Source organism: Macrotis lagotis, chromosome 4 (assembly GCF_037893015.1).
Source record: "Macrotis lagotis isolate mMagLag1 chromosome 4, bilby.v1.9.chrom.fasta, whole genome shotgun sequence".
NCBI classification, from domain to species: Eukaryota; Metazoa; Chordata; class Mammalia; order Peramelemorphia; family Peramelidae; genus Macrotis; species Macrotis lagotis.
Genome location: NC_133661.1, coordinates 260,251,535 through 260,539,892, shown reverse-complemented (window position 1 = coordinate 260,539,892; position 288,358 = coordinate 260,251,535). Strand labels below are relative to the sequence as shown.

Genomic DNA, 288,358 nt, shown 5'->3' with positions numbered 1-288,358 from the left:
CTAGTCTCTACTCTTTACAGTTAAAGATTTTATTTAAGTTTTACAATTTTTCCCCTAATCTTACTCCCACCCCCCCCCACAGAAGGCAATTTGCCACTCTTTACACTATTTCCACGGTATACATGGATCCAAATTGAGTCTGATAAGAGAGAAGGAAGAAACATAAACTATAAGAGATCGCAAGATTGCGAGATGAGACGATATGTCAGGTTTTTTCCTAAGTCGAAGGTGTTCCACTCCAGAGTCCTTCCTCCGGCTGCAGCCGGCATTCTGCCCGGCAGCCAGCCGGTGGCCGCACGGACGCAGCTGGCCCCCGCGCCGCGGCGGCCAGCGCTCTCCCGCAGGTGCTTCGCGGCCAGTGGTTCACTCCGCCCAGCCGCGGTGATGTAGCTCCTGCAGGTTTCCCGCGGATATCGTACTCGTCTCACCGGGTGCTGCAGCAACCCCGGCGGGGGCCTGTTTCGCTCCCCTCTTCCCGAGGAGCAAGCGGAGGCTGAGCGCCGCCCGGGCTGGGGCCCCGCGGCCCACCGGCGCCCCCTGGCCGATGCCCGGCGCGTGGCGTCTCCGCGCCCAAGGGCCGCGCCCTGGGGCACAAGCCCGCGGGTCCTCGGGGCCGAGGCCTTGCCGCCGCCGCTGCTTATGGATCTTGATGAATTATAGTCAGTCATCTTGGAATTTCCCTGTGTTCCCTTGAAGGGATGATTTATCGAGTGGTGAATAACATCTTTTTCTAAAATTATTTAATGCCACGAAATTCTGTTGCTTCCGTACAATTGCCTCTTTCCTTGGATTACTAAAGAACCATGAATAAAGTAGTGTAAGTGGGAAAAAATCGTTTAATAAATATTTCCTAGAGCGATTCTTGCTGCTGCGGCTCTTTCGGACTCGGAACCCCCACAGACGCTCTCCCAGGACAAGCCGGCTCCCCTCCCCCACCCGCCCGGGCTCGGCGGCGCCCGACTTGGACGCCCGTTTTTCACGTACTTTCCTTTTTTTTATTCCAGGTTTTCTTCATTTTGAGTTTTGCAAGGCCCCCTCTGGCCCCCCCGCCCACGAGGGCAGCCGCCCGTCGCCCCCCGGCCTCCGCGGCGGGCGGCTGTGGCTGGGCCCGCCGCCCCGCCCCCAGCGCCCGTCTCCTTTTCCGGCCGAGAGCGCTCGGCGTGCCGGCGGCTCCTCCTCCGCCCCTTCCCGGCGGCCCGCCCGGCCCGCCCGGTGCGGCCTCGCCTAGCGCCCATTTTAACTCCGAAACCAAGAGGAACTTGAAAGGGGTGGGGGAAGTTGGGGATGATGCGAGTACGAGTATCAAGAAGGCAAAAAAGTGCTCCCCCTTTCGGGTTGCCCGGCTAGCTCAGTCGGTAGAGCATGGGACTCTTAATCCCAGGGTCGTGGGTTCGAGCCCCACGTTGGGCGTGCCACTTTTTTCTTGGCTTGTACGTCAAAAGTTACCTTTTCAACTTTACAAAAAGTCGCAAATCCTCTTTTATTTCATTTAGTTTAAACAATTCAGATGAAACTGAAACGTACTTGAAAAATTAGTTTAATTTACAAGCAGGAAGTGCGGAAGTTTTTCTGCGCACGCGCACTGAGAGCCGCTGCACCCCACCCTGCCTCTTTTTCTTTCTAGTAGAAGTTGGAACCGAGTATTGAAAGCACCACAAAGCAAGACGACATTTTTTTGTAAATCCAAACTTTTGAGAATGTAAAGTTCACTCCAAGAAAAACTATATTGTTACGTATGTTCGCTGACAGGCCCCGCCCTCTGCAAACAGAACGCGGATTCCACGACTGCCCCGCTGGCTGGCCTCAAACTGGGGGCCCCCTTCAAGTGTTGGGGGGCCGAGGGGACCCGGACCGGAGCCCGGCCGCGTCCATTCACTCCTTCATTCGTCCACTCAAGCACACCTCTTCCTCCCTCCCTCCCCTCTACCCTTCCCTCCCTACTTCCTCCCTCCCTTCCCCTCTTCCCTCCCTCCTTCCCTTCCTCCTTTCCTTCCTCCCCTCCTTTCCTTCCTCCCTCCTCCCTCCCTTCCTCTCCTTCCTCCCTCCCTTCCCTCCTTCCTCCCTCCCTCCTTCCTTCCTTCTTCCTTCCTTCCTTCCTTCCTTCCTTCCTTCCTTCCTTCCTTCCTTCCTTCCTTCCTTCCTTCCTTCCTTCCTTCCTCCCTTCCCTCCCTCCTTCCTCCTTTCCTTCCTCCTTCCTTCCCTTCCCTTCCTTTCCTTCCTTCCTCCCTCCCTCCCTCCTTCCTCCCTCCCTCCTTCCTTCCTCCCTCCCTTCCTTCCTTCCTTCCTTCCTTCCTCCCTCCCTCCCTTCCCTCCTTCCCTCCCTCCCTTCCTCCCTTCCCTCCCTTCCTTCCTTCCTCCCTCCTCCCCTCCTTCCTCCTCCTTCCTCCTTTCCCTCCTTCCCTTCCCTCCTCCCTCCCTCCTTCCCTCCTTCCTTCCCTTCCTTCCTCCCCTCCCTTCCTTCCTCCCTCCCTCCTTTCCTCCCTCCTCCCTTCCCTCCCTCCCTCCTTCCTCCCTTCCCTCCCTCCTTTCCTCCTTCCTTCCTTCCTTCCTCCCTCCTTTCCTTCCTCCCTTCCTTCCTTCCTCCCTCCTTTCCTTCCTTCCTCCTCCCTTCCTCCTCCCCTCCCTCCCTCCCTTCCCTCCTCCTCCCTCCCTTCCTCCCTTCCCCTCCCTTCCTCCCTCCCTTCCTCCCTCCCTCCCTCCCTTCCTCCCTCCCTCCCTTCCTCCCTTCCCTCCTTCCTTCCTTCCTTCCCTTCCCTCCCTCCCTCCTTTCCTTCCTTCCTCCCTTCCTTCCTCCCTCCTTCCTTCCTTCCTCCCTCCCTTCCCTCCCCTCCCTTCCCTCCCTCCCTCCCTCCCTCCTTCCTCCCTTCCCTCCCTCCTTTCCCTTCCTCCCTTCCCTCCCTCCTTCCTCCCTCCCTTTCCTTCCTCCCTCCCTCCTTCCTCCCTTCCCTCCCTTCCTCCCCTCCCTCCCTCCCTCCCTCCCTTCCTTCCTCCCTCCCTTCCTCCTTCCTTCCTTCTCCCTTCCTTCCTCCCTCCTTCCCTCCCTCCTCCTTCCCTCCTTTCCTTCCTTCCTTCCTCCCTTCCCTCCCTCCCCTTCCCTCCCTCCTTCCCTCCCTCCTTTCCTCCCTTCCCCTCCCTACTTCCTCCCTCCCTCCCTCCTTCCCTTCCTCCTTTCCTTCCTCCCTTCCCTCCTTCCTCCCTCCTTTCCTTCCTCCCTTCCTCCCTCCCTTCCTCCCCTCCCTCCTTTCCTTCCTCCCTTCCTCCCTCCCTTCCCTCCTTCCTCCCTCCCTTCCTCCCTTCCCTCCCTTCCTTCCTTCCTCCCTCCCTCCCCTCCCTCCTTTCCTTCCTTCCTTCCTCCCTTCCCTCCCTCCTTCCCTCCCTCCTTTCCTCCCTTCCCTCCCTACTTCCTCCCTCCCTTCCCCTCTTCCCTCCCTCCTTCCCTTCCTCCTTTCCTTCCTCCCTTCCTCCCTCCCCTTCCTCCCCTCCCTCCTTTCCTTCCTCCCTTCCTCCCTCCCTTCCCTCCTTCCTCCCTCCTTTCCTTCCTTCCTCCCTCCCTTCCCTCCCTCCCTTCCCTCCTTCCTCCCTCCCTTCCTCCCTTCCCTCCCTTCCCTCCCTTCCCTCCCTTCCTTCCTCCCTCCCTTCCCTCCCTCCTTTCCTTCCTTCCTTCCTCCCTTCCCTTGCTCCTTTCCTTCCTTCCTTCCTTCCTTCCTTCCTTCCTTCCTTCCTTCCTTCCTTCCTTCCTTCCTTCCTCCCTCCCTTCCTCCCTTCCCTCCCTTTCCTCCCTTCCTGCCTTCCTTCCTCCCTTCCCTTGCTCCTTTCCTTCCTTCCTCCCTTCCCTCTCTCCTTTCCTTCCTTCCTTTCTTCCTCCCTCCCTTCCCTCCTTCCTCCCTCCCTTCCTCCCTTCCTTCCTTCCTCCCTCCCTCCCTTCCCTCCCTCCTTTCCTTCCTTCCTTCCTTCCTTCCCTCCTTTCCTTCCTCCCTGCCCTCTCTCCTTCCTCCCTCCCTCCCCTCTTCCCCCCTTCCCTCCCTCCCCAGACTGAGCTGACAGGTGTGAGTTTTACCTTTTCCATACTCCCGTTTTCTTCTTAAAAGTGAATAGGAAGCAAAAGAAAACTTGTGATAATAGAGAACTCAGAGATCGGGAAAAGTGGGTGCAGGTCGGCGGAATGGGGTCAGTCAGTCAATCCAACATTTACAAAACTCCTCCTATGTGTATTTTGGCTTTTCTTTGTATTTCCTAGGTTTAGCAAAGTGCCCGGTAAATGGTGGCTCACAAAACAGCACCAACAAAAAGGCCAAAAGGCTTCCTGTCCCCCAGGAGCTTGGCATTCCAAGCGGAGAAACAAGGCTCAGAGGCTTGCTATAAAGTGGATCCACCTGGGAGGTGGTCTGTGAGGGAAGGGCCTACCAGCAAGGGGGGGACTTCGGCTGAGGCTGGAAAGCAGGCGGATTGCGGAGGGGGTGGGAATGAAGGAAGCAGGATAAACGCACTGACCTTCAAAGTGTGGGTGCAGAGAAGGATGGAGAGAGGGATCTAGGGGAGGCACTGGCGTCACTGATTATGCATCCTGAGCAAGGTTAAGGATTCAGAGGGCAAAACAGCTCCTGCTCCCAGGGAGCATAAGAAAACTCCTTGAACTAAAACCAGTTATCACTTTCTCTGCAATTCCTCATGTTTAGAGTAATTTTTTTAGGTTTTTCCAAGGCAATGAGGTTAAGTGGCTTGCCCAAGCTAGGTGATTATTAAATGTCGGAAGTCCTCCTGCCTCAATTTGTGGCCCTGAATGGAGTGAGCAAGCACTTGGATGGAGAGGTCCTTAGCTCTGGGACTAGACACGGCGCAGACTTTAACAGACCAAGAGGCAGAAGGGAGGAGGCTCGTGCCAGTGGCATGGCTCTGGACAAGGGTGGAAGGGCCATGGAGGTCACGGCTGAGCCTGGGAGACACCCTTGCCTGGCCCACATGCCACCAGAGGCTTCAGGTCTCAGGACCCTTTGTCCCTGTGGGGGAGGAGGTTTCCAAAGGGCTTAGACTCAGGATCCGGAATAGCGGCTTGCTCAGTAAGGCTTCAAAGAAGAGGTCAAAGTCTCTGACCTTTCTCTTCCATTTTCCTTTGGAAGCAGCCTCCCCTCAGCCTTCCATCGAGGTGGGTGGACAGGATCTGTCCCTCCTTTCCTCTGCCTAGCAATGATTATGGCTCATTACAGCTGCCCGAGCACATTACAGAAGAGCATATGTTTATCTGGATGAGCTCATACTGACCCTGGAGTCCTTCCCTGCTGCTTCTAATTTCTACTTCTTTCCCTGAGTGAAGGAGCACAAGTGACCAGTGATCCTGAAAATCAAGGGCACTTTCTAGCCTTTGGTGAGTTTGAGAGGTCTGGAGTCCCATGGAAGTTCTAGGGGAGTTGATCAGTAGGAGATACTTTCTGAAAGTTATATACCTTATATACCTTTTTTTTTAGGTTTAGGTTTTTGTTTTTTGCAAGGCAGTGGGGTACAGCTAGATAATTAAGTGTCTGAGGTCGGATTTGAACTCAGATACTCCTGACTCCAGGGCCAGTGCTCTATCCGCTGCACCACCTTAGCTGCTCCACTATATACCTTTAAAAGGAGAAAATGGGCAGATGCTGGAGGATGAATTATACAAGCCTGGTCAGTTCCATGCAAGAACAGTACAGACTGAAGTTAAAGTGAAATCTGTTCAAAAGTCTTCTTTGGAAGTCTTTCCTACTTTCCATGAAAAGATACTTTAGTATTATTTCTTTTTCCAATCATTGTAAAAATAATTTTCAGCATTCTTTAAAAAAAAATTTATGTAATGAGGTTAAGGGACTTGCCCAAGGTCGTGCAGCTAGGCAATCATTTAGTGTCTGAGGTCAGATTTGAACTCAGGATGTCCTGAGGGGAGGGTACTCTATCCACTGTACCACCTAGCTGCCCCTCAGCATTCATTTTTTTTTAAGTGGCTTGCCCAAGGCCACACAGCTAGGTAATTATTAAGTGTCCGAGACCGGATTTGAATCCAGGTACTCCTGACTCCAGGGTAGATGCTCTATCCACTACACCACCTAGCCACCCCCATCTCAGCATTCATTTTTGAAAAAATTTTCTCCTTCCCACTACCCGAGATAGCTAGGTTATACATGTGCAATCTTGTTACACCTATTTCTATCTTCTGAAAGAAGAATCAGAACCAAAAGGGAAAAAGCACGTGAAGAAAAAAGCAAAAAAAAAAAAAAAAAAAGGTGAAAACAGTATATATATATATATCTGGATCTGTATTCAGATTCCATAGTTCTTTCTCTGGATGTTAATGACATTTTCCATTGCTGGCCTTTTAGAATTTTATTGCTGAGAAGGGCTGTCTATTATAACTGAATATATATAACACAATATTGCTGTCAATGTTCTGGTTCTGCTCACTTTATTCAACATCAATTCATATAAATCTTTACATGTTTTTCTGAAATCTTCCTGCTCATTGTTTCTTTTTTTAAATAATTATATAAATATCTTATTTTCCAATAACATACAATGGTAGTTTCTAGCAACCATTTTTTGGTAAGGTTTCTGAATTTTACAATTTTTTTTTCTCCCTCTTCCTCTTTCTTCCCTTCCCATTCTTCCCAACAGAAGGCACTCTGATATAGTCTTTAAATTTGCTTCCATGATATGTATGGATCTAAGTTGAATGTGCTGAGAGAAAAAGCAGATCCAAAAGGAACAAAGAAAATATTAGAGATAGCAAAATTATGTAATATATATGACAACATTTAAAAATTGAAGGTAATAACCTTTGGCCTTTGTTTAAACTCCACAGTGCCTTCTCTGGATACAGATGGTATTCTCCAACATAGATCCCCTAAAATTGTCCTTGATGTAATGAGCAAGTCCATTAAAGATTGATCATCACCTTCATGTTGCTGTTATGGTATACAGTGTTCTTCTGGTTCTGCTCATTTTGCTCAGCATCACTTTATGCAAATCCTCCAGTCTTCTCTGAATTCTCATCCCTTCTGGTTTCTAATAGAACAATAGTATTCCATAACAAACATATATCACAATTCCCCAATTGATGGACATTCACTCAATTTCCAATTCTTTGCCACCACAAACAGAGCTGTTATTAATATTTTTTTTTTTTTTTTAGGTTTTCGCAAGGCAAACAGCGTTAAGTGGCTTGCCCAAGGCCACACAGATAGGTAATTATTAAGTGTCTGAGACCTGATTTGAACCCAGGTACTGCTGACTCCAGGGCCAGTGCTTTATCCACTCCGCCACCTAGTGGTCCCTGTTATTAATATTTTTGTACAAGTGATGTTTTTACCCCTTTTCTTGATCTTTTCAGGATGCAGACCCAAAGGGTATGCATATTTCTATTGTCTTTTGGACATAATTCTGAATTGCTCTACAGAAAGGTTGGATCAATTCACAGTTCCACCAATAATGCATTAATGTCCTAGATTCCTGCATCTCCTCCAGTATTGATCGTTATCCTTTCTGGTCATATTGGCCAGCCTGAGAGTTTTGAGGTGGTACCTCAGAGATGCTTTAATTTGCCTTTCTCAAATCAATAATAATTTAGAGTAATTTTTCATATGGCTATAGATTGCTTTGATTTCCTCGTCTGAGACTTTGCATATCCTTTGACCATTTGTCCATTGGGGATTGACTTTCTTTTTTATAAATTTGACTCAATTCTCTATATATTTTAGAAATAAGTCCTTTGTCAGTAATACTAGTTGTAAAAGTTGTTTCCCAATTTACTAGCTTCCTTTTGATCTTGGTCATAGTGGTTTGTGCAAAAGTTTTTTTAATTTAATGTAATCAAAAATATCCAGTTTGTGTTTTTTATAGTGTTTCCCTTCCTTTCCTTGGTCATAAACTGCTCCCCTTTCCATAGGTCTGACAGATAAACTATTACTTGATCTTATAATTTTGCTTATAATATTGTCTTTTATGACTAAATCCTGCATCCTTTTTGACTTTCTCTTGATATAGGTGTGAGATGCTGGTCTAACTAAATCCAAGTTTCTGCCATACTAACTTCTAGTTTTCTTATCAGTTTTTATTGAAGACTGAGTTCTTATCCCAGAAACTGGGCTCTTTGGGTTTATCAAACGGTAAATTACTATAATCATTTTCCGCAGTCTCTTTTGCACCTAGTTTATTTCATTGATCCACCACTCTATTTCTTAGTAACCAGACAGTTTTGATGACTGATGTTTTATAACATAATTTTAGCCATAATTTAGACCACTTTCTTTTGCATTTTTTTCTTCCATTAAAACCCTTGATATTCTTTTTTTGGGGGGGGTTGTTTTTTTAAAAAGATTTTATTTATTTTGAATTTTACAACCCCCCCATTCTTGCTTCCCTCCCCCCCACAGAAGGCATTCTGTTAATTTTTACATTATTTCCATGTTATACATTGATTTCAGTTGAATGTGATGACAGAGAAATCATATCCTTAAGGAAGAAAAATAAAGTATGAGACAGTAAAATTACATAATAAGACAGAAAATGCTTGATATTCTTGACCTTTTGTTCCTTGATATGAATTTAGTCACTATTTTTTCTAGCTCATTAAAAATAATTTTTGTAAGTTTGATTGGTAGGCACTAAATAAGTAGTTAAGTTTAAGCAGAATTGTCATTTTTATTGTATTATCCTATCCTATCCATGAGCAGTTGATATTTGTCCAGTTATTTAAATCTGATTTTATTTTGTGAAAAGTGTTTTACAGTTGTTTTCACAGACTTTCTGAGTCTGCCTTGGCAGGTAGACTCCCAAATATTTTATGTTATATGAGTTATTTTAAATAGAATTTCTCTTTCAAGCTCTTGCTGCTGTATCTTGTTAGTAATATATAGAAACTGCTCATAGTTTCTTAAAGAATATGATATTCCATTATATTCATATACTATAACTTGTTCATCCATTCCCCAATTGATGGACATTCCTTCAATTTCCAACTCTTTGCTGCCACAAAAAGAGCTGATATGAATATTCTTGTACATGTGGGTCTTTCCCCTTTTTTAGTGATCTCATTGGGATACAGACCTAGTAAAGGTAATGCTGGATCCAAAGGGTTTTGTAGAGATCTAGTGTCCTTTGGACAAAGATCCAAATGTTTAGATTACTCCATGAAAGTATAAAAGTAATGATGGATTATTGTTTTTTTTTAATTTATCAATGTATCCTATTTACTCTTAACCTCCTTAAATTCATGAAGCTGCCTTCAAAACTGAATACATTTATTTCAGGATCACTATTTGTGCTCAGAGAAGAAAAAGCAAATTAGGAAAGACAGCCAGGAACACAAAGTCCAAGCTCAGCTTACCTGGCCAAGCCCTTGCTTTATTGATCACAATTTTGAATGTCACTTTGGCAGAGACCATGTCAAATTTTATTAATTTTCTTTGTAAAATATTTTTATTAATTTCAGTAAATATTTCCCAATTAAATTTTTAGAAATTTTGAAGATTTATTTTCTCTTCCCTTCCTCTCACCACTTGAGAAGGAAAGCAATGTCAATTAAACATATGAACTCACACAAAACATTTTTCCATATTATCCATGTTGCAAAAGAAAACATACATATAAAATAAGAAAAATAGAGAAAGTGAAAATAGTATGCTTTAATCTGTACTCAGAGTTAAATCTATTTTCTCTCTGAAGGGAATCACATTTTTTTTATCCCTTTTAAATTATCTTGGATCATAAGTCTTCCATAGATGATAAACATTACAATATTGCTGGTACTGTGTATAGTATTCTGGTTCTGCTCAATTTACTTTGCATTACTTCATATGACTTCTAAAGTTTTTCTGTTCATTATTTCTTATAGCACAATAATACTCCCATCAGTCATATACCACAACTTGTTCAGACATTCCCCAGTTGATGGTCATCCCCTCAATTTCTTTGTCACCACAAAAAAGAACTCCTATAAATGTTTTTTTTTGGTCTTTTCATGCTACGAACCTAGTAGTGGTATTGCTGGGTCAAACAAGATGCACAGTTTATTGCCTTTGAGTATAGTTCCAAATTGCTCTCCAGAACATTTAGACAAGTGTACAATTCCACCAGCATTGTATTAGTGTCTCCCTTTTCTAATATCCCTTCCAAAATTTAATATTTCCCCTTTGTGTTTTCTTATTTCTCGATGCCTGAAGCAATAACCTATGAATTATGTTGGAATTGAGGTCTTCAATGGTAGACATACTGAATTTCCCAAAAGATGAAATTACAGTTCTATATCATCTCTTGGACCCCCTTCCCCAAGAAAATGTAAAGTAGAAATATTTTTCTACAGTTGTTTATATACATTATGAAGTCAAATAGATATATATATTATAAATTTTAATCTTTAGTAATCTTCTTGAGAATAAAAGCTAGTTAAATAAATTAAATAATTAACTTTAAATAAATTAAATAATTAAAAATGGATCAGATTTTAAAGTAACTTAAGTGTGGTCAGGAATACATAATAAAAGTACTAATAAGTAAAGGTCTATAGATAGTTTAGTAAGGTTTGTTAGACTACTACAGCTCATTTTTGGCTGAATTCTATAAGGGCTGGGGTAAAATAAGAGATCAACAAAATGATTATAGGTAAAAGTTGGATGGCCTAGGGAAGGCTCTGTTTTAATCATTCAGCAAGCATGCAAGACACTGTCCTAAATCCTAGGGATATATAGATTATGATCAACAAGCATTGAGTCTTGAAGGAAGCCAGGAAATAGCTAAGAGGTAAAGGTGAAGGGGCCAAGCATTCCAGGTATGGAAGACAGCTAGTTGGGTTGGAGGAACTAGATCGGAAATTGAATGGAAGAATAAATATGTAAAAAATATGGGAAAAGGGTCAGCTAGGTGGCACCGTGGATAGAGCACCGGCCCTGGAGTCAGGAGGACCTGAGTTCAAATCTAATCTCAGACACTTAATAATTACCTGGCTATGTGATCTTGGCAAGTCACTTAACCCCACTGCCTTGCAAAAACCAAAAAAAGAAAAAAGAAAAATAAAGAAGAAAAGTATGGGAAGGTAAGAAGTGAAGTTATAAATTTAAATACCAATAAGAGGTCTTAATATTTGATTCTGGAAGTAGGAGCAAACACAATTAGAGTTCATCGAAAAGGATGTGCTTTAGAAAGACCCGACTAGGCAGCTTGAAGTTGGACTGGAGTGGATTTGAAGCAGGGAGACCAGTTAGGCTATTGTAGTAGTCCATGAAAGAAGTCATAGGGATCTGAACTAAAGTTTTGGCTAATGAAGAAGAGGGGCCACATCTATATGGGAGAAATAATGAATAATGAAGGTAGAAATAATGAGATTTGACAATGGATTATGAGATGGGAGTGGTGACTTGAGAATGATGTTGAAGTTGCAGGCCTGAGTGTTATTGACAATAATAGGAAAGTTGGGATGAGTTCTGTTTTGGATGGGGCATTCAGTTCAGTATTCAAAAGTTAGTTGGAGGTTACTTCCCCTCAGCACTGTTGTAGATGATCCTGGTGGGGCCTGGCTAGGTGCCACCCTTTTCCTTTTTTTTTTTTTTAAGTTTTTGCAAGACAATAGGGTTAAGTGGCTTGCCCAAGGCCACACAGCTATGTAATTATTAAGTGTCTGAGGCTGGATTTGAACTCAGGTACTCCTGACTCCAGGGCCGGTGCTCTATCCACTGTGCCACCTAGATGCCCCCTCCCTTTTCCTTTTCTTCCTTTCTGTTTTTCCTTTTTCTTTTGTCCTCACCATAACTAGAGACCATTTGAACCCCTAATGGAGGACTGACCACCTTTAGCACTGTCAAGGTCCATGCCCAGTCCTGGTATTAGGTCCAGGGCTTTCCTGGACTGATCTAAGTTGCTGCTCAGAAGGGGTGGGAGCAGCTGCAGAAGGTCATCAAAACACCATGCTACAGGCAAGTGCCAATCACTTGCCTAGGGCACATATGGCCTGTGGTTGATTTGGCCTTTATGGTATCATTTCCTAGAACTATTTCCTAATCAGTACCATAGTGACAGTGCCTTGAACATAGTAAACTATAATAAATGTGGATTATTCTCTTTAAATTCTCAGGATTTAAGACAGTTCTGCATATTTTCTGAATGATTAAATCTTTGTAGCATGAATATGATACTCAAGACTGTATTAATACATTTTGGATCATAAGAATGCAACATTGAAGAAAAATGCTCCAAAAGTGGGTATAGTAGTTCCAGATTTTACAGGCAGAATGGAGGATGCTGTTCCAAGATGAACTGTGGGTTTCACTTAGGTTAACACCTACCTATTGAGAAGTGGACAGTATTAGTTCTTATGTACATGTTCTGAATGAACATGAAATGGGAATCTAATTAGTTTACATTTCTGGTTATTAAAAAGGCTTTATGGTATACAGATGACAGATTGCTAAAGTTGATGATAAAAACTGCCTCTAGGATAGTGGACAGAAGTGAAGTCTCTTAATTATAGGATGTCAGTCAGCAGCATGGAATATATTCCTGAAGGAGAGGTTCTGGTAATTACTTATGGGAGATCTATGACCTTTAATAATGCAGTAAGTCTGGAGCCAATTAAATTCTTTGAAGTTTCTGTTCCAATTCATTCTGTATCACTTCATCTAGAGAATTTATTGTTAGGGATAGGGAAGATTTCAAACTTTATAAACATGATTATAATAGTGAAGAACTAGACTCTTACAAAGGACACACTGGTCCTTCTGCTGTGAGGTTTACTGTTGTTGAACTGTATCCTCTGATGATGGGACATGGAGACTGTGGCAGACTGTAGTAGGGAAAATATATCCTTTGGAGATTTCCTTTCCAGTGACAACAGAAGTGCTGGAAGATCTTGGCTCAGATAATTCAGATTTTATCTAGATTTTCAACTCCTAAAGTGAATGCTTGAGCATCTGTTATATAGATCACAGATGTTAAGCAACATATGGACTAAAACAAACAAGCAGTAATTAGCATAAGCCTTATTGAGTTATCTGCTGTGTAAGGTAAACATGGGCATCTTTTGATGGGGAATGTGAATTAGCTTCATCATTGGGACTAATTTAAGTGAAAACTGAGATTGTGTATATATTTATACATATATGTAAAACAGCAGGTAGCTATGCTTATTCATCCATTATCCTAATGCTTTTTTTTTAAGGTTTTTGCAAGGCAAATGGGGTTCAGTGGCTTGCCCAAGGCCACACGGCTAGGTCATTATTGTGTCTGAGACCGGATTTGAACTCTGGTACTCCTGACTCGAGACAGTGCTCTATTCACTGTGCCACCTAGCCACCCCCAATGCTTCTTGAATGAACATGTGCAAGCCAAAATCCAATTTCTCTTACTGCCATTATGTTTTTTTTAGCCATTGTACTTTATTGAGAAAAATATAAATGGCCTATTTTATTTTTTTATTTTGAAAATAAAAAGTCTTTTGTTTTAGGTAGTAAGAAGGAAGTATAGGATAAAGTATTTCTCTTTCATTGCTTCTGAGTAATGAATTGTTTTAGTTGTCTAGATTAAAAAATCCTTATGGGGCAGCTAGGTGGTGCAGTGGATAAAAGCACCAGCCCTGGAGTCAGGAGTACCTGGGTTCAAATCAGGTCTCAGACACTTAATAATGACCTAGCCGTGTGGCCTTGGGCAAGCCACTGAACCCCATTTGCCTTGCAAAAAACCTAAAAAAAATATAAAGCTAAAAAACCCTTATAACAACAATCACAAGGGCACTTGGAGATGTGACAGCAGAGACAGGATTGGATGGAGAGATCTGCGAATCTCTGCATAGAAATGACTGAACCCCTGGGAGCTGATAAGAGACTAGGCGAAAATGAGGCTAGAGCCAAAACAGAAAAGGTTGCAGGATGGTACATTTGAAAACACCTAGGGTTAATGGGGAAGAACCAAAGGAAATAGAGGAAAAACCAGAAAGGAAAAACAGGAGTGGTCATCTTGAGAGGAGAAAGTATCCAGAAGACAAAAATGATAAATAGTGATGAATGCTGCAGATGTCAAGGGGATGAACATTGAGATTTTTTTTATCTGCTATTTTTTTAAACTGCTAGAGCAGTTAAGATCTTCATATTGGGCAACTTTGGAGAAAGCAATTTCTGCTGAAAAATAAAAATAAAGCTTATTTCAAGAACCCACCAATTTTGTAGGAAAGTCAAGTGGCATAAAATTGGCCCAAGTTAGAATAAAAGGTATGTCTTTTTTTTTTTTTGCAAGGCAAGTGGGGTTAAGTGGCTTGCCCAAGGCCCCACTGCTAGGTAATTATTCAGTGTCTGAGGTCACATTCGAACCCAGGTACTCCTGACTCCAGGGCCGGTGCTCTATCCACTGCACCACCTAGCCTCCCCTAAAAGGTACATCTTAAGTGTATTATTTATCTTCACAGAAGACCAAATAAAGAATAAAAATTATGAGACTAAGTACATATTTAAGGAAGTATGAAGAGGAATATTTGATACACAGAGTATAAAATTAATGAAATGCTCAATTTAAAGTCTTTAAGAATTGGGTCTGGGGCGGCTAGGTGGTGCAGTGGATAGAGCACCGGCCCTGGAGTCAGGAGTACCTGGGCTCGAATCTGGCCTCAGACACTTAATAATTACCTAGCCGTGTGGCCTTGGGCAAGCCACTTAACCCCATTGCCTTGCAAAAAACCAAAAAAAAAAAATTGGGGTCTAGCCTTTCTGCCTGCTCGATTGCCATGGCTCTTGAGAAGAAAACTTCGATGAAGGGGGGCAAAAAAAAAGCAAGTTCTCAAGTTCACCCTTGATTGTACCCATCCTGTGGAAGATGGGATTATGGATGCAGCTAATTTTGAGCAGTTTTTACAAGAAGGTATCAAAGTGAATGGAAAGGCTGGCAACCTTATTGGCAGAGTTGTAACCATTGAGAGAAGCAAGAATAAGATAACCGTGACATTAGAGGTGCCCTTTTCTAAAAGGTATTTGAAGTACCTGATGAAGAAATACTTAAAGAACAATCTATGCAATTGGCTCCCGGTGGTGGCCAATAGCAAGGAGAATTATGAATTACGGTACTTCCAGATCAACCAGGATGAAGAGGATGAAGATTAAACCCTTTTGGGTCTGGATGTTTTGTATATGATCTTGAATAAAACTTGAACCAAAAAAAAAAAAAAGAATTGGGGTCTGGCAGAAAATACTCTATTAAAACCTCTCTGTTTCTTCATCATGTCAGGTAAATAATCCTGGGTGAATCAAGACTATGTGACTTATGTGTAAGATCTGGCAAGCTGGAAGCTCTGGATAGGAGCTTGGCAACAGAAGATTTGTATCTTTTTTTTTTGAAGACCACCCTAAAATTCAGAAAATCTCTCCAAAGGCTGCTTTTTTACCTTTTGGTGATAGCAATTCAAGAAGATCCTATATTATGACAGAGTGAGATGGTTGTTTGTTATTCCTCCTCTTCAATGTGAAATTAATGCTTCAGAATTTTCATATTTTATATATAAGTGCTCAAGAAAAGTTCCCTTATATTTAAGATAATATTTTTTGGCTAAATGGGTCAAAGATAAGTTTAAATTTTTTTTTTAGGTTTTTTGCAAGGCAAATGGGGTTAAGTGGCTTGTCCAAGGCCACATGGCTAGGTAATTAAGTGTCTGAGACCGGATTTGAACCCAGGTACTCCTGACTCCAGGGCTGGTGCTTTATCCACTGAGCTACCTAGCCTCCCCAAAGATAAGTTTAATTTACCTAAAAATCTAATAGCTATAACATGTATTCATGAACACTGCCAATTGGAATAATTTAATGGCTGCAACAAAATATTTTGGTATATATACTTTAATATTTGAAATAATTAGTAATGTTTAACATTGTTTAATACTCAAATGAATAACTATTAAACATTATGACATTTTTCCACAGTCCCCAAAGGCTGGAATAGTTCTTACAAACTGCAAGGAGAAAAAACTGTTACCCTTTTCTTGTAATGGGTTTTCTAACAAACTTCCAAAATTAAATTGCTTTGCATATACTACTCAAATAAATACAACAAACTGAACAACAGTCACCTACTGAAGTGCCTTAAGAAAAACAAAAAGGTTATTAAAGGAAACACAGATTTGCCTTCATTTATTTTAAAATTAACTATAACACAATATCCTATCCCCTTTGTGTGACACAGTTGTAATTGCATTGTGAAGCTATATTCTATGTATAATAGGTTCTTTTCTTGGGTCAAGTGCAGCTGCATTTTATTTGGGCTTTTATTTCTCAGTGGAAAATGCTCTTTTCATCAGTGGGGGTGGAGCTTTACCCACATCAAACATCATTTCCATAGGAGGGTTATTGAGTGAACACCAGTCAGGAATTCGGCCTGTTTGATTGTAATACTCCTTTGAAATGGAACGGCTCCCAAGAATGTCCTGCAGGGCTCCAAAAATAGCACCTGAATTGTAAAATGGTAAAAATCAGAGAACATGGTGAGTGCAAATAGTGAGACATTTAAAACATTTTTTTATTCAGAGTACTGGAAATATTCTGGTCCTGGTTTAAACTTTTCTCCTTTCAGATTTTACTTTGTTTCATCTTAGAAAACAAAGTTCTGGGTTCATCACCAGGCACAGCAGCTACTAATCATCAAATCCTATCTAAATTGGAATGTAAATTAAAACAAAAAACAAACTTGTTTAGCTACAATGGACATTATCCCTTTAAATTTTGTTACATCATCATTCAGCCCTCTGCCCCCTTGGTTAACTTTTACATACATTTAGAAATAATTACTAAATTACTAAAATAAATTAGATTTACGCCATCATATAAAGATGATGATAACAGCTAACATTTAAGAAGTATTAACTCTGTGCTAGGCATTGTACTAAGCACTTTATAAGTATCATCTCATTTGATCCTTGCAGTAATCCTGGATAGGTTAATGACTGCGTGCGTGCACGCACCCCCCCCCACATATTTATGTCTGAAATAACATTATAATAGCTTTAACTGTATACAATCAATAATACTCTTGGTTTTTGTGGTCTTTAAGCCTTATTATAGTCTTGTCCTCAATGCAAATACTCAGACTAATTTGTGGGTAAATCTACAATTATAATGTTTTTATTTTATTTTCTTAACTTTGGCAACTAATCTCCATGGGATTAATACTCAAAATACCTTAAATGAAATACTTAATGGTTTATACTTTCACATCACTGTGAACATAGTCTGCTCTAAGAGTCTATGATTCAGTTTTATTTTCACAATAAACTATTTGAGGTTATGTCTATGTTAAAACACTTTCCATGAAGTTCATTAGCATTTTTTTCATAAAAGTTACAAAACTCAATTATTTTCTCATTTTAGAATCACCCATGTATAATTAAATTCTATAATTGTCATTTGGCAATAATGTGATCATTGGTTTTATTTCTGAACCAGAAAAGTAGCAATAAAAATATATTAGATTCTGATATTTACTCTACTTGGACTTTTGTTCACATATACATTTTTTTTTTAGGTTTTTGCTAGGCAATGGGGTTACGTGGCTTGCCCAAGGCCACACAGCTAGGTAATTATTAAGTGTCTGAGACCGGATTTGAACCCAGGTACTCCTGACTCCTGGGCCGGTGCTTTATCTACTGTGCCACCTAGCAGCCCCCATCACATATACATTTTGAGAAAAAAAAAACAAGATAAAAAGTTTCCTTTCATCAGAGGGAATTATAAAATTTCAATTGTTATCTGATGAAATTATTTTGTAAATGAGACTTCTAAAAAATACATACATTTCATTATTATTACTCCCTCAAATACTCTAACCTCTGATACTCAGATCTCATATCTACTACTCCAATACATCTCTGCCCACCAATGGTCACACCCTGCATCTCACCATTACTCACAAGTGTTCCATCTCCCATGATCAATACCTCTGACATTCTTCTACCTGATTATAACCTCCCATGATCTCTAATCACTTTGTCTCCAGATTTTAAGAAAAAAAAATGTTAATTATCAACTTGAAAAAATACCCAAAATTTTTCTATTCATACAGCATTGTTGCTTTTTAAAGGCATATGTTAATTTAGGCCAGTAGGTCCATTAATACCTTGCTTATCTATCTGCCTTTCTAAGCTACTTTGTGTATTTTTTTTTTGAGGTTTTTGCAAGGCAAGACCTCCCGACTCCAGGGCCAGTGCTCTATTCACTGTGCCTCTGAGCTGCATTCCTCTGTGTATTTTTAAAAATGGTTCATTGATAAGACTCTTCCTTTCCTCCTTACTTTTTTTTTTGAGTATATCAAATTCATTTCTCTAATACCCCTCCCCACAAAATAAAAATTCTTTTCTTGGCCTCTTTTTTTTATTTTTGTTTTTACTTTTTGCAAGGCAATGGGGTTAAGTTAAGTGGCTTGCCCAAGGCCACACAGCCAGGTAATTATTAAGTGTCTGAGGCCAGATTTGAACTCAGGTACTCCTGACTCCAGGGCCAGTGCTCTATCCACTGTGCCACCTAGCTGCCCCCTTGGCCTCTTTTAATTCATTTCTTCTCTGTCAAGTGGTGGGAAGCATTATTAGTCTTCTGGAATTGTCACTGGTCATTGAGCCGATCACTATTTTTAAGTCTTCAAAATTGTTTTCCTTTACATTGCTTCCTTTACTATTACACTTTACACTGTATTCAGTGTATTAAATATATGGATTTTGTTCACTTTAGTGAACAGTTCATAAACCTTCCCAAGTTTCTTTGGATCTCATCTTTCATAATTTCTTTTGGTATATTTTAAAATTTTATCCATAAATCACAATTTGTTTAGCCATTCTCCAAATGATAGTTCTCATGTTGTTTCTAGGTTGTTGCCACCACAAAAAATACTACTATATAAATATTTTTGTGCACATGGGCATACGTCATATTAGATGCTGAATTAGATGATATTACATATGCCTAATTTCATGATGTTTTGGCTCTAAATTGTTCTTCAAAATGATTGGATCAATTTAGTGCTTGTCCTCCCATAGCTGCTTCAAAAATAATTTTCCATTTTTTGTGATTTTTTAATCTCTGAGTTCTTTAATCTAAATTTCTCTTATTTATATGTTAACAGCTTATATTTCTTCATTTTGAAAACTGCTTATCCATTTCATTTGACCATTTATTGACTGGGAAATTGTTTTTGTTCTTTAGATTTGTATCGATTAATTTTGGCTATCAGACCTCAATCAGAGGATTTTTGTGCAAATTTTTTTTCCTCCCAGTTAATTTTCATTTTTAATTCTACCAATTTTGTTTTTATAAAAGTTTTCAATTTTATGTAATTAAAATTGTCCATTCTGCCTCCTCTGATCCCTTCTATCCTTACCATATTTGTGAAACGTATTTCTTTTTCTATTCCTTTGTTCACAATATGATCTTTTACATTAGACAATGACTAGCTGAGTGGCCCTGGGCAGTCATTAACCTATCTGTTTCTGTTTCCAGGATTACTGTATTCCAGGATCAGATGAGATGATACTTATAAAGTGCTTAGCACAATGCCTAGCACAAACTTAGCACTTCTTAAATGTTAGTTATTATCATCATCTAAGTCAGGGCTGTCCAACCTTACTTTTAAAAGCTTTATTGGAACAATAGACAATAGACTCCCAAGCAGTTCACATAAAATCACACTGTGGGTCATGTGTGGCCTGTGGGCCGTATTTTGGGCAGCTCTGATCTAGGTCATGTATTCATTTGAAGCTTACTGTGGCACGATTTGAAATGTTGCTCAATACCTAATTTCTGCCAGATTTCACTTCAGTTTCTATAACATAGAAAGTTCTTATTTCACTAATTCACTTTTTGGAGTTGTTGAGTCTATCAAACTCTATGCTACTATATTTGGTTGTTTCTATGTTTAATGTATCTAATTTGCTTCCATTGATTCACCTTTCAACCAAAGTTCAATTTTTGATGATTACTGCTTTAGAGTGTGATAATATCTAGTGCTGCAAGGTCCCCATCATTCCTATTTCCCACTCCCCTCTATTTCTGTTGAGATTCTTGACTTTTAGTTCTAATGGGTGAATTTTATCTAGCTGTATAAAGAAATTAGTTTAGTATGGCATTGAATCTTTAAATCAATTGAGTCAGCATCTTTTTGTTATATAAGCATGAATCAATTATTTAATTCTGCCTTAGTTTTATTCATGTAATTTCTATATATGTTTTGGTAGGTGGACTCTGAGGTATTTTTTTATACATTGTATAGTAATTTTGAAAGCAATTTCTTTTTCTACTCTTTCTGCTCATTTTTTTTGTTAATAATAAAAAAACAGAAACACTCACGACTTTTATATATTTATTTTATATCTTACTACTTTTCTTATTTTAATTGATTTACTAGTTGAAACTAGGATACTCTCAGCAAACTAATCATCATCTGCAAAAAACAATAATTTTCTCTTTGCCTATGCTTATTCCTTCAATTTTATTTTTTTTATTGCTATATCAAGTTACAGTGTATTAATGGACATCCTTACTATACCCTGATCTTATTGGAAAGACCCCTTGTAGCATTACTCCATTATAAATAGTATTGGCTCTTTGTTTTAGCTAGATACTCTTACCATATTAACAGTGTTATTGAACCATTTTTCAGTTGTCTGTTTCTTCCTGACTCTAAGTTCAGTGTTCTATCTACTATGTCAACTGACTGTTCCATATTAAGAAAGGATCCTTTTGTTTTTACCAGAAAATAATTTTAATATAAGTGGTTGGCATATTTTGTCAAAATAATTTTGTTCAACTACTAATAGAACTATATAATTTGTATCTTTTATCAATATGAAATTTTTGATTATGAAAGATTAATATGATCTTTGTTATTAATACACACTGAAGCAACCAATTGTATTACTGGAAATTCAACCTTGCTATAGTGTATAATTTTAAAAATATATCCATAATTCACATAGCTTACACCTGTTTTCTTAAGCTCTAAACGATTCTTTTTTTGTCTCCAAGATAAAATATGAATATTATGATTTTGAATAGTTTCACTATCTGGCCTCAACCTAAATTTCCAATCTCAATTTTATATTATTCCCTATTGTATTATATGGTAACACCAAAATGTATTTTTCCTGTCTTCCTCACATACTACACTCTATGTCACTTCTCTATTCCTTTTTAACAGTAAACTCCCCCCATATCTGAAATGTACCTCCTCTATTGCTGCTTCTCAAAAGTCATTTCTTTATTCAGCATTCTGTTGGCATCTTTTCTTTCTTTTACTTTCCTTCCTTTATTCTCTCAATTTGGCTTTTAACTAGGTCTAGTTATTTAAATAAACCATGCTACTTTATCCCTCATACCTCCACTTGAATCATAATAGAAGTAAATTTATTAGAAATTGTTACTATTTAAGCACAAGTAAGCATTCAAAGTAAAACAAGTAAATAAGCATTCCTATGACACATTTAATGGAAAGTTCTGAATAAAGAAATTACCATTGTACTTTGTCAAGTAGCAATAAAAAACACAATACTATTTATTGAATGAACAAGTATCATCAATACAAGAAAAAATTAAGTTCTGAAAATGCAGTACTTTATAAATTTATTCTTAACATTCTAAGCATAGTAACTTTAAAATCTTACCTCCCAACCAGGCCACACAATTAGGCTTTGCAGGTGGAGTATGAATTCGGAATGTCTTAGTGCCAAGTGCTTTTTTGTATTTTGGTTTTTCTACTAAATACTTGATTTCTGCCATTAATCTATGTAAGAATCCTGGCAACATAGCAGTGCCACCTATGACTACTAAGTTCTCTGCCAGCTGCTTCCTTGTGTCTATTGGGCACTAGTATTAAAGATAAAGGAAAACAAGTTATTGCATATATAGATACAACCTGATTTTAAAAAATGAAGTAGAATGATATAATGTAAAATGATCATTTGCATTAAGAATGATTATGTGATTTACAAAATCTTTCAATGGAAATTTCTTCTCATAAGTGATAATTCAGTTGGAAAAGTGATACTATAAAAAATTTATGCATAAAAATTTATCTTATTAAAAGAGAAAATAAATACAATTTCCTTTAAACATTTCATTTTAAAAATAAGCAGTACTTATTTATTTATTCAAAGGTGTTACTATTTCCTACAATAGTAATAAAAAGTATTCTACCAAAAAAGGGATCTAAATGCAAACACTCTCCTCTAAGGCAGGGGTACTCAATAGTTTTATGACCCTCAAGTTATACATGTATTAATATTATTTGATAATATAATATTCTAATACAGATATGAGAAGTCTTATATAGACAAGACTTCCTTGTGATACAAATTGTATAGGGTACCACCATTCTTCCAATCACCCAGGTTTGTAACTTCATTATCCTGGCTCTTCCTTTACTATCACCATTTATATTTAAACAGCTGCCAAATCTTATTATTTTTATTTCCACATCTTGCTATCTCCTCTTCAAATATAGTACCACTATCCTAGTTTAGGCCCTTATAACCTCTTACAATGCAACTCTACACTTTCTATCTTTGTACATAAATCACCCCATAAGAATTCCCTCCATTGCTGCTTCTCAGAAGCCAGAACTTCATTAAACATTCAGCTCAGGTGACATCATCTCTTCCTTCTCCCTGCCTTCCTTTATTCCCCAAATTATCATTGGCCTTCTGCTCTCAAGTTACCTTGTATTTAGACAGCTGTGAGCATGTTTATCTTCTAGTACAGTGTAAGTATAAGCTACCTCAAGGGCAAGGTCTCTTTCATTTTTGTCTTTGTATTTCCAACACCCTTGTAAGTAATATGTAATTAATGTTCCTTGAATGGAACTGAATGAAATAAAACCAGAATTTGTGGGAATTTATAATTTCTGTACATAGTATACTCTCCATAACATTTGTTGAATTATATTTGTTATAATGAATTATATCAATTCATTAAAATAATAGAAATACCTGTATAAGTGAATCCAATATTAAAGTGGCTACTGATTTCTCTTCATTATCTTGTTCAAACAGAACTTCCACAATAGAATCTCTAGTAAGATAAAAAGAAAACTCTATTAATATCATAGCAATTACAATAATGAATATAACAGAAATAATTCTAAAATGAAAGAACATAATTCATTGAAAAAAACCAGGTTATTAAATGGATTTAGAAATATTCAGAATGGATCTATGATGTCACTGATTTAAGAATTTTCTTATAAAATATAACTCATTCATGATTTCCCATCTTTTGTGACTCTTCTCTGTGTTTTCCCAAAAGTTTGCCACTGGGGAGTTCACCCAGTGTACATTTTAAAACTAACCAGTGGGACACTTGGGCTGTTCACCTGTCATCTCATGTTCTTGCCAGCCTATCTTTTCCTCTGTCTAGATGATAATGTCCTTTACTCTTGTTCTTTGGAGTTCTTCATTAGTATGAATTCTAGCAAAATATTAGATTTCAGAAGACGGGCCTTTGTTTTCACTGAAGTTCTGGGGCAGTAAAAGAGATTTTTCACTTTTCTAAAAGTAATTTAACCTATTTTCCTCCTGTTTAATTTTGGGCCCAGGCATAGTTCATCAAAATATTTCTAGATATAATAATAGCTAACACTTATACAACACTTTAAAGGTTTGCAAAGTGCTTTAATATCTCATTTCACCCTTATATTAAACCAAGTGGATGGAGTAAGTGTTATTAATCTCATTTTACAGATGAGAAAAATGAGGCAGATAGAGATTAAGCGATTGTTCAGAGCCACTGCCAATGAGATTCATTAGGTCTTACTGATTTCAAGTTTCACAATAGAACCTAGCTGACTCAAATATAATATATATGTGTATGTGTGTGTGTGTATACACACACACACACACACACACACAGACACACACAGACGCATATCTGAGTGTATATTTATCTACATATTCACACACACTTACTATGAGACAAATTCCAAAATCTGAGCTACTGACATTGGATCTGAAAATGCCAGGTTTCAAATCATGTTTTCTACAACATGACAGCTATAGATGGTAGAGTATACATTCCCCCAAATTACAGTTCTTGTTAAAAACAAGCTCTCTCAGCAGATATTAGATGCAATAATCATAGCAATTTCCCTAACTTTCCCCAGCTGCTGCTAGAGGTCTCCTTCAATTCAATTCAATAAACATTTATCAAGGTGGAGTTACAAAATGAAAAGCAAAATTGTCTAACTCTGTGAGAAACTTACATGCTTAACTCCTGATCAGTTTGACCCATTTTTAACTTAGTATTGTGGCCTTTTTGTATCTGCCTAGAGCTTCTTCTTACCTCCACTGTCATTCCCTCCAGTTCTACATTCAACCCACTCAATTCCACATTCCAAACAACATCTCCTTTCTTATCCTATCTCATTGCCTAGCAAAAAAGGCAAAAGTACAATGCAGTGAGATGGATGCAGAATTGATCAAATGGCCAGACTCAAAGACTAATTCTCAACTTGGCTGGCCACTTTTTTTTAGTTTTTGCAAGACAATGGGGTTAAGTGACTTACCCAAGGTCACAAAGCTAAGTAATTAGCATTTGAAGTCAAATTTGAACTCAGGTCCTCCTGACTCCAGGGCCAGTACTCTAACCACTGTGCCACCTAGCTGCCCTCTTGGCAGGAGACTTTTAATGAAGTACTTCCAGGGGTCTGTGTTTGGTCCTGTGCTGTTTTAAAATTTTTTAACAATGACTTGAAAATGGCATTTTTATCAAATTTGTAGATGACACATAACTAACCTCTGGAAGGCAGAATCTAAAAAAATCTTGACAGGGTGGAACATTAAGCTGAATAATGAGATGATATTTAAAAGAGATTCTAAATGTAAAATTTAACATTGGGGGTTCAAAAAATTGACTTTTATAACTACAAGATGGGGAACACATAGTTGTCTGAGAAAGAAAAGTAGTAGAGAATGAACAGTAAGCAATATGAGTCAGCTGATGGTGGTCAAAAGAAGTTAATTTGCTGCTGGGTTACATTAAGAGGGCAGAACTTCTAGAACTAAGGAAATGATAGACCTTACGTAATACTCTCTGGTTAAAGCACATTTAGAGTACTGTTTTTAGCTTTGAATACCACAATTTAGGAAGGACAATGATAAGTAGGAGTATACATAGGACATATAAAATGCTGAATGGTCATGAGTCTATGCGTAAAAGAACAATCAAACCACAAGCATTTATTAAACATCTGGGTGCTGAGCACTGTGCTAGGCACTAGGAATACAAAGACAGAAATGTAACAATTCTTGCCCTAGAAGAACTTATATTCTCTTGGTGATGGTGATGATGATGCTGGTCCTTTGTTCTTAAAGAAGTCCATGACAGCAGGGAGGTGATGACATGACATGAACGTGAATTGAGTGAGGGATACTATGTTAAATCACCAGTCTCACTTTCTTCTCTGGAGCAAAGTCAGTCAGTCAGTCAGTCAGTCAGTCAGTCAGTCAGTCAGTCAGTCAGTCAGTCAGTCTGTCTGTCTGTCTGTCTGTCTGTCTGTGTGTCTATCTACGAGTATCTAAGAATAAATGAATAAATAAAACACTGTGGGGTTTCTTGGGAGGGGTGGAGGAGAGACACTTAATAGCTGGCCAGTTTCAGAAAGGTTTAATATAGAAGGTGGTTATTGGGCTGAACTTTGAAAGAAACAAGGGCTTCTAAATATTGGAGATATGGAGGAAGGATATTGAGACAAAGAGGATAACTTATGTAAAAGTACTTAAACAAGTGAAGGAGCAATGGAGAGACATGTGTGAGCAACAGCCAGACTGGCTGGGTTTTAATCGTCAAACAGAAGGGATTGTAATTAGTCTAGAGAGATGTTTAGCCTAGAGAAGAGAAAACTCAGAATGGATATGATAGCTGTCTGTAGATAAGGGTGGTTCTTTGGAAAAGGGATTAAACTTGTTCGATTTTTGGGAACAATTTTGGGCTGTCTGCAAAGGAGAGTGCCATCTGTATCTAGATAAGGAGATGTGGAGTTTGAACAAAGTGAAAGGACTATCCTCTTTAATTAATCAATCAATTAATTATTCCCCCCCAGGTTTTTTTGCAAGGCAAACGGGGTTAAGTGGCTTGCCCAAGGCCACACAGCTAGGTAATTATTAAGTGTCTGAAACCGGATTTGAACCCAGGTACTCCTGACTCCAGGGCTGGTGCTTTATCCACTACGCCACCTAGCCACCCCCTATTCCCTTTAATTTAGGAAAAAAACCCAGATATCTTATTGTCTGATCTTGTTACCTCTTAGACTTCTCTTCTCTTCTTTAAGGATATTTCTCTCTCATCACACCCAATTTGGATGAAGGTACAACATGGAAACAAAGTAAAGACTGACAGATTGCTTTCTGTGGGGGGAGGGAAGTAAGATTGGGGGAAAAATTGTAAAACTCAAATAATATCTTTAATAAAAATAAAATTAAAAAACAGCAACAACAACAAAAAAAAAACTTGTTCAATTTGCCCAGAGGACATAACTAGGACAACTAATGAAAGCTCTAAAAGGCAAATTTTACTCTTTATTAGGAACAACTTTCTAAAGATAAGAACTATAGGTTCTTTTGCTTATAAGTTTTATGGTTTTATATTATAAACATTTACAGATGACCACAACTCTATGACAAGTCTCTTGTTAACAAAGTGAACCATACAACTCAGTTAACTCAACTAGGAGTTTTCAAGCAAGAGTTGGGTGCCCAGTTATCAGATACACTGTGAAGATATCTTTTTAACTATTAGATGGACTTGTAAGTCTCTTCTAATTAAAAAATTCTGTGACACTGTCACTCTCTAATCCCACTGCCAAGGTAAAGAGAAATGAATTTCTCCTGTCTCAAGAGGGAAATCAACATTTTTTTTCATGGAAATATTGTAATATTTGGCTGACTAGCAAGTAAGAATCATAACAGATACACCTGCTGAATGGTAGATAAGTTTTAGAATGGTGTTTCTAATTTGTCCTTGGAATCCTCTGGTTCGAAGTACACTCCAGAGAAGTCAGAGACCACTGGGATAAAGGTGTGTTGAGTGTGCTTCTTCCCTGACCTGCTGATTCCATGAAAAGTTAGGTCTTGCCTAGTGAGGGACTCAATTTCCTCTAGCCTTGGGATGGGAACACAATGACAGTGGTGGAAGAACAAAGTAAAAAGACTTTTTTTTTTTTAGGATTTTGCAAGGCAAATGGAGTTAAGTGGCTTGCCCAAGGCCACACAGCTAGGTAATTATTAAGTGTCTGAGGTCAAATTTGAACCCAGGTACTCCTGACTCCAGGGCTGGTGCTTTAGCTACTGCGCCACCTAGCCGCCCCCCAGTAAAAAGACTTTTAAGTAAACTGAAATACATGTCTAAATAGTTAGAAGATAGGTCACAACTTATTTATTAATGATGGAATACTGTTATGTTAATGAGAAATGAAGAGATGATTTTATAAAGATATAGACTTTTATAAAATGGTTCAGAGTGAGGTAAGCAGATGAGAACAATTTATGACCAAAAGATTAGTAAGCTACTCTTTAACTAAGCAATACTACTATTTGGTCTATTTCTGAAGATAAGTAAGGAAAAAGGAAAAGAACCTATATGCTCTAAAATGTTTATAGCAACTCTTTTTGTGGTAGCAAAGATCTGCAATTTGCAGGAATGTCCATCAATTGGGGAATGTTGTAGTATCTGATTGTAATGGATTATTTACTATGTTATAAGAAATAATATTTTCAATAATTTTAGAAAAACATGGCAGGACATGAAATAATGAAGAGTAAAATGAATAGAAACAAGATAACACTGTATACAGTAACAGCAGTACTATTTTAAAAATTACTTTGAGTGAATATTTGGACTATTATAAATATCCAGATTAGCTATAGAGGACATATGAAGAAAGATGCTATCTGTATTCATCCAGAGAAGAACTGACAAGTAGAAGTATGTATAGAATAATTTTACACACAAACACATACACCTATTTGTTTCTAATGGTAGCCATCTCTAGGGTGGAGGTGGAGGGGTAAGAGGAAGGGGAAGGAATTAAAAAAAAAAAGAAAACACAACATTTCTCTCACTAGGGGAGATTACCTGTCTAACTCTGGTAAGTTTATAAAAGGGTAAAATCTGTTTTTTTAATATTAGAGTTTTAAAAGTTCTACTGTCTGGAAATATCTCAAATGTAACTTTGGACCTTTGCTTGGAGAAGGTATTAGCAATCATTTATAAACTAACCGGGCAGAAATTAATAACATCCTGGTTATAATGTATTCTCTACACTATTCACTAGTGTAAAGATAAATCTTGGTCAAATAAAATTTATCCTCAATCATTAACAAAAATATTCAAACAGAGAAAATTAATGTACACAAAACTTCAAATTTCTGTTATTTATACTTTGTTTTAAAAATGTACATATAACTGTGAAAAGAGTTACTTTAAAATACTTCTAAAATTGTCCATTTGTCCCTCTCCCAATCCTGCTTCTCCCTGTTTTTTTCCCCCCTGGATTTTATTGCTGCTCTTATCATTATATAATTGTAATTTACTTTGTATCATTTCATATAATAATTCCCATATTTCTTATGGGTCCAGGAAGTAGGAAAGGTACTAGTGTGGCTTAGATAGAAAGGGTCAGTTAGTTTTTTTTTTTTAGGTTTTTGCTAGGCAGTGGGTTAAGTGGCTTGCCCAAGGCCACACAGCTAGGTAATTATTAAATGTCTGAGACCGGATTTGAACCCAGGTACTCCTGACTCCAGGGCCAGTGCTCTATCCACTGCAACACCTAGCTGCCCCGTCAGTTAGTTTTTAAAGCATGTTTTCTTCTCTTCTTCTGTATCTGAATATTCAATTAAGAGAATGTATAACTGTTTATGTAAACACACACACACACACACACACACACACACACACACACACACACCACGATGGGAGATTAGAGGCAAAACGAAAATGAAAAAAATTTGACCTCATAGATCCCCTGGGTCCATGATCCACCCTCTGAGAACCACTGTTTTAAACAAAATGGCCTATCAATTGTCTGGGCACTACACATTGCAATTCCAAGACTTCATTCAAGACTGTTTCTCTTGCCTGGAATGCAATCTCTATCCAATGTTCTAATCTCTGGCTTACTTCAAAAGACAGCTCAAGTATTGCTTTCTATGAAAACTATTATTGAAACCTCATATTTTTAATTGTTCTTTCTTTTTTCAAATTACTTTGTATTCATTGTATACACTATATATCCTCAGTACAATATAAGGTCCTTGAGCATAGCGAACTACTTCATCTTTGTCTTCAAAATCTCAATGTTCAAGCATAGAATTTTGCAAGTAGTAGGTACCTGATAAGAAGCTTCTTTTAGAATTATAATATAAATGTAAATGTAAAATTTATTTCAAAAGGATGCAGACCACTATCAGAAAATATATTTAGTGAATGATAAAATGTGAACTCGACCATGGATTACTTCTACTATCTACCTCCTATGAGTCAACTGGTAGTGCTGAATGGAGCTGATGGAAGTCATGCAATTGTGCTGGTTCTGCCAACAAATGTATATGATTTAATCTCAATCCACGTTCTTATTGAAAAAGGAATTCTTTTCCCCACCAATCAATTCTCATTCTATAATAGTAGTTCTAATCTTCTCTTTTCTCCCCTGAGCCTCTTAGAGCAGCACTATTCCCTCTCAGCTAAGGTTTATGCTTCAACTTCACCAAAAAATTGAAGCCATTCACAAAGAGTTCCTTTTCTTCCCTCATCTCACAATTCCTCATGCTATCCCTCACTATTTTCTCATTTATTCCAATCTGAAATAAAGAGGTAGCCTTCCTTCTGCCAAGGTCAATACTTATTTGCACCCTCAAACTCATTTCCTAAAGTCTCCTGAAATAGAATACCATCCACATTATCATCTTCATTCTCTCCACTGTCTTGAATTTCTCCCTATCAACTATTTATTTGCCCTGCTGTCTACAAATCTCCTCCCGTCTCAATTAAAAACCATACCAAAAAACCCCATCCCTCACTAAATTCCAGTAACCCTAACTACATTTTACTCTTTTCTCATTCAAATTCCTTGAAAGTCATATATATTTGGTATTTCCATTTCCTTTTCTCATTCTTTTCTAAGCCTCCCCCCTGCAATTCTTGCTTCTGACCTCATCATTCAGCATAAATTCTTTTCTCCAAAGTTATTAATAATCACTTAATTGCTAAATTAAATAATCTCTTCTCAATCCTCACTCTTTTTGATTTTCTACAGAGAGGGATACTGTTGACCAACCTCTGCTGTGGATATTCTTTCCTCTCTGGATTTAAATGACATTGGTTTCTCCTAGTTCTCTTTCTACTTGTTTGACCACTCCTTAGTCTCCCATATTAGCTCATTATCCATGTCATGCCCACTAACTATGGGCACGTGTTCAATTACCATCTTTATGGAGATGACTCCCAGCTTTATAAAGACAACTTAGTTTTTCTTCTGAACTATAATCCTAAAATGAACTTCTTCTTGGATTTTTTCGGGGGATGGGGTATCAAGTGACCTGTCCAGGGTCACACAACTATTAAGTGTCAAGTGTCTGATTTGAACTTTACTGACTCCAGGGCCGGTGCTCTATTCCACATATCTTCCCCACATTGGCAGTTTTGAAGTGTATGTACCATAGGCATATCAAACTCAACATAATTAAAACAGAACTTACATTTTTCTCCAAACATGATCATCTTTATAACTCCCCCATCACTCACCACATACATTCAAACTGCCAAATCTTGTCCTTTCTATCTTCACAACATTTCATGCGCATGCCCCTCTCTCACTCTTCATACAGAATCCACCTTAGTACAGGTCCTCACTAGCTCTCATCTGGACAATTGCAATATACTTTCTTAGTTTCATCTCAAATCTCTCCACCTTACACATATGGTCATCAAAGTGATTTTCCGAAAATACAAGTCTGACCAAGTTACCTCCTTGCTCAATAAAATCTGATAGCTCTTGATTACTTCTAAGATCAATTAATATAAACTCCATTCTTACTTTTACAGTCTTCTTATACATTACGACCTTTCATTCATTCTATGATGCAGCCAGGTAGCTCATGCCATTCAGAACAAATAAAACCTTCTATCTCCTATCTTCTTTGCCCTAGCTATTTCCTATGGTTTTTATTCATTGAGTCATCTTTATTTCTTAGAATCTCTGATTTTCTTCAAGACTCAGTCCAAATTCCCTTAACAGCTGGTGAATTCCCTTCCAAAATGATCTGGTATTCATTGTGTACATATTTTGCGTACATGCTGTTTCCCACATTAGAATGTAATATCTTTGAGGACAGTGTCTTTCACTTTTGTCTTTGTACCTGTAGGAGTTAACATAGTGTTTTGCACATTGTAAGCCCTTAATAAATGTTTAATAAATAAAAGGATGAATACTTGACTCACATAAAAGTGATATGAATCCTACATAAAAGTGATATGAATCCTATTTAGCTCTAAAAGGTAATTATAGATGCATTTCCTAAATTAATCATGAAGGACAGATCTCTGTATCCTTTGGGATGCTCCAGCTGAGAATCAGAAGACACAAGTTCTAGATCTGACTCTGTGACTGGCTATTGCCTCTGTGAAAGCTTAGACTTTCAATTTCTTTATCTATAAAATAAGAGAGTGGCACTAGTTGTAACTAAGTTTGCTTCCTACTATAAGATTCTTTTTTTTTTTTTTTTTAGGTTTTTGCAAGGCAAACGGGGTTAAGTAGCTTGCCCAAGGCCACACAGTCAGGTAATTATTAAGTGTGTCTGAGACTGGATTTGAACCCAGGTACTCCTGACTCCAGGGCCGGTGCTTTATCCACTACGCCACCTAGCCACCCCCCTACTAAAAGATACTAATTCTTACAACTGTACTGTTAATAGACTGATGTTAAAATAAATTATTATAAAAATATTTAAATTTTTATAAATCAAATGCTTATGAAAAAGTATGCAAATAAAAAATTTAATTTAAACCTGATTCATTATTCTATTTAGAAAAAGTATGTCCAACCTGATTGATCCAGTTACATGCAAAATCTTCTCGCCATCTAAAGGGTAGTCTACATCTGGAGGTGGTGAAGGTCGCTAAAAGTATAAACAACACAAACATTAGGAGAGATGCCAGAACTTCTAATCTTTGAAAAAGTAATGTGTGTGTACTTCAAGCTTACCTCAGCGCTGCCATCAATATTGAACTTTGCTGCCTGTATTTTAAGCCCTCGCTGAAGATCACTCACAAAACAAGTACGTACTTAACAGAAAAGAACAGTTTAATGGTGAATCAGCTTTGTGTTTTGTGATAAATCAAATATACACAAAACAAATCATTCACTTGAACGCTATATAAATATATTTGACACATTTGCCTAACTCACATTTTAAATACTTTTGTATTTATTATTTTATCCTCCCAACAACAATATGAAGATAGTTTCAGATGATACTTTCAGTGAAGGATCCAATGTTTTTTAAAGGCTTTGATTATAGTTGGAGGTGCATCGAACACTTTGAAAATTTAAAATATGGTGTTTTGGAAAGACAGTGGATTTGGAGCTGACAACTCTGGCTGTGTGAACCTCATTTAGATTGACTGAGTTTCTGTCCCCCCTGCATAAAAACAAGGATTAAATGAAACCTAATATCCCTATCACCTTCAAATCATAAGAAATATATAGGTATGCAATGTGGTAAAATTGAGAGTCAAGAAATATAGATAAATCTCTACTTCTAAGTAGCTATGTGATTTTTTGGGTAAGGCACTGGGGAATGGGGGGTGTCTCACTATTCTGGTACAAGAGATGAATATGGGATTTGGGGGTCAGAGAACCTGGGTTCAAATCCCATCTCTGACGCTTACTGTCTGTGACCTTGGGAAAGCCACTTAACCTTACTGGGCCTCAGTTTCTTCATCTGTAAAATGAGGGGGGTTGAACTAGATGGCCTCTGAGGTCCCTTCCAGCTCTAAATCTATGACTCTATGTTCCTCACCTGTAAAATGAAAATTTTCGATTAGATTATCTCTTAAGGTCTCATCTACCTCTAAAATTCCAACATTCTAAGATTATTCATTTATTTAGTATATGTCTTATTGTATAGATAGTTCATGTCAGGCTTCCATAAAACTTCCAAAGATCTGTGTTTGTGTCAATTTGAATGCTCCCTCCACTGAGATCAAAAGTCCTCCATATCACAGTAGGCTATTTCATAAATTGTAGTAACCAGCATGAATCTGCCACCTGGTGGCCAAAATTAAGATGATGGGTCTCTTCAAAGTAAAACTCTACACAAAGGCTGAATCCCATAATTCTTGAATAGAAAGAAAATCAAATGACAGTATACAATTCATGTGAGTTATTATATAAATCAATACACGTAAAACAAAGGAATAAAGATATTAAAATGCTAAACAATATTAATATAATGCTTAAAATTGTCATTTCAAGTCCAGTTCATATCTTTATTCTTAAGAATTTGTTCTCTAAAGAATGTATAAAAGTAGAATATACATTTCCTTAGAAAATCACACACACACACACGTATTATGAAACTTGAAGTAAAAATTAACATTTTGGGAAGAAATGAAAAAAAAATTCAAGTTTTAAACAAATATAAAATATTACCTTTAATATCTTCTAAAATAACTTCTGGAATTGAGCCTGAGAAATTATATTTAGAATAAAGAATTACAAAGGGTAAAATTATAATAGATAATAAAATATATTTATATTTCTGTTCAAATAAAATGTGTAAAAAATAGAAAAAGAAACCAAAATGAAAAAAAGCAACCATTTTGCTAAGAAAAATGTACATGACGATAAATTGTACTTGCTACCTTTTAAAAATTATCACTCATCGGTCCTGGTGCCACAGCAGTCATTTGATGAAATTGTCATAAATTATTATTTGAGACTATTCATACTTCAACTTGTACTACATTGCAAAGGAGTCACTTTATTTTCAATCTGGAGTTAAAGAAATTGCCATATCAATCTATATCAGGGATTCTTAACCTTCTTTTGTGACACTGATTTTTTTTTTTAGTAGTAAAGGAAAGCTGATGGACCTCTTCTCAGAATGTTTTTAAAAATGCATAAAATAAAATATATAGGATTAATAAGAAACTAATTACATTGAAAAACAGTTATCAAAAGAACAAATGCATTGTCCCAAATGAATAATCTCAGGTCTATAGAATTAACCCATGGAATTGCCTTCACCCTTCTGGTGATAACGATAAGGATATATGAAAAACAAACATAAAGCATTTTCAACATGCTTAGTTTAATTTAAATATTTCTTACTCATTACTGATGGGAGACTCTGTCCTTTAGTTGAACCTATGTCAACAGTACATTGCTCCAATAGCTGAGTTTCCAACTCCCTGAAGGTTTAAAAAAATAGTTAGTGATACAAGTACACTGTAACTGATATCCTAAACTTAATTTGATATTTCTTCTGAACAAAAGATGAGGCAAAATATCTAAAATATATTTTTATTTCATTAGAATATCCTCTTATTTATAAAGAGCACTAAAATGAGGTGGGGATTAGCATAACTAAAATAATTTCCATATTAGAGAGCTTTCTACAGATTAATGTAGAAAACACCACATCTGTTTTTATGTCATCAGTTTCCCAGAAAACTTACTTGTGAATGGCCTTTCCTCCTAGAGGGAGAGCTCCCCAACAATTCAGAATTGGTATTCCCTCATATATCTATAAAGTAGTCAAGGAAATCTTACGAATGATAAAAATAAAATGAGATTTGCCTACATATTTCATCAGGATCCTCAATAATAGGTTGAAAATTTTTATTATTGTTGTAATAATAAGCAATAGTATCATGGCCAGAGGGTCAGTTATGAAGTCAGAAAGACCTGATTTCAAGCCCTGCCTTGGGCACACGCTCTCTAAATATAACTACCATCAAGATATTTAAGTTCCCTGAGCCTTTGTCCACTCCTTTATGACTCTTAAGTTACAGAATAGTTGTTAAGCTAAGTAAGTGGAAGGAACTGGAACAAATGGATTTCCCTGTCCTGATGAAACCACTTATTTACCATTTTTTTTCAAAAGAGGCATATCCTTCCCCACCTTCAAGAAACTCCACCCTCTTTTTGCTTTTAATAGTTCTTTATACCTTTCTTATTATATTTTCACATTCTACTGAGACTATATGTACATTTTCCCTGCTATAAATGCCATGATCACAAGGACCAACTTTTTTTCCTTTGCATCTCAAACTGCTCCAGGCATAGTGTTTTTCCATTAACAGGTTTTCAATGTCACTTTATCTTCTTTAAACATTCTTTTGGGTTTGAAAAGCTTAAAATATATCAAAGAGATCTTTTAAACTATAAGAATTATAAGATAATTTCTAATGCTCTTCCAACTTCAAATCTATTATCCTTTGACCCTCAGGAACCTATGAAAAAAATGTTATCTGCACTCTTTTTTTGTTTTATTTTATTTTTTTAGATTTTTCAAGGCAATAGGGTTAAGTGGCTTGTCCAAGGCCACACGGCTAGGTAATTATTAAGTGTCTGAGGTCGGATTTGAACCCAGGTACTCCTGACTCCAAGGCTGTTCCTCTATTCACTGTGCCACCTAGCCGCCCCTGACCTCTTTTTTTAATAGAGACACTTCTCAGGTAAATTTAATGTCCTATGAACTCAGTAGTGAATGCTGTTATATTTCCCCATATAACTATATAATAAACAATTATAATTCATTAAAAATATTAATAAATAGCATTTTTTGCCCAGTGGATGTTTTTGAATCTGTTAACAACAAAAGATACAGGTAACACCATGCTTTCCTGATATCCGCAGTCCAATACCATGGCAGAATTAATCCCAAGTGTAAGAAGAGACATCAAATGACTGGGAGCAAGCAATACAGATGGAACCTAAGGAAAAAAACACCCCCCCCAAAAAAAAAACCCAGATTGAGTTTCAATATGAGGAGATTCCTTTACATATCAAATTCTGTATTTGATAATGAGTTTTTTAAAAAACTAATTCAAATCAAGTGGCAAAAAATTAGGAACTGAGGGGATGTCCATCAACCAGGGAATGGCTGAACAAATTATGATATATGAATGTGAGGGAATGCTATTGTGCTATAAGAAATGATATTTTCAGGAGAATGTGGGAAGACATGTATGAAATGATACAAAGTGAAGTGAACAGAATCAGAAGAATTTATGCAATTACAACAATAGTAGGTAATTAACTCTGAAAGACACAGTAATTCTGATCAATAGAATGAGCAATCAAAAATGACAAAACATGTTATTCATCTCCAAGTAGTGAACTAATAGGAATCAGAGTATGGGTTAAAGCACTTTTTCGGGTGGCTAGGTGGTGCAGTGAATATAGCACCAGCCTTGGAGTCAGGAGTACCTGGGTTCAAATCTGACCTCAGACACCTAATAATTCCCTAGCCGTGTGGCCTTGGGCAAGCCACTTAACCCCATTGCCTTGAAAAATCTACCCCCCCCAAAAAAAAGCACTTTTCCTTTCCTTTTAGATAAGGCTAATAAAGGAATTTATTTTGCATGACTACATAATTTTGTAATAGTTGGTTTATCTTGTGTTCTCAAAGGGTAGAGGAGGGGGAAAATTCAGAACTGAAAATAAAGTAAAATTGAATTATGATTCTTACCAATTATACTTTGCTTAATTTATATTTATCGAGTGTACAAAAAAAGGGTTCTTATAAAGAAGGGAAACAACTTTTCCTGACCTCTAAGTTCTTACTTAAAGAGTAATCATTGAAGAGTCTTTCAATTTATTCTCTCTCTCTCTCTCTCTCTCTCTCTCTCTCTCTCTCTCTCTCTCTCTAGTTTTTTGCAAGAGAAATGGGGTCAAATGGCTTGCCCAAGGCCACACGGCTAGGGAATTATTAAGTGTCTGCGACCGGATTTGAACCCAGGTACTCCTGACTCCAGGGCCGGTGCTTTATCCATTGTGCCACCTAGCCACCAATTTATTCTCTTTTAAAAAATTTTTTGTAAGGCAATGGGGGTTAAGTGACTTGCCCAAGGTCACACAATACTTAACTAAATAAGTATTGTGTGCCTGAGGTAGGATTTGAACTCAATTCCTCCTGATTTCAGGGCTGGTAGTCTCTCTTACTTTTTTTGGGAGGGAAGATGGAATGCAAAGGCAGGGAGATGTATGTGAGGAGGGACATTTAAAACTCTCCATAATATATATATGTCTTTTTGATTTTTCAAGAATCATTTAATATTTACAATTTTTTTTATTTTGATTGTGCATTTAAAAAATTAGTAACAAAAACATTTCAAAATATAAAGAAAAGGAGGATTACATAATGGAACTACTCAAATTTAAATAAATATGTAAAATATGTAAAAATATGTAAAACTATAAATTCATCATTTTTTCCCCTCTGGAAGTGGACTGCATCTTTCTTCATAGGTCCTCTGTAGCTGAATTGAGTTCTTATAATAATTCAAAATAGGGCAGCTAGGTGGCATAGTGGATAAAGCACCAGCCCTGGAGTCAGGAGTACCTGGGTTCAAATTCGGTCTCAGACACTTAATGACCTAGCTGTGTGGCCTTGGGCAAGCCATTTAACCCCATTTGCCTTGCAAAAAAAAAAAGCCTAAAAAAATAATAATTCAAAATAACATTGTTCACAATCATTCTTTGAATGATACTATTGTTCCATTATACAATGTTCTCTTGGTTCTGTTCATTTCCCTTTCTATTATTTCATGCAAGTCTTTCTGTGTTTTTCTAAAATCAACCAGCTGATCCTTTATTACAACACAGAAGTATTACCTCACAATTATATACCACAACTTGTTTAGTCACACTTCAACAGATGGACATCCCCTCAATTTCTATTTCTTTCCTACAACAAGAGAGCTGCCATAAATATTTTAAAACACATAGGCTCTTTTTCTTTTTTTCTGATCACCTTGGGAAATAATAGTGGTTGCTGGAGTTGTAAAACTCTGTGGATTGAATTCCAAATTGCTCGCTAAAGTGGTTGGATCAGTTCATAGTTCCATCAATAGCATATTAAGGTCCTAATTTTTCTATATGCTCTCCAGTAGTTGTCATTTCCTACCTCTATCAGTTTAGCCAATTTGAGAGGCATGAGATTATATCTCAAAGTTGTTTTCACTTGCATTTCTTTAATCAATGACTCAGAACATTTTTTCATATAGACTAAATTAGTTTTGATTTCTTCACTGAAAAACTGTTTGACCATTTATCAATTTGGGAAACATCAACTTTTTAAATAAGAAATCTATATTCTCCTTCACCCTCTAGACTAGGACAGGGAACTTTTTTCTGCCAAGGGCTATTTGAATGTTTATAACATCATTCATGGGACATACAAAATCAACAACTTAAAAATCAGCCTACTATATTTGGTCAAACATTTAATTAATCTGCCCCTAAAAAGTTCCTAGATATATTGAATTTTGAGTCCCACCTGTGGTTGCCATGGCAGTACCAGACCAAATAATTTTGTAGGATTTATATGGCCTGGATATTCCCAGCCCTTGCTAGATTCAGGCTGGATTCAGACTGGATATTCCCAGCCCTTGCTCTAGACAATTCATCTCCCATCTCTGGGTCTCTATACAGGTCACCCATGTCTGGAATACATTTCTCTGTCACCACTCTAGATTACTTAAAAAAAATCTTGAATTTATCTCCCTATGTTTATGCTTTATCCCGAGACTAAACTGTTTCTACTCTAACCTTATATATTAAAATTGGGAGGTAACAGTACTTTTCCCTAGCATGCTTTAATCATACAGCTAGAGCTACAAAGATCAGCTAAGGATATATGGAGGAAAAAAAGGACGGTACTTTCTAAATGTGGACTATGTGGCAGGCATGTTACTCGCTATATTTTCTCATCTAGATATGTGATGATGTTGATATATGATAAAATTCTTTAAAAAACTTTAACAGATGAAGAGCTAAGAAGCTATAATTGTAACTTACAGATTTCTAACAGCTCAGGGGGAAAAATTTGTTTTCTTCAACTATGTATTGATGAATGTAGATTAAATATTTTTCCTTTTGGAAAAATTCTGAAGATCTGGCTTAAAATTTTTTAACAAGGTTCTAACTGGTTAATGTTTAAAAAAATTTATGTATTTTTTGTTCCTTAAAAAGAATATGTTCTATTTAAAAGAGATTGAAATAGTGATATAATAATCTTCTTACCAAAAAAGGGCAGAACTAAGATCTACCCTTTTCTACTACAGGGATATTATAAAATTGTGCCCTGAGTCCATCTATCAAGAGAGACTATGAAGAAAGATAAGCCCATGAAATCAGAATTATATTATCTCAAGTAGGTTTTTTTGCTTTTAGGGCTTTTTTTTGGCAAGGCAAAGGGGTTAAGTGACTTGTTCAAGGTCACACAGCTAGGTAATTATTAAGTGCCTGAGGTCAAATTTGAATTCAGGTAGTGGCCCCAGATTTTTGTATTTTAACAAAAAATTTCTCTGTAGAGAAAAAGTAGCCAGTTAGTAGACTAATCAGTGGATTTGATAAGTGCTTCTAATAATGAAATACTTGATATTTTGACTTATTGATGCAAAATTGTTCTGTCATGTACCTAGAGATTTTTCTGTTGAGAAAACCTGATGATCAATTTGATCTAATAATCAAATGATTTCACTGGTGGTTCTAATTTTGTATTCCTGGGATTTCAAAAATTATTTAATAGGAAAGGAAGGGAACAAATACCTATTTAATGCCTACTATATGTTAGGCACTGGGTGCTAAGTAATACTTAACAACAACCCTGTGAGATGGGTGCTATAATTATCCCCATTTTATGGATAAGGAAACCAAGGCAAAAAGATTAAGTCACTCGCCCAGGGTCACAGAGCTGATAAATATCTGAAGCTGAATTTGAATTCCTAAACTCCAAGTCCAATTCTTTAACTATTAAGTCACCTACCTTCCTAGATTTGTTTAAAACTTTATATATATATATATCTATATATCTATCTATATAGATATATAGATATATATATAGATATATAGATATAGATATAGCAGGCATAAGTTTGTCCTAAAATCATTAATATACTATAACCAAATCTTCACCATAAAGAAATGAATCCCACTGCAATGTTATTTAGCATTTATTACAGAACTAACTAGTCCCTGTAATACTGTTTCATTATATTTTCACAGAATCAATTAGCATTATTAGACAAATTATTCATGTATCCATGTAATAACTTTTTTCTTTTTTTTTGCAAGGCAATGGAGTTAAGTGACCTGCCCAAGTTTAAAAAGTAGCAAGTCCCAAATTTGAACTCAGTCCTCCTGACTCTAGGAATGGTGGTCTGTGCCCCACCATGTTCTGAAGTTAAATTACAGCTTAAAGTTACTTCTAGAATATCAAACTAAAAATGTTTTACCTATTAAGAAATTTAAAAATAATTGGCAGATGAAACTCTTCAAGGTAAATTTAGTTCAAATGCTCATTCTTCCCTAATAGAACGCTTAAACCCCCCCCCCCCCAACTAAAACATGCATGCTCATCAGTAGAAGGGGAGTCACAACTAGGGTCATTAGTTTTTTGCTCACAATAATTCTAGAAGACTATGGGGGGATTGCCCTAGTAGAAGGTGTAACTATAATTCATGGAAATCTTGAAATATTGAAGAAAGAAATAATTCAGTCAGAATAGAAAGCATCAATGGGTGCTTGAGAGAAACTCACTAAAAAAAAATCTAAATCACTTAATGTTCCTTTTGAATTTGAAAGTTTTTGAAGTAGGACAATAAAAACTAGCTAAATCAAAAAACTGTTAGTATCCTAATTTTACAGTGTTAAACTGAAACAAGTAATTGAAGGAATCCTATGGCAAACTTTTTTTAAAGCAACATAAAAATTTACTTTTGAAGAGCTCTTCAGTTCATTTCTGTCACCTATCCTACCAAAAAACCTCACCTTCTGAATATATTGTTTAATATACACATTAAAAAAAAAATCAGTGCAATATTGTAATAAGTGGAAAAAAACTCACCAAAGTCCTCTATTGTTCCTCTTTCATAATTCTACTTCAAAGTAATCTAGATATTCAATTAAAAAGTAAATACCTCGAAATATTTGAAAAGAACACGGGTGAGCGTTTCTCTGAAGTGTGAAGGGCATAGTACAGATTCAATAACTACAACTCGGCGGTCTCTGGGGTTCACTAAGAGGTGTCTGAAAAATAATGAATTATTAAAAGATTATAAAAACTGTATAGAAAAAAGCGATATTTTGAGATTTTCTTTTGTAATAAGAAATAACATTTTATTTTTATAACTAAAGTAGTCCCTCATAGTAGTCACACAGAAACCCAAAACACCTGTAAAAATCTTTTGTTTACATTTGTGCTTTAATATAAGAGCAAAATACAAGCAAAAAATGCAAAAGCTCAAGAAAGGAAGTCCCTACAACAATCTTTTATGTATCAGAGCTCTTCAATTATACATAGCCATAGGCCCCAACTCTACTATGGAGAAAGAAATTTTCTTTACTCTTCTTCAGGGTAAAGTTTGATTGTCATAATTAGTGTTCAATTTTGTGTTTTCTTTTTCTCTTTATCTTTCTGGAATGATTAAGTCTATTTTGATTTATTTTGTTCATTTTGTTCTGCATCAGTACATGTTTTCCTAACTACTGAATCCTCTCTGAGTTCATATCCATTTTTTCTTAAGATGAAATAATATTCTATTATCTATGTGTGTGTGTGTGTGTGTGTGTGTGTGTGTGTGTGTGTTGTATGATTTGATGAGTATCTTCTTTGCTTTCAATATTTTGCTAGGCAAAGTCCTGCTTTGCATATTTTTGTATGTGTGTATACATATACAAATATATATGCATAGACATACACAAATACACATATGAAGAGACAGAAAGAATATTTATGCATCCTCAGGTAGAAATATTAGATATTAATAGATACATACAATAGATTAATAGTTACTTATCATATGTGTGTATATGTAAAATCTTGTTCCTGTGATAAGACTTTCTTGTGGTACATGTCTCGTGGTGACATCTTTGGATTAAAGGATGGTTATTTTAGTAAAGAATGAGACCAAAATGCTTTTCAGAACCAATGGACCAATCATAGCTTTGTGATAGTGTATTAGTGTTGCCTGACTGACTGAAATCCTTCAACATCAACTGTTTCCATTTTTTGTCACCTCTGCCAATTTGTTGAATGTAAGTTAAAATCTCAGAGTTGTTTTGATTTGATATTAGTGATCTGGTGCAGTCTTTTATATGATTAATAGGTTGCAGTTATTACTGTTTTAAGAACCATTTGCTCATAAATTTTAACCCCTTATTTATCGGGTATTTTTGATGATCTTACATGTCTGGTGATTCCTATTACATTTCAAATTTAAAACTCTTAGCTAGGATGTTTGAGGACAAGTTATTTTCCTAATTAATAATTTTTTTCTTAGCTTAGCTGCATTGCCTTTGCTCATCTAATGGCTTTTAATTTTCATATTATAAACACCTTTATTCTTCTTTAAATTTTTTTGATTTATTATGTTGACTTTTTATATCTATTTTAAGCTAATTGTAGTATATGGTTAAATATGTTGATCTAAACCCAATTTCTTCTGAATGATTTTTCAGTTCTTCCAGAAGTTTTTTATCAAATAGAAAATCTTGAATAATTTATGTCCTCTGGTTTACTAAACTTGGGATTATTGAATTTAGTTGATTCTTCTGATCTCTAACTTGATTTCTGATTCTTGAACAAATCTATTTTTTCCCACTGATCAACTATTGTATTTTTAAAAGCAGCATCAATTTAGATAACTGCTTTATGGTATAGTTCAAAAATGATTTTATATATAACATATATAATTTTAAAAATTATATCTGTATTGGGGGTTGCTAGGTGGCAGTGGATAGAGCACCGGCCCTGGAATCAGAAGTACCTGAGTTCAAATCCAGCCTCAGATACTTAATAAGTACCTAGCTGTGTGGCCTTGGGCAAGCCACTTCAACCCCATTTGCCTTGCAAAAACTAAAAAAAATAAACTAAAAAAATTATATATATTATTTATGTATCTGTATTTATACACACCTGTATGGCTGCAGTTATGTGTATCAAACTTAGACATGGTGAATATTTTTTAGCAATATTGTAATAATCTTTTTGTTAGGATACTTTTATATTTGTGCATCAAGATTAATTAATGATATTGATCTACAGTTCTCATTCTTTGTTTTATCATTCTTTAGTTTAGATGTTAGGGCCTTATTTATCACATTAAAAAAGCCTAGTATGTGTTTTCTTTCCCAATTTTTTGAGGTAAACTTATGTAATATTAATTGTTCTTTAAACATCTGACAGAATTTACTTATAAATCTGACTAGACCAAGATTATTACTCCCTTCCTTATAGTAGTTGCTTTATGCAATTTCATTTCTTGAGAGTGGATTAAGATATTTATTTTATGTTCTTTTAATTTAGGTACTTTATTTCTTTTGTAAATAATCATCTATTTAAAAAAATTTTGATTTTCCAGCATGTAATTGGGAACAATATTCAGATAATTCTTTCTTTTCTTTTCTGTTGTGGTTTTGCCTTGTTCTTTTTTTTTTTTTAGCAATTTAGTTTACCTCTCATTTGATTAGCTTAGCTAATTAGTTTATTGATTTTTTTAGTCTTTTTTAAAGAATGAATTTTCCAATTTTATTTATTAATTCTATATTATTTTCTTTCCCTTTTTACCTATTTCTTCTTTAGCTTTCAAAATTTTCTCTTACGTTCATTCAGATAATTAATTTTTCCTCTTTTTATTTTGTTAATGTATTATAGGTAATCATAGATTTTGAGTCTGGAAGGGACTTCTGAGATCTCTGAGTTGCAGCTCCTTATTTTACAGATTGAAGTAACATCAACCATAGAGAGAGAGAGATTAAGAAATATTTCCTTCCAAGGCTGCTGCAGCTGCAAAATGGGCTCACTATTACATTCTTTTACATAATTATAATTTATGACACACTCATTTTCAGGATGTCATTATTAAGTATCTCTTTAGGTTTGGATCTTTTCCTGATGTTTCTTGTATCAGTTATTATATTACTGTCTTATTATCTGTAAAAGATATATTGAGTATAACTAATACATGTATTTGAATTTTCTCTATGTCAATTTCTTATTCTCAAACTTAAAATGTAATAACAAGATTATTTATAAGCCAGTTCTTTAGGCTTCAAGCAAAACAGTCATCCACAAGCCGAAGATACCTGCATCTTTAAGACCCCTTGGAAAAGGAGAGCTCCTTTGTAATTCCCATCCTATTTGGCAATCCTTTTTACCTACATGACATTATAATTTCCAATTGGCTATAATCCCCAATCTTTTTTAGAGACTGAAACTGGGAAGTAGAAATGGATATTAGGAGAGTAAACTTTAAAACCAGTGAATGTGGCATAAAGCAACCATTACTTTTGTGGATATTATGTTTGTGAATTTAAAGAAAACTATCTAATCACAAAAGCTGGAAGAAAAGAAAAAAGACATCTCTTACCTGAAATACAACGTGTGAATGAATTCCTTTAGGTAGGCATACAATTCTTCTGTGTTAATGTTATACTGAACTACTTTAACAGACTGAAAAAATTAAAATGTTATTAGTAACTTACATATAGTTCAAAATCATGTTTTATTAATTTGATACTTTTATTCTGAGTTAAAGTTTAATGTGTTCTTTGTTAACAAATATATTTTGTAAAGAAAGACAACATAAAACATTTATTAGGTATGTCATTCTTTTGGAGGTCAAAAGTGAAAAGCCAAAATATTTAGAAAAGCACCAGAGGGAAATCAGGGTCAAAGTGATCCATCAGTTACAAGTCAGCAGAGTTTCTTCTGTACCACAGAAAAATTATAAAGCAAATGGTTTTCTGATGATTTGAGAAATAATTCTATGGAATTCTATTTTTTTTACATGATACTACCAATATTGATTACATTTTTTAACTTCTGTGAGAATTTCCAGAAAATGAAGAAATTGCTACATGATTTTTAAAAAAGTTTTCAAAATCACATATTTGACAGTGGTGACAACTGTTGCCAGATTAAAAAAAAGTAAAACCTATGCCAAATAATTCTTAGTTATCTACTCTGTATTCTATTACACTAATAAGTAATTGTGATAAGCCATGTGGCTTATGAAAGGGAGCAGTTATCAAAAGCTGAAGACTATTAAATGTGATCATAAATTTTCTTCAAAATTCTTCTATCAAGTAGTGCAAGCATACTTAGTTACTGCTATTTTCTTTTTTTGCCTTTCTTTTTTGTCAAGGCAATGGGGTTAAGTAGCTTGCCCAAGCCACACAGCTAGGCAATTATCAAGTGTCTGAGGTTGGATTTGAACTCAGGTACTCCTGACTCCAGGGTCGGTGCTCTATTCACTGTACCACCTAGCTGTCCCTGTTACTGCTATTTTCTGAAGCCATAATTTAAAAATATTTTACAAAAAAAAAAATTCTTTTTCATAATTGTTTAAAGTACCTTAGAAACCCCAGTTTTCTTGATGATGCTAGGGATTATACATCTTGGACCAGTTTCTCCTGCAAATCCACATCTGAAAATCATAAATTCAAAATATTTTAAAACATTTTGCAATATTTTTCTACATTGATCAAGAAAGTTAATTTTCTTGTTTTTCTTTTTTTTAGTTTTTTTTTCAAGGCAACAGGGTTAAGTGGCTTGCCCAAGGCCACACAGCTAGGTAATTATTAAGTGTCTGAGGCTGGATTTGAACTCAGGTACTCCTGACTCCAGGGCCAGTGCTCTTTCCACTGTGCCACCTAGCCACCCCCCTTACAGAATTTCTTAAACAGATTTAGGTGAGTTTATTTCTCTTGATCATCCTGATCATGTTACTTCACTCAAAAAATTTTATCATTTAGGTTCCCCCTACTGAATTTCCTTCTAATTCTCATTCCTTACTAAACTTTTGAAATATATTCTTCTTCTGTCTATCTCATTTTAAGAGTCGTGAGAATGGTTTCAAATTCTGGATCTAATATTAGATGTATCATCCTAGACCAGTCATTTAATCTCTGTGAGTCAGTTTTCTCATCTGTAGAACAATACTATTTACCTGAGTTATGAGGAAAAACTCTTTGTAAAAACCTAAAATGCCATGAAAGGCAAGTAATCATTTTTTCCTTTCCTTTGATCATGCTGTATTTTATAACTACTTTCTCCTTGACCTCCTCTCTCTGCTCATTCTTCACTTGGTTGTCTACTTCATCTTATATAATATTAATTGTAGTTTTTTGTAGATAGTTAAGTATGGATATGTTTTTTCCCCTTTTCTTTTCTAGTGGAGAGGTGATTGCAGAAGAAAGAGAAAAATAAAAAGCCAAAATATTAAGGAACCCCCCAAATATTGGTCCCTATGTATTATATAGAGACAATTAATTTTAGATATGAGAGTGACCTAAGAAAAATTCATATTCAGATTAAAAATTTCTGACGTTTACTTGGCACTTTTCTGTTTTCAAAGCACTTCTGGTAATGATAGTGTCATTTGAGCTTCATGGTCCTATGAGATGAAAAGACCAGGAGATAGATTTGGACATACCAGTTTTCTGCAAACAGCATGGTTTGGTTAAAGAAAGAGTGTATTAGAAATGTTAGCATCAGCAATTAGAGAAGAAAAAGAAATTAAAGGAATTAGAACTGCGAAGGAAGAGACAAAACTCTCACTCTTTGCAGATGACATGATGCTCTACCTAGAAAATCCCAAGAAATTATCTAAAAAACTACTGGAAACAATTAGCAATTTTAGCAAAGTTGCAGGTTATAAAATAAACCCTCATAAATCCTCAACTTTTCTATATATGTCTAGCAAGAAACAGCAGGAAGAGCTAGAAAGAGAAATCACATTCAAAGTAACCTCAGACAATATAAAATATTTGGGAGTCTATTTGCCAAGACAGACTCAGAATCTTTTTGAAAACAATTATAAAACACTTCTCACACAAATTAAATTAGATTTAAATAACTGGGCAAATGTCTAGGTAGAGCTAATATAATAAAAATGACAATTCTACCCAAACTAAACTATCTGTTTAGTGCCCTACCAATCAAAATTCCAAAAAATTACTTTAATGAGTTAGAAAAAATTGTAAATAAATTCATATGGAGAAATAAAAAGTCAAGAATTGCCAGGAGCTTAATGAAAAAAAAGTACAAAAGAAGGTGGCTTAGCCCTACCCAATCTAAAATTATATTATAAAGCATCAGTAATGAAAACTGTTTGGTATTGGCTAAGAAATAGAGTGGTGGACCAGTGGAATAGACTAGGTGTAAAAGCAGGAGATGATTATAGTAATCTGCTGTTTGATAAACCCAAAGAGTCTGGCCATTGGGATAAAAACTCCCTCTTTGATAAAAATTGCTGGGAAAATTGGAAGTTAGTATGGAAGAAACTTAGATTAGACCAACACCTCACACCCTTTACAAAGATAAGATCCAAATGGTTACAGGACATAGATATAAAAAACAATAGTATCAGCAAATTAGAAGATCAAGGACTAGTCTACCTGTCAGATCTATGGAAAGGGGAACAGTTTATGACTAAGGAAGAGTTGGAGAATATCACCAAAAACAGTTTATGACTAAGGAAGAGTTGGAGAATATCACCAAAAACCAATTAGATGATTTCGATTACATTAAATTAAAAAGCTTTTGCACAGATAAAACCAATGTAACCAATATCAAAAGAAATGTGGTAAATTGGGAAATAATCTTTACAACTAATGATTCTGACAAAGGGCTCATTTCTAAAATATACAGAGAACTGAGACATATTTTTAAAACAAAAAGCCATTCCCCAATTGACAAATGGTCAAAGGATATGCAAAGGCAATTTACAGATGAGGAGATCAAAGTAATCCATAGCCATATGAAAAAATGTTCTAAATCATTAATTATTAGAGAAATGCAAATTAAAGCTTCTCTGAGGTACCAACTCACACCTCTCAGATTGGCCAGTATGATCAGGAAGGATAATGATCATTGTTGGAAGGGATGTGGGAAATCTGGGACACTATTACACTGCTGGTGGAGCTGTGAACTCATCCAACCCTTCTGGAGAGCTATTTGGAACTATGCCCAAAGGGCAACAAAAATGTGCATACCCTTTGACCCAGCAATACCACTATTGGGTCTATACCCTGAAGAGATGAGGAAAAAGGGTAAAAACATTACTTGTACAAAAATATTTATAGCAGCCCTGTTTGTGGTGGCAAAGAATTGGAAATCCAGTAAATGTCCTTCAATTGGGGAATGGCTTAGCAAACTGTGGTATATGTATGTCATGGAACACTATTGTTCTATTAGAAACCAGGAGGGGCAGGATTTCAGGGAAACCTGGAGGGATTTGCATGAACTGATGCTGAGTGAGATGAGCAGAACCAGAAAAACACTGTACACCCTAACAGCAACATGGGAGTGATGTTCAGCCTTGAAGGACTTGCTCATTTCATCAGTGCAACAATCGGGAACAGTTTCGGGCTGTCTGCAAAGGAGAATGCCATCTGTATCCAGATAAGGAGCTGTGGAGTTTGAACAAAGTGCAAGGACTATTCCCTTTAATTTTAGGAAAAAAACAGATAGCTTATTGTCTGATCTTGTTACCTCTTAGACTTCTCTTTAAGGATATGATTTCTCTCTCATCACACCCAATTTGGAACAAGGTATAACATGGAAACAAAGTAAAGACTGACAGAGTGCTTTCTGTGGGGGGGGGAGGGGGAGGGAAGCAAGATGGGGGGAAAAATGTAAAATTCAAATAATATCTTTAATAAAAATAAATTAAAAAAATAAAAAAAGAAAGTGTATTAGGATACTTAAAACTGTTCTGTCTTGACCTTTCTTTTTTGCTTGTTATAAAGCATAGATTTTCCAGAGGTTATTTGCATTCATATATTTATTTCCTATATTTTTACATTGTAAGCTTATAAAGGCAATTATTTAGTCTTATTTTATCTCTTTCTGTACACCTTAGCACTGTACCATGCATAAAATGCATTTAAATACTGTTTACAACTAGGCAGAAGGTTCAGCTCTTTCTCCGAAGACAGGACATAAAGCATTGCCAGCTAGACTTTAACTTCCAGGAAAGCAAACATCTTCATTATCGTTCTGCTTACCTCAGCTGTGTCATTTAAGATAGGATTTCCTAGACAGGAAAGAACTGAATATTATCCCTAGTTCTATCTATCCTCAGCATCTAGCACAGGTGGAGCATGAACATTTCATGAGGGCACTTTCTTTATTTTTCTTCTCTATCGGTAGGGAATGAGAAGGGGGGGGGGGAGTGAAGGCGTAAACCAGCAATCGCTATCATCAAAGATGATCAGAGAGAAAAGCCAGAAACAGGCAAACAGGCTAGCTTTAAAAACTACCGATTAAACTGATAAATCTAAAAAAGAAAAAGCAGATGAACGGAGACCTGCAGCTTCATTTACAGTTCTCTTGTTCTACCAGGTATATGGAAATATCCACTTTGGGGTGTTCAAGTTCAGAAAAATAAATATTTGATGAGCATCATCACCATCAGTATTACAACTCGGCTTCTTCTTTCCTAAGAAAACTAGTTCGGTGGAAGGGGCCCGTCTCAATTCCAGTGCCTCCCCTTGCCTAAGTATTCCCCATTTATGCAGGATGAAACTTGCCTTGTTTATGTTTTTTGGATGTTACCGACCTCCCCGCCCATCTTGGACTCGAAGGCAGGGGCTGGTGTTTTTTTTTTTTTGCTTTTTTTTGTATTTGGCCTCAGCGCTCTGCACACAGCAGGCGCTCAATAAATGCTTACTTTAATAAAATCATCAGTTTTGTTATCATCTTCCAAATGACTCCGAAGGAGCCAATTTGGCCCAAACCAGAGTAGCTGCCAATTCGTTTTCTGGCCGCCCTCGGGGACCCTGTCTGGGCCCTCCTGCTCCGGTGTCCCCCAAGGCGCCCCCTCCCCCCGAGGGGCTCCGGGGCCACGGAGGGAAGCTGGGGCGCCTGCAGACTACGAAATCGGAGGCGGAGCCCGCCCGACTCACTTGGTGAAGGCTTCACCCAAGTCGATCACTACCGCCGTCTTCTCCCCTCCGCTTCCCAGACCCTCATAGAGCGGCATGGCGGCGGCGCAGACCCAGGACCAGGGGCCCAACGAGAGGATGCTCCCGGTAAAGGACAATGGCGGCCTCCGAGCCGACGGGGGCGGGCCTGCTGCCGTCTCTGGCGCAGGGAAACTGCGTCATCGCGGGGCCTTTCCTGTCGGCGCCGTAGAGAGGATTCGAATGACCGGGGTCTTCGGCCCTTCTCTACCCCGTTCCGCCTCCGGACGCGCGATTGGCAGCGGGAGGGCTACCCAAGCGCCCGTGCGCGGCCACCGCCAGATCCAGAGTCTCAAAATCAAGCAGGCAATGCCGCGGGCAGCCGGCCGCCGGCCCTCCTCCGCCACGCCCCCATGGCTGGAGCGAGTTCACCGGAAACCGGGAATGTAGTCTGGGGGGTGAGCAGATGTCCGGGCCCGCCAGGCAAATAACTTTTATTGCTATTATGTGAAGGGAAAAACGTCCAGTTGAGCATCCTTGATGATGGAAGTCATCTGTAAAGGGAAAAAAAAAATATATATATATGTATTTGTGTTGGGCATGACTATGTGTAACTTGGGTTTTATGTACATAGAGTATGCAAGCATATACACACACATATTCTTATGTACAAACATACATAATATATATATATATATATATATACATTTGTGTTGGGCATGTATAAACATATATTATGTGTAACTTGTATTTTATGTCCATGTAATATAAGAGCATATACATGCACACACACATTCTTATATACAAACATACATAGTATATATATCTATATATACATTTGTGTTGGGCATGTATAAACATATACTATAGGTAACTTGTGTTTTATGTACACATAGTATGCAAGCATATACATGCACACACATTTTTATATATACAAACATACATTTTATATATGTGTGTTGGGCATGTATAAACATATATGTAACTTGTGTTTTATGTACATATAGTATAAGAGCATATACATGCACACACATTCTTATATACAAACATACATTATATATATATGTGTGTATATATATATATACACACACACACACACACACACATTTGTGTTGGGCATGTATAAACATATACTATGTGTAACTTGTATTTTATGTCCATATAGTATATGAGCATATACATACACACACACATTCTTATATACAAACATACATAATATATATCTATATATACATTTGTGTTGGGCATGTATAAACATATACTATAGGTAACTTGTGTTTTATGTACACATAGTATGCAAGCATATACACGCACACACATTTTATATATACAAACACATTATATATCTTTGTGTTGGGCATGTATAAACATATATGTAACTAGTGTTTTATGTACATATAGTATAAGAGCATATACACGCACACACACATTCTTATATACAAACATACATAATATATATATATATATATATACATTTGTGTTGGGCATGTATAAACATATACTATAGGTAACTTGTGTTTTACGTACACATAGTATGCAAGCATATACACGCACACACATTTTATATACAAACATACATTATATATATGTATATATATGCATTTGTGTTGGGAATGTATAAACATATACTATATGTAACTTATGTTTTGCATACATATAATATACAAGCATATGCATGCACACACATTCTTATATATATAAACATGCATAATATATATATATATATAATATATTTGTGTTGGGCATGTATAAATATATGCTATATGTAACTTCTGTTTTATGTACATTTAGTATATGAGCATATACATGCACATACATTTTATATATACAAACATACATAACATATATACACATATATGTGTATGTGTGCACACACATAATTTATATAATCAGTCACTGGGCATTTATTAGCAGCCCGCTATTACCATTTACAGCTCGAGAAGGAGAAACTCCTCTGAGAGTTCCCGAGTAAATTTGAGAAGTTGAAGTTTTCTGCTTCAAGAGAGCTCCTTAATCCAGACAGAACACAATACTTTCTCAGCACCCTGCTTATTTGATGCTAAGGTTTGTTATTGTTTCAGTGGCCTCAAAGTAGCAGAAGAAACAGCTTGACCCCTAAAAGAAAATAAATGGCAGAGAAATGGCTTTGCCCAGTTTGGTGCAGCTTGTTCCCTAAAAATGTCTAAATCTTGCTCCAGGCAATTGTGCTAGGTTTCAGTACATGTGTGCCCATTTTTTCTCAGTCAATGTGTACTTTGTTAGGAGAATAGGACCCAGATTTATGGGCAAACATTTTAGTTATCATTGCTTTTATCTTTTATTTACTAATATTATGCATATTCATAATCTCACTTCCCTCATTGGAATGTTCATTATACATATGGGATGGGCTCTGAAAAAGCACATTTAACTTTTTTTCATAGATAACCCCCATGACTTCCAATCAGTTCTATTTCATCAGTTCCATAGAGAATCCAAGTAGTTTATCCCTTACAGAATAAAAAAAATAGGGCAGGGTGGTACTGTTATAACTCTGGTATAAGTTTTGGATTTTGCATTCATTGTGACTCATTTCTAGACAGACTTGGGGATTCCTGGCAATTTGGATTATTTCCTGTTTTCTTTGAAAAGGAAAGCTATGATTTAAATACCAACTTTTAAGATACCTTTGTAAAAATGAACTCCTCCAGGTGGCAAGGTGGTGTAGTGAATAGAGCACCGGCCTTAGGTTCAAATCCGACCTCAGACACTTAATAATTACCTAGCCATGTGGCCTTGGACAATCCACTTAACCCCATTTCCTTGAAAAATCTAAAAAAAAATGAACTCCTTCATAAATGTTTTATTTTGAGTCCATGACATCATGGACTCCAACCTGATTTTGTGTAACCGGGAAGTACTTTGGTGGGAACTTGGGAACAACAATGATGAATAATAAAAATGTATTCTCTCTCCAAATCAGAGTGACTGTTAAGAATTTGAAAGATTTTAAGTTGTGACTGAGTAACTGTGAGTCCTCCTTAGACCAACTAGCATGAGAGTAGGTTGTCTTTGAAGTACTTTCACCTTTCTTTTGTGTATTTAAACAAAACAGAACTTCAAGTGACACTCTTTTTAACCCTGCCATCATTATCACTAGCATTCTTCTTTTCTCAATACTGCCCCCCCCAAATATTCCTTACTTATAACAAATTAACACAGAAACAAAGAAAAATAAATCTACACATTGGCTGTGATTGAAAATGTGTATCTTCTAACACTTTTAGGGTCTCTCTGGGTGGGTAGGTATAACTCATTTGTCAATTTCCATTTTACTTCATTTATATATATATATATATATATATACACATAAAATATATATTATATATATACATATATATATATATGTACTATTTTCTCCTATAGCCTTCAGGTTAGTAACAGACTTAATCTATCTAATATAATGCACCATTCCTTTGTGATACTCTGAGTCAACAGAAATCTTTTGTTCAGGTCTTTTTTTTTTTATGGTCAAAACCACTATAATAATTTTCCTAGAGAAAAGCTAGAGAATTTTACATTTTCTCCTGGTTAGCTTCCAGGCAACTTCACTTTGTTCCATATCTGGTATATTTGATTTCATACCCTCCATCTACACTAACTCCCATTATTCTTAAGAATTCTCAAAGTGTTCAAATCAAATTTTTATACTCCACCATGATGATATATGCCTTATCTTATGAAAATCATATCCCTTCTATCCTGATCATCTATGGATCCATACTCTATGAAATTAGGAGGGGGGATTGTTTCTTCTGGGCACATTTGATTATATCTGTGGCCAAAGGTATTTGACAGAAAACATTTCATAACATAGGGCCATGACTATCTACTTCTCTCATTGGAATATTCATTATATATATGGGATGGTTTTGTGAAAAAATACATTCAACTTTATTTTTATAGATAACCCACAGGCTCCCGTGACATCCAATCAGTACTATTCCATTAGTTCCATAGAGAACCCAAGAGGCTTATTCCATACAGAATTAAAAAATGGGTAAGGGTGATAGTAGTGTATCTCTGATGTAATTCTTAGGTGACTCACTTTCCATTTTCCAACAAACAAATAGGGATTCATGGTAATTTGGATTATTTCCTCTGCTTTTGAAAAGGAAAGTTATCACTTAAATACCAGATTTTAAGATATCTTTGTAAAACATGAACTTCTTAAGCTATATTTCCCAACAATATTTCCCTATTGACAATCATGACCTCAGTCTGTGGGTTATCCACATCCATCTTCACAGAACACTCTGCTGCAAGACTGCATGGAGAATCACTCATCCCCTTGGTCAGATATTCACTTTACTTGCCATTATGACATATGATGTTTTTAACCCTCAACCTGCTGCCACTTGTTGGAGCGTTATAGAGCTGAGTAAATAATAACTCATACATTGAGCTTATTTATCCTGAAAGCATGGATTTTTCAAATTCTACTCTTCTAGAAATCCCAGGTACTGGACCAGAACATCAGGGAAGGGTTTAATCCACACTCCAGTCATCTAAAACTTTCATAGTATAGGTAGCCCATTATCATGCCATTATTTGCCCTTGGATTTTGTCCCCAGATACTTCAAGGGGATTAACTTTCTTCTAGAACAGAAATTCTTAACTTTTTATTTTTTTGATATGTTATGGATTGCTCTGGCAGTTTGGTAAAACCTAAAACTCCTTCTTAAGAGTTTAATATCTAAAAAAAATTCATAATTGGAAAAAATACAAAATTTCAGTTAGAGGTTAATTTTCCCATCCAAGTTTACAGATTTCTGAAAAGTGTCCATGGACCCCAAGTTAAGAACCTCTGCTTTAGAAGGTAGAGGCATTATGATGCTGTTTATATTGTCTGGACAAGACTCCACCCACTTGGTATCAAAAATCACTTTGAATGACACCAGCAATTAATTATTCACTCAGCTTATATGGGATGCTCTTAAGTACATGCGGTTTATATTGAAATTAGTTTTGAAAAAACTCTCTTCACACTCCAACACTTCTGAGAGATAGGTGTGGTTTGGCCCCATATCTTTCATCTTCTTAATGAGAGGTAGTATGATTCAACACTAAGCTGGGTCCTCTTTTTAAATTGCTTGTGAATAAATAGAGACTGGTAGAACTAGACTAGATGGACTCTAATGAAAAAAACTGACTAACATTCATTTCAAGACTGTGACAAAGGTAATGAAGAGCTCAGAAGTAGACATTTCAAGACTTTTTGGTACTCTAGCCTAAGAAGCAGTTCAAATAATTGGAGAAACCTGGACCCACAGACACCACCACCTTGTGTCTAGTACTTTAACTATAGTCTTTAAATTTTTTTCAGCACCAATGCTGCATTTTCCTTTTGCATGCATGTTGCTTCCACAGTATAGTTATTTTTTCTACTTTTTTCTTTTTTTTTCAAAGGCAATGGGATTAAGTGACTTGTCCAAGGTCACACAGCTAAATAATTATTAAGTATCTGAGTTTGGATTTGAACTCAGGTCTTCCTATCTTCAGGTCTGGTGCTCTATCCACTGCCATTTTCTCTACTCTTATAGAAAATATTTCTGTCCTCTTTTTCTCTTGATGGGGTCATTTGTATTTCACACAGTCTTGGTCCCATTCTTCTCTCATTCTTGTGCTGTTTCCTTTAAAGGTGGTTCTCATGGGTTCACTTATCAGATTTCCTGGGTTTTCTTTTTTTTTAATTTTAATTTTTTGTTTTTTTGCAAGGCAATGAGGTTAAAAGACTTGCCTAAGGTCACACAGATAGATAATTATTAAGTGTTTGAGGCTGGATTTGAAAACTCAGGTCCTCCTGACTCCAGGGCCAGTGTTCTATCCATGGTGCCACCTAGCTCCTCCCTAGCTGTCCCCAGCTTCACCCTTTCTTAAGATGATTTTTTTCATGTAGGACCCTAGACCATGCATAAATTGCCTTAAACACAATTTAAGAGAGCTTAAGGAATAGAATAGAAAAGCTATGAACCTTGAGTTAAGAAGGCCTGGATTTCAGCCAAGAATTAGATAGTTAGAAGCTTTGTGACCCTAAGAAATCTATTTAACCCTCAGTTTTCTTATCTGGAAAATGAAAGGGTAGTCTTGAAAGTCCTTTCCAGTTCCATATCTGTGATTTGAGATTCTGTGGTTGGGGTTGAATCTTTGCAATATTAACAATATTTCAACACTTTCCTAGTGCTCACATGACTATCAAAAGTCATTACAATTCAGTGAATGTTTTTTTTTGCAAGGCAAACAGGGTTAAGTGGCTTGCCCAAGGCCACACAGCTAGGTAATTATTAAGTGTCTGAGACCAGATTTGAACCCAGGTACTCCTGACTCCAGGGCCGGTGCTTTATCCACTATGCCACCTAGCCGCCCCATCAGTAAATGTTTCAATGCTATGGATTCTTTATGGATAACTCTTATGTCAGATCATCCTCCTATCTCATTGGTTACTTGCTTCATTCTGGTCACATCTGTATCTGCAGAGGCTTTTACCTTCTTCACTACCAATCTGGCAGAATTTTGCTGGCTATCCATAATAAGCCATCATAATTTTGGCTGTTTGTATTGGCCTTTAGAACACTTTTGAGTCTGTATATGCATCCTGGATATGTGAGCCATGGTTTTTTTTTTTTCTTATTTGTCCACAATCCTTCAGGTCTTCAAATGCAAGACTTTTCATCAATTTCTTTTGTCTCTATCAGAAGTCTTTAGGAGTTCTATTGCATGCTTGACCCAAATATCTATGGAATCTTCCTTAGAAAGGCAAAGGTAATTTTCTTGAAAAATTTCCTTCCTTTGTTTATTTAGCCTTTATGTTTGTAATTAGTTATTTTGTTTGGGGCCTGATCACATGTAAAACTTCTCTGTCCAGCCCAGGGGATCTAATTCATGTTGACACACAGATAGGATATATTTCTTTGCATTATCATAAATCTATTTTTTTTTCCTCCTCTCTTAAGCCTTTATTTGACTTAGGAGAGCCAGTCCTGTCTAAGCACAGGTAGAGCTTTTACCTCTGGAACAGGGAGTATGAAAATGCCTCATTTACTAATGAAGTGTCTGAGTATAAGAGTGAACCTCTTCCCTTAATTTCCTACATGGGGGAAAGCATGTGTGATCCTTAACCTCTGCACTATGTCATTATTTGTAATCATTAATTTTGCAATATTTCTAGTGTCTTTTCTGCTTCTGAGAAGATAGCAAGTCAGTTTCTTGGTATTGTCACCTATCTGAATTTTGTCAGGTAATTTTGAGTGGCCAAGTTTTCCCAGAGACATCCTTAGTGGATTGTTTTATTTTTCCCCCCAAATAACTATTCTAAATTTCTCCAACTATTTTACTTTGACCTTTGAGTCTTCTACAATATCCTCAGTCACACCCACAGGGTCTACTCCAAATGTCAGTAATCCCTTATGAATGTCAACAGTACTTTTAAAGCACTGCACCCATATTTTCACAACCTAGATCCGGAATGCTAATATTTGACTTGATCACAAAAGGGCAATTCTCTAATCAAACAAATAAGTAGAACTTCAAAAAAAGGCTATGTGATAATCTCAGCATTATCAAATAATAGCAAATTATCAAATTTAAAAGCCTCAGTGTTACATTTACACAATAAATATTGAATAATAGTTACAATCTTGTTAGTACAATTAACAGATGATAATTCTGATATAGGCAAAGCCAACATATGAATACAATGTGTAGAAACAGTGAAAGTTCATACATTAAAAAAAGAAAAGAAGAATAATCAAAAATACCCCTCCAAAATAAAACAGCATTCAAAATAACTGATAACTTCAGTAAGAGAATACAATTAAATAGCATTGTAAGAAAATAAAAGTATACCTCAAATATATCAAAATATATCAAAATCTTAAGAGAAAATGTCTGCAAAAAAGCAAGGAGCAGTAGTTCTACTCAAACAAAATGTGGAACTATATTCAGCTCTCACATCAAAGCTGTAATAAGAAAATACAATAGCATAAAAATGAAAACTCAAAGAAAAAAATTAACATTAAATTTCTTGTGTCTTTAATGCATGCAACAATCATGCAAGTAATTCTCCTTTGAAAAAGGTAGAAAGAAAGAATTAAAATGGTATCTAAAACTCCCAAGGCAAAAGCAATTTAAAAAAAAGTTTAAAGGGTTCCATTTATAACCACTTGGTGGTGCTGATTGGCAGTGTGAGTTGGTAAGCCAAAGGGAGCAGCCTGAAACCTGCCCTGGCCCACCCATATCTTTGAAATTTTGGGTGTGACTACTTTTCTCCCATTATACCTTCCTCTTTCTAGCATACTAAGAAGTGGTTTCTGGCACCAGAAAAATATTGGCTATGGACTCATGAGAGAGCTAGCCCTGCCAAATGAAAATCACTTTATAGAGAGGAGCAGACCTTGGGAGCCCTTAAGAGCAATCTAGTCGACAGAGATGCCCTGTCCACAGGAAAGCTTTGTGAGAATTCTTATTAGGAAAGGAAGAATACTGAGGAGGTGCAAGTTTCCTTCAATAGCTTCATTTGTTTTTTATATAAGTGCCTCCATTAACCATTGTGCTTTGTGTTTGTGCCCACTTTTCTCTTAGATTTATTGTGTACTTGTAGGAGTGTGCATCCAAATTTATGGAGGGGGGAGAGAGGGAGGGGTTGTTTTATGCTATTTTATGCTATTTTAATAAATACCATTGTCATAAAAATAATTGTGTCTACATAATTGAGGCCAATAAAGGGAAGCCTACTACTGGGGGCTTGTAAGCTATAGCTTTAGGAGTTCTGACCTACAGAGTACATCTAGAATAGCCTTTCAGGACCTAACCTGAATGTGGGAGTGTCGAGGGAGAGTTGCACATCCCCTCAAGATGGGTGTGTATGTGTGTTAAACAGCCATATAAATATTTAAATTGCCAAGTTAAACTTTAATTGGTCACTCTGGGAACTCCTGCTCTAGGGTAAAAAATTGTCTTTTGAAGACAAGTGTGATGACAAGATAAATGTAAATCCCAAGAAGCATCTAAATATTATATATATATTAACTAACTGAATAGTCTAACTCCTGTCCCAAGGTCTATTGTATGTGACTCTCTCCTTATTGCTTTGTGTGAGAACTGGTGAGAGGTGAGAGAGTTTCAAATCTCAGCCAGTCCTTTTGGGGACTCTTTAAGACTTCTTTGAGTTCTGAGTTGCTTTGGGCATTAATGGTTTCCAGGTTCAAGAGAAGATGGAAGAGGCCATCTTCACGTCAGGGCTACCGAAGAAAAAGACTGGGAAACAGCAGAAGAGGAGCTGGGAGTCTCTATCATATGTCCCTCATCTTAGCTTTCACTGAGGAGAATTTGGGAGTTTCTTCTTGGGTAAAATTTTGTACCTTCTCTTATTTCAACTGAATTACTTGACTCCCAATGGTAGAACTCCTTCACTTTGTATTGTCTGATCCTTAACAGAGATTTTCTCTCTTTCCTGGAAGTGCTTGGAGTGACTTTGAACATGAAGTTTTGATTAGTTACTGTGTGTTCAACACTTGGTTCTCCTACCTTTCTGTTTGCTCAGTCTCCTTTGTTGGATGATCATCCATTAACCACCTCCAAACCATGAGCATATACCAGGAATTTGCTCTGGATCCTTCTTTTCTCTCTATTCTCTCAGGTTCCATGACTACAAACTCTCCTGAGCTTCAGATTTTCTGAAGGGGATATTCCATAGGGACCTCAAACTCCATGCCCCCAAATAGAATTCCTTAAACTATCCCTGTTCACAACTTCCTTATTTTTGTGCTTAACCATATCACTATTCTTTAATGAACCAAGGCTGGCTTTCTTAGAGTCATCCTCACCCTCTCGCTTTCTCTGACTTCAAATGTTGAATCATTTGCCAAGTATTGCCAATCATTTCTCCCTAACATTTCTCCTTGTATTCTTTATTCTTTATTCTCATCTCTAGTTCAGGCCTTATCACCTGGACTATTATAATAGCCTCCTAATTGGTTTCTCTTACTCTGGTTTCTTACTTGTCTAATCTATGCTATTAACCACCTGCCACAGGGATATTTATAAAGCATGTCTGTCTGACTTTATAACTCCTCTGCTCATTCAATTCTAATGATCTTCTATTATCTGAGAATAGCTAAGTCATTAACAGTTGATCATCATGCAATAATGCTGTTACTTTGTATAGTATATACATATAGTATAGTATAGTATATAGCATAGTATAGTGTATATATATATATATATATATACATACACATGTGTACACACCCATGTGTGCATACGTGCTACCTCTTCTCCTATAGAATAAGCCCCTTGAGGATAGGGACTGTTTCATTTCTGTTTTTCTGTCTCCAGAACCTAACACATTTCTTCCTAGTCCCAGGGATATAGTAGGCACTTAATAAATGATAATGATTATTTGAGTGATTGAGAATCTTATCTGTTTGCAACAGAAACTGCCTGAGACCAATAATTTAAGAAATAATTTAGATACATTCTGAGGACAGAGATTTAATTAAGCATCTGATGGGTCTGAATGGGACAAATGGAGGCTCCTGTGTCACCTGATGGGCTGGTGAGAAGACTGATTTATCTCTGCAAACTCCGCCTTTTCCCCTTATTTGCAGTCCTAATTTTGAGATACTGAATCCCTTCTTTGATCTGGTAAGGAGAGATAGCACAAGAGTGGGAATTTAGGCAAGTTCCTGAAGGGGTTGTGCTTCAATAAGGTATACTTTTTGTCCTTGAATATTCATTATGCTAAATAAACTTTGTGGTTAGTCTACTGATTATCTGTATCCTATCAATGCCAAGTATTGTTGGATTGAGTAAGTCAAGTCTAGGTGAGGGTAGGTTTCTAGAATAGAAAAGAATTTCATATTTTAAATCTGTTTTTAGGAGAATATGAAGGTCTGGCACATACCTAGGGGGCCTCATTTGGTGTCTCCAATTGGAGGATACTTGGGGGGTTATATCCTGAAGAATCATTATGACCTGAAAAGGAGAATGTATAGTGATAGACTGAAGACCATGTGTTGATATTGCTGTATATCCTTTGATTTTGAAGAGGACCAGTGTCATCTCAGGATGATGTTCTGACTTCACATGAATTAGATTTAGGTGAGGCAGTTTCACAAAATCAACCTCACTCTATCTCCCAGAGTCATTGAAGTTTAGTAGCAAGATAAAAGTTAAGATGACCAACAGTGACCTGGGATCCATTGGGTGACCTTGGCTTCTTTGATGTCTGAGTAAGCTCCAAGTGCTCCACAATGCAACTAGGTAGCACAGTGGATAGAACACTGGCCTTGAAGTCAGGAGGATAAAAGTTTGAATTCCAGCCTCAGACACTTTGCAATTACTAGTTGTGTGACCTTGAACAAGTCACTTAACCCTAATTGCTTCTCATCCAGGGCCATCTCCAGTTGTCCTAATTTCTATAACTGGTCACTGGATCCAGATGACTCCAGAGGAGAGCATGAGACTGGAGATGTAGCAAGGTATCCCTTGCTCAAATCCAGTTCATGTGCTTGTCTTGGCATCACTTCCCTGATGTCATGGTCTTCTTCTAGAACAAAGGATGAATATCTTCATTATCATCATCATCAACATCATTATCCAGTGCTCCCTTAGTACCTGCTTCAGGCACCTTCATGACCTTAATGTTTTTCATGTATCTGTTCTACTGGGGAAAGTCTTCACAGGCTTGGGGTAGACATCCCCTGAACTAACTTACAGGTTTGAGGCCTATTGGGTACCTCAGCCTGGTTTAACCAGTCTGCCCAGATCCTGCTGTACATGCTACAACTTCTTGGAGTCACAGGTGAGAGTAGGGAGACAAGTGGACACCAAAGAAGGATGAGTAGACCCTTACACCAGAGGTACTAGTCCTCCCTGCACACCCCATATACCCTAGAACATGAGTAGACATTCTATAACTGGTCAATTAATTACATGTTGAAGAATAGGGAAGGGGAAGGGAATGGAATAAGCATTTAGTGTCGAGTGTGCCAGTGTGCCAAGTGCTTTGAAAATATTATCTTATTGAACCTCATAACAACCCTGGATGGTAGGTGCCATTATTATTCTCAGTTGATAGTTGACGAAACTGAAGAAGTTTAGGGACTACCCCAGTGTGACAAGAGTAGTAAGTGCGTGAGCCTCTGCTTGACTGCAGAGGTTTTCAAAAAAGCCTACCAATTTCAGCCTCTCTTTATCTCATTTGCTTCTGAGGAATTTCAGGGATTCCTTTGCTCATGGCATCTGGTGATATGAGTGGTGACTCTGACTTTCAGGGTTTTAAAAGGTCAGTTGAGTGACTCAAAGGAATCCGGCAATGGGAGTTCAGGCTTGGTTCCTCAATCAGCTTATCAGTGATGTCCTGAGGAACAGGAGCAATCTTTTGGAATGACCTCTGGGACTCCACCCCTTTGGAAAGTTTCATCCAGGTGGTGTGCTGGATCTCTACATGAACTTAATGGGAATAGTACTAACTAGGAACTGATATAGTCAAAGTTTGGTCTCCCAGAGACTGAGGAGGTATACAAAAGAATATGTCCTAGACATGGTGCAGGAAATATTTATATTTTTCTATCTACAGCTTTCTTTTTGTAAAAGCTAATTGATATGAACTACTAGTCCCCTAACAACAGGGCAGAAAGGGAAATAGGCTAGCATCTAGAGTTGAAGAGACTGTCTCCTAGAACACTGAGAGGGAGATGTACCCCACCCTGGTTAGAGAGGGTGGGGCCAGAGCACACTCACCCCAAGTTTTTCATCACTTCATTTTCTACAGCTGTTCTGAGCCATATGTTTGTGGAGGACTAGGGAAAATTAGTGTATGCACTCCAGAGACTTGACAAGATCACTTGTTTAAATCCTGAGCCAGAGTGCCACATAGTGAACAACTCAGATATCACAAAATAAGCAATATCGTGACCCATTCTCTTTTTGTAAGAAGAGAAATCAATGTATAGCTTTATTTGGACCACAACAGTGCTTTAGTGCCCTACATTATTTCATAGTGCAAGGGTGTACTAACCAAGGGCACAAATGGAAGGTGTAATGATCTACAAACTAGATTCAAAATTTGAAACCTGGATCATTAATTTCTCCTCATATAAAATGAAATCCTTCACTAAAAATTCTACTCTGCTGGTCTGAAGGTGATCAAATACTATGCTAGTGGAACATAAACTCCAAAAGGTGTTAGAAAGGTGCTGTGTTGGAAAGGCTTTGAATATGGGTCTGGATTGCAGATTATTTGAAATTCCAGAAGAAATTTATACAGCGGTTATTACCTTAATAGTAAACATTTGCCAAACATAATTAAATTTGTTATTGACTTCTAGCTTATTTATCAAAATAGAAATCTATGTTGAATCATCTTTAATAGTTAAAATGATTAGGAAGCTCTTTTGGTTGTAATATGAATTCTGAGAGTTGATAATAAATTTTTTGACCCCTGGGAAACAAAGTTATAAAGTGATTTTGAACTGTATCAGTCAAGGAAGTATGCATCCCCTCCAGAGATCCTTAAAGTATGAAATAAAACATCTAGAACTGAGACTGTGATAGAGTTATATATTTTCTTTTTAAAATAAATTTTATTGATACTTTTTGTTTTTATAATCACCTAACATTTCTGAATATAGGTGATATAATTTCCTTCTATTCCCTGAAAGCATTTCTTCATAATAAAGTATAAAAAAGAAGAAAAGAAACAGTTCTGCATACTGACATATTGCAAAAGTCTGCACTGTTCCATTCCCATAGTTCCCCACTTCTGCAAAGAAATGTGTATGGGAGGTATCTTTTTATAACTATTCTTTGGTACCAAGTTTGAGCATTATAATTCACTGTATTCAGGTTGATTGTTTTGTTGTTCTTTCCATGTACATTGCTGTAGTCATTGTGTGTATATACATATATATATATATATATATATATATATATATATATATATATTTCAGTTGAAAGCTTTATTTCAAGGGTGGGAGATTCATGTTGGCTAAGTTACTTTTTGGTTTCATTTTTCAATCAGAATCCCTATGTAATGCTTTATATTTAAATATATCCTTAAGCTTATCCATAGCAATGTTCTGTAACACTTTCTATTTTTAACATATAATTAAGTTTCAGGATAGATTTCTATTTTGATAAATAGGACAAAAAAAATCAAGCTAGATGACGATGGCAGATGTTTTACTTTTACTTATGACCATTATATATTATTCCTAAGTATATATGTATTTCTGGAAAGGTTCAAGTATGTTTTGGCATTTGGTTATGGTGTGTGGGCATTTTTAGCACTGAAGAAATGAAAAAATATTTTTTATTAACTGTTTTTGCTTCTGGTCATAATTAGAGGAATGGAGGAATGGTAAATTTAGAGTCCTTGGTATCATAATCTACTCAAAGGAAAATAAGATATATTAAGAAATAGTGAGTTCTTTCATGGTATCGTTTCAAAAGACCTATATCTTTCAATATTTTGGTGGAGTAGCTCTTTTGGATCAATTATACATGAAGACAACGGTCTGGTGTTGAAAAAAGCTTAAAGTATCAAAGTAAAGGCTGCTAAAATAAAGTGGAATTCAGGGAAAATAAAATGGCAACTACTTGTTTAGCTACTTGAGACAATTAGGTTGAATTTATAGTCATAGACATAGCAATTTGAAGCTGGAAAAGACCTTAGAGACTATTTAGTTCAAACTCTTATTTATAAAGATGAGGGAGATAAAGACACATAGGTACAATGTGTCACATTAAAAATTGGCTAAAAGTTTAGGTGTAGATAGATAGTTAATTTATCGTGGGATCATGAAATAAGAAGCTAGAAGGAACATTTTGGGTTCAGAAGTTATTGTTTGCCTCTGTCTACCTGAGCTGTCTATCTATAGTCAAGATGATACAGTAAATGGAATACACTGGACCTGGAGTCAAAGAAAGTGAGTTAACATCCATTTTCAGGCACTCTCTAACTTGAACAATTCATTTAACCCTTATTTAACCTCAATTCCTCATCTACAAAATGGAGACACATTGGAAATGGAAATGGCAACTACTCCTCTGCCTTTACTCCTGGAAGGAATAAATTTTGTTCACCCTTCAGTGTATCAGCTTGGACCATAAAGATTTTCCTCCCTAGTCCTGCCATAATCATAGCATCTTCATAAAAGTCAACATTGAATGAGTGGTCCAGTTATCAAGCATTCATTTAGCACCTACTTTCTGCCATACATTTCATATATATATTTTAGTTTTTGCTAGGCAATGGGGTTAAGTGGCTTGCCCAAAGTCACACAGCTAGGTAATTATAGTGTCTGAGGCTGGATTTGAACTCAGGTACTCCTGACTCCAGGGCCAGTGCTCTACCCACTGTGCCACCTAGCTGCCCCCAAGCACTATATTAAATGCTAAGAACAAAGGCAAAGATAGTCCCAGACCTGAAGGATTTCACAATATAAATAATTTTTATACTAATAAATGAGTTGCTTTGTTAGTGTTATTATTGTTATTTAACCATTCAGTGGAGTCCAGCGCTTTTCAATGCCATGGACTTGTTCATGGAGTTCTCCTGGTAAAGATAATGGAGTGGGGTGGCTAGGGGGTCTGTGTTTGTGTGTGTGTGTGTGTGTGTGTGTGTGTGTGTGTGTGTGTGTCTTAATGGTGCTGACTGGGTCCACAGTGTCTGAATTGGAAAAGGAGGGGGAATACCTAGCATACCACTATCATAAAAGGAGGATCTTTTGGGAAGAAATTCTCTATATGCTAAATGAAATTTGCCATTACACTAACTCTTGGCTGTATTTCCTGGTCCTCTCTGTACTAACCTTTTACTCTGTCTTCCCTACTCTCTCCTTTGACTCTCTCTCTTTGATTTAACTTCCTAGTAGGACCTCTGGATTTACTTCAATCTGTAAAATGGAAACACATTGGAGTAGGAAAGACAAACCATTCCATTATCTTTTTTTTTTTTTTGCAAGGCAATGGGGTTAAGTGGCTTGCCCAAGGCCACACAGCTAGGTAATTATCAAGTAGCTGATTTGAATTCAGGTACTCCTGACTCCAGGGCCACTGCACCACCTAGCTGCCCCCAAGGGAGGATTTTTCTGAAGGAAAGATAAGTTCAGTTTTGAACATATTGTATTTAAGTTGTTTATGGAACATTCAGTTAAAAATATCCAGGGGCAGCTAGGTGGATAAAGCACCCACCAGCCATGGAGTCAGGAGTACCTGGGTTCAAATCAGCCACTTGTTAATTACCTAGCTGTGTGGCCTTGGGCAAGCCACTTAACCCTGTTTGCTTTGCAAAAACCTAAAAAAAAAAAAAAAGAAATATATCCAAAAGGAAATTGTAGATATGAGGGGTCAAGAGAAGGGTCAGATAATTGAATGGAGGAAGACAATATATAAAAGCTGCAAAGGGGAGACAGGGGAAGTCAAGCTCTAATTGTCATTTAGTTTTGCCTTTTGAGCTATCATATCTTCCCTGAATCTTTTCTTCTTCAGGGTAAATATTCTTAGATTCTTCAACTGTGCCCTTCAGTATTCTGGTTGCCCTCCTCTGAATACTCTCCATTTCACTGATATCCTTCTTAAACTATAGTGTCTAGAATTGGGGGTGTGATGAGGCCTGATCTCAGTCTTAGAAGGTGTAACCCTCTTGGTGCATCCTAAGTGCACCAAGTCTGAAATCAGGAAGACCTGGGTTCAAATGCAGTTTTAGATAGCTAGCCATGTGAACCTGGGCAAGTCACTTAACTGCTGTCTGTATCAGTTTCCTGAAATGTAAAATGGGGATAATAATGGCACCAATTTCATAAGATTATTATAAAGATCAAATGAAATATTTTTAAAATGCTCAGTAAAATTTCTGTTATGCAGTAATTACTTAGTTAATAATCCCTTTCTCCTCCCTTTCCCCCAATTAATTTTTTTATAACACATTACACTGCTAACTCACATGAAGCTTGCAGTCCAACAAAATCTACATTTTTTTTACAGAAAAATTGTCTAGTTGGACCTCTTCAAATTTATATTTGTTAAATTGATTTTTTTGTACATAAATGGAAGCCTTTACATTTATCCCAAATGAATTTTTTTATTGATTCAGCTCAATGCTTTTGCTATGAAGATTTTTTTTTTTTTTTACACCTTGACACTATCAATTTGGCACCAGGTGATTATCCTACTGATGATATTCCTGTTCCTTGCTAGCTAAGTTAGTACTCAGAATATAGATTTGATCTGATCATAGTATTATACCTGACACTTTTCCAGCATATTAAAATCTATCAAAGCTTATACTTTACTGACCTAGCAATTGAAATCTCAGGATCCCCCCCCCCATGACAGGATGAAGCATTTTGAGAAATCAAAGCCAGACAACAGAAATGACATTGATAATGGCTAAGATAATTTTATCCAAAAGTTTAACCATTGTAAACCTATTGATGCAACAACACTGAAAGAACCAACAAAATGCCTTAATCAAAAATATTGGACTTACTTGCCAAGTAGAGAGTGATAGACAAAGTTCACACTGGTTTAGGATTTAGCCATGCTTATAAAACTTTCAAATTGAGATTCAAATAAACAGTATTGTCTTTTAAAAGCTCAGAGAAGCAGTGGATGATAAAACTAACTTAAATAATAATTGGCAAGAGATTCAACAAAGAAAAATCATTTAAAGTTTGTTAAGGATGGGAAAAGGAGGACAACAAATTAGAAGAGAAATGGAAATGACCTCTAAAGATTTACATAAGAGTTTTCATCATTAACAGACTCACCATATTTGGACCAAAGCATCACAGTCTCAGATATATTCTTAGGAGAAATAGAAATACTACTAAGGAGAACAAAGATATGAAAAGTAACTGGATTGGATTAAAAATTTGAAAGAGATCTGTGAAAGGATCAATATACAAAATATCTGCAAGAGAGGATTTACAAAAGAGTTAAAATAAAACCTCAGACTTTATTAAATACACTAAAAATGAAGAAATCATTTTTCACATCTGAATATGACTACCTTCCTGACTATATAAATTATTTATGAGAAGCATATACATAAATCAAGAGCATTCTCTATAAGGCATTCCTAGGAAACAAGCTAGTTTTTGTAAGTTATATTTAATAATTGACCACATATCTATGATTTTGTAATTGATTTGTAATAATTTGTAATTGAAAGTACAGAGAATATAAAATTTCTTTGTACTCATTTTCTATAGCTTATGAAAAAGTTTTTGATTTGATAGAGCAAAAGCTCATATTCAACAAAATGACTTTCATACATAAATGAAAATTTCAATATTTCTAAAAAATAACAGAAATAACACTGTTCAATGACCATCTGTCCACAAACCTATGAAAAGGAATATAATGGGAAACTAAATGCTACTGAAATGTATTTGCACTTGGAAAGAGCTTCTGAAGAGAGCCTGAGTTAAAAATGGATGGAGATAAACTCTAGGGTTTTCTTTTTGTGAATGACATTGTGCTTAGTAAATCAAGTCCCAAAACTTTTCAGGGACCCCTGGAAAAACTTGGGAACCACTCAAAAGAATTTGATAAACAAGAAAGACAATTAAACTCATTTGAGATTCCACCTTACATCCATCATATTAGCAAGGATAACAAAAGATTTTAATAGTCAATGCTGGAAGTGTTGGGGAAAGATAGGCTGGTTCAGCCATTCTGAAAAGATCAATCATCAATAAACACAAAGTGATTAAAATGTCCATACTCTTTGACCAAGATAGTATATTATCTAAAGTATATAGCTCTATATCCCAAAAAGAAAAAAAAGAAACAATATATATCAAAATATTTATAACAGTTTTCTTTATAGATGCAAAGAACTAGAAACAAAGTAGATATTCATTGTTTGGGGAAAGGTTGAATAAATTGCAGTATGCTAAGTTATGGGAATATTGCTACATTATAAGAAACAATGAACTTGATAAATATAGAGAAATATGGAAAGATGTGAATGGTTACAAAATGAAAGAAGTTGAAGCAGGAAAACAATATAAACAATGACTACAACAATATAAATAATGTCAACTTAACAATCTAAACTAAATTCTGTGAAATTATGACCAGATGTGAACTAAAAGAATGTCATGAGAAACTCCTCCTGTCTTCTCTTTAGAGCTGGGGAACTATGAGTTTAAAACACTTCTTTTAAAGCTACATTTTTTCAAGATATTGCTTAATTTTGCAAAATTTTGTTATTCTCCTTTGTTTTAGGGATACCCGGGTTGAAGGCTAAATGGAAGGACACATTGTCAAATGTCAGTGACATAGAAACTAAATCAATAAAATTTTATTTAAAAATTTAGGATTTTGTCTCAATGGGAAGCTTGGGATCATCAAAGGAACTTTGCAGTTTCCCAAAGGCAATCAAAGCTGAAAACTTGTGCAATTTTAGACCCAATTCATTATCCATCTATGTTGCTTGTCCTAGATAAAAACATACTGATAGACAAGCTAAATAGGTCACCAATCTGATGGATATAAGGTGGCATTTTAGACTTGTTCTAATTTGTATTTCTTTTATTAGCAACTTGGAATAATGTTTCATATAGTTCATAATAATACAAAATCCTATTGTGAATTATTTGTTTATATCCCTTGACTTAATTATCTGTTTAGGAATGGCTTTTGGGATTATAAAAATCTGTTACCCGTATAACTTGAATATTAGATCCTTACTGGGTATATTTGATACAGCTTTCTCCATAATTGACTGCTTCTAATATTATCCTAGTAATGTTAATTTTGTTTATGCAAAAGCTTTTGATCTTCATGTTTAATAACGACCCTCTCATGAAGTACTGAGACTGCCCTTTGTGCCTTATTTGATTACCACTAACATATGAGAAAGATGCAATTACTGTCTTCATTTTACAGAAAAGGAAACTGAGGCTTATAGAGGTTAAGTGATTTTCCTAGTATCCCTATTAAATATCTGAGGTCTGATTTGAACTCAGATAGTTTTGACTCTAAGTCTAGAACTCTTTCCATTTTACTAATTAGTTGTTGTAGCCTCTTTGTTAGTATTTTATTTAATATTCCTATTCTAAATCTATGACCACCTATGAATATGTAGCAGAAGAAGTAAGCTCTCTATATAGGAAGTCCACTAATGTGGAAAGGAGTTTGTCATGGTGTGATTTGAAGGTAAGAAAAATAGACATCTTTAATCTTAAACTAGTCTACCCTTCTCCAAGGGAGATTTTTAATCCTTCCAGGGAGAAAACAGGCCAGAGACTACTCTTCTCTCTTTAAGGAGAGGCAGTACTGGAATAGAACTATATCTGTCTACTCCCTTAAATATTATTAATTTAAGGAATATATTTGGATTACATCTAGTTTTTTATCACTTTGTCATGTTGGAGGAAGGAAGATCCCAAATTCTGTTTTCAAGGTTTGACTCCTTTCCTCATTAAATACAGTTCCACATTGAATATATATATCAAATAGCAAAGAAGCCAAACTTTCCAAATTGTAGCAAATAGAAATCGGAGAAAGTAAACAGAGGACAATATGTGCTAGACAACACAGATGCCCATTGGGCGTAAGAAAATCCAACTTAAATTAACTAAGAGAGAGTGTCCTAGAGTTCATCCAAGGGAAAAATCCCTGAGGTCTCTAGAGGAGTAATATGGGACTAGGAACATGATGGACATTGCCAACTACACTCATTTCTTCCCAGAATCATTTCTTTCATCACTGTGAAATAGGCTTGACCTTTGTCATTTTCTCTCTTGAAGCTGACTTATTTGGAGACTTTTTCTTCTCCTGCTTCCCCAAAGGGGACTGGAAGGGGACTGAGGAAAGCTTCAGCTCTCACTACCCCTCATAGAGGACAGAGTATTCATCTCCACCAATAAGGAGAGAGTCTCATACCAAGAAGTATTGAGACAGGGCTTACATGTACATTCATATATACACACACACATACAAACAATACATACACATACACACACGAACATGCAATGCAATACATACACACATATGCATATGTACACATATATGTATATGTATACACACACACACACACATACATATATATATATATATATATATATATATATATATATATATATATATATATATATATATAAATTAGCTAGCAATACAAGCCATGGCTGCTTAATCTAGCATCTTAAAACTACAATAGCTTTTGGCAACCAAATAGTTTTTCTATATGATGTTGGTGTGAGATATATAGCCAAGGGAACAAAAGATTTTCACAACTTTTGGTGACAAGTCATTTAGTAGGATAACAGGCATTGTGCTGTAGACCTCTGGTATTGTCAGAGCAAAGCAGAGTACCACAAAACTAAAGCTATCTAATGTTTACTGTGATTACAATGGCAACAGTCAAAATTTCATATGTATTTTCTCATTTAACCTTTATAGATACTATGCAAAGTAGCTGCCACAAATATAATTTTCTTGTCCAAGGTCCATGGTCGTATAGTATAAGTAGAGTTTGCAGAGTTGGAATTTAAACCTAAGTTGTCTTGTTCTGAGTGCTTTTATATGTATGTCACTGTGTGTAAAAATTTTTGAGCAATTGACTGATACTTAGCTTTTGCTATCAAAGCATTGCAGAATGAATATGTTCTTGTTTGATCTAAATTTAGTTTTAACAAATCACAGTATTTGTTGAAGAGCAGATAACAAAACAAAAATTGTCCGAAAACAGCCTTATCTAGTGCAAATAATCACAGCAAACACATTTGATAATTTCATTTCAATTATCACTGTTATCATTATCTTGAATGAACAAATACTATTCCAAATGGAAGCACACATTCTAACCAAATTAAAATACATTGGTTTTAAAGACTAAAGGCAATTGTATAACCCCTTTGTATATCCTATTACCATGTTGAACAACCTCCTCAATAAGAATGGAGTTCATTTTTTGAGCCCTAATCTACATCTTATATTATTTATCATAAGGTCATCTCTTTTCATTATTTCCTTAAAAGAGATAGACAATGACAGAACCCTGACTAATGTAAAGTAATTTGTAATATGTACATGTTAACAAAAAATAGTATAAGAAGACATTGATATATTTGCTTAAGTATTAAGATAGCTAAATATAGTGAGTCTGCTCACCTAAAGGTGAGGTAACATTTGTTAATTTTTTTATTGTATCTGAGATTTCATTGCACCAGGGAACGCCCAATGAGGACATTCATGGAAAGTCTACCTGCTCTACAATCCATTTTCTTGCAATGAAAAGTTAAATGATTTGTTGAGGATTGCATACATAGCTAATCTGTGTCAGAGGTGGAGCTTGAATCCAGGTATTGAATCCTGACTCTGAAGTTGGTCCTTTGCTCTTTGCCAAGAAAACCACAAATGGGGTCATGAATAATCAGACATGAAAAACAAACAAAACATTTTCAGAGTGAAGGCAATATTAAGGAGGACTGGGAAAAGCTTCTTCTAAAGGTAGATTAGCTAACTAGGAAAGTCATAAAGTGGAGACCAAGGATCTATGCATTGGATCACACTGAGGTGGTGTTAACAATCTCTTCTTACATTTACATAATGCTATATATGTTGAGAAGCAGTATGGTGTTGTGGATAGAATAATAAACCTGAAGTCAGAAAATTTCACTTCTGAACTGCTTTCTAATTGTGTGATTTTGGGCAGTGCCCTTAATCTCAAAGCTTTAGGCATCATTCTAAGACTTGTATACTAGTGTGACCATGGGCATCTCTGACATCTATCTCCCTAAGACTAGTGCACTCATTCATAGATGATTTGAATCTTTGTTATAAACAAATTGATGTTTATAAACATTATTCTCATTTGTTCTCCCAACAGTTCTGTGAATTAGATAGTGCAAGTAATATTATCCCCCTTTTTAGGTGAAGAAATAGAAGCTCCTAGAGATGAAATCACATAGTGAAGCTAGTAAATGGAAGTTATCTAAATTATAGCTTTCTGAATCAAAGTCTGTGTTTATAAAAAGGGCTAAGATGTATAACGTGGAAACAATGTAAAGACTAACAGACTGCCTTCTGTGGGGGGTGGAGGGGAGGGAAGCAAGATTAGGGGGAAAATTGTAAAACTCAAAATAAATAAAGTCTTTCTAAAAAGGGCTAAAAACAAAAACTGTAAATTATAGGCATTTCCTGACTCCAAGTGATTTCATTGGCTATTCTCCATGTATAGAATTCTCTTCCTCTTCTCTGCCTCTTCACTTTCCTAGCATCTTTCAAGTCAGCTAATCCCACCATTTTTAAGTAGTCTTTCCCAGTCCTCCTTAGATTGCCTTCATTCTGCGACTCTTTTGTTTGTTTTTAGTTGCTTTAGTCAATCTGATTCTTCATGACCCCCCCCCCCCCCACATACTTTGTGCTTTTCTTGGCAAAGATACTGGAAAGGTTTGCCCTTTTCTTCTCCAGTTCATTTTACAGATGAAAAAACTGAGGCAAACAGGACTTTACAGTGACTAACCCAGGAACCCACAGCTGGTAAGTGTGTGAATATAGATCTGAACTCCGGGTCCAGAATTCCACCCACTATCCCACCCTACACACACCCATACACACACACACACACACACACACACACACACACACACACATACCTTGTTTGTACATAAACGTTTGCATGCTTCTCCCCACTGGACTCCTTGAGAGAGGGAATCTTTTTTTTTTTTTTTGTAGTCTTTAACTATTTAGTATAGTGCCTGGACCCATAATGGGCCCTTAAATGTTAGTTGAATGACTTCCTGGTGATCACAAAGAGCTAGAATAATGAACTTCATCAACAACTATATTCATTTCCTTTTTTGGGGGGGGTTAGCATTGTTAAGCTAGTAGAAGAGAGGGATCCTTTAGCTATAGTTTATCTAGATTTTTGAAAACCTTTTGAGAAGGCATTTTACATTATTTTTGTGGAGAAAATGGAATAATGTTGACAAGATGCTAATGTAATTAAATGAGTTCAGAACTGGTTGAATGGCTGAAATCACAGAATTGTTTATGGTTCATTGTTATCTTGACAAAAAGTCTCCAGTGGAGTAGCCCAGGGATCTGTACTTCACTCTGCACTGTTTCATATTTTTATCAATGACTTGGATAGAAAAATAGATGGCATGTATATAAAGTTTTCAAGTAACACAAAGCTGAAACTGCTAGCTGGCATAATGGGCAATAATCAGGATTCAAAAAGATCTGAACTGATGCATAATTGGACTAAATCTAATAAGGTGAAATGTATAGGGATGCATGTCAAGTGTTACACTAGTATGGAAGCAAAACAAACCTCATGAGCACAAGGGAGAGGAGAAACTTGGTTAGATGACTGTTGTTCTGAAAATGATCTAGGAGTGTCTTAGAGAACATCAAGTTCCATATGAGTTAGTAGAATGATGTGGCAGTCAAAAAAGCTCAAGTGATCCTGAGTTGTATTGAATCCTAGTTTCTAGAACTACAGAGGAGGTAGTCCTACTGTATACTGTCCACAGCCCACAGCAGACTGTATCTGCAGTACTGTGTTTAGTTCTGGGTGCCACAATTTAAGAAATTGAAAACAGTTTCTAGACAAAAACAATTACTATAGAGAAAGGTCTCTAGTTTCTGTTAAAGATGAGTTAATTGATGGGGTGGCTAGGTGGCACAGTGGATAAGGCACTGACCCTGGAGTCAGGAATACCTGGGTTCGAATCCATTCTCAGACACTTAATAATTACCTGGCTGTGTGACCTTGGGCACATCACTTAACCCTGTTTGCCTTGCCAAAAAAAAAAACCTAAAAAAAAAGATTAGTTAATTTTGAAGGAACTGGGGATGTTTAACTGAAGAAGAGAAGACAATCAGAACTTATTAGCTGTCTTCAAGTATTTGAAGCATTGTTATAAAAAGGACTGAGCAGACTTGTACTGTTTGACTCCAGAAGGCAGAATCAGGAACAATGGTTGGAAGTTGCCCAAAATGTCAATTTAGGATTTTTGTCAGTGAAAACTTCCTAAAATTAGAGCTGTCTAAAAGTGCAATGCTCTGTTTCTGGAGGTAATAAGTTCTTCCTTGCAAATCTTCAAGCAGAGGCTGGACAACCACTTGTTGGTTATGTTGTAATTGGGGACTCCTTTATGGGTCTGTTGGAGTAGAATAATGCTGGGGTCCATTCCAACTCTCAAATTCTGTAATTCTTATCTTTCTAATATATATTATGCTGTCATCCTTCTAGTCATTGATAATTACTGCAGTAATTACAATGATGGCATTGCTTAAAGTTTTGAACAATACAGATGATTTGACTTATTTTGTATCCAATCTATGCAATAAAAGAGGTTTTACTATATCTACTTTTTATCTAAATAGTCTTGTAAAGAAGTCAGAAATGATATGATTTGGCATATAGTAATAATTTAGTGATATTATTTTAAAAAATATACCCTGAATCTCTGCTGTGTCTTAATATAAACTGAACTGTGTCCATCATCCTCAATCATCATCCTATTCACCAATATATTTATTAATTATAGAGTTTTGAACCATGCTTATTTTATGCTACTTTAATTTGGAGTTCGCTATTGACAATCCAAATATAAAGAAGTGAGTCCCTATAAAGATCTACATAGTTAGAGGAGTCTTAGAATACACTGGGAGATACTTCAACAATCCATTTGTTCATGGACTTTCAGGAGGAAGGGGGAGGAAAGAAAATGTTTGGGCGTTTATATAAATAAGTGCATTACAGTTCTTGTTTCCCCATCCAGATAATGGGGTCAGCAGACTTTGTTGTGTTAATCATTTCTATATGAGGAAACCGATCACAACGTTCAGATTGAATCCTGACAGACGTTTCTAGGCTTGAATTCAGTACCCCACAATCAGCTGGAATGGCAAGAGAATCCTTCATCCACTGAGGCTGAGTTTTTGAGAGGTCCAAGTTCTTTTTTTTTTTTTTTTTTTAGTTTTTTTTTTGCAAGGCAAATGGGGTTAAGTGGCTTGCCCAAGGCCACACAGCTAGGTAATTATTAAGTGTCTGAGACCAGATTTGGAGGTCCAAGTTCTGTCATCCACCCCAACCTTTTTCTGGCTTTGGAAACAAGTGAGAGTATTTGGGAACAGATATAGAGCCAGGACCATCTTAGAGTTGGCCGATTTGTTTGGGAGAACAACGCAAACTTAATTAAAAGCCTATTTACCTGAAGACCTCGCCCTGGTTGGGGGGGGGGGGGTAAAGCCCGCAGAAATTGCGGACCTTTATAGTGAGACTGTGTTTCTCTTCACCGCAGATAGAGAACCTAGGGCGGGTGTAGACAGAAGCTGCAGGAGTCTGAGGGTAGCGGGAGGATCTGGGAGGTACCTGAAGCTGGTGGACCTTGAAGGCAAGTGATGGAGGGGATGAGGATATTCAAGAACTGTTAACCACCGCTCTTCTCTTGGGGTTGGAAAGGAGTAGGAGTGGGGAGAAAGCAAGAAAGTGATGGTGAGTCTGGGGCAGCTTAGAAAGCGGAAAGCAGGGATGGTCTTGTTTGCCGGTCTGCGTCTGTAGGCACATCGGAGCTGGGGCGGGTCCACCTTCCCCCCAGCCCAATCGCCAGCCGAGAATGAGGCCTTATGAATAAGCAACCGAGCAAGGAGCCCTCCTCCCAAGGTCCTAGCGGTGGAGGCAGCCGTGTAAGCAGCCGCAGCAGGCGCCGAGATAGAATGCCTCGCCTTGGCAGCCTTGGCACCGCTTCCTTCCTCTGCGCGCTGCCCCCCTAAAGGGCGCAGCGCTCAGGTAAGGAGGGGTCGGGGCACCGCCCCCTCGGGCGCGCCGGTCCCTGCATGCAGGCAAGCTTGCCCCACTTAATACTTAGGGTGCGGGGTGATGGCTGGGGGAACGGGGGGGGGGCAATGGCTGAGTAGCCTCAGCCCCTGGCGGCTTGAGGCTTGCCGGGTGAGTCTCTGGGAGAAGTGCTGCTCTTGGGGGGTTGCCGGCGGTTGGCGGGGGAGGGGGACGCTCTGCCTTCACCGCCTTGGCATGTTTGACCCGGAGTGGTGTAGCTAGCCAGGTAGACAGCAGGCCTCGGAGGATTCCCGGGCGTTCCCAGTTCACTCTGGAGAGATCCTTTGTGCTAGGGGAACTGGCGAGTCTGGCTTTTGTTTGCCTTTTTTCTTTCTCTCCGCTTTTAGCCCCCTAGTATTATAACAAAGAACAAGTTCAAGAAGACAAGTGCTTGCTTCTGTCAGATGGATACTCACTATTCACCCAGTAGCACTCCCCGCAGTTCAGCAGGAACAATTGGGGATCTTAGGTGGTGGAAGTCTTTTCTTCTACTTTGGTGTAAAGAAACAGTTGAGATCAGGGATGTGACTATAGTTGCCCTTTTTTTTTCTTTTTGGACACAGTTTGATGGTTGTACCTAAAAAAGATCATTAAAAATTCTCAAAATACCTCTGGGTTAGAATTGAGTAAAGTAAGAAAAACTGAATGTCCCAGATCTCAGGGAGTATGTTAGAGGGGTAGCATCTCAGAGTGCACATAAGCTGCATGTTTCCTTTCTCTGGCCAATGATGCTCATAGCCTGCTGTGTGTCAGGCTAAAATCTAGGCTGAAAAGAAAGATGTCAGAGTTGAAAATGTGGGATTGATGTCAAGAGTTTGTGTGTTTTGCCATGTTTGCCTAACTGGAAGTTGATGTCATCCATACTGGGTGATGTGCCCTGCTCCTGGAAACTAATTTCAGTGCAGAGTTGAAGGCAGTGGGAGGGAAGGGAAAGAAGTTATTTAAAGAGTATTTTTCATCTTTGGAAGTTTTAGTTTGTAACTCAAATAAACACCTCCACAGAGCTCAGAAGAAAAACTTTTCCAAGAAAAAATATTAGTTGTATTTTCTTTTGCCCTCTCTGTGTATTTTATTTTTATAGATGATGCAGTAAGAGGTCTCACTTATCAATCTATAGTTGGCACTTCTTGCACACTAAAACTAAAATAAAACCTCATTTATTTATATGCTTAATCTGAAGATTAAAAATATGGAATTTTATGTTAAGGGACTTCCCTTCCCCCTTTAGTTATAGGTACACTTTGCTTTTTGCAATATATGTACTTCTGAAAAATCATGTGCAAATTGATAATTTTGCATCAGATTTTATGTTAAATATACCAGGAAAGCTTGCTATTTAAAAGAGAACTGAAGTAAATATTTTTGTGAGATGAAAAAAAATTTTCCTAATTTATTTTTTTAGTTTTCTTTAGTTTAATTCTTAAAAATGGAAAGGCACTTCACTAATGGCAAATAAAGCAACCAACCTTGAGCCTAAACTTTTTTCTCACTCAGTACCACCTCTTCTTTACAGTAGCTTTTGTATTTAATTTTCCTTATTATCCCTTACCCCAGTTTTCAGAGATCTGTCCTTTGAAAAGTTCACATATGTTTCCAGTTTATTTAAATTGCATAAAGGGTGACTGGATCATGAATCTGGAAGGATGTGGCAAGACCATGATAATTGTCAATTTGCTTAGTGATACAGATGTTTAGAGGGTGCCAGTAGAAACACTGAAGATAAAGATGTGTTGATAGGACCAGATGATGATAAGTTTAGATGAGTCAGGGAGAAGCTATATTGGAGGTGGTTAAAAAAAATGAGTTAGATAAGAATGAGCTTGATTGATAGAAAGAGGTGTGTTGGCGTGATATTAAAGAAGAATCTTGCACTGGAAGAAAGAATGTGAGACAAAAATAAGGGAAATAGTCTTTTTCTTGCATAAATAATTTATATATTTGTATACACAAACTGTATATATATTTATATACAAACTATATATATTTATATACAAACTATATATATATATGTATATACAAACTATGAAAAGAATTTGAGAAAGATACTTGGAAGCAATGATAAACTGATACAACTATGATGGAATTGAAGCTTTGGAAAGATAAAAAAATCACATTCACAAGTCTTATTTATTTTTTCTTTCTTTTAAAAACATATGTTTTTATTGAAATTCTTTGTTTTTACATTGTGCACATACCCTGGAGTACCTTCTCCCTTTCCAGAGAGCAATCCCTCATAACAAAGATGAAAAAATGCTGAAAAATTCTGAGATTATGAGCTTTCTGATCTATTTCTAAAGAGACAGACTATTTGAAAAACAAGTGAACATGAGAAGTTATTAGCAGTATTACATCTTTTGAAAAAATTATTGACCTTTTGTTTTTACATCACTTTCATTGTCAAGTTTTCTCCTCTGAAAAGAGCTATCCTATGTATAGAAGAATTTTTTAAAGAGAGGAGAAGAAAGCAGTTAAATAAAATTGTATATCAGATCAAGTAAATAAGATTATATAGTCAATATTATGATGGATAGAACTTAGAATTTATAGCCAGTTTGAATCTTGTTTTAGACAACTCTTTGCTATGTGATCCATAGTAAGTGATTTAATCTCAGCTTCAGTTTTCTCATCCATAACATGGGGCAAATAATAGAACTTAATTCATAGGGTTATGCCTTCCCAATCTCTGCAAATAAGAGTGGGAAGTATATTCTCCCCCTCCTCCTCCTCCCCCCCCTCTCACTTTTTAGGGACAAGTTGTATAATCACCCAGCATTCAGTTTCTTTTTTTGTTATTGCTATTATTTTCAGTAGTAGTCATATCTCTTCCCATTTTTATTCATTGTTTATTTCAATGCAAAATATTCCATTATCCACATACCACATTGTTTAGCCATTCCCTGTGTTATGCTAATACTTTGGAGTGGGATTTGAGTAGAGTACTACTAGTTATCAATAATTCATCTATCAATCAATAAATGTTTCTTAAGTCCTTGCTGTAAGACAAATATTATGTTAAGTGCTAGGAATACAACAAAAACAAAAACAGTCTTTGTTCTCAAGGAGCATTATAATATAATGGGGTTGCATGTAAATAACCACATATATAATATATATAATAATTATGTAAATATGTGAATATATAAAATGTGTAAGAAAAACCTTAGAGGAGAAGGCTCTAAGTTGGAACAATTACAGAATGTTTTCCATAAAAGGTAGTATTTGAGCTGGGTCTTGAAGGAAACCAGAGAGTCTAAAAGGCAGAGGTGAGGAGGAAGGACATTCCAGGTATGTGGCACAGAAATGGAGATGGAGTGTTGTATGTGAGGAATAGCAAATAAGCCAGTATAGCTGGATTCTCACTATATGAAGGAGAGTAAAGTATAAGAAGTCTAGAAAGGTAAGAAGGAGCCAGGTTTTTAGGATCATTAAATTCCAAACAAAGAATTTTATATTCTATCCTGGAGATAATAATGAACCACCAGAGTAAATTGTGAAGAGATGTGACATGATTAGACTTATACTTTAGGGAATTAACTTTGGCATCTCTGTGGAGAATGGAGTGGAATGGGGAGAGGGGAGGGAAGGCTAAGCAGAAGATTATCGCAATAGTTTAGTCAAGGAATGATAAGATCCTGAACTATAGTTGTGTCTGTGTGAGTGGAGAAAAGGGGACCCATATGAGACATATAATGGAGATGGAAGTGACAAGATTTGGCAATAGATTGGATTTGTGGATATATGAGAAGGAAGAGTAAAGGATGATACTGACATGAACCTGAGTGACAGGGATGTTGGTGATACCTTTGAGAATTATAGGAAAGTTTGGAAGAGGGAGGGTTTGGGGGAGAAAAATAAAAACCTTTCTATTTTGGAACATGTTGATTTTTTAAAATTTATTTTTATTAAAGATATTATTTGAGTTTTACAATTTTCCCCCTAATCTTACTTCCCTCCCCTATGGAAAGCAATCTGTCAGTCTTTATTATGTTTCCATGTTGTACCTTGATCCAAATTGAGTGGGATGAGAGAGAAAAATCATATCCTTAAAGAAGAGACAAGAAGTCTAAGAGGTAACAAGATCAGACAATAAGATATCTGTTTTTTTCTAAATTAAATAGTCCTCAAACTTTGTTCAAACTCCACATCCCCTTATCTGGATACAGATGGTACTCTCCTTTGCAGACAGCCCAACATTGTTCCTGATTGTTGGCACTGATGGAATGATCGAGTCCTTCAAGGTTGATCATCACTCCCATGTTGCTGTTAGAGCATACCATGTTTTTCTGCTTCTGCTCATCTCACTCAGCATCAGTTCATGCAAATCCCTTCAGGCTTCCCTGAAATCCCATCCCTCCTGGTTTCTAATAGAACAATAGTGTCCCATCACACACACACACACACACACACATATATATATATATCACAGTTTGCTAAGCCATTCCCCAATTGAAGGACATTTACTTGATTTCCAATTCTTTGCCACCACAAACAGGGCTGCTATAAATATTTTTGTACAAGTGATGTTTTTACCCTTTTTCATCATCTCTTCAGGATATAGACCCAGTAGTGGTATTGCTGGGTCAAAGGGTATGCACATTTTTGTTGCTCTTTGGGCATATGGAACATGTTGATTTTGAGATTCCTATGGGAAGTTTGATATGTGTCCTGGAGCTCTAAGAGTCATCTGTATAGAGATGACAATCTTGAGATTATCAAGTAAAATAGTATAGAGGAAAAAGGAAAGGGCTCAGGATAGAGCTTTGGAAAACACCAAGATTAATGGGAATGATATAGATGAAGATTCATCGAAGGAGACTAAAACTCAGCCAGATAGGTAGAAGGAGAACTAGGAGAGATCAACATCATGAAAACTCAAGAAAGAGAGAACATTATTGGAGGAGGAGGCTGTCAAGAATGTCCAATGCTGAAGAAAGGTAAAAAATGGTGAATATTGATAAAAGACCAATTGAGAAGTTATTGTTAACTTGGGTAAAGCAGTTTTAATAGAATGATGAATTCAGAAAACATTTTGTCATTGTAATGGGCTAACTGTTGTGCATGTAATAATTTAGTTTGGCTTTTTTTTAATTTAGATTTTTTTTTTTTGCAAGGCAATGGGGTTAAGTGGCTTGCCCAAGGCCACACGGCTAGGTAATTGTTAAGTGTCTGAGACTGGATTTGAACCCAGGTACTCCTGACTCCAGGGCCGGTCCTTTATCCACTGCGCCACCTAGCCTCCCTGCATGTAATTAGATTTAGAGGAATATGTGAAGCAATTATTGTTAGAAATATTATCTTAAATATATGAATCCCTGAGTATCCTCTTCTTTTACATTCTGCAAAGATTAATTATAGTCTCTCCAAAGAATTATTTTATCATTACTGTATATTTAGAGCTCTGTTGGGTAGTGGGATATAGAAGTATGAGGTAGTATCTACATAATCTGCAAAGATTAATTATAGTCTCTCCAAAGAATTATTTTATCATTACTCTATATTTAGAGCCCTGTTGAGTAGTGGAATATAGAAGTATGAGGTAATATCTACCTATATAGAACCTTATATGAAATAATAATGAATTAGAATTAGAAATAAAATTCATGATCAAAAGTGGTATAGATAGAGGTCAGAATATGATGGAGAAGATAGAAATCACTGTATGCCCAGAATATCTGGGGAGGGATTTAAGGAAATGGTGCTTTGACTGAGCCTTGAAAGATGGGCAGGATATTGAAATGTGAGAGGAAAAAAGAAGAGATATTTCAATCAACCTATCAATAAACATTTATAAAATGCCTATTCCATGCCATGCACTAAGCACTACTACAAAAGAGATAAAAGATAGTCCTTACCTTCAAGAATCTAATGGGAGAAAAAGCATGTAAACAAATATACATATATATATATATATATATATATATATATTATAAATAGGAAATGATTGGCAGAGGGAAGACATTAGAATTAAAAAGGGGTGGGAAAAATTCCCTGAAATGAGATTTTAGTTTGTAGGGAATGGAATGGGTAAAGGTTTACATGTTGGAATGAGCATGAGAGAATTTATTGGACTTTATCATTTAGATTGGGAGGTAGTGGAAATAAAGTTGGAAATGGAATGAAAAGTTTAGAACAAGAAAGTGGTATAACAAAAATTATGCTGCAGCAAGATTAAAGTGATGTGAGCATACAGTATGATTGAAACAGGGAGAAACTATGGGAAGAGAAAGACCAGTCAGTTTGTTGAATTTAATTGAAAAGGTAGTTTTAATCTTTGAAGTGATATGGGCCTGGACAGTGATGATACCAATGGGAATAAATATGAAAAGACAATACCAAGTGATATTATGAAGGCATAATCAATAGGACTTGATGAATGTCCGGGTATAGGAATAAAAGAAGAAGGAAGAGAATGTAAAAGAATTCTGTTATAAAATTGGGTCACTGAGAATAAGGTACTGTCAATGACAAAATGGAAGATTTAAGGGAAAAATTAGTGAGTGGGAAAAGATGAGCTCAATTTTGGACATATTTGAGATATTAGAATATTCAAGTAGAGATATTTTTTAGTAATGAAAACATGAGATTAGATTAACTTACTTTTTTCCTACAGATTTTTTTGGAGGGGTACAACTATTAATTTAGGCATCTAAATAATGTAGTGGTAAGAGCATTGAATTTTAAGTCAGAAAGACCTGAGTTTGAATACTGCCTTAAATACTTATTAGTTGTATGACTGTGGGCAAACAGCAATATCTCTCGGTCTCAAGTATTCTCATCTCTAAGAGTGATAATAGTGGCATCCACTTTGAAGGGTTGTTTTGAAGGACCAAATGAATGTAAAGTCATGTGCAAATTTTAAAACTATGGGTGTGTTGGAGATAGCTAGAACTACTTTTGAGACAATTTTAAAATTTTCAGTCTGAGCATTTATAACTCAGAAATTGATGAATGTTACAAGTCAAGGTTTTATTTATTATTTTATTTGTTGTCTGGAATTGTGGGGTTTTTTGGCAAGGCAATGGGGTTAAGTGCCTTGCCCAAGGTCATACAGCTAAGTAATTTTTAAGTGTCTGAGGTTGAATTTGAACTCAGGTCCTCCTGACTCCAGGGCCAGTGCTCTATCCACTGCACCACCTAGCTGCCCCTATTGTCTAGAATTAAGAACATTATGGAGAAAATGTTAACAATACAGGTAAAACTTAAAAATGTATTGTGGGTACAGTCTTTTTCCTAGACAGTCAGTTATTAAGCATTTACCAGCAGTCTTGCTTAAAATGTTATATAAATGCCACCTATTATTATTGTTGTTAAAAAACTACACAGAGTAAAATATGACAATTTTTTTATTTACTAGTCCCTGAATTCAGAAACCTCTTACTGTAAATATATTCATGAATTACCCTTATTTGGATGTGTCTAGAATTTATAGAGTCTGTAATCATAAAATAGTAATGTAATATGCTGGTTTGCCATCAGATCCTTCATTTTGGTTAAAAAGGCAAACAAAATATCTTTGAAAAATGCAATAGATTAAAAAAATGTTCTAGCCTTTTATTTACTAGGGCTATATAGTTTAGCTATTCATTTGTAGCTTGATATGAATTTTTCTTTTGTCATTCAATTACCTCTGAACTTTTCCTTACATCTGTCTCTCTAGAGTCTTATCCCTAATACTGCCTCAATACATAGAAGTAACAAGGGTGGTTGAAGAATATGCTGGCAGAGTACAGATTTTGGGAGGTTTTTATTGAGTTTGCTTTCCAAGATTCATAACCAGTGGGCTAAATATTTGGTAATGAAATCTTTGGCTACGATAATCAAAGGGGAAAAATACAAAATGGCCCTTAATTGTATACAGACTCCCTTCTAAGGTGACAGGGGCAGTGTGGGAGAAAAGGGGGCAAGAAGGCTTCACAACTTTCAGATTTTATAGATAAACTTAGATACTGATACTGTTAATGTGAAATCTTTATCTAATATATAATAAGTGGACAAACAACTTACTGATAGAACTAAACCCATGTTAGTCTTAACATTATTGCTATATTAGAACAAGAAGAAGGAAGTTCCTACTTAATGGAAAGATGGCTTAGAGAAGAACATTAAGAAATACTGGGTTGCTAGAGTTGCCTTTATTTTTGAGCCCTAAGGCAACAAGAAACATCATTTCATGTAACATCTGGTCATCTTGTGTTACATTGCTCATAAGTATTTTCAAAAGGACCACATTGGAAATAATTGCAGCTCTTGCCTCAATATCTGTTACAGAGAATGAAGAAGTAAAATTTTTTTTATAAAGTATTCATTAAGATCCTTCAAATCAAGGCAAAATATACTTTTTTTTTAGTTTTTGAAAGGCAGTGGGGTTAAGTGGCTTGCCCAAGGCCACACAGCTAGGTAATTATTAAGTGTCTGAGGCTGGATTTGAACTCAGGTACTCCTGACTCCAGGGCTGGTGCTCTATCCACTGTGCCACCTAGCCACCCCAACATATACTTTCACTCTTGGAAAACAGATTAGGATAAGGAAATGAAAAAAGTCAGTTAGATTGACTATATAAAAGCTTCATGCCCATAATGATGCTTTTATTAAAAAGAATTGTTGAACATGGTGAACACTGAATAAAACCACAAAATATTAAATTGATTATAATTACACACAGTAAAGGACTCATTACCAAAGTGAGGAGGTATACCTGAGTTGTCTATCTAGGCAGAACACTGACTTCTTAGAACAAAGATCAAAATAAAGATAAATCTAGAAGAAAAAATAAAAAATTAGGAAAAGATAGAGAATTCAATAAGTTATTGATAATTGAATATGAGTTTTCATTCATTATGGAAGAAACAACAGACACAGAGTATAACAATTTCATGCAAAATTTAGCTGATGTAAATATGTTTTTATAAAAAAGACAAAAAGTGTCCCAAAAGATCCTTTGTCAGCAAACATATAGCTTATTTACCAGGTGGAAAGAGAGAATAGTCAAAAGCAAAATTAGTTTACATTATAAGTTCTTTTGTAAAATTTTACAATGAAGACTAATGATATTATAAGAAGTATTTCCTCTTTAAACAGTGGAGGTTAAAACCAGCATAAAGAAAGATTGATAAGATAACCACAGGCCATTCCAAGGGCATGGAAGGATGAAAATGGAGGGAAGATAACAAACAGAGGATAAATGCAAAAGATCTGTAAAAGATATATAGAGAGCAACGTTTTTTTCACCATCGGGGCAATACATTCACTCCATGAATTCCAACATCATGGTCCTGGATATGCTTATAGAGGAAGCTGAAATAGTACTAAGGGGAAAAGCAGTTGCTTGATTTAGACAAGTATTTACAAGAATAATATGTGCTGGAAGGAACACAGTTTTGATAGCCCTGAGGGATTGATTCAAAAGACCTTTGAAGGAAAGGATACCAAAAAGATGGAAAAAATCTTGGACCTGACTAAATACCCTAAAATGATAACCAATATTGACAACTACCTGACCTACATTCCTACTTTCCTATAGTTATGAAATTTTAATGAAAACAGTCTTTGGGCATTTTTGATAATAGCATTAGTAATGAAGAAATAAGCTTGATATTCATCAGTAGACCATATCTTTACCATCACACAACTGACTGAAAGATGTAAAGAATACAAGATATCACTGTGCTTACTGTTGATAGAAGGAGCATTTATTAGAGCAAAATACTCCCCTAAAAGCTCCCATACATAATCAAAATTATTTAAGATTCCTCGAAAGCTATAAAAGAAATAGGTCATGTTTAAACTTCTGATCATAAATAGGTGACCATAAGCCTGGTAAAGGTCTTTATAATATTGTCATAGTGATGGAGGAGTACCAGCAGATTCCCTGTGGATGATGAAGTCCTCCCTATGTTCCTGATTGTATATGACATCATTCTGATTTAAACAAGTATAATTTTCACTTGTTCTTTATTGGTAATGTTTTTGACTTTTTTTAGCCTTTGCCATTCTGACTCAGCTTTCTTCCTACCCTGAAATTTCCCCCAGTGCCTAGAATCTTCTTTTCTTGAAACATCCCTCTGCCATGCAGAGCCCCTTCTTCCAGTGGTGAGTTCCTTCTGTAGGCTTCCATTTTGGAAATAAATTCAAACCAGCCATTACTTCAGTCCCTTACTGCCTGTGTTTCTGACTTTCTGGAACTTGCTATGAAACCATTGCCTTTCTCCTCCCTTGGTTTTCAGCTCCCTTTTATTATTTTTTTTTTAATCAGAGCCAAGTACTGTATTTCACTCTCCCAGGAACATGAATGAGGGGTGGGTCAATTACAACAACAGACCCTCAATTTTTCTATTTTCCTTTTTTTACCCTCTATTTTTTAAAAACAAAACAACAGGCACAACCTTTTGGTTCTCAGTTAAAACTACAAGTTTTTACACCAAAATCAGATTTTTTTTTATCATCACTCTCTCACAAAGAAAAAAAATAAGGGTTCCCTGAAACAACAACAACAGCAAAAAATCAAAATTCAAATGATGCTGGGAGAAGTGGGGAGGGGGCTGTCTAAACAGTAGTGGAAAACTAGGCCTTAAAAAAACATTTCCCTTTTTCTCCCTACCCCAGTGGAGAGCCAGGGAGTCAAAAGTTAGGGGACAGGAACTGCTGTCCTCTGTAGATATGAACACATGGCCTTGATTCCCCAACTCCACCCTCCTCTCAGAAAAGGGAAAAGTCCATAGCCATTCCTTCTCTTCTTTTCACACCTCTGTAGATAGAGGTTCTCCTGCCCATTTGCCCACTCCCCAGTCCCATATCTTAGGAAGAGTTCATAATGGGCTGAGAATATACCCCTTGGTAGTAAGTTGTATCTCCAGTCAGGGGTGAGGATTCTAAGCCCCCTTTGTTCATAATGGGGCCCATGGCCAGGCTGCCAGGCATGGGGGAGCTGTAGCTTAAAGTAATGCATCACCTGTTCATAGGCCTTAAGGTCCATTTTGTGGTGGTGGTGATGGTGATGATGACTGTGGTGATGCTGTTGCTCAGATGACATGAGATTGTTAATAGAGAAGGGGTGATTAAAGGTGTAGTGGTGTTCTGGCTTCAAGTGTGTCTCAGGGGGCAGGCCTGTGTGATGGGGTGGATCCAGCAAGTGTGCCTGCTGCACTGGGGATGGGGCAGGCTCAGGAGGACTCAGGGCTGCTGGAGTGCCCTTCAGCTCTCCCAAACCACCCCGCTTGTGCTCTTGGCAGGGGGAGGTGCTGGAGTGAGGGGACTCCATGCCAGCAGAACTGTCAGAGCTGCTAGTGGGGGGCAAACCTCCATTGCCCTCCCCTAGTGGTGCTTGCTGCCCATCACTTCCTCCTCCTGGCTTCTTGCCTCCACCCCCTGGGCCTCCCCCTCCCTCCTTCATTGCCAACTGTTTCTCACACTTGAAGCGCTTCTGCCGACACAGGTAGCAACCATTCTCAAACATGTTACCCGAATCTGGGTGCAAGGTCCAGAAGAAGCCCTTGCCGGGCTTGTCTGGTGAGTGGGGTACCTTGAGAAAACAGTCATTGAAGGAGAGAGAGAGTGGTGGATGGAATTCTGCCAGTGCTGCTGGTTTTGTCGGTAGAAGGGGAAAAAGTCCATGATCCACTGGTAGATCTCACTAAGTGTCAGCATCTTGTTGGGGCTCTGCTGAATGGCCATAGTGATGAGGGAGATGTAGGAATAAGGGGGCTTGGCATGTGTGTAACTCCACCGGTAAGTCTTGGAGTCCCTGGATCGGTTGAGGCTGGCCTGCCCATACATGGGACTCATAGAGTTCATATTGGCATAGGGAGCCAGGCTGTTCATGCTCCCAGGGGCCTGTCCCCACAGTGGGCTCATGCTGGGGCTCAGGTTGGGGGCCATATCCATAACTCCTGGAGCAGTTGTGCCTCCCATGCCTGCCATGGCCCTGGTCCCTGCCAGGGAAGGACTCATGCCAGTTCCCATGTAAGAAGACATATTCATAGAGCTGGCACTCATATTGGCCAAGCTGCTGCCCATGGCAGCCAACATACTCATGTAAGTGTTCATGCCGTTCATGCCCAGGCCCACATTCATATTGCTCACTGAGGAGTAGCCCTGGTTTAGAAGCAGTCAGAAGTCTTCCCCTCTAGAATATAAACTCTTCAAGGACAACAATTATCTTTCTTTTCTTTTTGCATTTGTATTCTGAACACTTGGCATTGTGTCTGGAACATAGTAAATACTTAATACAGTGGTTCTAAAAGTATGGTTCAAAGAACTTGGGGTCCCTGATACTCTTTTAAGGGACCAAAACTATTTCATAATAATGTTATGAAATTATTTACCTATTAAAAACCACTCCCCTTTCCAGCAAATATTTATGTGAAGTAGAATTTCCTGTGCATACTTCAACAAAAACAAAATATTGCAACAGATTGAAATCAGAAGCAGATATGAGATTCCAATAGTCTTTTATTAGGTTAGGCATTAAAGAGGTTTGAAAAACAGGTAAAACAATGGCATTCATCTCCTTACTTTTTGTTTTGGGAAATATAGTTATTTTTTATAGAAATATATTTATGAACATGTAGTAGGTTTTTATTTTTTGAGTGAAAAAATGAATATTTTAAAAAATTACCAGTTTAAATTTCCAATATGCTATCCTTCAAACAGACAAAAGCATTTTGGGATCCGCAACCATTTTAAAGCATATAAAGGAGAACTGAAACCAAAAAAATCGAAAACCTCTGATTTGTTGTCTACCTGCTTGTCCTTAAGCCTTAGAACATTATAGATATTTCTTTCTATTTTTCTTTTTTAGGTTTTTGCGAGGCAAATGGGGCTAAATGGCTTGCCCAAGGCCACACAGCTAAGTGTCTGAGACCAGATTTGAACCCAGGTACTCCTGACTCCAGGGCCAGTGATTTATCCACTGCACCACCTAGCCACCCCCCATCATAGATATTTCTAGAAGATATTTGTAACACTCTAAAAATCTGACCTATTATCTACATTAGAAAAACTAGGATTACCAGTTGCCTAGATTATAAAGTTAGATGTGTCTGTCCATCTATCTGTCTTTTTAGTAGTTGAAAAAGGTAGTAAATTTTGTACAGAATTAAACAGGAGTACAGTGGGTTCCTTCAGGAAATTGCAAATGAACCATAAGCTCTTCCCAGAAACAAGAGCTATCTTTTTTTTATTAGGGTTTTTTTTTTGCAAGGCAAATGGGGTTAAGTGGCTTGCCCAAGGCCACACAGCTAGGTAATTATTAAGTTTCTGAGACTTGATTTGAACCCAGGTACTCCTGACTCCAGGGCTGATGCTTTATCCACTGTGCCACCTAGCTGTCCCAAGAGCTATCTTTTTTTTTAAAATTTATTTTTATTAAAGATATTATTTGAGTTTTACAATTCCCCCCCATCTTGCTTCCCTCCCCCTCCCCCCCACAGAAAGCACTCTGTCAGTCTTTACTTTGTTTCCATGTTGTACTTTGATACAAATTGGGTGTGATGAGAGAGAAATCTTATCCTTAAAGAAGAGAAGTCTAAGAGGTGATAAGATCAGACAATAAGCTATCTGTTTTTTCCCTAAATTAAAGGGAATAGTCCTTGAACTTTGTTCAAACTCCATGGCTCTTTATCTGGATACAGCTGGCACTCTCCTTTGCAGACAGCCCAAAATTGTCCCTTATTGTTGCACTGATGGAATGAGCAAGTCCTTCAAGGTTGACCATCACCCCCCATGTTGCTGTTAGGATGTACAGTGTTCTTCTGGTTCTGCTCATCTCGCTCAGCATCAGCTCATGCAAATCCCTCCAGGCTTCCCTGAGTTCCCGTCCCTCCTGGTTTCTAATGGAACAATAGTGTTCCATGACATACATATACCACAGTTTGCTAAGCCATTCCCCAATTGAAGGACATTTATTTGATTTCCATTTCTTTGCCACCACAAACAGGGATGCTATAAATATTTTTGTACAATTAATGTTTTTACCCTTTTTACCCTTTTTCATCATCTCTTCAGGGTATAGACCCAGTAGGGGTATTGCTGGGTCAAAGCGTATGCACATTTTTGTTGCCCTTTGGGCATAGTTCCAAATAAGAGCTATTTTTTTAACACTAATATTTTATCAGTGTTACTGTATGAGATTGAAACATGAATCACCAAAGTCTAAAATAAATTAAAAATTGATTGTTCCACAAAAAAGCAATGAAAAGGCATGTTTCATTTATTTTTCTCATTACTACAATAGTCTTGTTGTAAAAGTAAATATAATCTCCCCTCCTCCCCATCATACCATCAGCTCTGTCTTGGGGATGGATAGCAGTCTTTATCATAAGTCCATCAGAGAAATTACTTCAATATTTTTTCCCACAATTGCTATTGCTAACTGTATTTCCCTCCATCCTATTCCTCTCCACTCCCATTTATTCTATTTTCTCTCTCTCCTTTCACCCTGTCTTTCCTCAAAAGTGTGTTGTATCTGACTACCCTCTCCCGCGATCTTCCCTCTCTTCTATCACCTACACCCTCTCTCCTCTCCCTGTCTCCTTTCTCCCATCTCTTTTGAAGAGTTGTATGTTGGTGTGAGTTGGCTGCAACATATAACATTAAGAACCTTTAAAGAAAAATTGGACTAAAGAGTGTTATCAGGTAAAATAGAGGAACAAAAAAAGATGGGATGGTTATGAAATGAGAAAGTGAGATATTAGGATAATTAACCAATATTCCTTCATTTGGGAGAAAATGTAGAAGACCCTTGGAGCATTGAGTGGACCTCCTGTGGTGAGTTTATAGGAGAATATGAACAAAAGTTGAATAAACTGGATAAATAAAATTATTGGAGGGAACATTCAGGTCAATAAAATCATAGATCCATTTGAGCATTTTAATATTATATTGTCAAAGATAAGATTTGACAAAACTGCTTATATTCCTATTGAGGTAGAAATTCAATAAATTTTTTTACTACAGAAACATTAAAGTATTGTGAATGGCCCTTATCTAATAAAAACAGTTGCTATTGATTCCTGTTCTTTAGAAAATTTTACTGATTTTCTAGATAACATAGTGAAACTTTATTTTTCTGAAATTGAGGGATATTCTGTTTTTTTCTTTTCTTTTTTTTTTTTTTTTAGGTTTTTGCTAGGCAGTGGGGTTAAGTGGCTTGCCCAAGGCCACACAGCTAGGCAATTATTAAGTGTCTGAGACCGGATTTGAACCCAGGTAATTGAGGGATATTCTAAAGGAAGATTTTACAAAAAAGCTGAATAACAAAAATAAGGTGAGGGAAATGTTCCCTTTTTTTTCATGAAATATTGCAACACAGACCAACTTTAAGATATCTGCTGCACCATAGATCTCTAATTAATCAACCTTTTCCCCAAACAAGAGAAAAGAACCTTGATTATAAAGCTTGATCACATATGGTGCTATAGGTTTGCAAATGTTTTCAGTGAGTTAAACATTTCTATTGCTTTATTTCATTCTCAAGTTTCATGTCCTTCAAAAAGTGATACATAGGGGCGGCTAGGTGGCGCAGTGGATAAAGCACCGGCCCTGGAGTCAGGAGTACCTGGGTTCAAATCCGGTCTCAGACACTTAATAATTACCTAGCTGTGTGGCCTTGGGCAAGCCACTTAACCCCATTTGCCTTGCAAAAACCTAAAAAAAAAAGTGATACACATTCCTTACCTAAGTGATACAAATTCCTTACCTAATGGGAGGTTCCAGATAAATTTGTGTACTCTCATAAAGATGGAGAAATACATGAAGTCTGAAGGCCATTCACTGATTTATCTGAAGCTACAGAGATTTACCCTCTGATGATTTTATAGGCATGTTTTTCTGCGTTTTTAAAGGAGAGGTCTAATACTACTTAGGGGGAAAAGGAGCATATGGCAACAGATAGTTGTCTGTATTTTATCACTTATTTGTATTTTTAAATTGGATTTCAAAAGAATTGGTCAACATCTATGAAATCCCTAAAGGATAGTCTTTAGAGAAATGATAGAATCCCATTTAATCAAGGACTATATAGCACTAGGTTTAGAAGAAACTTTGAAAACTTGAAGAAAAATTTCATTTTAGCAAAAAGACTTGAATTCATTTAAATCTTTGTCTTCATGATTTATTTCTTTCACAAAATTTTTTCACATTGAAGTGAATAAGCATCTTCACTATGTAAAAACATATGGATGAAAGGTGAAAAATTCATTCCATTTGTCTATAGTTTGACTCAAGAATGCTAAAAATATGAATGTGTGGATGCCTCTAAATTTTTTTATGCTATGTAAGCTAGAATATTCAGATGATTGAAATTTTCAGGTTTTATTTTTATGCTTTGGGCTTTTTGTAAATTTAGCTTCAAAGTGAATAACCCACTATCTTCTGAGGTAATCAGCTAGTGATTTAATTGAATAGGTAAAGTATATATATATATATATATATATATATATATATATAAAATATATATATATATACATATATAGATATATACTTTCTGAATGGGTTGAGAATGAGCCCAATAGGAATCTGATGTTATACTATGCGTTCCACTCCATGTTCTTTGACTCTGAATAGATAACAGTTTTACATTTAAACTTTCCTTTATGGAGGTCTAAAAGAAACAGCTTATTTGAGTCTTTTTACAGAGAGAGAAAAGTATATATTTATATGTACATATGTACATATATACATATATATGTTTATATATATGATCGTTTCAATTATATAGCCTCTCTATAATTGGGACATTTGCTTTAGTTAAAGTGAAACACCAATGTCACATAACTAGTGAAGTGTATGACCAATGTCATATACTAGTAAAGTATAAAGTATATATTTATTTTTTTTACTGACTCCTATTTGGTTGCCTATTGAATATATCAATATGCTGACAAGGTGATTTTAGGTTTTGGAAGGCAATGTTGGAAGAATATAAGCGCTGGCAAGATCTGTCAAGGTTAGAAAGATATGAGGGGTTAGAAGGGGTTAGTGTCCATAGACTACTAGTTGAGGAAACTGAGTCTCAAAGGAGTAAAGTTCAAGGTCAAACAGATAGAACTTGCTTGTCAGAGGCAAGATTTAAACTCAGGTCCATTGCTTTTTACATAGTATCAGCTGGGAAGGTTTCAATTTTAGATCTGGGTATGGTCTGTTTGCTACCTGAGAACTAACATGATAAAAGTTCAGAGAAATTCAACATTAAAATAGATAATAGGCAATAAATTTTATTTTGGTCAAAGAAGCTTATTAAATTATCTACTAAGACATGAAAAGACATGATAGTAACTTTATTAATGTAAGGGGATATATGCATATATAAATCATAGATCCTGGGGTTTTGAAGTTGAAGTAGTGATGACCCTGGAGGTAGCTGTGTGGCAGAGTGTATGGAGTACTGGACTTGAGTTAGGAAGACCTGAGTTCAAATTTAGCCTCAGATACTTACATATTGTGTGACCCCCCCCCCCAGTCACTTAGCCTCTGTCTACTTCAGTTTCCTCATCTATAAAATGGTAATAAAAAAATAATAATATCCTTCCAGGGTTGTTTTGAATATAGAATGAGTTAATATTTATAAAGCAGTTTGCAAACCTTAAAGTATTATATAAAACAAAGCCAAATTATCTTTTTTTAAAATTTTATTTTATTTTTTACTGACTCCAAACATTCCCCTCTCCCTCCAATTACATGTAAAGATAGTTTTCAACATTTATCCTTTTGTAAGCTTTTTAGTTCCACATTTTTCTGTCACCTTCCTTCTCATCCCCCTTCCCCATGACAGCAAACAATCTGATATAGGTTGTCCACATACAATCATGTTTAACATACTTCCATATTAGTCACTTTGTGAAAGAAGAATTAGAACTAAGGAGAAAAAATGTGAAAGAAAGTTATAAAAACAGGGGAGAATTCTGTGCATTCAGGATTCATAACTTTTTTCCTGGATGTGTATGGCATTTTCCTTAATACATCTCTCAGGATTTGCTCATTGAACTGCTGAGAGGAGCTAAATCCATCATAGTTGATCATCTCACAATGTTGCTTTTAAAATGTACAAGCCTCTCCTGATTCTATTCACTTCATTCAGCATAAGTTCAATGTAAATTATTTTTCAAAACAAAGTTATATTATAATTGTTTTTAGTGATAATTATGTTTAAATGGTAACACTTTAACTGGAATAATATTTAAATATTTGCATTTATCATATCATATTTAAAATTTAATTAACTAGAAGACAATATTCTTTAACCAGACCTTTCTGCCTCCACTTCTCCCTCTCCCTTTTTTTCTCTCCATGGTGTCATAGATTATGACATCCTAAAAATCAAATGAGCTAATATTTGTAAAGCACTTAGCACAATTTCTGGCACTTAGTTGTGATTCAATAGTTGCTTATACTCTTTCTCTCTTGCCCTCTAAAAAACAAAGTCTGATGTCACTTCTTCCTCTAGGTTAAAAATACAAATGCTTCCTTTTGGAATTTAAGATCTTTGATAATTCACCTCTAGCTAACCTATCTTTTCTAATTGATTTTACACTATTTCACCTTACAACCTTTATGTTCTGGACAAACTGCCTACTTTCTGTTCTCTAGAACTTTTCTACTTCTATGACTAGAATGACATCTTATGCTCTCTTTCCTTACTCCTCTTCCTGGAATCCCTAACTTTGTTTAAGAATTATTTCAAGGGTAGATGAGACCTTTTCTGAGTTTCTCCAGTCATGTTCTCTCTCTACCCACTCTGAAATTACTTTATGTATATTTTAAACTTCTCTGTATATATATTGTTCCCCTAGTAAAATGTAAGTTCTATGAAGACAGCTTTAGCTCCCAATATAGAATAAAAATTAATATATAAAGGTTAAAATAGTATAATAAGCATTGTTTTATCACTTTAATTCCAAATCTTTTTTTGTTAAAGTTTTAAAGTTCTAAGTTAGAACATGAGTTTGTTGGATTTTATTTTGAAATTGAAATTATTGAATGATTTATGAAGTGATTGTGGGTCTTTCTGAAAAGATGATAGTTGTGAAGTGCTGTTGGATTACTGGTCTCTTGATGTCAAAAGACAGGGGTTCAAATTCACCCCTATTGTTTATAAGCTATATGACTTTGGGCAAGTTACTTAACTTCTCTGAATCTCAATTTGCCTATTTGTAAAAAGGGAATAATGTTATAAGTATTATCTACCTCAAAGTGTAGTTATGAGATCCAATGAGATAATATGTGTAAAAGCACATTGAAACTTTAAAATGATGTTAGTTTAGGCTAATATTATTCTTTTATTAGATTTGCTGATTTTATAAACTGATTTAGAAGATACTTTTTTTTAAGGTTTTTTGCAAGGCAAATGGAGTTAAGTGGCTTGCCCAAGGCCACAGGGCTAGGTAATTATTAAGTGTCTGAGACCTGATTTGAACCCATGAACTTCTGACTCCAGGGCCTGTGCTTTACCCACTCACTGCACCACCTAGCTGCCCCAGAAGATACTTTTAAAATGAGGATTCTTGACATTATTTTTTGTTGAAATTCTTTTTATTTTTAGTAACAAAAAACAAGCTTAATTTTGTTTTCTCTTAAAAAGAAATTGAGGGGGAGGCTAGGTGGCGTAGTGGATAGAACACGGGCCCTGGAGTCAGGAGTACCTGAGTTCAAATCCAGCCTCAGACACTTAATAATTACCTAGCCCTGTGACCTTGGGCAAGCCACTTAACCTCATTGCCTTGCAAAAATCTAAAAAAACAAAACAAAACAAAAAAAAAAAACCCCGAAAAGAAATTGAGTCAAAAGTTAAGAAGTCTAAAAGTAGGATGAATAAATAAGGATATGGTTACATTCAAGGATTTAGTATCATTATATTATAGAGTAGGTCAGATTTCTGGGCAATATTAATCTTGGGCATATCAATTTCACTGAATACACATATACCTAATTTGACCTTTTAAACTGATTTGGCCAACTTTGCTTCATGGTATCTTTTTCTAAAAAGAATCAAATTCAATCAGCTTAGAAATTCAATAGGGAAAAAAGGAACTGGGTCATCTCCATCTCAGAAGTGTGAAGATTGATTCTATCTTATACACTGTCCCCTGAGCATCTATAGATCTCTTCACTTATAACTTAAATTTTAAAGGATCTATCATAAGAAAAAAATGACAGTTTGAATTTTTTTTTTCTACAGGTTTCAATTACTGGAATCACCAACTTTGCTAATTTATATGCACATTTTTTCTTCCACTATGAGCAGACGGATAGAAATTCACATTTGCATGGTTCTCGTTAACATCCTGCTTCTCTGTGTCTCACAATGTCTGGCTTTTCCCAAAATGGGAAGGAGAGAAATTGCACACATTGAAGGACACACTGAAAGACCGAATATAGATGACCTTGAAAAACCTAGACCTTCAAAGCAAACAACCCACATAGCACTAATAGAAGATTCAAATATAGTTTTGACAGAACTATCTGGAACATCATTGAATAGGGGGTTCACTGGTGGGGGAGAAACACAGCTTATTGAAGTCAGCAATGTGTTCACGCATAGTCAGAGCACTGATGTGTCCACCCCTATTGACTCAACAGCTTCTTCAGATGAAGGAGGTTTTAATCCTAAGGAACACAATAAAGACCTACCTGAAAGTAGATTAACCACAACTGCTACTACAGTGGTGAATTTGAAGGCTGATTTTTTTAGTAGTTCAATTAGCATGTCCACTGTTGGAAAAGTCATAGAAACAGGACAAGATTTTCTAAGTCCTCTGGATGATCAGGAGACAGGAAGTAAGGCAGATGATAGTCTAGAATATTCAGTAGCAACCCAGTTGAACACGGAAGAAATGTTAACTACTAACTCACAAACTGGAAACTTGGAAATGACTATTGAACATACAACAGTGTCTTCTGTGACAAGTCCCACAACAGAGTTTGGGACTGGTATCCTCACTCCAAGTAGAGAGAGTTCTTCACAGTTCCCAGCTCGTCAACCTCAGACCACTGTCATCGAACGCTTACTTGACTCCTCAGAGTATCTCCCAAGCATTGAGTCAGAGACTGACAACATGCCAGGAGACATGGCAATGGCAGCTAGTGTTCCAACAACTGATTTCGGTATTCCAGCTGTTTCAGCCCTAAATGAGGATTGGGATGATACTAAATTATCAAGTGCAAGTCAAATAGGAGTCTCAGAGCCCAGAGACAACGCAGGGACTATTCATGTAGGAGTCAAAGCTCCTCAGACACTGCAACCAGACCATAGTGATATGAAAGGAGGGGAACCCTTGACAGATTCTGCAACAGAATTTGGAGATAGGATACATATGGGGGCATCTCCAGTGATGGTATATGTGGAAGAAAAATCTGTTGCCTTCACTGATCAAAGTCCTTTCCCCTTTATGAATCCTAAAGAAGACCCCAAAATGACAACGATAAGCCTTTTCCAGAATACAAGACATCCTAAACTAGATGTTAGGGAATATGATGCCTTATTTTTTCCAGTGAATACAGTTCCCTTCACAGATTCTCATTCTGAGGCATACTACCCTCTGGGAAATACACTAACAGGTAAAATGAAAAATTTTTAACTCACAATTTTGCCTCTGATTTTATAAAAAATGGAAGTTGAAAGGTATCCATACAATTTATTAAATGAAAAGTTATAACAATGAAATAAACATGTGATTAAAAATATAAATTGGGAGGCAATATGTACTAGTGGAGAGTGGTCTGGCCTTGGGTCAAGTTGTACCTCTGACAAAAATTCACTTCTCAATATTCCAGGGAATTTTCTAACACCATAAATGGTGGATGAGTAGCTGATCTGTATCATTAACTCAGGGATTTTCTGTACCAGAAGCTCCCCACATGCATTAAATCACATTTGGAACTCCCCCATCTCCCTCCAAATTTATTAAAATATTCTTAAATATAACTCCACATGTACAACTTGTTTACAATGTCAAGACAAAGTTACAATAAAGAGTATAGTATTTCATTTTCTATAAAGTTAAAAATGTTGAATTCCATGACATTGCCTATAAAGGAGTTTCATGTGTGAATATTTATTTATATGAATTTCACAAGTCTTCTGAATTTGCTTTCTCTCAAGGACTGTTATATAGGAATGAGAAAAAAAAATGAGGGCAACCATCTGCTGCTGTCTTTCCACTTTTGTCAGTCACTCAGTCAGTAAGCATTTATGAAGGACTTAGTAAGTGGCAAACCTTGTGCTATTATATGCTGGGGATACAAATGCTTCTGATTTTGACATGTGTGAACTCCACCTGGTGTTCACTGCTATAAAAGCAAATATAAAGGAGACATGAGCAGTGTGTCACATTACTATTTGGAGAAAGAGGGAAAGTGAATTGTTATTTCTATATGGATGCTTCTTTCCTAATGGCCTGTGTAAAAGGATCCTGGAGTTCAAAGATGTCAAACATTTTCCCTCATTTCAAAGGGGGAATTTTAAATCCAGATTTTCAATTCATTTTCAATTCAATTCAAATATTCAATCTTAATTGAAGAATTCAATTCAAAATTAGTTTTTTTAAAAGTATGATAATGATCTGATTTAGATAATGAAGGAAAAATATAGCTTTCTTTTTCCTAGTCTGTATTTGGTGACTAAAAGGTTTAGGATACTAATGATTTCCCTAAGTGATTCCAGAACTAGCATAATTGTCTTTTTTTTCTTTTAAGGAATATTTATTTATTAAAGATATTATTTGAGTTTTACAATTTTCCCCCATCTTACTTCCCCCCCCCCCATGGAAAGCAGTCTGTCAGTCTTTACTTTGTTTCCATGTTGTACATTGATCCAAATTGGGTGTGATGAGAGAGAAATCATATCCTTAAGGAAGAGACAAAAAGTCTGAGAGATAACAAGATCAGACAATAAGATATCTGTTTTTTTTCCCCTAAATTAAAGGGAATAGTCCTTGAACTTTGTTCAAGCTCCATGGCTCTTTATCTGGATACAGATAGAACTCTCCTTTGCAGATAGCCCAAAATTGTTCCCGATTGTTTCACTGATGGATTGAGCAAGTCCTTCAAGGTTGAACATCACCCCCATGTTGCTGTTAGGGTATACAGTGTTTTTCTGATTCTGCTCATCTCACTCAGCATCAGTTCATGCAAATCCCTCCAGGCTTCCCTGAAGTACCATCCCTCCTGGTTTCTAATAGAACAATAGTGTTCCATGACATACATATACCACAATTTGCTAAGCTATTCCCCAATTGAAGGACATTTACTTGATTTCCAATTCTTTGCCACCACAAACAGGGCTGCTTTAAATATTTTTGTGCAAGTGATGTTTTTACCCTTTTTCATCATCTCTTCAGGGTATAGACCTAGTAGTGGTATTGCTGGGTCAAAGGGTATACTCATTTTTGTTGCCCTTTGGGCATAGTTCCAAATTTCTCCTCAGAAAGGTTGGATGAGTTCACAGCTCCACCAACAGTGTAATAATGTCCCAGATTTCCCACAACCCTTCCATAATTGTCTTTCAAAGGTTGTTCCTCTAAAAGAGATTATTTTTAATGCCTGGTTTCAGTTGAAGATCATTCTTTTCAATTTTTCTACAGTTACTAAAATTATCCCTGTAGTTATCTTAAGTAAGACAAAAGGAATATATAGCATACACTTTAACTCCTTTTTCTATAACCATAATTTTTCAAGTTCTCTCTTCTGTTTCCTTATTCCAGTTTATTATCAACCACTTATGTGTGGTAACCTGCTATTTAATGAATTGAAACCTAAAACTGTATTTCTGCTCCACCCTAGAATCCCAGACAAAGCTTATTTTTTATTTTCTCTTATTTGTTAACAAAAATATATGTTATGTATTGGAAAAATGAGAAAAATTTAAAATTAAACAAGATCCTAGAGAACCTATATCAGTCTGATAGTAATCAATAAACATTCAATGAATTCTTAGAACATTTGAGGCAATTTCCTAGGTAGTAGTAATTCTGAAATGGATAACCATAGTTCCTAGTCTTTAGTCTTTTGGTTCCTTTGAGAATGTACTCATATATATATATAAAATATGTACACATACACTTATATACACGCACATGTATATATTATATATATTTATACATACATAAGAAGAAAATACTAATACAATCTTTCATTGTTTCATAGATTTAAAGAAGGTACAGCAGTGAATATTTAAGTCCCTTTTCCTCCTTAGTTTTATAGGTAGTAACTTACTCAAAGTAACTTACTCAAATCATACCAAAGTCATACAGGTAGTGAATATTTAAATTGAGATTTAAACCTAAGACCTATCACTCCACATTTATATCATACTGATATAAGGCTTTAAAGTTAGAAAAGTGCTTTACATACATGATGTTAGCTAGATCATGTAGTGAATAGAGTGTTGAACTTGGATTCAGAAAGACTCAGGTTCAGATTTGGTATTCGATACTTCCTGACTGTGTGATCCTTAACAAATCAGTTTTCTCATCCCTTGGCAGTGAGGTGATGCTATGTGTAGGGTTCTGGATCTGAAGTCAGACATAATCAACTCCCTGTGTTCATACTATCTGTGTGACCCTGGACAAGTGATTTAACTCTGTTTGCCTCAGTTTCCTCATATGTAAAATGAGCTGGAGAAGAAAATGGCAAACCTCTCCAGTATTTGCCAAGAAAACCCTAAATGTGGTCATGGAGAGTTAGACATGACTGAAAAAGACTGAATAACAACAATCCTTCATCCATAAGAGGGGAATAATAATAACACTTACCTCCCAAAGTTGTGATAAAAATAAAATCATAAAATACTTGTAGAGTGCTTTGCAATTATTTTTTTAGATTTTTCAAGGCAATAGGGCTAAGTGGCTTGCCCAAGGCCACATGGCTAGGTAATTATTAAGTATCTGAGGTCGGATTTGAACCCAGGTACTCCTGACTCCAAGGCCAGTGCTCTGTCCACTGTGCCACCTAGCCACCCCTGCAATTCTTAAAAATAACAATATAAATACTAGCTATTTCATTATTGCTTTTTATTATTATTATTTTCATGGAAATTTTGAGTTAAGCACTATTGTTATCTGCTTTTGACAGATAAGAATGCTGGGGCCAAGGGATTTGCCCAGAATCACATTGCTAGCAATTATTTGGGGCGAAATTCAAACTCAGATTTTTTTGATTCTTCATGCAGCACTGGTTCATTACATCACACTGGACTACTCCATCATAAATATGTCTATAGTTTATGTAATATGTAATAAGTAATAAATATTTACATATATTTAACATATAGAATAAATATATACATATATATAGAAATAAGAACACACTTTAATCCCCACCTTTAATAATAATTTATTTGAGAAGATTATAGTCTACTTATGATCTGTGTAACAAAGACTGAAGTGGGTTAGTAGCATTTGTATAGCCATTTTTCCTTAATAACATGAGCAGATACTGAATGATCACCTATTGGTGAGGCATTAAATATTTTTTAACTGATTCCTTTCCCTCTTATAGCTGAATTATGCATGAAAAATATTGCCTGTGAAAATTTTGGGGTGTTACACAGTTGTATGAACTTTGTGAATATGCCAAAAATAGAGCTTTGACTCAGTCATATTTAGATTTTTGTCTTGGTCTTTCTTCTTTGTTTTCAGAATTTGTTTCCATTTGTCTTTTATTTGGTTTTATGGGCTTCTTTTGCTCTCTGGGTGGGGGGGAAAGACAAAACTTATTTAATGGATATTTTCCTTACAAAATATCCTCTATAGCTATTATGCAGCCCCTTTCCCTGAAATATCCCTTTATTTTGTGATGTGTTTTTAATTATACACTGACTTAGGGAGAATGGGATTTAATGGAATATTTGAAATAAAAAAATTAAAATCTCCTCTTTTTTTAGACAGTTTAGCTCAAGAGATGATGCCTAGTCAAGATGGAGGAGTCACTTTATCATCTGTTACACAAGAACTGGATTCTACCCTGGAGATCTCCAGGAAATCTGATGAGATTGAAGATAGAAATAAGAGCCCATCTCCAATCACAGTGGTTTTGAGTATGACTCAGCTACCAAGAAAATCAGAATATTTGGCAACTATTGTCTCACCCACTGTCATGCCTTTGTCTCTGGAAGTTACCCCAGGTATGGAAATTACGGTTAGAGAGTCTGGCTCAGTGTTATGAGTTGAGTACACTCTATGAAATGTGGAATGTAATGTGGTGATGCATGTACCCATGTAAATGAACTGGAGAAGAAAATGGCAAACTGCTTAGTATCTTTGCCAAGAAAACACCATATGGGTCACAAAGAGTTGGACACGAATGAAATGACTCAGCAACAATAACATATGTACATATATCTAGAAGTCAAACTAGGTGGGGGCAAAAGGGACTTGTCATTCTCTGGGATACCTAAGAATGGTTTGGCATATCCAGAGATCAACCTAAAATGTCATTTTTAAGACATTTTAAGAGAATGTTTAAATTTAACAACATCTCAAAAAGCCTGGATCAGTCATTGAGCTAAGCCCAGGCTATAGTTTATCTCATATACATTAAAATCAATTCAAGTCAAAAAGCATTATTAAAGTACTAACTTTGGATATACAAAAGAATTTGAAAAATAGGGTAACTCTTACTCTAATATGGGAGATGACATGTTAACACCTATGTACAAATAAATTGCATGCAAAATAAATTCAGTACAAAACAATACTCTCCATTCTACCTAGGTTTATCTTAATTTGCCAGAATTAGCTTTGTTTACTAACTTTTTTTTTCAGAGATGTCAAAGTCAGAAATGATCAAGGGTTGGGGTTTATCTGCTGGAGCTGTTTTGAGCTGGAAAAAACCCCTGAATTTTTTTTTTAAAGTTTCATTCTATTTTGATGATGATATACTAGTTCAGTTTAGTTATGCGGTACTTTTATATAGAAGGTAGGATAGGAAAGGACTAGACCTAGGAAGCTTCCAGGAAAGGAAACTTTTTAGCCCTGAGGGGTAAAAATGATTTGCCCAGGTCACACAACTAAAATGCTTCAGAAGTGAGATGTGAACTCAGGTTTTCCTTGCTTATAGAGGCCAGCTCTTTATCTACCATATCTTACTGCCTCTCCCATAGTAGCTGTTTAATCCATATTTGTTGACTTCTGGAATGTAGCCACCAAAATGGTAATGAGTTCTTGATTTAGCATGTTGTTTAGTCATTTTTCAGTGATGTCTGACCCTACTGGGTTTTCTTGGTAAAGATACTGGCATTCCTTCTCCAGGTCATTTTATAGATGAAGAAACTGAGGCAAACAGGGTTAAGTGATTTATCTAAAGTCTCACAACTAGCAAAGTGTCTGAGACCAGATTTGAATTCAGAAAGATGAGTCTTTCTGATTCTTGACCCAGCATTCTATCTATGTGCCACTTAACTACTCAGAATGTGGCATATAGACTAATTGGGGGATGAAAAGAAAAAAAAAATCTCCATGACTTGTGATAGGTCCTTCCTTTCCAGTTCTAAATCCTATGATGATTCTATGGCTTCCTTTCCCAGTAGAGAAATCTCTAGTTAAAAATGAATGAATGAATTGATTTGGTGCAGGGAAACCCCTTCCTCTTATTGCCAAGAATGGTTTATTTTATGTTTTGGACTATTCTTATTTTTGACTCTTGCTTGAGAAATAAGGTTTCACATTAATTTTCTCATTTTCTGTGATAATTTGCTTACTGTCCTGTCTTTAAAAACATAAAAACTTTTTTTTTTTAAAATTGGTAGCTTTAACAGTCACCAACTCAAAAGAAGAGAAGTTGCCTCCAGCCCTTGAGCCTACAGTGACCCTTCCAGGAATGATGGAGGAGACAATGGATATTTCCTTGACATCTGCTTCTGTAACTTCTGCTATAAGAACTGTTCCATCTATAAGACACATTAGTACTTCTGTGACATATGACCTGGAACAGATGGAATCACAAGGTATCTGGGTTCTGAAAGGGAGCATTTTTGGGAGGGTGTTGATGAAACTGCTGTTGGGGAGCCTGAGGCTGATAGACCTCTTCAGCTTGGGAGTTCTCAGCTGCAGTTCATCTAATCTAATCAATCTGTTGACCCCATTAAGTCTAGCCCAGAAAGAAGGCAGGTTACTTAAGGAGAGGAGAAATGCCTGAGATAAGAGTTTGAGCAGGTCAAAACTCCTGTGCCAATCAAGAGAAGATTTTGGCCTTTACACTTCTAGTCTGGATGAGATAATACAACCTAGTCTAAGTAAAAAAGAAAGGAAGAAAGTAACAAAGTTTGAGTTATCTCTAACCTAATTTTCCTAAGATTACATCTTTCTGATCCCATTCATGTAATCAGAGTCCTTTAATGATATTTCTCTATGACTAAGAGGATGGTACCTCACCTCTTTGTAACAATTATTTTACTTAAAACAGGTAGCCTAGATAGAAAAGTTAACATGCCATGATATTTGAAATTGACTTGGGAAGCTGAACCCCATAGATGATGTACTAGGGTGACCAAACTACATTATTTGAAGGAATAAAAAATCCCTTCCCATTAACATTGGAAAACTCTTTTAAAAAAAGATTGCCTTTTTTCTTCCTTCTCTCCTTTCCCTTCTTCCTCTCTCCATGCCTTTGTTCCATCCTTCCCTCCTGTGCCTCCTCCCATTCTTCAGTTCTTTCCTCTGTTCATTCTTTCCTCCTCTTTTCCTCCTCTTTTCTTCTTCCTTTCTCTCTTCCCTTCCTCCTTCCTTCCCTCCAACCCTTCTTCCCTCTTCTCTCCTCCCTTCCACTAATCTTCCTTCCTTCCTTTCCTCCTTTCTACCTGTATTCTTCCCTTCATTTCTTCTACTTGTCCTTCCTTCTCTCCTTCCTTTCTTTCCTTTTCCCTTCCTCCCTCCCTGTTTCAGTAATTCTTTTTTTTTTTTAGATTTTTCCCCCCCAAGGAAGTGGGGTTAAGTGGCTTGCCCAAGGCCACACAGCTAGGTAATTATTAAGTGCCTGAGGTCACATTTGAACTCATGTCTTCCTGACTCCAGGGCTGGTGCTCTATCCACTGTGCACCTAGCCGCCCCCTGTTTCAGTAATTCTTGCTAATTTCACACCATTAATATTTCTCAATATATTCCTATTTCCCTTTTAAGCCTTTATAAAGAATAAAAGTGAAGTGAAACTGATTGATCCAGCAACAATATATGTATCATTCCCATACTAATGGCATCCTTCTCATGTCATCAGGGGGTGAGGCCATGATATGTATGTGAATTAAATTTGGGTAGGGGACGCTGTGCTAAATCATCAGCCTCACTTTTCCTCTGGAGCCGTTTGGTGGTGGCCAGTGAGTGGCCAGATATGGATCAAAATGAGTGGACAGAGACATAAATGAAAGACAATGTGAATTAAGTGACTTGCCCAAGGTCACAACCAGTAAGTGTCTGAGGTTAGATTTGAACTCAAATCCTTTTTACTTCAGGGCTAGAGCTCACTCCACCATTTAGCCACCCTCCCCACCTTTCTTTTAAGAGAAGAAAGTACATTTCATTATTTGTTCTCCTAGACCAAGTTTATCTAAATTAGAGAATATCTGTCTTTTTTGTAATTTTTTTAGTTTATAATACTGATATTATATCATTTAGTACTTGATAGCACAAAGGATATGTGAGATATACAAATATCCATCCCAAATCTTCTGTCAATTTGTACCCCACCTGTGATAGAGCTTCCAGGCTCATGTGGGAATGATCAGCCCCAATCAAACACACTGTACCTTGGTCTCAACACTGTGATTTCATTGGTCCTCTTTCGAGTATGAAGGATAAAAAACAGCTAATAATTTGTATTGTTTGCTTTTTTTATTACCCTGCATAAGCTCATTTATGTCTTTCAATTCATCTAAAATTCTTCATATCTTTATTTCTTTTCTCTTTTTTGAGGGGGAGTTGGGCAATGGGGTTAAGTGACTTATCTAAGGTCATACAACTAGTAAGTATCAAGTTCTGAGTCTGGATTTGAACTCAGGTCCTCCTGACTCCAATTCCAGTGCTCTATCCACCCTGCCACCTAGCTGCTCCATAGTCTTTATTTCTTACAGTGAAAAAGCATCAACATTCATTTGTCATAATTTGTTCAACTCTTCCTTAATTAATGGGTTCACATTTTGTTATCTAGTTTGTACACCATCCAAAATATTGCTATTAATATTTTGATATATGTAAGAACTCTTGTTTCCATCTTTAATGTCCTTGAGTTTTTATATATATATATATCTTTAAAAGGGATAATTTAGAGTTGAATGCAGCCAGAGTTTATCTTTGCTTTTCCTCAATTTGACTGTAGCTATTTATTTATTTATTAGGTTTTTTTTTTGCAAGGCAATGGGGTTAAGTGGCTTGCCCAAGGCCATACAGCTAGGTAATTATTAAGTGTATGAGACTGAATTTGAACTCAGTTCCTCCTGACTCCAGGGCTGGTTTCCACTGTGCCACCTAGCTGTCTCTCTTTTTATTTTTCTTAATCATTAGGGAAAGAATAGTAATGGAATATCGTGTGTTATGGGAATTCAGGAGTAAACTTTCCTGCCCCAGTGATTGGGAGAAATAAATCAGACTGAGCTCTTAAATAGAGGCCAAGATGCTGACTTCTAACATTTGTTGGTGTCAAATATTCTGGGTAATTAATAGAATGGGTTGCACTGTGTATTCAACTGTCAAAACTCCAGAACAGTTTTACAAGTAAAATAATGTAGTAATTGAATAATCTCACTATTGGGTCTGCATCTGTTTAGAATTCTTGATGAAAGCAATTTTATTTAAGAGAACACAAAATTGTACTCCATGGAATAGTATTCCCTTCAGCTTGTTGAATGTAATGCAAAGAAATGTACCTTCCTGACCTTCTGGATCTACCAAACATTTCATTTCATTCAGTTAGATTAATTTATATTATTGTAGGGATGTTTGAAATTATCTTCATATGATGTGTTCACAGATTCTTTGTAAGAGGTAAATCACAAAAGATTTCAAAAGAGATTCAGTGAAATAGGGCAAAATGGAAGATGGATAAAGGTAGAGGACAGGAAAATTCTGAAGGAAAATTCACTTTGAAAAGGGGAAGTCTAAATGTAACTGATATAGTTATTAATATTATAATCCCACAATAGACCTCCGTGGTTTCCATAGAGCTGTGGCTCTAATCCTCTCATCCTCTAAAGAGCTTCTCTCAATTCTAGACTCAAGTATGTAGCCTGGATTAAATTCTGGGAAGAGGTGGGGTGCTGTACTCTGAAAAGTGGGGTCAAACTTTCCCCCCTCAAATTCACTAGTTCTTTATACCTCACTTCAGAACCATAGGAAAAAAATCTCTTGAAGTTTAGATTTGCCTCATGTTTAAGGGATCCAAAAAAGAAAAGAAGTAGAAAGATTCTCAGTGTTCATTGTGAATCAAGTATAGGACAGCAGTTTATTTCTATTACACACATAAATGTGACTTCCCTGGGAGGCTGAGACTTAAAAATCAAACCATGAGTCATTTATAAGACTACTGACTCACTTTTGATTTTGTACTGCATTGTCTAGTTTTCTTCAGGTTTGCGTCTTCTGGTCACTTAGTTAGGGGTCAAATTTATCTTCTGGTGGTCATCCCTAAGAAGCACTGCTGGGAGCCTATCCCAAGTATATTTAACACCAACTGAAGACCCAGGATCTCCCAAAACTTTCCATCTTATGGGGTTACCTTCAAGGCATCTCAGGATCACAGCTCAGCTAAACCATTTTTTTAAAAAAATTATTTTTTTGGTTATATTATATCTCTCTCCCTCCTTCACCTCTGCACACTAGAGAAGGTTCCCCATTTGACACAGATTTGTAAACGTTTGTAAAAACCAAACTATGTCCAAACTATTCTTTCCCAGGAGATGGACAGTATCTTCCTTCTTAGGAAATTTATATCGTTTGAGTATTTATAGTACTTAGAATAACTTGATTTTTCACAATTATTCTTTGAACAATACTGTTTTTACTATATACAATGTTCTCTTAGTTCTGCTCATTTCACTTTTCATTATCTCATGCAAATCTTTCCCACTTGATGGACATCCCCTAATGTGTAGTTCTTTGCCACCTCAAAGAGACCAACTATAAGTAAGAACAAAATAGGTTCTTTTCTTTTGTCCCTGATCATCTTGGGACACTCTATAGTGGTATTGCTGGGTATCCACAATTTTATAACTATTTGGGCACAATGTCAGATTTCTCTCCAAAATGGTTAAATTAGTTCACAGTTCTACCAAAAGTGTATTTTTTTTAGTTTTTTTTTTTTTTTTTTTTTGCAAGGCAAATGGGGCTAAGTGGCTTGCCCAAGGCTACACAGCTAGGTAATTATTAAGTGTCTGAGACTGGATTTGAACCCAGGTATTCCTGACTCCAAGGCCAGTGCTTTATCCACTGCGCCACCTAGTTGCCCCCTCAACAGTGTATTAATGTTCAACTTTTTCCACATCCCCTCCAACATTTTCCAGTTAACAAGCTCAAGAAAAGAACAAAATAGAAAAAGGTAGATAAAAATTTAGGTTCAGTTAACCTAAAGATATTTGGCATTCTCAGAAAGGGGGGAGGGAGAGGAAGGGGCGGGGAGAGACAGAGACAGACAGTGACAGAGGCAGAGACAGCCACAGACCCAGAGACAAAGAGACAGAGAAAGTCACAGAGACAGAGACAAAGATAAATCCAAAAAAAATATAGAGGTGGAAGGTTGGTGGAGAGGCTGGGAATGAAAAAAATGACTTGAAAAATTCATTTTTTTGGTAACGAGGGAAAAGGCTCCAAAACTATGACATTTAGCAAAACTAAATAAAAAGTTTTAAGGGGAAAACATATCTAATGGTTTGAACACTTTGATTCTTAGCACAGTTAAATAAATTTCCATTTTCTATTGAAGAGGAAAATGAATACTTTTTCTTTTTTACTTAACTATGCTGAAAACACTACTGAGTTCATGTAATTGTCAGAGGAGATAGAAAATGTACCTATGACTGCATTGATATAAGAGACTTCTGGATGAGGAAGCTCATTTTTAGCCATGCAGGTCAGCATCTTGTCCACAATTTATGAGTCTTAAAGATTAGTTACCAAAGGCTATAAAAATAAGTGACTTGACCTGTCATAATAGACAGTGTGTATCAGAGGAGAAACTTGAACTCCCTACCAGTTCTTGCCCCTCATTTCTCTATTCTTTTTATATAATTTTTAAGGAAGGAATATATGATTTTCAGTCATTATTATTAAAATGGAAGATGTTCTTGAGTTTATATGAATTTTCATGTCTGAGTTTTCTATTTGAATGAATATTCCCTGTCTGAGACAGAACTTCCTTTTCATTTGCCACCTTGTTATGTAACTATTAAATTCTTCAGCTAGCTGGAGATGTGATGGTATAAATGAGAAGAGAATTCAATTACAATCTCATTAGGGGCCACTTCAGAGATCAAATGCCTCACCTGTAAATTTAACTGTTTTGCTTTCAGGGTCTGTTGTTTGGTGCTCTAAGATTAACAAATAGGAATAATGGAATAAAATTGAGTAGTTTATTGTTGCAGGGGATTCTGCAGCATTGTGTTAAGGATGTTCATCACTTCAGTAATACTAAGGATGAATGCAGATTTTGGCTTAAGTATGTGGAAAAGCTTTGAATTCTAATTTGATCTCAGTGACCAAGTTACTAAAACATACATAAATATGGGAAGAGTGAAAGAAAAAATGCTATTGTGGGAAGGAATGATAGAACATGGCCTTTTATTTTGATGGCAAAATAGGTGACAAATATATACACCTACATTGGCTAAAATAATGTTTTTAAGTTTTTATATATAAGTTTAAGTCTTATAACAAATGAAGCTTTTGCTGTGCTAGATTTAGTTGCATGAGATACAGATGGGGAAAGTATGGTTTGTGCTTTTGAATTTTCTTATCTGCTTCAAGATTTTTTTTTAAATAAATAGCATTTTATTTATTTTTTATTCTCATTTTGTACAAATGTTTTTTTTACATTAATAAAATATACTTGTTTACAACTAAACAAAATACCCCTCCCCCATGAATATAGATAGACTTGCTTGGGCAAAAAAGTAAAGGGGAGAGAAAAAAATTAAAATTAAAAAAAATAATAGTAATAATTGTAGGTTTGGCCAGGTGGCACAATGGACGAAGCACCAGCCCTGGAGCCACGAGCACCCGAGTCCATATCCAGCCTTGTAAACTCAATAATCACCAAACCATGTGACATGCAAGCCACCTGATCCCCACTGCCCTGCAAAAACCAAAAAAGAAGAAAGAAAAAAAAAGACCCAAAATAAAATAAAATAGTAATAATAGTAGGGGTGGCTGGGTGGCAGACAGAGCATTGGCCCTTGAGCCAGGAGCACCTGGGTCCGAATCCGGCCCCAGACACCCAAAGATCACCCTGCTATGTGGCCCCAGGCAGGCCACCCAGCCCTACTTGCCCTGCACCCTCCCCCAAATAATGATAACAAAAAATGTGCTTCAGTCTTTGTTCCAACACCATCAACTCTGTCGTGAGTGGATCACATTCTTTATGATAAGTCCATCACAAAAGTTACTTCCATATTTTTCCAACGTTGCCATTGCTGATCGCAACTCCTTCCTTTCTTATTTGTCCACTACCATGTACTATATTTTCTCTCTCCTTTCACTCTGACTCTGCTGTAGGGTTGCTGAGTGTAGCAGCAGACAGATCCTTGGTCCTGGGGCGAAGAAACCCTGAGCCCCCATACCACCCCTTAGGCCCAGAATCCACCTGGCCCTATGGTCCTGGGCAGGCCTTCCAATCCCAGCCCCTTGCAAGAAGTAAAAAAGAAAATGTATTATATTTGAACACTGTCCCCCCATTGGTCCATCCTCTCCTCCTTTATTCACATCCCCACCCCTTCCCCCTGCTCCCCCCTCCTTCTTACTCCAGATGTCTATACCCCATTGAGTATATTTGCTGTTTCCTCTCCTAGCCATCTCTGATGAGAGCAAAGGTTCCCGCATTCCCCCTTGCCTCCCCCCTTCCATATCATTGCAATAGCTCATTGTAATAAAAAAAATCTTATTATGTGAAATATCTTGGACTATTCCCCCTCTCCTTTTTCTTTCTCCTTTTCCATTTCCCTTTTTTTCCTATTGACTCCATTTTTACACCATATTTTAGCTTCGAATTCAGCTTTCTCCTGTGCTTCAACTATAAAAGCTCCCTCTAACCTGCTCTATTAACTGAGATGGTTCATATGAATATTATCAACATCATTTTTCTATACATGCAGTTCATCCTCATTAAGTCTCTCATATTTCCCCCCTCTCCTCCAATCTCCATGCTTCACCTGAGTCCTGTATCTGAAGATCAAACCTTCTGTTCAGCTCTGGCCATTCCAAAAGGAACATTTGAAATTCCCCTGGTTCATTGAAAGTCCATCTTTTTCCCCTGGAAGAGGACATTCAGCCTTGCTGGGTAGTTCATTCTTGGCTGCATTCTAAGCTCTCTTGCCTTCTGGTATATTGTATTCCAAGCCCTACGAGCTTCCAATGTAGTTGCTGCTAAGTCCTGTGTGATCCTGACTGCAGCTCCATGATATTTGAACTGTGTCCTTCTGGCTGCTTGTAATATTTTCTCTTTGACTTGGGAGTTCTGGAACTTGGCTATAATATTCCTAGGGGTTGGTTTTTTGGGATCTCTTTCTCAGGGGGATTGGTGGATTCTCTCCATTTCTATTTTGCCCTCTGCTTCTAGAATATCAGGGCAATTTTCCTGTAGTAATTCTTTGAAAATGATGTCAAGGCTCTTTTCCTGATCATGACTTTCAGGTATTACAAATAATTTTCAAATTATCTTTCCTAAGTCTGTTTTCCATATCAGTTGTTTTTTTCAATGAGATATTTCACATTTTCTTCTAAGTTTTCATTTTTTTAGTTTTGAAGTATTGATTCCTGATTTCTGGTAAATTCATCAATCTCCCTGAATTCTATTCTTTGTCTGAAGGATTTGTTCTCCTCAGAGAGTTTTCTTATCTCTTTTTCCATCTGGCCAATTTTGCTTTTTAAAGCATTCTTCTCCTCAATAACTTTTTGAACTGTTTTATCCATTTGACCTAAGCTGTTTTTTAGCATGCTATTTTCTTCAGCATTTTTTTGGATTTCCTTGACTAAGCTTCTAACTTCATTTTCATGTTTTTCCTGCATCTCTCTCCTTTCGTTTCCCAGTTTTTCTTCTAACTCCCTCATTTGATTTTCAAAGTCTTTTTTGAGCTCTATCATAGCCTGAGCCCAATTTCTGTTTTTCTTGGAGTCTTTAGATGCAGGAGCTTGTGCTTCCTCATCTTCAGACTGAGTATTTTGATCCTTCTTGGGCTCATTTGCAAAATATTTCTCAATGGTCTTCCTCTTTTTTCTTTGCTTGTTCATTTTCCCAGCCTAAGCCTGTGTTTTTGGGGTGCTTCCTGAGCTTTTGGGACACTCCCACAAGGGTCTCAGTGTGTGAGGTTCTGTCCACCCTCCTGGTCTGTGAATGACCATAAGCACCTCCCTCTGCCACGGGGCTGAGGTGGGGGGGCCCTGCTGTTCTATGGGGGGGCCTAGACTGGGATCAGGATCTGAATGTGGTCAGAGCCCCAGAGTCCTGTTCCAGGGGCAGAGGGCAGAGCTCTGCAGTCTCTCTCTCTCTTCACTCCCCTTCCCTCAGCTCAATGGGCTCATGCCCTGGGGGCTCCTGCTTACTGGCTCTGCCTGCTTCTGTTTCTGGGTCTAGGCTGCGGAAAGACCAAGCTGCTTGCTGTGTGCCCTGAGGGCTGGGCTCCACGTGCTCACTCTGGTAGAGGTCCCCTGCTGTTCCCCCACTTTGTGCCGGTGCTCCCCGGGGTGTAGCTCAGGAGACTCCCCGGCTGCTGTGAGCCCGGCTCCCAGCGCCCTGGGGCTGCCTCCAGGAGGCTGAAGTTCTTTGGCTCTGGTGGGCCACCCCTCTGGAGTGCTGCCCCTCCGACCCGGGGAGCAGAGCCTTTCTGCTCTTTTCCAGGTTACCTTGAGTAGGAGAACTGCCTCACTAGGTCCCTTTGTGGGTTCTGTCTCTTGAAAGTTTAGAGTCCTTAGTTTATGAGTTTTTATCAGAGAGCTCCTAAGACTTGATCCCTTCATGTTGTCATCTTAGCTCCGCCCCCTGCTTCAAGATTTTTTTATTAAAGTATCTAAAATCTATCTAAAATAAAAACTTGATTCACAAAGTACAAGGATGTTAGTAAGGATCCAAGTTATTCATGATTTCCTTTCTCTTATGATTTAATGGATTCCTGATTTCATCAGTGTGGCAATTCTTTCTTACATTGCAGATCACATTCTATCTATGTACTTATATCCTGTATGATCTTTTTTCCATGGACTTTCAGAAACTCCTCACAGGGGATCTCTCCATGTCCTGGGGAATTTTTTTCTGGATCTTTTGACATAGGTAGAAATATATATGTGTATATATATATATATATATATATATATATATATATATATATATGACAATTTACAGTAGTCTTTTCTTTTAGTTTTATATGCATTTCATAGTTTACTGATTGGTAGTCTACTCATCCTTCCAAGTACCTTTTCTGATTTTTGAGTGACCCTGAATTTTAAGTCTTTAGAGATTCTGAGGTTCTTTGATTTACAGGCAGGATCACCAAAAGAATACTGTTGTTAAAAAGAAGCATTCTTTGTTTTTAGGAGAAACTCAGACACATTAGAAATAGTGCAAAATTTCTAAGACAATTCAGCCTGCTCTCTACTACTGATCAATAAGTCCAATTCATTGTCCATGTCTAGTGCTTGTTTAAAATATATGCACTGATGGACCAACTTAATGAGTTTACTGTCCATTTACCTGTTGTTTGGAAATTGATAATTCTTCATCCATTTGTTTTTTCTTATTTGGATAGTTTAACATAACTCTTTTGGGTGATTATGAATCTCAGTTCAGGATTCAGGGATCTGACACAATTAGAATAATGTCAGTAACAAAAAGGAGTATTTGGAGATCACAGTCTAGAAGGAATTTCTTTTTAATTTGGTCTCTGTTCTGGTTGTCTTCCATGACAGAAAACATTATTATCAAGTCTCCATGTTTTATATATTTGATATTAATATTCACAGTGTCATTGAACAAAGCCATCTCTGGTTGTTACAAGGAATCTTTTGTGACTTTAACATTTGCAGGGAAAAACCTTTTAGGAGGAAAACATTTTTTTTTAAAGGGAATGACAAAATGTAATTGTTTTTTTCAGTTAATATTCATTTTTTTTTTTGGCAAGGCAATGGGGTTAAGTGGATTGCCCAAGGTTGTACAGCTAGGTAATTATTAAGTGTCTGAGGTGGGATTTGAACTTGGGTACTACTGACTCCAGGGCTGGTACTCTATCCACTGTGTCACCTAGCTGCCCCCAGTTAATATTCTTTTAAAATTTTATTTATTTATTTATTTATTAAAGTTATTATTTGAGTTTTACAATTTCCCCCCAATTTTACTTCCCTCCCCGCTCCCCATGGAAAGTAATCTGTCAGTCTTTACTTTCTTTCCCTGTTGTACATTGACCCAAATTGAGTGTGATGAGAGAAATCATATCCTTAAGGAAGAGACAAGAAGTCTTAAGAGGTAACAAGATCAGACAATAAGATATCTGTTTTTTTTCTAAATTAAAGGTAATAGTCCTTGAACTTTGTTCAAACTCCATGGCTCTTTATCTGGATACAGATCAACTCTCCTTTTCAGACAGCCCCAAATTGTTCCCGATTGTTGCACTGATGGAATGAGCAAGTCCTTCAAGGTTGAACATCACCCCCGTGTTGCTGTTAGGGTGTACAGTGGTTCTGCTCATCTCACTCAGCATCAGTTCATGCAAATCCCTCCAGGCTTCCCTGAAATCCTGTCCCTCCTGGTTTCTAATAGAACAATAGTGTTCCATGAAATATATATATATATATATATGTATATATATATATATATATATACATATATATATATATATATCATAGTTTGCTAAGCCATTCCCCAATTGAAGGACATTTACTTGATTTCCAATTCTTTGCCACCACAAACATGGCTGCTATAAATATTTTTGTACAAGTAATGTTTTTACCCTTTTTCATCATCTCTTCAGGGTACAGACCCAGTAGTGGTATTGCTGGGTCAAAGGGTGTGCTCATTTTTGTTGCCCTTTGGGCGTAGTTCCAAATTTCTCTCCAGAAAGGTTGGATGAGTTCACAGCTCCACCAACTGTGTAATAGTCCCAGATTTCCCACAACCCTTCCAACAATGATCTTTATCCTTTCTGGTCATATTGGCCAATCTGAGAAGTGTGAGGTGGTACCTCAGAGAAGCTTTAATTTGCATTTCTCTAATAATTAATAATTTAGAGCAATTTTTCATGTGGCTATGGATTGCTTTGATCTCATCTGTAAATTGCCTTTGCATATCCTTTGACCATTTGTCAGTTGGGGATGTTTTAAAAATATGACTCAGTTCTCTGTATATTTTAGAAATGAGTCCTTTGTCAGAATCATTAGTTGTAAAGATTGTTTCCCAATTTACTACATTTCTTTTGATCTTGGTTATAGTGGTTTTATCTGTGCAAAAGCTTTTTACTTTAATGTAATCAAAATCATCTAATTAGTTTTTGGTGATGTTCTCCAACTCTTCCTTAGTCATAAAGTGTCTCCCCTTTCCATAGATCTGACAGGTAAACTAGTCCTTGATCTTCTAATTTGCTTATAGTATTGTTTTTTATGTCTAAGTCCTGTAACCATTTGGATCTTATCTTGGTAAAGGGTGTTAGGTGTTGGTCTAATCTAAGTTTCTTCCATACTTATTTCCAATTTTCCCAGCAGTTTTTATCGAAGAGGGAGTTTTTATCCCAATAGCTGACTATTTGGGTTTATCAAACAGCAGATTACTATAATCGTCTCCTGCTAATGCACCTAGTCTATTCCACTGGTCCACCACTCTATTTCTTAGTCAATACCAAACAGTTTTGATGATTGATGCTTTAATAATATAATTTTAGATCAGGTAGGGCTAAGCCCCCTTCTTTTAGGAGGAAAACTTTTAAAGAAACTATGACTAGATCAAAAAAAGTTTTTTCTACATCTTTTAGTAAATTGTGTGACTTTATAGATGTGCTCTGTTATAAAATATCATTTGTGAAAAACTATTTCATACTTTTATCAAAGATGTCCTTGATTTATTCTCATAAAATTTTGTAGAGATAGAAAAGTAGGCATATAGGTTAAATAAATATTGATATTCTCTTCCTCTTTTTCTCCCTTCCTTTTCTTCGTTTTCCTCTTCTCCTATCCTTCCCTTTCCCCCCTCACTTTAGTTATGTCCCTGTCTCTCTCTCCTTCCTTCATCTCTTCTTCCCCCACTCAACCAATGATCCCTCTTCTTTCCCTCCCCTTCTTTTCCCTGTCTCACCTCTCCTCACTCCTTTGTCTCTCTCTCTCTCTCTGAAGTTCTAAAATTTTCCTCCCTAAGTCATGATTATCTTCCTTCTTTCAGATATCTAGAGAATAGTTTTAAAAACACAGTAAATAATTTTTTTTCTAGTCCTAAAATTATCATTCTCATGTGTCTGGAATTGATGACATATTTATAGCATTTTATCCTTTGCACAGAGATTTTAAATGCTTATATGTTCCTTGTCAGGTTCAGCAAATCTCAGTGCTCAAGATGGTTGGATATTTTTGTTGTGCTTTTAGAACTTTAAAAAAATAAATCCTTATTGGTTTTTCTATATTTTCATGAAACTATTCACAATTTCTGCTGTCATCGGCTCACATTTTAATTGATTTTTTGTGTTATATTTTCCTTAAAGTATTTACTTTTTGATATAATAGTAAGTTAATATTGTCCTAATAATGTTCTTTCTTTTTATTCCTTTCTCTTGTGCTTCTACTGTCTTCTGTCAAAAAGTTGGAGTCACTTTAAAAATTCCCCTCTATACTTAAAGTATTTTATTATCTTATGAAAACAAAAATTATTTATTTTGTACTTTCTAATCAGAGTTTTAGGATTGCAACATTCTATTTTCAAAGAACCTGGTCCTGGAAGCAAGAAAGTCAAGGAATTCTAATCTCAGGCCTTGAACTAATTAGCTGTATTAAATTGTGAACTCTTTTTTGCTTTTCTTTGTATCCTCAATGCTTATTGACACACCGAGCTTGGGAAAAGAATGTAATTCTCTACACATTAGTCTATCTATAAAATGAGAGGGCTGAATTAAGTAAGCAACTTTAAGATCTATCTCTAACATTCCAGGACTTGATTTCTATGAATAATTTTTGCTATATTCCACTGATTATACTTTATATCCCACAGTAATTCTTATACCCATTATATCCAAATACTCTGGTAACAATTAAGTGGTGCCTTAATTAGGTGATATGGAGACATTGAAGAGAAAGGGGTGTAAGGTATCAAAAAACAGCTATAAATCATATTATAGATCAAATGATTCTTAGTTTCTTGAGTGATCTTTTATTAAAATGACTTGTTAAAGACAACATGAATTCAGATAATTAATTGATTAATCAACAGGCATTCATTAAATATCAACCATGTGCTAGACTCTGTATTAGTAGGCAGGATAGACAAAAATACAAAAGTGAGAGTTCTGGCCTTCATAGAGCTTACATTTAATGAGGCAGTAACAACACATTTTGGGGAGTGATAGCTGTGGTTGAGGTAGTCTTTTTTTTTTTGGCAAGGAAATGGGATTAAGTAACTTGCCCAAGGTCACATAGCTAGGTAATTATTAAGTGCTTGAGGCCGAATTTGATCTCAAGGTCCTCCTGACTCCAGGGTCGATGCTCCATCCACTGTGCCATCTAGCTGCCAGGTTGAGGCAGTCTTAAAAGACGGAGTGGAGCCTTTTCCAGTAGCATTGTTAGTATAGACTTGATTATTATTCCCAGAGAAAGAGGTTAAAAAGTGGAGATGGATGGGACAATACATTTTTGGAGAGGAGAGTGAATGATTGGACCAAACTGACTAGGCCTTGGTGACCTAATGGGTGGGGAGATAGGATGTAATGATCTAAATTGCTTGAGATGAGGATTGACTGATTCACTCCAATTCATCTAACTCTGTCATTCAAGTCTTCAAAATGGATGGGTTAATTCCCAGGGAAAAGGGAAAGCAGTAGCATATTAACATTTAATGAATAAATTTTAATGCCTAATTTATAAAGAGCATTTTAATTGTTCCATTAAGTTTCTTTGTCCTTTCGTTCTCACTTTTTTTCTCATATGGTTGTAGTTAGAGTATTCAAGTTCTACTTTTACATTATTTCATAAAGGTCATTTTGAGATTTTTATATTCCTTTTTTATGTCACTTTCAATTATATTGGCTGCTTTCAGATTTTTTCTAGTTACATATAATACTCAATGAATTAGTTTTTAATGTAGCGGGCAGTTCCAAGTGCTATCCTGAGGCTTACAGATTTCTGACATGTGAGAAATTAAATTAATTCATTGTGAAGGGGGTACTCCAATGCTTGGGGTCAAAGACTTTATCCTGGGTTATTACTATGGATTCCCTCTCTGTGATTTAGGAAGATCACTGTGATTATTGTTCTTAAAAGGGCTTACCACCTTTGTGTTTAATGTGTTAATATATAGTTAGCTGTTGGAACACAAGATTCCTTGGTAATGTATAATAGTAGGTGATAAAGGTATTAAAGATATTTTTGATATTTTAGTAGATACCTGTGCCAACAAGAAATCAGATTTTCTTTTAGGTTTTTGCAAGGCAAATGGGGTTAAGTGGCTTGCCCAAGGCCACACAGCTAGGTAATTATTAAGTGTCTGAGACCGGATTTGAACCCTGGTACTCCTGACTCCAGGGCAGGTGCTTTATCCACTGCACCACCTAGCCACCCAAGAAATCAGATTTTTTTAGAAGATGAAATGAGAATACACAAAAAAGGATATTAGCAGAAATGATGTATCATTGGGGCTCTGGAAATAGCTATGGGACATATAAATATCTAGCATTTTTATGGTGCTTAAAGGTTTGCAAAGAATTTTACATGTTATCTCATTTGATCTTCACAACAATCCTGTGAAGTAGATATTATTATTATCACATTTTGGACTTGAGATAAGTTAAGTGATTTTGTATCTGAAGGACTGGAATACAGATTTCTACCTATTGCTCCATCTAGCAGTTTGATTTATATATAAATTGAATAAAGCTGAATAAGGTGAACTTGGGGTAGTTGAATGACACAGGGGATAGAATCCTGGGCTGGGAGTTAGGGAGATCTGATTTTAAATCCAACCTCAGACAATTAGTTGCATGATCCTGGGCAAGTCACTTAACTTTTGCCTCAGTTTCCTCATTTGTAAAATGAATTGGAGAAGGAAATGATAAACCAGTCCAGTATCTTTGCTAGGAAAACCCCCAAATGGGGTCACAAAGAATTGGAAACAACTGAAATAACTCAAGCAGGAAATAAGTTAGGCATTAAAATTGTTAGCATCATCACCATCACCATCAGCATCATTATTGTTATTATTTGATGATGATGTCATTCCTTGAGAGTTCTATTGCACTCCTGAAGAGTTCAATGTTTCAACAGTATTTTACAACCACCCTCTTTTGGGGAAAAAAGTATACCCTTTTAAGTTTAATTTGCATTATTAATATGTTAACAATGAGTTTGTTAGCCTTTCAGTGGCATTTTCTACAGTAATCAATTCATTAAGGGAATTTCCATTCAGGGGCAAGTGTCTCCAAGTGGGAATAATAGCCTCAAATATACTTCTGGGTGATTGTGACCCCTATATAAGAGGAAAGATTCTTTATTTTATTTGAATTAAAAATGAGTATTTTATTTGCTCAACTTTTCTGAGGTTAACTAAACCCTCAGATGATAGACATATAGGGCACCATTGGGCCTTGGGAGAGAAGTCTTTCTATATATGTAAAATTTACCTGCATTTGCATTTTCCTGGAAAAGATATTAAGAACCTATTATCACCTACACATTATTATGATTCTTCAGATTAGTACTTTACTGGAGAAATTATATGGCAATTTTATTTAACACTGAGCATAGGTAAGTAAAAGAAACAATAGCAGAAAGATTTTTTAAATATTTCTCCATTTGGGGGGGTGGCTAGGTGGCCCAGTGGATAGAACACTGGCCCTGGAGTCAGGAGTACCAGAGTTCAAATCCGGCCTCAGACACTTAATAATTACCTAGCTGTGTGGCCTTGGTCAAGCCACTTAACCCCATTGCCTTGCAAAAAAAAAGCTAAGCTATTTCTCCATTTACTTATTTAATTTTTCATTGGACAAATTTTAATACACATATAAAATCCCAACATACTTGTTCTTCAATCAACTTGTATGATCCACTCCTCAAACAGTAATCAATCAACACTACTTCTAAAGATGCTTTTTTTTTGTTTTTCAGAGAGGAACAAGAGTTTTCTAAGTCCTCTCAAGTTCCATTATGCAAAAAAAAGCTATTACAACAAATGTATTTTCTCACAAAAAGAACAGTCCTAGCAGTATGGCACTTATGAACACTTTCTTAACTTTAGACAATCAACAAAATATAAACTGAGCCTTGATTGATAGTGATTGATGATTTCTGAAGTGTAAATATTCACACTGAAAATTTAACAATCAGTTCTTCCAAAGATGGTTCTGGCACACTCCTTTGAGTCATAAATGACACTTCATCTCTTGTCTCTGCATTTTTGCATTGGATATTCCTCCATGACTGGAATGTCTTACTGCTTTACCTTTGCTTATTAGAATACTTATACTATCTACAATGTTTTCTGACTCTCACTGCCCACCCTGATTGCTGCTTCTAATTTATTTTCTATTATTTTTCTATTTCTATCATATTTCTATTTTTATTCTATTATTTACTTTGTATACATTTAGAATATACTTAGTGTATACTTTGTTCCCCCCAATAGGACATAAGCTTCCTGAGAGTTGCTGTTGCCTTTATCTTTTCAGCACCTAATGACTGACACTTTTTAGACTCTTATATGTGATTGAGTTTTTTATCTGCTATTTAAAATTTCCTTATTTATTTTGTATTATCACTCATTTGGTTCTGTTTGGTTGACTTTGTATCATGAAAGACAAAGAACTAAAGAATGATTTAATTATTGGCAAGTATCCAAGGCTGAAATTAAATAAAAAAGGGGTACAGTCATTAAGTCTGCAGATGATACAAAACTAGGAGGGATAGTTGACACATTGGACAATAGAGTGAGGATCAAAGAAAAGCTCTGTAGGCTAGAGGATAGGACTGAATCTAATAGGGTGAAATTTAGTCAGGCTAAGTATCAAGTATTATACTTGGATTAAAAAAACATCACCTTTACAAATGGTTAGATAGTGGTTCTGAAAAAGATCTGAGGGTTTAAGTAGATGGCAAACTCAAGATGAGCTAGTTGGATGGTTCTTGTCCTTCATTATTGAAGAAGACCAAAAATGACATCTTTATGTTTGAGATAAATTGCAGTGTATCCTACTCTGACTGATCAGACCAATAAGAGTTCGGAATGCTCTACTGCAGGTTGGGCACAAATAGTCCTTGTGAATACCTGGGGCAGGTATTCTAAACTTACACATGCCATGTTTCCTTTGAGCTGCTTCAATTGTGCCTTCTTCATAGAGCTCAGCACCCTTTCTGATGAGGGCATATCATGCTGGGCTGTCCTGTGCCAGTGTCTCCTATGATGCACAGTCAATTCTAAAGTTTTTCAATGAGACCTTCAGTGTTATTGCTTCTTCTGACCCCCTTGTGAGCACTTGTCCTGTGTGAGTTCTTCATAAAATAGTGTTTTCTTGGCAAGCACACATCTGTTGGGACTCTTTGTAGTAATGTTGGAATGCTAGGCTGTTTAGCTCGAGAAAGAATGTCAGTATTGGGTATCTTCTCCTGTCAGATGATCTTCAGAATCTTTCTAAGACAAATTAAATGGAAGCAATTGAGTTTCCTGACATGGTGCTGGTAGACTGTCCACGTTTCATAGGCATATAACAATGAGGTCAGCACAACAGCTCTGTAGACCTTCAGTTTGGTGGTCAGTCTAATGCCTCTTCTCTCTCATACTTTCTTTCTGAGTCTCCCAACTATTGAGTTACCTCTGGCAATGTGAGTATCAACCTCATTGTCAATGTGTACCTCTTTGGAAAGAGCACTGCCAAGGTAAGTGAACTTGTCCATGGTGCTCAAAACTCCATTTACTGTAATTGATGATTTCACATATGATAGTGTGGTGCTTGCTAATGGAGCACCTTGGTGTTAATTCTTAGAACAAAATTAGCACAAGCAGCAGAGAATTGATCCATACTCTGTTGCATCTCAGTTTCAGAGGTTACATTGAGTGCACAATCACTGCAAACAGAAGATCATGCACCAACACTACCTTCAATTTGATCTTGGCTTGTAACCTTTTCAATTTGAAGAATTTGCCATCAGTGTGGTAGCTGACCTTGAGGCCATGTTCATCCTCAGTGAAGGCATTTGATAACATGAAAACTTCATGCTAAAAAGTATGGGAGCAAGGACACATCCTTGTTTCACTCCACTAGTGACTGGGAAATCTTGACAGCATCATCCACTATCCAGAACCTGGGCTAGCATGCCATTATGGAACTGCTGTACAATACTGATCAACTTCTCTGGCCAGCCAAATTTTAACAATTTTCCATAAACCTTCACAACTGACAGTATCAAAGACCTTGGTCAGATATACAAATGTTGTACATAGATCTCTGTTCTGTTCCTGGCATTTTTCCTGGAGTTTTCAGACAGCAAACACCATATCTATCCTTTCTGAAGTCACACTGGCTCTCAGTGAGGTGATCTTCTAGGTGAAGGATCAGCCTATTGAGAAGGACTTTGGCAAGAATCTTACCAATAATGACTAAAAGAGAAATACCCCTGTGATTGTCACAGGACAATCTATTCCCTTTACTCTTTATTTTTTTTCCTATTTTTTTTAAATATGGAATGCTTCACGAATTTGCATGTCATCCTTGCCCAGGGGCCATGCTAATCTTCTCTGTATTGTTCCAATTTTAGTATATGTGCTGCTGAAGTGAGCACCCCTTTATTCTTTATAGACAAACAATGAAAGCATCATTGAATTCTCAGGGGATAATCTCTTCATACCATATAACCTGGAAAATTTCAGTCAGTTTTTGGATGATCAATGGACCCCCAACTTAGTAGATCTTAGCTGGAATTGAATCAGTACCAGGTGTGTGACCACTTGAAAGGAGCCTAAGGGTATTCAAAACCTCTTCTTCAGTTGGAACTTCAGCTAGAGACTGATTGATTTAAACTAGAGGTAAATGGTCAATGGCTTCTGCATTGACTGATGGCCTGTAAAGAACACTATGGAAGTGTTCAGCCCATTTCTCTAGGATCATGTCCCCATCATTAATCAATGTGGATCCATCAGCACTGAGTAGTTGAGATGCTAGTAGTGTGATATGGTAGCCAAAATCCCTAATGCTCTCTTGGGTTGCATTAAGAGAGAGACATACAGCTTCCAGAAAGGGGAAAGGTAGTCTCACTGTTTTCTGTGATATTCAACCTTATTTGTAATATTTTGTTCAGTTCTGGGTACCATAACATAAAAGGACATTAAGTTGAAGAATATTTAGAAGAAGACAATCAGCAGGATGAAGCTTCTTAAATTTATGTAATAGGAAGATTAATTGAAGGAATTGGGTATATTTAGTCTGGAGAAGAGTAGACTTAAGAGGGATGTGATAAGTGCCTTTGAATATTTAAAGAATTATTATGTGGAGGAATGAACAGAATTGTTCTCTTTGACCCACAGAGGATCCTAATTAAGAATAATATCTGGGGGGAATAAAGAGGTCAATTTAAGCTTGATGTTGGAATGTTGAAGGGGATGTGGGAAAATTGAGACATTAATGCATTACTGGTAAAATTATGACCTGATTCAACTATTTTGAGATTATTATTTTTTTATTTGTATTTTTTATTTTTTGCAAGGCAATGAGGTTAAGTGGCTTGCCTGAGGCCACACAGCTAGGTAATTATTAAGTGTCTGGGTCCAGATTTGAACTCACATACTCCTGACTCCAGGGCTGGTGCTCTATCCACTGTATCTTCTAGCCGCCCCTCTGATTCAACTATTCTGAAGAAAAATTTGGAACTCTGCTCAAAAGAGTATAAAACTGTGCATACTCTTTGACTCAGTATTAGCACTACTAGGTCTGTATCCTAAAAATAGTTTTTTAAAAAGAGGTGAAAGAACCTATATTTTCTTTTCTTTTTTTTAGAAAGGTTTTATTTATTTTGAGTTTTACAATTTTTTCCCCCAATCTCTCTTCCCTCCCCCACACTCCCCACAGAAGGCAGTTTGCTAGTCTTTACATTATTCCCATAGTATGGATTGATCTAAGTTGAATATGATGAGAGAGAAATCATATCCTTAAGGAAGAAACATATAGTATGAGATATAGCAGAATTACATAATAAGGCAGCAATTTTCTTAAATTAAAGATAATAGTCCTTGATCTTTGTTCAAACTCCACAATTCTTTCTCAGGATACAGATGGCATTCTCCATCACAGAGATCCCAAAATTGTGCCTGATTGTTGCTCTGTTGGGATAAGCATGTCCATTAAGGTTGATCATCACTCCCATGTGGCTGTTAGGGTGTACAATGTTCTGTTTCTGCTCATCTCACTCAGCATCAGTTCATGTAAATCCTTCCAGGCTTCCCTGTATTCCCATCTCTCCTGGGTTCTAATAAAACAATAGTGTTCTGTCACATACATATACCACAGTTTGTTAAACCATTCCCCAATTGATGGACATTCCCTCAGTTTCCATTTCTTTGCCATCACAAACAGAGCTGATATGAACATTTTTGTATAGGTGATATTTTTACCCTTTTTCATAATCTCTTCAGGGTATAATCCCAGTAGTGGTATTGCTGGATCAAAGGATATACACATTTTTATTGCCCTTTGGGCATAATTCCAAATTGTTCTCCAGAAAGTTTGAATGAGTTCACAGCTCCACCAACAATTTATTAGTGTCCCAGATTTCCCACATCCCTTCCAACATTGATTATTGTCCTTTCTGGTCATATTGGCCAGTCTGAGAAGTGTGAGGTGGTACCTCAGAGATGCTTTTATTTGCATTTCTCTTACAGTGATTTAGAGCAATTTTTCATATGACTATGGATCACTTTGACTTCCTTATCAGTAAATTGCCTTTGCATATCATTTGATCATTTTTCTGTTGAGGAATGGCTTGTCTTTTTTTGTTTGTTTGTTTGTTTTTGTTTTTTTTGAGGTTTTTGCAAGGCAAATGGGGTTAAGTGGCTTGCCCAAGGCCACACAGCTAGGTAATTATTAAGTGTCTGAGACCGGATTTGAACCCAGGTACTCCTGACTCCAAGGCCCGTGCTTTATCCACTAGACCACCTAGCCGCCCCTGGCTTGTCTTTTTTTAAAAAAATTGACTCAGTTCTTTGTATATTTTAGAGATGAGTCCTTTGTCAGAAATACTAGTCATTTTCCAATTTACTACATTTCTTTTGATCTTGGTTACAGTGGTTTTGTCTGTGCAAAAGCTTTTACATTTAATGTAATCAGAATTATTTAGTTTGTTTTTAATGATGTTCTCCATCTCTTCCTTGTTGTAAACTGCTTCCCTTTCCATAGATCTGACAGGTAAACTACTCCTTGATTTTCTAATTTGCTTATAATATTGGTGTTTTGTTTTTTTTTTTTTTTTTTTTTTTTAGTTTTTGCAAGGCAAATGGGGTTAAGTGGCTTGCCCAAGGCCACACAGCTAGGTAATTATTAAGTGTCTGAGGCTGCATTTGAACTTAGGTACTCCTGACTCCAGGGCCGGTGCTCTATCCATTGTGCCACCTAACCGTCCCTATAATATTGTTTTTTAATGTCTAAATTCTGTATCTATTTTGATCTTATCTTGGTATAGGGTGTGAGGTGTTGGTCTAATCCAAGTTTCTTCCATACTAACTTCCAATTTTCTCAACAGTTTTTATCGAAGAGAGAGTTTTTATCCCAATAGCTGAACTCTTTGGGTTTATCCAACAGCAGATTACTATAATTGTTTCTTGCTATTACACCTAGTCTATTCCACTGATCTACCACACTATTTCTTAGCCAATACCAGACAGTTTTGATGACTGATACTTTATAATATAATTTTAGAGCTGGTAGGGCTAAGCCATCTTCCTTTTTTTTTTTTTTTTGGCAAGGCAATGGGGTTAAAGTGGCTTGCAGAAGGCCACAAAGCTAGGTAATAATTAAATGTCTGAGGCTGGATTTGGACTCAGGTACTCCTGACTCCAGGGCTGGTGCTCTATCCACTGTGCCACCTAAGTCATCTTCTTTTGCACTTTTTTTTATTAAATCCCTGGAGATTCTCGACTTTTTATTTGTCCATATGAATTTGCTTACTATTTTTTCTAACTCATTGAAGTAATTTTTTGGAATTTTGATTGGTAGGGCACTAAACAAATAGTTTAATTTTGATAGAATTGTCATTTTTATTATAAAGAACCTATATTTTCAAATTTATAACTACTTTTTTGTGATGGCAAAGAATTAGAAATAAAGGATCCTCATTTATTGGGGACTGACTGAACATGTTGTGGTATACGATTTTGATGAAATAGAACTGTATTATATGAGATGATGAGCGAGCAAGATGGTTTCAGAAAAATCTGGGAAGACTTATATGAACTAATGCAAAGTGAAGAGGAGAAGCAGGAGAACATTGTATACTTAACAGCAATAGTGTATGATGATCAATGTGAATGACTCAGACATTCTGATCAGTACAATGATTTGAGAAAATTATGACAGATTTATGATGAAAACTGCTACCTATCTCTAGAGAAAGAACTGATGGAGACTGAATGCAGAGCAAGCATATTTTTTAAACTTTATTTTTCTCATGTTTTCCTGTATTTTCTTTTGCAATATGGAAATATTTTGCATGATTTGGTATGTATTATTCAAATCCAATTGTTTACTTTCTCATGGGAGAGAAAAGGGAAGAGAATTTGGAACTCAAAATTTTAAAAAATGAATATTAATTTTTTTTCTTTTTGTAAGGCAATGGGGTGAAGTGACTTGCCCAAGGATATATAGTATAATGAAAATCTATAGGAGACTAAACAATTAGATATTTTAATCTTATTTCATTTCAATAAATTAGCTATTGAGTGGATGACATTTTGTAGTAGCTATTTCAAAAGTTCTTAGGTTACTGGGTCCATCCTGAGGGCCATCTGGTGGAGAATCACATTACATACTCAAGGCTAAAAACATTTCTAATTGATGACTATGCTTAATCAAAATCTCCAGTTTCTTAGGTGAATTTCTATGAAGAATGAGTAATTTCTAAAACTTACTTTTATCTTCTGACTTCCACATCTTGTTTATGATTTGATGTCTGAGAATTTTATTTCCTTCAAAGTCTACCTGAGAAGTAAATCCAGTGCTGGGATTGCTTTTTTTTTTGAGAGGAAATGGATTTGTTGTAATTACTTTTCCTTCTTTGAAAAAATTCCAAAAATTCATGTTTAGAAAAGGTACTGCTTGACTTGCTGTCATTACCAGAAAAGTCACTGAAAGACTAATAAATTCACTGTTAAATTTTGTCTCCCCTGCTTTCTTTCTTTGTTCCCTTTTCCCACTTGAAATTTAGTTATGATTTAATTTTAACTTTAGCAAAGAAAAAATGATGGACTGATGGAAAGAGTGGTTTTCTTTCTAGAGTTAATGGGAATTAATAGACAGAAGCTGTTAGCAAATTAATAACTTATTTTACTAAGCAAATGAGAATATAAAATGATGGTCTGCTGGCAGTCAATAAGCATTTATGAAGCACTTACTATGTCTCATACTGTGTGCTAAGTACTGAGGATTCAAAGACAAATCCTTGCCCTATGAAGTTTATATATTAATTAAACACAATATGGGCACATATAAGAATAGATATAATATTTACAAAATGAATAAAAGGTAGTTTTGCAAGAAGTACACTAACAGGTAGATATCCAGGAAACACTTCATGTACAAGGTGGTCCTTGAGCTGTATCTTGAAGGAAACCAAAAATGCAGATTAAATTTAGGAGTAAAGTGATTGCTTTACTTCAGTGAGGGCCCAGTTGAAATTAGATGACATAAAATTGTAATGATAATAACGATCCCAGATGCATGACTTGTGATGATCTCATAAAATATTGAGGATGATGAGATTGTATGTCATGGGGAAGATGAATAAAAGATTTTAGGAAGAGTAAGGCATAGAGAGATTTGGAAATATGAGATTGTAATTGGAAAGAATTTAATAATTATTTTCATGAAAACAGAACATTTTTGGGGTATGGCATTTAAAAAGGTTCCAGAGACAAAATCTCTGGATAATTTAATCATTTTGTTAATAATGCCAATATTTTAATAAAAGGATGTTCATTTGACCAAAGACAATCATGGAAGCAGGTTTATAGTTTATATGCCCTTCTGGAAGTAGCATGTTCCCCAAGGTGGCAAGATATCTGATCTGCCATCAATTAATGAAAGAATGAATATAGCAGTGAAGGACTGGACCTGAACATCTACCTCTTAAATTAACCTCAACCTTGTGCAATCTAGTCAAAGAATTTATGCTTTACTAAACCCAAGCAGAACATAATGGCTGCTCACAGTGGTTGTCCCACTGGGTTAGGGTCTAGATAGAGGAAAAGGTTAGTTAGTTCAATCTTTAGAGACTGAGGTCTTGAAATAAGGATTCATAAAAAAGGGGGAAATATGAATCTCCCCAAGTCACTAATAATAATAATTTCTCTCAGATTATAAATGTTTCTGTATATAAATTAAGTTGAGTGAAGGGGTAGGCTGCAGGAATTGAGCAGACGGAGAAATGGGAAATTAGAATCTTTGAAGGAATATCAACAAATTTGCTGAAATCCCTTAGTATGATTGAGGTCAGGAACTGGGTAGAGAGGGTGAGTCAGGCATTGATCTTGTGAGCCAGACACTGAAAAGAGAAAGAAAGATCTGGGAGTTAGTAGCTAATAGTCTCCAGGATCTTGCTTGGGTGATAAATTTGGAGAGTGTAAAACTCAAAGGAGGAAAGATTGTGGTTGCTGATGTAGAGGGAATTGGAAAATTTTTCATTGCCTTTTCCAGATTATGACGATGGGAACAAGGAGTATGGCAATCCCTTCCAGGATCTAGTGAGTCATCAAATATGAGAGAAGGTTTTATGAATGCTGGAAAAAGAAAGCATGAGAAGCAGTGACGTCCGGGAGGCTCTGGTTTCAGTGATAACTATAAGTTAAAAAGAGCTTGAGGTAAAAAAAAAAAGTCTAAAATGAAGGAAGTTTAATTATAAAGTGGGAGTTCCAGAGAGAACAGTGAAAAAGGTGGCTGATATGAAGTGGGACAGTGGGGTGGAAGTATCTGAGTAAGCAAGTAAGCAGTAGATAGAGAGGCAACCTTATCAGAAGAAAGAATTTTAGAAAATTGCACTTAATCTTTTTGTTGGAATGACATGTCTCAGAAACTTTTTATTCATATAATTAGGAAGAAATTACAAAAAATGTCAATATGACAGCAGTTTTTCAAATCCATAAGGACTTTTTTGTAGTTCTTAGTTGTGGAGAATATGTGAGTGAAAACTGGACAAGAAGCATCTAGATATAAATTAAGAAATGAAATTTATAACTGATTGTGGCCTTTTTTGGCTATATCCAGAGAATGCTTCTCCTCTCTCCCCCATGCATTTAATTAGGTTCCTATGTTCAGCTAGGCAGCACAGTGTATAGAGCATTAAACTTGGAGTCAGGGAGACTTGAGTTCAAAACCAATCTCAGGCACTTACCAGTTGTGTGATCCCGGGCAAGTTACTTAACTTTAGTCTCAGTTGTCTCATTTTATAATGGGGAACTATACCAAGATAAGGTCAGAATGGGTGCATGATTTAGACATCAAGAGTGATACCATAAGCCATTTAGGAGAACAAGGAATAGTTTATCTGTCAGATCTATGAAGAGAGGAGGAGTTTATGACCAAACAAGAGATATAAAACATTATAAAATGAAAAATGGATAATTCAGATTACATCAAATTAAAAAGTTTTTACACAAATAAAACCAATGCAACCAAGATAAGAAGGAATGTAGAAAGCTGGGAAACAATTTTCACAGCTAATGTGGCTGATAAGTATTTGTTTCTAAAATATATATAGAGAACTGAGACAAATTTATAAGAATGAAAGTCATTTGCTAATTGATTATTGTCAAAGGATATGAACAGTTTTCAGATGAAGAAATTAAATCTATCTATAGTCATATAAAAACACTAAATCTATACAGTTAGAGAAATGTGAATTAAAACAATTCTGAGGTACCACTTCATGCCTATCAGATTGACTAAACTGACTAAAAAGGAAAATGAACAATGTTGGAGGGGATGTGAGAAAACTGGGACACTAATGCCCTGGTGATAGAGTTGTGCACTGATCCAACCATTCTGGAGAGCATTTTGGAACTAGACCCAAAGGCCTATAAAACTGTGCATACATTTGATCCAGCAATACCACTACTAGGTCTAAAAAAGGGATAAAGATCCACATATGCAAAAATATTTACAGCAGTAGTGGCAAAGAACTGGAAATTGAGGGGATGCTCATAAATTGGAGAATTACTGAACAAATTGTGGTATATGAATGTGATAGAATACTATCATTCTATAAGAAATCATGAGTGGGCAGTCTTCAGAAAAATCCTAGAAAGACTTGCATTAACTTATGTTAAGTGAAGTGAGCAGAACCAGGAGAACTGTTGTAACATTAACTGTAGCATTGAATGATGATCAGCTTCAAGGATAATCAGTTCTAAAAGGCTTGTAATGGAAAATGCCATCTATATCCAGAGAAAAACCTATGGAATCTGAATGCAGACAAAAGCATACTATTTTCATTTTTCAAAAATTGTTTTATGGCTTTTCTTTCTCATTGTTTTTCTCCTTTGGTTCTGATTCTTCTTTTATAACATGACTAATATGGAAATGTGTTAAACAGGATTAATTTCCTTGTTGTCACGGGGAGGGAGGATAATGTGGAACTCACAAGGGAGGGAGATAGAAAAATATCAAAAGCTAACAAAAATATGAATAATGAAAACTATCCTTGCATATTTGGAATAAAATAAAATAAAATTTATAAATAAAAATTATAAAATGGGGATAATAACTGCACCTACCTCCCAGATTATTGTGAGGATCAAATGAGATAATATGGGCAAGTCACTTAGCACAGTGTCTGATACTTAGTAGTCACTATGTATTGCTCTCTTCCCTTTTCTCTTTATGTTAATGGGACTGAATCTAGTTATCTCCAGGTAGATTAAATCTCTTGGATCTATCAACTCCAGCCAGAAATTTTAAATTACTCAGAAATGATTAAAGAAAGGAATATGATCCATTCTGGGGTTGGCAAACTACAATCTGCAGAGGGGTTTTTCCAACTTCTGAAACACAGAAACACTAGACTAAACAGAGGATAAACTTCTTTGATTCAGTTTTAGTTCCTGTTGAAATACATGTAGGTTGAAGTCAGTCATATAATCTGTTAATATATTTTACATGAAATGATGATAATATAACCCTGGGTCTATCTACCTACCTATATATGTACCTCACAATGTGATTTGGAAATATTATTGCTATGTCATGCTTTGTACTCCTTAACAGAAAGATATTGCACAAATTCAAAGTACACAAAGTTTTATGACAATAAAATAACTGCCATGAGAGGCTGTCAGAAAACAATGAGATAGAGAAAACAGCTTAGAGAAGGAAAGAAAGAATCCAAATTTATCTTGACATTTTCCCTGTACCATTTGAAATGGAACATTTCTCTTTTTTTGAGAGATAAATACATCCCTGAGAATTACTGAGCACATCCCTCAATAATTATTTCTGTGACTAGACGTATTTGATATTTCATTCATCCTATCATCTTACTGGAAGCATAAATTGTATATGTCAGTGTGCTATCTCTTAGGTCTTGTTGTATGTTGGCTAGTTGAAATAGAGAGTGTCTCCTTCCTGGATCACATAGATTAGATATAATTAGATCTATTATTCATATACTTACTTTTTAATATCTTTCTAAAATTTTGAATTCCAGATTTCCTATCTCCCTCTTAACCTTCCTTCATCTAATGAAAAGGCAAATACTAATTATTTTTGCAAATGAAATCAGGCAAAACATTTCCATATTAGCCATATTGCCAAAAAAGTTAAAAAAATCCCAAATGAGAAAATTATAATATGTACACAGAATTCATCAGTTCTCTCTCTCTCTGGAGGTGGAAAGAATTTTTTCATCATGAGTCCTATGAAATTGTCTTGGATTAGTATAGCTAAGTCCTTCACAGTTGATCATTGCTATTACTGTTCACATGGCCTTCTGGTTCTTCTCACTTCACTTTGCATCAGTTCATATAAATTTTGTCATATTTTTTCTGAAACCACACCACTCATCATTTTTTATAGCACAATAGTACTCTCACAATCATGTCACAGTTTATTCAACCATTCCCAATGAGCATTTCATTAGTTTCCAATTCTTTGACTCTGCAAAAAGAAGTGCTATAAACATTTTTGGCATATAGGTACATTGATCATTTTGGGCTATAGTTCTAGTAGTAATTTTGCTGGATCAAAGGGTATGCACAATTTTATAACTCTTTGTTCAGAGTTCCAGATTGTGTTCCAGAATTATTGGATCAGTTCATTACTACACCAACAATTCATTAATGAACTCATTTTCTTTTTAAAAAATATTTGTTTTTCCAACTATGTGCAATGGTAGTTTTTGCCAATCATTTTTTTGCAAGCTTTGAGTTCTACATTTTTCTCCCTCCCTTCCTTCTTTTGGCTCTACATTTATAATTATGCTAAACAATATATCCATATTGATTGTTAGAGAAGAATCAAATCCAAACAGAAGAAAGAAAACATGAGAGAGAGAAAAAAGGACAGAATATACAAGGCAATTTTTTTAAAGAAAGATTTTATTTATTTTGAATTTTACAATTTTCCCCCTAATCTTGTTTCCCTCCCCGCACACCCCACAGAAGACAGTCTGTTAGTCCTTACATTGTTTCCATGGCATGCATTGATCTAAGTTGAATGTAATGAGAGAGAAATCATATCCTTAAGGAAGAAACATAAAGTATAAGAGGCAGCAAAATTACATAATAAGATAACGTGTTTTTTTTAAATTAAAGGTAACAGTCTTTGGTCTTTGTTCAAACTCCACAATTCTTTCTGTGGATACAAATGGTATTCTCCATCATAGATACCCCAAAATTGTGCCTGATTGTTGCACTGTTAGAATGAGCAAGTCCATTAAGGTTGACCATCACCCCCATGTTGCTGTAAGGGTTTACAGTGTTCTGTTTCTACTCATCTCGCTCAGCATCAGTTCATGCAAATCCTTCCATGCTTCCTTGAATTCCCATCCCTCCTGGTTTTTAATAGAACAATAGTGTTCCATGACATACATATACCACAGTTTGCTAAGCCATTCCCCAATTGAAAGACATTCACTTAATTTCCAATTCTTTGCCTCCACAAACAGGGTTGCTATGAATATCTTTGTACATATGATATTTTTACCCTTTTCCAGCATCTCTTCAGGGTATAGACCCAGTAGTGGTATTGCTGGATCAAAGGGTATGAACATTTTTTTTGCCTTTTGGGTGTAATTCCAAATTGTTCTCCAGAAAGTTTGAATGAGTTCACAGCTCCACCAACAATGTATTAGTGTCCCAGATTTCCCACATCCCTTCCAAAATTGATCATTGTCCTTTCTGGTCATATTGGCCAGTCTGAGAGGTGTGAGGTGATACCTCAGAGATGCTTTAATTTGTATTTCTCTAATAAGTAGTGATTTAGAGCAATTTTTCAAATGACTATGGATTGCTTTGATTTCCTCATCTGTAAATTGCCTTTGATATCCTTTGGCTATTTGTCAATTGGGGAATCACTTTTTGTTTTAAAAATATGACTCAGTTCTCTGTATATTTTAGAAATGAGTCCTTTGTCAGAAATACTAGTTGCAAAAATTGTTTCCCAGTTTACTACATTTTTTTTTGATCTTGATTACAGTGGTTTTGCACAAGACAACTTTTAAAAATTGAAGATAATAAGCTTTGAACTTCATTAAATTCCACAGTTATTTCTCTGGATATGGATGGTATTTTCCATCATAAATCTTTAAAAATTGTTTTTGATTAATATACTCATTTTTCTTATCCCCTTCAGCATTTGTTATTTCTGCTTGTGATAGTTATGAGGTGGTGCCTCAGAGTGGTTTTAATTTGCCTTTCTTTAATCAGAGCTGATTTATAGCATTTTTTCATGATTATAGATAGTTTGATTTCTTTTTTCTGAAAACTGCCTGTTCAAATCCTTTGACCATTTATCAATTGGGGAATAGTTCTTATTCTTATACCTTTGACTCAGTTCCCTATATGATCTTTATTAGAGAAACTTGCTATAAAAGTTTTTGATATTACTTCATAGTTTATTATAGCTTTTAGTAAAAATGTAATTTCTCTCATTATCTCATTCAATTAGATCTATTTTTGCTTTTGCTTTGACTGAGATCATAATTGTCACCCCTATCCTCTTCACTTTAGCTGAAATATTCTAGACTCTGCTCCAGGCCTTCTTTTTTACCTTTGTTCTTTCCCAAGTATATTTTCCTAATATTCAGCATATTGTTGGATTCTGGTTTCCAATCCACTCTGCTATTTGCTTCTGTTCTGTGAGTTAGCTCATTTCATTCCCATTCACAGTTATTGTACATTCACTTTATGCATTTCCATCCTCCCATTTTCCTGTTTATTCTTCTCTGTTTCTTTTTATCTTGTTCCTTCTCAATAGTCTATCTTGCTTCTGACTGCAGCCTTCTACAATCTACCCTCTCCTTTATTGATTCCTTTTTTCCTTTTCCCTTCCTATTTCTCTATTGGGTGTGATCGATTTCTATGCCTAAATGAGTATGCTAATACACTCTTCCCTCTTTGAAACAATTCCAATGAGAGTGAATTTTAAGCATTGCCTGCCATCCTTCCCTTCCCCCCCCACTATAAAAGTTATCCTAGTACCCCTTTTTTATATGAGAACATTTTCGCCACTCTACTTCTCTCTTCTCCCTTCATCTAGTGCATCCTTTTTTCTCATCCCTACATTTTTGGACTCACAGCCATGCTTCTGACTATCCTAAAAATGATAAAGTTCTTAGGAGTATCATTTTTCCATATACAAATGTAAATAGTTTAACTTTATTGAATACTTTATGATTGCTCTTTCATGTTTACCTCTTTATACTTCTCTTGAGTCCTTTATTTGAATGTCAAATTTTCCTATTAAATTCTGTTTTTTTTCCTCAGGAATGCTTGGAAATCCTTATTTAATTAAATGTCTATTTCCCTTCAAAGGATTATACTCATTTTTTGCTGGGTAGGTTATTTTGTTTTGTAATTCTGGTACCTTTGTATTCCAAAAATCATATTCCAAACTCTCTATTCCTTTAAAATGAAAGCTGTTAAATCTTAATAAGCACTTATTAGAAGTCAACCACTGCACAGTATGGGGGATTGCAAGTAGAAGCAAACCAGGCATGCCCTTCTCTTAGGGAGGTTTCATATACACACACACACACACACACACACACACATATATATGTATTTTTTTAGGCTTTTGCAAGGCAGTGGGGTTAAGTGGCTTGCCCAAGGCCACACAGCTAGGTAATTATTAAGTGACTGAGACCGGATTTGAACCCAGGTACTCCTGACTCCAGGGCTGGTGCTTTATCCACTATGCTACCTAGCCTCCCTGAAAGCTGCTAAATCTTGTGTGTTCCTAACTGGATCCCTGAATTGTTCTTTCTGGCTATTTGCAATATTTTTCCTTGACTTTGAGATTGTGAATTTGGGTGCTTGGAAGAATAATGATTTCTTTTTCTTTTGTAAATAGTATTTTATTTTTTTTCAATTACATGTAAAGATAGTTTTCAACATTCATTTTTTATAAGATTTTGAGTTTCAAATTTTTCTTCCTCTCTCCCTCCCCTCATTCCCCCCAAAATGACAAGCAATCTGATATAGGTTATTCATGTGCATTCTTGTTAAATATATCTCTGCATTGGTCATGTTGTGAATGATGAAACAGAATAAAAGGAGAGGACCAAAAAAAACAAAAGAGGAAATGATATGCTTTGATCTGCTTTCAGATTCCATAGTTTTTTTTTTCCTGACTGTGGCTAGCATTTTCTGTCATGATTCTCTTGGGATTGTCTTAGATCATTATATTATTGGGAAAAGTTAGGTCTGTCACATAATGTTGCTATTATTGTGTATAATGTTCTCCTGGTTCTACTCACTTCACTCAACATCAGTTCTAATAAGTGTTTCCAGGTTTTATTGAAATTTGCCTGCTCATCATTTCTCATAGTACAATAGTATTCCATTACATTCATATAACAGAACTTGTTCAGCCATTCCTTAATTGATAGGCATTCCTTCAATTTCCATTTTTTGACACCAAAAAACTCAGCTCTAATTATTTTTGTACATATAGGTCCTTTTTCCTTTTTTAAGAGATGATCCTATCACCTTCTAAAGAGAAGTTGAGAAGTTTGAAAGAAGGATTGACTTTGGGAGAAAGATAATGAACTCTGTCCTGGACATATTGGAGTTGAGATGTCCATGGATCATCCTGTTGTAAATGGTTAATAGGTAATTGATGATGTAGAAAGAGATCATACTGGTTGTATAGGTAAGTCAGTAAACATTTATTATATGCCTACCAAGTTCCAGAAACTGTTCTAAGCACTGGACTTCCAGATATAAGTTTGGAAGTTATCTGCAGAGAGATATTAATGGAATTCTTAAGAACTGATGAAGTCACCAAGAAAGAGTGTTGAGAAAGGATAGAAGAAGACTTGTATAGAACAGTTAATGGGTAGAATATAAATGATGATCTAGAAGAGGTAGCATCATATCATTCATTGTATTTGATTTAGTTTTGTTGCGATTTCATTAAAAATTTTGATAATGTATTGTTTTTATGCTTTTTTTACTATTTCACTTAATATAAAAACCCCTATTATTTTTACCTTTTGTAAGAACATTAATAAAATACCTTACAGTTATGAGTTTTCTTCCAACAATCCTGTTGGTAGGGATGGTATTATAACCCCCATTTTATAGATGAAGAAACAGATTCAGAGAAAACTTACCTAGAAACACACAGGTAGTAAATATCAAGTGTTCTCATACCAATGCAAATTTTCATTGACCACAACATACTGTTTTTTTTTGCCAGGGACCCTTAAAAATCTTTTAAATTACATTTCAGATTATCCTGGCACTTAGTTCCTTAGGACTTTCATTTTGATACTGAGAATTGCTGTGATAATTTTTACTAACATAACTGTAATATGATAGGATTAAAATATAAGATATTTGGTGGTTTATGAGTAATTTTTTTTAAAAAAATGACATATCATTATTTTATAGTAGCTAGACAATGATAAAACATTCATATTACTTAATGGTGTTTTGTTTTGACTTCTTTCTTTCTAGAGGGAGAGGAAGATGAGGATGAAGAAGTGGAGGAGGAAGAGGAGGAAGAAGAAGAAGAAGAGGAAGATAAAGATGAAGATTCCTTGGATGAAAGCATGGAGGGTGACACTGAGCTGCCTGGGTTGACTCTCCCTGGTATTACTTCCCAAGAGCCCAGGTTAGACAGAGGTAACTTGGAACCTTTGGAAGGAGTGTCATATCAGGTTCCAGATGCTATTGAATGGGAACAACAGAATCAAGGCCTTGGTAAGAGCAACTTCTACATCTTCTCTGTTTGAATGACATCCCTCCCTTTTATATTAATCGTAAATGAAAAGGCAAATATTTTGAACTGGATTGATCAATAAATAGCAGCACATTTGGAGAAAACTTTCTTTGTGTGTGTGTGTGTGTGTGTGTGTGTGTGTGTGTGTGTGTGTGTGTGTGTGTGTGTTCTGACTTAAATCGACATTGCTTTCCTTATCCTACCAATTGATGACTTATCTGAAATCCAGAGAGCATTCCATTCAACCTTTCCACACAGAAAGATTTCAGGAGAAAAAAAATCTTGTGGAAGAGGTAGGGAAAATAATTTCTTAATTGATCTCATATCTGCTGGAATTCACTGGTATTTATTTTAAAGGGACCTTGTGATGAATGTTTTTTGATATGTAATAGTGGAACAGGTTGGGGTATAGAAAATTATTGCTCTGATTGACTCCTACTGAATCTCCCCAATCATTTTGGCTGCTTTTTATGAGATGAAAGTTAATTTGGTGTTTTTACCATCAAACACTGGTTAGTCATCACTTTTGTTGTAGGAAATTTTGTTAATGAAGCTAACTTTATGTGGAGTTTGTTGATGACAGTAGGGTTGGTTATTTCATGTTCATAATTTCATTGGTGAGGGTATAATTTTGATTGCTTCAGATCACAAACCTAAAATTCCTAAATAAAGAGCTAGTGTTCATTGCAAATTTAATCTCACTTCTGCCCTGTCTCGTGTGACTTTGCTGCCAGACAGCATTATAATCTACCTGCTTCCTCCTTCACTCTACTGGAGGGGAGAGGAAAATGCAATATCAGGGAATGCCAGGGCTGGGCTAATTTCCCTAAATTTTCCAGGAAGGGTATCAGGCTGGACATAAATAAATCCCTTAAATAGCTCTTTTTTTTAGAGGCATTCTAGAGCCATTTTCTTGATTTCTATTAAGAAAAAGGGTAGCCTTTAGTTTATAGTTACCCCTTTCTACCAAACTCTGATTAAACAAAAGACCAGAACAAAGAACAAATAGTGAACAAACTAATTTCTCCTAGAAAAATGGCAAACAGAAATCAGGAAAGTTTTGCATATTAGAACTGCCAAAGAATACAAAAGAGTAAATGAACTCTGCCCTTTAAGATAGATGAGGTAAGATTTCAACTCAAACCAGGAGAGACAGAATGATCTCATCCAGAGAATGGCTAATCTGGGCAATCTCTAGAATTGCAATCGCTTTAGGCTAAAGGGCATGATGGTGGTTTGTTTCCTTTATAGTCTGAGACTGTAAGGGCTCCAGTATCCCAATCAAAAGTTTGTGCTTTATCTCTCTCGCTCTCTTTCAGTTGTTTCCCTAGAGTTTCTCTCTCTAAATGTGTTTACAAGTAGTTGAGCAGGTCTATTCTCCACTTGTGAAGTTTCTAAGATACTTCTTCCATCCATTCAGGAGTCATGCCTTTTTTTCTGCTTATGCAGCATACAACTCTCTGAGCTGTCCTTTGCCAAAACTGCCCTGGGCTTGGGTGGAAGAAGGGTTATATGATTCCCTGAAAAAAAATCATCACGTTATTATTCTCAATCATCTGAGGATCATCTTTTCCAATTTTAGCTACCTTGTTCCTTGGATTACAGACAATAGATTATTTTGACCCATTAAATCTTGACAGCTTGGTAGGATCTGTGAAACCTCTGCTGATTTTAAAATCTAGGGGCCTGCAAACTCAAATGAAGATTGGCAGTAACATTTTGCAGGAGAGTTTTGTATAATCCCAGGATTAGGAAATAACTGGTAAAGTTCAGTTAGCATATTCTGAGGCTAACTATGCAGGCACAAAAATTAAGTTTCTTATTCTATCTCTCAAGTCTATCTACAGTCTCTGTGGACTAATAATAAGAATAATAACAATGACTGACAATTATTTAGCACCTTTAGCACTATGTTCTTTAAGTCATTTATCCCAAAACATCCCTGTGAGATGGGTATCACTGTTATCATCATCCCTATTTTAGAGATGAGAAAACTGAGGCTCAGAAAGGTTAAATGATATGCCTATGATCATTTAGTTAGTAAAAACTATAGGTGAGATTTGAACCCAGATATTTCTTCAATAGATTAAATTATCATCTGAATTTTTAAGTACCTCCTGTGTGCCAGAGTCTGTATTATGCACTGGGAATATGAAGAAAATGGCAAAAAAAATTTCCTGTCCTCTAGGAGCTTACTGTCTAATGGGGAACAAAAACAAGATATAGAAAGAATAAATTGGGGTTGGTATTGAAGTAACATTAAGGAGGATTGAGAAAGGCTTTTTTGCAAAAGGTAGGACTTAGGTAGAACTTGAAGAAAACCAAAGAAATAAGGACTTGTAGAAGAGGAGGGAAAGAATTGCTGACATGGGGGACATGAATTTTAAGTCTTATAATTGTTTCTGCTTTATACTTAAAAAAACCTCAATTGCCTCTGGATTTAATTATGTGACTCTGGGAATCTTCAGTATTAAAATTGAGGAAATTTTGAGCTTGTGTCCTGTAGTCATCAGACATTTCATTTGCTTGTCAGCAAGTCAAGAACTTTCTAGCTATAAAATAGTGAATATCACAGTTTTGAATGAGTCTTTCATTAGAATAAATTAATATTAAAATAGTAAGTTAAAATAAGAAAATCACATGTTATAGCACTTCATTTCTCTGACATAATTAGTGAATATAGTGTTTTATATAATTAAATAAATCTATTCTTCTAAAGAAGTCAAAGACAATAGAAAAGTTCCATAAAAATAAAATATTCAGTGTTACTTTTTGATAATAAAAATGGAAATAGAATAAATGCTTATTGATCAGGAATGATTGGTCAAAATTCAGTATATGAATGTAAAGGAATATTATTGTATTACAAGAAATGATGAATATGAGTAATAGTTTGAGAAAGATCTTATATATCTTTCAAAGGACTTTTTGTTTTATACTAGAAGCAATAGAATTTTTTTGAGCAAGTTGGTAATATGATCAGATTTTTTGGGAGCTATGATAAGCATGAATTGAAGAAGGGAGAGACTACAGTTTGTTGATTGAGTTATTTAGGATGATATTGAGAGCCTGAATTAGGAGCATGCAAATATGAATGAAAAGAAGGATGGATTTGAGAGATAATATAGATGTAAAATAGCATAGGATTTGGTAACATTGAATGTGAAGGTTGAAGAAGAGGAAACATAGTTTTGAACTTTCAAATTGCTATTAAAAGAAAGAGGAAAGTAGGAAGTGGAGCCAGCTTTTTGGAGAACATGATGTACCACTTAGTTGAAGAGTCAGCATTTGAATTCAGAGGCAGGATAGGACTGGAGATAAAGAGTTGAGAACTGCCTACATAGAGGGATAATTGAGCAGGAAGACATCTGCTAAGATAGTCACTACAGTAAGTGAAATACTTGAGAGAATTCATAAGTATAAGGCAGAATTCATTACTGGAAAAACAAAGCAAAACAAAATGAAAAACAAAACACTAGGGTATATTGCAGAGCATCAAGATAAGGACTTAGGTAAGGGAAGCAAGAAAGGAATTCAGTTCCTGGGATTTAGTGACAGGATATTAATGTTCTGGGTAGAATTTCTGACCTATGGATAGTATGTGTCTAGATCTGGAGTTTCCAACTGGGGAAGAAAGTTTTCCTTACAAAATATTAGTTTTTTAAATTTTGTTTCTTATGTGTATATGCATGATAAGTTCTAAAATGTTTTTCCTTTAACAATGAATGGAATTATTTGAAGGTTTGTTAGAAAGCCAAGGGATTATAGGGATTGGGAAGACTGAGAACCACCCTGGACTAATTTCTAGAACTATGGTACAAAAGGATCATGGCAATAATGGTCCTTAATCTAAGATGCTTAGACTGTGGATCTCTAGAAATAAATTGATCATAGGGTCTGAGATGGAGTAAAATCTATAGGTGAGGATGAAGCATCCCAATTGGGAGGGAGGAAAGTAGACCAAATCACAGAGCCAATAATTTCCAGTGACGATTTTCTGTCTTGGTCATCCTACCCTCAGTAAAGAGCTTTGACCGATTCTGGTCTTGGCCATACCATAGTAGAACAGCATGAGTGGACCTAGTGGCCAGTCCCTGCTGGCCATTTCACCTGTGCCACATCTTGGGTTCTGTACCTCTCTCTATTTCAACATCTTATTTTTGTTTGCTTCAATTTTCTTAACTGTAAAATCAGGGTAATAACAGAACCTATTGGAGGGTGATTGTGAGGAACAAATGAGATACCTGTAAAGCATACATTCTATCTTGATGTCTTACCATGAAGAGGAGTGGGGGAAGGAGTAGCCAGGGATTTGTATCATTTGTATACCCTATTATCTACAGTACCTAATTTTAAATCTTCTGTTTGACTTTTTAAGCCTCTCATAACTTGATTCTCTCTTATATTTCTAGTCTTTTTTACACCTAGCCTCTTTGTAGTTTCTTACACATGATCCTCCATCTCCTGACTGGGCATTTTCCTTGGCTATTCTCCATATCTGAAACTCTGTTCCTCTTTATCTCTGACTCTTTAAAGTTTTAGCTTCAGCCCCACTTTCTCCAAGAAAATCTCCTGGTACGGGGCCGCTGGGTGGCGCAGTGGATATAGCACCAGCCCTGGAGTCAGAAGTACCTGAGTTCAGATCTGGCCTCAGACACTTATAACCCCATTTGCCTTGCAAAAAAAAAAACAAAACTAACTAAAAAAAAAGAAAATTTCCTGGTACTTCTTAATCTTAGTGCCTTTTTTAGAGATTAATACTGATTTAGCCCATCTATATCTTGTTTTTTGTAGTTGTTTACATGCTGTCACCCCATTTAGGCCTTGAGCTCCTTGAGAGAAGGAACTTTTTTGGTTTTGTTTTGTGTGTTTTTTTTTAACTTTTCTTTATATCCCAGATGCTTGTTGCACAATGCTTGATGATTGATAAATGCTTGTTGACTTGACCTGACTCTTGGAAACCTTTGTCAGTCTGATGAAGCCTATGGACCCTTTCTCAGAATTATATTTGTAGATGCATAAAAATACATATGATTAAAAGTCTATATTATTCTATATATTCTATATTATTCTATATATATTATTCTATTAAAATATAGTAATCAAAATATTAAAAAATCCTTGATTGTCAGAAACCCTTCCTTTAAATTTTACTTTGCTTTTTGTGGCTCTTCACCATTTTACACTAGTATTCGTTGATATTATTCATTCTTTCTGTCCCTACTTGGGATTTTCTTGATAAAGATACTGGAGTGGTTTGTTATTTTCTCTCATTTTACAGATGAGATGACTGAGGCAAACAGAATTAAGTGACTTGCTTAGGATCACATAGCTCAAAAGTGTCTGAGGCAAGATTGAAACTCAGGAAGTCTTCTTTTTTCTAGGCTCACCTCTAATTCCACTGCACTACCTAACTACCCAATAGGTTAGCAGCCTGGAAAAGGCTAGATATCCAAATACCACCTACTATAATCTAGACCCTATGTTAAATGCTTTACAGACATCTCATTTGTTCCTCACAATCATCCTCCAATAGGTTCTGTTATTACCCTGATTTTACAGTTAAGGAAACTGAGACAAAGATTAAGTGACTTGCTAGTCAGTGTCTCATACTGGATTTGAATTCAGTTCTCCTTTACACCAGGTTCACAATTTATCTCCCTTATCTCCTAATAGTACTGTATAGTGGAATGAGCAATATGCTCTATCATATACTTGATTAATAATATTGAAGATTTAACCTGAAGTCCTTCAGTTATGGTGAAACCACTGCCTCCTAAGGAAGTTCATTATATTTTATCATTTTGGGATAACTCTATGAGAAAATTTCCTCTATATTGAATTGTCATCCTCTTTGAAACTTCTACCTATTGTTTCTAGTTCTGTTCTCTGGGGCAGACAGACAGAACAAATCTGCTAGATCATTTAAATATTTACAGTGAAAACTTGTCTTCATTCCTGATTCTTCTCTTAAAGCTATCTATCCCTAGTTTGACCAAGTCAATCAAAATGTGGCTTGATTTTGAATGTCATGGTCACTGTTCTCTAGATGTGTTCTTGCTTGATCTCTTCTAAAATATGATGCTCAGAAATGATATTCCTGGGTGTGGCTTGACCAGAAAAGAATGCCTTGGGATCATCATCTCCCTTGCTTTGGTCACTATATTCCTGCTAATGTCACCTAAGATCATTTAGCTTTTTTGGTTCCTCCATCATGCTCCTAACTCTTATGAAGTTTGTAATACAATAAAGCCCAGATCTTTTTCACATGAACTGATTTCTAGCTACTTTCTCATCCTCTCCTATTCATTATTTTGAATAGAGGAGCTTGACTTGGAATTTAAAAGATTTAAATGTAATCTTCTTAGCTTTGGCCTAGTGTTCCAGTTAAGATCTTTTTGTGTCAATTCTTTCAATCCAGGGCTGGTTATCCCTTCTAGCTTTGTGTCATCTGAAAATTTGTTAAGAATACCATATCTTTTTCTTCAAGTTTTTGATGAAAATGTTGAACAAAACCAGAACAAAACCAAATTTATACTTAATCTATGCTGCTGCCAGGAGGCAATATATTCTAAGCAATGACTCCTATAGACCAATTTACCCATTTTATAGATCTAAAATCAATGAAGAACATCAATCCTTTTAAAATGAATTTCAGGAAATTTCAGATTTTTCAAGACCTAAGACTCATTTTCTAAATTAAAATCTGATCTCTAACACTTGTTAGTTGTATGCTCCTGGATAAGTCATTTAACCTTCCTTTCCTCAGTTATCTCATCTGTAAAATGAGCTGGAGAAGGAAATGCCAAACTACTGCCAAGAAAACCCAAAATGGGGTCATGAAGAGTTTAAAACAGCTGAAATGACTGAATAGAAACAATAAGCTAAGAAGATAATTTTAAAATGGAATTCTGTTGACAGTTCCTAAGAGAATTATGATTTATATTTCCTATCATTGTGTGACTTTAAGAAGGTAATTTAGGGGCAGCTAGATGGTTGATAGAGCACTGACCCTGGAATCAGGAGGACCTGAGTTCAAATTCAGCCTTAGACATTTAATAATTGCCTAGCTGTGTGACCTTGGAAAAGTCACTTAACCCCATTGCACTAAATAAATAAAATTTAAAACAAAAAAGAAGCTAATTTAATCTTTCTGGGTCTAATTTTCTTCAAATTTATAACAAGGGAGTTGAAATAGATGACTCTAAGGTTCCTTCCTTAGGATTCTATGATAAACTCTAATTTCCTATATCCTGTTTTTGTTCCCATTTTTAGTATTAGTATTAGTTTAGTATTTAGTATTAGTTTTGGTGACAAGGTTTATTCATGATGATGGATCCTTAAAAAGATCTTGAAAGGGGAAAAGAAAGTTGAATTTCTTTATTGCTAAAGAGTGCCACAATTGTGTTGTTAACTTTCAGGGTTCCCATTCCTGCTTTTTCCTCTCCCTGCCTCACATTTTATAATTAAACCTATGTTTGCTCCCTTTCTATAGGGGATGATTGCCAAAGAAGTGGGCTTCTTCCTTTTGTGAGATCAGGTGCATATTTGGAGATAAAGTAAAAAATGTAGAAGAAATAAATGAGTTGCATTTCTATAAAGGCCTCTATGCTATAACCATCAAAACCTGAAAGCATCTAAGAGAACTCTATGGAGGAAAATTATGACTTGGGTCTATCTTTGCTTACATTTTCTCTCCTATAAAATGGAGATAATTTTTTTAAAAATGCCTATCTCACAGGCATTTCTAGAAAAAGAGATTGCCAAATATAAATAACTTTTCAAAACCATATTAAATGGCAGCAATGATATCAATGAACATGGGACAATTAAATCCTATTGATAATATTGAAGGGAAGCATCATGGAAGAGTGGAAATAGCACCAGGTCAGAAATCAGATTTGGATTCATAGGATCATAGATTTGTAGTTGTGGCTTTAAAATCACTGAAATCAACTCCTTTATTTTACAGATTAGGAAACTGAGATCAAAAGAGTTTGGGTGATTTCTCAAGTATTACACATTTTATTGTTTAGTCATATTGTTTAGTAATGTTCAACTCTTTGTGACACCGTCAAGGGTTTTCTTGGCAAAGATATAGGAGTTAAAAACAATACAGGATTCATTTGCCATTTCTTTCTCCAGCTCATTTTACATATAAGTAAACTGAGGTAAACAGAATTAAGTGACTTGCCTAGGGTCATATAACTAGTAAGTGTTAATTCAAGATTTGACCTCAGTTCCAGTGTTCTATTTATTCAACTATAGTGGTTCAAATATGACCTCTGTTGTTGCAACCTTATATGACTGGCAAATCATTTAACTCCCTTTGTCTTAGTTTTCTCATTGGTAAAACATGGAATTTGGAGTAGTTCTCCCATGCTTAGGTTTATGTTCCTGAGGGGCTTTCTTCCAAGATGCATGGTGAGGAATGAGATTCTTGAAAAGAAATCTAAATATCTTATAAGATGAAATCTATGCATTTTGTTTTGCATGATGTCATTTAAATCTTTGTTCCAACACAGGAAAACTTGCAAAGGAAGCATATTAGATTGCTTACAGCTTTTATTTAGTATTGGAGCAGGCTGTTCTTCCTCATTAATAACAATAGGTGTCGCTGCAGCCAACTAAAATGTTTTGGAATGTTCTTTGATCAAAAAAAAATTCTGTTCTAAGAGCCCTTCTTAGAACCTCCCTTTGATTTCCCCAACCCTTGTCCCACAAGTCTTTTTTTAAATAAAAGTTGAATTAATCAATACTTTTCTCAGAAAGTATTTATGATTTTTCAAGTAATTTGTCCAAATAGTTATTTCAATGGGCTATAAAAGTAATAGGCATAAAATAAGGTCCAAACTTAGATAAGCAAGATTATGAAAGTGAGAAGCATCTCCCAACATTTAAAATGCCTTTAGATTCTTTTAATGGTGTGATTTATATCTCTTTTTATCAATATCATGTTAAATGGGGACAATTTGCTACTTTCACCCTCCCCAAAACATTCAGAGCATTTGAAATTACTAAAAGATAACCACCTAGTTTGTGGTCATCCTACTGAATCTTCTTTGAAAGCATGAAAATTCCTTAATTGACCTCTTCTATCATATGAAAGAGCAAATTGAATGTTACTACAATAAGATTAAAAGGCATAAGCCTTCTTTTTTTCTGTCCCTGCTCTCCACCACTGAGGTCTTTGAATTAAATAAAAAGTTCTAGGTACCTTCAGAAGATTACAAAATCAGAGTGAAACTTAGTTTATCCATAGTAATGGAAATTAGATGGCAAGAACTTGAACTTGTTTTCAGGAATAATTTTCAGATAACACAGAATATACAGTATGTATAAGGAATATAAATGAATTTTCTTCAGTATTTGTTGTCTTCCAAGTTACTCATGAATCTTCAAATATATTTCAAATGTATATAGGTCCATCTTCAAAAAGAATTTTTCAAGAACATAGAGATATTTATTTGAATCTATCATATTTCCCTCCAAATCTTCTTTTCTGCAGGCTAAGTATTAATTTAACTAATCTTTGATGAGTTTTTAAGTTCTCACACTATCACCAAATATGGGGTCCCCAAAACTGAGTATAATTCTCCATATTTATTTACTCTGCAATTATTACATAGTTGTCTAACTAGGGCAGAGTACAGCAGGATTATAATCTTTCTTGTTTTGGACACTATACTTACGTTAATACATCCTAAGGGCTCAATTGGCTGCCATTTCACATTATTAATTCATATTGAATTTGCAGTCCACTAAAACCTTCTGCACATGAAATCTCACATTTTACTAGCATGGTGGAAAATGTACTGGATGGTCTAAAGAGACCTAAGTTTGAATCTTGGATCTAATACCTACTAGTGAAGCTCCCCTTTGTGGTTACAAAGAGAGCTTAATATAGGCTTCCCAGCAAATCTAGGGCAGTTAGTGTCACAAATTTCTTTTTGCCCTTCTCCCTACTTTGTGGCAAACACTAGCTCAGAATGCAATAAAAATCAGCTTATCTTTATCTTGAGACAAAACCCATTATAAAACTACAGACAGCAAATACACAAGGTTAAAGAGAGCAGGAAACTCCCAGGGGTAAGTGATATCGTTTTGCCAAGGAACAGTGAAGCAGAGAATGGTGAGGAGGTGGAGAGCAGATAAATTTAGTTCCCATAGACATAAGGGAACAGTGAAGGAAATAGGTAAATCCTATCCAGGAAAATCATTGCTTAAATGCATTCATCAGATTGACAAGGGTTTAACTGTTCATGATTATATGCATTTAAGAGTAGCTACCCTTTACTTGCAGTTGGTTTACTGTTTCCAAACTCAATATTCCATCTCCAGTTTCCATATCTTTAATGAGAATGTCTTCTTTGTTTATAATACACGTCACCTCTGCTTTTTAGAATCCCTGGATTTTCCAGATCCAATTCTTATGCAACTCCTATTGCAAGGGGTTATCTCTTAACCATTTGGATCATAGAACCTTTAGGAAGCATGGTGAAATCTATGGATCCCTTTTTAGAGTAAGATTTTTATAATGCACAGGATTACAAAAGAAACCAATTACAATGAAATAAAGTTATAGTAGTGGCAAAGAACTCCAAATTGTGGAGTAACTGTTAAATAGGGAATAGTTCAATAACTTGTGGCATATAATTGTGATAGAATACGACCATTTTATATGAAATGATGAATTTGATGATCTAAGAGAAAACATGGTTAGATTTGCATGAAGAGTGAAATGAGCAGAACCAAGAGAACACTGTATATTGTAAAAGCAATGCTGTTTTAAGACCAACTTTTAGCAAATAAGTCATTTTGACTATTATAAATACTCTAATTAATTACATGGGATAGCTAAAGATGTTATCTGCATCCAGAGAATTAACTGATAGAGAAGTTTGCATAGAATGATTTTACAGATATGTACATATATATATATATATACACATACACACATATATACATATTTGTGGTTAGAGGTGGCTATCTATAGGGTGGAGACGATGAAGGAAGAAAAAAAAGAAATTTGCACGACAACTTTATTACATATTTAAAAGGAATAGCAAGTTGTACATAAAAGATTTGCAGTTTCTTATGCAATCATCTTTTTATTATACTGTTATGAAGATGCTTATTTTATTCCATAAATAAACAAATTAAAAAGTTATCAAAATTAAAAAAAATAGTTCACAGGCCTCAGATTAAGAAATCCTGTACTATAGAATTATTTTTCCTATTTCCCTAATTTGTTAGTTCTCTTCCTCCTCAAAAATTATGTGTGATTTTTCAGTTAATATGTTGAATTCCTTCAATATAAGGGAGCAAACATGGTGACGCAGACTTTGAAGTTAGGAAGTTATGTTGTCAAGTCCTAGCTCTGTCATGTACTGGCATTGGATAAGTTACTTAACATCTCAAAGTTCTAGGTGGCTCTCTAAGACATAAGTTAGAGGTGCTGACTTGTATCAGTTGAAATCATAGATCTAGTACCTTTCCTTGTCCCTCAATATATAAGCTCTTTGATTTTAGGAACTATCTTTTGTTTTTCTTAGCATGTTCTGCAACTTGCATAATATTTTGCTCAAAGTTAGTGATTAATAAATGCTGGGGGGTGGTTCTTCTTGCACAGAGTTTGGGGTTGGGAAGCACATTGCCTAGTTATCAAGTGAATCAGAGTCAAATACTTTAATATGGATTTGAGATGTTATGGGGGGAAAGACTTACTTAAGCCTATAGCTCCCATATCTTTTTTTTTTTAGCTTCCATACTGTAAACTTGAGAAACAAGAAAAGGATATCTGAAAACACAGATTCCTGGCATGCTAAAATCCACAGCAAGGAAATTAGAACAAGGAAATTAGAAAACATTAAGGCCAAGACTAAATAAGACAGTAGGGAGATAAGAAAAACAAGCAGATTGTCTTATAATTGGTACTGAGGAATAAGTAAGCTGTAAGATAGTCTAATTTTATTGATGCAGCCAGACTATCCACTGGGCAAGTCAGAACTCATCTATGCCTTTTCATCTAGTGTGATTAGATTCATCTTTTCCTTCAATCCTTCATGGATGTTCTAACCAAGGCCTTCCTTTGACTCTTACTTAATAGCTTTTGATGCCCTATATCCATTTGTTTTCTGTAATTAGTTTTCTGATTCATAAGAATCTTTGCAAAATATAAAACTATCATTTTTCTCCTCCTTTCCTTTCTCTTTCTTCCATTGTATATTTATTCACCTGAAGTGTTTGTAGTAAATCACTTTTAGGAGGTTGTGCTTTTATCAGTAAGGGGATGGTGTTGAGCAGAAGATGTTCTTATGTTCTTCTTCTTGAATGGAATGTGCAGTATGGGAAGTCCAGGAACCAAGGAGCAATAGAATACCAATAGATGGCACTACTTAGTTGAGTTAAGGCCCAGCTGGTCCAAAAGTGAATTGAAGTCAGTAGGCTAGAATGGGAGGAAAAATTAGACCTAAATCTTTATAAGATTTACAGATTGTTTCCATTTACCAAATTGTAAATGCTTCAAAGGCAGGAAACCATGTTTTATCTAAATTGTGTATTTTCTTCAGTCCTAGGATAGTGCTCTTTTCAAAGTAGTTGCTTAATACATTTTTGAGAAAAGAAATAATATTTGATCATATTTTGATTTCTCATTGCTACTTGGAGCTAAACTAATTTGTTTCATGATCAGTTAGGGAATAAACTCAGAGAATGCAGGCTAATTTTAATCATGGCTACCTCCACAGTAGTAATTTTCCCCAATTCTAATTTCTCCTATCCTTTGACCCCATGGGAACTTCCAAGACCTAGATTTTTCCTCTCTTGCAGTTGTTATTGTTGTGTTGTTTCAATTGTGTCTGATTCTTTGTAACCTCATTTGGGGTTTTCTTGGCAGAAATATTTCATTTCCTTCTCTGGCTCACTTTATAGATGAGGAACTGAGGTAAACATTAAGTAACTTGCTCAGGGTCACAAAACTAATGTCTGAATCTGGATTTGAACTCAGATCTTCCTGATTTCAGCCTTGGTGTTCTATCCACTGCACCACCTAGTTGCTCTTTTATAGGGGCTTGGGCTTTATCAGACTAAGGTTGTCTAAATGTGACACTTTCATTTAGTAGATTAGGAAGTTTCTTAAGCCCAGCAGTTTTTTACCTTTCTGTTGTCATGGAAGTCTGGTTGAATCTTTGGAACCCATCTCAGAAAAAAATGTTTTTAAATACATCAAATAGGGGCGGCTAGGTGGTGCAGTGGATAAAGCAATGGCACTGGAGTCAGGAGTACCTGGGTTCAAATCCGGTCTCAAACACTTAGTAATTACCTAGCTGTGTGGCCTTGGGCAAGCCACTTAACCCTATTTGCCTTGTAAAAACCTAAAAAAAAATAAAAAAAAATACATCAAATAGAATACAAAGAGCTGGAGAAAGTTGCTATTATAGAAGTAAAAAGTAAATCCTTATTCTTGTTCTACATTTCCTGTGTTACTTTTTGAGTAGGGATAGATCTTTAGCTGGTTGATAAAGTATGAAATATCATCCCTATGTCTTAGAAAAAAGTCACACCTACTAATTTTGACTTCCAAATGATAAAGCTAAATATCACAGCTAGTTTTTATATATAGCACTTTAAGGTTAGCAGAGTAATATATATATATATATATATACATATATATATATAAAATATATATCACTTTATGTAATCTTAAAATGCATATATATTCCCATTTTATACACACATACACACACACACACACACACACACACACACACACACACACAAGCACTTTCTCATTAGATCCCTAGATTAAGTGTCTTGTCCAGGATCACCCAACTTGTAAATTAAGGGCTTTTTTCTACTTTACCACTTAGTAGAGTCATGGGCCCTGAGGACTTTGAAAATATGGCAGCTCTAAGCACCCTAGAAATTTCCACTCTCTTCCCCAAAACAAACATTGACCAGAACAACTAGAAACAATAGTAACAACAAACCAATATTAACTTGATTGCTTCTGTCAAGTTGTAGCATTTTTCTTTCAGACAATAGTGTTCCATTGGGCTTACCCATAAATGTTCCCTGGCTGAATATCTCTTCCATATTCTTTCATTCTGTGGCTCCAGTTCTATGTCAGCAAATCAATAAGACCTAGGCCCAGGTGTCTAACTCTTCATTGTTAGCATCATCTGGGCCCAGAACTAGCTATTTCTTTGGTTCATGATTGTCATAATGGGGTTTTTGAAGACTATCCAGTAATCAAATAGCAGGTATGTCACAGCAGAATTATTATAACTTAAAGGAGATTGCTTCATCTTTTGGTGATAATAAAAATATATTTGAAGGAGGAACAGATCTCTTATTCTATGTTCCATGTAGGTTGAAAAAATTAGAATGAATATTATGAGGTAGAGAGTCAAGGCTTAAATTCTGCTACTAACACAGTAATGTAGAAAACTACAGTAAAATTGATACTTCTATTACAGAATTTAAAAGACTCTAGAGATGAATTACATGAACTCTCTACCAGGCAACAAAGTAAAAGGGTAAATAAAATATTAGGCAAGCTGAACCAAGTATGAAATTGTAATGAAAATAAATAAAATGCATAAATAGCCTTCCATTTAACTAATGTTCACTAGAATAATGTAGACTAAAAAGACAGTAAATTTGTTATAATTTTTTTCAGATTATAGATAACTATTTCTGAGTCTCATATTATATATATATACACATATATATATGTGTATATATATATATATATATATATGTTTACGGTTTTAACTGTAAACATTGTCCTGACAAATGTTTAGTCTTCCAACTGTGTGAAATCTTGAATAATAATAGAGGCTTCTACTGATACAAACCCCTGTTTAACAATATTAGGGTGCTCAGATATACTGTAACATCTTTTTGAGTTCATATTTTGCTTCAAATTTGAAGATGCTACTTTAAAGGCAAGAATTTGAGATGCAAGATTTATTCCTTATGGATTAATAGTTATTGGATCTTATTCAATCAATCAAAGAATCAATAGTAATTACCTAATATGTGCTAAACACTATGGTAGGAACTAGGGATACAAAGACAAGAATTCCCTCAAGGTGTTTATATTCTGTGGAAGGAGAGAGTATAAGGATGCATTTAAAAGTGCACAAAATGAGTATATGCAAAATAAACATGAGGTAATCATTTTGAACGTGGCAGAGGCAGGCACAACTGAAGGGATCAGGAAAAACCTCCTTAAGATGTGTTTGATTTGAGCTTAGAGGGAAAATGGCAACTAGGTGGTTCAGTCAATAGAGTGCTGGACCTGAAGTCAGGTAGACCCATCTTCTTGAGTCCAAATCTATTTCTCAGACAGTAGCTGTATGATTCTGAGAAAGTCACTTAACCCCATTTGCCTGTTTCCTTATCTTTAAAATGAAATGGAGAAGGAAATGATAAACCACTTTATCTTTGCCAGAAAAGGATCCCAAATGGAGTCATGAAGAGTCAAACATGTATTGAATAACAAGAAGCAGAGATGAAGATGTGCATTTCAAGAATAGTGGACAAACAGCCTGTATTAAGGCATGGAAATGGGAGATGGAATCTAACTGGCTCTTAATTTTCTAGGAAAAAACCAGAATGTATTTCTAGGAAAAACCTAGAATGTTGGCAGCCTTATTGTTACAGAGAGTTTTCAGTGATTCTCTTTCGCAAACACACCCAGGTCCATCTATCAGTTTGTCTATATTTAGTATTGTTTATATTAGTATTTATATAATTTATATAAATTGCTATATTAGTATTTATGGGGCAATTTTTTTTGCAAGGTAATGGGTTAAGTGACAAGGTCACATAGTGAGGTAATTGTTAAGTGTCCTAAAGTCTGATTTGAACCAAGGTCCTCCTGACCCCAGGGCTGGTGCTCTATCCACTGTGCCACCTAGCTGCCCCCTTTATGGGGCAATTTTGAAAGAATTAGTGATCTAGACACTAATTTAATCACTTTCTAATATTCCATTTGGAAATGGATTCTCAGGAAAGAAGAAGAAGAAGAAGAAGAAGAAGAAGAAGAAGAAGAAGAAGAAGAAGAAGAAAAGAGGCATTTTGAATTTTTTTTCCATTCAGGGAATACAAACCCACAATTGAAGTCTAGCTTTTAACTGATTTCAAAATTATAGCTCAGTCTCTGATTAGATTTAGCATTATATCATCATGGTCCTTGTAGAGTCTTGCATCATCTTAGTAATGTATTCACTTCCTAGAGTATGAAAAAATGTCTGCAAAATGGTTTAGCCTCAGTAGGTCCACTGAATGTCTAGCTCAAATTTATCTATATCCTGGGAACCATGAAGCAGCAGAAGAGACATTTACATTTTATTTGACCTTTTCCTGATACTGACGTCTATCAAACTTGACCTTAGCTAATAAATTCACTTTCGATGAATGTCATAGCCTCCTTCTTAGGCCTCCATAATCTTTTATCACCTGGAATTTAATGATCTTGACAAAAAGTATTAATTAGTTCTGGGGGATTTGTCTGTAAGGCCAGACATCTTGCTGCTACTGCTCAAGATTCCCCACTTGGAGTAGTCTGGGGATGGATGATTTATGGAGAAAGAAGCTGCCAGGCTCATCATCTTTTCTGATTCTTTGGCCAAAGTTAGGAGCTGCTGTAGTTCCTGGTTAGAAAACTCTCATTTTTTTTTGGTTGAACTTGAGCAAAGCAGTGATGTCACAAAGTGGAGTAGAAGGTTTTGAGGAGAACCTTTTCTCATCTCATCCGCTGCTTCCTTGAGGTAGTCTTGAGGGGGATCTGACTGAGGCTGTGCTGCACTTCACTCTCTGCTTCCTGGGCATCTCACCTCCTCCTTCATCCTTTCCAGCTGGACCAGAAACTGTGCCTTGGAGTTTTTACTCCTTTAATCCACTGCTTCCTGGCCATCTTCTTGATATTCTTATCAACAAACTCTTCACCAAGTATGAGTCCTCTGCACACCCTCAGCTATCATCAAATCTTCTCTGGAACAGCATATGTATTTCTAGAAAGGGTGTGTCAATGAATTTCTCTAAGGTTTCATTTTGGGGGCAGCTAACTGGTACAGTGGATAGAGTGTGTTGGGGCTGGAGTCAGGAAGAGCTGAGTTTAAATCTGGCCTCAGACATTAGCTGTGTGACCCTGGGCAAGTCACTTAATCTTCTTTACCTCATTTGCCTCATTTCCATGAACTGGAAGACATAACTAAAATGACTAAACAGCAACAGCAAGATTTCATTTACCCATAATATCTGGCAAAACAAACAATGAATAAATGTCATTCATTCATTCATTCATTCATTCATTCATTATCTCTAAAATACCACTTCTTCCCTGATTCCCATGATCACTTTTTCCATTGGTTAGTTTTCTGACAACATTGTAATGGAAAAGGTAGGAAGATTAAAGTGAATAGATATATAAAAGTTTCAATATCCACATTGTTATTATAAGTAACAGACCTTGAGGAGAGTTGATGCAGAATTGTGCTCATTGTTTGCATCATGCCAAAGGACCTTAAACATAGTAGGTACTATTAAATGGTGATGTCTGTCCTTAGTTCTTTTTATTTTGTAAGGCAGTGGGATTAGGTAGCTTGCCCAGGGTCACATAGCTAGGTAATTATTAAGTGTCTGAGGTCAGATTTGAACTTAGATCCTCCTGACTCCAGGACTAGTGCTCTATCCACTGTACCACCTAACTGCCCCCTTGACCTTTTTTCTGGAAGTAGATTATGACATCAGAGAGATGATGCCGTGACATGCACATGAATTGGATTTGAGTGAGAGTCATCTGCCTTTTTCTCCTCTAAAACCATCTGGGTCCAGTGGGTCCAGATATGAATCAGGACAACTGGGGATGACCCTAGATTCAAGGCAATTAGGTTTAAGTGACTTGCCCAAGATCACACAGTAAGTGTCTGAGGTCACACTTGAACTCATATCCTCTTGACATCTATGCCATCTAGCTGCCCCAGAGACACTATAAATAATATTTGTTAAATTAATATTTATTAAATGAACCTGGGTGGACAATAAATAAAATGAAAAATTAAGTCTTCTTTGACTATCCTAAAACACATTGATCTGTCTCTCTCTCTCTCTCTCGCTCTCTCTCTCTTTTAGATTACAGCATTTAGGGGCAGCTAGGTGGCATAGTGAATAAAGCACCGGTCTTGGAGTCAGGAGTACCTGGGTTCAAATCCAGTCTCAGACACTTAATAATTACCTAGCTGTGTGATCTTGGGCAAGCCACTTAACCCCATTGCCTTGCAAAAACCTAAAAAAAATAAAAAAAATAAATTACAGCATTTATTGTTTGTGCCAATGACTTAATTAGAAATCTCCCACACACAGGTGTGTATACAGGTATGCATATATGAATACATGTATGTATGTATATATGCATATATATGTATAAAATAGACATAAGAGGAATTGAAGGATCAGGGATGCCATTTCTATCTTCTGGACTTTGCTTGAAATTTACCTCCTCCCTCCCCACTTCTACAATCCTTATTTGACCCTTATTTGACCTTTCTTTTTGTTTGTTACTATCTCCTACCTCTTTCCAGTATCCATTTCAAAAAGGGAGGAGAAAAAAGTCAATCCCTTTCCTCTAGTTTCTCCCTGTGGATTTTTTGATTTCCCCAATTTCAGTCTTAATATGTTCCCATCTTTTTGGCCAATTTCTATCTAAAGAGGATTTGATTAATTATATTCATCAGAGAGATCCTGATTCCAAATATCAAAGATACTAGAGGGTTGGTACATCTAGGATTCTTAAGTTTTTCAAAATTGTTGCTATAATGTGATCATTATATAAACTGTTCTAATTCTATTCACTTTAATCTGCATCTGATTCATGCATCTCTTCCCAGGTTTCTCTTAAACCATCCCTTATATCATTCAGATCCTACTACAATTTTATTTCAGTTCCCAGTTACTTGTCTTTGATTTTATGTCTTCTGGAAGTGTCTTTTTAATATCTGTTTGTGGATACTTTTTCCATCCATGTTGTTTTCCTCAGGTAACTGCCTTTTTCCTCCTCAGTAGAATCTTTTCTTACTTGAGTCTTCAGAATTTTGTTCATGAGCACTTTCCACTCAAAGGAAACAGATTTCTCCTTCAAAATATTAGATCATTAAATACTGCCTAGTCTTTTTCTGAACTTTTTGACATATGGTCTTCAAAAATCTAGAACAGATGTCAGATAATATGTAACTTTTTACCTTCACTATCAATCTCTATTATGGAATTATATGCCAACTTCAATTTCCATTGTTTGTACATTTGTAATCTTTCTATTGGTCAGAATCAGGTCCAGTATAGTAAATACCCTTTATTATTTTCTCCACTTTTTGGAGGAAGAGATTTTCATTAAGCTATACATTTTGCCAGTTGCTTTGCTTTTTGGTAGAGAGAAAGTAAAGTAGATTATTGGATATTTGAAACTCCCCCAAAGCACTGTGACTCTATTATATCAAAAACCACAGAGAAGCAGCTAAATAGATAATAATCACATAGATCTCAGTCAAGTCTCCCAATTCTCTCTTCTCCCCACCTGTTAACTTTATGTATATATATGTATATATGTATATATGTATGTGTATATATATGTACATATATATATATATTTCATGACTGAGTCAATATTGTTTTTTTTTCAGATTGGGTTGGAGGATACATTTTTGCAATAACTTTTAGCATGATAGTAAACTAAAATTTTTTTTTCTTCTGTTATTGCCATTTTTCACTAATGGGTATAGTCAGAAAGACCTGAGTTCAAATCTAGTCTGAGACACTTACTAGTAGTATGACCTTGAGCAAATAATTTAACCTCTGTTTTCCTAGAAGGCAGATGAATGGTTCAGTGGATAGAAACCTGGAATCAGGAAGACCTGAGCTCAAATATGATCTCAGACTCTTAATAGCTATGTAACCCTAATGAGTCACTTAACTTCTGTTTCCCTTAATCCACTGGAGAAGGAAATGGTAAACTACTTCATATCTTTGCTAAGAAAACTTCATGGATGGTGTGGACCATGAGGTCATTAGGAGTCAGATAAAATGAAAAATGGTAGCACAAATATTCTATAGTGGAAAGAACACTGACTTTGACTTTCGATGACCTGGGTTTAGATTCTATCTCTGACGCTTACTACCTGGGTGATCTTGGACAGGTGACTTAACCTTCCTTGCCCTCAGATCATCAGTAAAATGAGGAAGTTGGATAAGATGCTCTTTGAAGTCTCTTCAAGGTCTACATCTATGATTCTATGAGTTCTAATTTAAGAAATAAAATGAATGTTGAGTTCAATATTAGTCATGTTTATACAATATAATATGAAAAAAATTAAGCATCTCCTTTAATGGAGCACTAAATTAGTCTCTACTAGACATAAAAAGTCTAGATAAGATATAACTTCTGCCCCCAAGGACTGTATAGTTCAACAGGGAAAGAGACATCAACAAGTAGCTGTAATAGATTATGGGTATATTGAGAGACTTAGAAATAGAGAACTTTGTGAAGTCTCAGGGAGGAGGTATCAATTGGGCAGGGAGAATCAGCAAGGAATTGGCACTTGATTTGGATTTTAAAGGATGGATGAGAATTCAACATGTAAAGAATTAGAGGGGAAGACATTGTAGACAAAGGAAAAAGACATAAGCAAAGACTACCTTGTCATTTCTACCTTGATAACATTTCTCCACTTCTCTCTTCTGTTACTGAAACCACCCTGGTGCTATCAGTCCCTCATGCCTGCTTTTACCTCTTGTTTCAACAGAATAGTTTGCATGTTATCTCACCATTAGATTATGAACTCATTGAGAGCAGAAGCATTATTTGCCTTTCATTGTATCCCCAGATTTTTGCATAGTATGTGGTAAACAATATATGCATAATAAATGCTGATTGATTGATGGGATCTTGAGGACACTGTGTTTGAGTAGCAGAGAGTATGGTCTAATTCAGATAAAGCATAGCATATATGAAGGAGAATAATGAGAGATAAATCTGGAATAGTGGGCGACTCCAAATCATGCAGAGTCTTGAATGCTAGGTAAAGAAATTGTGAAGATTAAAAACTTGAGATATAGTTTCTGGGTAATTTTATCACTTTATAAATAATGCTAGTATTTTAATAAAAAGGATGGTCATTTGGTGGTATTTCTTAGATCAAAGCTTCTTCATGAACATGGGTTCTAAGAGTAGATAATCCTGAGGAAGGGCAATCAACTCTGATTGGTTAATAATTAATGAGAAAATGAATATTTCTAGAGTGGGTGGGCTATATTACAATGAGGATGTCAGGGTCCGTGACTTGTGTCACCCAAATCTTGATGGAAAAGACATCAATTACCATATCACTTTTCTGACAAATTCTTCCCAGATCTGCCTGAATAAACACAATGAGCTGTAATGCACCCATAAGTCTAAATTTAGGATTTCTTTTGCTGTCTGTCTAGACCTTGGCCTGGGTAAATCTTTAAGAGAGATGTCTTACACTGGTTGATGTATGATTGAGTAAATAGAAAAGGAGGAAAACTTCTGTCCTAATACAATAATTAGTTATTAATAACAGAGAGAAATGTTATTTTTCTCAGAAAATGTAAAATTCATTCAGTAGTAACTAAGAAAAAACCATCTAAATTTTTTAAGCAAAAGAGTGACAAACTAATGGATAACAATAGTAATAGCTTACATTGACATAACATTTTAAGATTTTTCAATATTTAGTACATAATTCACCTCCATAAAGTGTGTGTATACACACACACACACACACACACACACACACACACACACATATTAAAACTACATTTCTCTTTCCTTTTTTCCCCTCCTCCCTTTTTGTTGGCACTAAGATTTATGCCTGGAATAGTGATGTAATAGCTGTACACGCCACCAGGTGGCGCTCCAAGCTTGATCTGTACAAGTGTCTGCTCTTCATTGCCATGAGGACCCAATATTCATCTCCCTTCTCCATGCCCTGTCCCCCTTCCCCCAAAAAATATTTAAAAAATTTAACATAAACTAAGCATTTATTTCTCAGTTTATTAGCTAGACCAAGAGTTATATCTTAATTCCTAGTTTGACTTGAGGAGTATGGGTTAGTGAATATCAAGTAGCTGCCTTGAAGTAAGGAAGAACTCAGTTTAAGTTCTGCTATGACCACCTATCTTTGGATGATCTTGGACAAGTCATTTTAATTCTTGGTGTTACAGGCAATTCACCAAGACTATATGTTGTAGAGAAATCTCTCATCTTGGTAGTTTTTTGTTCTTTTTTTAAAATTCACTTTATTTTTAATTTATAGAATAATATAAGGATTTCAATAACATAGTAAATTAACAAAAATGATTGCACTTAAAACCATAAATATATACATATAACTTGATATTCTTTTTAAATGTCTTTTTAATTTAATGTTTATTCTCATTTTGTACATTAATAAAATATTCTTGTTTAAGAGTAAACAAAATACCCCCCCCCAAAATATAGACTCGCTTGAGCGATAAAGTAAAGGGGAGAGAAAAAAATTAAAATTAAAAATTAGTAATAATTGTAGGTATGGCCAGGTGGTGCAGTGCACGGAGCACTAGCCCTGGAGCCAGGAGCACCCAAACCCATATCCGGCTCCGTACACCCAATAATCATTCAGCTGTGTGACATGTAAGCCACCCCAACCCCACTGCCCTGCAAAAACCAAAAAAAAGAAAAAAACCCCCAAATAAAACAAAATGGTAATAATAGTAGGGGTGACGGTGGCGGACACAGCATTGACCCTTGAGCCAGGAGCATCCAGGTCCCAATCTGGCCTCAGACACCCAATGATCACCGTGCTATGCAGCCCCAGGCAGGCCACCCAGCCCCATTTGCCCTGTACCCCCCCCCAATAATAATAATAAAAAATGTGCTTCAGTCTTTGTTCCAACACCAACAACTCTGTTGCAGGTAGATCACATTCTTTATGATAAGTCCATCACAAAAGTTACTTCCATATTTTTCCACCATTGCCATTGCTGATCGCAACTTCCTCCTTTCATATTTCTCCACTACCATGTACTATATTTTTTCTCTTCTTTCACTCTGACTCTGCTGTAGGGTAGCTGAGTGGCACAGCAGACAGATCCCTGGCCCTGGGGCCAAGAGGCCCTGAGCCCCCCAGCACCCCTTAGGCCCAGCATCCACCTGGCCCTATGGTCCCTGACAGGCCATCCAATCCCAGCCCCTTGAAAGAAGTAAAAGAGAAAATGTGTTATATCTGACCACTCTTCCCCCATGGTCCATCCTCTCCTCCATCACTCACATCCCCCTTCCCCCTGTCCCCCCCCTTCTTACTCCAGATGCCTATACCCCATTGAGTATATATGCTGTTTCCTCTCCTAGCCACCTCTGATGAAAGCGAAGATTCCCTCATTCCCCCTTGCCTTCCCCCCTTCCTTATCATTGCAATAATTCATTGTGATAAAGAAAAGTCTTATTATATGAAATATCTTGGCCTATTCCCCCTCTCCTTTTTCTTTCTCCCATTACATTTCCCTTTTTTCTATTGACTCCATTTTTACCCCATATTTTATCTTCATCCTCAGCTTTCTCCTGTGTTTCAACTATAAAAGCTCCTCTACCTGCTCTATTAACTAAGAAGGTTCATGTGAGTATTAACAGTATCATTTTTCTATACAGAAACACATGTAGTTCATCATCATTAAGTCCCTCACATTTTCCCCTTCTCCTCCACTCTCTATGCTTCACCTGAGTCCTGTATCTGATTATCAAACCTTCTGTTCAGCTCTGGCCATTCCAACAGGAACATTTGAAATTCCCCTGGTTCATTGAAAATCCATCTTTTTCCCTGGAAGAGGACATTCATTTTTGCTGGGTAGTTGATTCTCGGTTGCCTTCCAAGCTCTTTTGCCTTCTGGTATATTATATTCCAAGTCCTACGAGCTTCCAATGTAGTTGCTGCTAAGTCCTGTGTGATCCTGACTGCAGCTCCACAATATTTGAACTGTGTCCTTCTGGCTGCTTGTAATATTTTCTCTTTGACTTGGGAGTTCTGGAACTTGGCTATAATATTCCTAGGGGTTGGTTTTTTGGGATCTCTTTCTCTGGGGGATCAGTGGATTCTCTCCATTTCTATTTTGCCCTCTGCTTCTAGGATATCAGGGCAATTTTCCTGTAGTAATTCTTTGAAAATGATGTTAAGGCTCTTTTCCTGATCATGACTTTCAGGTATTCCAATAATTTTAAAATTATCTTTCCTAAATCTGTTTTCCATATTAGTGGTTTTTTTCAATGAGATGTTTCACATTTTCTTCTAATTTTTCATTTTTTTGGTTTTGAAGTATTGAGTTCTGATTTCTTGTAAATTCATCAATCTCCCTGAGTTCTATTCTTTGTCTGAAGGATTTGTTTTCCTCAGAGAGTTTTCTTATCTCTTTTTCCATCTGCCAATTCTGCTTTTTAAAGCATTCTTCTCCTCAATAACTTTTTAAACTGTTTTATCTATTTGACCTAAGCTGGTTTTTTATCATGCTATTTTCTTCAGCATTTTTTTTTGGATTTCCTTGACTAAGCTGCTGACTTCATTTTATGTTTTTTTCCTTTATCTCTCTCATTTCTTTCCCCAGTTTTTCTTCTGACTCCCTCATTTGATTTTCAAAGTCTTCTTTGAGCTCTGTCATACCCTGAGCCCAATGTCTGTTTTTCTTGGAGTCTTTAGATGCAGGAGCTTGTGCTTCCTCATCTTCAGACTGAGTGTTTTGATCCTTCTTGGGCTCATATGTGAAATATTTCTCAATGATGTTCCTCTTTTTTTCTCTGCTTGCTCATTTTCCCAGCCTAAGCCTGTTTTGGGGGTGCTTCCTGAGCTTTTGGGACACTCCCACAAGGGTCTCAGTGTGTGAGGCTCTGTTCTCCCTCCTGGTCTGTGAATGACCATATGCGCCCCCCTCTGCCACGGGGCCGAGGTGGGGGGGCCCTGCTGTTCTATGGGGAGGCCTAGACTGGGATCAGGATCTGAATGTGGTCAGAGCCCCAGAGTCCTGTTCCAGGGGCAGAGGACAGAGCTCTGCAGTCTCTCTCTCTTCACTCTCCTCCCTAGGTTCAGTGGGCTCATGCCCTGGGGGCACCTGTTTACTGGCTCCTGCTTCTGTTTCCTGGTCTGCCTTGGTGCTGCTGTTCTGCAGGTCACTGCTTGCTGTGTGCCCTGAGGGCTGGGCTCCATGTGCTCGCTCTGGCAGAGGTCCACAGCTGTTTCCCCAATTTGTGCCTGGTGCTCCCTGGGGTGCAGCTCAGGAACACCCCCCCCCCCCCCCCCCCCGTGAGCTGCAGCTCCCAGCGCCCTGGGGCTGCCTCCGGGAGGCTGAAGTTCTTTCGCTCTGGTGGGCCACCCCTCTGGGGGGCCGCCCCTCCAACCCCGGGGAGCAGACCCTTTCTGCTCTTTTTCAGGTTACCTTGAGTAGGTGAACTGCCTCCCTGGGTCCCTCTGTGGGTTCTGTCTCTCGAAAATTTAGAGTCCTTAGTTTTGAAATTTTATGAGAGAGCACCTAAGAGACTTTCCTCTCTTGTTGCCATCTTGGCTCCGCCCCCCTCTTTTAAAATATCTAATAAAGTTATCATGTGCATTTCTTTTTTCCCTTCCCTCTCCCTTGTTCTAGAGATGGCTACCATTAATTTCATTACCTGAAATCATGAATCTAGTTTTCAACCTCTTGTTTCATTGTCTTCTGGTTTCCCTTTTTCTTTTCCTTCTTCAGTGTGACCCCAGAAGGGAAATCAAAGCATTATTTTTGTTGCTATCTGGATATATTGTTGTGCTCTGGCTTCTACCTCTTCTACCTCTTATCCCACAGTCCAAGCTCCTGCCCTGGGATCTAGGGTTTTGATGGGTGATTATTCACCATATAGAGCCTGGATACACTCATCACCCTACTCCAAGGCCATCCTTATACCTGTCCTTACCTTTCCCATTATCACTTTCCTCATTTAACTCTGAGAACAGTAATCAAATCAACACTGACTAAATATTCCTCCTTGGCCATCTTGTATGTATTGTCTCTCTTGCTTATTAGAATGTAAGCCCCACAAGGGTAGGGATATCTGGCTTGCTTTTATTTGTATTTCTGGTGCTTAGCACAGTATACAGTAAACACTTAACTCATGGTTTCCATTTCAATCCATTCCACGTAAGAGATACATACTTAGAATTTCAGAGCAGCAGCTTCTTATTTATGTGGATCAAAAATCTCAATTTTTCTTATCCTCTTTTCTATGTTCTGCCTATTTCTTTGTTGCACAGATATTGTAAGGAAACCCTTCAAAAATCCCCCCTAATCCAAATCAGGGTCATAGGGGATGGAGAAATTGTTTTATCACCATTTGATCTTACTCCCTGGTGGCCACTTCTTTATTACTTGCTGCTTATCAGGTAAAGCTGCTATACAATCCCTTCTCAGAATGTCCAGTCTCCAAGTGTCAACTTTATCTGCTCCCAAGGGTGCAGGTAATTCAAAAGAATGACCACATGCTGAATGCATGTCTTTAGATCAAATTCTGGTAGTGCTAGGGAAAGAAACAGATGCAAAATGCTGCTTTCTCATTTCAATTTTTTTTTGGAACTTATTATTTTTCAGGATGCTCAGATGGTTCTTTGTTAGTCGAGTGCTTTTATTCATCCTCACTTCCTTCTTTTCTCTGTATCTAATTAAAAATATAGGGGGAAAAACAAGGGGAATCTGCAACTTGCTACATTTCTTGCCTCTCATTTGAGCTTAATAACAACCTTGAATTTGATGCTAGAGGTATTATTAAATTCATTTTACAGCTCAAGAAGTGATGTTTAGTTAGTGGTATAGGGAGAGTTTCTTTGGACTCCTAGTTTAGCATTCTTTCCATGAAGTTTCTTTAAAAGATTATTCTGTCACTGACTGGAGAGAACAGAGATTAGAGCTTGGGAGACTTTTCAGAAAGCTATTTTGCTAGTCCAGGCAGGTGGTAATGAGATCATATACTAGATGGCAGCATTGGGAATAGAGAGGAGGAGATAGATGCAAGACTTGGTAGATATTGAGAGAATGACTTTTGCATTTTGCAGTTGTGTCTGACTTTTTGTGACCCCTTTTGGAATTTTCTTGGCAGAGACCCTGAAGTGCTTTGCCATTTCCTTTTCTAGTTCATTTTACAGATGAGGAAACTGAGGCAAAGATTTAAGTGACTTACCCAGATAGTAATTATCTAAGGCGGGTTTTGAACTCAGGAAGATGAGTCTTCCTGACTCCAGGTCTGGGCACTATATCTGCTGTGTTATCTAGTTGTCCCTGAGAGACTGATAGATATTGAGAGTTGGGGAAAAAGGAGAAGTCTTTTAACAAAGGTTTGAAAATGAATATCTTTGTTATTCAAATAGGGATGGTTTCTATTGCAGAAGCCTGCTGTGATACTGTAAAAAGAATACTGGTCTTTGAGGCAGAGTATTTGGGTTCAAATATTGTCTATGTGCAATGGGTCATGGTTTTCTTATTTCATAAAATAAGGGAACTTAGACTAGATGATTTCTAAGGCTCCTTCCAATTCTAGATCTATGATTATCACAAATATTAGTAATGCTTTCTTGTAATTTTATATGAGAGTGAATTTGAGGGAGTCCAACATATTGCATACATATTTGGTCTAGAAATGAGGACAAGATTATCTATCAATGGGAGAGCTAGAGCTTTGGTTCCTTTTTATAAAAAAATTTTTCAAGCAATGGGGTTAAATGGCTTTCCTGAGTCCACACAGCTATATAATTATTAAGTGTCTGAGGTTGGATTTGAACTCAGGTACTCCTGACTCCAGGGCCAGTGCTCTATCTACTGAGCCACCTAGCCACCCCACTTTGATTCTTTTTAATGAGGACAAGATTATCAATGGGAGCTAGAGCTTTGTCATTTAAGTAGGGTGTACAACACCTTCTCAAGATTGGATCCTGTAGCAAATGACTATCCCATTTATCTGAGACTGAGGCTTCCCAACTCAATCCTTCTTAGAGAGCTTGGGGCTACTGAAAATGAATACATGACTTTTTTTATTGGGAGGGAGCCATTTGACTAATTTGTTGTTTTCTTAAACCCTGAACTGGTGCTGGTAATGAACAGCTTTCATTTACTTTCCTGTCATTCTTCAGGGGAGCTCTTTAATGCATATTACTGACATGCTTGGTTACCATATATTTTCACCACTGTGGCTAAAGCAGAGAGATTAAAATTATTTGCTTTTCTGAAGCTCTCCCCCACCCAAAGGATGATTTAGGATTGATTCCTTGTATGACTGTTGTATGATCAGTATCACAGCAGCATTCCTAGAAATATTCATCTCTATTTTACAATGTACAAAAGATTAAAATAATGAACTGTTTTTATAAACAGTAAAAGCAATCCTTAAATATTGCCTGCCTTACTATTTGTGATTTGAAGTTGACATGTTATCATCCTTAAAGAACAAATTATCTTGATGATATCAAATGACCCACCCCTTCATCTGTTCTTCCTATCCAAATTGCTTTTGAATGGAGGAATATTTCATGCTCAGTAATTTTCTCAAAGAGTGAGTTATCTATTAGAATTCAAGACGAGAAATAGTAAACAGATCAGTCTTTCAAGAATTACTTTGCTGAGCTGCTTGTCTCTAATCTTGGCTGCTGTTTCAATAATGACAATAGGCCCTATCTCAGTGTCTGGTGATGTTAGATTTTGTGTGTATGTGCTTGTGTGTTTGTGTGTGTGTGTTTGTGTGCACACACGTGTTATGCTCATTGTGGAGTACCAGTGGAATCATATTATTCATATTGGTATTTTAGCCTCATTTAACCAATGTATCTGTCAGACACTGTGAAATGGTGATGCATTTGGGAAAGAAATGTATCAAGTTGAGAGAAACCTCTGAAAAATGTGAACTTAATAATTATTAATAGCAGTTAACATTTATATAAAATATGCTATGTTCCAATATAAATGATTGATAATTGTTATCTTCACAATAAGGCTTTTGTCTCTTCCCTTCAGAGGTAGCATTGTGTAATGTAAAGAGCCTTGGACTTGGAATTAGGAGACTTGGGTTCGAATTCTACTTCAAATAGATATTAGCTGCAAGCTCTTGAACAAGTCACTTAACATCTCAGAGGTCAGTTTCCTCAGATGGGCACAATGATCATTATGCTACCTACCTCACAGCCATGTTGTGAGGAAATTTCTTGACAAATCCAAAAGTGCTGTATAAAACAAGTACAATATAATTGTGCTATTATCAGGAAAAATAATAACTAGTATTTATATAGCATTTTGAAGTTTGAAAGGCTTTGTGTTATTTCATTCTTATAACAACCCTGAGAGGTAAGTGTTGTAGGAAAAATGATTTATTATATTGTTTAGAAAAGTTGATAAACTATATAAATTCAACTTTATATGATTAAAGGTTGTCTGCATTCAATATTGCCTATCCTCAATAACTCTCTACAAATGTTGGAGATGACTATAACGTATTTTGGTGTTAGAAAGTGTTCTTATTTTGGGTTACCACATTCAGGAGTTGTAATGGGTACATCTAAGATTATGTATGACTTACTGTGTATGGTTTATTGTGCATACACTTTGGTCTAAGTCCTATATAATGTAAACTTTCCAGAGGCTATATGGGAGAGGGCCACATTTCTTTCGTCTCCCTCTCTTCTATCAAATGACCTAATACATTTCCTGCTATTTCAGATTTTTGTTTTTTTTCCCTATGAATGAGAGTACTAATATTTTTATAATTTTTGTGCATAAGGAAACTAAGGCAGAAGTATTGTGAGTTGTCCAGTTAGTAAGTACTGAAACTGGATTTGAACTTGGGTGCTCTTGACTTTAGATGTAGCATTCTTTTTACTAGTCACCCCTAGTTCCACATCAACAGAGCTGGATAAGTTTTTTTCAGAGAAAATGACTTGTATTTCTTCTATATTTAGGAGACAATTATTATTTAGTAGTTTGGAGATTAAAGCATGGGGGCGGGGGAGTGGGAACAACTAGAAAAAATTTTCAATATCTAGAACAACTAGAAAAATGTTCCATTTGATGCTGTCTAGAAGAAAAATGCCATTCCCGGTGCCTTAAAATCACACTGTGAACATATTACTGAAATAGTCAAGTTTGTCTCAAGTCATTTTTGGAATCGGGGCAGCTAGGTGGCGTAGTGGATAAAGCACCAGCCCTGGAGTCAGGAGTACCTGGGTTCAAATCCGGTCTCAGACACTTAATAATGACCTAACTGTGTGGCCTTGGGCAAGCCACTTAACCCTGTTTGCCTTGGAAAAAAAAAGAACCTAAAAAACAAACAAACAGGTGAATCAATAGAAAGGTCTTGACTAATATTGCTTCTTGGCTGAATGACTCACCTTCCTATATCAAGCTAGAAGACAGATAAACTAACTTTCAGGCTTTAGGCTCTATAAATGGAAATATTTTTTCTCTTTGTTCATCTCCTGCTCAAGTATTTTGCTATTAGCAGTGTTCTTATATTATAGCATGAGGTCACATCACTAGGTGAATTTTCAGAAATACTCATGGAGTTCCATAGTATGGCGAGAATTTGAAACAGACTCTAGACTAATCTAATCTAATCCCAAAATTTCATAGATAAAGAAAAGAAGGATAAGGGAGGTTAAATGATTTGCCCAGGGTCCCAAAGGTATAAGTAGTAGATTGAGACTTGAACTTTTTTTTTTTTGCTTTGAATTTAACAGAGATTCAGAAGGTTCAAATCATTTGCAGTCTTTGGACCCCCTGGATTCTCTTTTTTTGTTTCCAGGTTGGCTGTATCCTTTTGTATGAAAACTGTCCAATTGAAGCATATTATTTCTGGAGGGGGTTGGGGTGAGAAGTGGAGAGTAAGAAAGAAAATGAGAAATGGAGAGGAAAAAAAATGAAAGAGAGAGCACTTTGTAAAGGCTTTTCACAAAAGAAGGTGGGTTTTTGCATCTATGGTTATATTTGTCATCTAGAGATTGATGTAATGAAGAAGATAATCAATGCTCTGTGTTGCTATTTTTTCTTTTCCAGTCCCTCCCCCAATCCCTCTCCCCTTGCTCCTGTTTCTCACAATGTACTTTGTAATCTTCTGTTATTATTAAGTAAGGCAGAAACAGGAAGATAATCGATCCCTCCAAATACTACAGGGCCATCTCAATTAGATTCATGACCTCTTTAAAAAGATCAGTTTAATAATCCCCATGGAAAAATCAAATGAATGAAGAATATCCATTGTCCAGATTGTGATATGTAATTGGATAGGTAGTCTATTGATTTAGTTTTTTTTTGGAGACATATAGATGGACAGTGACCTGGGCCTGAACCTGAATAGAAGAGAACATCACTAGACTGGAATGCATTTCACATATTGCATAGTGCTTTCAATGTAAAGCTACATATTTTTAATGTCAATCTTCTGGTGATTCTTTATGGCTATAGAGGAATATTATGATTTAAAGAGGTCAAAATTGTGTTTGACCCAAAAAGTGATAGATAGATGCATGGCAGACTTAAGTAGGCTGTAATATATAACTTTTGATGACCCTTTCAGGAAATATATGATAGGAAAAAAAGATGAGATCCTGTAAGGAGAGAAAAATATGCTTGGCATGCATCATTCTGAATGCTGCACTGATACTCAGAGCATGTGAATTGCAATTTCTTATGTATCTTCCACCTTTAGAACTGTGATCAAATGAGATAATATGGCTATGTGTGTATATATATATATATGTTTATATACATATATATGTACACATATACACACATATATATGAAATGTTCCATATCTTAAAGTATTGAGATTACTATTGTCATCCTATGAAGAAAAAAAAGCTCATTGAAGTTGTTTCTGAACATTATCCTCTCTGCTTTCCCCAGACTCATTAAAAATATTATTTTAACCCTCTTTCTTGTTCTCCCTTCTTTTTTTTCTTTTCTTATCTCCTTTTCTCACTTCCAATGTCTTTCTCAGTTCCTTTGGTCCTTCATTTCTCATAACTCCTCTTATTTGTACCATTTTTGTCTCCTCTCTCCCTCAAAAATAATATATTAGTGAGAATTGACAAGTTCTTTTCAGCCTCAGAGATGTGTATGAGGTTTAGATTACAAGGATAGAGCTGCAGATAATTGCAAGCATGAGGAAAGTAATGGATTCTCTGCAATTAGACTGGTCAGTATTATGAAACTGTCTTCCATATTTTTCATTAATATGCTGCCATTTTAGAACATACTATTATCATCATGCAAAATAAATTATTTTCCAGGCAGCTATCTAATAATCATATCCAAAGAGACTTTTCAAAAAGTGAGACATTTTATTGATTTTAGTATAGGACATCAAGTCTTTTCAGTCTATAGAACATGATTTAACTTGGCACCAGTGGAATGTGTTATAAATAGGTATAAACTGACAAAAGTTCACTTCAAATACATTGGATTAAGCACAAGATAAAAGATGCAATTATCATTCTGAAATGTACTCATCATACTTTGCTACCTGAACAAGTTCTAGCAGTCATTTGGACAGTTAACATTTACCATAGGTCTGCCAGAAATATTTACTAGCTATTTTAAAATTCATTCTTTGACAAAAAGGCTTAGAATCAGTAAAAATACCACAGCAGACAAAACAAAGATTTGTGATAAATGTTGCCACAGAACCTTTAATAATGTTAATAATAACAGCTAGTGTTTTACAGATGAGGAAACTAGGTTTGAGAAAAATTAAGTGACTTGCCCAAATGACTGCTTTTGGACTCATTTCTTTAAGAATTCAAATTCAACATTCTAATCAATTAGGTAGTACAGTGGATAGTGACTGACCTGGAGTCAGGAAGATCTGACCATTGAAATCTAGTCTCAGACATATAATAGCTATGTGACCCCAAGCAAGTCACTCAACTTCTGTTTGTCTCAGTTCTTCATCTGTAAAATGGGGATCATAATAGCACAAGATCATTGTAAAGCTCAAAGGAAACTTGTAAAGCACTTGGCACAGTGACTGGCATACAGTAAGTGATATTAAAATGTTGACTATTAGCCACTGGTCCATCTAGTTGTCCTTATAAGTACATTGGACTGAAACTGAAACCCATATATTCCTGCATGCTAAGTGCCATTTTTATTTTATTTAAAAAATGTTAATAGTATTTTTTCTCAGTATCTGTAAAGACAATTTTCAAGATTCATTTTTTGAAGATTTTGAGTTCCAAAGTTTTCTCCTTCCCCCTCCCCAAGACAGAAAGAAATCTATTATAAAAGTTATACATGTGCAGTAATGTACAATAGTACAATATGTACAAATGTACAAAATGTACAATAGTCATATTTTGAAAAATGAAATGAAAAAAAGAAAAAATACAAAAAAACCACTCCAAAATAATGCTTTTTTATCTGCATTCAGATTCCATCTGTTCTTTTTCTGGATGTAGATTATATTTTCTGCCTTGAATTTTTTGGAATTATCTTGAATCCTTGTATGTGGAGAAGCATTAAGTCTATAATAGTTGATCATCACACAGTGCTGCTACTGATGTGCACAGTGTTTTGGTTCTGCTCTCAATTCTCAATTCATGTAAATCTTTCCAGGTTTTTCTGAAATCCACCTGCTCATCATTTCTTATAGCACAAGATTTTCCCAATATATTCAGATACCACAACTTGTTCATTCCCCAATTGATGTACATCCCTTCAATTTTCAATTTATTGCCATCACAAAAAGGGCTTCTATAAATATGTTTGTACCTGTAGGTCCTTTCCCTGTTTTTATGATCTAGTGGTATTACTGGACCAAAGGATAGACACAGTTTTATTGCCTTTTGGCATAGCTTCAAATTGCTCTCCAGAATGGTTGAATCAGTTACAACTCCACAAACAGTGCCTTAGTATCCCACTTTTCCTATATCTTCTTCAATATTTATTATCTCTCTTTTTCTATCACATTAGCTAATCTGATAGGTGTGAGGTAGTGATTAGAACATTTTTTCATTTGACTATATTTAGCTTTGATTTTTTTTTCATTTGAAAACTACCTTTTCACGTCTTTTGACCAATTTGATTAATTGGGTAATGATTTGGATTCTTATAAATTTGACTGAGATCTCTATACATTTGAAAAAATAAGTCCTTTATCAGAGACACTTGTATAAATTGTTTCCCAGGTTTCTGCCTTCCTTTTACTATTGACTGCATTGATTTTGTTTATGCAAAAGAGCTTTTTAGTTTAATATAATCAAAATTATTCATTTTGCATTTTGTAGTGCTCTCTATCTCTTGTCTGTTCATAAATTCCTCCCCTTCTCCATAAATGTGACAGTAAATTAAGTGCCATTTTTAAAGAATATAAAATGTAGTTTTAAAATTATTATTGACCTTTATACTTTTGATGAGAAGGGAGGTATATTAAATCTTTCAGACAATTCAGTGTACTGAAAAGATAATTTATGTAAAAGCCTCAGATTCCTTGATGAATTCATTGAGACTCATGATTATTATAATTAATAAAAGAAGATGGTGACTGGAATGGACAGAAATAATATGGGCACTTGAAACCATGGGATCAAGAACTTGAGAATATGTCTCTTCTGAAATTTTAAGAGATGTCATGTGGAATTGGAGTTAGACCTGTGTAATTTCAGAGGTTAGAACTGATAAACCAACAGGTGGAAATTACAAAGATATGGATCTTTGTTGAATATTAAAAAAATCTTAACAGGGTTGTTTGAAAATTGAGTAGGCTACCAATTGAGGTAGTGACTTCTTCATCAATCAAGATGCTTAAAAAATCAATTAGGAATGCTGCATGTCAAATTATTTGAGGCTTGTAACTTTCCAATTTGGAAAAGGGGGCTTAAAAAGCAATCCTTGAGTAAATAAAAATGTCATTTGTTTATATGCTCAGTAGATTTCTTCTTTTTTCTCCATTCCCAGCCATTGCATTTTCTATGAGACCTTGACCAATATCTCCCAAATTGGCATTTGCTCCTGTGTCTTTCTTGGATTTTCATGTCCATTTTTCCCTCTTTAGATTTATGGATTGATTGTTGATGAAAAATTTCTGCTCAGATTTGGTGAATGCTCCCACTCCTTTTCCCCTATATCTTCTCTTCTTTCTTCTCCATTCCTTTCTCCTTTTTCTCTTTTTTCCCCTCCTCTTTCACATGAAACAATGATTTTTTTTAGGTTTTAGCAAGGCAAATGGGGTTAAGTGGCTTGCCCAAGGCCACACAACTAGGTAATTACTAAGTGTAGGAGGCCGGATTTGAATTCAGGTACCCTGACTCCAGGGCCATGCTCTACCCACTGCACCACCTAGCTGTCCCTGAAACCATGGATTTTTAATATATAAACTTTAATAAAGTATTTAATGAACTTAATATGGTAGTACTACACTGTTCTGTTTGTCTTTGTATCCTTCTCTTTCCACTTTCTTCTGTGTATTTTAAGATGTTTCAATAATGATGCTTCTTTTTTGACATTACTATCACTACTCCCTTCAGTCTCCCTAAGTTTTCTGTCTACTACCAAAAAAACCCCACCAAAAACCTTCCTTATAACAAATAGGTATAATTATGAAAAATACATTGATGATTTTTGAAAATACTTGTCCCATCTTGTCCTTCTAATCTAGTACCTCTCAGCCAAGAGATGGGAAGCATGCTTCATAATCAGTCTTCTAGAGTTATAGACATTATATGATCAAAATTCTTTAGTCTTTAAAGTTGTCTTCTCTGTATTTATTTCATAAATTATTCATCTCTTTCTGCTTATCTCTGTCTCTATTAGTTCATATGAGTCTTTTAGATCCATGTTTGGTAATTTTTATAGCATAAAAATATTTCTTTCTTGGGGTTTCTGGCCCAGTGAGATCAGAGTACACACAGACTTCAGACTATTTACTTCATCTTTTTCTTGCTTCTGGCTCCCCTATTTCAATCATTCTCTGAATATTTGTAGGCTTCTGACTTTCTTCTTGGACCATCTTAGAGTGTATAGAAGAATTTTGTGGCATTTATCTTTGGTATTGTTGATTACTATTCTTTCTATTACCCTTTTTGAACTATTATCAGGAAAGTACGTGGGAATACTTATGGGAATCCTCCTCTATGGCCTTTCATGTCATGATCCTAACTGGAAATCTCCTACTTTGCTTCTTCCTTGTGATCCTCACCTGAGTTCTACTTCCCTGATGAATGATGAATTCATATCCTAATTGTAATTTTTTACTTGAGATATCCCTTCCTCAAAGTCTGTAGCAATTAGTTATAGCTGAATTTCTCAACCATACTATGAAGAAGATCTAGGAAGGTCACATATGATTGCTGTATCAGAGGTGTAGTCTGGATCACTTCAGAAAATCCTTATCATGGACTTGCCTATAGCAAAAGCTGGATCTCTCAATCAATTCAAAAGTATTGATCATAGCCACAACACAGCAAATACCAGGGAAAGGGCAAGGGAAGATTTCCTAACTTCTCATGGATCCATGTGTACACATCAGGGAAGACTTCTAGCAATCCCAATCAATGTAGACTTTCATTTCCTGAGACTCTCAGATTTATGAGTCTCTTCTCTCTCTCTCTCTCTCTCTCTCTCTCTCTCTCTCCAAACAACTCAAAACTCCACAAACTGCCAAACTCCTCTTGGAGCCTGGAAGAGAGATTACTAAGCCCTTATGTTTCTGGACCATGTTTGCCTCTTCCCCCCAGACAAAGGTGGACTATATCTCAGATCTTATTTATTCATTATCAGTAAGTTGTGACTCTCGCTCTCTATATATGTATGTGTGTGTGTGTGTATATATATATATCTATATATATCTATCTTATATCTTTTGTTGGTTGTTGTTATTGAGTTGCTTCAGTGATATCTAACTCTCTGTGATCCCATTTAGTGTTTTCTTGGCAGACACACTGGAGTGGTTTGTTGTTTCCTTCACTAGTTTATTTTACAGATGAGGAAAATGAGACAAAGAGGGTTAATTGACTTGTCCTCGGTCATGTTGCTAGTATCTGAGACCCAGGTCCTCCTGACTCCAGAACTAGCACTCTATCCACTGTACTACTTAGATGTCTATCTTTTTTTTTAGGTTTTATTTTTTGCAAGAGAATGGGGTTGTGACTTGCCCAAGGTCACCCAGTTAAGTAATTATTAAGTGTCTGAGGCCAGATTTGAACTTAGGTCTTCTTCACTTCAGGGCTGATGCTCTAATCACTGTGCCACCTAGCTGCTCTCTAGCTGCCTATCTTATATCTATATGTGTAGCATATATTTTATCTATATATGTTATAGGTTTATAACTGTACTGTCTACACAATGAATAAACTATCATTTAATGATTAATTCAATCATGCCTTGCCTTTAGACATTGATAAAAGGATGCATTGCTTTTTTCCTTTTTTAAAGAGTTTATTTGAGTTTTACAATTTTTCCCCTATTCTTGCTTCCCTCCCCCAACCCCACAGAAGGCATTCTGTTAGTGTTTACATTGATTCCATGTTATACATTGATCTCAGTTTAATGTAATGACAGAGAAATCATAAAAGGATGCATTTCTTATACTTCTTTGCTTCTTCAATTATACTCTTTATGTTGTAGGCTTTTAGTAGATTGTTATTGATTTAATTTCTTTGGAAGAGGATAAAGAAATATGACTTGTGAATAAAGACTAAAGGAAATAGGATTTCCATTGTTGAAGAGATGGCTGGGGAATAATTTCAAAATAGTATTTGGGTTACAAAGAGGATAGCAAATAATTTTTCTTCACCTTCAACCAAAATTGAACTGGAAAAACCCTCCTGTATTATGAAGAATTTGCTGGATATAAGATTTACTATTGCAAGGAGTTACCAGAGACTTCTTCTAGAAATGATATAGTATCATCCACCATATATTTAAATCAGGCTCCACAAAAAAGAAAAGTGGATGAATTAGATGACTTTCTAAGGTCCTTTTATGTCCACTACATGAACTTTTTATTCAATTTTTTCACTCTTAGAATTGAAATAATTTTATTTGTCCTTTTCTGAGTTTTTGGAATAAATGAGAAAATAATTATTGGAAGAAATTCATTGTTTAAATATGATGTATTGAACAAAATATACTAGAGCATAATTGTTTCTTGGGAAACAAATGATAAGGTTTGGGTATTAAGGTTTGATGAATTTCTACTGTCTTTGACTATAGTTGAAAGTCTGAATGATAATAAAGTTTCCAAAGGTACATGCCTGACTTCCATGTAGGATTTTATATTCTGTGGAAATTTGGTATATTATTAGATTTGAAATCCATGTCTCAAATAACAATTATTTAGGAAAGGAAGATATTAAATCAATAAGGGTAGTGGATTTATGCTTAATGATGGATTAGTGATAGATATTAGGGATGATTTTGGAAAAAAAAACTTGCTCCCTTTTCTATTCCCATTAGGAAATCAAATGGAAATGCCTAATGGAAAGAAGTGGTAGTTTGGAACATAATGATCAGTTTTAGAAAGTGGAGGTTAGACATAGTGACAGTGCTGAAGCATTTCCCTGGTCCTTGTTCATATTATTTATCTTGGAGCTGAATTTAGTAAAAGGCAGGGCTCTCTTATCAAATCTTAATTTTTGAAGTATTAAGCAAGTCCTTTGACAAGATGGTTTACTGCTATAGCATGGGTTACATTATTGAACTGTACTGGCATTATACAACATTTTGTGGAATTTATCACATTTTTCTCTGTTGATTCACATGTACTAAGGATTCTATTTCTGAACAGTAACTCTTGTTATTTTAGTTATGAAAATAATACATATATGAATCATATTTTCCTGATAAGATATTCTTCCATATATTCAATTCTGTACTGAATAAAATAACAACTCATTCATATGAACCAGAAGCATAAATATGATATGGTATCTAGATGCAGTCCTTTGGTAAAATCAACATTCAGAGGGAAGATATTTGCTGTATTATTTCTTGTGTTTGGTAAATCCTATGCATGACTGGTAATATTTTTCTTTTTTTTGCACTTTATGATAGATTTCTTTAGATTCAGGTTCCCAATTTATAAGATCAAAAATTTGGAATTGTAAAGGACTTTCAAAGTCAGAGGTAATTTAGGCCAGTGATATCAAACACAAATAGAAATTGATGGGGGGGGTACTTATTGATTTAGAAAAAAGATCACAAATTAACATGTATATTGTATTGTATTTTTATTTATTTTCCTAAATGTTACTCAATTTCATTTTGATCTGGTTCAGCTCCATTCCGCAGTTTTGGTGACTTCTTTCAGTGGGTTTGACACCTCTGCTCTAGCCCAACACTTTCTTTTATAGATAAGGCAACTGAGGTTTAGAGAATTTAAATGTTTTATCTAAAGTTATGCGAGTAGTGAGTGGGTGATAGAGTCTGGATTTGAACCTTAGGGTGCCATCTCCTTTCTGACTCTCAGAGTCATGCTGCAGAGCAACAGGTGAGAAAGAGAATCTAGGAAAAGTGGGTTGTTCTGGTGTTCTTTTATTAATTTTTAAATTTTTCTTTAATTTATTTACACATTATGATTTCTCTCTCATCACACTCAATTTGGAACAATGTATACCATGGAAGCAATGTAAAGACTGACAAATTGCCTTCTGTGGGGGGGTGGGGGGAGGGAAGTAAGATTTGGGGAAAATTGTAAAACTCAAAATAAATAAAATCTTAAAAAATTTATTTACACATTATTAAAACATTCTTGTTTGAGTAACCATAATACCCCTCCCCCACAAAAATATAAAACTTCATGAGAAATATAGTAAAAAGAAAAAGAAAAAAATGTGTTTCAGTCTGTGTTCTGATACCATCAGCTGTGTCTCTGGTGGATCACTTTCTTTATCAAAAGTCCATCATAGTAGTTAGTTCCATATTTTTCCACAGTTGCTGTTGCTGATTGTAATTCCCTCCATCCATTCCTCCCCATTACTATCTATTATATTTTCTCTCCTTTCACTCTGTCCCTCTGATAAAATATGCTGTGGGGCAGCTGAGTGGTGCAGCAGACAGAGCACTGGCCCTGGGGCCAGAAGGCCCCAAACCTACATCCCACCCCAGAGACTCAGTAACTACCTGGCCCCCTGGCCCAGACAGGCCACCCAATCCCAGCACATTGCAAAAAGTAAAAAAGAAAATGTGTTATATCTGACTATCCTCTCCTATGATCTACCTTTTCTCTCCTCTATCACCCACATCCCTCCTCCCCTCACCCTGTCCCCCTTCTCTCCTTTTTCCTCTAGATGTCTATACCCTATTGAGTGTGTATACTGTTTCCTCTCTGAGTCATTTCTGATGAGAATGAAGGTTCCCTCATTCCCCTCGCCTTCCCCCCTTCCATACCATTGCAAAAGCTACACGAAATATCTTTTATATGAAATATCTTAGCCCATTCTACCTCTCCTTTCTCTTTGTCCCAGTACATTCCCCTTACACCTATTGAATCCATTTTTACCATATATTATATCTTCAAATTCAGCTCTCTCCTGTGCCTCATCTATAAAAGCTCCTTCTATCTGCTCTATTAAATGAGAAGGTTCATGTGACGATTATCAGTATCATCTTTCCATGCAGGAATACATCATCATTAAGTCCCTCATATTTTACCCTTCGCATCCATCCTCTCTATGTTTCACCTGAGTCCAGTTGAACTTGAAGGTCAAACTTTCTATTCAGCTTTGGTTGTTTCAACAGGAACATTTGAAATTCCCCTGTTTCATTGAAAGTCCATCTTTCCCCCTGAAAGAGGATGTTCAATGAAACAGGAGGAGGAGATGATTCTCAGTTGCATTCCAAGCTCTTTTGCCTTCCAGAATATTATCCAAGCCCTATGAGCCCTTAATGTAGTTGCTGCTAAGTCCTATGTTCTCCTGACTGTAGCACCATGATCTTTGAATTGTGTCCTTCTGGCTGCTTGTAATATTTTCTGTTTGACTTGGGAGCTCTGAAACTTGGCTATAATATTCCTGGGGGTTGTTTTTTTTTTTTTTTGATCTCTTTCCAAGGAAGATCGGTGGATTCTCTCAATTTCTATTTTGCCCTCTGCTTCTAGGATATCAGGGCAATTTTCCTGTAGGAATTCTTTTAAAATGAGGTCAAGGCTCTTTTCCTGATTATGACTTTCAGGTATCCCAATAATTTTTAAATTATATTTTCTGGATCTCTTTTCCAGATCAGCTGTTTTTTCAATGAGATATTTCACATTTTCTTCTAATTTCTCATTCTTTTGGTGTTGAAGTTTTGTGTCTTGATTTCTCATATAATCATCAGCTTCCTAAGCTCCATTCTACATCTGAAGGATTTGTTTTCCTCATGGAACTTTCTTATCTCTTTTTCCAACTGTCCAATTCTGCTTTTTAAAGCATTCTTCTCCTCAATAACTTTTTGAACTGTTTTATCCATTTGACCTAAGCTGGTTTTTAACATGTTATTTTCTTCAGCGTTTTTTTGGATCTCCTTGACTAACTGTTTTCATGTTTTTCCTGCATCTCTTTCATTTCTTTTCCCAATTTTTCTTCTATTTCCCTTATGTGATTTTTGAAATCTTTTTTGAGTTCTATCATAGTCTGAGTCCAACTTCTATATTTCTTGGAGTCTTTAGATGCAGAAGCTTGGACTTTCTCATCTTCAGATTGAGTATTTTGGTCTTCCATGGGACCAAAGTAATTGTCTATGGGCAGGTTCCTTTTATTCTGTTTACTCATTTCTCCAGCCTGTGTCTGGTTTTGGGGTGCTTCTTGAGTTTTTTGAGTATTATTGGGATTAGCCCCCCCAAGAACTTTAGTGTGTGAGGCTCTGACTACTCTCCTGGTCTGTGAATGACCACAAGCTCACCCCTCTGCCATCAGGCTGTGAGGGGGGCGGTCCCTGCTCTATGAGGGGCCTAGACTGCAACCAGGGTCTGGATGTGGTCAAAGTCCTAGAGTCCTGTTCCAGGGACAGAGGACAGACTTTGGTAGTCTCCCTCCACTCCCTTACCTTCTGTGGGCTGAGAACTCAGGGTGCAGCTGCCTAGAGGCTAGTGCTGGGTGGCTCCAGGGACCTGCTTCTGTTTCCTGGGATCTGGGCTGCTGCAGTCACTCTGAGTGCTGTGGCTGTGCTGAGGTCCTGGGCTTCATGCTTGCTCTAGCAGAGGTCTTCATGCTGATCTTCCAAATTGTGCTTGGTGCTCCCTGGGGTACAAGTCAGGAAACTGCTTCTGCTGCTGGGAACCAGCACTCCCAGGCCTGGGGCTGTTCCCAGGAGGCTGATGTTCAGGTGCTGCCCCTCCAACCCAGGTTACCATAGGCTGGAGAATTGCCTGTCTGGATCTTTCTGTGGGTTCTGTCTCTCAAAAATTTAGTTAGAGTCATAATTCTAAGGTTTTTGAAATATTTTGGAGAGAGTTCCTAAGAGAGGCTCTTCTCCTGCCGCCATCTTGGCTCCATGTTCCTGGTGTTCTTAAAATAACAGAATCTCAGAAGTAGTAAGAACCTTTCCTACAAAAGAAAAATGACTAATGGGAAAGGATTTTATGCCTACTCAATCCTTTCTGGCATCAGGTGGTAGAAATGAATAGATAGTACTTAATGTATTATGGCTACAAATTTGGACATTTGTATGTCCTGATTTTCCATCAACTCTTAGTTGAACAATCAGTTGATAAACATTTATTAAGGGACTATTTGGTGCCAGATAAATGTAGACAGTATTTGCCCTTATGGAGTTTACAATCTGATAGAGGAAAGACATCACTCAGAAAAGGAAGCTGAAAAGAAGAAGGGATAATGGTGAAAAAGGTCCCTAACATGGAGGCATGGTGAAGTAGGTCAAAAAAGCTCCAAAGTAAATTAGGTGAGAAATGAGATGTATGAGTTGAGTTCTCTCCTTAAATGGAGGTTTGGAGATCATGGCCTTGCCCTCTCCAATCTGAGAGGCAGAGCATAGTGATGACATGGAGTCCCAAGGCTGATGAAAATGTCCTTTTCCTTTTACTTGGTATTTGTTAGTAAGGGTAACTAGATGGCACAGAAGGTAGAACACTGGCCCTTAGTTCAAATTTGACTTCAGCCACTTACTAGCAGTGTGACCTTGGGCAAGTCACTTAACCCTGATTGTCTTACATCTAGGACCATCTCTAGTCATCCTGATCCATATCTGGCCACCGAACCCAGATGACTCTGAAGGAGAAAGTGAGGTTGGTGACTTAGCACAGCACCCTCCACTCAAAACTGGTTCACATGATGGGTCATAGCATCACTTCTCTGATGTCACAGTCTTACTCAAGAATGAAGGACACACATGATCCTAATCATTTGTTAATACAAACCATGGGAACAAAATGGATGCATCCTATATCTATCCCCAGGTGGAATCATAGCAATAACCACATCTGTATACCTCTTGAGAATATATATTCATAGAAAATCTTATTTTTGACTACTCAAGTAAAATTTGTGTTTGACTTCTGCTAGGGTTTTCTTCCTTATTGATGACTAGTGCATTTTTAGGATCTTAATTGATTAATAAATAACAAATTGGAATGCTTAATTCCTTAATTCCAACACAAGTTGCATTGGAATTTTGGAAAACATCTCTTTTAAGAGTTAAGATGAGCAGCTACAACTCTTTCTGAAATTTATTGCAAATGCTTCTTTGTGAATATAAAATTATGCAAATTTTGGAAAATATTTGCCTATTATATTGGAGCATAAAGAAGTGAATGTAGTTTAGGTGATTCTCTTAGCACACATTTGTAACTAGAGTCTTAATGGTCTTCTAAGAAGAAAGCAAACTTATCATTAATAATGCAGAGGGTTATATTGCTGATTAAATGGAAGATTTCTGAATGTTACTCAGAAGGAGCTCATAACACAGAAGGAGCTCATAAATGAGACCGGCATAAAGTCCATTTTGTTTGCTAATAGGTATAAGTAAATATAATTTTGGTTTCAGCTAATTCAGGGCCATTTTTGGTCCCATATTAAAAATTTTGTGTGGAATTAAGTCTCTGAGAAAATCAGATTTTATTTCCAGTGTCAGTGTCTAATTGACACTTAGGGATTTAGGATTTAATTACTAGAAAAATGTTGAGAAATGCAATTCAATTGCTCTTTCTTGGAATACTTTGCAGTCTTAATTTCCATTCACCATGGTTTTGGGAAAGACTTGGAGTCGAGATTCTTGAATTCAAATCCTAACATTTACTACCTCTGTGACCCTGAGGAGATCACTGACACTCTTTAAGTCTTAGTTTTCTCAAATGCAAAAACTAGGATAATAATACTTAATAATAATAATAATGTCCTTAGTATAGTACCTGGCAAACATTAGGTGCTTAATAACTTAATAAATGCTCTTCTGCTCTTTCCTACAACCTTAGCTCATGGGGTTCTTAAAAGAAAGTATTCTGCCAACCTTAAAGTGTTATATAGTAATATAATTTTTAAAATTAGAGATAATAGATTTTTGCCTTCATGCTGCTTTCCCCTCTCCTCTTGATCATATTTGTTGAAGGTGCTTTGCCTTCAGTGTCTTGACATTTGTACTTCCTTAGTTAATTCATTATACATTTAAAACCCTAAGGAATTAAGAATTAGAAAAGAAGCAAAAATTTGAGGAAGCTTATATGGAAATAAGAGGAATGGAAATGACAAAGAATCTTAATTTCTAGTTTAAAAGTTATTTTGTTGTTGAGTCTTTTCAGTTGCATCTGACTCTCCATGATCCCATTTGGTGTTTCTCTATCTTATTTTACACATGAGAAAACTGAGGTAATCAAGGTAAAGTGACTTGTGTAGGGCCACATAGCTAGTGTCTGAGGCAGTATTTGAACAGAGAAAGATGAGTTTTTCCTGAATCCAAGCCCAGTGCTCTATTCATTGCACCACTTAAGCTGTCTGCTAAAAATGTTAGATTTATGTTAAAATCAGTGTCCTTTTACATGAGTGTCAATTTCAGTATTTATGCAGTATGCCTAAGAATGAGAATCATAAAAAAATACACTTTCTTTTATTATTTTTTTCTGGTTTGTTTGGAAAGTAAATGTAGTGCTGACATCAGTTGAACTTGTGAGGTCAGTGAATTCTGTATTCAGGGCCTCCCTTAAAGAAAAACTTTCATTTCTTCTTGATTTATTCTTTCCCTACTCTCCATAACTCAATTTTCTCTTTTTTTTGTTCACTTTTTTAAAGTGCCCTGGTGGAGGGCAGCTAGGTGGCACAGTGGATAGAGCACCGGCCCTGGAGTCAGGAGTACCTGAGTTCAAATCTAACCTCAGACACTTAATAATTACCTAGCTGTGTGGCCTTGGGCAAGCCACTTAACCCCATTGCCTTGCAAAAATCTAAAAAAAAATAAAGTGCCCTGGTGCTCTCTTTCCTCTTCCACCATTTCTCAGGAAAAAACTGTAATGTAACTTATTGTAGGGCAACATAATAGTTGTTTTTAAATATTTTAAGAGTCTTATTCTGGAAGAGGGATTAAATTAATTCTAAATAGCTTTAGAGGGCAGAACTAGGATCAATGAATAGAAGCTATATATGGAGACAGATTTAAACTCAAAATATAGAGACAGGTCTTATCAAGTGGAGGTTGCTAAAAATGTAATGGTTTGCCTTGAACTCTAGTGACTTAGTCACCATATCTGAGAAAAGGCTTGATGATCATCTGTAATGTAGTAGAGATTTATGCTTGGGGTAGGATATTGACTCAGAAACCCCTTACCTCAAGGCAATGTATGATATCTCCCAGGGATATTTGCTAAGCATTACTACCAGTTGTAAATTGAAATATTTTGATCTTCATTAAAGACATTTCAAGTGTCAATGGAGAATATTTGAGTGTATATTATCAGGGAAATTTACTGACAAGTCATGTCAAATAGGGATCTGTTGGTTCACTTTGTACTGATTCCTGATTGTTAAATATTCAATGGGAACACAATTCACAGAAATGTTTTACAGAAATAGGTAAATGCTATAGGTCGTTTTAATTTATTGTTTTGTTGATTTACTAGACTTAAGAAAGTAAGTGGAAAATGTTAATAATGCAGATTAAATTTAAAAATTTGTCATGAACATATTTTCCTCTCCTAGACAGCTGGTTGTTAAACATTTACTAGCACATTCCTGCATATAGACCACTGAGAATGCATTGTTATAATGAGAAAAAGTTGACAATCAGATTTCACATATATTTGCTGTGAGTCATGGGCTTGTACTTTATCTTCCTTGACCTCAGTTTTCTTATCACTAAAATAGGAATAATACCACTTTTACTATGAACCTCACAGGGTTTGAGTGAGTTCTCTATCAATGTTATATTGCTACAAAAATATGAATTTTTATTTTATATTTTTCTTCATGCAAGACTGCATTGCATAGAGAGATGCCTCTCAGGTATCTCCAAATGAAAGTCTTGCTTCCTATAATCTTAAATATGCATGTATATACTCCCTTATTAGACCATAAGTTCCATCGAAGGCAGAGACTTACCTAAGTAAAAACTTACTAAGTTTTTAATTTCACAGTACTGTTAGTTACACAGTGGTAGCTGTTTAATAAACGGTGAAGTTGATAAATGACAATTTTCAGATCACACAGCTAATAAGTTTTGAAGTGGGTACTTAAAAACAGGTTCTCTTTCTTCAAGTTCAGTGCCCATCATCGCATTCCATCTTTTTTTTATTATCATGTAATCCTGTTAAGCAGTAGCTAGAGGGTTCAAATGAGTAGAAACACTGGGTCTAGAGGCCTGAGTTCAAATTCAGTCTAATCCATACTCATTAGCTGTGTGAACTTGGGAAAGTCACTGAATTTATGTTTGCTTTATTCTACTGGAGAAGAAAATGGCAAACCACTGCAGTACCTTTGCAAAAAAAACTCTCTGGGTAGGTTTATCTGTGGGGTTATGAAGAATAGGACATGACTGAATAACAAGTTCTGTTTTACAGTATCAACTCTGATTAGTGGGAGATAATAAATATTTTTGGTACTTAAAATATTTACATAAATTAGCTTTGAATAGGCTTTTCAGATTCTTAATGATGACATGTTGGCTATATTAATAAAAAAAGAAAAATTGTAAACAGGTATAAATATTTTAAATTAAATATAATGTTACAAGAATTGTTGCTAAAATTAAAATTCTTAGAAATTTCCCTTGCAAATCGAATGTCCCAGAACATCTGGATTTGTTCTCAAAGACAAAATCTACTTTTACATATATGATTTACCACTAATGCATATATTCTGTATCCCGAAGCCCTGATTTTGGTGTTTGGTGAGATGCTATATAGTTTGATTAGGAGAAAAACAAAAAAATAGTATCAGGAAGTAACAGAGAGTATGATTCTTTCTTCTTTCAGAGGAATATATGATGCATAATATTGGGAAAATAAAATACTATGTAATTTTTTAAAACTTTGATCTACACTGAAAGTTGTCAAGATCTTTTCTCCTTCCCCTACCACAACCTAATTATACCAATTATACTATCTCTAGACTGGTAAGTATATTCTGGATGGAAAAAATGTATAGAATGTACTCTGTTTTGTATACACACACACACACACACACACACACACACACACACACACATATAGAATATGCCTCAGATTTCCTTTTTGACACATTGTACTTAATGACTCTGATGGAGACTAGACAGTTCTGAGTTTAGTATATAAACAAGCATTTATAGACAAGGTTAGCCTCAGAAATGAAGGTAGAGTAATCAGTGAGTTGATTGGGGAGTCTGAAAGGCATATGGTCCCACCCAGCTCTAAAGCTGCTATACTGTTCTGTGTCTGAAGGAGTGGTAGTAATGGGAGATCAGCAGTAATTGGCAGAAAAAAGGAAATAGGAGAATCTACTTAGAACTGTACTTGTGTTCCTCCCAATCCTCAGAACTGTCCCTTATTCTACCTGTGCTCTTTTAAGTCCCTTATCCATCCTCTGCAATGTATTACAGAAATATGAAATCTACTAACAAAAAAATTCAATTTGTGTTGAATATCTGAAAAAAGAAAACTTAGTAAGACTTCAAATATGCCTTAGATGAGGCATGATCTACTTGAAGAAGCAGAATTAGATGCTTCTTTTTCTTTTCTCTATCTTTTCCTAGTCATTTAGTGAGGCAGGGTTCTGGAGTGCTTTGCCACCTTCAAAGGAAGCAAAAGTTAAAGACCAGTTTGATCTGTTATAATCTAATAGGGGAAAACATTTTCATGATAAATTTTTAAATGTAATCTGCATTATTAAGCTACTGCTTAACAGGATTACATGATAATAAAAAAGATGGAATGCTGTGATGGGCACTGAACTTGAAGAAACCTGTTTTTAAGTACTCATTCCAAAACTTATTAGCTGTGTGATCTGATTACATTAACTAAAAAGCCCCTTAAAAACAAATATTGTTGTAAAATGTTTAGTGCCTGACTTATAGTATTATATGTAACGTATGTTTTATTTATAAATATACATTAGTTATTATTTGTGATGCTGCTACTGATGTACAAAAGTCTCAGTGCAGTTTTATGTTATTTAAGTTACTAAAGCATATAATTGCTCCAAGACTTTTGGGACACATGCTATTTATGTGTAAATATGGGTATATGGTAGTTTAAAATTTTTTTTTTAATTTTTCTTTTCTTTTTTTTGCAAGGCAATGGGGTTAATTGACTTGCCCAAGACCACACAGCTAGGTAATTATTAAGTGTCTGAGGTCTGATTTGAACTCAGGTACTCCTCACTTCAGGGCCGGTGCTCTATCCACTGCGCCATCTAGCTGCCCCTTGGGTATATGTTAGTATACATATAAATGTGTATTGTTGTTCAGTTGTTTCAGTCTTGCCTAGCTTGTTTGGTTTTTTTTTTTTTGACAGATATTGGAGTGGTTTGCTGTTTCCTTCTCTAGCTCAATTTGCAGATGAGGAATCTGAGCAGTCTTAAGTAACTTACTTAGGTCCCACAGTAAGTGTGTGAGACTAGATTTGAACTTAGGAGGATGAGGGGCAGCTAGGTGGCGCACTGGATAGAGCACCGGCCCTGGAGTCAGGAGTACCTGAGTTCAAATCCAGCCTCAGACACTTAATAATTACCTAGCTGTATGGCCTTGGGCAAGCCACTTAACCTCATTTGCCTTGCAAAAACCTAAAAAAAAAAAAGGAACTTAGGAGGATGAGTCTTCTTGAGGTCCAGTACTCTTTCCTCTGTGCTACCTAGCTGCCCAATAAATGTGTATTTGTGCTTATAAATATGATATATATATATTTATGCAAAAAACAGAAAGAACTATTAGCAAGTTCATTAAAAAGTGATCTTTCCTCTGTTAATGTCCTCTATTATTTCCAATTTACGTTGTATATAAGTATGTTTATATATGTATATATATATATGTATACATAATCTTGTTTAAATATAGTTTGCATTTTGTCCTTCCATTAGGTTGAGTTTCCTAAGATTAGAGAATGCTGCTTTTCGTTACACTTGTAGTCCTTGGCACAATGACTGGCACATTCATAAATGTTGATCTACTATTTATACTTTTGATAAGAAATATATTTTTTAAACTTAACAATCTTTTATAGAAAAAATGACAGTGTTGACTGAGGATGATACAAACTGTGAGATTCAAGCACATGTTTAACACATGTCAGCCTGTATACATGCTGCTTTCATGAAGGAAGACCATCCTAGTCACAGAAAACAAATGACTGGTCTTGGAAACAAGCTACAAAAAGAACTTTTATAAATTTTCTCATTGTTCTTTCCTTCTATGGACATTAGCTATTGATGCGTTTAACTGATGTGTGTGTAAAATTGATAAAAACCATGAAGCCTCCAAACTTACTTTCTAGAGGGCCCTTTTTTCTCATTTATTTTCTTAACTACTCACCTACTTCCTCACCAACTTGAGTAGCAAAAAGATAGCTCTTGTTCCCTTTTTCAAGTCAGATGTCTGGGAACAAAAATATTCCTCGTTTCCTCATAACAGGGACACAGTGTTATTACATTAAGAAGACGTTCCATTTTAGCACCAATCCTCAGAATAGTTTTGGCCAATTTTTTTCTTGTTGAATTTTTTTCTCTCTTTTTTTTAATTCAGAGAAACTTGAGAAAACTTTAAGATATAGAGTTAAGGAATCATAGCAAAGACAGGCTTTGAGTTACAACTGACCTATAATTGCAAACTAGTTGCTTGTTCTTGTAACTATTGGAGATCCCAGGGTCATTGCCATGGGAACCATTGCAAAAAAATGAACAAATATAATAGCTGCTGGTGCAGGTAAGCAGTCAGGCAGAGCTGTCAACCCCTCTATTCCCTTAGATCTTTCTGTGGGCTGGGATACTCCTTCCCTGGATTGTGACTTTCTAGCCATTCCCTTTGACCCCCTTCTTTCTGGAGTTGTTTCCCTTTAAACTAGGAAGATGTAATGGTAGATAGATGCCAGCTAGTTAGCTTCCTTCACTGTTAAGTGTTGCTGACTTGTTTTGGTACCCAGAGAAATCTTGGTGAATGATTTTTTTCTATGCTCTGTGAAGTTGTGAAAATAAATCAATAACTTTCTATGACTATTATTCCTCTCTCATTCCTTTTCTTCCCTTTGCCTCTCTCCCCCACCTCCTCCTACCCCCACCTGTTTTGGCAGATACAGCAATTTAAAATCTCTTTCCCATAGTGGGTCATTCCCAATTGCTTCCTTTAAAGAAAGCATTCAAGCAAACCACATATAATTTAGTAAATTCATTGACTAAAAGCTTTATCATATTTGATGGTTCAAAACACAAAATAAACTTTTAACATAAAAGTGTAAATGTTTCCCAAGCATTGAGGGAAGAATCGGTTTGAAAAGGAGTTTCCTTGGGCTTTTAGGAGAGAGAAGGAAAATGGAGGAGGAAATGAAAATTACCAGCCTTGACCTGAACAGTTTTCAGGGATGAAAGTCCTATTCTAAATATGGCCCATGCATAATTCATTTGTATTGCCCTGGCTCAGTAATGTCCACCTTGGGTGCTGGTGATGTCTCATGCACTTTCCATGACAACTATTCCTTGGCTTTTACCTCTCTGGATCCCCATACTCTTTCTCTTTTTGCCTCCACAAGTTCAAAAGAGAAGAGGAAGTAGCTTGGGCATCAAGACTACACTCTACATAGACAGAAACAGATAATTTTTTAAAGTCACTATCCTTTGGGGTTCATTATATTGTACCCAAAGGTTCATTACATAAACTAAAAAAACCCTTAAAAACAAATAGAAAAAAGGAAGAGAGTGTGGCACTCAGGCAAATAGTACATCTCCTTTTCCCTCTCTTTCTATACATCCTCCTTCTTCCTCCTCTTGTCTCCTTTATTCAGGTTGACACTATCACAGTTCTACTATTTACTACTTCTGTGGTTTTGGGTAAAGTCACTTAATTTCCCTTGGCCAAATTTTCCTTTTCTAGAAAATGAGAGACTTGGACTATATGATTTCTAAGATCTTTTCCAACTCTAAATCCTTGTCTTTACATGAAGAATTTCACAGTTTTTAGGTCATTTATAAATTTTAGTTTGGTGATTGGTACTCTATGAGATCCTTATCAGATAAATGGATACTGATGGAGGAAATGAATTATATCAATTTGATATTCTTTCTTTAAATGAAACAAGGAAAAAAAGGAGAGTTTCAGCCAAATGGAAGACTAACTCACAGGCTCTCTTTGAAAAGACAAATAAAAGGAATTTTTGGAGTTTGGTTTTGTCATGTGCCCAAAAGCAATGAGAAAGATAATTTCATGGGATATTTGTTCAGTTTATATTATAATCTTCAAATTACACGTTTGCAAAGATGTGAAAGTAACTGTAGGTTATGCAACAGTGTCTAGAGGCAGTTATCAGGAAGTTCAAATATGACCTCAGACACTTAGCCATGTGACTCTGGGCAAATCACTTAGCTTCTGTCTACCTCAGTTTTCTCATCTATAAAATGGGAATAATAACAACATCTACCTCACAGGGCTGTGTGAGGATCAAATTACACAATACTTGTAAAGAACTTTGTAGATCTTAAAGTACAGCAGGAATTCTAGCTATTACTATTTTATCTGATGAAGAGATGGAGAAATTTTATAGAGTTAGCTCAGTAACATCCTCCAAATTAAGTGAACATATACTCTGATACTTGGCAACTTCAGGGCAACAGTGGGAAAAGATGAGGATGGTTAGAAATATATAGGAGAACATCAATCAGGAATAAGAAACAAGGGATGCTAAAAAATTATAGATTATGCAGTAGCCTTATAATACCAATTTGTCATGAACACTGTTGGAATAAAAAATCAGCTGGCACTGTTTATTAGCAAGCCCTGAATAATTTCACAAAAATGAGATATATTACATTTAATAGACAAGAAATGCTCATTACTAGTGTAGGAGTCATTCTTAAATGAACTGCTTATAGTCAGACCACTAATTTGTTATAAATGAAAATTAGTACAAAGTTATAAGGAAGAATAAAAATGAAAAAAGATATATCATGAAATTAAAAAAACTCAATCCTTACCTCTTTAAATAAGCTATTGATAATGAAAAATGAAAAATGGATGAAAGAAAGGTTATGGAGTCAGATTATAATAGTTCATATTGAAGTTTAATTAATATAAATTAATTTCCATAGCAACAAAAAAAGACTAAAAACTACATTAGTCAGTAAATAACTGGCTTACTTGCCAAGCAGAGAAAGCTATCAAACTAAAGGCAGTATGAGATTATATGACTTTAAAAATAAAATATTATAGACAAGAATGATGAAAGATTATGTGTTGTATTTACTCATAAAGTGAAAAGATTGAACAAAACAAAATTATCCTGAGGGCATTTAAGTTTGAAAAGGAATGAAGAAAAATGAAAAAGATTTATAAGGATTTTTGCAATAAACTTTTTTTTAGCTATCAAAGAAAGTAGAGCCATGCTTGAGTGTTAAAATCACTTTCCCAGTGATTATAGAGAAGGTGGAAATATTATTGAGGAAAAACAAAAAGGAAAAGTGGTTGCATTAGAGCAGATTCATGATGGAGGTGACCCAATTATGAACGTGTTGAGGGGCACAAGATATTGGAAGGAGGGAAAGACACTAGTAACATGGACATAATTAAAAGTTACTAAGAAAATCAGTAACTACCAATTAATATGCCTATGTTTCCATTTATATAAATTTTTTTATGAGAAATACCTGAAGATGAATTAAGAGAATCCTTGATGGGGCATTAGTAGGAAACAAAAATTCCTTAAGTGATAACCCACATTAGACCATATCCTTATGATCATAAAATTGACTGAGAGATAAAGAACAAGCAAAATCTATTTTTGTTTTCTATTTCCATTGTAAAATGACACTTTAAAAGCTTTTTTTTAGGTTTTTGCAAGGCAAACAGGGTTAAGTGGTTTGCCCAAGGCCACACAGCTAGGTAATTATTAAGTGTTTGAGACTGGATTTGAACCCAGGTACTCCTGACTCCAGGGCTGGTGCTTTATCCACTATGCCAACTAGCTGCCCCTAAAAGCTTTTTTTCAATAAGATGTCTATTATCCACAACAAAATTATTCAAGTTTACTAGAAACTGTTAATGATAGATAATTTGATGACTCTCTAATCACAACTATCAGCTATAAAACAAGGGACTGTATAAGGCAACTGTGATGGAGAAGCTCCACGAATGATTCCCATGGATTGTGGGATACTACAATTTATGGATATCATCATACTTGTTGCATCATCTCCAGTTATTTACAGAGTCTTCTGCAAAAGGGCTACAACTACTCCAAGAGTTTGGTCTAAAGAAGAAGAAAAGAAGAAAAATCAAGTGAATAAAGAATATTACTTATCTGATTATGACATACAGTGAGAGCACTTATCTGTCAGTATATATCTTTAGGATATTGTACATGGATGAGTTGGATCTAGAATTAAATAAGAGGAGGGTATAATATATTGTCCATTGGAAATTATAAAACTCCTTTAATTAATATATGATTATTCTAAACACAAAAGTTCATAATTATAATGCAATATTCTACATTAGTTTTTGTATGACAGTGAAACATGGAATCCTATAGCCTCATAAGAATATTAATCACACAGAATGCTATAGTGAGAAGTAGAGTACCTATGAATAAACTGATAAATTAGAACAATCCAGGGAAATACATGGTCAAAAAGTGTAGACGGGCTGGGCATATTGCAAGAGCAAAGGTTTACAGGTAGACAGATCAAATGTTACACTGACGTTCTCAAGAGGAAGTGAGAGAGGCTATGGGGTAGATTCCATCTGCCCAACTGATGGGATAAAATTAACTAGGATTGCTTAGAGTGGGTAGGTATAGATTAGTTGTAATCTGGGGAGAATGTCCAAATTGTTAGCTCACAGATCCATTTTTATTCTTTGAGAACTAAATAGGATTGTGTGGGAAAGAGTTTTTTCCATGGGAAGACATGATCTTCTCCTAATTGGCTGGTTGATTGGTTTTTGTTCTTCATTCTCAAAAAAGACGAAAATGACAAGAAGACTGAAATGACATATTATATCGGAGTCAAGTTACAATGTGTCTGACTGTGGCTATCAGATCAATACAAGTTTACTTGCTCTAAATAGATGAAAGGAGGTGGCTAGGTGGCGCAGTAGATAGAGTACCAGCCCTGGAATCAGGAGTACCTGAGTTCAAATGTGACCTTAGTCACTTAATAATTACCTAGCTGTGTGGCCTTGGGCAAGCCACCTAACCCCATTTGCCTTGCAAAAATCCTAGAAAAAATAGATGAAAGAACTATTGAAACAGAAACCCCTCATAGTTTGGGGATTGCCAGTACTTCCTTCATTTGAAAAATGTCAGTTATAACTTTAAAAATTTTGATTTTGAAGTGATTTGCACATAGTTTGCATTTATAGAACAAACAACTAACATTGAAAAAGTTCTTATGTTTGAAAGACATTTACATACATTATCTCATTTGAGCCACAGTAATACTGTGGAGATAAGCTCTACAGTATTATTATTATTCCTATTTTATAGAAAAGTAAACAGGTGGGGCAATGTTAAATGACTTGGCCATGGTCACACAACCACTGACAGCAGTGGTATTTGACAATTTGTCTTCTTAGATTCCAAAAACATAACAATACCTGGCTTTCTTTAAAAGACATTTGAGATACTCCAGCAGGATCCCCTAGGATGGATGAAAAAATAAACCACAGACTTTAGAAAAGAAAACAAATTGAAGCCAGCAATTTCATTATTATCACTGAACACATCTCTTTGTTGTATACAACCAGTCTCAGGCAAGTCTTTTTCTATCTTAATCTTACATGACTGGCTTGTTCTTCATTGTCTATCCTCAGGGTTCTGTGAAAGCCAAAATTTGGTAGGACTGAAAAATTAAACAGTAGCTATACTTTATCTGTGAGATGAAAAAAAAGATTAGGGGCAGAATCTGGAACTTGGCAAAATTGAAATGTGGATCCATTTTGGTTTTGGCAATCTTCCCTCTTCCTTTCTCTTCCTCTTCCTCTTCTCCTTTTCTTTTTCTTTTTTAAAATATTTATTTCTTTTTATTTTTTTACAAATGATTTTTTATACATTACTAAAATATTCTTGTTTAAGAGCAAACATAATACTACCTCCCCCCAAAATATAGACCCTCATGAGCAATAAAGTAAAGGAAAGAGAAAAAATTAAAATTAAAATTAAAAATAATAATAATAGGGGCAACTAGGTGGTGCAGTGGACAGAGCACCGACCCTGGAGTCAGGAGCACCCAAGCCCAAATCCGGCCTCAGACACCCAGAAATCACCCAACTGTGCGGCCCTGGGCAAGCCATCCAACCCCACTGCCCTGCAACTCTCCCCACAAAATAATGAAAATAATAAAAAACGAGCTTCAGTCTGTGTTCCAACACCACCAGCTCTGTCACAGGTGAATCACATTCTTTATGATAAGTCCATCACAAAAGCTACTTCCATATTTTTCCACTGTTGCCATTACTGATCTCAACTCCTTACATTCATACTTCCCCACTACCATATACTATATTTTCTCTCTCCTTTCACTTTGTCCCTCTTCTTAAATTTGCTCTAGGGTAGCTTAGTGGCACAGCAGACTCATCACTGGCTCTGGGGCCAAGAGGCCCTGAGCCCACATACAGCCCCTAAGGCCCAGCAATTGCCTGGTCCTGTGGTCTGGGACAGACCATCCAATCCCAGCCCCTTGCAAGAAGTAAAAAGAAAAATATGTTATAAGTGACCACTCTCTCCCATGATCCACCCTCTCTTCCATCACTCACATCCCCCCCTTCCCCCTGCCCCCTTCTTTCCTTCTTACTCTAGATGTCTATACCCCATTGAGTATATATGCTGTTTCCTCTTTGAGCCACCTCTGATGAGAGAGCAAAGACTCCCTCATTCACCCTCACCTTCCCCCCTTCCATGTCACTGCAATAAAAAAATCTTATTATATGAAATATCTTAGCCTATTCCACCTCTCCTTTCTCTTACTCCCAGTACATTTCCCTTTTAGCCATTGACTCCATTTTTACAATGTATCATATCGTCAAATTCAGCTCTCCCCTGTGCTTCATCTATGAAAGCTCCTTCTACCCGCTCTTTTAAATGAGAAATTTCTTATGAGTGTTATCAGTATAATTTTTATATGCAGGAATACATATAGTTCATCATCATTAAGTCCCTCATATTTAACCCTTCTGCTCCACTCTCTATGCTTCACCTGAGTCTTGTATTTGAAGATCAAACTTTCTGTTTAGCTCTGACCATTTTAACAGGAACACTTGAAATTCCCCTGGTTCATTGAAAGCCCATCTTTTTCTCCTGGAAGAGGATGTTCAATTTTGCTGGGTAGTTGATTCTCAGTTGCATTCTGATAATGACTTTCAGATATCCCAATAATTTTTAAATTATCTTTCCTGAATATGTTTTCCAGATCAGTTGTTTTTTCAATGAAATATTTCACATTTTCTTTTAATTTTTCATTCCTTTGGTTTTGAAGTATTGTATCTTGACTTCTCATAAAGTCAGCAGCTTCCTTTAATTCCATTCTATATCTGAAGGATTTGTTTTTCTTAGAGAGCTTTCTTATTTCTTTTTCCATCTGGCCAATTCTGCTTTTTAAAGCATTCTTCTCCTCAATAACTTTTTGAACTGTTTTATTCATTTGACCTAAGCTGGTTTTTAACATGTTACTTTCTTCAGCATTTTTTGGATCTGCTTGACTCAGCTAATGACTTCTTTTCCTGCCTCTCTCTCATTTCTTTTCCCAATTTTTCTTCTATCTCCCTCACTTGATTTTCGAAATCTTTTTTGAGTTCTGTCATAGCCAGATCCTAATTTCTGTTTTTCTTGCAGTCCTTAGATGCAGGAGATTGTACTTCCTCATCTTCAGATAGATTGATCCTTTTTAGGATCATAGACAATGTATTTCTCAGTGGTGTTTCTTTCTTTTCTCTTTTCTCTTTTTACTCATTTTCTCAGCCTGTGCCTGGTTTTGGGGCACTTCTTGAGCTTTTTGAGTATTATTGGCACCCCCCCACAAGGATCTCAATATATGAAGCTCTGTCTTCCCTCCTGGTCTGTGAATGACCACAAGCACATTCCTCTGCCATGGGGCTGAGGTGGGGGGGCCCTGCTGTTCTATGGGGGGGCCTAGACTGTGATCAGGATCTGAATGTGCTCAGAGCCCCAGAATCCTGTTCCAGGTACAGAGGACAGACTTCAGAAGTCTCTCTCCATGGCCTACCTTGGGTATGCTGGGCACTCAAGGCTCAGTTGCCTGGGGTCTCCTGCTTACTGGTTCCATCTGCTTCCATTTCCTGGATCTGAGCTGCAGTGGCCATGCTGCTCACTGAGTGCCCTGAGGGCTGGACTTCACAACAAGTTGTTCCAAGTGCTCCCCAGGGTGTAGGTTAGGAAATTGCCCCCGCTTCTGTGAGCCATGGCTCCAAGGTGCCCTGGGGCTGACTCCTGGAGGCTGAAGTTCCTTCACTCTGGTGGGCCACCCCTCTAACCCTGTGGAGCAGAGCCTTTCCACTATTTTCCTTGTTACCTTGGGCTAGAGAACTGCCTCACTGTATCCCTCTGTGGGTTGTGTCTCTCGAAAATTTAGTTAGAGTCCTTATTTTATAAGTTTTGAGAGAGAGCACCTAAGAGAGGATTTTCTCCTGTCACCATCTTGGCTCCACCACCTTCCTTTTCTGCTGTGCCTTCTTCCTTGTTCCCCAGTAATCTGAGGGGACCTTTAGTCTCCTCTCTCACTATCCAAATCTATGATCTGCTAAGTTTCTAATATTTCAAATTATTCTTTGTGTTTCATCCAGGGTCACCAGCATGTCATACTGTTTAGAGCTGAAAGGGTGAGCTCAATAGACATTGATGGAAGTTAGGCTAAATCTGAGAGAGAGATCTTATCTTTGCTTAGTTACTTCAGGGGTTTTCCTCGTTTCAGGATTGTGGACCTGGCAGCACAATTATAGGTCCACACAGACAATTCAAACAACACCAATAATACTTATGCTCCTGGTTACTTGTCTGAGAAGAACAGTGACCAGTTTCACATAGTCTCAAAGATATTTGATGTTGAGGCAACCATGGCAAAGTGAATAGAGCACTAGCTGGAGTCAGGAAGACCCAGGTTCAAATTTTTCCAAGGTTATAGTAAGGATCAAGTGAGATAATATTTGTAAAATTTTTTTAGCACATAGTAGGTGCTCTGCAGATACTTATTCCCTTCACTTCCCTGGCAAATTTGAAAGCACTCAAGAGTGATGGAACATTATCTGTTTGTACAACTATTATTGATATCTAAGTTTTTTGTTTCTCTTCACAGAGACTTGTTAAGTTGATAATATTTTCTTCTGAATGAAGGGATAAAGAGATACATGATATACCTTCTGAGATTGCAAGGAAGATAAAACTTGGAGATATGGTTTTAAGATTCATGGCCTAGTAAAAAGACCTCAACATCTGGATTATTCTCATACCTCATAGTTTCCCATCAAACTTAAAAAACCCAATAGATGAATTAATTGCTTAATAAGTGAATGAATAAAAGAAATAAATAACTGACTATATATCAAGAACTTCATTATCCTTGAGGATCCAAACAGAAAAATAAGACTGCTTTCATTCTAATTGAGAAAGATAATACATATAAAAGAGTTCAGCCATAGGGCAAATGATAAAGGCCTGGAAAGTCCTAAGGATACAGCAATGAGGTGGATGGAGATATCTAGAGCACATGCTTTAGAGTGTGTAAAGACAGGGAAGACTATAAGGCCCTTAGGATATTAGGATGTATTGGTAATATAGATGCTAAGACTTCCATTATTCTAGTGACGCCCTTCTGGTGAATCCCTGTTCATCCAAGTGGCATAAGCAGTGTAAGTTGCAGGGGCTCCATTTACCAAAAGTGAAATAGAAAACAGGTTCTTTCCCACAGAGGTAGTAATCTGGTGGGGGTGGGGATCAGTAGCCAACAGGGAAGGGAAAAGGATACTGGTAGGATGGTTGGTGTGACTTAGGGCCTTGATGGCCTAAGGTGGAAAAGGATACTGGTAGGATGGTTGGTGTGACTTAGGGCCTTGATGGCCTAAGGTGGAAAAGGATACTGGTAGGATGGTTGGTGTGACTTAGGGCCTTGATGGCCTAAGGTGGGAGAATGATGAACACAAGGTATGCTTCATTTTTTTCCAATGAAAGATTTTATTTATTTTGAGTTTTCTAAATTTACCCCATTCTTGCTTCCCTCCCCCCACCCCACAGAAGGTAGTCTGTTACATTGTTTCCATGGTATGAATTGATCTAAGTTGAATGTGATGAGAGAGAAATCATATCCTTAAGGAAGAAAAATAAAGTATAAGAGATAGCAAAATTACATAATAAGTTAATAGTCTTTGACCTTTGTTCAAACTCCACAATTCTTTCTCTGGATACAGATGGTATTCTCCACTGTAGATAGCGCAAAACTGTCCCTGATTGTTGCACTGATGGAATGAGCAAGTCCATCAAGGATGATGATCACTCCCATGTTGCTGTTAGGGTGTACAATGTTTTTCTGGTTCTGTTCCTCTCGTTCAGCATAAGTGCATGCAAATCCTTCCATGCTTCCCTGAATTCCCATCCCTCCTAGTTTCTTTCTTTTGGTTAAAATGACTTTATTTATACATTACTAAAATATTCTTGTTTAAGGGTAAACAAAATATCCCCTCTACCACAAAAATAGAGCCTCATGAGAAATAAAATAAAAGAAAGAGAAAAAAATGTGTTTCAGTCTGTGTTCTGATAACATCAGCTCTGTCTTGGGTGGATCATATTCTTTATCATCCCAGAAGTTACTTCTATAATTTTCCATAGTTGCTGTTGCTGATTGTAATTCCCTCCATCCATTCCTCCACACTACCATATATTATATTTTCTCTCTCCTTTTACTTTGTCCCTCTTCTAAAATGTGCTGTAGGGTAGCTGAGTGGTACAGTGGACAGAGCACCAGCCTTGGGGCCAACATACCACCCAAAGACCCAGCAACCACCTGGCCCCATGGTCCTGGACAGATCACCCAATCCCAGCACCTTGCAAAAAGTAAAGAAGAAAATGTGTTATATCTGACTATTCTCTCCTATGATCTACCCTCTCCTCTATCATCCACATTCCCCCACTTCCCCATCTCCCTTCTCTCCTTTTTACTCTAGATGTCTAGACCCTATTGAGTGTGAACCATTTCTAATAAGAGTGAAGGTTCCCTCATTCCCCCTCACCTTCCCCCCTTCCATATCACTGCAAAAAAAAATCTTTTATATGAAATATCTTAGTCTATTCCACCTCTCCTTCCTCTTACTTCATTTCCCCTTTAGCCATTGACTCCATTTTTACAATATATTATATCTTCAAATTCACCTCTCTCCTGTGCTTCATATATAAAAGCTCTTTCTACCTGTTCTATTAAATGAGAAGGTTCATGTGAGTATTATTAGTATCATTTTCTGTGCAAGAATACATGCACTTCATCATCATTAAGTCCCTCATAATTTACCCTTCTTTCTATCCTCTCTATGTTTCACCTGAATCCTGTACTTGAAGGTCAAACTTTCTGTTCAGCTCTGGTTGTTTCAATAGGAACATTTGAAATTGCCCTGTTTCATTGAAAGTCCATCTTTTCCCCTGAAAGAGGATGTTCAGTTTTTCTGGGGAGATGATTCAGTTGCATTCCAAGATCTTTTGCCTCCCAGAATATTATCCAAGCCCTATGAGCCCTTAATGTAGTTGCTTCTAAGGCCTGTGTGATCCTGACTGTAGCTCCATGATATTTGAATTGTGTCCTTCCATCTGCTTGTAATATTTTCTCTTTGACTTGGGAGTTCTGGAACTTGGCTATAAAATTCCTGGGGGTTGTTTTTTTGGATCTCTTTCTAAGGGAGATTGGTGGATTCTCTCAATTTCTATTTTGCCCTCTAATTCTAGGATATCAAGGCAATTTTCCTGTAGGAATTCTTTAAAAATGAGGTCAAGGCTCTTTTCCTGATCATGACTTTCAGGTATCCCAATAATTTTTAAATTATCTTTCCTGCATCTGTTTTCCAGATCAGTTGTTTTTTTCAATGAGATATTTCACATTTTCTTCTAATTTCTCATTCTTTTGGTGTTGAAGTATTGTGTCTTGATTTCTCATAAAGTCATTAGCTTCCTTTAGCTCCATTCTACATCTGAAGGATTTGTTTTCCTCAGAGAACTTTCTGATCTCTTTTTCCATCTGGCCAATTCTGCTTTTTAAAGCATTCTTTTCCTCAATAACTTTTTGAACTGTTTTATCCATTTGACCTAAGGTGGTTTTTAACATGTTATTTCCATCAGCATTTTTTGGATCTCCTTGACCAACCATTTTCATGTTTTTCCTGCATCTCTTTCATTTCTTTTCCCAATTTTTCTTCTATTTCCCTTAAGTGATTTTCAAAATCTTTTTTGAGCTCTGTCATAGCCTGATTCCAACTTCTATATTTATTGGAGTCTTTATATGCAGAAGCTTGGACTTTCTCATTTTCAAATTGAGTATTTTGTTCTTCCATGGGACCAAAAGTAATTGTCTATGGGCAGGTTCTTTTTTTTCCTGTTTACTCATTTCCCCAGTCTGTGCCTGGTTTTGGGGTTCTTCCTGAACTTTTGAGTTTTATTGGGACACCCTACCCCCAGGACTTTATTGTGTGAGGCTTGGACTGCTCTCCTGGTCTGTGAATGACCACAAGCTCATCCCTCTGCCATCAGGCTGTGTGGGGGGTCCCTGTTCTTTGGGGGGCCAAGACTGTGATCAGTTTCTGAACATGGTCAGAGCCCCAGAGTCCTGCTCTAGGGACAGAGGACAGACTTTGGCAGTCTCCCTCAACTCCCTTACCTTCCATGGGCTGAGTACTCAGGGAGCAGCTGCCTGGAGGCTCTGGCTTGCCAGCTCTGTGGGCCTGCTTCCATTTTCTGTATCTGGGCTGCCAGACATGTTATATACTGTGACTGTGCTTGGGGCCTGGGCTTCGCGTTCGTTTTGGCAGAGGTATTCATGCTGATCTTCCACACTGTGCTTGGTTCTCCCAGGGTGCAGTTCGGGTAACTGTTTCTGTTGCCAGGAGCCAGGGCTCCCAGGTGCCCTGGGGCTGTTCCCAGGAGGCTGAAGTTTCTTCACTCTGGTGGGCCGCCCCTCTAACCCCATGGAACAGAGTTTTTCCACTATTTTCCAGGTTACCTTGGGCTGGAGAATTGCCTTACTGAATCTTTCTGTGGGTTCTGTCTATTGAAAATTTAGTTAGAGTCATAATTTTAAGATTTTTGGAATATTTTGGAGAGAGCACCTTGGAAAAGCTTTTCTCCTGCCATCATCTTGGCTCTGCCCCAGTATGCTTAATTTTTGACACTATTTATTAGCTTCTCTTACATGTTCTCTTTTGTAAGTAATCTTTCTTCTTAATTTCCCTTTTTGTTTCCTTTTAAATTTTTAACCTCAAATTCCTTAGGTGTGAATCTTGATCCATTTTGTATCTTTATAGCAATCCTGGCCATTCATTAGCATTTTCCTTTGCTACCTACCAATTCATAAATAGGGCAACACACAGATCAAAAATGCTGTTAGAGTAGGATTGGGTTGGATTTTTATGTAGCCAGTAGAAATTGAAACAGATCAAAGAGAAACTGAAAACATGATTTTACAGAAAAAAAAGAAAAGTCTCAGAATAAACTTTTGTCATTTTAGATGGAAGGGAGTCAAGGGAGTACATTAAAATTCTCTTAAGGACAGAATTTTCTCTTTTTTTAAAAATTTATTTTTATTAAAGATATTATTTGAGTTTTACAATTTTCCTCCCAATCTTACTTCTCTCCCCCCAAGCCCCCATGGAAAGCAATCTGTCAGTCTTTACTTTGTTTCCATGTTGTACCTTGATCCAAATTGGGTGTGATGAGAGAGAAATCATATCCTTGAAGAGAACAGAATTCTCAGCGGTAACCAGATCAAACAATAAGACATCTGGGTTTTTTTCACAAATTAAAGGGAATAGTCCTTGTACTTTGTTCAAACTCCACAGCTCCTTATCCGGATACAGATGGTACTCTCCTTTGCAGACAGCCTAAAACTGAGGTTACTTTGAATGGGATTTCTCTTTCTAGCTCTTCCTGCTGTATCTTGCTAGACATATATAGAAAAGTTGAGGATTTATGAGGGTTTATTTTATTACCTGAAACTTTGCTAAAATTGCTAATTGTTTCCAGTAGTTTTTTGTACGATTTCTTGGGATTCTCTAGGCATCATTTCATCTGCAATGAGTGAGAGTTTTGTCTCTTCCTTCCCAATTCTAATTCCTTCAATTTCTTTTTCTTCTCTAATTGCTGATGCTAACATTTCTAATACAATATTGAATAGTAGTGGTGATAATGGGTACCCTTGTTTCACCCCTGATCTTATTGGGAATGCCTCTATCCTCTCCCCATTGAATATAATGCTTGTTGATGGTTTCAGATAGATACTGCTAATTATTTTAAGGAAAGTCCATTTATTCCTACACTCTCTAGTGTTTTTAATAGGAATGGATGCTGTATTTTGTCAAAAGCTTTTTCAGCATCTATTGATATGATCATATGATTGCTGATAGGTTAGTTGTTGATATAATTGAGTATACTAACAGTTTTCCTAATATTGAACCAACCCTGCATTCCTGGAATAAATTCTACTTGATCATAATGTATTATCCTAGTGATAACTTGTTGTAATAGTTTTGCTAAGATTTTATTTAAGATTTTTGCATCTATATTCATCAGGGAGATAGGTCTATAATTGTCTTTTTCTGTTTTAACTCTTCCATATTGGTTTCATAGAAAGGTTAGGCAGAGTTCCATCTTTCCCTATTTTTCCAAAGAGTTTATATAGAATTGGAACCAATTGGTTCTTAAATGTTTGGTAGAATTCACTTGTGAATCCATCAGGCCCTGGAGATTTTTTCTTAGTGAGTTCAATGATGGCTTCTTGAATTTTTTTTTCTGAAATAGGGTTGTTTAGGTATTTAATCTCTTCTTCATTTAACCTGGGCAACTTATATTTTTGTAAATATTCATCCACTTCACTTAGATTATCAAATTTATTGGCATAGAGTTGGGCAAAATAATTTCAAATTATTACTTTAATTTCCTCCTCATTGGTGGTGAGTTCACCCTTTTCATTTATGATACTAGCAATTTGTTTTTCTTCTTTCTTTTTTTAAATCAAATTGACCAGAGGTTTATCAGTTTAATTGGTTTTTTTCATAATACCAAATTTTGGCTTTATTTATTAATTCAATAGTTTTTTTTCTTTTGATTTTATTAATTTCTCCTTTAATTTTTAGAATTTATAATTTGGTATTTAATTGGGATTTTTGATTTGTTATTTCTCTAATTTTTTTTAGTTGCATGTTTAGTTCATTGATTTCCTCTTTCTCCAATTTATTCATGTAAGCATTTAGAGCTATAATATATCCCCTGAGAGTCGCTTTGAATGAATCCCATAGGTTTTGGTATGTTGTTTCATCATTCATTATCTAGGATAAAATGGTTAATTCTTTCTATAATTTGTTTTTTGGTCCACTCATTTTTTAAAATGAGGTTATTCAGTTTCCAATTTGTTCTGTGTCTATATCTCCTTGGCCCAATATTGCATATGACTTTTATTGCATTGTGATCTGAGAAAGATGTATTCACTACTTCTGCCTTTCTGCAGTTGATAATTAGGTTTTTATGTCCTGGTACATGCTCAATTTTTGTATAAGTTCCATGTACTGCAGAGTAAAAGGTATATTCCTTTCTATCCCTGTTCAGTTTCCTCCATAAGTCTACCATATTTTAATTTTTCTAACAATTTATTTACCTCCTTAACTTCTTGTTTATTTTATGATTCGATTTATCTAGACCTGAGAGTGGAAGGTTGAGGTCTCCCACTAGTAGAGTTTTGCTGTCTATGTCTTCCTGTAGTTCTTTCAGCTTCTCCTCTAAGAATTTGGGTGCTGTCCCACTGGGTGCATATATATTCAGTATTGCAATCACTTTATTGTCTGTGGTACCTTTTAGGAGGATAAAGTTTCCTTCCTTATTTCTTTTAACACTATCTATTTTTGCTGCTGCTAAGGATTACTACCCCTGCTTTTTTTACTTCAGCTGAAGCAAAATATATTTTGTTCCAACCTTTTACCTTTACTCTATATGTATCTCTCTGCTTCAAATGAGTTTCTTGTAAGAAACATATTGTAGGATTCTGCTTTTTTAATCCACTCTGCTATTTGCTTACATTTTAAGGGAGAGTTCATCCCATTCACATTCAAAGTTATGATTACTAATTTTTTATTGCCCTCTGTGCTGTCTTCCCTCTGTTTGTATTTTCCCCCCTTTCCCCCTCATCCATATTCCCCAGTATTTTGCTTCTGAATACCACCCCCTTCAAGTGTGTTTGCTTTCCTATATCACCCCTCCCCTTTCTTTCCCCTTTCCCTTTTTCCTTTTTCCCTTCACTTTTGTTATTTCCCCTTTGTTCCCACTCCCCTTCCCTTTCTCCATCCCCCCTCCCCTTTTCCCCTTTTAATACTTGAAAGGTTAGCTGTTTTATAAGTTAACTGAGTATGTGTAGGTTGACTTTAAGCCAAGTCTGATGAGAAGAAGATTCAAGTGTTTCTTGTCTGCTCCCTTCTTCCCCCTTATTACCACAGGTTTTTTGTACCGCTTAGTGTAATGAGATTTACCCCATTCAATCCCCTCCCTCCTCCTGTCTCTTTTCTATCTCCCCTTTTTAAGGAGGTAGTGTTTTTTAGATCATTCTATCTAAGTCATAGAAAATTCTGAGTGTCTGTCACTTCTAGTTCAGTATATTCTATCGAATAGAGTTATTAGAGTCTTTCTCCTAACTGGGGTTAAAGCCAGTTACATCTCTTTAGATTGCAGTCTCATGGATAGATCATGAATGTCCATCATTTCTGGCTAGGTATATTCTCTTTGTTAGAGTTACAATTCTCAAGATTTATGAGAATCTTTTCCCCAGTGCTGGGATATAGCCAGTTTCAACTTACTGGATAGCAGTTTTTTTCCTTTTACCACCCCCCCTTATTTATTTATTGATTTTTTACCTTTTCATGTGTCTCTTGAACCTCCTGTTTGATGTCCAAATTTTCTATTTAGCTCTGGTCTTTTCATCAGGAAATTTTGGAATTCTTCCATTTTCTTAAATGTCCATCTTTTTCCCTCGAAGAGAAGGCTCAGCTTTGCAGGAAAGTGGATTCTTGGCTGTATCCCAAGCTCCCTTGCTCTTCAAAATATCTTGTTCCAGGCCCTTCGATCCCTTAATGTTGATGCATCCAGGTCCTGCATGATCCTTACTGTGGTTCCTTGATATTTAAATTGTTTCTTTCTGGCTGCTTATAGGATTTTCTCTTTTATCTGATAGTTCTGGAATTTGGCCTCAACATTCCTTGGTGTTTTCATTTTAGGATCTTTTTCTGGAGGGGATCGATGTATTCTTTCAGTAACTACTTTGCCCTCCAGTTCCATGATATCAGGGCAGTTTTTCATCACTAGATCCTATAATATTAAGTCCAGGCTTTTTTCTTCTTCTTTAATATTTTCAGGAAGTCCTATAATTTTCAGGTTGCCCCTCCTCGATCTATTCTCTAGTTCAATGGTTTCATCGATGAGGTATTTTACATTTTCTTCTATTCTTTCTTTTTTTTTTTGATTTTGTTTAACTGACTCTTGCTGTCTCATGGAGTCATTAGTTTCTGTAGACTCCATTCTTTTTTTGGGGGAGGAGTTTTCTTCATTAACCTTTTGCAACTCCCTTTCCAATTGGTCAGTTCTACTTTTGAAAGAGCTTTCATTTGACCAATTGAGGTTTTGAGAGAATTATTTTCTTTTTGCATTTGCCCAATTGAGGATCTGAGAGAATTATTCTCATTTTGTAATTGTCCAATTGATGATATGAGAGATTTATTCTCCTTTTGTATTTGTCCAATTGTACTTTTTAAGGATTTGTTTTCTTGTTGCAAGGTATTAATTGTCTCTCCCAAATTTTTAAGCTCCTTCTTTATTTCTTCAAGGAAGTCTTTCTGTGCTGAAGACCAGAACATATTCTCCTCAGAGGTTCTAGGTCTTTCTGAGTTAGGGTCTTTCCCTTCCAAGAATTTTTCTATGGATCCACCTTTCTGCTGACCCTTCTTCATTTTGCTAAGACCTTGAGTTGGGGAGGGGCTGGTTCACAGGGGCCTGGGATTGCTAAAAGCTTTATTCACTGAGTGCAATTTCTCTGGCTGGCCAGTAGGAGTTGTTGGTTGCTTTCTCTGGAGTGTCTGTGACCTTGATTGAAGCCTTCTCCCTTTTCTTGAAGGGAGGAGTTGGAGCTATTGAATTCTTTTGCCTTCAGTCAATGGTGCTCTTTACTCTGGCCTGAGGTCATTTTGTCAGCTGGGCTGGTTCTTCTGTTCACACACCTGGGCCCGAGACAGAATTAGTTTGCAATTGTTTGTTTGTTCTGGGAAGAGGTCTGAGCTGTAATGGAGGTGTGGACTTTGAGTTCCTCAGACCAGAGGAGCCCAGGGATGGTGTCCACAGCTCTCCTGCACCAGAACTCTTCCCCCAGCCCTGTCCGCAAGCTCCCGGGGGACAGGACCAACACCAGTGCCTCTACTCTCTAGTTGACTCAAGCCCCTGCCATCTAGCCCCGCCGCTCATCCATCAGGTCCAGCTCTCAGGCCCTCAGACTCCCGGTTCCAATTCAGCTGTTAATCTGGTTGATCCGGGGCTGACGCTCCCTCTGAGTCCAGACTCACCTGCCCGAATTCATCCAGTGCTGCTGGGGGAGACAAATCCTCAGGTAGATGTTCTTTCTCCTGGCTTTTCTTTCTGGGTTTTGTGGGTTGTATTTCTTTTAAGAGGTTTGTTTCATATGATAGATGGGGAAAGATCAGGAGACTTTAGAACTGTGCCTGTCTTCTCTCCACCATCTTGGCCAGCACCCCCAGAATTTTCTCTTACCCAGAAATTATTTAAAGCAGTGCTTCAGTTCATTCCAGGCACACATCTCTTCAGGGTCCCAACATCCATTTTCTAATATCCTTTACCAACTTAACTCCCCTCCTCCTCCCCTTTCCCCCACCCCAATCCCCAATAGCTCAGCTCTATTCTGATCCACCACTCTAAGAGTCAATGCTGGACCACATTCCTCCCCCCAAAACTCACAACTGGTCCCAGAAGACTTCCTCTGACTCAATAGAATGGTGTCCAAAAGCCTCTTACCAAAAGCCAATACCCCTAGGGATTTACTAGTCATAGATAATCTGCTGATTATCACCATCAGGAGACTATCTTTACCAATCATTTAGAGACCTGGATGGGAATAAATAACAACTATGAGTAGTTAACAGTCCTTTTCCATGATCTACTTTCAGACCTATTTTCAATCTCTTTGTGTCTATTCCTAGAATGCTTAAATTCTGAAATCATTCCCATATTCAGAAACTTAGCTTTTGCATAATCCTTCAGGCTCATTTGGGTTCTTGGTGTCATATTTTCCTAATTTTTTTTTCTGTCCTACCACCACCTAAGCATCAACCCTTATAAGCAGGAACAAAAGAAGAAAGGGTAACAATTACTGAACAAGAGCCATAGATGTTTCCAAGGCTTCTAATTTGACGAATCAGGAAAATAATGGTACCATTGACAAGGACAATATATTTGGCAATGAGAGCTGTCCAATTTCTATTGAGTGGGACTGAGTATTTATCAAGAATGTTAAAATAGCTATAGACTCAAAAAGCCCCCATTTTTCAAATTTGCAATTCTTGTTCACTAGATCCTAGTGATTTCAAAGAAGGTAGTATTTTGAGTTATCTGATATTAACCTATTTTTCCTCACTACATTTAGATATAATCCTCTTTTTATCCTGCACAGAAGAGGTTTTAGGCATTGAAGGCTCATATTATTTACTATTTGTTACGTTTCTTTGCTTATTTTTTCCATTCTGAAAAGGAATGAAATTATGAGATCTACAGAAAGGCACACCTATTTTTTTAATCCCTTCACAGCAGGGGCTCGATAAATGTTTATTGAACAAATGAATATATAAAATTTGTGAATTATAAGGCACTAAAACATGATTCTATACTACTTCCTTATCTTAATTGTCCCTTAGTTGACATTATTATTCCTACTGAAGCATAAACTCTCCAACCCCTGTGTTTCAAGTTAGAGAGGAGGAAACAGTGTTTTTATGAATGAAAAGTATTTATTAAACATGTGCCAAATGCTATACTAAGCTCTGAGGAATCCAATTAGAAGAAGACAGACTTTGCTTTAAAAGAGTTCACACTCTAATGGTGGGGGGGGAACAGTTCAGTCATAGTAGATGAAAAGAGGTAGAGGTCCTAAGGGCATAGCTACCAGACTAATGGTAAGCCCAGAATTTCTTAGCCTGTGTTGGAGTGATTGCTCCACCTCAGGGGTCAGTTGCAAGGAGGGAAAGTGAGGCATATAGTCATATATATGTTTATGTATGTATATATATAAAACTCTATCAAGTTGAATTATATTAAGCATGATTGAATTCTATTAAAGGAGAAGTCAATTTTGTGACACTCTCATCTTGGACTCCCATCTTTATGTGTTAACCAGGCTTCTCTCTGTGACTACTGATGTGCTTTACTTTGTTGAAGTTCAGAGATTCTTTCCTATGTGTTTCATTCATGTGAATTTATGCATATGTGAAAGTATATAAAACAGTAAGAAATAGAGAGTAGAGGATCACTTTGAGTGATCAGAGGACATTTTTAATACTTTAATACTTACTACCTAGGTGATCCTGGACAAGTCATTTGGGATTTTTCATTCTCAGTTTCCTTGTTTATAAAATGGGAATAATATATGTACTATATTTCATATGGTTGTTAGAATCGCAGGAAATATATGTAATACTCAAATAAATCTGTTATCTCATTGACTTGTATTTCCTCCAAGGATTTAGATTGTAATCCATTCATGGTCATCTATCCTGTGCAACACTTGTTCATATTCTCCCTAAAGTTCTCCTAGCAGAATCTACTTAATGTGTTAGAGGTCTTCATTGTGTTTTTTGGACATTCTGAGGGCACCAGTGGATCACTTCAGCTTTCTGTTTGTCTTTCTTCCCTCTTACAATTTGACTAAACTGCTTTTTCCTATCATAAAATTATTTGATCCACCTCCTTTGCATCTATTCTTCTTTAAAGGTCCTCATTACTTCTATTTAACAACCTGTTCACTCATCTCTTCATTGCCTTTAGGGTGATATTCATCTTTAGTTCTCACATCTGATAGTATTGCACACATTTTTGCCATGTGACAACACCAGTAAAATGTTGGGATCGAAAAAAATAGGTTTTTTGAATTCATGGGAAGAATTAAATAAAAGAATTACTACATTCCCAAAGCAATGAAGTCTGCTTTGCTCTTCCTTTTGAATTTCAAATCTAATATTGTATTAGGAAATATTATATGGAAAAAGTTTGTGCCAGATAGATATACTATTAGACAAGCTTTATAGAATGTTTATTTAAACACACAATGAAATACGAACAATTCTTTATCTACTTAGTTTTTCCTGTTTGGATAGTTAGGTCAAATTTCTCTGAGTTATTATGGACCTTTTCCGAAAAGTTCTGCCATTTTCTATAGCTTGATGTAATCAACAGCATATTATATGCAAATAGGATTACCTGGATTAGTAGCTACAAGGAATTGCTCTATGACCTGCATTCCATATTGTCCTTATACTTAGTGGAATACCTTTGGTAAGCATACATATAACTGTTTTATGTCTCACCTGATATTTCTTATTAAAGGGAAATAGAACAGGGTTACTTTATTGTTTCATCTAGAAAGGAATCTTAAATGATTTTGATATATGATACTTATTGTAAAAGAGAGAAAAGAAAGAAGGAATTTGTAGCTAAATGAAATCTTGGGTCACAGGTCTTCCTTGGAAAAAGCAAAGAAAGGAAGTGGCAGAGTGAATTTCATTGAGGCAACAAAAAACATTTATTTCATGAGATGTTTCATTATTACATATTGTAGAACTAATGACAAGTATTTGCAAAAAGACTACTGCAAAAATAATTATAGCTCATAAACTATCATCAATTGCTAAGGACTGAATAGTAGGGAGGTTCTTTGAAGAACTTATAAAACCCTTCAAATAAAATCAGCATACGGTCTTAGTGATACTTAGTAACTTCAATAAAAAAGGGGAAAAGTTGGGAATGGTGAGAAATATATAGGAAAAAATGGTTCAGGGATAAGGAGCGAGAGAGGTGAAAAGACCTTTAAAGAACAGAGAAGCTTAACACCTCTGTCTCTGGAACACTTTATTTTAAAAAAAAGAAATGGTAGATGCTAGACACAGAAAACATTAAATAGTATTATAAAGAAGAAATAAAATTATGTTTTAACATAATTTAAAAGACATTGATGTGAAAATTATTCCTAAATTAGCTGTTTGTGTACAGACTATCAGCTTTTTTAGAATAAAGATCAAAATGAATAAAAAAACAAGAAAAGGGTAAAAAAAGCACTTGTACAAAATATTTATAGCAGCCCTACTTGTGGTGGCAAAGAATTGGAAATCAATTGGGGAATGGCTTAATAAACTGTGGTAAATGTATGTGATGGAACACTATTGTTCTATTAGAAATCAGGAGGGAAAGGAGTTTAGGGAAACCCAGAAGCATTTGCACGAATTAATGTTGAGCAAGATGAGCTCATTGTATACCCTAACAGCAACATGGGAGTGATAATCATCCTTGAAGGACCTGCTCATTCCATCAGTGCAGCAATCAGGCACAATTTTGGGGTATCTATGATAGAGAATACCATCTGTATCCAGAGAAAATATTGTGGAGTTTGAACAAAGGTCAAAGACTATTACCTTTAATTAAAAAAAACTGTTATTGTTTATTTTTGCCATCTCTTATACTTTATTTTTTCTTCCTTAAGGATATGATTTCTCTTTCATCACTAAGAGACTGCCTTCTGTGGGGGGTGGAGGGAGGGAGGAAGGGAAATAAGATTGGGGGGGGGGAATTATAAAATTCAAAACAAATAAATAAATTAACCTTTCTATGTAATACCCATAAAACTCAGCAGGAATTGACAAAGTAATTCCAATTAAAATTGTTATGAAATGAAATATTGAAATATTTGGGACTCTATCTACTAAGACACATACAAGAACCATATAAGTGAAACTACAAACCATAGTGTACAGAAATACAGACCTAAATAATAGGAAAAATATTAATGGATTTTCTACAAAGTAGATCATCAAAACAATTTGGTACTGGATAAAAAAATAAAATGGTTGATAAATGTGAATACATTAGATATATACCATACAGTTTAAATGATCACAGTAATCTAATTTTTGAAAAATCCAAAGATACCACCCATTGGGACAAGAATTCACCACTTGTCAAAAACTGCCCAGGAAAATTGAAAAGCAGACTGGCAGAAGCTACATATAGCACAGCATCTCCCACAATATACTAGGATAACCTTAAAGTGGGTACAAATTTAGATAGAAAGGGCAAATAAGCAACACACCAATGTGGATAGGGAAGAATTCATGAACACAAGAGAGAGAATCACAGGAGTAAAAATTGATAATTTTGATTACATTTAACTAAAAAGTTAAATGTAAACAAACAAATAAACCTATGTAGTCAAAATTAGAATGAAATCAGGAAACTAGAAAAAACTTTTTAATAGCAAATTTCTCTGATCAAGGTCTCATTTCTCAAATATATAAAGAAAATTGATCCAAATTAATTAAACTAAGAGCAAAAAGGATATGAACAGGAAATTTTCAGAAGAAGAAATAAAAACTAACAAGTCTTATGAAAATGCTCTAAATTACTAATAATTAAAGAAACATTAGATAAAAATTGACAGAACAAAAGAAAATTACTTGGAAAGATAGAAAATAGGATGTAGAAAATACATTGTTAGTGGAGTTGTGAACTGCTCCAACTATTCTGGAGAACAATTTGGAACTATACCCAAATAGTAATTCTCAAAGTAATTTGGTACTATAAAAATAAAGAGATTGATAATTGATTAGGTATTCAAATACAGAAGCAAATGTATCTAGAACCCTAATATTTGATAAATAGAAAGACTTTAGGGCCTGAGATAAGGACTCTCATTAATGAAAAAAAAACTGGTGGGAAAATCACAAGAGAAGATGGAAGAAATCAGTTTTAGATCAATTCTTCACACCTTATACTAGGATAAATTCCAAATAGAAACTTGGCCTAGTTATAAAAGGTCACATCAAAATATGTTTATTGAAGATAAATAAATTAGAAAAACATGGAAAATTGCCTGCATTAGACCTATGGAAATGAGAAAAGATCATGATCACACAAGGTACAAGGAGAATCTCAGAAGGAAAAATGGCTAGTTTTGATCACATAAAATTGAAAAGGTTTTGCACAACCAATCGATAAATAATAATAATTAATATTAAATAATAATAAATAATAGCAAATAATAAATAATAAAGCTAAGATCAAAGGGAAACAAACTTTTAAAGAAGTTTCTCTGAATAAAACCTCATTTTCACAATATGTAGTTAAATTTTATAATGAGTCATTCCCCAATTGATGTAAAGCTGTTGTGTTGACTCATTTTCATTTGTGTCTGACTCCATGACCCCTTTTGAAATTTTCTTGGCAGAGATATTGGAGTGGGTTGTCATTTCTTTCTCCAGTTCATTTTACAGATGAGGAGACTGAGGTAAAGAGGGTTAAGTGATTTGCCCAAAGGTCACACAGCTAGAAATAATCTGAGATTGGATTTGAACACAAGAAGATGAATCTTCCCAACTCCAGCTCTGATTTTGTGCTATTGAGTCAACATCAAGAAAACTTTGTTTTAAAGATTTTATTTATTTTGAGTTTTACAATTTCCCCCAATCTTACTTCCCTCCCCTCCCCCCCACAGAAGGCAATTTGCCAGATCAATGGTATCCATTGATCCAAATTGAATGTGTTGAGAGAGAAATCATATCCTTAAGTAAGAAACATAAAATATAACAGATAGCCAGATCAGACAATAAGATATCAGTTTTTTTCTAAATTAAAGGTAATAGTCCTTGGTCTTTGTTCAAACTCCACAGTTCATTCTCTGGATACAGATGGTATTCACCATTGCAGACAGCCCCAAATTGTCCCCGATTGTTGCACTGATGCAATGTGCGCTAGTCCATCAAGCTTGATCATCGCCCCCATGTTGCTACTAGGAATACCAAGAAAACTTAAATGCCATGGTGTCTATTCAAATTCTATTCTCTTTTTTTTCTAGTGAGAAGTTGGATGGAAAAACTAAAAGACAAGGTAGGAAACATATTTTCTTCTTTCTACCGTACTATAGTCTATGGAAATTTCTAATAAAAGTCCTCCAGAATTTCTTATCTTGGTTGTAATCCTCTAGTGTTCACAGGTCAAGAGTTAAGAGGGAAAGCATTTTCTTTCAATTTTTCCTTATCAAATATTCAAAGTTCAGTTTATGTACCACTTGAATGTACATAAAGCCTTTCTGGATTTCTCCAATCAAGGTCCCTTCTTTCCAAAATGATCTTCTAATTATGTATTTATTTTTTATACTTATAGAGCTACTATTGTTTCTCCTTATGGACTGCTTTGTTTTTGTGTCTTTGGTCCTTAACAAAGTACTGGCCCATGTGAATGTTTACCAAATGTTTGTTGTTTGATTGATTAACTTTGCTATTAATAGTACTTGTTCACCTACAGAAAGGAAAAGTTATATACCATTGAATGAATTAATATCTGCATAGATGAATATAGTATCAGTTCTTAAAATAGAGACTTATTCTCTCTTAGACCTGACATGTTGGATTTCTAGGATGGGGCATCAAAAGAGGGTGTGCATGGAGATCGTGGACTTTGGAAAGACATAAGAATACAGATCCAAGTTCCTAGTCTTGAATAAGAGATATATTAATGGATTCCACTCAAAAGTGGAGATTTTTCAAAGAAGAATAATAGCTTTAGAAATCCTGAGAGAGACATCACATGAATATAGGCATTGATATTGAGAGACTCAAATAAGATTATGGATATAAAGCACTTGGCAAACATTAAGGGACTATATAAATGCCGGTTGCTATTATTACTATTAGTCAATGGACACTAGGTGTCTTCATTCCCAATGCCTTTTACTGCTGAGTTTAATTGAAGTTTATAGAGCAATATAAGGGTGTGCTGATAAATGTGTAACAACCAGGCTCTCACCCCCGAAAAACCCCCAAAACTCGGGTACACACACTTTAAAATTTAATCTGTGCTTATTTATACTTTATCAGATCTAGATAATCAACAAAACAATAAATTGGACCTTTATTTTTAGTAATTGCTTGATTGAAAATTTAATAATGGGCCCTCCTCAGCTGCAGGCCTCAGGATACAGGTGATTTTCACTTTGGAAAAAGTGAAAAAAAAATCACCCCATTTTGTAGCTGAGCTGCAAAAAAAGTTTTCTTTCCTTGCAGTATGCCTAATACCCATATTAAATTGCTCAAAGACAGATCATTTTCCTTCCAGGTTCAAGTTTTTTTATTCCTTCTGATTTATTCCCTCTGTCTTCACGTTTGTCATTTTAAATTATTGCCCCCCCCTTTTTTTGCGAGGCAGTGGAGTTAAGTGACTTGCCCATGGTAAATATTAAGTGTCTGAGTTTGGATTTGAACTTATGTCCTCCTGACTCCAGGGCCGGTTGCTCTATCCACTGCACATCTAACTGCTCCTATTTCTCATTTTTAATCTGCAATTGCTTCCATCTATTGAGTCTTGAATTCATTAACATAGCTTGTGTCAAATTTCATTATTTTACTGCAGTCCAGATTTGACTAGGATTTTAGCTACAAGAAAAAATCTCCCCCCCCATAATATTAAAGGACTTACCTCAGATTCCCATAACTCATCAGGCAATTCTATTAATAGATTTTCATGCTGTACAGTTGAGTATTTTCATGTTAGAATGACCTTTTCAACAAAATATGCATGTACATGTACAAATTCTCCTCAGTTCAAGAACTAGCATCCTGTTTTAGTTAAATTGTGGCAAAGGAGAAATTCATAAATTTAGAACATGATATATTATCTTATTTTCTGCTATTTTCAATCCTAAATAAAACATTTCAGCTATATTATATATTAAATGTGAGACCAATACTATGGTGAATAAGTTATCCTTAGAGTTAGGAAGAAGCTTAGGGGAAGCCTTGGAGAAGTTTAGGATCCTGATAAACTACTATCCCCTGAGAACTTTGGAATTTCAGAACTGATAGTGTGGCATTGTTTAAAGTAAACAAGAATTTTATTAGTTAAAGAGCAAGTTTTGATCTACCCATAAAAAACAAAGATAGAAAAACAACACTAATTCAAGGGAAATAGAAGTAAGATAAATGTATAGGAATTCTACTGACCCTTGATGTAAAAGGAGAAAGCTACTGCCTTTTTTTTTTAGTTTTTTTATAAGGCAGTGGGATTAAGTGACTTGCTCAAGGTCACACAGCTAGGTAATTATGTGTCTGAGTCTGGATTGAACTCAGGTCCTTCTGACTCCAGGGCCATGGGCTCTATTCACTGTGCCACCTAGCTGCCCCAAGACCACTGACTTTAATCAGTTCAAAAACAATTTTTTTTTTGGCAGGAAACTATGACTTGTCAACCTATCCATGTAGCATGACAAGATTCAGGCAGTGGAAAAGCAAGTTAGAAAACTTACCAGGTTGTAGGGTTCTTATATAGAATATACTAGATTAGCAAATTGCTTAATAGATGTATTGATGTCTAAATTAAGTAGAATTTTTGCTAGGAGGAGAATTTTCTTTGATTCCTATGTTTTGATGGGAACAGGAAAAGATTAGTGGTCATTTTTCTTGATCAACTGTGGTAGCTTACCTCATTGTATGTATTAAGTAATTTAAGATAATTATACCTGATGGTGTAGAAAACCTTTTCTTCAAAGACTTGTTTATCTCCTCTCAAAGTGTTCATTGTTTTGGGGCTTTAGGAAATTCATCAAAAGATTACAGGGCGGCTAGGTGGCTAGTGGATAGAGCACCGGCCCTGGAGTCAGGAGTACTTGAGTTCAAATCCTGCCTCAGACACTTAATAATTACCTAGCTGTGTGGCCTTGGGCAAGCCACTTAACCCCAGAGCCTTGCAAAAACCTAAAAAAAATAAAAAGATTACAGGATACTATCATTGCAGCTCAGTTTTAAAGGATACATCTATCTCTGAAGGATTGGGTGCATCAGATTGCTAGTGGGGAGGAATATATATCTAAGGAAATGATTGCATTGGCAAAAAGTCCCTCAAAAAAAACCCCTAAAAGACTAGTGGAAATCATCTTGATTTTCATCTCTTTTTCATTCTTGCCTTAAATATAATTATGAAGTATAATGAAGCTAATTGATCCATCCCAGGCCTAAGTCTCAACATAAATTCTTACACATGTATCCTATGCACCCTCCTTAATCTCCTGACTACCAGTCTTCCAGAATGTCATCTATTGAGTCCTTCCATTTTTGTATCTCAGGGGCACCAGCTTCTCCAGTGACTTTTTCTTGGGACTAGATCAGACATCTCAAATATTACTAATGGCCTGAGTTGCTTTTCAAAAATGAAAATGAACAGGAACCAAGAACCAAGATTATCTATACAAAATCAAATTATTAAAGATTTTTTTTTAGGTTTTTGCAAGGCAATGGGGTTAAGTGACTTGCCCAAGGCCACACTGCTAGGTAACTATTAAGTATCTGAGGTCAGATTTGGGTACTCAGATACTCCTGACTCCAGGGCCGGTGCTCTATCTACTGGGCCACCTAGCTGCCCCCTAAAGATATTTTCTTAATTGGTTGAAATTTAGGCTTAGAAGTATATTTAAAATTTTTTCTTTCCTTTCCAGTTCAAATGAGGTAGCATAGGTAAAGTGCTTTGCAAACCACAAATTGTTATGTAAATGCTATTATTATTCTTTTAAAAATAATTTTTACTTATTTAAGGCAATGGGATTAAGTGACTTGCCCAAGGTCTCATACAGGTAGGCAGTCATTAAATATCTGAGACTGGATTTGAACTCATGTCCTCATGATTCCAAGGTTGGTTCTCTATCCAGGCACCTAGGTGCCCCTTCTATTATTATTCTTTCATTTTGCTTAAAGGTAATTGTTTTCTTCCCACATAGATTAAAACTAAACTGTCATATATCGTGTAGTTCTAAAAGGACAGAGCTGCTAAGCACAATTTATAACATTAAAAATAAGTAGGGGCAGCTAGGTGGTGCAGTGAATAGAGCACCAGTCCTGGAGTCAGGAGGACCTGAGTTCAAATCCGGTCTCAGACACTTAATAATTACCTAGCTGTGTGGCCTTGGGCAAGTCACTTAAGCTCATTGCCTTGCAAAAAAAACAAAAAAAAGAAAGGAAAAAAGTTAAGTAAAAGAAAAAAATCATAGACAATACTAAAAAAATGTGTATATATATGTGTGTGTGTGTGTGTGTGTGTGTGTGTATACATATATATATATATGTTTGCACAGGAAAGATAAATAACTAAGTAGTGCACTTGATAGAACATTGAATTTGATGTCAGAAAGAGTTCAGTTGACTTAAGACACTTAGAAGCTGCATGACCTGTTTAACTTCATTGTTTGTTTCCTTAGCTTTAAATGACATTAATGATAGTATCTACCTTCAAAGATTGTTATAGGGATAAAATGAAAATAATACTTAAGTTTTGTAAACCTTAAAATGCTCATATACCTGAAGACAATATGTTCTTTATTTTTTCTTTGGTCTTTTTTTTAAGTTTTTGCAAGGCAAACGGGGTTAAGTGGCTTGCCCAAGGCCACACAGCTAGGTAATTATTAAGTGTCTGAGACCGGATTTGAACCCAGGTACTCCTGACTCCAGGGTGGGTGCTTTATCCACTACGCCACCTAGCCCTTATAAATTTTTTTGTGAATTCTAAAACACAGGAGAATGTTTGACACTGAATATTTGTCTCTTGTCCTATGCTAATGAAGAACACATTTTCTTCCCTTTTCTCTCTATCTTTTCATTAAAAAATGACATAAATATGGACTCTATGAGGTCCTGTTTGATTTAAGACCTTGGGAACAAAAATAATTTAAAGTGCAAAGTAGAGAGCACATTCTGGAATATTCACTTTCTTGATCAGCATTTTATTACTTTTAAGACTTGGAAAGTTGTCCTTTCAGCATGTGGACTTATTTTTGGACATTAGTTCTAAAGCATAGATTATTCCACAATGCATATTTATTTCCATGTCAGAGTTTCTTAATCTATTATATCTAAAGTTTTTTATCTGCTACTTTCTCCTCATTTACCAAAAAATCTTGAACCAAACCAAACTAAAACAAAAAAAATTTCTTAAGCAGAGATAGAAAAACTTATAAAGTTCAGAGTATGAAAGAGTATAAAAGCATTTTCCACTTACTAGATATTTTCAGGGGGAAAAATCCAATGCAAACCTTTTATAACCATTTAAAAGCTCGTTGGGGTCTCAGACACTTAATAATTACCTAGCTGTGTGGCCTTGGGCAAGCCACTTAACCCTATTTGCCTTGCAAAAAAAAACCACCTAAAAAAAAGCTCATTGGATTTTTTTCCACCTGAAAATATCTAGTAAGTGGAAAATGCTTTCATACTCTAATGAAAGGCAAAATTCTTGTCCTCAACCCTAACTCAAGAATATGGAATAAAGATATGCATATGAGAAATACATTGCAGATTTAGAATATATTGTCCTTTCCTAACATTTTAGTTTGCAACAGCAGCAGGGAACCTACAAAGATGGGAAGGGATTATGGCTGGAGTATTTTGACTTTTCTTTGTTAACTTATTTTTCTTTCCCATCTATTGATTAATTAGAAATTTTGGGAAGACCCAGTAGAAGGTCAAGCAATAAAATGGACTTGCTTCATATTGTCTAATGATAGTTTTATAGATTGCAGAGCTATAGATTAGTTCCCCTTCCCAAATGCTCTCTTTTTCATTGGGTTTGTTTGTCTCCGTGCACACACATGTGAAGAAATTTGGCTAGCAAGGGAGAAAATTGGGGGTGGAGGTGGGAATGGTTTTACATCTGTCCATAAAAACAAAACAAACCCAAACCTTCTGCTATAGTATCCCGATTTAAGGCACAAGTACATTTGAGAAAATAAGGAAGGTGCCTAAAATGTTTTCAGGGACTCCACTGTTACCATCTTCAAGGCTTGTGTTAATATCTTTAACACCTTCCTGTCCAGTACATTGCACAAAGTATTCTCCAGGCACATTATACATCTCCAGGGAATACACACAATGATAATGATCCAGTTAAACACCACCATCAAACACGTGTACCTGACTTTCTTATTCTCCCTTTATGCTTGTTCTGCCACATAATGGCTGCTTTGGAAATACTAGCTTGGAATCAACAGAAAAGGTTACTTTAGAGAACTGACTTTGTCAGAGAAAGGAAGTCAAAAAGCATTTATTAAACGCCTAGAACATGTTGGGCACTAGGTTAAGCACTTTCAGAGTTTTTATAACAATGGCTGCCTTTCTCTCCCACTTTTTTTTTGAGGCATTTGCAAGGCAAATGAGGTTAAGTGGCTTGCCCAAGACCACATAGCTAGGTAATTATTAAGTGTCTGAGGTCGGATTTGAACTCAAGTACTCCTGACTCCAGGGCCAGTGCTCTATCTACCACCACCTAGCTGCCCCTTCTCCCCCACTTTTTTTTATTAAAGATTTTATTTGAGTTTTACAATTCCCCCCCCCATCTTACTTCCCTCCCCTCCCCCTCCCCTTCCCCCCATGGAAAGAAATCTGTCAGTCTTTACTTTGTTTCCATGTTGTACATTGATCCAAATTGGGTGTGATGAGAGAGAAATCATATCCTTAAGGAGGAAAAAAAAAGTCTTAGAGATAACAAGATCAGACAATAAGATATCTGATTTTTTCCCCTAAATTAAAGGGAATAGTCCTTGAAATTTGTTCAAACTCCATGGCTCTTTATCTGGATACAGATGGTATTCTCCATTGTAGACAGCTCAGAATTGTCCCTGATTGTTGCACTGATGGAATGAGCAAGTCCATCAAGGTTGAACATCACCCCTATATTGCTGTTAGGGTATACAGTGTTTTTCTGGTTCTGCTCATCTCACTCAGCATCAGTCCATGCAAATCCCTCTTGGCTTCCCTGAAATCCCATCCCTCCTGGTTTCTAATAGAACAATAGTGTTCTATGACATGCATATACCACAGTTTGCTAAGCCATTTCCCCAATTGAAGGACATTTATTGATTTCCAATTCTTTGCCACCACAAACAGGGCTGCTATGAATATTTTTGTACAAGTGATGTTTTTACCCTTTTTCATCAACTCTTCAGAGTATAGACCCAGTAGTGGTATCGCTGGGTCAAAGGGTATGCTCATTTTTGTTGCCATTTGGGTGTAGTTCCAAATTTCTCTCCAGAAAGGTTGGATGAGTTCACAGCTCCACCAACAGTGTAATAATGTCCCAGATTTCCCACAACCCTTCCAACAATGATCATTATCCTTGCTGGTCATATTGACCAGTTTGAGAGGTGTGAGGTGGTACCTCAGAGAAGCTTTAATTTGCATTTCTCTAATAATTAATGATTTAGAGCAATTTTTCATATGGCTATGGATTGCTTTGATCTCCTCATCTGTAAATTGGCTTTGCATATCCTTTGACCATTTGTCAATTGGGGAATGGCTTTTTGTTTTAAAAATATGACTCAGTTCTCTGTATATTTTAGAAATGAGTCCTTTGTTAGAATCATTAGTTGTAAAGATTGTTTTCCAGTTTACTATATTTCTTTTGATCTTGGTTACAGTGGTTTTATCTGTGCAAAAGCTTTTTAATTTAATTTAATTGAAATCATCTAGTTGGTTTTTGGTGATGTTCTCCACCTCTTCCTTAGTCATAAACTGTTCCCTTTTCCATAGATCTGACAGGTAAACTAGTCCTTGATCTTCTAATTTGCTTATAGTATTGTTTTCTATGTCTAAATCCTGTAACCATTTGGATCTTATCTTTGTAAAGGGTGTGAGGTGTTGGTCTAATCTAAGTTTCTTCCATACTAACTTCCAATTTTCCTAGCAATTTTTATCAAAGAGAGAGTTTTTATCCCAATAGCTGGACTCTTTGGGTTTATCAAACAGTAGATTACTATAATGATTTTCTGCTAATGCACTTGGTCTATTCCACTGGTCCACCCCTCTATTTCTTAGCTAATACCAAACAGTTTTGATGACTGATGCTTTATAATATAATTTTAGATCAGGTAAGGCTTTTTCTTTTGCACTTTTTTCATTAAATTCCTGGAAATTCTTGACTTTTTATTTCTCCATATGAATTTACTTACAGCTTTTTCTAACTCATTAAAAATATTTTTTTGGAATTTTGATTGGTAGGGCACTAAACAGGTAGTTTAGTTTTGGTGGAATTGTCATTTTTATTATATTAGCTCTACCTATCCATGAGCAGTTGATATTTGCCCAGTTATTTAAATCTTTTTTAATTTGTGTGAGAAGTGTTTTATAATTGTTTTCAAAAAGTTTCTGAGTCTGTCTTGGCAAATAGACTCCCAAGTATTTTACACTGTCTGAGGTTACTTTGAATGGAATTTCTCTTTCTATCTCTTCCTGCTGTATATTGCTAGACATATATAGAAAAGTTGAGGATTTATGAGGGTTTATTCTATAACCTGCAACTTTGCTAAAATTGCTAATTGTTTCCAGTAGTTTTTTGGTTGATTTCTTGGGATTCTCTAGATATGCCATCATGTCATCTGCAAAGAGTGTCTCTCCCACTTCTTAATCCATTGCCTTGCCTTCCTTTATGTAGTAATAGTTCCCAGAGTAATTGGGGGCGGGGTTCTAAATATATTGGTCGACTGGTGTAATTACTGAGAAATCTTTAGGTTGCATGGCCAAATTGGTATTTTGATATCATCTGTCTTAATGAACCTAATACTTCTTGGTTACCCTAGAAAGGGTGAAAGAGTTAATATTCAATCATTCCGTCAATTGATTAGCATTTATTAACTGCTCAGTTTATATGACACATTATAAGGCTCTGAATATACAGATATGTAAACATATAAACACAAACATACCTACAATATAAAAAAAATCTTGATACAGAGAAACAAGGACAGGTTTTGAAATGAGAGGATCTAGTTTCAAATATGGAATAATAATTAACATATTCAAGATTTTGGACAAACGACTTTAATCTTCTGAAACAGTCTCCTCTTCTCTAAAATGAGGAAGTTGAACTAGATGTCCCTTGAAGGGCTTTTCCATCTCCAAATCTATGATTATGGCCCTTTGAAACATTCCTTCCTTTTCAAGAATCTGATTAGGAAGAAGATTGTTCTATTGATTCACATCTTCCTTCTTTACAGTACTGTCCACTTACTTTCCCTGAGTTAACTTCTGGATAACTACTTTATTTCACCCATAAGCCTATGGTTTAGGTCACTAATTTCTTTGTTACACTCTTTCCCATCTCTATTTTTCCTTCCTTTCATTTAAGTCATTTTTCTTCTTTTGCTGTAAATTACCTCTTTCATGTGGTTTTCAGAACCTTTCTCTTTCATTTGGAAGTCCCTTCTCTTTTCTCTTTTCTTTTCTTTTCTTTTCTTGTCTTGTCTTGTCTTCTTTCTTTTCTTTTCTTTCTTTTCTTTTCTTTTCTTTTCTTTTCTTTTCTTGTCTTGTCTTGTCTTGTCTTGTCTTCTTTCTTTTCTTTTCTTTCTTTTCTTACAGACTGAAATTTTCTTACTCACTGAGATTTAAAGAACATGAATATCAAAATCTAGACTCTCATTTAACCTCAGACTGAATATGTTAAAGAATACATTGATCCCAACAGAGATTTTTAAATTTCTCTTCTTTTAATAGTAGTAACATTTTTGGAAACCCTCTTCCTCCATCTTTAATTCAAATTATATTTCTGCCACTCCAAACTAACACTGACAATTGTGCTTATCCAAGTGGTTGGAGGTGTCACTCAATCTGAATGATTTATTTCAGTATATTCTTCAACTTTTTGAAAGATCCAAAAATAGTGAAGCCTCTCCCTCATGATTCACACACCTTGCTCCCTGACTTTGTACTATGTACACTGTATTCAATAACATGGAAAATAGGAGAATTTAAAACCTATAAAAATATACTATAGTCCAGCAGATGTGAGAAATCAGGCAGTCTGTTTAGTATTTCAATGCTTGTCTCCATTTTATGCAGGCAGGATACATGTCTGGAATGTTGGTGCCCGTGGGGGTTGGGATAGCTGGAGCCCTATTCATCCTGGGAGCACTCTACAGCATCAAGATTATGAATCGCCGAAGGCGAAATGGATTCAAAAGACATAAAAGAAAGGTATGGAAATAATAAAGAAATGTACTCAGTTTCCACATATACTTTGGTGTTCTACTTTACTGTATAAAGGAAATGGTGCCTAATGAAGCAAGGATACTTTTGAAATGCAGTTGCTATTTGTTCTTTATTTTACTTTGAAATTGGTTTTAGAATCTACCATTTTCATACACAGGTTTTAATATTTACTTTTTTCTTTCTCCCACAGAGAGAATTTAACAGTATGCAAGATCGAGTGATGCTCCTTGCTGACAGTTCTGAAGATGAATTTTGAATTTGACGATGGTTCTATTATGATAGCTAACAATATTATTATTTAATTTTTACTTTTAGGCAAAAAAAGATACCCTGCTGCATTACTACTATCAGGCTCTCAGTCCACTAAATAGTTATTTTTCTTTTCAATGGGCAAAAAAGGGCATGCTGTGTCCTAAATGTAATATGTGATGGATATTTGTTTTTATGCAGTTGTGAATTTCCACTTCCATACACTGTGTCTCATAAATACGCAGTGTGCCTATTATGTAGTAGGAATGGATAGGATAAAATTTTGTTTTTTATCAGTGTCTTTTTCTTGTTTTAGATTAACTGCACAAATCTTAACTGTTATTGTAACAGAGGCGTGCTGAATTTTGGAATAGAAATCTTAATAAGCAATCACTTGTGATGATCTCTATCCATCTTCTTACCTTAGAATAATCAAATGTCATTAAATGTAGCTGTAATTTAGAATGAATCAAATCTTTTTCACTAAGGAGATTTGTCACTGCAGCATAAATACATATGGAATTATGGATATGTTGCATTTTGTGCCTCAGGCTTCCTGTTCTGTTTTTTTCATGCTCCTTTTAATACTTTTTTCTTGGCAAACAGAATTATGGAGGGACAATAACAGAGCGAATTGATTCACTGTTTAAGTGTGTTGAATGCATTCCTTAACAGCACAATATATTTTAACAAACATTGACAGATTCTCAGAAGTTCTTGGTGAAAAGTCACCAATGTATTTGAGGACATCATTTGTTTTTGTCAGACAGATGAGAGAAAAAAGAGGATATGATCTTTACCCCAGAGTTTTGAGCTACTATTTGATTATATATTTGGGTGAAAGTTGAACTGAATTACTGAGGGTTTTGTTTTTTCATTTCTGTACCTCTTTATTGTCAAAGAAATAAGTTATTATAGTGATAAATGTTAAGTTAGGCTGCATTAAAAAAAGACAATCAGAGTTGGTTCTCTGGCCAGATCCATAATATATCTCTCTTGGAGCATTACTTGTATTTCCTAAACTATCTTGGAGCATCATTCCCTGGTCTTGTCTTTTGTAATTAGAAATCTGAGGTTTATGATTGATGCAGGTTGAGTTGCAGGGTAGAGAAGTAATATTAATAACATACCCAGAGCTTTATGCTTTTCAAAGTACTTTCATATTTGTTATCTTACTTAATCTTCAAAACCATTCTGGGCAAATATTACTATCACCATTTCATAGAATAGAAGCCTGAGGCAGAGAGAAATTAAATGACTTACTCAAGGTCTAGAGGGAACCTGAGACAATGACAACACAAGAAATTGGAAATGCTGATTTTCCAGGCCCATATTCCTCTGACTGAACCAATGAGAAGGTAATGACCTGTATGAGCCATTCTTTAAAAAAATTCTATTGTATAAACTTCTATAAAGTCGGTCTACTTAGTAGTTCTTTAAAAATGAAAATTTCCTTCTTTACTCCTTTTCTCTGTTTCTTTAGCTGTCACACAAATTATTTTTTTCTCCTTCCATCTTCTATCCATCATATCAAGCCTGCATATTGTCTCTAGGAAACCAGAAGGACATTTTATTCTTAAGACTATTATTTAGTTATAGATGACTCAGGTGTTAGAGACTCAGGTGAATTTCTTGCTAAACACTAATGATATGAACTATTATTCTAAACATTTTCAATTATTTTTGCCCAGAGAAATGAGTAGAGAGATATAAATATTAGGTAATGCTATATATGTCTATAATTAAAAATAAGGTAGTGAATAGGGGAAGTAATAAAATTAAAAGTCAGATTTAATAGAAGCCTTGAATAGATATCATGATATCTTCAAGAGACCTTACCTACTAGAGAGGATGGTTTTAAATATGTGTATGGAGACAACTTTTTACCTATTACAAAGAACTAAGCTGGGGGTTAGGTAGTTTTCAGGATATACACCTCAGATCCTAGAACACTCATATGGTCCTAAGTTTCTATACAGGTTAGGGGCAACAATATATTTTCTTCACAAATTAGGCATAGATCTCAATATTATTTGTTTTGTTACTAACAATCATTAGTGCCATAGCCTATTAAACTGATGCCTTAACTAGACCATGATTAATAAACTAAACTTACAAACAGCAGTATCTGTAGAGCATTAAGAAGAATTTAAACCTCTTCTGAGAGGTAAACTCCTTCTTCCTTATCAGATTCTAAAGGACTGACTGTGGATGATCTATAACTTAAACTGATGCAAAAAATCAGAATCTATAGTCAGGAACTTATTACTGTTTAAATGCCAGAAGACAAAGAGGAAAAATAGACATGCTTTTCATGTGTCACCCTCAAAGCCACTGGCTATTATAATAACAGGATTTAATAATCCTTTTGGTTCTTAGGACATCCATATGTTGTTGATGACCTATCCATTTGAGTCATTTTTATAAAGGCAGAAGGTTTCTCAATAATACCATTGTTCTATATAGGTAGTTAGATGATCATAAAGAAAGTCTGGCTGTATCTTATTTAGTATATTGATTCTGAGAATGTTAATGTATGTATATCTTGACTAAAAGCTAGTTTGTTAAAATGCATTGTCAATTAAAACAAGTTACAAGGGGAAATCAGACCCATAGGAACAAAAATATGATGGGAGGGTCTTAAAAATGCCAGGGCTCAAGAGGTAGTATACACAATTGCCAAACATTCATTTTGCATCTTGAAAAAACAACTGAATGAAAACTGCTTGCCATATATCTATCTATCTATCTATCTCTATATATCTATATGGCAGGCATTATGCTAAGTGCTGGAGATATAAACAGAAAAGTGAGACAGTTGATGTTCTTACAGAGCTCAAACTATGGTTGGAAAGTCTAATTGAAGGAAAGATGGAAAGACCCTATTCTCAGGGTACACCTGTGGGTATTATGATTAGGCTCAGGGTTTCCTGAGCCTGGGAGTCTCAAAAAGTGGCCCAGAAGATGGTAAGGTATCATGATCCGCTGTCTTGGAAGCAGAGTTGTTGGTGACTTTCAATTCATCTGATGGGGAGGAACAGTCTGGTCACCTTGGGCTGCTCATATATTATGGAAATAAGGGGGAGAAAGGAAATATAAATAACATTACAACAAATTTTTGTAACAAGAGTGAGATTGGATCATTGCAGATAAAAGTTATGGAGACATGACATTAGAATCACGTTTACTATCATGTATAACTTAAGAGAACAAAATTCAAAATTTCCAATGTCCAAGGTGCCATTCACTGGCCACAGAAAACTTTTGTCTGGTATTTAGAAATGTACTAAGGCTGAGTCTACTTTGATAATTCTTACTTTGAATCACCACTGACCTTGATGCTTTGCATGGTAGTAGGAACTGGTCATATAGTCTTAGTTATATTAGCATTGACTTCATGGATAAAATAGAAAGAGTAATGGTGGTTGATGGAGCCAGGGCTGAGTTTGTAGCTGAATCTGGTTACTTACCTCTAGAAATTTTGGATTCATAAAGAAGATGCAGAGATTTAGCACTTGGGAAATTGGTAAAAATTAAAGGCTTTTGTGGGTATAATAAAAAAGCCTGCAATAAACTTTAGAGTTTAAGATTTTACTATTATACCCTATGCATCTGGAATTCAGTAAATAAAAATAAGTAAAGGAAAAAAGAGTCCAAAAAACGAAGACTTGTATAAGAAAAGACTATGTAACATTCTTTGTGAGAATGAGTATTGCTGGTTCTTCTGAGTTTATGATTATATTGTTTTTCATCTCAGTTGTCCATGGCACAAAATTTCCCCTTTTCAACAGGTATATGAAGAGAAAAGATAGACATATTTTCCAGGAAATCATTTAAACATGGTGGGGAATGAGGGTAGGGGTGGATGAAAAGAATGGGAGATACAGATATGGAAATTTGATGATAAAATATGTAAGTACTATTTTGATGCCATTTTCTGCATTGAGGAAAATGGTCTTCAAATTGGAAGAGGGAAATCTAGAAGCCCAAGAAAGCTCTTTTTGAATGACACCAAATCTCCAAGCAGAGATGACTTAGGTTCCAGGGGATTGAAAGAACTTACAGTTATGTTTACAGAACCACTGTCATCACTCTTTTTTAAAAATTTTTTAAGGATCTAGATTTATTTTATATTATTACAATAATTTTGTTACAAGAATAAAACTAAACCCCTCTCCCCCCACTCCAAGAAAATGAGAAACCTCAAGAATAGTGAGAGAGAGAAAAAATATATACTTCAGTCTGTGTTCAGATTCCAATGGCTCTGTCTCTGGGGTGGGTTGCTTTCTTTATCATAAGTCCACCAGAGAGCAGCTAGGTGGTGCAGTGGATAGAGCACCAGCCCTGGAGTCAGGAGTACCTGAGTTCAAATCCAGCCTCAGACACTTAATAATTACTTAGCTGTGTGGCCTTGGGCAAGCCACTTAACCCCATTGCCTTGCAAAACTAAAAAAGAAACCTAAAAAAACCAACAAAAAAACATGAGTCCACCAGAGAAGTTGCTTCAATATTTTTCCCACAGTTGCTATAATTAGCTGTATTTCCCCTCCACTCTATTCCTCCCCACTCTCATTTATTCTATTGTCTTTCTCCTTTCATCCTGGACCTGTCCAAAAGTGTGTTGAGTACCCTCTCCCTCAATCTTCCCTCTCTTCTATCACCTATTCCCCCCTCCCAATTCCCCCTTATCCAATCCCTTTCTTCTCATTTTTCTCTAGGGTAAGATAGATTTCTATACCTTATTGAATGTGTATGTTATTTCCTTTAGGAGCCATTTCTTATGACAATGAAGGCTCACTCATTCCCCCTTGCCTTCCCCTATTCCACTCCATTGAGAAAGCTTTTTCTTGACTCTTATGTGAAATTTCTTAGCTTCTTCTTTATCTCCTTTCCCTTCCTCCCAGTACTTTCCTTTATCAACCATTGACTCCATCTTTTCACTATATTATACCACTATATTCTACTCTTTCCGGTGCACTGTCTATATATGCTCCTTCTAACAGCTCTTATAAATGAGAAAGTTCATATGAGTTATCAATGTCTTCTTCCCATGCAGGAATACAACCAGTTCAATATTATCAAGTTCCTTATAGTTAGTTCTTCTCATCCACCCCCTCTATGGTTCACCAGAGTCCTGTACTTGGAGATCAAACTTTCTGATCAGCTCAGGTTGTTTCAATAGAAAATAGAAAAGTCTGAAAGTCCCCTGTTTCATTGAAAGTCCATCTTTTCCCTTGAAAGAGGATGTTCAGTTTTGCTGGGGAGTTGATTCTCTGTTGTAAACCAAGATCTTTTGCCTTCCAGAATATCATATTCCAATCCCTATGAGCCCTTAATATAGATGCTGCCAGATCCTGTGTAACCCTGACTATGGAGCCTTGGTAGTTGAATTGTTTATTTCTGGCAGCTTTTAGAATTTTCTCTTTGATTTGGTAGTTTTGGAATTTGGCTATCATATTCCTGGAAGTTTTTCTTTTGGGATCTCTTTTAGGAGGTGACTGGTGAATTCCTTCAATTTCTATTTTTGCCCTCTGCTTCTAGGATCTCAGGGCAATTTTTCTGTATTATTTCTTGAAAAATGAATTCTAGGCTCTTCTCCTGGTCATGGCTTTCAGGTAGTCCAATAATTTTTAAATTATTTCTTCTGGATCTGTTTTTGAGGTCGGTTGTTTTTTCCAATGAGATATTTCACATTTTCTTCTAATTTTTGTTTTTTTTGGAAGAGTTTTATTTCTTTCTGATTTCTTGCAAAGCTGCTTTTGCAGCTTCCTTTAGTTCCATTCTATATTTGAAGGAATTATTTTCTTCAGAGAGCTTTTTTATCTTCTTTTCCAGCTGGCCATTTTTGCTTTTAAAGGCATTCTTCTCTTCATTTGCCTTTTGTTTTGCTTTTTCCATTAGGCCTAAACTAGTTTTAACATATTATTTTCCTCAGTATTTTTTGTATTTATTTCACCAAGCTGTTGATTTGGTTTTCATGATTTTTCTGCATCACTCTCATTTCTCCTCCCAATTTTTCCTCCACCTCCCTTAATTGCTTTTCAAAGTCTTTTTTGAGCTCATCCATAGTCTGAGTCCATTTTCTATTTCTTTTGGAGGTTTTGGATATGGAAGCTTTGATTTTATCATCATGTGAATATATGTTTTGATATCCCATGGGATTAAAGTAATTCTTTATGGTCAGATTCTTTTTCTGTTGTTTACTCATTTCTTCAGCCCAAGACTAATTTACAGGACTTCCAGGGCTTTGGGGTTTTATTTTTGGGACACCTCACTGGGACCTTTATTCCTCCAAAGTCTTATGCTCTCTTGCCTGTGCTTTGATTTGTAGATGACTACAGCACTCCCCTTTTTCCTGGAGCTGTAAGGAGGAGTCCTGCTGGGCTATCTTAGTATGGAAGCCCAAACTGCAACCTAGCTCTGAGTGTGGGCAAACAGCAAAGTCCTGCCCCCAGGGAAAGCAGAGAAATTTTTGCAGTCTCCCCTGTCCCCCTCACCATCTATGGTCTGTGCTCTGGGGGTGCAGGCTGCTTTCTCCAGATTCTCCGTGTAAGTTCTGCAGCTGGTGCTCCTTCACTCCACACTCATTGTAGTGTAGCAGAACTCTCTCCCAGACCCTTCAAGCTGTTCCAGGGCTGTGCTGCAACCAGGACTTTTTCCAACTCCTGGTCCTGGTAAAACACACCTTTCCCATGGAACATCTAAGTTATCTTGAGCTGGGAAAATGTATCACTCAGTCTTTCTAGGGTTTCTGCCCCTCTAAATTTTGGCTAGAGTCATAATTTGAAGGATTTTGGAGTTTTGGGGGGGAAGGAGTTCCCAGGAAATGCTACCTTCACCCTGCCATATTGGCTCCGCCACCAAAGAAAATTCCCACCATTATCACTCTTTGAGAATTCATTAAGAATGGTATAGGTTCCAGAATAGTGGAGATTTTCAGAAGGAGGAAGAAAGTAGGTTTAGAAGAATAGTGAAATTAATGTTGATTCCTGAATAACATTATTAAACCAGTGTGTTTGTGTGGGTGTATATTTAAACAATGAAAAAGAAAAGAGTTCTTAAATAGGAGTCACCAAGGGTTCATGAAGAATAATTTCTGTCAAGTTGGCATTTTATTTTTTGATAGAGTTATTGGATAATAAATCAGAAGAATGTTGCAATATAAATAGATCTGTATTTCAGATCACCAAATCAATCAGCAAACATTTATTAAGCACTTACTGTATTCCAGATTCTGTTTTCAGCACAGGGGCATAAGAGAAAGATAAATCAGTCCTTGCCCTCAAGGAATTTACATTTGACTGGGGGAGATCACTAGTATATTAACAGCTTATGGGAGCAGGAAAAGTTTCATGTGGCACCTGGGACATTGGGGAAGCTATTCTGATGGCATTTGAGCTGTCTTGAAGGAAACCATGAGTTTCAAGAGATTGAAGGGAAGAAGGAGTCGATTTGAGGATAGGCACAGAAAGCACAAAGGTGGGAGATGGTATATAGATTGTAGTAAGGTAGACCAATATGGCTGGGTTATAGTGTGTGGACTAGAAGATAGGAAGGAGGAGGTTGTGAAGAGTTTTAAATGATAATATCTTCAATCATAGTAGTGAAAGGGAACCCCTGGAGTTTATTGAGAAAGTAGGAGAGTGATTAAAAATAATCACTGGCACACGTGCAAGATAGAGGAAAGACTTGGCTCAATAATAGTTCATTGTAAAAGATCTAAAAGTTGCTCATGAAAAAGCTAGCACCATCTTGGGCTGTATTAATACATGATGATTAAGAGAATCAAATGGTGGTAATAGTTCCATTATACTCTGTACTGATTGTTAGAATACTTTTTTGTAGTACATTTTAAGAGAGAGACTGACAAACAAGAAGATATGTAGAGTGGGTGTGGGGATGGGAGAGAGTTGTCTAGAAACCCTATTAAATGAAAGAAATTAGGTACATTTCAACCCAGGGAAGGATATGGGACCTGATGAAGATGGAGTAGACTTATTTTGCTTGATGGCAGAGGGCAGAAATGGGAACAATAAATGGTAGATGCAAAGAGGCAGATTCTAGCCAATGTAAAGAAAGCATTTTTAACAATGAGTCCAATGGACTATCCCAAAATGGAATAGATTGATTTGGGAAGCAAAGGGTCAGCTAAGAGACACAGTGGAAAGAATACTGAGACTCTTGAAAACTTGATTTTGAATCCTGTGTTTTTCTGGTTCTGTGACTATCGGCCTTAATCCCTCTGGGCTTCATATATTTCCTCATATATAAAGTGGGAATTATGATGGCACCTCTCTTTGGCCTTAATTCCTCTGGGTCTCAGTTTCCTCATATATAAAGTGGGAATTATAATAGCATCTCTCTCCTGGAGTTATGAGGATTAAATTAATGAGGATAAAACATAGTAACATTTGTAAAGTGCTGTTTAAACCTGCAAGTGCTATTAAAAAACTAAATAATTATTATAGTGGTGGAAATATGCTGAAATAAAATTGCAGAATGCCTTGAATGCAATGTGAAGAGGTTTTCCTTTTTTTTTAGCCAAATAGGCAATAGAGAATCCCTAAAAATTTTGAGTATTTAAGAATGCTGTGATCAGACTTATAAATCAGTCAATATGCATTTACTAATAAATATGTTGATTAATGCATTTGTTAATAAATGTATATTGACTGATCTGAAGAATATTAATATTGAATTCTTGAAATGTGTGATTGCATCAGTAACTTTCTGCATAAGAATTTTTGAATTTCAGTAATTTTAAAAGGTGATTGGGTAGCAAAAAATAATAATTAGCAGAGTGTTTTGGAAGGATTATGAGTATTTTACTTAAAAGGTCATAAATTATAGAATTGAAATGCTGACAACTTGGAAAAAAAGACTAAAACATTTTGAAAAGAACAATCAAGATTTTCTTCTTCACATTGTCTCCTCTGGTATTTTGTTACTAAATAGGTGAGGAAGGGCCAATTATTTCCTAATATTGCTCTGACTGTCAATGCAAATTTGTGACTTTTATTTACTGGGAATTACTCACTATTGGGGAAAAATTACAATCCTCTGATTCCCACATGAAGTGGATTCAACAAGATACCTATGCCTATTGAATTGGAGTAAGCACTTAATGAGCTATCTCTTGAGTAAGGTAGAATTCCTCAAAAAGGTATTCTACCCATATGTTTAAAAGCATTACCAGAGTTGATGCAATCTTGGGTGGTTGAATGCTACTTGTCCCTCTAAAAAGTTGACTCCTTTTGGGGGAAGGAGTGGTGATTACTAAAGAATTAGAAGAGATGGTATAGTATGATGGTCAGAGATCCTTAAAAACAGGAAGATCTAAAGGCTGTGTGGCATTGGGCAAGTGACTTAACCTCTCATTGACCTAGGCAATTCTTTTAAGACCATTAATTGACAAGGTGCTGATCTGCACTGGTAGAGAAAATTCCCTCTTTGGGAACCTATAGCAATGAAATTAAAAGTCCAGGTCCTAACTCCTATTACCTTGATTACTGTGAACCCAAGAAGCTTATGTTGTTAGAAATAGAATTTTTTTCCCCTAAATATCAGATTTCACAGCAATCAGAGACAGCAATTCCCTAGGAAAAGAATTGCAGTGATTAAGCAGAGCTAATCAGAATTTATAAGGTCATTGATATTCATTTAAATGTAATAGAATTTAATTTTATTTTGTCCATGGATGAAGACTTGGGACTCTTTGATATCCTAATCATTAAGCTAGACCTCCACAAGACATAAGTAGATTTTTAGGTTTTGTTTTGCTCAAAGTCCTTTTATACTAATCTGTTTTAAAAAAAATAAAAAGTATGCAACTACAGAGAAACTTCAAAATGCCACTTCAAATATACACTTGTGAAGTACAATTCTATCTAAATTTTACCTCCTCACCCTCATCAGCAGCAAGCTAACTGGTAGTTCTGTTGGTAATGTAAACAATTAAACATTTCCAGAATTGGTAATAAATACAGAATCCTATCATAAGGCTGCAAGTACCATTTTAACCAGGAATTGAGAGTTTCTGGATAGTTGCTCTTTTCAATCCTGCCAGGGTTGGGAATTATATTAAGAAAAATAAAATATTATTTATTCTTGAAAGTTGTTGGGCTAGAGAGAGGAATTAGAAAAAATACTAGAAAACAATTATATCTTGGGTCAGTATGAATCTTATTTTTTTTTAGGTTTTTGCAAGGCAAATGAGGTTAAGTGGCTTGCCTAAGGCCACACAGTTAGGTAATTATTAAGTGTTTGAAACCAAATTTGAACCCAGGTACTCCTGACTCCAGGGCCAGTGCTTTATCCACTGCGCCACCTAGCTGCCCCTGAATCTTATTTTTTTATTGTTAGAGAGGTGACCTGCTAAAAAAAGACAAGGGAATAGAACCTACTATTTGTTCTTCATGCTTGAAGAGGACCAAAATAACGTTAGTGCCAATTCTATCTGTGATTGATTATATCAAGATGAACTCAGAAGTCTCTACACAGGTCAAGCACAAATAGTCCATAAGACCCTTTCAGAGATGTCTCTGAGCTTGTCCATCTCATGTTTCATTTGAGTTAATTCTGCTTTGCTCATAATAGAGCCAGCACCTTCTTTGATGTAGGCTTGGATGTGGGTCATGCTGGGTGATCCTGTGCCAATGCCTCACATGTCTTACAATTGATACAGAGTTCTTCAGAGAAACTTTGAGAATTCTGGCACTGGTTCTTCTGACCAATCTATGCATAACTATCTTGTGTGATTTTTTTCCTGTAGAATAGTCTTTTAGGCAAATATGTGTTTGATATTCAAACAATGTAACCAGCCCATCAGAGTAGTGCTCTTTGCAGTTCAGTTTGAATGCTTGGCAGATCAGCTCAAGTAAGGATCTCAGTGTACCATACTTCATTTTGCCAGATGATCTTCAGAATCCTCCTAAGACAATTCATATGTAACGATTCAGTTTCCTAACCTGGCTCAGGTAGACTATGCAAGCTTCAAAGGCATACGCAATGAGGTCAGTTCTATGGAACTTCAACAGGCAGCCTAACATGAATAACTTCTTGGTAAACTATGAAATTAAATTAACCATTCTAGTATATCTAATATCTTCATTTTTAACTGAAGCAACCATGAATTGGCATGTAAATAAAAAAATCATCAATATCTGAAAATATTTTTTTTCCTACTTCTAGGTCTTTCTGTCCAATTGGGCATATGGATGTTTCAGGCTTTTTTCTCTCATTATATTTCTCTAGAGTGGGAGAACTTTCTACACTAATACAAATTATAATATTTGGGTGATTCTACAGGAGATAAATTCTAAGGAGTTGTTAAAAACAGAAAAAAATTGTGATTTTTCCCACAGGTACACACATAAATAAATAGCTAGTTAAATGTAATTACATTTTTTTTTAAAGAAGAGAAATCTAAATACCAAATGATAAATGTCTTCTTTGTCATTCTTTCAGCCAGGAAGCTGATATTCTGGTTCTATTTTTTTTCCTTTTTATTTCCTGAAAGGGATGAAGAAAGTGAAGAAATCTGAAAAGATTTTATATTGAGTCAACTAAAAAAATAACAAATCTATGTCTAAAAATGAATATAGGAGACTAAAACTGGCCAGTGAGGCTTTTTATTATTCCTCGCTTCAATGGAGGTAGGGAGCTTCATTGGTATGGATATTTCCTCCAAGAGGGCAGATGACAACTTGTTTGTGACTGATCCTTTGTGGTTGCTTTCCACTTCCTTTTGGAAATCTTCTATTTAAGGCACCTATTTAATATATTAGAGGCCCTCCTGTTTTATAATGGAATATTTTGTAAACTTGTCAGTGCAGCACTTAGAATAGTTTATCAATACATTCACCACATTATCAGTTTGCCTCTGGTTATCTATGATGTCTTTTATATGTTAGCAATTTGCTAGTCTGACAATAACCATCAAGAATCTCTCCATTGGTCCTCTAAAACAGTAACACAAAATAAATTTACATTTGCAATAGTGATGAGATGATGTTTATTATAAATCATGTTTTTTTTTTATCAAAATACAAAATCTGCTTACTCTACTTACTATTAATTTACTTATATATCTATTTACTCTTCACTCAATTTTAAGGAAAGATTGTGCCTAAACTATCCCAGATAGTTGTCCAGATCTGAGAGAAAATGTAACAAGTCTGCCAAAAGAGAAACAAATACTTTTTTTTCTACTGGAAATTGTGTTTTAAAGTAACAGGTGTTCAATAAAAATGCTTATTAGGAATGCATCCAATTTTGCCTAATTGAAGGAGCTAAGCAGGTCCTGATTAGTACTTGAATAGAAGACTGAAAAAACTGGCCCTTGAAGGTTTGAGAATTATTGTGGAATAATGGACACAAAAATGACCTTGAAACTAGGAAGATCTGTGTTCAAGTCCTGCCATTGACATATACCAACATTATGAGCCCAGGCAAGTCATTTAACCTCTGAGTGATATAGTCAGCTCTCTAAGTTATTGAGAAGAGGCTTAGTTTAATTGAGGAGTTTCCTTACCTGGTGGCTCCAGGGATCCATATAATGTTTGTCAGTGATATCTTCAAAACAAATATAAAGAAGGAAATGTCCTTCCTCAAGAATGTGTCAGGATTAAGAGCAAAATCTCAGGGAGAGTAGTATATGTACACATTTGAATAAATAAATTTCTTTATCTATTTTTGAATTTTACAATTTTTCCCCAAATCTTGCTTCCCTCCCCCCAGCCCCCACAGAAGGCATTCTGTTAGTCTTTACCTTCTTTCCATGCTATACATTGATCTAAATTGAATGTGTTCAAAGAGAAATCATTTGAATAAGCAACCTGGTAGGATATTGTGCAATATCTACTCTAGATATCCAGAATCATATCTAGTCTTAACACAATGATGTCTAGTAAAGTTCCTGGAATAGTAGGCACTTAATAAATATTAATTGATTGATTGACCAGAAGCTTTGATGGCCCATTGAGTCCTTCTTTGTACAATAACCATGTGGATTATCTTTTTCACTATTATTGAGAAATTAATGCTATTATTAAAATAATAGCTGCTAGAAATTACACAATATTTTGAAGGTTTACAAAAATTTTACATATATTGTCTTGTTAGATACACTCAATAACCATTTTTTTTAGTAAATGCCAATATTATCTCCATTTGACAGATGAGAAAATGGATCAAGAAAGATGAAGTACTTTGCCCAAGGTCATACAGGTATTAAGTGTTTGAGGTAGGGCTCAAGCTCATACATTCCTGTTTCCAAATTTAATTCTTTATCAATAGTGCTACAAATGTTCATGGTCTCAATGAAACCAATGCAATAAATAATGTTTTACCAAACAGGAAAAAAAGACCTAAAGTTTAACTGATTGGGAAACTACTTTCACTGGTTCAAAATATCTTTCAAATAGTAAAAGTCAACTAAACCAATCATTCAGCTAATTTGAACCTGGTTAGTAGGGGAATGTCATGCTATTTAGGGAAAGTTTATCTAAAGATACAGATTGACAGCTTCTTTGGGGTTTTTTTTTTTTTTTGCTGTTTTTTTCTTTTCTTTTTTAGAAAAAAATATTTATTTATTTTTGAATTTTACAGTTTTACCCCAAATCTTGCTTCCCTCCCCCCAGCCCCCATAGAAGGCATTCTGTTAGTCTTTATCTTATTTCCATGCTATACATTGATATAAATTGAATGTGTTGAAAGAGAAATCATATCCTTCAAAAAATAAAATATAAGAGATACTAAGATTACATAATAAGATAAGGTTTTTTTTTTTAAAGGGAATGGTCCTTGTTGACAGCTTCTCTGTAACAAAATTAAGAGAATTGCCTTTCTATGGTACTATTGAGAGGTCATATAGCTTGCTTGCCTTTAGTTATATATATATATAACCAATATGTTCTAGAGTCAAGTCTTTCCTCATATTGACTTATATAATTTAATATGATGAGAATATATTTCAAAAAGCATTTGAATTATCTTAGTTTGAAATTGAGTGAGTTTAAGAATAACTATGCTTTCTTTTTATGGGAAAAAAAAGATTCAGAGCACCTTTTCTAAAATACATTTTCCACCACCCCTTTCCCAAACAATCTGTAGTATCTGACAAGATTGTAAATGGCAGTATCAAAACAAAGAGTATATTCTCAGTATAGAATTTTTTTGAGAACAGTATCACTTCAATACTAGAATGATATGTAAGGAGCTTCTAATGTCAACAAAGAACAAAGAAAGGCTTTCCTTGAGTACCAGGATAAAACTCTTAGAAATTGATTTTTTAAAAGGAGGTATCATTTTCTACTAATTACCATATCTATTTAATAGAATGATTACAATGAAAAAATGAAGTATATTAATCATTTTGTAAAAATTTGTTTAATTAAATCTTCATTTGGAAATATAATTTGAGATTTTAACATTTCAATAGGCAACCTCCTTTCAAAACCTAGCTATTATCATTAGTGGGGTAATTATTGCAAATCAATTTAATTAAGGCCTTTCTTACTTCACTACTAATGAAAAATATCTTTTTAAATTTTTTTATTTTTGTGATGCAATGGAAAGATTTTGGATTTTGAATTTTGAAGTCCCGACTCTACTCCCTTACTAATAGTCTGACTTTGTTCAAGCTACTAAATCTCTTTTGGAATCGGTTTCCTTTTTGTAAAATGAGTAATTGGGGTAGATGTCTTCTCAGATTCCTTGCAACACTATATCTATAATCCCATAATCCTTAAATGCAAGTATTATTATCAAAATATTTTAAATAAATCTAGTTTTCTGCCATAAAATGGCTTGAAATTCAAATATTCTGCTAAAATTTAAGCACATTAGCATTTAGCGAAAGCTATCCATAGCTTCTATGAAACTGGGGCATGCTACTTAGAATAAACCGGTGAATACCCAACAGAAGTATAAAATAAGAGCCCCAATTAGTGAATTTGTAACATTGTTCTTTGCTATGGACATTAGCTAGTTCTCTTCATTGGTCCTTTGATTTTTCAATGCAAGAAAAAAAGTTGACTATATATCAGTTTTTCATTGGTGTGGGGAAGGTTCCTCTGTTAGATGTCATGTTTATGATAATCTACTCCAAAATGAAGATTTATAGAGGAGTTTTTCACACTGAGTCACCTAGTACTGATGCCATGTTCTGAGAATTGAATAAGATAGGAATGTAAACATCAGTCTGCTGTCTTCATGCTACAGAAGGCCCCTACCTAGATGGTGAAGTAGATAAGACCCCCTGCCATCTCCTCCCTACCCTTGCCCTCAAATATCTGAGTTTGAATATTATCTTGAACACTTTCAGTATGACCCTCTGCCTCATTTAACCTCTGCCTCAGTTTTTTTCAGCTGTAAAATAGGGTTCATAATAATAGCTACTTTGCAAATGGTTGTAAGGATCAAATAAGATACTATTTGTAGCATATTGTAGCACCTAGCATACAGAAGGCACTACATAAATGCTTATTCTCTTCACTCCTTCTTCCCTTTAAGGTATATAGATGGTCTTTGCCATTGACTGGAGTTGTCATTTGTGATTATCCTTCAGGAAATTCAAATTTACTCTAGCAGTCCAAGATACTTTTAATATAATTATAGTTTAAATATGAGAAAAGAACCTTTATGAAGCGACTATAATGTAATTTTGTATAAGAGACCTGACCTTCTCTTTCCCGGCTCACCCCTCGGTTATAGCAGCTGGATTTCAAATGGTTAGAATGTTCTCTGTTTATCCCCCATTGCTATCTCTCATTGCAACTCCCAGCATGTCCTTGCATTTTTATTAGATCCCCACCCCCCCCACTGGAATAATGACTCATTCTCTACCTGTGGAATGTAGCATTTAATTAAATTAGAAATATTCAAAATAAAATCTGTCTACCATACATGTAGCTTTGCTTGCCTTGTATTCTTTGCCTTTTAACATTCAAATTCTTTGTTTTTCCTATCAAGTACAAAATGCATCCCCTTTAGAGCTAGTATCAGTAATTAAAGCAAGAAAAAATGAGACTAGAAGGATTATTTTTTATTTAATTTTTAGTTTTTTAGGTTTTTGCAAGGCAAATGGGGTTAAGTGGCTTGCCCAATGCCACACAGCTAGGTAATTATTAAGTGTCTGAGGTCGGGTTTGAACTCAGGTACTCCTGAATCCAGGGCTGGTACTCTATCCACTGTGCCACCTAGCTGCCCCTAGAAGGATTATTTTTGGGAACAGATTGTGGTCCCATAAATATACGAAATAGGTGAGAAAGGGAGGGAGAGGCATGATAATGTAATGGTAGTTCTGGGATTGTTGGAGTCAAAAAAAGTTTAATCCAAAACCTCAATCTGGGTTTTTTTCAAAAGATGGTTTACTTTTCAGAAATCAGACTTTTCTTTAGTGTTGTAAGACCTCTATTAGTCAAGAGACAGCAGCCTAAACACTGGCTCAAAAAAAAATAGGATTAATGGATTCTTAGGATAAGAGTTTGTGTGTGTGTGTGTGTGTGTGTGTGTGTGTGTGTGTGTGTGTGAGAGAGAGAGAGAGAGAGAGAGAGAGAGAGAGAGAGAGAGAGAGAGAGAGAGAGAGAGAGAGAGAGAGAGAGAGAGAAGTGTATTTATTGGGGTAAAGAAATATTAGAAATCATTAAAGAGTTATAACAATCTCTGTGAACTCCAGTGGGAATTAAGAGAATTGAATCCAAGAAGTGAGTGAGAGAGGAGTGAGAGATTGCTTTGAGAGAAAATGAAAGGACCTGAGTTCAAATCAGACAATTGCTAGCTTTGTGATCCTGGGCTTCCCCAAACAGCAAAAAACAAAAAGCCAAGAGTGAGTGAGAAGGGTAGTTCTTAGGTTGGACCTTCAAGGAAGATGACTCAGAAGGGATGAGGAGAAGATTGTAGTCCAAGTGAGATAATGCATAATGAACAAGAAAATAAACTATTTGGGAGTATGCCAATAATGAAAAGAGAATGCAGAGGTTAGGTCAAATTTGGGAGGATGTTGTGGGAGAAAATGTCTCATCTATGCTCAGTGCAGGAGATGGAGGTGAGGTCTAAAGGGAGGCGATATGCTAGTAGGCAGAATTGTATTAGAATAGAGTGTGCTCCAGTTATTTAAAGAAACCAGTGAGGAAGAACCATGGTTTTTCCTCATTCCAAAATCTTCAGTCAGACCTTTAGAGTAATGGAAAGTTGGAATGGGATAAGGGTTGGAAGTGACCATGGTCATCCCTTTCTGGATCCTTGATCCTAGTTTCCCTAAAAAGATTATAATAGGTTAATCTTTCCCTGGTCATTCAGGGAGACCTTATTTGATTTGGGGGGATTTCCCCATTCCTGTGCTCATACTATTTGCTTCCTCAACTATTTGCTAGTACCCTCAAATTCTTAAATGGGGTAAAACAATTCATTCCACAATTAGAGTTATAACCCTAAAAAAAGTCCAGATGAAAAATCAAGTTAAGTCATTCATAGGATTATATGTTGAGAACTGAAAGAGACTGCAGAGATCATCTCATCCTACTTACATATTTTATATATGTCAACTTGAAAAATCATCCATTGAAATTCTTTAAATGAATTTTCAGATCACATTTTAATCAGGTGCAATTCCTAGATTTCTTTGAGGGAATTGGTGGGAGTGAGGGAACTACTGTACTTTGTTGCTCCTCTGACAGATTGAGTCTACTCATTTTACACCTGGTTTGAAAAACAGTTGTTTGGCTATTATTGTGCTCAAGTTGCTAGTGAATGAATGATACACAGTCACACCATTGTCCTTTGTTCAGAATTGCTTATTTCGTTCGAAGACACATTGTTAATTGGGAATAATACCATCAAAATCATTATTTCCCAGAGTCCTCTGGTATTTGTTTCCTTCTTCAGTAGGTTGTGACATTGAGGAGATTGAGATCTCCAGTGCCTTCCCCAATATTTTATCTTCATTAGCCTATGATGGCCCAGCTCTAGAGAAAAATTGTTTTGCTTGGTTCACTAATCATGACCCATTAGGAGAGAGGCTTATGTAACTAGACTTGAATATCCATTAATTCATTAATATGCTAGGTACAATTAGGTGGCACAGCGGACAGAGAGCTCCCTCTGGCCTTGGAGTAAGAACTGGAGTTTGAAACCAGCCACAGACATTTGACACTTACTGTGTGGCCTTGGACAAGTCATTTTACCCTGATTGTCTCACATCAAGAACCATATCTAGTCATTCTGATTTATTTTGACCACCAGACCCAGAGAAGAAAGTGTGACTTGTGATTTAGGACAACCCCCCCCCCCTCACTAAAATCTAATTCATGTGCTTATCATGACCTACTCTAGTGTCATGGTCTTCTTTGAGTATGAAGGACAGAGAGGAGGCGGAGCCAAGATGGTGACAAGAGAGCAACATCTCTTAGGTGCTCTCTCATAAAACTTCAAAATTAAGGACTCTAACTAAACTTTTGAGAAACAGAACCCACAGAGGGATCCAGTGAGGCAGTTCTCCTACTCAAGGTAACCTGGAAAAGAGCAGAAAGGCTCTGCTCCCTGGTTGGAGGGGTGCCCGCCAGAGGGGTGGCCTGCCAGAGTGAAAGAACTTCAGCCTCCTGGAGGCAGCCCCAGGGCGCTGGGAGCCTCAGCTCACAGCAGCGGGGGAGTCTCCTGAGCTGAACCCCCCAGGGAGCACCTGGCACAAAGTGGGGGAACAAGGGGGGACCTCTGCCAGAGCGAGCACATGAAGCCCAGAACTCAGGGCACACAGCCAGCAACCCAGATCCAGAAACAGAAGCAGGTGGAGCTGGTAAGCAGGAGCCCCCAGGGCATGAGCCCATTGAGCTGAGGGAAGGGGAGTGAAGAGAGAGAGACTGCAGAGCTCTGTCCTCTGCCCCTGGAACAGGACTCTGGGGCTCTGACCACATTCAGATCCTGATCCCAGTCTAGGCCCCCCCCCCAATAGAACAGCAGGGCCCCCCACCTCAGCCCCATGGCAGGGGGGGCACATATGGTCATTCACAGACCAGGAGGGAAGACAGAGCCTCACACACTGAGATCCTTGTGGGAGTGTCCCAAAAGTTCAGGAAGCACCCCAAAACCAGGCCCAGGCTGGGAAAATGAGCAAGCAGAGAAACAAGAGGAAGACCATTGAGAAATATTTTGCATATGAGCCCAAGAAGGATCAAAATACTCAGTCTGAAGATGAGGAAGCACAAGCTCCTACATCTAAAGACTCTAAGAAAAACAGAAATTGGGCTCAGGCTATTACAGAGCTCAAAAAAGACTTTGAAAATCAAATGAGGGAGTTAGAAGAAAAACTGGGAAAAGAAAGGAGAGAGATGCAGGCAAAACATGAAGATGAAGTCAGCAGCCTAGTCAAGGAAATCCAAAATAATGCTGAAGAAAATAGCATGCTAAAAACCAGCTTAGGTCAAATGGATAAAACAATTCAAAAAGTTATTGAGGAGAAGAATGCTTTAAAAAGAAAAACTGACCAGATGGAAAAATAGATAAGAAAACTCTCTGAGGAGAACAAATCCTTCAGACAAAGAATGGAACTCAGGGAGACTGATGAATTTACGAGAAACCAGGATTCATTACTTCAAAAACCAAAAAAATGAAAAATTAGACGAAAATGTGAAACATCTCATTGAAAAAACAACTGATATGGAAAACAGACTTAGGAAAGATAATTTAAAAATTATTGGAATACCTGAAAATCATGATCAGGAAAAGAGGCTTGACATCATTTTCAAAGAATTACTACAGGAAAATTGCCCTGATATCCTAGAAGCAAAGGGCAAAATAGAAATGGAGAGAATCCACCCATCCCCCTGAGAAAGAGATCCCAAAAAACTAACCCCTAGGAATATTATAGCCAAGTTCCAGAACTCCCAAGTCAAAGAGAAAATATTACAAGCAGCCAGAAGGACACAGTTCAAATATCGTGGAGCTGCAGTCAGGATCACACAGGACTTAGCAGCAACTACATTGGAAGCTTGTAGGACTTGGAATATAATATACCGGAAGGCAAAAGTGCTTAGAATGCAACTGAGAATCAACTACCCAGCAAGGCTGAGTGTCCTCTTCCAGGGAAAAAGATGGACTTTCAATGAACCATTGGAATTTCAAATGTTCCTGTTGGAATGGCCAGAGCTGAACAGAAGTTTGATCTTCAGATACAGGACTCAGGTGAAGCATAGAGATTGGAGGAGAAGGGGAAAATATGAGGGACTAAATGAGGCTGAACTTCATGTATTCCTGCATAGAAAAAAATGACACTGATAATACTCATATGAACCTTCTCAATTAATAGAGCAGGTAGAGGGAGCTTTTATAGTTGAAGCACAGGAGAAAGCCAAATTTGAAGATAAAATATGATGTAAAAATGGAGTCAATAGAAAAAAAGGGAAATGTAATAGGAGAAAGAAAAAGGAGAGGGGGAATAGGCCAAGATATCTTGGCCTCATATAATAAGTTTTTTCTTTATTACAATGAGCTATTGCAATGATATGGAAGGGGGGAAGGCAAGGGAGAATGAGGGAATCTTTGTTCTCAACAGAGGTGGCTAGGAGAGGAAACAGCATATATACTTAATGGGGTATAGGCATCTGGAGTAAAAGGAGAGGGGGAGGACAAGGGGAAGGGGGGATGTGAGTGATGGAGGAGAAGATGGACCATGGGAGGAGAGTGGTCAGATATAACACATTTTCCTTTTTACTTCTAGCAAGGGTCTGGGATTGGATGGCCTGTCCGGGACCATAGGGCTAGGTGAATGTTGGGCCTAAGGGGTGGTAGGGGGGCTCGGGGCCTCTTGGCCCCAGGAGCAGGGATCTGTCTGATGCACCACTCAGCTACCCTACAGCAGAGTCAGAGTGAAAGGAGAGAGAAAATATAGTACATGGTAGTGGAGAAATACGAAAGGAGGGAGTTGCAATCAGCAATGACAACAATGGAAAAATATGGAAGTAACTTTTGTGATGGACTTACCATAAAGAATGTGATCCACCTGTGACAGAGTTGTTGGTATTGGAACAAAGACTGAAGCACATTTTTTATTATTATTATTTTTGGGGGCAGATGTGGGGCAAATGGGGCTGGGTGGCCTGCCTGGAGCTGCATAGCAGGGTGATCTTTGGGTGTCTGAGGCTGGATTTGGACCCGGGTGCTCCTGGCTCAAGGGCCAATGCTCTGTCCACCACCCAGCCACTCGTACTATTATTACTATTTTATTTTATTTTGGGTTTTTTCTTTTTTTTTGGTTTTTGCAGGTCATTGGGGTTGGGGTGGCTTGCATGACACATGGTTGGGTGATTGTTGGGTGTATGGGGCTGGATATGGGCTCGGGTATTCCTGGCTCCAGGGCTGGGGCTCCATCCATTGTGCAACCTGGCCATACCTACAGTTATTACTATCATTTTTAAATTTAAATTTAAATTTTTTTCTCTCCCCTTTACTTTATCACTCAAGCGAGTCTGCATTTTGTGGGGGGAGGGGGTATTCTGTTTACTCTTAAACAAGAATATTTTATTAATGTATAAAAACATTATTTGTACAAAAAAGAGAATAAATAAATATAAAATTAAAAAAAAAGAGAATGAAGGATAAATATCATCATCAATGTACCATGCCCTTATGGAAAAAATCCCTTCTAGTCCTTCCAATGGATTAAGTGAAAAGTTGCATGACTGATATGTGAAAAAGTCTTGAGGAAAAGGACAGGCAAGGTTTTTATTGATACTGATTCTTAGGCAGTAGCCATAATACCGATAGCTGGTATTTGTATAGCACTTTGAGATTTGCAAATCACTTTGTAAATATTATCTCATTTTATCCTCAGAACAACCCTAGGAGATAGGTGCTATTATTATTCTTGTTTCACAGATGAGGAAACTGAGTTTGAGAGAGGTTAAGTGACTTGTCCAGGGTCACACAGCTAGTTAAGTGTCAGATTTATGTCTTCCTTACTCCCAGTCCTGGGCTTTCTTTATTGCACTGCCTAGTTGGCTGGTTTGATCTTGGAAAGAATCAGTTTGAGTAATTTAAGATCTCTTTACTTTGGAGATAGAACCAAGGGAAGAATTTTGTTGATAGCTCCCACTGCTTACATATGTAAGTTGTAAGATGTTTATGGAATATCGGAACAGGCTGAATTGAGTAATGTAGCTAATGTTCTCAGTAGAATAGTAGAGATTAGGGACTGGCCCATCATGTTCATGGGAACTGTGAGTCTGTTCATGGGGACCACCACTATATTGTGGTGGATGTGAGGCTAAACTAAAGATATTGCAGTTACATCTACTTAAGGATGCCCCTTGTGCCATTTGAGGAGTCCATCTTTAAAGGATCAATAATGCATGATCCTACATGAAACTCAGCCTGCCTTCAATGGACAAATTGCTCATGTTAACCTACTTCTTCCATTGCAGAGCCTCCAATGGACAGATTGATCATATTAGCCTGCTTCTTCTATTGTAGAGCCTCCAATGGATAAATCGATCTTGTTAGATTGCTTCCTCCATTGCCTCCTATGTAGTTGATTGATACTCAGCAATTGGGCTTTCAATACTATTTAAATCAGTAACAGCTTCAGGCACCCAAAAGACACTTATCCTCCTACCTTATGCTGATGATTTTCAAATTTACCTTTCCTCTCCAAAACTCTTGACTGAACTCCAACCTCACATCTCCAAATGTCTTTCAGACATCTCAAATTGGATATCCAGTAAACATCTTAAACTCTTAAATATATAAAATGGGACTTCTCAATATCTCTTAACACCCCCCCCCCCGCCCCATGTCCAATTTGTTTCAAGGTCTGCTAATTTTACCTTTACAAGATCACTCAAAGACTTCCCCTTCTCCATTCTCCTGATCTATATGTGGCACTGGACCTAGATGGTTCTGGAGGAGAAAGTGAGGCTGGTGACTTAGTATGCTCCCCCCCTCACTCATTCAGTACATGTGCTTGTCATGGCATCACCTCCCTGATGTCATGGTCTTCTTCAAAAATGAAGGACAAATAACATGAGCAGTCTTGTGAAGGCCCCCATCACCTCATGTCTGAATTATTGCAATAGTCTGCTGTTGGTTGCCTTCCTTAAATCTCTCTCTCTCTCTCTCTCTCTCTCTCTCTCTCTCTCTCTCTCTCTCTCTCTCTCTCCCCACTCTATTTAGTCACTAAAATAATTTTCCTAAAGTTTAAGTCTGATTATGGCTTTGTCCTCCCCTTCCACTGGACTATTCAATAAACTGTCATGTTTCCATTATTTCCCAGGATAAAATAAAAAAATCTGTTTGGCATTCAAAGTCCTTCACAACCTAGTCTCCTGCCTTTCCGGTGTCCTTGTTCCTTACTCTTTGACATTGTTCCAGTGAAACTGGCTTCCATAAATACTTCATCTCTTGGCTCCAGGCTTTTTGCCTGGCTTTCTCCCCATGCTTGGAATGCTCCATTCCAAATACTGACCTTCCGAGCTTCATTTAAGCTTGTCGGTATATTTGGAAATTCCCTATTTCCTAGAGCTAAGGTCCAGCAAGCAGGCTGTATCCTAAACTTGACATAGCAAGAATTCTTTGAGTTCTGAATGATCTCATTCACTAGATGACTTGAGCCACAGCAAAATCCCAGAATTGTTTCATACCAGCACAATGTGATCTTTGAGTCTGAACAAACATGAAGTCCTGCTATGAATCTAACTTGTCACATTGTGACATCACCCTGGCGGTGTGGCCCAGAAGAGTTAAAGGTTGAACACCCATGTTCTGCAGGAAGCCTTTTCTCTCTTAATTCTAGTGTCTTCCCTCTATTAATTATTTCTTATTTATCCTGTTTATAACTTGCTTTGTATACTTTTGTTTGCATATTGCTTTCTATATTAGATTGTTACCTTGAGGGAGGAGACTTTTATCTCTTTTTGTATCCTCAGCATAGTATTTGGAACATTATTATAGTTTAGTACTGTTTGATTCTGAGACCCCAGGGCCTCATAGCAAGACAATTCTGCCAATGGTGTTTCCTTGGCAAAGATTCAGGAATTCTTTTCCATTTCTTTCTCCAATGAATTAAGGCAAGCAGAGATTAAGTGACTTGATCAGGAATACACAGCCAGCAATAAGCCTGGCATATAAGAGCACTAGAAACATGTTTATTGATAGATGACTGATTATGGGTACTACTGCATTATTGTCTCTGATCAGTATACCCATTTTGTTGTCAAGAGGGTCTTGGATTGTACTCATCACCAACCAGTTTGCTGGATTTTTCATCTTTTGTACTATCTCTAAACAGAAGGTATTAAGGAATGTTTCTTCATTCCTGTTACTGTAAGGACTTTGGGTCTTTATCTCAAAGGCATTATCTCTGATAAATTAGCACTGCCCCAAGAAGGGGGGAACTCTCCATTCCAGCTGTTTGTTGCATTAGCCTTGTGAAGGGTGTAACTAATCAGGATGGTCTAATTTTGGATATAGTCTCAGGTGGTCATTTCTGTCCCTTCCTAATTCTATTCATCACTTCCATCATGGTCTCTATCTTTGGTCTAGGTCAGCTGCTCCTCCATTGTTTTATATCATTACTACTTCCTATGTCACATCCTAGAGACAATGATGGGAATATACAAGGATGAAAGAATGCAAAGTGCCACTGAAGGAGGAAAGAGTTCATTATACATTCTTTTGTATTTTTTCCATTTTAATCCTTATATATCCTTGAGATGATCTGTTCAGTTGTTCCTCCTGCCAAACTTCTGTAGACTCAGTTTTTCCATCACTGCTTCTCATCATCTTATTAGATGAATACTTCATGAAATCTACTACTTTCCTATAACAGATTTTACAAATGAGTTTATATTCTGACATTAGGTTGACTTTTGCCACTACATTTCTTCTTTTGGCAAGGAGATCAAATGTTTACAGGCTGATACTGTCAGGATATGATGATAAAGTGGGTCATGTCTTAGATCTTTTATAAACTCTATTAATAGAAAGTTCAAAATATTAATACCTTTAGAAGCATATATACAATGATCTACATATAAATTAAAGTATAAATGATCAGGTCAATCATTCAATCAGCCAGTATTTATTAAGCACCCTGTTCAGTAGTATTAAACTCTTTTATTTTTAGTTTTTTTTGCAAGGCAATATGGTTAAGTGGCTTGCCCAAGGCCCCACAGCTAGGTAATTATTAAGTGTCTGAGGCCAGATTTGAACTCAGGTACTCCTGACTCCAGGGCGGTGCTCTATCCACTGCACCACCTAGCCTCCCTGTATTCAACTCTTTCTGACCCCATTTGGGAATTTCTTGGCAAGATACTGGAGTGATTTGCCATTTCCCTCTCTAGTTTATTTGATATTTGATGAACTGAGGCAAACAGGGTTAAGTGACCTGCCTAGAGTCACACAACTAGTAAGTGTCTGAGGCCAGATTCAAACTCAGAAAGATGAGTCTAGCTGGTTTTGAGCTCCAGTTTTCTAACCATTTTACTACTACCTGCCCTATTAAGCACCTACTAAGGTCTATATGTATTCTGTTTGTTAGATTGTGGGGATATCAAGAATACAAAAGAGACAATGTTTGACTTCAAGGAGTTTTTAATGATCTTTTCCTAATAGTACAATTTTATGGGACTTAAGGGATTCCTCAGTGGAATTGGCATTGGAGAATTGGAAAGAAAAGGACAGGAGAAAACAGAGAAGGGATCAGACTAGGTGGAAGGTGGGAACTGGAGGGTCAAAGATAAAATTCATGGATATTCATTTCTACATAGAAAAGTCAAGATGCTATTAGCTGGTTAAGGACTTGGCTAGCACATTTCATTTATTTTTTTTAAGATTGTGTGTGTATGTGTGTGTGTGTGTGGCAAATTTTCTCTTTTCTCACCCTCCTTTAAGTTTAGCTATTCCATTAGGCCAAAGTTTCTTGGTAAATGTCTATTCCAATAGTCATATCTTCTACTGTATGAAAAAAATTAGTTCCATTAGATTTTCAATAATAAGTACTATTAAATTCATGTAATATATCATTGAAGGAAACTAAATACTATTAATGTTGGCTATGCTTGGTCCCTATTTAGGTTGATTTATAAATATATATAACTTGGTAGCACAATTTTTATAGTATTGTCTGCAAAGAATTTTTGTGGTCTTCAAATACCAAATTTCAACATCTCAAATACTACTCTTGCTGCCTGTCAAATATGTTTCTCCCAAGCTTCTACAACTTGTCAATCATTCTGAATCTTTAATTAGGACTTTTCCAAGGAGACAATGACAAGCCAAATGCATGATGTTTTCTTGTTCTCCTTTCTTCACTTATCTATGGAAAGAACCATGTCAGTAGAGACAGTGAAGAATGCTTTCAATTTCTTGAAAGTGAGAGAGTATTTTGGGGTGCTATTTAAAAGTCAAGCTTTGACATGGAGCAGCCCTCTCATCAAAGGTAAAGGTGGATGATATTTATAAAAACTTTCAGGACTAGCAATGTCCACTGCTATATAAATCTTCAACTTGTCCTTTCCTGATGAGCTAGTATTTCTTCTATGGGAAAGGAGAGTTTTCTAAAGTGAATATATTTCTTTTTTTCCCCCAGGTAATTTAATCATTTTATTATTAATTCCAGAACATTATTAATTAAAGGATGGTCATTTAACTGTCTCTCAGACCAAAGACAATCATAGTGGTGTCTCACAGTTTATATATTCACTGAAGCACTGAGAGTAATATCATGTCAACCTTGTACAGAGAAACAATTCTCAGACCACCCCAATCTTGGACTATCTAGAGAAAAAAATATCTCCCCTATATCATGAGTAGAACATAATAGACTTTCTCACTTTATTTATTTATTTAGATTTTTCAAGACAATGGGGTAAAGTGGCTTGCCCAAGGCCACACGGCTAGGTAATTTTTAAGTGTTGGAGGTCAGATTTGAACCCAGGTACTCCTGACTCCAAGGCCGATGCTCTATCCACTGCGCCACCTAGACACCCTGACTTTAGATCAAATTTCTAGTAAGGTTGGATAGAGTCTGACCAAGATTGAGGAGAGTTAATTCCAAGCTAATTTTCAGTATTGTCCTATAAGAAATTGAATTTTTAAAATCAGAACTTTAGAAGACTAGAACTCTGAATCTCCCCAAATTATTGAACATTAATAATAATTTCTCTCAGTTCCAAATTACTCTCCAGAAAGGTCGAATCAATATATAACTTTACCAACAGTACTTTAATGTTTTAATTTCCCCATGTCCCCTTCAGTATTTGTCATTTTATTTTTCTGGCATATTTTAGCCAAGCCAAAAACTGTGGGATGATAACTCAGAGTTGTTTCAATTTGCATGTCCCTAATTAATAGTGATTTAGAGTATTATTTCTATTACATCATCTTTGACTAATTATCAATTGAGGAATGACTCTTATTTCTATAAATTTGAGTCAATTTTCTACTTATTGTCAATCAGAACAACTGGACATGCAATTTTCAGATGTTGGAACTAAACAGAGCAGTGAGGACCAGTAGCTTAGACAACTAAAACAGAAGTTTGTTCATAGGGGAAAAGGATTATAAGTGGAATCTTTCTTCCTAAGAAGCAGAGCTCAACTTTTACAGTAGGGGGTAGGGTGTTTAAGTATGAAAACCACCAATACAGCTATTCTTGGTTAAAAAGTTCTCAGAGTTATTAGAGTCATTGAAATTTGTGTTTTTTTCAATGATCCATGGACCCAAGATTAGTGTGACTGGGAATTTCCACTCTTTTTTTTTTCTTGCAAGGCAATGGGGTTAAGTGGCTTGCCCAAGGCCACCCAGCTAGATAATTATTAAATGTTTGAGGCCGGATTTGAACTCAGGTACTCCTGACTCCAGGGCCGATGCTCTATCCACTGTACCACCTAGCCACCCCGGAATTTCCACTCTTGCACAATAGCAAAGTACCTGTTTTGGGCCATAAAGTGAATATATTTCAAACCAGTCAGAGAATAGGATTGATAGTAGCATATAGCAATAGGAACTATTGTAAGTACTTTATTTTACAACCAAGATTCCAAGATTCAGAGAAGTGAAATTTGTCCAATATTACATAAATTGTTAATGATAGAGCTATGTTAATGTATGAGAAACAGAATCTGAGAGCCCTTGAATCTCAGAGTTGTGAGGACCCACATAGTTCCATCCATAAATGAATGAGACTTCCTTTTAAACATCCCCAATAAGTTGTCATTTATCCTTTGAATGAAAAAATCTCTTGTAGAAGAGAGATGCCCACAGGTCACAAGATCATCTTCAAATACTGCTAAAATCAGATTAAAAAGTAATTGGGAAATAGCAAAATATATAAAAATACAATACAAGATAAAAATATTCTTTTCTGATTTTATAAGTTGATATATGACTTGTAGAGATCCATTTATATTTGATTTTGATACTTTATCATAGAGAAATCTAAGTACCTTGATTGATAGAGTTTTGGTCTAGGAAATAGGAAGAATTAGATTTAAATCCTGCTTTAGACTCTCACTAGCTATGTGAATCTCTACACGTCTTAGTTACCTCTTATGTAAAATGGGAATAATAACAGCACCTAACACACAGGGCTGCTGTGAGGACTAAATGAGAGAGTACATCTGTAAAGTACTTTGTAAAACTTAACATTCTATATAAATGCTATCATCATCATTATCATTATGGCAAAAAAAAAAGTGGGAAAAGAAGGTATCTCTTCTACTGCATTACATTCTTACTCATGCAATTTACCATTTGTGGTGAGGGTAGAAGCTTATACAAGTGGCCTGAAACTCAATTCTGTCTCCAGAAAGTACCAAATGATGGAAGGGGAGAGGAGAGATTGATTGTCTCTGCCCTCATTTTTATCTGCAACTATGATAAACATCTCTTTGGCCCATTTTAGGAAGATCTCTGAGCAAGTGGACAGATGAAGATGGGAAATGGGAACAGGTTGCTTATTAGTGGGTAGTCTCTTCTCCAGCATTTCTTAAGCATCTAGAGGATTTTAGTTTTTACCTGAGGGTAAACTACTCAGATGAGTAGGGTTATTTTTTCCCAGAAAATAATATTTATTTATTTTTCCAACTACCTGCAATAGTAATTTTCAGCAATTATCTCTTGCAAGGTTTTGTTTTACATTTTTCTCCCTCCCCCTTCCCTCTCCCTTTCTTCTGACAGAAAGCAATCTAATATAGGATATACATGTGTAACCAAGCTAAATACAAATCCATATTAATCATATTGTGACAGAGGCATTAAAACAAAACGGGAAAAACATTAGAGAGGGAAAAACAGTATCTAAGACACCTTTTAAAAATTGAAGATAGGAGTCTGCATTAAAACTCATAGTTCCTTCTCTGAATATAGATGATATTTCCCAACACAAATCTTTTGGAATTGTCTTTAATTATTGTGCTGCTGAAATGAACAAGTCCATTATAGCTGATCATCACCCCATTTAGTTGTTAGTATGTATAAGGTTCTTCTGTTTCTTCTCACTTCAGCATTAGGTCATACAAGTCTTTCCAGGCTATTCTGAAGTTCCATCCCTCATGATTTCCTATAAAACAATAGTGATCCATCCCATTCATATACAATAATTTGTTCAGTCATTCCCCAGTTTCCAATTCTTTGCCACTATGAAAAGAACTGCTATAAATGTTTTTGTACATGTGGGTTTTTTACCCTTTTTGTGATTGTTTTGGGATACAGACTTTAGCAGTGGTATGACTGGATCAAAGGGCATGCACAGTTTTATTGCCTTTTGGATGTTTTCTAAATTGCTCTCCAGAAAAGTTGGTTCAGTTCATAATTCCACCAACAATGTAATAGTATCCCAGTTTTCCTACTTCCCCTCCAACATTGATCATTTTCCTTTTTGGTCATATTGATCAATCTGGTAGGTGTGAAGTGGTACCTCAGAGATGTTTTAATTTGCATTTCTCTAATTAATAATGATTCAGAGCATTTTTTATTTGACCATAGATAGTTTTGATTTCATTTCAGGTTTGTGTTTTCATATACTTGGACCATTTATCAATTGGGGAACATCTTGTATTCTTATAAATTTGTCTCAGTTCTCTATATATTTTAGAAATGAGTCCTTTGTCAAAAATACTTGCTGTTAAATTTGTTTTCTAGATTACTGCCTTCCTTTTAAGGAGACCCTGGTCTTTAGAAAATGATTTATGAATAAGAGAAGGGAAGCCAAGCCAAACAAAAGAGATATAAGGATACAAGTAAAGTAGAAATGGTTTCTGATGGGAGGTCAGGATGTGATATTGAAGTACAATCTATACTGGGGTGGGGGGTTGGTGGCAGGGAAATTTGCTCTGAAGACAGTTATTTCTTCCCAAATCTGGCAGCTATAGAATTTAATTGCTTCTTTTAAAATTTTCTGCTTCTGTAAATAGAACTGTTGTAAGTGTTTTACAGTATGTGTATGCCAATGTATTAAAATAAATGGTCATTCAATCTGTGCTTATTCTGCTTACATGATTACTAGTGATGGGAATAGGAATGGAGGAAAGATATAATTAAAGGGAGAGCAGCTTTAAACTATTGAACTTTTATTAAAAACAATTTGGATCTTGTCAATGAAAATTGACTGAAGGCATGGGGCAGGTGTTGAGTTGCATATTTAATTGAGAAGGCAGCACCTTAGATAAAGAAAGAGAATATTTGGAGTCACATTTTTCCTGAGACATGAGCCAGTAAGCAATAAGACCCAGCCTGTGGGTAAGTGGGGAAAATGTGTAAATTTTTTCTTTCCTGAAATCAGTCATATTGGTGGGCTGAATTTGAAAGGAAAACCACTACCATGGTGGAGGATGAAACTTACAGCTACACCCTCCCAAAAAGGGAAAGGAAATGCTCAGTAGTTCTGCTGGTTCATGGATAACTGATAAATCAGCCTACCACTCTCTAGTCAATAAGTTTAAGTGCCTACTATAGAACATGCTTGTTTGACCAAAAAAGTATGTTGCCATAGTTTAAATTATTACACTTGCAATATTGAAATAACTTGTTGATGTAGATACTGAGCTATTATTGGTGGATTTGGATATTGGTTCCCTGGAAAATTTTATTATTATATATTATTATTTATTATTATTATTATTATTAAAAGGACAATTTGTGAGTACTTATAAAGGGAAGGGGATTAGAAGAAGCCACCAATTATTCACTAAGTATTCATTCCAGACTCGTTTTGTTACCTTTTATGACATTGTTACTTGACTAGAAGGTCATGGGATTAGAGAGAATAGATTTAGAAATGGGAAGGTCTTTGGAGATGCCTAGAACAACCCTTTTACTTTATAGATGAATAAACTGAGACCCTGAAAAGTAAGTGAAGAGTAAATTTATATAGGTAGAAAGTAGAAGGGTTAGAATTCAAATCAGAGTAGGAAGATTTGTCCAAATCCACTATATCATCATGTTGATCAGGAGAATTTCAGGAGAACTGTATACTTGGGTTTTCTTAGGGCATTTTTTTGGATCATACCATCAATAACTCTTATTGCCAGGTACTCTACTAGGGCTGGGAATACAAGGGAAAAAAAGAATGAAACTTTACTTGCAGGGAACTTATATTCTAATGGGACAGTCTAGTACATATATAAATATATACAGAATAAATAAGTGAATAATTATAAATAAAAAATTATTGCTGTTCAGTCATGTCCAATTCTTTGTGACTCTTTTGAGATTTCTTGGCAAAGTCACTGGAGTGGTTTGTTATTTCCTTTTCTAGTGCATTTTGCAGATGAAGAAATGGAGACAAACAGGGTTAAGTGACTTGTTCAGGTTCACATAGCTAGTAAATGTCTGAGGTTCTTTCCATTGAGCCATCTAACTAGCAATAGTAGATGTTTAGTATATGCTTATTCCCCCTTCTTTCCCTTCTCTCCTGCACCACCTCAATATTGGTGAGGGGAGGACAGAGGCAGAGTAGGTTTGAAATAGCTCAGTATAGCTCTGGTTCTACCAATGTCCAGAGGTGGCACAGCTGCTAGATGAACCTCTCTGGTAGCTGGAGTTTTGAAGGTCACCCCTGAAGATTGTTCGGTGATCCCTGGGGCATCAGTGCTAGGTCTGGTTCAGGTATCTGGCCCAGACTTTGACCCTCTTATGTAGGTTGCTCTCCCAACATTTGGAAACTCTCAAGGTCAGAAATTCTACTCCATGTCAAATGACCAAATACCATCAAGATCTCCCAAGAAATGAATGAATGAAGCAGAGACAATGCCTAAAGCGGATAAGACTTTTCCAAATTCAGATACCCCCTTATGCTGGTGTGAGACAATTCTGAGATTTTGCTATGACTGAGGTCATCCAGAGTTCAAAGGATTGGGGTTATGCCAAGCTTAAGGCATAACCAGCTTGCTGGGCTTTAGCTCTGCTAAACAGTGTCTCCTGATAGTTTGACTATGGATTTGTCACAATAAATCCGCAATTAAAAAAAACTGAGGCACAAAAAGTCTGAGCTTAGTCTATTTATTATCAAGTCTAGCAATTGCCAATAATGGAGGTCAATGGTCCCTCAGTGACCAAATACACCTTACAATCAGAGCAGCTTTTTATACTGTTTGGTTATATAAGTTTATTACATAAGGTCTACTCATGCCAACTAAACTAAGACTGTGATTGGTTCATAATTATTCTGTCTTACAAAAAGCGGGTAAGGTCTTTAAATCCATAGTAACGAAGAAAACACTGTTGAGCAACTTCCTTTGGAATGTCGTCATTCAGGCACCCCTTCCCCAACACCAGAGAGACCCTGTTCCAGGAATATTACCTGTCCAGGTTGAATCATGCATCTATCTTTCTTATTTCTGTTAAGATGAAGGACCAGTTTCAGTTGGGTGCAAACATTCCTACTAAGAGCTGTACAAAACTCTTAATTATTAATCAATCAGTGGTCAATAATTCAAATGTCACAAGTTTGACTACCATCTTTTTGCACATGACTCCCAGGGGATCTATATATCTGGTTTGAGTGATATACTGAGATTTTGTCCAATATTATCAAATGACCATTGCACCAGTTGGTGTCTCCTTTTAACAGAGATCTTTCGTGCTTTGAGGGATTTATAGAGAAGAATAATTTTCCTTTTCATTTACTCTGTGGAAAACCTAGAACCTATTCAATTTCTGACACAATGTACCTTCCAACATTTTTGAAAGAAAGAAGTATGGAGAATTGAAAGTAAATATATCCAGAAATGTACCACTTAACTTGAAAATTCTTTTTGGAACATGTGCTTCTGGTGTTTATCACGTATTCCTCACCAGGAGTCTGCCAAAGGAATGAACTCTTTGTACATTCTTTATCCCACAGAGTATTATGTAAACAAAAATATGGGCACACACTGAACTATACTGCAAATCCTGCAGCTCCTCTGAGGGGAATCCATTAGAAGTAATGATTATGTTTCCTTTCCACATCCCCACATCCTTGCTCTGCTACATCACTTCATAGTTATTTTTTTGAAGTTTTCATTAGTTCATTATATTAACCTATCAAATCATCAATACTGTCAAAAATCCAACTCTGGAATATCTCCCCATCTTCTTATACACCACCAATCCATGCAAGTCTACAGTCATTAGAAATTTGGCTTATAAATCTTTTTTTTTTTAGTTTTTGCAAGGCAATGGGGTTAAGTGGCTTGCCCAAGGCCACATAGCTAGGTAATTATTAAGTGTTTGAGGCTGGATTTGAACTCAGGTAATCCTGACTCTAAGACCAGTGCTCTATCCACAGCACCACCTAGCCACCTAACCATCCCCTATAAATCTTTAAAAGAATTACATCAGGAATCAAATCCAATCCACTGCCTGTTTTTTATACATTTTGTAAAAAATATTTTTAGGTCACAGGACATTTAAAAAAAGGATGGCCCAGATTTGGTCCATGAACTGTACAGTTTGCATATCATGGCATTAGATAGATATTAAATTATGTTAACTTTGAGGGCAACTATATGGTACTTGGATAGAGCACCAGGTTTGGAGTCAAGAAGACCTGAGTTCAAATCCAACTTCACTTACTAGGTATAAGAACCTGGTCAAATTACTTAATCCTGTTTGCCTCAGTTTCTTCATTTGTACAGTGTGATGGATAAAGAAATGGCAAACCACTCCAGTAATTTGCCAAGAAAATTCCCAAAAGGGTCAGAGTCAGATATAATAGAAAATGACTAAACCATAATAACATACACAGAATTTGTTATTTTATAACTAATATATCCCTACTTAGATCATATATTGTATGCTGCTCTTTGTGAAAGAGTCTTCTAATGTGGGGAGAGAAGGCTAATATGATTTTGTGTATCTGTATAAGGGGCATTGGAAGGAGAAAGGTGCTTCTAGAATTCTTTGGGATCCACTCTAAGGTGGAAAAGAGTTTGGAAGTCATAGATATGTGGAAGAGAGAGCACAAATATTTCTGATTTCCAGATTGCTTCACTAGGGCCTTTTGAGGGAGAATTTCCCTGAGTGAAATTAGGGTTGTTGATGGTTAAATGTGAGATTTTAGTTTGCTCTCAATAGAAGACCTAATTCACTCATGTATTTTTTGAGTATATTTTAATCTAATTAACTTTTCCCTTTTCTGTTTGCTGTGTTGCTTCGATAAACGAGTTTAATTGCTATTTGTGTAACCAGGGAAAAAGGGACCAAGCTAGGGGTTATTAGCTTGAAGCTCCCTTCCCACATTAAGGGAAAACATTGGGGATGGGGAGAGTGGAGGAGGTTGTTTTTTTTTCTGAATCTACTGTATTCCTAGAAAAGCAATATTTAGGATGGTAGATTTTTTTTTTTAGAGATCATTCTAATTTTATAACCCTGTCAGATGAAGAAAAGAGTGCTCACTTGTAGTCCTTCTGCTTTGATCAAGTCTGCCTTAGAAAGGCATGGGGATAATTCTAGAGATATCTATTCATGCTGTCTTTGATCTGCATTTTAGACAATCCATGAGTACATGTACATATTAATCACATGGGTACAAATACACCTTACATATAAATTAATATGTTAATATCGTATTTTAATAATTACTCTCTCTCTATATATAAGATACATAATCTTACTCACATCTGTATCAATCAACTATCAATAGATAAAATCTATTGATTTTAAATTATACCTTATTCTGGAATCTCAGTATCACAGACAAAAACAATTATTGGAGATTGATGCATATATTCCAAGTTACCTCATATTCCCATGGCAAAAAAGGGAAAAATAACAAAATATCAGACTATTTTATTCCTTTGTAATGGTTCTGTGTGTAGATTCTCATTCCCAGACAGAAATCTTTCTACACTTGGCCATCACTTTCTGAGAAAATGCTGTATCAGAGACTGTAGAGCATTAACAGTACTGCTGAGCATTAGGACCCTTTAGATTCATAAAAGACAATTTTAAAAGGGTTTTGTCCTTAAGAAATTGATGTACAGTCCACAGATCCTGAGATATTAAGCAAACATTGCTAACCTGTTTAACAAGTACCTTTCTGGCTTTGATTAACTACTTGTGGCTTCTTATAGTTATTTTTATTCTTGTTCTTTGTTCTAGTTCTTGCTCTTATTTTTCTTCATAATATTTCCCCTCCCCCAGTTACATTCAAAAACAATTTTTAGCATTCACCTTCTACTTTTAAGTTTTGAGTTTCAAATTATATTTTCCCTCTATCTCCTTCCTTATCCCTTTGATGGTAAGCAATCTGATATAGATTATACATATCTAATTATATAAAACATTTTCATATTAGTCATTTTGTGGGAGAAAACATGAACAAAAAAATGAAAGAAGGAAAGAAAGTAAAAAATAGCATACTTGTATCTGCATTCAAATTCCATTAATCCTTTCTCTGGAGGTAAAGAGCATTTTTTACAAAATAATGAGTCCTTTGGAATTATCTTGATTCACTATATTTCTGAGAATAGCTAAATCATTTATAGTTGATAATTGTACCATAATGTTACTATGTATGTTCTCCTGGTTCTTTTCACTTCATTTTGAATCAATTTATAAATCTTCCCAACTTTTCTGAAATCATTTTACCTGTCATTTATTATGACAGAATAATATTTCATTGCAATCATATACCACATCTTGTTCAGTCGTTCTCCAGTTGATAGATATTCCTTCAATTTCCAATTCTTTGTCACCACAAAAAAGAGGCATATAAGTATTTTTGTGCCTATAGGTCCTTTTCCTTTTTCCTTTTCCTTTTCCTTTGATCTTTTTTTGATACAGCTCTAGTAAAGGAGTTGCTGGATCAAAAAGCATGCACAGTTTTATTGGCCTTTGGGCATAGTTAAATTGCTCTCCAGATAGGTTTACAATTTGCTCATGGTTTTTTTGTGAATTATTCTGAATACCCCTTTTTTGTAGGTATAAAATACCAGAATGTAATTAATTTTTTATAATGCTAATTTTACCATTAAAGTTTGCTTTAGAATATGCTAAATAATGAAGAGAGGTAAAGAATCAGAAGATCTTCAAAGAGACCTTTTTAAAATTAGTAAGTATAAAAGATGACTGCTTCTCAAGCTGTTTGGGTACTGTGTCACAACTGCTAACTTGTAGGGATTAATATTAACTCGAGAGTGAATTGTATCTTACTTAAGATTGTAAACAGTAGAACTCTAATGAGCATAAAGCAATTAGGACTATAATTTTTATTAAGGCAGCCTGGGGACATAGTGGTTAAAATATTGGACTTCAGGAAGACTGGAGTCCAAATCTAGCCTATGCGACCCTGAGCAAGTCTCTTTTGTTTGTCTCAGTTTCCTCATCTATAAAATGAGAACATAATAGGACCTCCCTCCCAGGGTTGTTGTGAAGATCAAGTGAGATTATAATTGTAAAATATCTGGCACATTATAAACACCATTGAAATGTCAGTTATCATTAATATTGTTGTTGCTACTGTTATCATATCTCAACGTATATTTATGTGTGAATGTTAGTTTTAGGTAGATGTAGAATTAAGATTCCTAAGGGTCTATCCTTCCAAAAAATGTAGTGTGCATTACACATTCATTCTGGTATATGAATATGCCATTTCAAAGAAGCACTTATGACCTCTATCTGGATAGAATTGGGTTGAGGGACTTTCATGTCCAGGTCTGAGAGAGCAATTGGATGATGTTTCAACCACATCCTTTTTCCTTTCTTTCCTTCTTGAGCAGCAGATCTTAATATTTGTATGATGAATCTAAGTGTCAACTATTACCCTGAATTCCTAAGGTCACAATGATGGGAATACAGGCTTGAGAAAGCTCTACTGCTTTGACCTGTCCTGATTTCTATTTGTGGGGACCTTGCCTCTATGTCCTTGGGAATCAAAGTCTGTTATAGCCTTTAGTTCAAAGGGGATTTCATAATAAGTTCTCCATGGATATTGATTATTTGAGGCAGGAGTTAAGAAACAATAAAAAAGATATATAAAGCTCAAGTTCAGACAGAGAATTATGATAAATGAGGCCAGATTATAATGTGAATAATCAGACTCTGAAGAGTCAAGAGAAACTGTGGGGGTCCAGCCTCCAGGGGGGGGGGTCCTTAGAACCTGACAGGAAGGATAGAGTCGGCAAAATGAGTTGAGTCAACAAGGGGGTAAAGGCAGGAGCAGATTGACTGACTGTCAGCCGCTTGGATTTATTTTTATAGTCTTGGAATCATGTATATTTCAAGCAAGCTAAGATCATTTCCTTGGTTACAAAAGTGTACAATTTTCATCATCAATCATATAGTTCATCTGGTTACAAGTTTTAATCATGTGATTACAAGTTTAATTAATAATCATATAGTTAATTGATTTCTTATTCCTACTCAGACCATGATGATCTCAACCTATTACCTTATTTATTACTACATTGTATAATTGTTAATTCATTTAAAGTTATTAATTAAGCAATTCTTTTAATGGAAAGTTTTTATATTTTTTGTGTAAGTAATGTTTTTTGATACACTTCCTTAACAATCTATAGTGAGGGTCTTTATGCTTGTCCACCTATCCATTAACTCTTACAATAACCAATTTTTCTTTCAGGCCTTGTTGGTAGAAACCAGTTTCTGTGACTTTTTTATTCTTTCCCATGAAATTAAGGCTGCTGGAGTTCACATATCGGTCACCTGTAGTAACTATTTTCTCACCATCTTTTGCATATATTCCTGTGTATGGTTAAGGGGGGCAAAACTATTAATTTCCCTGGAATTCTATCTGACCCATCTTGTATATGTTTTCCCTGTATATATTCTGACATCTCTTTGGAATTCCCAGTGTTGGGTTTTCCAGAGATTTCATAATGTTGAAGCCTTTTGTATGCCTCAGGGAGAGGCAGTCCTGTTAAATTTGGACAGAGTTTACAATCTGTTTTATTCAAGGAAATTTTCTGAAATCCTTCATTTACAGTTATTCCAGTATTATTAAATATTGCAATCAATAATAAACCTATAAATATTGGTATGCATGAAATCCCTATATATATTGAAGAAGGAAATGTTGTTCCATCAGGCAGTGTGACTGCCTTGAGTCTTCTTGCTGTGACTAGCTCCCAACAAGAAGCCAGTACTCTAAATATTTCCTTGACAAATAGTGAAATGAAGGTTAGAATAGTAAAGGAATAAATATGCTTAGAATTCAGAATATTATAAAGCACTGCCAATGTCATGAAGTTATTCTACTCATGGAAAAGAGTATATTAATGACTCAAATTTCCAGTTCCTATACAATGATAACTCTGACTATTTAGTGAGAATTTAGTGAGAGAAAACCTCACCACAATCATCTTATTAACAGTTGCAGGAAGGCAGTAGAGTTTTTGAAGCAAAACATAGGCTTGTTCTAAATGTATCTAGGCAATAAAAAACTTGTAAGTTTTGAAAATTAGATAAAACTTGCCTAGGAACATTTGGGGGAGGGGAATGTTAGGCCAGAGGAAGGGAATCTTCTGGCATTTTGAAAAGTGGAAATTTATACAGGGATTATGATAATGACATCTGGAGAGCTTGCTCTTTCAGATAAAAGAAAAGAATCCATTAAGTAGGTTTTTTTCCCAAAAGGGATTTTTTTCCCTCTTATCTTTTAATATTTGTAAAAGATAGCATTCAGAGCATATTTCTTTTTAGTTGTAGAATCTGAGTATTTTAAGAAATATAGTCTCTAAAGAGAAATATTATTAACTATTTCTCTTTCATATAATACTGGGCATGATGATGATAGCTAGAATTTATAAGTTACTTTAATTTATAAAGCACTTTACAAATATTTTCACCATTGATCCTCACAACAATCCTGGAAAGTAAGTGGTATTATTATTTCCATTTTACAGATGAGGAAACTGAGGTTAAAAGTGACTTGCCCAGGAACTCATAGCTAGTAAGTGGTTGAGGCAAAATTTGAACTCAAGTCTTTCCTTGCTTTAAATCTAGGACTCCATCCATTGTGCTACCTGAAAACCTCTTTGGCACCAATCTAGGGATCAGGATATCTGCCACTTTGGAACTGCCTTGAAGCCATTTCCCCATAGACCATTAAGTACCAGTAATCACCACAATTTTCTATTCGTCCATGTCTGAAGGAATGAGTAACCGAAATTTTGGTAGAGCATTCTGGTGCTTGATTACTAAGCATTTTCTGTTCTAGAAATGGAGACATGATTTATATTTGTAAAAAAGATAATAAATGAAAGATATACTAGGCAGACAAAAGGAAACATCTGTTATCCAATAAGAAAGTTCTCCTTTTGCTGCACTCAGTGGAGAGGTTCTTTCCTGAGCCAGTCAATTTCCCTGTTGACTTAATCTGCTTAATGATTCTTATTTTTCTTTCTTGTCACTTTAAAATGACTAAGGGAGAAGAAATATTTGATTACTTTATGATTTAATGATCCCTCCTTACTCTGGGTAAAACCAAAAAACATTCTACTGTCAAAATGAATCTGGAATACTAAAAACTTTCTAAATGTCTTCTTATGAAAAGGGCTCATGCTCAACTCCCCATTTAGTACACTTACAGCCACATTTAATTACTTGGCTCCTCAGACTGATGTGAGGATGGAGACCCCAGACATAGGATTAGGGCAGACTGAAGATTAGAGAAGAGGAGAAATAGTGGCATTTGAACTAGTTTTACCTTCCTGTCACTGAGTTCAGGGGCAGTTTTGTTATTCAGTGGATTGAGCACCAGTCCTGGAGTCAGGAGGACCTGTGTTGAAATTTGGCCTCAGACAAAGTGATCTTGGAGAAGTCACTTAACTTTATTTGCTTCAGTTCCTTATCTATCAGATGAACTAGGGAAGGAAATGGCAAACTATTCCATTATCTTTACCAAGACAACCCCAAATGTGGTCATGGAGACTTGTACATGATTCAGTAAACACTAGACTCTATCCTCAGAGCTCTATAAGCATCAACTTTTCCCATTAAAGGAATTTAAAGGCAAAAGCAGAAACAGATACTCACCTTCCCACTTTATATTAATATTAAGAAAGTATTTTCAAAGTATCCTAGTCTGAAGCCTTTGGACTACTCTGAAAAAGAAACCAGGAGCATGCTGATAAATCTTGACCAGCTGGCTCTTCTTCCCCCCAAAATGCAGGAATGATGCACTTTTTAGTTCAAGCTGCATTAACACTCTTAAGTCTAGACAATCAATAAAAACAATAAATTAAGCCCTGATTTGAAGCATTTGCTGATTTTTGAAAATTCTGAGAAAATGCTCACACTGAAAATTTAACCAAGAGAACCTGTACAAGTTGGCTCTTATACATCCAGGAGATAAATGCTCATCATTCTTTCTTTCTTGTGGGTGTCTGAGTTTCTGATTTTGATCATCCCAGCAAGGAGTCCTTTGAAGTAATTCTGACAGTGACCAGGCAAGGGCAAGGGCAAGTGCAAAGGGCTCTTGATTGATCAATCCTCCTTGATTGGATTAGTGTTATTATCAGACTAAAGAGATCTCTTGACTTCACCTTAAACTAAGGGTGGTTAGGTGCTGCAGTGGATAGTGCCAGTGACTTGGAGTCAGGAGTTCCAATGAAGCCTTAGACACCTGACAATTACTAGCTGTGTGACTTTGGGCATGTCACTTGAACCTGCTTGCCTTACATCCAGGGTCATCTCCAGTCATCCTGATTCACATCTGGCCACTGGACCCAGATGGCTCCAGAGGAGAATGTGGGGCTGGTGACTCAGCACAGCACCGCCCCCCCCCACTCAAATCAATTCATGTGTTTGTCATAGCCTCACCTCCCTGATGTCATGATCTTCTTCCAGAACGAAGGACAAATATCAGACTAATTGTAAAAAGAGAGATCATAGGGGCAGCTAGGTGGCGCAGTGGATAGAGCACCGACCCTGGAGTCAGGAGGAACTGAGTTCAAATGTGGCCTCAGACACTTAATAATTACCTAGCTGTGTGGCCTTGGGCAAGCCACTTAACCCCATTGCATTGCAAAAAAAAAAAAAAAGAGAGATCATAGAAGGATTCAGTCCTTTTACGAAAATGATTCTTCAAGATTATGTGACAATTGTTATGCATTGATGAGGTTTTTAACCTTTCTTGGAGATGTGAGCCTATGTTCTCAATTCAGAGAGGATGGGCTTTCTGCGACTCTTTCTGATCTACATACTAGATGGTGAAGAAAAGCCTTTTTACTGTCTGTTGAACTGGAACTGATTTGTATATTTTTATGTTGTGTGACTAGATTATTTTATGTGAGTGACTAGATGAACCTGTATGATTTTAGAGAGTTAGTTATGAAAAAGCTCACCAAACATCAGTTTTAATGGTGAATGAGAGAAGAGAGGAAACTCAGTGAAGGGAGCAGTTGTCAATAAAAATCAAGAGCACTAAAGGTGCCACTTTACATTCTAAATGACCATAAGGGAATAATTCATCAAGGGTCAATCTGTGATCAACACAATTGCTCCTTCTTTAGGAACAGAAGAGTACCAGATCTGTGATATATCTGAGAAAGACACACACACACACACAGATGGAGATAGAGAGACAGAGATGAAACAGAGAAACAGAGAAATACAGAGACAGAGACAGTAAGACAGAGACAGAAAGAGAGAGAGAGAGAGAGAGAGAGAGAGAGAGAGAGAGAGAGAGAGAGAGACAGAGACAGAGAGCATTAAGGCAATTTGCAATAAAAGGTTTATTAAATTATAGTAACATTTGATAAATCATGTCCCATGGCTGCAACTATGTAAAAAAATAAAAATAACCTGAAAACCCAACTAATCAATTTGTATCTTGTACTTTCCTGGAATATAGTATAAATCAAGGAGACAATTAACTGGGTGAGGGAAGAAAAGATTTAGTAGCTAGAGAAAATTTATTAGAAAATATGGTAAGTATACTCTCTGAGATTTTAAACTTATGAATAGAAAAATCTGTTGTCTTTGAAATGTCCTAATGACAATAGACAAAAAGAAAAGACAATCAGAATTCTTCTAAAACTAGAATGAGGTATTCCTTTGGCCAATGCTTTCCATAGGCAGCAGCTATAGATGGGATTCATCTTGATAAACTTTCAAAAGAGCCCTTATTTGGTGTCTTAATGATTTAAAAATTGCCAATGTAGGAAAGAATTCACCAAGAAAAAGGAGAAAAAAAGAAATCACCTCTACTATGGCATTAGAGAAGAAATAGTTGTGATGGTAATAAAAGGCTATTTCTAAAGAATTTTAAGGTTTACTTTGTTATAGAAAGTAGGTATCTCATAAAATTCCATGAGTATACAGGGTATGCTAGATATAGGTATCCCCAGTTGGGTATGGTAATATAGCCTATAGAAACTTCATATCTATACTATGTTGGTTTTTGATGTTTATTACTAACCTATATGCATTTCAACCAGGTTACTAAGAGATACTATTTCTTGGGTGGGATAGCTAATCAGTGGTTAGTTTATTTGAAACCAATTTCTACTTTTGTTAATCTAATAGAAATATTAAGGGATGACCCTTAGGATTAGCACTTCTGATGGATGTGGGGAAGAGAGAAAATAGAATATCAAGTTATATGCCAACAAAACTGAGAACTTTTAAATAAAATGGATAAATATTTACAAAAATGTAAAATGCCTGGATTAAAAGAATAAAGAATTTGAGTAATCTTATCTCTGAAATACAAATTGAATAAACCACAAATGAACTTCCAAAGAGTAAAACAAACAAAAACCTGAATCCAGATGAATTTAAAAGTACATTCTATAAAATGTTTGAAGAAAAATTGATATGCTATGTCTTAAAACTATAGATAGAAAAAGAACCTTAGCAATCTCCTATGAAACAAATGTTTTGATGCAAAAACCAGGGAGAGGTAAAGAAGAGATAGAAACTATACATCAAAGGTCCCTTGTGAATATTGATGTAAGAATATTGGAAAAATATTAGTTGGAAGAGACTTTTATTGTCATCTAGTTCAGTCTTCCACCAAGTTCAGGAATCTTTGATATTTACCAATTTTAACCTCCCCCATGCCAGCTGTTGTTTCTTTGTTGTATATTTTGAATTCATTAGTCATACAACCTACTGACTGTTGATTTTTATTTATCACATTACTTAAGGATTCATAGAGATTCAGTGCTCCTATGAGTTCTGGAGGCCCACTTTCATTCACAACAAATATAATTACCATATTTCTTTTTTTTAGAATCTTGGGCCAGATATATTTGCATCAGAGACACTGACCAAAGAGGTCCCAGTTCTTAGAGCATGATCTCTGAAGATTGCCATGGGTTGTCTATGGGGAAAGGTTTATTTCTGGAAGATCAAGATATTGTGGAGACATTCTGACTTGGACCATTGAATAGTCTTCTAGGGGATATGAGCCATTTGGCACTGCAATCCATTTTCTACTCAAGTGATATTCCTACAAGCCTGACCATGCCATCTCCCTTCTTAGTAACTGCAATGGTTTCTGTTTCTTTTAGAGCAAAAATAAAATCCTATTTGGCTTTTGAAGTCCTTTACATCTTGGTACCTTCCTGTCTTTCCAGTCTTTTTAGACCTAACTCCCTTCTGCCTTTTCACTGCCTAACTCCCATTCCCTAGATGCTTTCCCTCTTTATATCTAATTCTTGAATTTCCTAGAATTCTCTAAGAGACCTTTTTGCTGGTTCCCCCTAACTGCGAGCACTTTCTCTCTGAGATTACATTCCATTTTTTACACTGTGTATCCTGTACATACAGAGTAGTTTGCGTATTTCTCCTCATTTGCATGTCAACCCCTTGCAGAACTTTTTTTTTTTTTTTGCCTTTCTTTGTTTCTTCAATGCTTAGTCCTACAACTGGCACTTTTGTTGCTGTTTAATTTTCCAGTTGTGTCCAAGTTTTCATTATTCCATGGACCATAGCACACCAATACAGTCCATGATATTTTTCTTGGCAAAGATACTGGAGTGATTTCTCTCCAGTGACTTAAGAAAAGCAAAGATAACGTGACTTGCCCAAGGTCACACAGTTAGTGAATGTCTGAGGTCAAATTTGTGCTCTTGTCTTCCTGATTCCAAGCCTAGTGCTCTAACCACTGAATCACTTAGCTGCCTCCAGGGCAAATGAAGGTTAAATGACTTACCCAGGGTCATACAGGTCAAATTCGAACTCAGGTCTTATTGATTCCAGATCCAACATTTTATCCATTGAGTCCCCTATTACTTAATAAATGAGGAAGGTGATGATGCTTCTTCATTACCTATGATTTCAGAGTTGATCTAAGTGGGCCAATGCTCCATAGTATTTGCTTTAAATATGAGCCCACTTTGTCTGATGAGCTAGATCTATAGGTCACTCCTAAGGGGTTACTACCCACTGAATTTTTGAAATAAGTTTCTTTCAAAATTGAATATGCCAATGCATATTTTAATCTTATCCTTTGAATATAGAAGTACCATTGGTTTCAAGGGAAAATGTGTTTCCAGGATTCTACTAAGATGGATTGCTGCCATGGTCAAAAGCTTCTGAATTCCTAACACTTCAGAATCTTTTTCTTCAGGATTCTTTCAGCATCTATCTCTTGGTATATTCTTCAACTCTTCCAGTTATATTAAGCAATTTTCTGCTATCTGCCTGGATCTCTTTAAGTTGCTACATTTGTTCTGCTGTCAGCAATTAGTAGTAATTAGTACTAGAATGCTAATTGCCCACTTAGGCTCTGACCAGGGTCCTTAAGCAATCATTCCTTTATAATATATTTGCTGATTGCTAAAACTCTGAATGAATATTTAAAGAGAGCTCATTCACTCTTCTCCTCTTCTATTTGCTGGGCTTATTATTTTTTGCTACACCTTCCAGTTACTGGACTCTAAGTCCAATTCAACAAACATTTTTTTTAAGTACTTCTCATATTTTAAGCCTACAGGATACCAAGAGAAATAGCTTAGACTCTCTTATTTATTTATTTACACATTACTAAAATAGTCCTGTTGTGAGAGTAAATATAATCCCCCCCCACAACAATAAAAAAAACTTCATGAGAAATAAAGTGAAAGAAAGAGAAAAAAATGTGCTTCAGTCTATGTTCCGATATCATCAGCTCTGTCACTGGGGTGGATTACATTCTTTATCATAAGTCCATCAGAGAAGTTACTTCCATATTTTTACACAATTGCTGTTGCTACTTGTAATTCCCTCCATCCATTTCTCCCCACCACCAATTATTATATTTTCTCTCTCTCTTTTCACTCTGTCCCTCCTTAAAAGTGTGCTGAGGGACAGCTGTGTGGTACAGTGGACAGAGCACAGGTCCTGGGGCCAGGAGGCCCCAAACCTACATCCCAACCTAGAGACCCAGTAATCACCCAGCCCTGTGTTCCTGGACAGGCCATCCAATCCCACCACCTTGCAAAAACTAAAAAAGAAAAGGTGTTCTGATTATCCTCTAACATGATCTACCCTCTCCCCTACTGCATACCTCCCCACCCCTTCCCCCATCCCCTTTCTTTCCTTTTTCTTCTAGATTACTATGCCTTATTCAGTATATATACATATATATATATATATATATATATAAATATATATGTTGTTTCTTTTCTGAGCCATTTCCAATGAAAATGAAGGCTCCCTCATTTCCCCTCACCTTCCCCCCTTTTCATAACATTGCAAAATCTATTTCTTGACTCTAACATGAAATATCTTAGTCTATTCTACCTTTACTTTCCTTTCTCCCAGTACATTTCATTTTTACCCATTGACTCTATCTTCAAATTCAGCTCTCTCATGTCTCGACTATAAAAGCTTCTTCCAATTGCTCTAATAAATGAGAAGGTTCATCTGAGTGTTATCTGTATCATCTTCTCGTGTAGGAATACATGCAGTTCATCATCATTAAATCCCTCATAATTTTCCTTTCTCATCCACCTGCTCTATGTTTCACATGAGTCCTGTACTTGAAGATCAAACTTTCTATTCAGCTCTGGTCATTTCAACAGCAACGTTTGAAATTCCCATTTCATTGAAAGTCCATCTTTCCCCCTGGAAGAGGATGTTCAATATTGTTGGGTGGTTGATTCTCGGTTACATTCCAAGCGTTTTTGCCCTCTGGAATTTTATATTCTAAGCCCTACAAGCTCTTAATGTGGATGCTGCTAAATCCTGTGTGATCCTGACTATAGGTCCATGATATTTGAATTGTTTCCCTTCTGGCTGCTTGTAATATTTTTTCTTTGACTTGGGAGTTCTGGAACTTGGCTATTATATTCCTGGGGGTTATTTTTTTTGGATCTCTTTCAGTAGGAGATCAGTGGATTCTTTCAATTTTTATTTTGCCTTCTTCTTCTAGGATATCAGGACAATTTTCCTGTAGAAATTCTTTAAAAATGAAGTCAAGGCTCTTTTCCTGATCATGACTTTTAGGTAGCACAATAATTTTTAAATTGTCTCTCCTGGTTCTGTTTTCCAGATCTGTTGTCTTTTTCAATGAGATATTTCATGTTCTTCTTCTGATATTGTTTTATTGTGCCTTGATTCCTTGTAAAGTCATCAGTTTCCTTTAGCTCCATTTTACATTTGAAGGATTTGTTTTCTTCAGGGAGCTTTTTTTACCTCTTCTATCTGGTCAATCCAGCTGTTTAAGGTATTTTTCTCCTTATTAACTTTTTGGATTTTTTTTTCCCATTTGACCTAAACTAGTTTTTAAAATATTATTTTCTTCAGTATTTCTTTGGATCTCCTTGACTAAGCTGTTGACTTGGCTTTCATGTTTTTCCTGCATCTCCTTCATTTCTCTTCCCAATGTCAACTTGATCTCCCTTACTTGATTTTCAGAATCTTTTTTGAACTCTGAAATAGCCTGAGACCAACTCCTATATTTCTTGGAGAAACTGGAACTTTCTCATCTTCTGAGTACGTGTATTGGTCTTCCATGGGACCAAAGTAATTGTCTATGGTCAGGTTCCTTTTTTTTGTTTACTCATTTCCCCAACCTGTGCCCTGGTTTTGGGGTGCTTCCTGAGCTTTTGAGTATTATTGGGACAACCCCACAAGGACCTCAGTTCCTTTAAGGTCTTATGGGAGGTTCTGACTGCTCTCCTGCCCTGGGGGCTGTGAGGAGGGTCCTGCTCTGTGGTAGTATCAGGGCCCAGACTGTGACCTGGGTCTGAATATGGACAAAGCAACAGAGTCCTCTCCCAGGGACAGGGGAGAGAGCTCAACAGTCTTCCCCCACCCCTTTACCTTCTGGCTCCTGCTGGTTGGCAATTTGGGCCTTCTTCCATTTTCTGGGATCTGGGCTGAGCCGAGGACCATTGCGACCCACTGTATTGTGTTCCTGGAATGGAGCTCCTTTGCTTGCATATATTCCTAGCTATGTTGCCTCCCCCTCTGCCCCCTTCAATGCTCCCCCTCCCTAAACAGAGCCTTCCTAAGATCTTCCAGGCTACCTTGGGCTGGATCTTTCTGTGGATTTTGTCTCTTGAAAATTTAGAGTCTTAATTTTAAGGTTTTTGGAATATTTTGGAGAGAGCTTCTAGTAAAGGCTGTTCTCATGCCACCATCTTGGCTCCACCCCCAATTTAGACTTTCTTAAAGGAATTTGTAATCTAATGGAAAAGAGATTTTTCTATGATGTGAGGGTAAGGGAGTTAAGAACAGAGGAGAGAAATTTGAGAAGGGATATAAGCACCCATATACATATACATACATATATATGTATCTACATACATACATACAATATATGCATATTACAATAAACCTATGTCATATATAAAAACTTGGGATATATGGAATGTTAAGGAAGGACTAGTGCCTCTGGCATGAGGGTTTGCTGAGTTCTTTTCAGGGCTGTTCATATGCCTTGGATGCTTCCTTTCACCCAACTCTCAACTGTGGCTCCAAGAAGCAAGCTGCTTATTGATTGTTGGCCACATCCTGATAGAACCATATAAGCAGATGGACTAAACCAGGTTGAGGATAACTGGCAGGCCTCAGACCATTGGTGAATTAGGGTGTTGTCTATGCCAAGCATTCCCTTGACAGAATGGGTAGATGAGAACAATTTGTTCCAACATCCATGAAGCAAGCAGGTACTGTAGTGTTTTGAGCTTGGTCAGATATCAGATACCAAGGTCATCCTCTACATCCCAGGCCATCACTAGTTGTTGGTCCTGACTGTTGTCTTGCTACTGGGACTTGATGATTTTGGAAGAGAGAGTGAGGTTGATGACTATGCAACTTTACCTCACTTAAATCCAATGAATGAACAAGTCAAGATATCTCCCCATGATATCATTGGTCCTCTATGAAAGGAAGGATAAGCAACATACATATATATGAATGTATAGATATCTATGCATATGTAGGTATTTGCATATGTGTAGGTATATTTGTATATGTGAATAGATATATGCTTTTCTCTATATCATTTTTTGTTAGTGATTAAGTTCTGAGGGAAGGCCATAAATAAATGCCTAATGGATGATTTAGTACCTGAGTTGGACCTTGAAGGAAGAGACTTTAAAATATGAATTTGAGGGAGAGACAGTGTTGCACTAAAATCAGTGCAAACAAACTTAAGAGAACTGATTATTAAATTTCCAATGTGAGCATTTGCAGTCATCAAAAGCAACAAATCAGGGCTTTATTTATTATTTTGTTGATCATCTAGTCTTAAAAGTGATAGAGAAAATGTTATTAAGTCATCTTAGACTTAAACTTAAGCCACCTTAAACTTAAAAGTTTTACTTAAAATTTTTTTTTGTGGCATTTTGCTTGGATTTTTCCTTTGCACTTAATTCAGTCTTCTGCATATCATGGTATGATATGGTATCCATTAGATTTCAGATTCCTTTAATAAAATTTGTATCTGTTTGTCCTTGCATCCTTTATGTGTAGGATGTATTGTCATGCAGGTATTTTTTTTTCCTTTCAGAGATCTGATTGTTAAACACTCAACCAGCATCCCTCTGGGTAGGAGTATCCATCCTAGGCTCAGCATATAGTATGAACAGACAACTCAGAAAAAGGCAAAATAAAAAATAGGATATTTTATATTTTGACTGCAATACAGAGTACCTTTGATGTAAGATAAGTATGAGTTACATTAACACTTTAAAGGCCTTGGATTCTAGGATATAGAGATAACAATTTATTTAGTGTGCTATTGAGAAATGGAGATTTTTGAATAGGAGAGTGCTATGATCCAAACTGTGAGCTGTATGAATTATTCTAGGAGTGATGTGAAGCTTTGGTTGGAGATATAATAGTGGCATTTATCAAAGATTATTGTGAAGATCAAAAGAAATATTTGTAAAGCACTTAGCATAGTGCTTTATACATGAGACCTCTAATAAGTGCTTGCTTTTCCCTTCCTCTTCAATTCTTTCATTTTACTGAGGAGGAAATGAGCCCAAAGAGGTTAGGTGAAGGTATTCAATGTCCCTGGTCCACATTTGCTGAAGATCAAACTGTTGCTTTTCTTCAAAAGCTACTTCTTCAAAAAGTCTCTGGCACTTCTTTTAAAAAAATATTTATTATTTATTTGTAACAATCTTTAAAAAATTTGTGAGTTCTAAATTTTCTCCCTCCTTCCAGCCTCTCACCCACCCAGTAAGAAGGCAATCAATATATCAATTATATATGTGAAACCACACAAAATATATTTCTGTATTATTCAAATTACCAAAAAAGCAAGAAAAAGAAAGGAAGTTATACTTCAGTTTGCACTTTTCTTCATGGAGAATCCTTTGAAATTATCTGGAAATGCTACATTGATCTGAGTAGCCACAAGCTTTCTACAGTTGATCATCATTACACTATTGCTATCACTGTACACAAAGTCTTTTTGACTCTATAGCTGTGGCCAGAGCCCCTACTCCCTTCTAACTGATCTGCCCTGGAACTGCAACTCAGAGCTGTATATGGACAATAGAGTTGCCAATCAGCATCAGCTGCATCCAGTGCCAGCAAAGGATCTCTTTCTGACCAGTTGTCCCTCCCCCTTACCATTTCTTTGCTGAGCCTCTCTGAAACTTGCTGTTGGGACCACCTCTAGGCACCCCCATTGCTAGTATTGCCATAGTATGTGCTCTGGTTGGCTCCCATCCCTATGTCACAGATGGTTTCTACCAACATCCTAAGTTGTCCTAGGATGGAAAGAGGACCTTTTTTTGGTTCCACCATTCCAAAATTTGATTTGATGTGATATTTTAAAGTTGTTGGAAGGGGAATGTTGAGCTGCTGCCTCTAATACACCTTCTTGGCTCTTCCCACTCTCTAGTACTTGTAAGGTGATTTGGGGAGATATCAAATCTGTATGCCATTGATTCCAGACCCCATCCATGATGTTTCTTCAGTTTTAGGAGGTTCTTTAACCACTTAACAGTCAGATTAATATTTATAAAGGAATATTTATTTCAAAGGATTAGCAATAACATATAGACATAAAGACTCCCCCTCTCTAGTCTGGGGAGCATAATCTTTACACTACCTAAATCTTCACAGTCTCACCAAGTTTCAAGTCCAAAGTATCCCTTGGATTCAAGACTCAGATGTCTTGGTTTCTAAGGGTTTTCTTGCTTGGTCTTGTTGAAACATCTGTTCTATCTTCAAAGTTGCCATAGTTTGATTCCTGGTCTAGGGATTTTATTTCCTGTGCCTAGAACTAAAATTGATCTACAAAATATCCAAGATGCAGCTAGAAAAGATTTTTCCAGTCTATTTTTAAAAAGAAGCAACCTATGCAGAATACACAATCAAAAGTACCTGAGAGTACCCTCATGTGAGAGAGGGACATAAGAAGTCTTCTCCCAGAAGCAGGTCTTCATGTTTTCATATAAGTGCCTTGATGGAAGGTAATATAGCTTTTTCCAAAGCAAAGTCCTGTTATATCAGTATCAAAGCTGGGATTTGAACCTTATCACCCGCAATAGCTCTGTTGTGGGTCTGGACATGAATTTCCAAGAGTCAGGTCAGGTAGACAAACATATCCAAACACAAAAGGTTGGGGAAGTGAAAATCTACCAACTTTATTTTTGGAAACTCAGACTTTTTATAGCAGAAACTTATCTCAGGAATGACAGGTTAAAAAGAGACCCAGTTTTACAAATTCCTAGGTAAATTTACAATATTTGTTCTTAGAAAAATGCATAAAAGAAACCTTTTACCACCATCCTGTAGCCACAGAATATCCTAGGTCAGGGTTCACTGGTGAGCCAACAGATCCAAACAATGAGCTATAATCCATACATACCTTTGATGAACACCAACAAGGATATGTGAATATCACTCCCTGGGGCTGGCCCTCTACAGATTCCCCCTTCATAGGCATGCTGAAGCTTTAGGTGGTGTGAGGACATCTATGTTTTGTCCTAGTGACAAAAGACATTTAATACAAAAGGGCATAATACACAATTTCAATAATAATGCAAAGATACCAGGAAGCATGCTCACTAATAGGTTTATAAAATGAAAACATTGAAACCTATTAACAAAGTTAAACAAATTATCAATACCTGAGTTCATTTCCATTCTAGGTGCCAATGCAATATCATTAACAATTTCATGCAATTGATTCATATCCATAGTTATAGAATCATTATACCATATTCCATTCAAATAATCTTTATATTATCCCATGGAATAAGTGAAGTGTTATATTTTAAAGGAGTAACACAAATAGCAGAAAATCTATAATCACATTGCAATTGTCCCTTGTGTTCATTACAGAGGTTTGTAATGCATTAATCAAATGATAAAGATCTTCATTAATTCTCTCCTGAGCATCTTCTGATAATTCTAGAATATATTTAGCTTCCAATTTTTTCTTTATTCCCTACTTGTACAGAAATAATCACCAAAGTAGCTGCTATAATGGCTGCTATGATACACTATGCAACTAACACATCTCTTCTGCCTAATTCTCTTTCATGTTTTTTTCTAAGAACTCATCAGCAAGAGACATATACCATCCTTCTACCTTGGTGGGTATTTTAGCAAATTTTGGTTTTCTTATCATGAAAACAACATCATCATCCTCCACTTCCTTACTTATACATGCTCGAATAGTGCAATTGTAACAGTTAACATTATATCCACCTTTTTTCTCTGATAATATTGACATCTTTGAAAGATCCTATCACAAAGGCAATATCTGGTCCTGTGCATGCAGTCACAGACAATTTCTTTTCTGGTAAGATATTTTGTCCAATATCTTGTTCCATTGTATATACTTTATCTCATCTATAGCTGCCATAGCCTTCCATATCTCCGAATTACTAACCCTATTTCTGGGTATATAATTGGTTTAATATAGCCTGGAATACCCCATGGAAAACTCTATCAGGAGAATTCCACAGTTGTAACAAAATAGAATGATCATAAGTTCTTCTATGTGGGGTATGACAGGCAACCCAGGGTGAAAAACATTCATTTTTGAAATCCCAAGCATGTAAATTTAAACAAGGAAATTCTGTAGGAAATATCTTTCTTCCTTTAATACTTTCTTTTATTTTTTTAGGTTTTTTGCAAGGCAATGGGGTTAAGCCTTCAATACTTTCTTCAAATGGAATTCCTGATATTTCTAAGGTCCTAAATGCTCCCATATTACAAATATCTGGATGAGTTGAATGTTTAGTTTTACTTAATTTAACGTATGGTTCAACCATACATGTTTTACAAAAACATATGGGTGTCACAGTATTTAACCAAGAGAAATTTTGCCTAAATTTTCTTCTCAGCGTCTCTTCTTTGATATCTCCAGTAGGAACTTTGTTATACCCCCAATAATCTGCAGCTTCCCCAATTAATACAATTTCAGTCATACTCTCTCCCCGTTGTAGAACAGTGACCCATGGAGGGTTTTGAACTTAGGTCTGATATTCAATTCTTTTTACAGTTCCCAAATTGTTCATGAGTCATAAATTGTCCCATAAATCCATGATGTATTCTCTCATCATTTCCTTTTTGATTTCTTAAGTGTAAATTATTCATTTTCTGTATTACTTGATTCATCTGGTCTGCATGGTCTGATGTATCTTTCTGGTACCCAGATAGTTTCTCCATTTGTGGATAAAACATACCCTTGATCCCAGGTTAATAATGGATCCAGTCATTTTCATTGTTGATGTCTTAGGATCCTTCCATGTATCCATGCCCTTCTCTTCATGTTACATACCCTTTAAAAAATCTTTCTGCAGGTGTTAATTGTTTATCATTCAATGTTAAAAAATTCATGCTAAATAAGGCGAGATTTACTCTCCTTCCTTGTTTCCCCCTTGTCCCTATATATTCCCCCTTCTTTTGCACTTCCAGAAATCTCTTAAGATCTTTATGTTTTCTTTTCTACTAAAGTTTGATCAATAGGGTTATAGGGAATACCTGTAATATGTTGTATATTGTAATATAGGCAGAATTTTTTAAATGCCATAGAAGTATATACAGGACCATTATCTGTTTTTATGGATTTTGGTATCACTGCAATAGCAAAACAATGGAATAAATGATCAATCACACCTTGTGTGGCCTCTGAACTTTGTGCTGTTGCCATTGCACATGAACCAAATGTATCTACAGTAGCATGAATGAATTTCATTTTTCCAAAAGATGTATAAATGAATCTCATCCATCTGCCACAATTCACTAGGAACTTGGCCTCTAGGATTCTTAGAATAATTTATAGGGGTAGGTCAATATGGAATTCATTGTTGACAGGATATTACTATATTCCTTGCTTGCTCTCTGATGATTTTAAATTCTTTCCTTAATAAAGAGGCATTCTAGTGAATTTTTTTGTGACAATGCCTAGCTTGCTGTTCTACTAAACTTATAAGAAGTAGAAGGGTTAATTGATCAGCCCTATAATTGCCTTCATATATAGGCCCAGGCAATTCAGTATATCTCTTATAACTTCTTGTAACTCTTTAAAGACTTGATATAATTTTTCATCAGTTACATGTTTAGTAAAAGCTGTTTCTATGTATCTGGCTACATGATAATTATACTTACTATCTGTAAAAAATGTTAAGGATTTGTAGCTGTTCTATTAATATCATTAATTAGGTACATAATTCATTCTTTTGTTTTGATTAAAAATTATTTTTTAATTGCATTTATACTTGGACCTACAGGTCTAGAATAAGGTCCATCACATTATTCAAAAATTTCAGGAAATCTAGAGTGTCATAACTTCAGATATTTTCCCTCATTACCTCTATAGAGCAATCAATCATTAACTCCAGGCTTTGACATCATTACAGTAAAATAGCTTATATTAATAAAACTAGATCATATAACTTTTCAACATCTTGCTTATCAGTAAATTGCCTAACTATGGGTTACATAATTTTTAATCTCCCAATCATTTTTCAAAGCATCTCACATTTATTCGGCATTATTGGAAATAATTGCAGTTAAGCTATAAATTCTCAGTTTCTTATACAACCTTCTTCTAAGGCTACCATTTTTGATTTTTAAAAATTAAACATTAAATTCTTAACCTACATGAAACATGTTTCCAAACTAACATCTCATTCTCTTAAAGTTAACCTTATAACTAAATATCTGTTACATATAAATTTCTTTCACATCTTTGTTTTATAAGCTTATTTTCCTCTTGTTCAAATACACTCCTATTTTAAAAAAAATAAGATTCTCTATGAATTTAGTTTATATATATATATATATGTATATAAAATTTCAAAAAATTCAATGTAAAACTTTTACCAATGCCTGGGTTACAGGATACACATGTAATTTCCTCTTAAGTAACAGATATTAAATAAGTTATTTTGATCTTACATATAAATATTCCCTTTAAGAAACAGTAGGTGGAAGAGCACAGCTTTTCACAATCTCTGAGCCAAAAGACCTTAAGAAATATAACCTTATTGTCAAGGTATTCTCTAGTTTTCTTATAACAAATCTTCACAATATTAAAATTTCAAAAAATTGTCTGAATCTGTTCTTATACAAAGTTTACTTATACATACCACATTTCAATTTAATGTATATTACCTTAACTCCCTAAAAATTCTTTAATACATGAAAATTTCTTGACACCAAATATTTCTAAAATTCCTTTTTATGTTTACAAGATTTTCTTTAAAGTTCTCTTAATAATCCTATAAATTCCAAACATATTCAAAATTATCTTAAATTATTTTCCTTTTCAAAATATAAATTTTTGCAAATCCTTCTTATCTATATCAGTGCTATTCTAACTTCTCAATATTCTTAACTTAAAAGAGCTTTCTATCCTCACTGACAAAATAATGTTCTGGGAATTAGAGATTATTCACATTTTGAAATATCAAGGTAGTATGCGTCAATTATTTACCTTTACTGGTTATCATCCCTTGCTCACCCCCCCATTTTTTATTTTATATATATAATATGCATATATATTTATCATGGTAATTAAGAACAGTAAGTTCCCAAATCAGTATCTGACCAGAAAAGAGACACTAGAAAATCAGAGAAAATAATAGAACCCCTTCTCCTCCAAAAACAACATGATTCTCAGGAAAATCTCCTGTTTTGGTGCCAATTATGAGTTTTGGAAAAAAAGATCTAATTTTGAAAAGAGAGAATGGAAAGAAGATTGGCCAGAGAACAGCAGGCCTGAGAGATAGCTGAGAGTTTCTCTCTGCCTGTATTTTAAAGCAAACATATATAGACACAAACGGAATCAGAGCATTTAGAGCCAGATACGCTCCCAAAATCCGGGGAAATCCCACTCTGCTCTCACACTAGAGGGTCCCTTTAAACATTATACAAAGACAAAAAAACAACAGATAACATCAAAAGTGACAGATCTTCCAAGAAACCAGAGAAAAATGCAAAGAACCTTTCACTTTTCACAATACATTTTTCCATTCAAAGGTTTTGATATCTAACACTTCTTGATTTTAACTATAAATAACTATAACTAAAAGGCAAGCAGTCACTCAAAAATCCCTCAGCCTAATTGGAATATTCCCTGTCCCCTATCAGTTTAGAGTAAACCAAATAACTTCAACAGCCCTAAATCTTTTCTGGGACGGTAGCCTCTCTCTCTTTTTTAAATCTTCAATCATCCCATTATTTTTTGTAATAATCAAATTATGTATTTTAAAATGAACCTGATTATCTTGTCTTTTTGAAATTAAACAGCAATTTTAAAAATTTAACATTTTATTTTATTTTATCAGGTCTTCATGAAACAATTCTCTCTCTCTCATCTAGTGCTTTTTCTTAATTCCTCTCAGTTAACTCCAAGATCTAGATAAGCGAGCCATGAGCAAACAAGCTATCTGATCTCTCACTCCCATTGCCTCCTTCTTTTTCAGGCAGTTTTAGCCATGCCTGTTCATGTGCGTGTAAAATATACCCAATTTGATTATTTACTCCTGCCCATGGACCAGTGCTAGAGAGCATTTCAAATGTTATTCTTAACCCTGCTGCTTCATTTCTTTTAGCCTGACTAGTATAATTCTCAAAAAATTCAGTTTTCCATATTAAGTAATCTCCTGGTGTAAGAGTAGTTTTTGTTATCATGGTCCAATATTCTGGGGCTAATATTTGTCTACCTAATATTTCTATTTCATAACATATGGGCTGGTGTTATCATATGTGCTTGTTGCTGATTTTAATCTTCTAAATGTTTTAAAATCTAAATTATTGTATTCTCTCAAAACAATCCATGGAATCCTTGGATCAGGTTTCTCAAGCACAGGAAAAGAGAACAATGACTCTCTCATGTCCCATGGAATCTTCTCTCCCTTATCTATTGCTTTTCGAGTGCTATTTGAGCAATATTCCTATGCCCCTTATCTTTGGGAACATTTTCTTCTTTAGACTGAAAAGGAGCAGAAGGTGGGTTATTAGAGTTAGGAGCCGGTGATGCTGGCGGGAGAGCCACCACCTCCAGAAGCCCAAGAGCAGCAGCAGCTCTGGCAGCCTGAGTGGGTGGGGCCTGGCATCCTGGAGACTCTCAGGTACAAGTTCCTAAAGCTGGAGCGGGGAGGAGGATTCTCCTGGAAAGGTATGGCCCTGCGGGCTTGGCCTCCACACCCCTCCATCCACCCTACACAAGCATGGGTCTGAAGGTGGCTTTGGAGGTTAAAGCCACCACTTTTCTTTACTCTTATCTTCCTGCTGAATAATTTGAACATCTACATCAACTTTTAATATACTCTGAGCCACAGGAACATCTCCAGGTGGAGTCAGGCAGATTTTAAAAACATTCCCCAATGATAAGACTCCTATAGGAAATGCCTCCTGACCTTTCTGTTTAAAATGTTCACTCATCTGTTTATCCACAGTTTCCCATTTTTCAATACTTAATACTGCTTCTGTTTTTTTTTTTTTTTTTTTTTTTTTTAGGTTTTTGCCAGGCAGTTGGGGTTAAGTGGCTTGCCCAAGGCCACACAGCTAGGTAATTATTAAGTATCTGAGACCGGATTTGAACCCAGGTATTCCTGACTCCAGGGCCGGTGCTTTTATCCAATACGCCACCTAGCCGCCCCACTTAATACTGCTTCTTCTGGAAAGCAAGGACAACATTTTTGTACACATTCCCTAAATTCTTCCAACTGTTTTGTTATTATTAACAAGCCTCTTTCTTTACCTATCTGCTGTAGCACTTTCATATATTGTCCTCTATCCTTGGACTGTCTCTGTCTCATTTTAATGCTGTTTTAGACCTGATGAAAAAAAATATTTACCTTAATTGCCTGCTGTCCCTTTATGAGTGCTCTTTTGACCCACAGGTGTCTAGACTTTATCTTTCCTTTCAAGATGGATTCCCCTCCAGGTCTGACTGTCAGTCCATCTGTCCGTCTGTCCGTCAGTCTCTGTTCAGGCACCAGCTATTGCCCCCAATAGCTCTGGTGTGGGTCTGGACATGAATTCCCAAGAGTTAGGTCGGGTTCACAAACATATCCAAACACTAAAGGTTGGGAAGTGAAAACCTACCAACTTTATTTTTGGAAACTCAGACTTTTTATAGCAGAAAATTATGTCAGGAATGACAGGTTAAAAGAGACCCAGTTTTACAAATTCCTAGGTAAATTTACAATATCTGTTCTTAGAAAAATGCATAAAAGAAACCTTTTACCACCATCCTGTAGCCACAGATTATCCTAGGTCAGGGTTCATTGGTGAGCCAACAGATCCATACAATGAGCAATACTCCATACATACCTTTGAAGAAGATCACCAGGGATATGTGAATATCACTCCCTGGGGCTGGCCCTCTACAAAACCTAAATTTCTTGACTTCAAATCCAGAATTCTTTCCACTATTGCAATTCACTTTTTAAACATTGAGTCACCTATCCAAATATGTCCAATCATTTTCAATCATATCTGACTCTTTGTGACCCTATTTTAGAATTTTCTTGGTAAGGTTTGCCATTTCCTTCTTCATTTCATTTGACAGATCAGGAAATTTTAGGCAAAGAGGATTAAATGACTTGCCCAGGATCATAAGGTCAAATTTGAACTCTTCACTTTGTTACCTATCTGCCCATCTATTTTTTTTGATTTGTTTTTGTTTTTGCAAGCAATAGGGTTAAGTGACTTGCCCAAGGACATAGCTAGGTAATTATTAGGTATCTGAGACCATTTTTAACTCAGGTTTTCTTGACTCTATGGCTGGTGCTCTGTCCACTGAACCACCTAACTTCCCCTTACCCATCTTTTTCTGAGGAAAAAGTCAATGATCCTTTCCTTTTTTATGTTTTATTGATGTTTTTGTATTTTTTCAATTTTTTAATATCGTTACTCTGACAGAACCCTGTCACCTAACAAAGACAAATAGGTAAACAAGACAGCCAGACACATAGTACCTATTTCCCCACCAATATATTTCAGAAATTAAAAAATCTAAATTGAATTTTTATTTGAATTTATTTGTCAAAGAAAATGAATTTGAGGGGAGATCAGGAGAATTAGTAGATGACTTTATATCTTTAAAGGGGCTGGTTACTGTAATTATGCAGGCTTTCTCCCACTGATTTTATTTTTCTTTCTCATTTCTGGTTTCACTTTCAATAAATGAGAGATAATTGATGACTTAGTATCTTTAAAGGGGATGGCTACTACAATTATGCAGGCTTTCTCAACACTTATTTTTCTTTCTCATTTCTTGTTTCATTTTCAAAAAATAAGAGATAATTGATACTGTTTCTGATTCATTTTACTCCTAATCCAATCTTAGAAAAGGAACTTTTAGTAGTGTTTATCTATGCTTCAAGCTATCCTAAGAATTTTTTTTTAAATGTAGTCCTATTTTGTCAATATTTCTATTAAGCAGTCTAATTTATTTCCTATGAAAAAGGAAGTCAAAGAAATATTTTTTGTTAAAGAACTCTTCTAGCCAAGACATTGACCTAGTTGCTAAACTAACTAGTATAGGCTTTATTCTCTCAATTCCAAGTTTTTATTGGCATACAAAAATGAAATGAGCCATATTGTCATAAAGAAGAAATCAAAGTGGGGGTGGCTAGGTGGCGCAGTGGATAGAGCACCAGCCCTGGAATCAGGAGTACCTGAGTTCAAATCCGGCATCAGACGCTAATAATTAGCTAGCTGTGTGGCCTTGGGCAAGCCACTTAACTCCATTTGCCTTGCAAAAACCTAAAAAAAAATCAAAGTGACTTTTTTTTTCCATCATGCAGTAATGTGCTTGCTTGCAGGTAGCCATTTATTTTAATTTTATTTTGTAAAAAAAGATTTATATGACTTTTTAGGTAAGATACCATATTTTCTTGAGTGGAAACAAAAGACAAATAGAAAAAAACTTTTTCTGGTGGTTATCTGAGGTTGATTTCAGCAGAAAAAATATTTTTGTTAGTTATTATTGACTCATTTATAATATATTTAACATAAAAATATTTAACATATTTAACATTTAATTTAATATGAAATAACCATAAATATTTATTAAATATTCTGTGCTCTAGAACAGGATTCACTAAAAACTATTTTGATTGTGCAATTCTTCCTTTAAGGGTTCTTTTGCAAGGCAAATGGAGTTAAGTGGCTTGCCCAAGGCCACACAGCTAGGTAATTATTATATGTTTGAGGCCAGATTTGAACTCAGGTACTTCTGACTACAGGGCCGGTGCTCTATCCACTGTGCCACCTAGCTACCCTGTGTAATTCTTTCAATGGAAAAGTTTTAGAAAGAAAATATTGACAAATTTATTTTCTTTATATGTATATATGCAAATAAATGTATCTCTGAATGTTATTTATAGGACACAAATATACTTTTATGCTATTATTTTATGTATGTTATAAAACAAAAAGGAAATTGAAAGGCAAGAGATAAAGATGAAAACTATTTTAAAATATATTTAATAATGGTACACAGTCCTTTTGTTTGCTACACAAAATATGATAATATTTTTTTCATGAGAGTAATGTGATTCAATATGCATCATTATTTTTTATAATCTTGGTTTAGCACTTTATGATAGAATGATTCATGGTCTGACTATTTTAATACTTTATTTTAATGGCTATTATAGCTAAAAGAGATAGCTCAGAAAGAAAAGCATTGTTGGCTATACTTGTTTAGTTGTTCCTGATTCTTCATGACCTTGTTTGAGATTTTCTTGGCATAGATACTGGAGTGATTCTGCATTTCCTTTTTCAACTCATTTTATAGATGAGGAAACTGAAGCAAACAGGTGAAGCAACTTACCTCAAGTCACCTAGAAAGTAAGTATCTGAAGCCACAATTGAACTCAGGAAGATGAGTCTTCTTCACTACAAGCCCAACATTCTCTCCACTGAGTCACCTAACTGCCCTTTGATTTATTTACTAAAACCTAATACCCATTTTTCAGTTCAACCTCCCAATTATGCAGAAGTTTTTTGAAGTTCATGCAATAAATGTTTAATTTCCCCTGATGTCCTTGGGGTGTATGTGTGGGTGTGCAGGGGGGAGAGTGTCTTGGGAGCATGTGTGTGTATAACTGAAAAAACTTTGTCTACTTGAGCCTCAAGCCCACTGCTAACGTCGGTCTGCTGTTTCCTGCTGACTGTTCCTACCTTGCTATAGCATCACCTGGGCCAAGGTTGATGCTTCCTTATTCTCTAGGTTAGAGGGGGAGATAAATCTAGGAGGGTAGCAAGGAGCTTGGGGTATCACTTGAGGGATTTAAAGGAAGTCAGTCGGTCAACAAACATTTGTTAGATGTTTATTTTGTGTCAGATACTTTACTAACCACTGCGGGGTGTGTGTGTGTGTGGGGAATACAATGAAAGCCAAAAGACAGTCCCTAGTCTCAAGGAGCTCATAGTCTTAGAGGGAGACTATATGTGAATTATATATAACAGGCTAATTTGGAAATAATCATCAGAGAGAAGGCACTAGAATTAAGAGAGATTAGAAAAAGCTTCTTTCAGAAGGTGGAATTTTAGCTGAGATTTGAAGGAAGCCATAAAGTCAGAAGTGTAGATGAAGGACAAAATTAAAGGCAAGGGAGGTTGTCAATGAAAATTCCTGGAGTAGGGAGAAGGAGTTTCTTATTTGAGAGATGGCTAGGTAGGGAGTGTCTCTATTTTGCAGCTGCTTTGGTTGGGGTGGGGGATGGAGGACAAGGTGCATGGGTTGGACAGGTAATAGCTACCTATTCACCTCCCTGGGGAAGAGTATTTGAGACTTCAGTCTAGCATTGGATACAGACATAGGCAAGGAGGGCAGCTGAGGCAGACACCTTGATTCCTAGGCTATTCTTTTCAATTCTAGTATTTTATTCATGTGTTCTAGTAGATCTCCTTGTGCACTCTTTGGGGTATGCATACTTGACCTCGGAGACCACTTTCCAAAAAGGGGAATTTAAGGTTTAGAAAAGATCAAGATCTTTATTTTTCTGAAACTTATAATCCTAGGAAGAAATGGAATTGCTGTGGTTAAAACATTTCACTCTACAATTAGCCTGGTGATCAGACTATACAAGCTTACTTGGCCTACTCTCAGATATTAGACATAAATTCTGGCACTAGACCCATACTGAAATCCCTCCAGCATGGAGAGACCTAATGGAGTAGATCCTAAGCTCTATAACTAAGGCTTGAACTTTTCCATCTAAAACCAGTTCTGAAATGAACATACATAGTGAATAGCAAGGATGTCCATTTTTTTGAATTATAGCAAATAGAAATCAAGGAAGGGATCTATAAACAACTCAGAGAAAAGGAACTCTTCTATTGGGAATGAGATACCTCAGTTCAACTAAGAGGTTAATGTCTTCTAAAGGGAAATTCTCTGAAGTCTCTACTGAACCCTAGGTGGGGAAAGGGACATCATGGAGACTGCTAGCTCTTCTCATGTCTTCTGAGTCTTTTCCTTTAGCAACCTGAAGTTGGACTGACCTCTTCCATCTTCCCTTTAAAAGCTGGATGCCAAAATCGCCTTAAGGGCATTAAATTTGAAGAGTCCCAAACTGGGACTGGATGAGAACTGAAGCTCCCTCACTTTTGTCCAACTCCTCCTCATTGACCCTCAGACAGGGCCAGGCCTTCATCTTCTCCACTGAAGAAAGAATCCCATTACCAATGGGCTTTGGGATAGGAATTCATGGAGATTTTCTCAAAAAGAACTTTGAGGGAATGAGGAAAAGAAAGTATTGGAATTGGATTTTACTTAATTTCCATGCAGTTATGTATCCCATCACAGTAAACTTGTTCTGGTGAGTGCCAACATCTACTCCATTCTGCTAGCATCCTTTCTACCTGTTCCTTCCTAGCTGCTCTGAGTTCAAAAGCTCAGTTGTCTAGGAATAAATTCAATGATCAGTTTGATGAATCCTGCTCTGTTGTTGGCACAGTGATATGTGGCTCTTCTTCACACCAGCTATTTCAACCAAAATATTAATCTGACCAATAAGTTTGCAGCATAAATCTCTTTAAGGATTCATGGAAATGGAGACCCTAGGACTCTGAGAAAGAATCCTCTCCCAAACCTTTCCTAGCTTATATGATTCTCAGTGATCTTTTCGCCTTGCTACCTTCAAGAGGACTTGGAAAAATCCAGTTACACATAAATGGAAGCATTGATATTGCATGTCTAATCATTTGAGATAATAAGTTCAAGAGACTGATCCACCAGGAATCCATTAGAGTAGAAAGAGCTCTGAGTTTGGAATGACTAACTGGGCTTCCATTTAAATCCTTGCTCAGACTCTTACCATGACCTCAGGCAAGTAAACTTCACTTTTCTGGACTTCAGTTTGCTTACATTTAAGAGTTGAGGTTGTAAAAGATGACTTTTGGTGTTGTTTCTTCAATAAATCTAGAAACTGTTTTTTTCTAACTATATCATCATAATAGATAATAATAATAGCTATGATTTTTATAGTGCTTTAAGATTTTCAAACACTACAAATATTATCTCATTTGATCTGTACAACAACCTTGGGAGATAGGTGCTAGATTACCTTTTTATAGATGAGCAAACTGAGTCAGACAGATCTTAAATAACTTGTTTTGGATGACATTGCTAGTCAGCTTCTGAAGCAAAATAAACTCAGTTCTTGACC

At 36.2% G+C, this 288,358-nt stretch overlaps 3 protein-coding genes, 2 non-coding genes and 1 pseudogene across 6 annotated transcripts; 3 read left to right on the top strand and 3 right to left on the bottom strand.

The window, feature by feature from the left end:
* The first annotated feature begins 1,337 nt into the window (after window positions 1–1,337).
* On the top strand, window positions 1,338–1,410 carry TRNAK-CUU (transfer RNA lysine (anticodon CUU)). The gene has a single exon. It is a non-coding gene; the product is annotated as a tRNA-Lys (tRNA).
* A 13,317-nt stretch (window positions 1,411–14,727) lies between these two features.
* On the top strand, window positions 14,728–15,609 carry LOC141522445 (large ribosomal subunit protein eL22 pseudogene; annotated as a pseudogene).
* Window positions 15,610–15,777: 168 nt separating this feature from the next.
* On the bottom strand, window positions 15,778–50,329 carry ACTR10 (actin related protein 10). The gene is made up of 13 exons (XM_074235902.1): window positions 50,149–50,329; window positions 45,593–45,665; window positions 44,607–44,689; window positions 41,157–41,265; window positions 35,838–35,945; window positions 34,686–34,753; window positions 34,339–34,418; window positions 33,658–33,693; window positions 32,209–32,288; window positions 32,049–32,122; window positions 22,946–23,027; window positions 21,623–21,824; window positions 15,778–16,428 (listed from the first exon to the last, which is right to left on the bottom strand). The coding sequence occupies exons 1-13, from the start codon at window positions 50,223–50,225 to the stop codon at window positions 16,247–16,249; spliced, it is 1,254 nt and encodes a 417-aa protein (XP_074092003.1). The 5' UTR covers window positions 50,226–50,329; the 3' UTR covers window positions 15,778–16,246.
* A 26,512-nt stretch (window positions 50,330–76,841) lies between these two features.
* Window positions 76,842–232,930, top strand: ARMH4 (armadillo like helical domain containing 4). Of its 2 annotated transcripts, none has more exons than XM_074235900.1 (8): window positions 76,842–76,945; window positions 97,164–98,542; window positions 102,867–103,106; window positions 104,730–104,927; window positions 138,716–138,961; window positions 213,965–213,996; window positions 223,974–224,108; window positions 224,314–232,930. In XM_074235900.1, the coding sequence occupies exons 2-8, from the start codon at window positions 97,201–97,203 to the stop codon at window positions 224,377–224,379; spliced, it is 2,259 nt and encodes a 752-aa protein (XP_074092001.1). In that variant the 5' UTR covers window positions 76,842–76,945; window positions 97,164–97,200; the 3' UTR covers window positions 224,380–232,930. The 2 variants fall into 2 exon arrangements, with proteins under 2 accessions (XP_074092001.1, XP_074092002.1); XM_074235901.1 differs by lacking the exon at window positions 76,842–76,945 and adding an exon at window positions 89,801–89,867.
* On the bottom strand, window positions 87,788–89,080 carry LOC141520391 (hepatocyte nuclear factor 3-beta-like). The gene is given in 3 exon segments (XM_074232077.1): window positions 87,788–87,929; window positions 87,931–88,541; window positions 88,544–89,080. Coding segments are annotated over 3 exon segments (1,272 nt in total). The 5' UTR covers window positions 89,063–89,080.
* LOC141523238 (U6 spliceosomal RNA) lies at window positions 124,016–124,122 on the bottom strand. The gene has a single exon (XR_012478423.1). It is a non-coding gene; the product is annotated as a U6 spliceosomal RNA (small nuclear RNA).
* Window positions 232,931–288,358: the final 55,428 nt, after the last annotated feature.

Coding starts and splice junctions, on each gene's coding strand:
- ACTR10 (XM_074235902.1), bottom strand. CDS start 50,225: ATGCCGCTCTATGAGGGTCTGGGAAGCGGAGGGGAGAAGACGGCGGTA. Junction 33,694..34,338: donor GAGTCTCCCATCAGTAATGA/GTAAGAAATATT, acceptor ATAATTTCTCAG/GCTCAATTCCAGAAGTTATT. Junction 32,123..32,208: donor ATATTGATGGCAGCGCTGAG/GTAAGCTTGAAG, acceptor TTATACTTTTAG/CGACCTTCACCACCTCCAGA.
- ARMH4 (XM_074235900.1), top strand. CDS start 97,201: ATGCACATTTTTTCTTCCACTATGAGCAGACGGATAGAAATTCACATT. Junction 103,107..104,729: donor GTCTCTGGAAGTTACCCCAG/GTATGGAAATTA, acceptor TAAAATTGGTAG/CTTTAACAGTCACCAACTCA. Junction 213,997..223,973: donor TGGAAAAACTAAAAGACAAG/GTAGGAAACATA, acceptor CATTTTATGCAG/GCAGGATACATGTCTGGAAT.